The 288,358-nt window shown below is 36.4% G+C and overlaps 1 protein-coding gene across 1 annotated transcript; it reads right to left on the bottom strand.

The window, feature by feature from the left end:
* Positions 1-57,622: 57,622 nt before the first annotated feature.
* On the bottom strand, positions 57,623-224,143 carry KLHL4 (kelch like family member 4). Its single transcript, XM_015127764.3, has 11 exons — positions 223,630-224,143; positions 111,431-111,598; positions 110,903-111,039; positions 107,307-107,503; positions 102,715-102,927; positions 99,353-99,539; positions 92,463-92,687; positions 90,668-90,830; positions 88,728-88,940; positions 60,660-60,831; positions 57,623-59,124 (listed from the first exon to the last, which is right to left on the bottom strand). Exons 1-11 carry the CDS (start codon positions 224,049-224,051, stop codon positions 59,065-59,067), a joined length of 2,157 nt encoding a protein of 718 aa, XP_014983250.1. The 5' UTR covers positions 224,052-224,143; the 3' UTR covers positions 57,623-59,064.
* Positions 224,144-288,358: the final 64,215 nt, after the last annotated feature.

Raw genomic sequence — 288,358 nt, 5'->3', positions numbered from 1 at the left:
ATTTGATATGTTTAGGTACATGGGATTGCCAAAATGATACTCAGTCTTCTTTAGGTTATATCGTGGTGAGTAATGCTAATATATGTTCCAAAATTATATGGGATTTATAAAATTCCAATGTCTGAGTGTATGCTATCAATCATAATTAAGGTTGTTGTGTTAAGTTACTGTAAACCGTGGAGATAACCAAAGTTCTTTGAATCATGTTTCTGACTATAACTGCTCTGGACATTTTCATATTCACGGAGAATTGTTGTCTTGTTTGAATCCTTTTCAAAGATGGCTTATAATTAGCTGTAGAACTTTAACAAGTGTTCTCCAATGCAGGCTTCTGATAACTTTAGAGATTGTAACATTGGAATAAGGAAAATGTACAGGATTCTAAAAGAACTAAAATATCCATGAATATCAAGCAAAACAAGAGTTAACTAAATGGGCTGAACTCAAGAAGCTGAAGCAAATCTTTTTGACTTTTGCTTGCAAATATTGCTGATCCTTGTTTTTTTTCAGATTCAAGTAAGCTTATTTTGAAATATTAAAACCTTTAATAATTAAGAAAGGTGTTCACTATTGTGACTTTGTTTCTCTCTGCCTGGTTCCTCTATAATTTGGAAACTATGTGAGTATTCTTATGGCAATACAGTTGTTCACTTCACTGCAATAATGATCCATTTTTCTTTTGAAATGGAACTCAGTTGGAGAAAGTGGTTATTTTACCAATGCTTTGACTGGAAGGGTATGCTTCCCTTTAAGGGAGTCAGTCTCAACTTGCAGAGTCAATAAAAGCCCAGTGGGGAAACTAGCCTGAAACCCTTGTCTACACAGCCCCTGTACAGTGTTCCTGACCTGTTGTCAGTAAAGAATGTCAATTTCTAACAGGTCCGGGAGTTCCAAGTTTATGATGGGACCTTAAGAGGAAAGGATAAACCAACTCACAGGTATTTGAGGATACAAACCCATGGCTGGGCTCAGATTTAAAAGGACTTTTCTGAGATTCTTTGTGGAACAAACTTCATCAAAGCCAATCCAAAAGGCCTATGTAGAAATAATTATTCTTGCTGCCCTTAATGCAAATAATCAGGCCAAGTATAATACTAAAGTCTATTTTGCAAACCATTCAGTGCTATGATGATTTTTTTTTTTTTTTTTTTTTAGCAAAAAAGGACTGGAAAGAGAGAAAATATGTTCCAAAACTACTCATACATTTGTCATTAAATTCTAAACTCATTAGCTGTTTTAAAGTTTTTGTCTATATTTTTAGACTAACCCTGCTTGTTCCTGTGAATCAACAAACAATTTCCAGCTGCAGCTCAGAAAGAACAAAAGGGATGGGTAATGTAGAATGTAGAAATCTGGATCAATATTCTAGTTCTGAGCAATTATCCTGCAAATCCTGCCAGGTGATGGTAATAAATAGGATACCCATCACTTGGAGGTTTCCTTTTTGGGAAAGTAAGACCAAGGGAACTAACCAAAGCCAAGCACCAGACACCCAAATCCTAGCTAGCATAGCTATAGCCACAAGTTATCTGAGTGTGTCACATGACATCCTTTCCTCTCCCTTGTTGGAAGAGGACTAAATTCCACACTTCCGGCTTAGCATTTAGCATTCAGCCCATGCAACCCCCTCTAGACACATTTTTGTCCCAAACTTAATCCCAAACTTCAGATCAAAGCCCTAGGAAGGAAAACTGGATCTGAGTGATCTAGAGGCAAATGATAATGAAACTAGGCCTCATAATTCCTAAGCCTCATAAAATTTAAAAAGCTTGGCCATCGTGAAACTTAAACCCCAGATGGCCACGGATAGCCCCCCGATGTTCCCAGAACCCAAACAGAAAGACAATTCCGGGAAATAGCCTCATGGGGTCCCACCCTGATAGCCTCATGAGGTCCCACCCTGATGGCCTCATGGGGTCCCACCCTGCCTCAATGTCCCCGATGTTCCCGGAATCAGCAATTCCAGGAAAGAACCTCCTAAGGTCCCGCCCCAACCAATCAGAACAAGACACCTTGCTCAGGCCATAGACAGATCCAATTACCACGCGCCTAAAGCTTTGTTTGAATTTCGCGCCCTAAGGTGTGTTTGAACTTGTGTTTGCCTATATAAACAACCTGTAACAAGCACTCGGGGTCCCAGGGCCAACTTAGAGCTTGGGACCCTAGCGCGCTAGTAATAAACAACTCTCTGCTGTGAATCTCGTGTCGGTGATCCTTCGCGGCGACCCCTGCCCAGGAGGGAATCGACAGTTCGGTTCCAACAATAACAGAAGTTAAAAGGCAGAGGACAGGTGAGCGTGGCTGACTCCTGCCGATTATGCCAAGCCCAGGCTTCTCGTTTCATGGATGACGGCCACGTTAGTATCCATGGCATAAATGAGGTCTAGGGAACTCCAAGGCTACTGACATCAGGGGAGATGGGGGGTACGTTGGTAAGAGTGGATGATTCCCACCCCTAAGCCCCCCCGCTGCTTCATGGGTGCAAGTTGCTTTGACATCCATAGTGGCCCCTGCCAAGGTCACTGGAACTCAGGGGTGCAAGGATGGAAAGGAGAAAGAGGACACTTTTCCCTGTCTCCCTCACTTACCCCTGGGTATCTACGAGGAAGAGAAGGGATCCAGGGATGCCTGATCGCCTCTTCTAGATGGGTCACCATTCCTCTTCAGTCTGTACCCCTTTCCAATGCATCCTGAACCACTGGGACTCTTTTCAAAGGCACCTTCTTTTTTTCTTTCTCTTCCTTGTTTCTGTCTTCACAGATAGGTAATTGTGCCTCCATGCCATGGGACACTCCCCTCGGATGCATCCTCAGAACTGGAAAGAGTTCATTTGTTAAACCTTAAACTGGTTGGCTTAGGATTGGGCTCAGGGGAAGGGAACCCGGAAGCTCAACATGCCGGCAATAGGGTCAAGTTTTTTTTATACCAGTCTGGCTTTTGGCCTCCCTCTCCCTGTGCAAACTGGTAAAAGGCCTTGGAATTTTTAAGCTTTCCTTACCCCTCCCCTTGTTTAGTTTAGAAACATGTTTTCTAGTAACTCGATTTGTCTGTTCTTGCCTTCAGGCCATCAAACTCCAAATGGTCCTGCAGCTGGAGTCTCCGATGATGGTCCCTTCTGCCGGGAACCGTTAAATAGGCCTCTGATGAACTGACTGCCAGTTCCCCAAAACAGCGCCACCTATCAGCAGGAATCAGTTAAAATCAGTCCTCATCCTTATCCTTAATCTAATGGCAGTTAGATGTACCTCTTTAGAGGTGGGAATGAGACAACCAGGTGGGAGGGGATCCCTGGAGTCACTCCTGCCAGCCTGTGCACTGGGAATGCACACTGAGGTGGTGCCACAGAGCTTCAGGCCGTTTGCGGTGGGGAGGAGCCCTGGCCCTTTTTCCTGCATGGAAACTGGAATTCAATCTGCTGGGCGGGAAGTGCTCTAGCAGGGACTCTGGCCTTGTAAGAGTCCCTGTTTCCCATTTTCTTCCTTTTCACACAATAAAACCCTGTCTTACTCATCATTCAAAATGTCTGCGAACCTGAATTGTTGTGGCTATGGGACAAAGAACCCCATCTTTAGCTGAACTAAAAAATATCCTGCAACAATACCTTTCAGGAAGAAAAATGAGGGAATAGTTTTCGAGCAGACAACCGTTTGTGCCACAGATAATACAAGGAGAATGTATGCACACCCACACTCACACACACTTTTATACACTTTAATATCTCTTTTTTATTCTTAGAAACTTATCAGAGCCTCTGAGTCAACATGTATAGTTAAAAATAGGTTATTGAGATAATATTTATTAAATGAAAAGAAAGTTCATGAATTTTTAAATCTACTTCAGTTTTTTTTTTTTCCCACAGGCTGCCTTCCAAGTTTTTAGCCTTCTTTCACAATTTGATTTGTCAGTCATCAAAATTTACATGCTGTACATGTTTATTATTTATTTTATATTGTCTGCATGAGTGAAGTATTTTTTTAAATTAATGCAAATGTAGATATGGAAACTTTCTTCCAAGATAATGAGTTTCCCTTTGGTTAGAAAGTGCTAACATTAAAATGGGGTTTGACCTTTGTCTCCCTGTGCTGCAAAAGGAGATTTGCTCCCATCTTTACTGCTACATCTCCTACTCTTCAGAAGGCCCTAGGTTACTCTACCACAGGCTCTGTGGCCCTGTGACCTGCAAGTACTGGGAGATCTGTAGGAAAAATGCAGGGACATGCCAGAAGCTGGGAAATAAGACTGTCATCATTCAGGGATGTGGTCATAAAATTCTCTCTGGAGGAATAGACATTTCTGGACCCTGTTTAGTGAAATGTTATAGGGATGTGCTGTTACAAAACTACAGAAATCTGGTCTCAAGAACAGCCAAGATGACTGACTAGATGTAGCCAAGAATATCTTCTTTCCACGCAGCGACCAAGCCTCCAAGAAGACCAGCACGCTAGAGCAAATCGTTGGAAGAAAGGCATTGAGAGTGGACAGAGGGAAGACACAAATGCAGGGATGAAGGCGGAGGAAGCCAGAAACCTTGCGTGGGATTTCCAGGTACCAAGACTAGTTCCTGCCCCCAGGTTGTTCCGGGGGACGGGGTGAGATGAATAGGCATGAAGTGACCCATCATCACCAAGGACCACCATAGTCCTAGCTACAGAAGACCCCATGACCCCCACAGACAATTGAGCTGGCAGAGAGCTGCTTTCAGAGTTGGCAGGGATGAGATTTCAGCCTGTGCAGAGCTCAGAGCATTTGGCGTGGAAACAGCTGTCGTGGAGCATAGCTGTTGTTACCTATGTCCCCAAATTTACCATGCTCTTGGCCTTTCTTGACTGTTGGACCTGGACAAAACAGGGTTATTTTGCTGTGGGATGGGACCAGTCTGAACGCACCACCGTCTGCTGTTCTCTCCCAGAGTCCTTGCCTAGCCACACCGCTTGCGACACAATCTCTGCTGCCCAACTGAGGTGCTTTCCAAGGGTCACTGCTATAGTTCCTTTGCAGGTAGATCCCACATTACCATTGGAGAGCTTCTGCCCCACCAGTGCACACCTGTCCCCAATGTCCCTCCACTGCTTTGCTGGCACACATTCCCACAAAACGTCACCTCACTGCATCTGAAAATTGTTTTTCAAATTTTATTTTTTGAGACACATATTCTGTCTTTCATGGTATAACTTTCTTTTCGGACCTGTCTCAGATTTTCTGGTTTCACATACTAAAACATATCAAATTAAAAACACCAACGAGTACCAAATATTTATGAAAACGTTGATAATGAAACTACAGCATGCCTTGCTGGTGGACGTGAAAAATTTTGGAGTCACTTCTGCAAAGGTTTCACAGGTCCTTGTAGAGTTAAACATATACCTACCCTATGACCCAACAATTTACTCATAGTTATTTACTTTGAACAATAAATCATACAAAGGAGTACTACTATGCAAAAAAGAAACTATTGATAATAATTTACTTTAAAAATGGATGAATGTAAAGAAATGCTAAGTGAAAGAAGCCAGATCAAAATTGTATACATTGTATAAATATGCTTTTATCAAGTTTAGGAGTAGGCAAAATTTATTCTTGTTATTAGAAATAATAATGTTTGCCTATGGGTACTGTAATTGACTAGAAGTGGGCTTGGAGAAGCTTCCTGGAGTGATGGAAATGTTCTATATCTTGATTAAGATTATGCCTACATGGGTATATAAATTTTTTAAAAAACATTTAACTTATACACAAATGTTTGCATTTCACTTTGTTTAAATTTTAACTAAGATTAAAAAAAACAGTTATCAGATATTAGAAACATATTTAGTCCCCATCTTGATAAGACCTCTTTGTTGTTGTCTTAAATTTGTATCCTTTATTTTGCAAATTTTTTCTATAATTCTATAAGAAAGGCATTGGACTAGTGTCAGATAATATGTATTTTCACCCTGTCATACTAGTTTAATGACCTTCAGATAATTTCAAAGTTTTCAACATCCATGGGATTATTAAAACTGAGGAACACTGTAAGGTACATAAAAAAGGTTAAACTGAATTAGAATATTCCCATAGAATGCCTTGCAGGCCTTATGTATAAAGGGTTCTCTTTGATGAATAAATGAAATTTTTAATCCCTCAATAATGCAAATGAAAGCTTTCAACTTACTTTGCCTTTCGTCCAGACTTAGAACATTTGTCCAGAGCCTTATGGAGGTTTATCTTACTCTTGGCTCACACCCAGAGGTAATTGACTAAGGCATTTCGAATGAAGCATCCTTTAGACATCCAAACTATCTTGATAACCCATATAACTCTATGTGTACACCGTTTCCTCTTGATAAAATCACTCAATTTGTAAGAAAAGATTAGATGATGATATTGGAGTGAGAATAATGTCATTGACCTTTTGAGATTTTATTCTTTCATGAGGCAAAATGATATGGCTCTGTAGAAACTGTGCCTTCTTTGAAGTAGTACAGTTAATGATAGCACTGAATAGGTATCAACAGTAGACAAAATCCTCTTAGGAAATTACAGCCAGACAACAAACAAGTTCATTGTGGCTATAGTCACCCAGTTTTGAAGAAGTAGGAAACATTTTCTACTTCATTATTCCTTTCACATATTCTTAGGAAAATCTATTTTATTCAATCACAGCAAAGAACACCTCCGGCTGGTGATAAATTTTTTGAACAGCTTCTTAGTATAACAAGCCCCATGTGACCTGATGCAGTGTGTTATTCAGGCAGGCTAGAATTTTTCCATATGGAAAATGTCTTTGTCAGTTTCCTTGTTAAATCAAATACAAAAGCTGTTTTGGAGCCATTCTATTCTGTTGTAACTAGGTCTACCTGTATAGCACTTACATAATCTATAGAAATATGAATACTTTGTATATATATTGTTATGATTTTCCATCCTGTTTTTATGAAGTTATAAAGAACTGAAAGATTCTTATGCTAGAAAACACTGTATGATGTGAAATTTGCAAAAATACTTTATACATCAAAATACTCAGGTAAAAAGTTCTAAGTAGAATGACAAACACAATTTAAATCAATCTCAGGGTTAGATCATTTGCTGTTTGAGACAATGCAAATATTTGCAAATTACTTTCCTTAGAATATTTTGCTATTTCTCACCCTTTTTGTTCCAGAAGTTAAAAAAAATTGTAAGATCACCATTTTTTAATTTATATCACATTTCTCTTAATCTCATCTCTAAATTCCTTTTACTTCCATTTAAACTGTCACCTGCATCTCAAATGAAGCTTTGCTAGCTCATAAGAAGCTCTTTTATTTTCAAGTCTAATAGTCTCAAGAGTAATCCCAAAGCCATTATCAAAAATATACATATTTAGAAGGGCTGGCTATTAAAGGAACATTGGAATCTCAATTTTACTTTGATATAAATGGAAGGACAAGGTTGTTTTTTTAAATATTCTTCTAAGAACATTCTTTATAATAATTTTGCTTTCATCAACTTTCAATTTTGTCACTTTTCTTTTTCCGGAAAATCCTTTTCAGTTAAAATACAACCTAGAAGTGAGAAATAGAGTCACTTCCAGCTTAAATAGCTTTTCCTAACCTGTTCCTTAGTGCTAAGTTGCATAACTAATTTTCACATATTTACGTAGTACACTTAACACATATTTAGACACTCAAAGATACACAGTGCAAATAAAACTACTACTCCTACTACTATGTATTATTATGATAGTATCTAACATTGAGAGCTCACCTGTGTCTGAAACCTCATGTTTTTAAAAAAATTATGAGATAGATGTCATTATTACCCCCATAACGTCACACAGATAGTAAGAAATAGATTCAATCCCAGGCTTATGTGACTCCAGCACATGTGTTCTTAGGCAGACATGAGAAAAATGGCTGTTTTATTCACTATTGCATCTCCCAGTGCCTATGATGAATAGTAGGTTTTCAATAAATACTTGATGAATGAGTGACTGATAACTGCCCTGAAACAACTTACAGATTATTTGGAAAGAGGTGTCATATACAGTATATATCATACAAAAAGTATATAAGGAATCACAAGTTAACTATCACACATTGTTTGAAAACCATATTTTAAAATATTCCTAAAATTTCAGATTTTGTGAAGAGTTGTTCTGGTATTTTTTGGTAGCCAGGAAGAATAGTTGGGAAAGGAAGTTTTCCTTGGGTCTAAATGGATGACAGTCTTTATTAAAAGTTGATTAGCCAAGTTAGGGAGGAAAGCAATGTAAAAATAAAAGACGTCCACATATGTAGTCCATGAGGATGAGTAAACAAAATAAAAAAATCAGTACAAATAGCTGTGAATGTGATCCCCTTCTATTAAATGAGATAATCAGTCTCCATTTAAAAACTTTCAAAATATCTTGTCTAATTCAATAAGTACAACTATATATTTTTGTTGTAAAGAATATTTTTAAATTTTCTTTTACTACACTTATATACTCTTCTCAAATTCATAGAAGTCTTTCTAAAGCTATGCTTTTCTGGATTACATACCAAGCATTGAAAACTAATGTTTCTGAAATATACTTTCCCTGTTTATATAATGTCTTCCAGACAATTTATATTCAGTTTTCACCTAAGATTTGATACAAGTTATTTCCAATTATGTTAAATATGTCATGTTGAAACAAGAAATTTCTCTGCAGAAGGCTTAATTTGACTCAATCTTTGGTGCAGAAAGATTATTTATAGTAATGTTTTGACTTAAATCCGTATGTGAAAAATAAGCTGTAAAGACAGAGGGAAAGTGGAAGGAAAAAACTATAGAAACATTTTATAAAGTTTTTCTAAAGTCAGGTCAATATCATTATTTTTAACAGTTTTTTTGCATTATGACCAGGTTTTAATAATTAAAATTAAAGAAATGAAAAACACAAAAATCAAATAAAGACCTAGATAATGATGCAGGAACATCAACATAAAATAAGTTACAACAAAACATTATATTAAAATGGAAAAAAGAACCCATATATCCTTACAAGGCCCCAGAAATGTTCAGAATCTGGAGGAAGCATTTATAGTAAAAGTGAAGAGTAGAAAATAGAAAGATTCTTAGAAACTCTATTATGAGAACACATTTTCCAGCAATACAATGGAGTATGCTAAGAAAGGACAAGACATTGGGTTCATTAAGATATGATGTTCAAAGTATTTATCAACAAGGAATTGCAAGGCTAATGAGAATGGACTCTCAACCAATGAAGGGGAAAGCTGGCTACTCTGTTGTACAGATTTGTACCAGCTAAATATCAGTTCTGGGTTTAGGAACTATTGAGTCTCACTCAAGGAGTGTCAAGAATAGTCCCATGGTAGCAGCTCTATGGCCAGCTTAGAAAAAATCTGTCCATATAAAGGAAGACTGGTGGAAGCCTCTGGAAAAAGATGTTCAGGAAAATTAAACTCAGTAGAGAAGATGCTATGGTAAATAATATGATGGAGCATCTGGACTAAAATAAGGATATCTGGAAAACTATGAAATGCAAGAAACAGCCAAAAATAACCTAAAGAAATAAAAAATGTAAATATATCTGATAATAATCTATATCCAGCAAGTAATGTTGGCATAATAATTATATGCATGCTGTTTAATAATTTAAGTAATATTGTGCTCTCTCTATATGTTATATAGATAGACACATAGGTGTGTATAAACACATATATACAAACAAGGAGATGAAGGACACAAAGAAAGAGAGGAGGTACAAGACAGCTAAATCTTCATTTATTATAATAGAAAGTCAATAATGCTACCTGGAAATAACTAAAAGAGCATAATTGAATTGTTTGTAACAGAATAAACGCTTTAGGGAATGGATACCCTATTTTGCATGATATGATTGTTATTCATTGCATGCCTCCATCAAAACATTTCACATACTTCATAAATATATACACCTATTATGTACCCACAAAAATTAAAATAAACAATTTTAAGAAGACTATCTGAAAATGTTTAAAATTAATGAACCAAGAAAAGGCTTTTTTATATGTGTATTGCTTAGAAATATGGACATCATTATTAGATGAAACAACTACAAAAATTAGAAGTATTTGCCTTTGGAGAGCAAGAAACTACTATATTTCATTAAAAGTTATGTTTATAATTTATCTAGACACATTCTACCTCACATAAAAAAAAAAAAGAAAACCAAAACAAACCAAACCAAACAAAAAATTAGCAAAAGAATAAAACAGAAACTTTTACAGGAGTGAAAAGCAACAGCTCATTGAAAAGCATTACTCTGTGGAAACCGAAATGGCCAGGGCAATTCTCTTTCATTTTCCCCCAGTCCCACTAACCATATATATATATATAGAGAGAGAGAGAGGTATTCATAAATCTGAGTGCCTCTTAAAAGAAGAGATACAGGTGGTAGAAGTGACTGTGCTCTCTGGGCATTAGGCAGATGCCAAGGTAAATGTCCTCAGTATACAAACTGACAATATTAAAATTAATTTGAGCACTGTGTTTCTGGAAAACAATGACAGTTTAAAAACCTTTCCCCCTTTTGTATTGCCAGAAATGGCTTACTGCAAAGAATCATACTTACTCCTGTAATTTAGATAAGACTCTAGATACCCCACTTATTTATGACACGGATAGACAATTACCTTTCAAATTTTCAGTATTTGCCTCATTGCACCTACTATGCACCCCAAAAATTAAAATTATAAATAAACAAAAGCAAAATAATAAGTCTTCTAATAAAGATATACAGAAGTTAATCTTCAAAGAAGATTGTATCTTGTTCCTCACTGAGCTAAGCTATATGATATTTCTGCAACCACAGAGCTCAAAATAATAATAGCTAACATTTACTGAGTTCTGAAAATTGGTGAGATGCTATTTACTTATTAGTTAATGCTTGCAACAATAATATGAGATAGGTACTATTATTAACGTCTTCTCACAGATAAGCAAAATGAGATAGAACGGGTTAAGTAACTTTCTAAGGTCACAAAACAAAGAAGTAATAGAGCTAGAATTTGAATTCATGCAGTTTTAAACACATAAATCTAGTTCTTAACCATTGTAATATACAACCAGCATAATAGCCCTCATATTTCATGCAACACTTTCTTCTTTGTGTAGCTCTACTGTACTTGTACTAAAAAAAAAAAAAAAAAAAAAGAAAATGCGATCTTTGAAATTAGAATTCAATATGTGATGTGATTTAACAGCATTCTCAAAGTAAAAGACTTGAAAATAAAATAAATCAAAGTTTCAACAGTAGTTTTCTTCATATGAACCTTGTATGGGTTTTTATTTTCTTCTTGCTTTTCTGTATTTTCTAATTTTTCTACAGTGAAAATGAATTGCTTTTATAGGAAGGAAAAATGTTGAAGCTATTGTTTAATTTAAAATATTCTGCCTATGCTGCAATGAGTAAGATTGCTTTCTTTTATATGCCAGTTCTTAAAAGGCTATGCCATTTCCTTGTTGCTATGCCCACAGGGCTTCTGTTTCTGGTTTATGGGTTCTTTGATTATAGAAGTTGAATCTCATTTCCAATGCACTTTTTACATTTAGTAATCACAACGGCTATTAAAAATTCAGATTCCTGGCTACCCCAGAAAAATCTCATTCTGTTTTCAAAATCTGCATTTTTTTAGACAGGCACTTCCAGTGTTTCTGATGCCCTTGGTCAAAGGACAGAGTGACCATCGGATCTGCAATATATAACCCCAACTAAACTACTTTGGAGAGTGAAAAAGAGTCTGAAAATATTAAAATTATATAATTTAAAAATGTGTATGCGTTAACTGACAAATTAGCTTCACTATACTGTTGTGTCTATAAACTAGTTTTATTTAAAAACTATTTTTTAAAGTAAAAATATTCAGTATTTGTCCTGTGCCTGGTTTATTTCACTTAGCATAATGTCCTCTGGGGTTAGCCATAATCTCACTAAAATGAGGAATCTAAAAATGTTGATTTCATAGAAATAGAGTCAAATAGTGGTTACCAGAGGCTGGAGGGGGTAGGAAAAAAGAGAAAGATGGAGAGAGAGAGTTAGACATGAAGGATATGTTTTGGCATTCTGTTGCACAGTGAAGTGACTATAGTTAATGATAATATATTGTATATTTCAAAATAGCTAGAAAAGATGATTTTAAACATTCTCATCATAAAGAAATGATAAATGTTTGAGGTGACAGACATACTATTTACCCAGATTTGATTATTACACACTGTATGAATATATCCAGACACCAAATTTTACCCTATAATATGTGCAGTTATAATGTTTCAGTTAAAAAATACAAGTTAAAATAGCATTAAAGACATGTTTTGCTGTGAAATGTTTCATTTAGAACTTAGAAAGGCATAAATATTTTGATTATAAAGCAAATGATAAAGTTACTCCTATTTCTACCATGAAAATAATCACTGTGAAAGGTAGAAAAAGAATAAATCATGCAATTGGAATTAAGAATAAATTATATGCATGCCACAAAATAGTAAAATTATTTCAAAAGTAAGACAGCATATTTGTATATTAAACTATGTTAAAATTAAACTATATAATGTCTATAAACATTAAAAATAAGTTGAAACACATTCTTGGTACATTTTCATGTACTTTAATTAGTTTCTTAGCTATACTTGTCTGTAATACCATGCAATTGTATTTTTCAAATTGAAATACATTTTAAATGTGGTCTTATTCTTTTCATTTATTCCCAAAACCTTCTTGAAAGTTGCATTTCATGGTTAATAAATTGGAAATGTTTTATATCATCAATTGATTCTTCCCTTCACTCTATGATAGTTACATTGAGATAACACTGTCAGTAACTCCTGAGTACCTGAGAAACCCAGAGAAAATTCTACTAAATGTAATATATTACCAATTCTATTGTTTGAATAAAATGTACATTTGCTTTAGTTTAAATATACTGTTTTGTCTCTATTCAGAGTATTATTTTTGACAAATGTTTTTACAAGACAAAATTCATCAAAAACTTATTTTCTTTATTAAACTTTTTAATGTTTTACCAAATTTTGATGTTGCAAAACTCTAGACTTCTTTATTTTACTCTATTCTGGTAATGAATATAAATTTAACCAATTAAAATAATTACTCCTTTAAAAAATTACAAATTAATATATTACAAAGTGCCATTAAAGAATTTCGGAACTTCAAAATTAATTTTTTAACAAAATTTAAACTCAAATGAACTAATTCGGGCCCCCTTCTGTAATAACGAATTTCAACATTTCTGTTTACAAGTGTATTAGTACATTTTACATTGCCATGAAAGAACACTGGGGACTGGGTAACCTATAAAGAAAACAGGTTTATTTGGCTCACAGTTCTGCAGAATGTACAAGCATGGCCCAACATCTGCTTGGCTTCTGCTAAGGACTCAGGAAACTTTTACTCATGGCAGAAGGCAAAGGGGGAGCAGGCATGTAACATGAAAGAGAGGGAGCAAGAGAGGGAGAAGGAGACTCCAGGCTCTTTTAAGCAGCCAGCTCCCATGTGAACTAAGAGTGAAAACTCACTCATTACCCTGAGGACAGCACCAAGCCAGTCATTAGGGATCCACCTGCATGACACAAACACCTCCCATTAGACCTCACCTCCAACTTTGGAGGTTACATCTCAACATGAAATTTGGAAGGGACAAGCATCCAAACTGTATAATTAATTTGCTTTTAATCATTGTGATTCATTAAAACTTTGAAAAGACACATTTTTTTTGGTGTTTAATTTGTTGTGTATTAAATATTTCCAACTAATATTGATAAAAATTTAAGCAAAATTTAACTCATTTACAAAAACTAATTCATTATAACTGTAAGATAGGTGATTTTACAAAATAGTTATTCAAAAGAATAGTTCTTTGAAAGTAGTTCTTCAGACATTTCTAAACTCTAATTGATGATGGACAGCAAAAAGAGAAAGCGGATACATGCAGATGTAATTTGGGGTGTCCATCACCTAAAGCATTTATCATTTCTATGTTCTGTGCCTGGACACAGCATCGTTTATTGAATTGTGTGTCCTTTTCCTAATGAATGTTCTTGATGCTCTTTTCAAAAAAGAGCTGGCTGTAAGTACATGGACTTATTTGAGTTCTCTGTTCCATACTCTTTGCCTATGTGTGTTTTTATATGTATGTCATACTGTTTTGGTTATTATAGCCTTATAATATATTTTAAAGTTAAGTAACGTGATGCCTCCAACTTTATTCTTTTTGTGCAGGATTGCTTTGGCTATTTGGTCTCTTTTAGTTTCACATAAATTTGAGAATTTTTTTTCTATTTCTGTGATAGAGATTGCATTGAATCTTTAAATTGCTTTGCGTGTATGATCATTCCGACAATATTAACTCCTCTGTTCCATGTATTTGAGATATCTTTCCATTTGTTTGTGTCCTCTTCAGTTTCTTTCATCAGTGTTTTGTAGTTTTCTTTCTAGATGTCTTTTACTTCCTTAGTTCACTTTATTTCTAGGTATTATATTTTTTACGTATTTTAAATGGTCTTGCCTTCTTGATCTCTTTTTTTCAGCTATTTTGTTATTTTGAATAGAAAAACTATTGATTTTTATGTTTTGATTTTGTATCTTGAAGTTTTCCTGAATTTGTTTATCAGATCTAAAAGTATTTTGTAGATTTTTTAGTTTTTTTCTAAAGATAAATTCATGTCGCAGGCAAAGAGGAATTGATTTGACTTTGTTTGTTTTCAATTTAGATGCCTTTTATTTTTTCTCTGGACTTACCACTCTGGTTTCCAGTACAGTGTTGAATATGGATGGTGAAAGTGGGCATTCTTCTCTTTTTCCAGTTCTTAGAGAAAAGAGCTAGGAATTTCTTTTTTTTTTTTTTTTTTTTTTTCCCATTCAGTGTGATGTTAACTGTGGGTTTATCATGTATGGTCATTATTATGTTGAGGTATGTTCCTTTAATACCTAGTTTGTTGAGAATTTTTATCATGAGGGGTGTTGAATTTACTCATGCTTTTTCTGCATCTATTGGGATGATCAAATAGTGTTTGTTGTTCATTTGACTGATGTGTGATGTATTAGATTTATTGATTTGTATATGGTGAACCATCCTTGCATCCCTGGGATAAATTCCACTTGATCATGGTGTATTGGCTTATTGATGTGCTATTGGACTCAGTTTGCTAGTAGTTTTTGAGAATTTTTGCATTTAAGTTCATCAGAGATATTGAAAATATAACATATCAAAATTTTCTTTTTTGCTGTTGTGGTGTCCTTGTGTGTTTTGGTTATCAGAGTAATACTGGCCTCATAGAATGAATTAGGGAGAATTCCCTCCTCTTGAAATTTTTGAAGTAGTTTGAGGAGAATTATTATTCTTCTTTGAAAGTTAGGAAAAATTTAGCTGTAAAACTATCCAGTCCTCGCCTTTACTTTACTGGAAAGCTTTTTATCACCGTTCAATCTCATATAATTGGTCTTTTCAGATATTTGTTTCGTCCTGATTCAATCTCAGTGAGTTGTATGTGTTCAAGAATTTATCTAATTTGTCTAGGTTTTCCAGTTTTTTGGTATATAGTTGCTCATAATAATCTCTGATGATTTTTAAAAAATTTTTGTACTATAAACTGTAATATTTTATTTTTCATTTCTGGTTTTATTTGATCGCCTGCCTTACCAGTGATTTATCAATTTTGTTTATTTTTTCAGAAAACTGACTTTTATTTTGTTGATTTTTTTGTTTTCATGTTTGTTGTCTTTTTAAATATTTATAGTGTTTAGTTATCCTCTTGTCTTTATTATTCCTTTTCTTTTACTAATTTGGGCGTTTAAATGTTCTTTTCTCATTCCTTGAGGTATATTATTAAATTCCTTATTTGGAATTTTCCTACTTTCTTGATGTAGGTGTCTGTTGCTATAAAATTCTCTTTTAGCACTGCTTTTGCTGTATCCCATAGGTTTTGGTATGTTATATTTCTATTTTCATTTGTTTCAAAGGCTTTTTTTTTTTAAAAATTTATTTATTATTATTATACTTTAAGTTGTAGGGTACATGTGCATAACGTGCAGGTTTGTTACATATGTATACTTGTGCCATGTTGGTGTGCTGCACCCATCAACTCGTCATTTACATCAGGTATAACTCCCAATGCAATCCCTCCCCTCTCCCCCCTCCCCATGATAGGCCCCGGTGTGTGATGTTCCCCTTCCTGAGTCCAAGTGATCTTATTGTTCAGTTCCCACCTATGAGTGAGAACATGTGGTGTTTGGTTTTCTGTTCTTGTGATAGTTTGCTAAGAATGATGGTTTCCAGCTGCATCCATGTCCCTACAAAGGACGCAAACTCATCCTTTTTGATGGCTGCATAGTATTCCATGGTGTATATGTGCCACATTTTCTTAATCCAATCTGTCACTGATGGACATTTGGGTTGATTCCAAGTCTTTGCTATTGTGAATAGTGCTGCAATAAACATACATGTGCATGTGTCTTTATAGCAGCATAATTTATAATCCTTTGGGTATATAACCAGTAATGGGATGGCTGGGTCATATGGTACATCTAGTTCTAGATCCTTGAGGAATCGCCATACTGTTTTCCATAATGGTTGAACTAGTTTACAATCCCACCAACAGTGTAAAAGTGTTCCTATTTCTCCACATCCTCTCCAGCACCTGTTGTTTCCTGACTTTTTAATGATCGCCATTCTAACTGGTGTGAGATGATATCTCATTGTGGTTTTGATTTGCATTTCTCTGATGGCCAGTGATGATGAGCATTTTTTCATGTGTCTGTTGGCTGTATGAATGTCTTCTTTTGAGAAATGTCTGTTCATATCCTTTGCCCACTTTTTGATGGGGTTGTTTGTTTTTTTCTTGTAAATTTGTTTGAGTTCTTTGTAGGTTCTGGATATTAGCCCTTTGTCAGATGAGTAGATTGCAAAAATTTTCTCCCATTCTGTAGGTTGCCTGTTCACTCTGATGGTAGTTTCTTTTGCTGTGCAGAAGCTCTTTAGTTTAATGAGATCCCATGTGTCAATTTTGGCTTTTGCTGCCGTTGCTTTTGGTGTTTTAGACATGAAGTCTTTGCCCATGCCTATGTCCTGAATGGTACTACCTAGGTTTTCCTCTAGGATTTTTATGGTATTAGGTCTAACATTTAAGTCTCTAATCCATCTTGAATTAATTTTCGTATAAGGAGTAAGGAAAGGATCCAGTTTCAGCTTTCTACTTATGGCTAGCCAATTTTCCCAGCACCATTTATTAAATAGGGAATCCTTTCCCCATTTCTTGTTTTTGTCAGGTTTGTCAAAGATCAGATGGCTGTAGATGTGTGGTATTCTTTCTGAGGACTCTGTTCTGTTCCATTGGTCTATATCTCTGTTTTGGTACCAGTACCATGCTGTTTTGGTTACTGTAGCCTTGTAGTATAGTTTGAAGTCAGGTAGCGTGATGCCTCCAGCTTTGTTCTTTTGACTTAGGATTGTCTTGGAGATGCGGGCTCTTTTTTGGTTCCATATGAACTTTAAAGCAGTTTTTTCCAATTCTGTGAAAAAACTTATTGGTAGCTTGATGGGGATGGCATTGAATCTATAAATTACCTTGGGCAGTATGGCCATTTTCACGATATTGATTCTTCCTATCCATGAGCATGGTATGTTCTTCCATTTGTTTGTGTCCTCTTTTATTTCACTGAGCAGTGGTTTGTAGTTCTCCTTGAAGAGGTCCTCTACATCCCTTGTAAGTTGGATTCCTAGGTATTTTATTCTCTTTGAAGCAATTGTGAATGGAAGTTCATTCCTGATTTGGCTCTCTGTTTGTCTGTTACTGGTGTATAAGAATGCTTGTGATTTTTGCACATTAATTTTGTATCCTGAGACTTTGCTGAAGTTGCTTATCAGCTTAAGGAGAATTTGGGCTGAGACAATGGGGTTTTCTAAATATACAATCATGTCATCTGCAAACAGGGACAATTTGACTTCTTCTTTTCCTAACTGAATACCCTTGATTTCTTTCTCTTGCCTAATTGCCCTAGCCAGAACTTCCAACACTATGTTGAATAGGAGTGGTGAGAGAGGGCATCCCTGTCTTGTGCCAGTTTTCAAAGGGAATTTTTCCAGTTTTTGCCCATTCAGTATGATATTGGCTGTGGGTTTGTCATAAATAGCTGTTATTATTTTGAGGTACGTTCCATCAATACCAAATTTATTGAGCGTTTTTAGCATGAAGGGCTGTTGAATTTTGTCAAAAGCCTTTTCTGCATCTATTGAGATAATCATGTGGTTCTTGTCTTTGGTTCTGTTTATATGCTGGATTATGTTTATTGATTTGCGAATGTTGAACCAGCCTTGCATCCCAGGGATGAAGCCCACTTGATCATGGTGGATAAGCTTTTTGATGTGTTGCTGAATCCGGTTTGCCAGTATTTTATTGAGGATTTTTGCATCGATGTTCATCAGGGATATTGGTCTAAAATTCTCTTTTTTTGTTGTGTCTCTGCCAGGCTTTGGTATCAGGATGATGTTGGCCTCATAAAATGAGTTAGGGAGGATTCCCTCTTTTTCTATTGATTGGAATAGTTTCAGAAGGAATGGTACCAACTCCTCCTTGTACCTCTGGTAGAATTCAGCTGTGAATCCATCTGGTCCTGGACTTATTTTGGTTGGTAGGCTATTAATTATTGCCTCAATTTCAGAGCCTGCTATTGGTCTATTCAGGGATTCGACTTCTTCTTGGTTTAGTCTTGGAAGAGTGTAAGTGTCCAGGAAATTATCCATTTCTTCTAGATTTTCCAGTTTATTTGCGTAGAGGTGTTTATAGTATTCTCTGATGGTAGTTTGTATTTCTGTGGGGTCGGTGGTGATATCCCCTTTATCATTTTTAATTACGTCGATTTGATTCTTCTCTCTTTTCTTCTTTATTAGTCTTGCTAGTGGTCTGTCAATTTTGTTGATCTTTTCAAAAAACCAACTCCTGGATTCATTGATTTTTTGGAGAGTTTTTTGTGTCTCTATCTCCTTCAGTTCTGCTCTGATCTTAGTTATTTCTTGCCTTCTGCTAGCTTTCGAATGTGTTTGTTCTTGCTTCTCTAGTTCTTTTAATTGTGATGTTAGAGTGTCAATTTTAGATCTTTCCTGCTTTCTCTTGTGGGCATTTAGTGCTATAAATTTCCCTCTACACACTGCTTTAAATGTGTCCCAGAGATTCTGGTATGTTGTATCTTTGTTCTCATTGGTTTCAAAGAACATCTTTATTTCTGCCTTCATTTTGTTATGTACCCAGTAGTCATTCAGGAGCAGGTTGTTCAGTTTCCATGTAGTTGAGCAGTTTTGATTGAGTTTCTTAGTCCTGATTTCTAGTTTGATTGCACTGTGGTCTGAGAGACAGTTTGTTATAATTTCTGTTCTTGTACATTTGCTGAGGAGTGCTTTACTTCCAATTACGTGGTCGATTTTGGAGTAAGTACGATGTGGTGCTGAGAAGAATGTATATTCTGTTGATTTGGGGTGGAGAGTTCTATAGATGTCTATTAGGTCTGCTTGCTGCAGAGATGAGTTCAATTCCTGGATATCCTTGTTAACTTTCTGTCTCGTTGATCTGTCTAATGTTGACAGTGGAGTGTTGAAGTCTCCCATTATTATTGTATGGGAGTCTAAGTCTCTTTGTAAGTCTCTAAGGACTTGCTTGATGAATCTGGGTGCTCCTGTATTGGGTGCATATATTTTTAGGATAGTTAGCTCTTCCTGTTGAATTGATCCCTTTACCATTATGTAATGGCCTTCTTTGTCTCTTTTGATCTTTGATGGTTTAAAGTCTGTTTTATCAGAGACTAGTATTGCAACCCCCGCTTTTTTTTGTTCTCCATTTGCTTGGTAAATCTTCCTCCATCCCTTTATTTTGAGCCTATGTATGTCTCTGCGTGTGAGATGGGTCTCCTGAATACAGCAGACTGATGGGTCTTGACTCTTTATCCAGTTTGCCAGTCTGTGTCTTTTAATTGGAGCATTTAGTCCATTTATATTTAAGGTTAAGATTGTTATGTGTGAACTTGATCCTGCCATTATGATATTAACTGGTTATTTTGCTCGTTAGTTGATGCAGTTTCTTCCTAGCCTCGATGGTCTTTACATTTTGGCATGTTTTTGCAATGGCTGGTACCGGTTGTTCCTTTCCATGTTCAGTGCTTCCTTCAGGGTCTCTTGTAAGGCAGGCCTAGTGGTGACAAAATCTCTAAGCATTTGCTTATCTGTAAAGGATTTTATTTCTCCTTCACTTATGAAACTTAGTTTGGCTGGATATGAAATTCTGGGTTTAAAATTCTTTTCTTTAAGAATGTTGAATATTGGCCCCCACTCTCTTCTGGCTTGGAGAGTTTCTGCCGAGAGATCTGCTGTTAGTCTGATGGGCTTCCCTTTGTGGGTAACCCGACCTTTCTCTCTGGCTGCCCTTAAGATTTTTTCCTTCATTTCAACTTTGGTGAATCTGGCAATTATGTGTCTTGGAGTTGCTCTTCTCGAGGAGTATCTTTGTGGCATTCTCTGTATTTCCTGGATTTGAATGTTGGCCTGCCCTACTAGGTTGGGGAAGTTCTCCTGGATGATATCCTGAAGAGTGTTTTCCAACTTGGTTCCATTTTCCCCCTCACTTTCAGGCACCCCAATCAGATGTAGATTTGGTCTTTTTACATAATCCCATACTTCTTGCAGGCTTTGTTCATTTCTTTTTCTTCTTTTTTCTTTTGGTTTCTCTTCTCGCTTCATTTCATTCATTTGATCCTCAATCGCAGATACTCTTTCTTCCAGTTGATCGAGTCGGTTACTGAAGCTTGTGCATTTGTCACGTATTTCTCGTGTCATGGTTTTCATCTCTTTCATTTCGTTTATGACCTTCTCTGCATTAATTACTCTAGCCATCAATTCTTCCACTTTTTTTTCAAGATTTTTAGTTTCTTTGCGCTGGGTACATAATTCCTCCTTTAGCTCTGAGAAATTTGATGGACTGAAGCCTTCTTCTCTCATCTCGTCAAAGTCATTCTCCGTCCAGCTTTGATCCGTTGCTGGCGATGAGCTGCGCTTCTTTGCTGGGGGAGATGCGCTCTTATTTTTTGAATTTCCAGCTTTTCTGCCCTGCTTTTTCCCCATCTTTGTGGTTTTATCTGCCTCTGGTCTTTGATGATGGTGATGTACTGATGGGGTTTTGGTGTAGGTGTCCTTCCTGTTTGATAGTTTTCCTTCTAACAGTCAGGACCCTCAGCTGTAGGTCTGTTGGAGATTGCTTGAGGTCCACTCCAGACCCTGTTTGCCTGGGTATCAGCAGCAGAGGCTGCAGAAGATAGAATATTTCTGAACAGCGAGTGTACCTGTCTGATTCTTGCTTTGGAAGCTTCCTCTCAGGGGTGTACTGCACCCTGTGAGGTGTGGGGTGTCAGACTGCCCCTAGTGGGGGATGTCTCCCAGTTAGGCTACTCAGGGGTCAGGGACCCACTTGAGCAGGGGAGTCTGTCCCTTCTCAGATCTAAACCTCCGTGTTGGGAGATCCACTGCTCTCTTCAAAGCTGTCAGACTGAGTCGTTTGCGTCTGCAGAGGTTTCGGCTGTGTTTGTTATTGCCCTGTCCCCAGAGGTGGAGTCTACAGAGACAGGCAGGTTTCCTTGAGCTGCTGTGAGCTCCACCCAGTTCGAGCTTCCCAGCAGCTTTGTTTACCTACTTAAGCCTCAGCAATGGCGGGCGCCCCTCCCCCAGCCTCGCTGCTGCCTTGCCGGTAGATCACAGACTGCTGTGCTAGCAATGAGGGAGGCTCCGTGGGTGTGGGACCCTCCCGGCCAGGTGTGGGATATGATATCCTGGTGTGCCTGTTTGCTTAAAGCGCAGTATTGGGGTGGGAGTTACCCGATTTTCCAGGTGTTGTGTGTCTCAGTTCCCCTGGCTAGGAAAAGGGATTCCCTTCCCCCTTGCGCTTCCCAGGTGAGGCAATGCCTCGCCCTGCTTCAGCTCTGGCTGTTCGGGCTGCAGCAGCTGACCAGCACGGATCTTCCGGCACTCCCCAGTGAGATGAACCCAGTACCTCAGTTGAAAATGCAGAAATCACCGGTCTTCTGTGTCGCTCGAGCTGGGAGTTGGAGACTGGAGCTGTTCCTATTCGGCCATCTTGCTCCGCCCTGTTTCAAAGGTTTTTAAACTATTATCTTAATTTTGTTTGGACCCATGGTCATTCAAGAGCATGTTATTATATGTGTTTGTACAATTTCCAAATATATTTTTGTTATAGATTTCTAAGTTTATTTCATTGTGGTCTGAGAACATACTTGGTATGATTTTATTTTAAAAAATAAGTTTTGGCTTGTATTTTATCTTGATAAATGATCTACCCTGGAGAGTATTCCTTGTGTTGATGCAAAGAATGTGTATTCTGTAACTGTCATATGAAATTAAAAAAAAAAATTTCCAGCATTTTGGGAGGCCAAGGTGGGTGGATCAACAGAGGTCCAGGGTTGGAGAGCAACCTTGCCAAAATGATGAAACCCTGTCTCTATTAAAAATATTTTAAAAATCAACCAGGCATAGTGGTGCACACCTGTAATCCCAGCTACTAGGGAGGCTGAGGCAGGACAATTGCTGGAACCAGGGAAGTGAAGGTTGCAGCGAGCTGAGATTGCGCCACTGCACTCCAGTGGGCAATAGACTGAGACTTTGTCTCTAAATAAATAAATAAATAAATAAAGGAATAAATAAAAATAAAATATACATTTAGTCAATTTGGTCTACAATGCAGTTTAAATTCAATATTTCTCATTAATTTTCTCTCTAGATGATCTGCCTTATGCTGTTAATAGTCATGGGTGTTAATATTCAAAACTATTGTTGTATTAATCTATCTCACTCTTTTGATGTAATAATATTTGCTTTATATATCTTGGTTCTTTGATGCTGGGTGCATATATAGTTAGAATTGTTATATCTTCTTGCTGAATTAATCCCTTTATCATTATATAATGACCTTCTTTGCCTTTCTTCTACTATTTTTGACGTAAAGCATGTGTTTTCTGATGCAAGTATAGCTATTCCTCCTCACCTTTGATTTCTGTATGCAAGTAATATATTTTCCCATCCCTTTACCATCAGGCTATATTTGTCTTTACAGGTGACAAGAGCTTCTGGTAGGCATCACATAGTTGAGTCATAATATTTTCTCCACTCCCATCCTGGTGAACATGGTGAAACCCCGTCTCTACTGAAAAAATACAAAAAACTAGCCGGGCGAGGTGGCAGGCATCTGTAGTCTCAGCTACTCGGGAGGCTGAGGCAGGAGAATGCCATAAACCCAGGAAGTGGAGCTTGCAGTGAGCTGAGATCCGGCCCCTGCACTCCAGCCTGGGGGACAGAGCGAGACTCTGTCTCAAAAAAAAAAAAAATATATATATATATATGTGTGTGTGTGTGTGTGTGTGTGTGTGTGTGTGTGTGTGTGTGTATATATATATATATATATTTTTTTTTTTTTCTCCACTCAGGCAGTCCATATCTTTTAAGTGAAATATGTAATTGGTTTATATTCAATGCTATTGTTGTTTGAGGGCTTGAAATGGTTTGGCTGTGTCCCCACCCAAATCTCACCTTGAATTGTAGTTCCCATAATCCCCATGTGTTGTAGGGGAGACCAGGTGGGAGGTAATTGAATCACAACGGTCGGGGGGGAGGATAATCCCCACGTGTTGTGGGAGGGACCAGGTGGGAGGTAATTGAATCACAGCAGTGGAGGGGGGCGGGTACCTCCATGCTGTTCTTGTGATAGTGAGTAAGTTCTCAGGAGATCTGATGCTTTTATAAGGGGCTTTTTCCCCTTTTCCTGGGCAATTTGCCTTGCTGCCACCATGTGAAGATGGACATGTTTGCTTTCCCTTCTGCCATAATTGTAAGTTTCCTCAGGACTCCCCAGCCATGCAAAACTGTGAGTAAATTAAACCCTTTTCTTTGTAAAAATACCCAGTCTCAGGCAGTTCTTTATAGCATGTGAGAAGGATGTATACAGTAAATTGGTAGCAAGGGACCAATTGGTACCAAGGGAGTGGGTGCTGCTATAAGGATACGTGAAAATGTGGGAGCAACTTTGGAACTGGGTAACAGGCAGAGACTGGAACAGTTTGGAGGGCTCAGAAGAAGACAGGAAAATGTGAGAAAGTTTGGAACCTCCTAGAGACTTGGAGGGCTCAGAAGAAGACAGGAAGACGTGGGAAAGTTTGAAAATTCATAGAGATTTATTGAATGGCTTTGGAAAAATGCTGATAGTAATATGGACAATGAATTCTAGGCTCACGTGGTTTCAGGCAGAGATGAAAAACTTGTTTGGAGCTGGAATAAAGTTGCCCCTGCCCTACAGATCTGTGGCACTTTGAACTTAAGAGAGATGATTTAGAGTATATTGTGGAATAAATTTCCAATCAACAAAGCATTCAAGGTGTGACTTGGGTGCTGGTAAATGCATTCAGTTTTATGTATTCACAAATATATAGTTTGGGATTGGAAGTTATGTTTAAAAGGGAAGCAGAGCATAAAGTTTGAAAAAATTTGCATCCTGATGATGCAATAGAAAAGAAAAACCTATTTTCTGAGAAGAAATTCAGGCTGGCTGCAGAAATTTGCATAAGTAACAATGATCCCAATGTTAATCACGAAGACAATGGGGAAAATGTTTCCAGCACATGTCAGAGGTCTTCATAGCTGCCCTTTCCATCACAGGCCTGGAGGCCTAGGGAAAAAAATAATAATTTTGTGGTCTGGATCCAGGGCCTTGCTGCTTTGTGCAGTCTTAAGACTTGGTGCCCTGCATCCCAGCTGTGGCTAACAGGGGCCAATGTACAGCTCAGACCATTGCTTCCGAGGGTGCAAGACCCAAGCCTTGGCAGCTTATATGTGGTGTTGGGCCTACGAGGGCACAGAAGTTAAGAATTGAGGTTGGGGAACCTCTGCTAAGCTTTCAAAACATGTATGGAAACGCCTGAATGTCCAGGCAGAAGGTTGCTGCAGGGGTGGTGCCCTCAGGGAGAATCTCCGCTAGGATGGTGCAGAAGGGAAATGTGGGATCGAAGCCCCCACACAAAGTCTCCACTGGGGCACATCCTGGTAGAACTGTCAGAAGAGGGCCAACATCCTCCAGACCCCAGAATGTTAGATCCACCGTCAGTTTGCACTGTGTGCCTGGAAAAGTCACAGACACTCAATACCAGCCCATGAAAGCAGCCAGGGTGGGGGCTGTACCCTGCAAAGCCAGAGGGTTGGAGCTGCCCAAGGCTGTGGGAAGCCCACGTCTTGCATCATTGTGACCTCAATGTCAGACATGGAATCAATGGAGATCATGTTGGAGCTTTAAGATTTATTTGACTGCACTGCTGGGTTTTGGAATTGCCCGGAGCCTATACCCCCTTCACTTTGGCCAATTTCTCCCATTTGGAATGAGTGTATTTACCCAATGCCTGTACCCCTGTTATATCTAGAAAGTAACTAACTTTCTTTCCATTTTACAGGCTCATGGGCAGAAGGAACTTTCCTTATCTTAGATGAGACTTTGAACTCGAACTTTTGGGTTAATGCTGGAATAAGCTAAGATCTTGGGGGACTGTTGGAAAGGTATGATTGTGTTTTGAAATGTGAGGACATGGGATTTGGGAGAGTACATGGGCAGAATGACATGTTTTGGCTCTGTTCTTACCCAAATTTCATCTTGAATTGTAGTTTCCATTATCCTTATGTGTTATGGGAGCAACGCAGTGGGAGGTAATTGAATCATGGGAGCAGTTACTTCTATGCTGTTCTCATGAAAGTGAGTGAGTTTTCATGAGATCTGATGGTTTTATAAGGGACTTTTCCCCTTTTGCTTGGCAAATCTCTTTCCTGCCGCCACGTGAAGAAGGATGTGTTTACTTTCCCTTCTACCATGATTTTAAGTTTCCTGAGGCCTCCCCAGCCCTGGTGAACTGTAAATCAATTGCACCTCTTTCCTTTATAAACTACCCAGTCTCAGGCATTTCTTTATAGCAGCGAGAGAACAGACTAATATAGGACTGACTCCTGTCATTTTCTTAATTGATTTCTGGTTGTTTTGTAAATCCTGTATTCCAAGGACAGACTCTCCTACCTACAAATGCTGTCACTGCTGGATGCTGTCACCAGGACTAAATCATGAGCCACTGGCAGTAATTCTGCCACCCCCAACATTGGGGATGCCACACATTTACAAATACCCCAAGGACAGATGAACTCACCGACAGATACCTCTTGCAGCCAAAGCGTGCACTCCCCAGCTGCCTGCCTACAGTTGCTCCAACGAAAAGCAACCCCACACTCCCCAACATCAGGATCACAGATCAGTGGCTTCCACCTCTACCTGAGCATTCCACCAAAGGCCTAGGAATTAGCCTGCCTCTGCCTACAACTTCAGCACCCATACACACCACCAAAGAGACAAGGACAAGATGGCCTGGAACAGCTCCACTTCACGCAGTAACTTATCATGTTCTCTGGGAGCCTGAATATTGCCCTTCCCCAGCTACCACCACTGGCACCTAAGCAGTCCTCTTGCAGGCCTGAGGATGGGCCCACCCAACCTGCTGTTACCACCATAGCTGGCACTCACTCTAGCATATAACCTGAGGGCCTGGGGTCTGGCCCACCCAGCTCATTGCAGCCACTGCCAACACCAGTGCATACTGCTTGATTAAATACATTAAAGTGAACTGGGATGTTTGATTAACCTCCACATTGTACTTCTGGCTTCCCTCATTATTTTGTCTAGTAGTGTTCACACTTGTAGTGAAAGTGTCTCATTTTACCATTTGGGTAAATCTGAAAAACCCCGTCTAAACAGTGTAAGTAACATATCCTTTTAAGGACAGCATGAAGAATTCTTACTGCTAAAACAAAGTGAGTTGAAGCATGAGCAGCTACAGATTGCTCACTACTTTTGTCCTCAAGTGGTGTTACTCAGAGTAGGCCTGCCAAAAGTAGAAATCAAACAGACTGGCAGTTGTTGGGGTTAATGAGAAATGTGATAAATAAAGGTTAGGTTGTTATGAAAGATGTGCTGGACAAGGCTGAGCAGTCATGCCATAGAGCTGTTCTCTATATTTGGTTGTAGCATGGCACTCTTGTTACAGAAGTTTTATCACTTATTATATGGTCTACAACTGTTTATTAATTTTATCCTTTGCCAGCTCTTTTTACATTTTGTAGTATAATGAGCACTTTTATGAACCAATAAACTAAAAAGTGTGTGTTTATTGAAAAGTGAAGTCAATTTTTCAAGAAGTAGATGATACATGTGTCATTCTAAATTAATTTCACTTATATGATTCTAGCTTTTTATATGTATAAATAAAAAATAAGTAGCTTTTGCTGTAAGCTGGGGATGTCAGTGGGGCTCTAGGGATGTAAAGATGAGGGGACTATTGAGCCCCAGGGCAGGATGCAGTCTCGTGGGGACAGAGATCTCAAAGTAACACCAAATTGCAGTTGCTTAGGTCTAAGATGGTGTCTAGGACCCAACATGAACTTTCTCTCTAGGGCAATGTTATTGCACAATCTCCAGGTAGCTCCCTATATTGCCCTAAGGGCCCATTAGCATCAAGGCATTCTCTCATGGCTAGGATTGCAAGAGTTTCCATGGGAATGTGGACCACTGGGGATCTCTCGCTAACCCTTTACTTGCATTATGGGGGCTCACCAGGCTCCTAGCCAATCCCTGCCTAGCAGGCTGCCTTAATTTCCTTTTCTTCCTTGCTTCAGGTGTTTTCTGTCACTTTGCTGTTGAATTCCAATGTGCTCTCTTAGATAATCTATTAGAAGTATGATTATCTGTTCATTATTTTGGTTCTTACTTTTTGAGGAGATAAGTAATAGGTGCCTTTGATCAACCATCTTGAAGCCACCCTGCAGAAGATTACAAAAATATTATTCAACACCATCTTTATCACATGAAAGATTATAGTTCAATCAGTTACTTTTATTCATGTAAATATTTGTAAATGTTGACAGCTATATTCTCTACATTGATTGATAGAATATTACAACACTTTATGAGGCAATTATAATTTATGTGTGTGAAAGGTAGAAGGTTGTACCACCACTGCTAACATCATCTAACATCCCATGCCTTCTGCCCAGGAGCTCAAGGACCTGCCCACTCACACACCCATTGCCACCACTACCAGAACCAAGGCAAGATGCCTGTAGGCCCAAGAATTGGCCCACATGGATGCAATAGCACTGGTGACAATGTATCTCAGCCTGAGGCTCAAGAACAGACCATGATAAAATATATTCTTACTAAATTATAGATCCTATAGAATAAAATTTATTTGGTATTAATGTGTTAAAATGAAATGTCTGAGCAATAACTTAAAACAGACTGAATCTATCAGTGAACCATTTTTTGAGAAACATTCCTCTAGAGCTTTCCATGTTGCCTCATCCTCAAATAGTGTTAAATATTTCCTTAGGTGAAGTATCAATTCATGTCACTGCTTCTCCCACTGTAACCCTTTGAAAAGTTCCAGGTTCTGGGAGCCAATTCAGGGTCTCACAAATTATTTCCACTGCAATGGCAAACATATAAGCAAACACAGTATAGCTATCCTCCCCAAGGTATTTTCTGAAATAAGGGACTGCTCACTAAGGCGTGAGTAAGGAACTTATTGTAGACCCTTGGTCACCCATTAGGGAGCAATCCCTAGCTCAAAAACAGTAGATTTTATTATTAATCATCAAATTGCTGTTTATGGTCTTAATTGGATGTTTTCTGAGCCTGAACTGTAAAATATGGAACCTGATATCATATATATATATATGTATATATATAAAAATAAAATTATATTTTTAATATTTCAATTGGGTCTTCCAGAAGGAGCTTTTAAAATCCCAATTCATATGTTGTTGTGATAATCTATTTTGCTTGTCTTCACAGTACTGGTAGAAAATGTTTTACATCCATATGATGAATCTCAATTTTTTTTTTTTTAAATTTCTGCAGTGTCAACTATGTCAGCCTTTGAAAATCAAATGACATCAGTAAAATCATAAAACTCTCTGTTTATAGATTTCAGAACATAATGCTTTATCTACTTTGACTTTAATCTGTACTTGAGAGCATTCAAAATTTGGTTATTTATAGGAGTACTGCTTAAGTCTATTTTGGACAAGGTATCATTTAGGTTTCCAAACTTCTTTCTAACTTCTCTCAGAATTTGAGAATTATCTAATAACAGGTCAATATTTATCTTATTTCCTAATCAAATATTAGCAATGAGAGTGTATTGGTGGTGGTGATAAATACATGCACTTTGCTTATTTGAAAACATCAATGCCAACATCAAAATTAAACAAAACATTAAAATTAAAACAAAGTTAAATTTTGACATTAAACATTTAGAGAAGGAAGTATTTCAAAGACTATCATAACACCATGACTTTTTTTAAAATAAACTTTTTATTTTAGAGAAGTTTTAGATTTAAAAAAATATTGTGAAAATACTACAGAGTTGTCACATACCCCAGACTAAGCTTCCCCTATTTTGAACATCTTACACATCACTTTTTAAGAAGATCACTCTGGCACTGTACCAAACCAAGGATTATCTACCTCTTGATTTCTTCTTACGCAATACATTTTAAATTGTGGCTTAAGCCACTCAGTCAATTGTTCTGTTACCTGCAGCTGACATTTTACCAATATATATACACACATTAATGTTATAAAATTACTTCTTGGTTTATACATACGCATCACCATCATTTAGCATTGTTTTCCTTTTCTGTTTACTTCAAGAAAAACATTTCCAGAACTCCAAGTTGCTAGAATAGTCTGATTGGTCAAAATTTTTATGAGGCCAGTATAATAGATCCTAATAGAGTTATGTTGCCTTGTCATTTATTTGAATATAGGGTTGGCTTTTTCATACCACAAGCAAGGCTTAGTCATCCTTGACACAGTTCCCAGTTCTCTGCCTCCCCCAGTTCCTCAAGCAGATTGATCCATATATCTTTCTTATACAATCACTTCCTACTGACCACATCTTTATGGGACAGCTAGATACTACCTGACTGACCCCCACATCCTACATAGGCTTTGCAGATAAGCCATAGTGGTCACTTCTCAGTCACAGTGGGAATTGATGGAACTCACGCCTGTTTATTCAAAACCCACCAATTAGAACTCCACACAAAAAAACTTGCTTGGGTAACACCTTGAATCTCAACGAAGGCTTTGGCCCACAGGTTCCTTTTTCTCTCTTCTTCCCCACCTGTTGGTTGAACCAATGTGTCCCAGACAGCTTCCCTACTTCCTGTTTTCCCTGTGTGGCATGCCGCCTTCTTCTCTCTGGGATTTGTAAGTAATACACTGCTTCTGCTATCTCTTGTGTTTTGTTGAGTTGCCTTCTCTCTGTCACACCTGATTCTCCTCCTGGTCAGGACTCTGCTGGGGAGTGGCTATCTCAGTAAGAATAAACCGGACAGAGGTCAGACAAGAACCAAAAGGGCATATGACAGCATAAGCAAGTTCTTCCTGTGAGGAAGATACCTGGTTACGATCAGGCGCAGGTATTTGGCCATCCACCAGGATAAAGAAGTATCTTGAAAAACATATAAATATTTACCACCAAATTTCTGGGAGCCCTATCTGAGCAAAGCTAGAGTTCAAAGCCACTCTTCAGGGAGAGATTTCAAAAAATATTTGAGAAAAAATACAACGGTCGTACACTTGAGAAAATTTTCTAGAAGCTGGTGGCACAGTGCCTTTCCCAAAATGACTATTCACCTACTTCCCCTGGAAGACTGCAGCAGTACATTTCTGTTCAGCTTACAATGGTCCCACCTCACCAGATCTAAGTGCACCCTTCTTTTCTAAGTCATGCTATAACAGCAGCACAGAGAAAGAAATCAATGACCACCGGAAACCTGGAGTGAGGCCTTTAAGTTTTAATGATTGTATTGTGTGTGTGTGTTTTTTGGTTATTTGGGTTTTTTTTTTTTTTTTTTTTTTTTTTTTTTTTTTTTTTTTTTTTGAGATGGAGTCTCGCTCTGTCGCCCAGGCTGGAGTGCAGTGGCCGGATCTCAGCCTCCCGGGTTTATGCCATTCTCCTGCCTCAGCCTCCCGAGTACTCCGCCTGGCTAGTTTTTTGTATTTTTTAGTAGAGAGGGGGTTTCACCGTGTTAGCCAGGATGGTCTCGATCTCCTGACCTCGTGATCCGCCCGTCTCGGCCTCCCAAAGTGCTGGGATTACAGGCTTGAGTCACCGCGCCCCGCCTAATGATTGTATTGTTAACCAAAGTGTACTTTTACTCTTAAACTACTTGTTTCTTCTTAATCTAAACTTCTTATTTTGTGCATCCAAGTGAAAAGAGAAAAATAACTTTAGTTCCTTAAAAGGACATCTGTTTCTTGCCTCACTACTTGTTAAAAAGTGGAAAAAGTTAACGACATATTTTGTCTGTAATTCCAATCTTTCTCTCATTCTATCTTACTAACTACTTATCCTATGCATCTCAGCTCATCATCATTGTCTGTGGAAACTTTTCTTTAATCAGATCAGGTTTCATGCTTTATTTATATACTCTCATAACATTAGATAATCTCCTTAATAGCACTTACCTTAAAGTACTTTGCAATTATATACTTAGTTCTGTGAATTTTGATTAGCATATATTTTTAACTATGCTTTGAGGGAGATCCATAATATAATTGGCCTACAAAGATATCCTAGTACAGAGCACCATGTTTAGAACTTAGTAGAAACTGTATGATCTGGAGACTGCCAGACTGACTTTATGTTGTACCACACACTCCCTTGCTCGCTATGTTCCAGTCACACTAACTATTTTTCTGTGTCTTGATTCCACTTATTCACCCTGCTTCAAATTTGTTTCCTCTAGATATTTCACATCATTCAGATGTCTAGTTAAATACTAACCCTCAGAGAAGTCTTCCCTGACTGCACCCATTACAAATAATCATCTCTCTATATTACGAGTCACATTATACTGTTTTAGTTTATTTCAGATGAATACTTTTATTTGCTTATTTTTTTTCCCTCTCCTTTTCAGTTTGAATGTGAGCTTTATTGGGGGAAAAGGTCTTGTCTTACCTTGCCACTGCTATATGTTCATTTCTCAGACAACTACCTAGCTAACTATTCAATACAATTTTGAATGATGAGTTGTGCTCAATAATTGTGTGTATAGCAGTTGAATGAAGTAATCAATTGTTTATATCGCAGAAAATCTTTATCTGAGGAAAAAGTGGCCCACAGAAAGGTTTGGGTGTAGCTTATCATATTTATAGAGTTGATAATATGTGTCCATTGTAGATTAAAACCAGGGACTTAAAATACTCTTGGGAGATAATTCATTCTAAGGAAAAAGTAGTTGCGGAACCTACGCTGGTTGTAGAAAAGTAGACCAGTTCAAAGTAAAGAGTAACTTTGAGTATAACATGGTAAATATCAACTAAATTGTTTCCTGCATCTCAGGAAGAGAAGGCTGTGAAAAAAACAGCAGGTAACGGGGACTACGGGCAACAATAATTTGCTGTACATTTAAAAATAACTAAAAGTATAACCGGATTGTTTGTAAGACAAAGGATAAATGCTTGAAGGGATGGGTATCCAATTTCCCATGAAGTGACTATTACGCATTTGCATACCTGTTCCAAAATATCTCATGTGTTCCAAAACAAATTAAAAAAAAAAAAACTTACAAAAAGAACAAAAAAACTTGAGCAGAGTAGGAATGATGAGAGGGCAGAAGACTCTGGCACTGGAAACAATCGTTCAGCAGTTTCAGCAATGATGTTAGGTGATATCTTCAACACAGACACTGGAATTCTAGATATTAGGCATCTGTAGCCTTATCTCAGGTAACAACATGTATTAGACTAGCCAAGTTGACACACAGAACTATCATAACAACTATATTTTTTGAGTTTCACAAGCTATTTTGTATAAAACACAAATTAGTATGTTGATTGTGAATCTCAGTAATTCCGAAAAATATAAATTTTATCTGGGTATAGCGGCTCATGCCTGTAATACTAGCACTTTGGGAGGCCAAGGCAGGATGATTACTTAAGGTCAGGAGTTTGAGACCAGCCTGGACAATATAGTGAGACCTCATGTATACAAAAATATAAAAAATAGCCAGGCATGGCTGCACACACTTGTATTACTGGCTACTTGGGAGGCTGAAGCAGGAGGATCACCAGAGCCCAAGAGTTCAAGGTTGCAGTGAGCTATGATCACACCATTGCACTCTAGCCTAGGTATAAGGGTAAGAATCTGTCCCCCCCCCAAAAAAAATTTATGACTAGCACTATTTAACAAAGAGTTTGAGACTTTGTCCAGAGCTTACACAAATGAGCTCAAGGAAAAGGTAAGCAGAGTGGCAAAGCATGAGCGTGGGGTGAGTAAAACCTGAGTGCAACTTCAAATTCAGGACTACTGCCTACTGGCTATGTAACCTAGAGCAAATCACTTACCTCTTTGAGTTTTGATTTCCTTATCTCTTAAGGAGACATAATAATACCTACGTCGAAGCATTATTATGAAATTGAAGTGAGGTGATGTGTTGAAAATGTCTAGAAAAGGATTTATCCTATAACAATAGTTATAATTTACTGGCTGCTTTCCATACGTTCAATGCTATTCTGAGCTCTTTCTACAAATCATCTCATGTAATTATTTCAATAACCCTAAAAGGCCTTTACTTTTATTACTCCCATTATAGAGATAAAGAAAATAAGGCTTGAAACAGTTAGAGAACTAACATTCCCAAGCTGAGATAGCACCACTGTACTCCAGCCTGAGCAACAGAGAGAGACTGTGTGTCAAAAAAAAAAAAAAAAAATTACTTGAAATTTAAATTTTAGTGCCCATAACTAAATTTTTTTTGGAACAGCTCTACACTCATTTGTTTACATATCCTGTAGTGTTGTTTGAGTGCTATTTGGCTGAGTTATGCAGTTGCGATCGAGATTATATTTGGTAAAATGCAAATTATTTCCTATCTTGCTTTTTATAGAAAATGGTAGCCAATTCTGGTCTAGTAACTTATTCTAACTTTGGATCACTCCATTGTATACATATTGTGTGTATGTGTGTGTGTGTGTGTGTCTTGAGAAAATAGAACACATGAAGCTAAGAAAAATGCAAAGTTACCAAACAGTGCGAATAGTATGGAGAGAAAAAATTTGCTACCTTGTTTGATGCTGATGAAAGACTATTAATATGATGATAGAAATAGAGAAAAATTGTTTGACAACACCATCTACTGAGAAAATCTGATATTACAGAGAATGTGACAAAAGCAGTTTCTCTCAACTTTTTGTATGCATCAGCATCACCTGGATTCTTGGTATGAAATAAATATTTCTGAATTACATTCCTCACAGATCTTAATAGAAAACAATGCTCATACCTGAGGGAAACATGGCACATGACCATTTGTATTTCTTCCTATTTTATGTATTTCATTCACTGAGGTTAGTATTGTTGTGTCTTCAGCAGTGAACTTGGTGGGTAAATATTCCAATGATGTTCTGGTTGGAATCAGGGAGGCCTCAGGCCTTTATCCAAGTCTTATTGAGTCCCACTGACAGAGGTCATTATACAATGGTTGTCTGCAGGGAAAGGGATGTTTACTGTAGCTGTGCTAAGCCAGGAATCAGAGGACAAGGTCAGGTAATTTAGGTGAGAACAGCAGTATTGGTGATGTGGATGGGAGAATGAAGTCTGATGAATTCCACTAATAGGGTGTCTACTGATGATTTTCCCTGATGATGTTCTCAGCTCAGGAGTATAGGCTTGTGGTCTGAAGGCATCATAAATGCACGACAAAGTTTCTGATAAGAATTATAAGCTGAAAGAGCTTGCTCTCTAACTTTCAGTTTGCCTTAAGGTGCTATAAGGATCAGTGTGTGTGTGTGTGTGTTCATCTGTGTTCCTTCCATGGCAATCCTGAGAAAAGATCAAGATTGCCAAGTTGTGGAGGGAAGATGGTAGTTAGGAAAGGTGAGAAAACGTAGTATCAGTGAAATTATTTGGCAATAGTAGTGGTGGCACTGCTAACTTTTCTTTCTAATTTAGTAGATGTTACGGCGTATGACACTTTGAGGTAGATATTATAATTAAAGTCACACATTACTGATGAAGAAATTGAAACTTTGAGAGGATAAAAAACTGTTAAGATCACTCAGCTAATAAATGATGATTCCAGCCAAGACACAAATCCAGTTTTTATTTTATTTTTTTACTTTAAAGCCCGTATTTCTTTCATAATGTTAAGCTGTTAGGCTGGCATATACATATATATATACACACACACACACACATATATATTTATGTACATAGAACTATCAATAGTTACCATTTATTGAGCACTTTGTAAGGCTTGGTTATATATGATATATATATATATCATATGTATATATTATATATATATTTTGTATGTGTGTGTGTGTATGTATTTTTTGCTTAATATGATTACCACCATAGGTCTGAAACTGAACTAACAAGCATTATTTCCCCTATTCTATTGATGAAGAAGTAAGTTTCAAGAGGTTAAGTGACTTTCTCAAGATCACTCAGCTAGTATGTGCAGAGTCTGGATTTAAACTCAGGTCTCTTTGACTCCAAATATTTCCATTATATTAAGATATATTCAAGAGTTGGTATAGTATCCCAATACCACAATTCCTTTTCTCAAGACTCATGTAAAGTATGGAGCTGGTTCTCTTATGCAGTCAAATCAGGAACTATAATTAGCAAAAAATGCCAGGAACGATATATGCCTAACATAACCCATAAGGACTACGAATGAACACAGATGATTTCTAGGAAATTTCTTTTTTTTTTTTTTTTTTTTTGAGACGGAGTCTCGCTCTGCCGCCCAGGCTGGAGTGCAGTGGCCGGATCTCAGCTCACTGCAAGCTCCGCCTCCCGGGTTCACGCCATTCTCCTGCCTCAGCCTCCCGAGTAGTTGGGACTACAGGCGCCCGCCACCGCGCCCGGCTAGTTTTTTGTATTTTTTTAGTAGAGACGGGGTTTCACCGTGTTAGCCAGGATGGTCTCGATCTCCTGACCTCGTGATCCGCCCGTCTCGGCCTCCCAAAGTGCTGAGATTACAGGCTTGAGCCACCGCGCCCGGCCGATTTCTAGGAAATTTCTATATTCAGAAGCTTATTTACCTCACAGCAAATAAATCATTGACGATCATTGACACATTGCCTGGGTATTCTGTGAAACGTCAGGATGGGTTTGCACTTCAAACCTTAAGATGATTTCATCCATAGCCTACAGCTTCATCGCAACGTCATGAAAGACCATGAGCTGGAACCACCCAAGGAAGCGACTCTTGTATTTCTTGATCCTCTGAAACTGTGTGTTATAATAAGTGTTAATTTTTAAGATGCCAAATTTGGGATAATTTCTTACACAGAGAAAGTAACACAAAGGTGTTAATTTTTAAGATGCTAAATTTGGAATAATTTCTTACACAGAAAAAGTAGCACATAGGGACATTATTTTAATGCAGCTACATCATTTTGTTTCTAAAGGTAATGTTAAAATGTAGCTATTTTTTGGTAGTATCTAAAGCCAAAAAACTAGGTGATATATTATGTCTCAACTTTCTGCAGGAATATTTTTGCAACATCGCTGTGAATTACCATCCTTTTCCCTACATCCTCCCTGTGGTCTTCTAGCTTCATTGGCGTGCCAATGCAGGCCACATCTTAAGTAAAAACCTATTACTCCTCCATCCCCAATACTCACATCCCGTGCATGCAATGAATTTTATAGACACACTGAATAACCACTTACTTACTCAAGATAACAAAGCTTTTATCTCTGCTGGCCAGGATCTACTCTTACAGGTGTTTCAGTTCATCTTCTCACCTTTCTGGATCCACAGGTAAACAAATTTCTCTCTCCTGCCTCCTCTCAACCTGCATCTCACTTGTAGTCTCATCTCATATTGGGGATATTGGAAACATTTATTTTAATTGGCCGTCCTCATTTTTCCTCTCTAGAGTCTCTTAGATACCCTCACTTTCCTTTAATGTCGGGTCAAAGCATCTCTCATTCTCCTCTGTGGACATTTTTTTTTCCTGCCATTCTGATGAATAGCTGCATGGGTTTTCATCTTTAATAGTTCTTTGCTAGGACTTGGATATAGTTTGTTTGTCCTCATCAAAACTCATATTGAAATTTGATCACACACTTGGCAGTGTTGGGAGGTGGAGTATAGTGGGAGGTGTCTTTGTCATAGGGGCAGATTCTTCAGAAATAAGTTAATGCCCTCTTTTGGGGGTGAATCAGTTTTTTCTCTCCCTGGAATGGATTGAATACCAAGAAAGTGGGTTTTTAAAAAGAATCTGTCTTCCATGATTTATTCTCTTTCCTCCTCTTTCACCATGTGATCTCTTTATACATGCCGACTACCCTTCCATTTTCTTCTGTGAGTGGCAGCAGCCTGAGGCCCTTGCCAGATGCATCTGTGCAATCCTGGATTTTCCATCCACCACGGTCATGAACCAAATAAACCTCTTGATTTTTATAAATTACCCAGTCTCAGATATTCTGTCATAGCAACACAAAATGGAAGAAGAAATTATCATAATTCAAATGTATTGCTAAGAAGAGTTGGAATGGTATAAAATTTAATCAAAATGATTAGAAAGTATGTTCAAGTCCTTAATATAACTAAATAATGAAATATATATAAACTAAATAATGAAATACATTTATAGATACACAATTATATATATAACTATATATATGTTTTATATAACCAATAAAGATATAATTAAATTATTTTATCTTCTGCTGACAGAATGCATAACAAAAGCTCAATAACTTTTATGGAACCTATTAAAATGAGAGCTAAATAATAAGAATTAGTGATTGTATAACTGTAGGGTCCATTGAAGAGACATTGTGGCTGGTTGGCAAAAGTAGTTCAGTTATTAAAAGATGAAATATAGCTAGAGTAACATAACCCTCATAAGCAATAGCTGCTCTTTTTTCTTGAGACAGAGTCTTGCTCTCTTGCCCAGGCCGGAGAGCAATGGCACAATCTCAGCTCACTGCAAACTCCACCTCCTGAGTTCAAGCGATTTTCCTGCCTAAGCCTCCTGAGTAGCTGGGATTACAAGAATAACTGCTTTTGCTCTGATGACTAATTTAGTTTCCCAAGAACGCTGATATAAAAAGTGATATCTTGGGTAATTTTGGCTACTGCAAATGTGTATTTATTATCTTATGGTAATGATATACAGATGCTCCTTGATTTATGATGATTCTATCCAGAAGTAACCCATCATAAATGAAGGAGAGTACTGAATGTGTAGCACTTTCCAAAGTTGAAAAATCATAAGTCAAACCATCACACATCAGGGATTTCCCTGAAAACCCAGGAGGCTTCTCATTTAAGTTTTTTTTTTTTTTTTTTTTTTCAAAATTTGATACTGGACAACAAATGAAAGTCAAATCTGGTTGGCAACTTGTTTTGTTCAGCTTAGAAAACATTTTAAATTGAATTTGAACACCTTCAAAGAAGTTTGTAATCTCAGTCTCAAAGCACTATCATTCTATTTTGTTTATATACGATGCCATTCACAAATTTATGTTACCTACATGGCCTATGAGGACATTTGAATTTGCAGGACCTTAACTTAAATAATACTTTGATTTTAATTGTTTAAAGTGAGTTAGTTTGGGCTCTCAAGCAAATCATCTCAATCATAGGTTCTCTATATCTCAAGCCTGGTCCGTTGCCCTTCTGCTACTACTGAAAAACCAAAGATGAAACCATTGGTTACAGGTAGTGAATGCCACCCCTTACAGACACTTAACTTGCTCAGGTTCTTTATTTATTTAACAACTGTGAAAAATAGCAGAAATCACAAGCCTATGACTGTGGGTCAAGGACGCCTCTGTGTCATCAAGAAATATGTATTCCAAAATGTCAACCAATCTGATTATTCTTCTCAGTCTATTCTTTTCACAACTTAAAAAATAACTTCAAGGTCTGTGTATTCATTATTTAAATAAATTACTTTCCACCTGCTCCTCTTAGACTTCAGTTCTGTAAAAGCACATTTCACAAACAGCCACAGAGAATGTTTACGGCTTAACTTCTGGGAAAGGTAACGACATACTGTCTGTTCTCTCTAAACCCCCTGAAACTAGGCCGCATAAAACTTAGAAACTAGGCCTCATAAAAAAAGAACTTAAAAAATTAACACCAGGTGGCTCTGGATAGGGTCCCACCCTGCCTCAATAGGGTCCCACCCTGATAGGGTCCCACCCTGCCAATTCCGGGAAACAACCTCATGGGGTCCCACCCTGCCAATTCCGGGGGTCCCACCCTGCCTCGAAGTTCCCGGAATCAACAACTCCAGGAAAAAACCTCATAAGGTCCTGCTCTAACCAATTAGAACAAGACACCTTGCTCAGGCCATAGACAGACCCAATTACCACGCGCCTAAAGCTTTGTTTGAATTTCGTGCCCTAAGCTGTGTTTGAACTTGTGTTTGCCTATATAAACAGCCTGTAACAAGCAGTCAGGGTCCCAGGGCCAACTTAGAGCTTGGGACCCTAGTGCGCTAGTAATAAATAACTCTCTGCTGTGAATCTCGTTTCGGTGATCCTTCGCGGCGACCCCTACCCAGGAAGGAATCGACAGTTCGGTTCCAACACCCCCACTCCCGTTTCACAGAGAAAAAAGGAAGACGCAGACTCTCGTGCTTTTACTGACTTTCTTTTTATAGCAGTGTTCTTGATGACTAGAAGGATGGAATATTTTTTCTTATTTTCTCTAAGTCATGTGCATCTTCTACCATTGAATAGTAAGCCATAAAATCACACCATCCTAGAAAAAAAATGACTTTCTTTTACATTTCAACTTTTATTTTAGATACAGAGGTGCGTATGTTGGTTTGTTACATGGGAAAATTGTGTGATGCTGAGTTGGGAATCTGTCACCCAGCTAGTAAGCACAGTAGCCAATAGGTAGCTTTTCAACCTATGCTACTTCCTTTTTCCCTCTAGTAGTCTGCAGTATCTATTGTTCCCATGTTTATGTCCATGCGTGCTCAATGTTTAGCTCCCACTTATAAGTGAGAATATGTGGCATTTAGTTTTCTGTTTCTGCAGTAATTAGCTTAGGATTATGGCCTCCAGCTGCATCCATGTTGCTGCAAAGGACATGAATCTATTCTTTTTTACATCTGCATAGTATTCCATGGTATATATATATGCCACGTTTTCTTCATCCAATCTTCTATTGATGAAGCACCTGGAATGATTTCACGTGTTTGCTATTGTGAATACCATAGTGATGAACAAAGTGGGTGCATATGTCTTTTTGGTAGAATGATTTATTTTCCTTTAGGCATATGCCCAGTAATGGGGTTGCTAGGTCAAATGGTAGTTCTGTTTTAAGTTCTTTGAGAAATTTTCAGACTGCTTTCCACAGTGGCTGAACAAATTTATATTCCCACCAACAGTGCATAAGTGTCCCCTTTCTTTCCTCTGCAGCCTCACCAGCATCTGTTTTTTTTTTTTTTTTTTTTTTGACTTTTTAGTAGTAGCCATTGTGACTAGTGTGGCATGGTATCTCATGGTGGTTTTGATTTGTATATGTTTGGTGGCCACTTACACGTCTTCTTTTGAGAAGTGTCTGTTCATGGATATGTCCTTTACTCATTTTTTAAAGGGGTTATTTGTTTTTTGCTTGTTGATTTGTTTAAGTTCCCTATAGTTTCTGGATATTAGGCCTTAGTCAGATGCATAGTTTGTATTTTCTCCCATTTTGTAGGTTGTCTGTTTACTATGTTGACAGTTTATTTTCCTGTGCAGAAACTTTTTAGTTTAATTAGTTCACACTTGTCTCAGTTGGTTTGTGTTGCAATATTTTTTGGAGATTTTGCCAACAATTATTTGCCAAGGCGGATATTAAGAGTGATTTCCATGTTGTGTCTTCTAGATTTTTTATAGTTTGAGGTCTTACGTTTAAATTTATAATCCATTGTGAGTTAATTTTTGTATATGATGAAAGGTAGGTGTCAAGCGTGTCCATGTGTAGAGACCACCAACAGGCTTTGTGTGAGCAACAAGGCTGTTTATTTCACTTGGGTGCAAGTGGGCTGAGTCTGAAAAGAGAGTCAGCAAAGGGAGATAGGAGTGGGGCAGTTTTATAGGATTTGGGTAGGTAGTGGAAAATTACAGTTAAAGGGGTTGGGGGTTCTCTTGCGGGCAGGGGTGGGGGTCACAAGGCGCAGGGTGGGGAGATCATGAGACTCATTGTCCAGGGGAGGAAGGTCACAAGGTCGATTGATTAGTTGGGGCGGGGCAGGAACAAATCACAATGGTGGAATGTCATCTTTTGTGGTTCCTCAGTTGCTCCAGGCCATCTGAATGTATACGTGCAGGTCACAGGGGTTATGATCGCTTAGCTTGGTCTCAGAGGCCTGACAGTAGGGGTCCAGCTTCAATCTTCTACATATGGCTAGCCAGTTATTCCAGTACTATCACTATAAAAATCCTCAACAGACTAGCCATAGAAGGAACATACTTCAAAATAATAATAGCCATCTGTGACAAACCCACAGCCAACATCATAATGAATGGGCAAAAGCTGGATCTATTCCCTTTGAGAACTCAAACAAGACAAGGATGCCCGCTTTCACCACTCCTATTCAACATAATACTGAAAGTCCTAGCCAGAGTATTTGGGCAAGAGAAAGAAATAAAAGCCAGACAAATAGAAAAAGAAGAAGCCAAGCTATCTCTCTTTACTGATAATATGATTTTATACCTAGAAAATCAGAAAGAATCTGCTAAAAGCCTCCTAGAACTGATAAACTACTTTCATAAAATTTTTGGATACAAAATCAATATACGAAAATCAGTAGCATTTCTATATATGAACAATGTCCAGGCTGAGAGAGAAATTAAAAACACAACTCCACTTACAATAGCCACAAAAAATATGAAATACCTAGTAATACAGCTAACCAAGGAGATGAAAGATCTCTACAAAAAGAACTACGAAACACTGCTGAAAGAAATCAGACATAAAGCATATATATGGAAAAACATTCCATGCTCATGGATTGGAAGAATCAATATCGTAAATATGGCCATACTACCCAAAGCAATTTACAGATTCAATGTTATTCCTTTCCAACTACCAACATTATTCTTCACAGAGTTAGAAAAAAACTGTTCTAAAATTCATTTGAGACCAAAAATAGCCTGAATAGCTAAAGCAATCCTAAGCAAAAAGAATAAGGCTGGAGACATCACACTACCTAACTTCAAACTGTAAGACTACAGTAACCAAAACAGCATTGTACTTGTACAAAACAAACACACAGAATAATGAAACAGAGTAGAAAATCTAGAAATAATGCTGCCACACCTACAACCATCTGATCTTTGACAAGGCTGACAAAAATAAGCAGTAGGGAAATGACTCCGTATTCAAAAAATGGCTTTTTTTTTTTTTTTTTAACAGTACAGGAGAACTATAACAGTGGATTCTTCTGGGATCATCTTATCATGCAGTAAAGAAGGGGTACAGGGTAATTTTTAAAAAATTACTTCTAAAACCTACACAGATATTGACAAACTGTTTTTTCTGTAAGAAATCAAACTAAATATTTTATGCTTTATGGACCACAGTCTCTGTTGCAACTACTAAATTTTGCCATTGTAATACACAAATAAATGAGCATGACTCTGTTTCCATGAAACATGAAACAAAAAGCTAGTGATGAGAAGCTGATATGACCTTTTAAAGGAGTGCTGGTTTTTTTTTTTTTTTTTTTTTTTTTTTTTTTGGAGATGCAGTCTTGGTCTGTCGCCCAAGTTGGAGTGCAGTGACACAATCTTGGCTCACTGCAACCTTTGCCTCCCAGGTTCAAGTGATTCTCCTGCCTCAGCCTCCAAAGTAGCTGAGATTACAGGCGTCTGCCACCATGCCCGGCTCATTATCATACTTTTTAGTAGATGACGGGATTTCACCATGTTGGCCAGGCTGGTCTCGAACTCCTGACCTCAAGTGATCCAACTCTCTCGACTTCCCAAAGTGCTGGGATTACAGGCCTGAGCCACCGTGCCTGGCCAAATGAGTGCTGCTTTTCTAACACTGAATATCCTCACATTGTCTCATTTAATGCATGTGACTTTGAAAGGGGCTTACTTTAGTAAACATTTTTACCCAGCATTCCAGAGATTCAAACATGCATAGATAATAAATTTATAGTATTAAATCTGATATTTAGATTTCTGACTTCTAATTATATACCAAAGTTCTTCTATTTTAAAATTTGTTTCATTTCATCACTGAAGCATCTCTCAAAATCTTTTGATTAAAAAGAAAATTTTTTTTTTCCTGAGAGTACTTTTTGACCTCTGTTATTACACAACTGTGTGATATGAAATGTTATGTTTCATTCATCATTAGGGATGGTATCCAATAAAATTTAAATTGGCTCACATAGGCCTTCTGTTTCTATTTCATTTAGTGTTTTTTAATCATATAAAACTGCTGAATTCTGTCAAATTCTTTCTCTGAATCAATTGAAATGATTATGTGTTTTATCCGTTTATGTATTAATGTAGTATATTACATTGATTTATTTTTGTATGTGAGCTTCAATGTTGATACATAATAGTAATTTAAAATACGTTGACTTGGCCGGGCGCTGTGGCTCAAGCCTGTAATCCCAGCACTTTGGGAGGCCGAGACGGGCGGATCACGAGGTCAGGAGATCGAGACCATCCTGGCTAACACGGTGAAACCCCGTCTCTACTAAAAATACAAAAAATTAGCCGGGCGAGGTGGCGGGCGCCTGTAGTCCCAACTACTCGGGAGGCTGAGGCAGGAGAATGGCGTGGACCCGGGAGGCGGAGCTTGCAGTGAGCTGAGATCCGGCCATTGCACTCCAGCCTGGGCGGCAGAGCGAGACTCCGTCTCAAAAAAAAAAAAAAAAAAAAAAAAAATACGTTGGCTTACAGACCTCTGGAGAACTGTAGAAAGCCCTAGTGCTTACTCATACGTAGCTCTCATTTGTTTCCCAAACTATTAAGAGGACCATTCTATCTTGCTTCTTTCCAGTTGTTGATGGTTGTCATGTGACTGGTTCTGCTATATTGTGAATATGTTCCCTAGAATTCATGTGTTGGAAGCTGAATTGCTATTGTAACAATATTAAGAAGTGATGCTTTTAAGGGATGATTAGGCCATGAGGGGAATGTATAAATGTCTTTATCTTGGGAATGAGTTAATTACTATGGGAGTGAGTTCATAATAAAAAAGATGAATTCAGTCAGATTTTCTCTCGCTTGTCTCATGAGCTCACTTCCACTTTCCACCTTTCCCCTATGTGGTGACCCTTGCCAGATGTTGGTGCCATGCTTTTTAACTTCTCTACCTCCTGTACCGTGATCCAAATAAACTTCTGTTCTTTATAAATTACCTAGTCTCTGGTATTCAGTTCTGGCAGCAGAAAATGGACTAAGACAGAAAATTGGTACTGAAAAGTGGGGCTGTTGCTATAACAAATACCTGAAAATGTGGAATTGACTTTCAAATTGGATAATGGGTAGATTATGGAAGAATTTGGAGAAGTCACCTAGAAAAATTCTGTATTACCATGAATGAAGCATTAAAGGCAATTTTGGTTATGGTTCAGAAGAAGAGGGGAGGTGTAGGGAAAGTCTGGAGCTTCTTAGAGATTACTTAAGTGATTTTGACCAGAAATCTGGTAGAATTATAGACAATAAAGGCCATTTTAAAGAGGTCTCATATGAAAATGAGGAACAACTTATTGGAAACTAAAGTAAAGGCCATCCTTGTTATATAGTAGCAAAGACTTTGGTTGAATTGTGTTCATGTCCTAGGATTTTATGGAGTACAGAATGTAACCGTGATGAACTAGAATATCTGCCAGAAGAAATACGTAAGCAGTGAAGCATTAAGGCAGCTATGTGACTACCTTTAACAACATACAGTGAGATGTGAGGCGAAAGAAATAACTTAAAGATATCATTTATAATTAAGTAGGAAGCAGAGCAGAAAGATTTGGAAAATTCACAGCCTGGGCATGTAAAAAGTGAAAAAGTATATTTGAAAGAGAATATTCAAGGTGTAGTCAAGGAACCCTTTGCTAAAGAGATTAACATGAATAGAAAGAAGCTAGGTGTTATTTATTAAAACAATGGGAGAAAGATCCTGAAGGCATTTCAAAGATCTCTGATGCTTCTCCTCCCATTACAGGCCCAAAGTTCCAGAAGAAAAGAATGATTTGGGGGATGGACCTGGAGCACCCTCCAGAAGTTCACTGCCCAGAGCCACCTTGGGACTTAGCTCCTTACATTCCAACACAGTGTCCCTTGGCTACCTAAGCTGTGTCTTAAATGGGCTCAGGTGTGGCTAAACCACTTCTCTGGAAGACACTAGCAGTAATCCTTAGTAGCCTCTCACTCATTCGACTCCACATGAGTGAGAAGTAAATATCTCATATTCTAAGCCAGCTAGATTTTAACTTTTTTTTTTTTTTAATTAACATAGCATTGGGCCAGGCATAGTGGCCCACGCCTGTAGCCCCAACACTTTGGGAGTCCAAGGCAGGCGGATCACCTGAGGTCAGGAGTTCAAGAGCAGCCTGGCCAACATGGCAAAACCCTGTCTCTACGAAACATACAAAAATTAGCCGGGCATGGTGGTGTGAACCTGTAATCCCAGCTACCCAGGAGGCTGAGGCAGGAGAATCATTTGAGCCCTAGAGGTGGAGGTTACAGCCAGCTGAGATGGCGCCACTGCACTCCAGCCTGGGTGACAGAGCGAGACTCCATCTCAAAACAAAAAACCAAAAAACGTAGCCTTGTTTGACCTATCCTAAAGACTGTAAATATTGTTACAATATCATCTTCTTTTTTTTTTTTTTTTTTTTTGAGACGGAGTCTTGCTCTGTCACCCGGGCTGGTTTTTTGTATTTTTTAGTGGAGACGGGGTTTCACCATGTTAGCCAGGATGGTCTCGATCTCCTGACTTCGTGATCTGCCCGTCTCGGCCTCCCAAAGTGCTGGGATTACAGGCTTGAGCCACTGGGCCCGGCCCTACAATATCATCTTCTAGTGTCTGATAGACCAGATTCTTTGAATTACTTGCACATACTATACTATACTATACTATTTCTTTCTCCTCCAGAGCATCTCTATAATTCTAGATACTAATTCTGTAGGCTTGCACAATGCAAGAGCCGTTGGGGCATGGCTATCTCCACCTAGATTTCAAAGGATGTTGTAGATAGCCTAGGGGCTCAGGGGGGCCCAGGAAGACTTGCCATAGGGGTGTAGCTGCTGCAAAGATCCCTTACTCTCTGCAGCATACATGTTACAGGGGCAAAGACCACTGCAGAGAGCCCCTACTGCTATCATGACCTAGAGAAGTCATGGAAATGGGCCATCCCAAAGACCCCAGAATTGTAGCGCCACCAGTGTGCAACTTCAGCCCTCCAGCCTGGGAAAGCTGCAAGCATGAGACTCCAAGTTTTAAAAGTTAATGGGTGGACTGAGCTCAGAAAAACAATAGGGGCAGGGATGCCCAAGGCTTCAAGGGCCCAACACTCCCAGTGTGAACAGGATGCTTGGTATGGATTTAAATGAGATTATTCTGAAACTTTAGACTTTTGAGTTGGTGCTTTTAAAAAATATTTTGGACTTGTTGGGATGGAATGAGTATACTTTGTATATAAGAAGGACGTGTATTTTGGGAGCCGGGGGGGGGAATACTATGGTTTGAATGTATCCCACAAAGTTCATGTGTTAGAAACTTGATTGCAGTTTTTAAAAATTTAACTTTTGTTTTAAGTTTGGGGTATGTGTGCAGGTTTGTTATACGGATAAACTTGTGTCATGGAGATTTGTTGTACAGATTATTTTGTCACCCAGCTAGTAAGCCTAGTACTCAATACTTATTTTTTTCTGCTCCTCTCCTTCCTCCCACACGCCACCCTCAAATAGATCCCAGTGTCTGTTGTTCCCTTCTTTGTGTTCATGACTTCTCATAATTTACCTCTTACTTATATATAGGTTTTCTGTTCCTGCATTAGTTTGCTAAGGATAATAACCTCCAGCTCCATTAATGTCCCTGAAAAGGACATGATCTTGTTCATTTCACGGATGCATCGGTATATGTACCACATTTTCTTTATCTAGTTTGTCACTGATGGGCACTTAGGTTGATTCCATGTCTTCGCTATTGTGAATAGTTCTGCAATGAACATACATGTGTATGTGTCTTTATAATAGAACAATTTTTATTCTTTAGAGTATATACCCAGTAATGGAATTGCTGTGTCAAATTGTAGTTCTTAGCCCTTTGAGGAGTTGTCACACTGCTTTCCACAATGGTGGAACTAATTTACACTCCCAACAAAAGTGTATATGTATTTCTTTTTCTTTGCAACCTTGCCAGAATCTGTTATTTTTTGACTTTTTAATAATAGCCATTCTGACTGATGTGAGATGGCATCTCATTGTGGTTTTAATTTGCATTTCTCTAATGATCAGTGATGTTGAGCTTTTTTCATATGATTTTTGGCTACATGTATGTTTTCTTTTGAAAAATGTATGTTTACGTCCTTTGACCACTTTTTAATGGAGTTGTTTGTTTCTTTCTTGTAAATTTATTTAAGTTCCTGATAGATGCTGGATATGAGACCTCTGTTGTATGCGTAGTTAGTGAATACTTACTCCCATTCTGTAGCTTGCCTTTTTACTCTGTTGATGGCTTCTTTTTCTGTGCATAAGCTCTTTAGTTTAATTAGGTCCCATTTGTCATGTTTTGTTTTTGTTGTAACTGCTTTTGGAGTCTTTGTCATAAAATATTTGCCCGTTCCTATATCCAGAATGGTGTTGCCTAGGTTGTCTTCCAGGGTTTTTATAGTTTTGGATTTCACATTTGTGATGGTTAATATTGAGTGTCAACTTGATTGGACTGAAGAATGCAAAGTATTATTACTGGGTGTGTCTGTGAGGGTGTTGCCAAAGGAGATTAACATTTGAGTCAGTGGACTGGTAGTGACAGACCCATCCTCAATCTGGGTGGACACCATCTAATCAGCTGCCAGAGTGGCTAGAATAAAGTGGGCAGAAGAAAGTGGAATGAAGAGACTTGCTGACTGTTCCAGTCTTCATCTTTCTCCCATGCTGGATACTTCCTGCTCTCAAACAACTAACTCCAAGTACTTCAGCCTTTGGACTCTTGGACTTAAACACCAGTGGTTTGCCAGGGGTTGTTGGGCCTTTGGCCACAGACTGAAGGCTACGCTGTTGGCTTCCTTACTTTTGAGGTTTTGGAACTTGGACTGGTTTCCTTGTTCCTCAGCTTGCAGGCAACCTATTGTGGGACTTCACCTTATGATCGTGTGAGTCAATTCTCCTAATAAACTCCCCTTCATGTATATATGTATATATATACACACACGTCGTATTAGTTCTGTCCCTTTAGAGAACCCTGACTAATAAAACGTTTAAGTCTTTAAACCATCTTGAATTAATTTTTGTTTATGGTGTAAGAAAGGGGTCTAGTTTCAATCTTCTGCATATGGCTAGCCAGTTATCCAAGCACTGTTTATTGAATAGGCAATTCTTTCCCCATGGCTTGTGTTTGTCAGATTTGTTGAAGATCAGATAGTTGTAGGTGTGTGGACTATTTCTGGATTCTCTGTTCTGTTCCATTGGTCTGTGTGTCTATTTTGTACCACTACCATACTATTTTGGTTACTGTAGCCCAGTAGTATAGTTTGAAGTCTGGTAGTGTGATGCCTCCAGCTTTGCTCTTTTTGCTTAGAATTACTTTGGATATTGTGGGATATGATGAGGTTTCTCTTCAAATAGCCTGATCAATCTTTTAATTTATAATACCCTCCTCTTTTTTCCTCTTTTTCTCCTTTTTCCTTTCTGCCTTTGTTAGATGCCCAGGCATGCCACAGTACCAGGTGTTATCAGTACCAGCTCAAATTCCTTTCCTTATTTGGAAAGAGGACTAACTTTCTAGCTCACTGCAGACACCCCTTCCCCTTTCTCTCTCTTTCTTTTATGTGCCACATTATCTAAAAAAATTCAAATGTTTAGCCAACCAGGATTAGTTTAGATTGTACAACCCGATCCCAGCCAATGTGGAAAGGGTACTGGGGCAGGACTTGCATCAGGAATAAAGGCTTTCGTGCCCCTTTATTCAAGTGTGCTCTCATGGTGACTGGCCAAGGAGGCACCCCTTTGCGCAGAAGTAAAATTGCTTTGCTAAGAATACTTTTTTCGAGTGTTCAACTTTCTTAGGATTTTGAGTGTTATTCCTAACAATATTTATGCTCTTATTTTGTTCCATATGAATTTTAAAATAGTTTTTTCTATGATACTGATTTTTCATGTCTGTGAGCATGGAATGTTTTTCCATTTGTTTGTTTCATCTTTGATTTCTTTGAGCTGTGTTCTGTAGTTTTCTTTGTAGAGATCTTTCACCTTCCTAGTTAGCTATATTCCTACATATTTTATTCTCTTTTTTTGGCAATTGTGAATGGGAGTTAATTCCTGATTTGGCTCTTGGCTTTAGTGTTTTTGGTGTATAGGAATGCTAGCGATTTTTGCACATTGATTTTGTATCCTGAGACTTGTTGAAGTTGTTTATCAGCTTAAGAAGCTTTTGACCTGAGACTATGGGGTTTTCTAGATACAGGATCATGTCATCTGCAAACAGGGATAGTTTCACTTCCTCTCATTCTGTTTGCATGCCCTTTCTTTCTTTCTCTTGCCTGATTAATATACTATGTTGAATAGAAGTGATGAGAGAGGGCATCCTCATCTTGTTCTGGTTTTCAAGGAGAATGATTCCAGCTTTTGCCTATTTGGTATGACGTTGGCTGTGGGTTTTTCATAGATGGCTCTTGTTATTTTTAGGTATGTTTTTTAAAGACCTAGTTTATTGAGAGTTTTTAACATGAAGGGTGTTGATTTTTATCAAAAGCCTTTTCTGCACCTATTGAGGTAATTAAGTGGTTTTTGTCTTTAGTTCTGTTTATATGATAAGTCATATTGATTGATTTGCATATGTTGAACCAACCTTGCATTCCAAACAAGAAGAGGTACAGAGGTACTGCCACCTGAAATTGCTCCATCAGAGAGGAATGACAGAGGTGGCTAAACCTCAGAGGGGATGGTTAAGGGTTGTATATAGGGAAACCAGAAACTTGAGAGTATAATTTTATTTACTCAGAGTAGAAATAATTCTTTTAGAAAATAATAAATTTTAGAAAAAATAGAATTTATTTTAGAAAAAAAATTAAAAAATAATAAAATATTCTTTTAGAAAATAAAGAAACATAATGTGACTTTATGGAATAAGAGTTGTACCCACTACACACATGCAATTACTTATTTGTGATTTTTCAATTCATGACAAAAAATTAGTTATTTTTTCTGTTAAGATTTATAGGTTTTGTCCAACTTATGCTCCAAAAAGTAGACTACTAGGTATTAAAAACTTACACCAGTATGTATGTGTTAACATTTTGCCATACTTTTTTAAGTGTTTCTTTTGCAAAAGAGCCAACCACTACCATAAGGGTAATGTGCATCCTTCAAGTCAATTGTTTTCTACTTTTACATACACATATGGTGAGTCTTATAAGTTCACAAAAGTGGAATCATATTGTCTTATCTGTTTTAACAGACAACCTATTATATCTTGTTATTCAGTGTGCTCTGTTTCTGTCATGACATCTACGGAAATGTAAAGGCCTCCTCATCTGCTTGCCAACTTTATGTTTCCTTCCATATCCTCTGTATTATCCACATAATTATTACCACCACAAGACCATCCTGCCCGTCCATTGGTAGTTTCCATGCCTCTTTTAGTAATCCATGAACTCGTGAACACTTATGTACCCCATTTATGGTCATGGGAGACACAGGTTATCTTCAGTCCTTTTACAGCTAGACATACTAAATAGTTATTTCTGATTTACAACTACTTCATGATATTGAAGCTTGCTGTCTTTGCAGGCATCATCTTTGAAAAGAAGGTGGTATACATATTCCCTGTTCTGGGATCCTTAGCCCTATCTGGGGCTTCTAGTTGCTCCTAGGAGTGAGTTGAAGAAAGTGAGTACATGGCAAACGTCTCCACACACTCAACATCTGCTCATGTCTTTCTTGCTTTATTACCAACTTTCTCCCCAAGACTCTTTCCCTCCAAGCCCATGGTATCTTTATCCAGTCTTAGTGGGGAACCAGGAAAAATCTTCTAACTTAACACACCCTCCTGTTAAATATTTTTTTCTTATGCCATAATTAATGATCTTTGAGTTTATGATGTAAGATTTTAGTCTTACAACTCCTGAGTAGGGCTATAATGGACCAGATTAGAGACGGTTACAGGATAAGAATAAATTCAGAGAAATAAAGAAGACCCCAGATAATATGTCAATTCATTACACTATTATACAAGCAAAAGCAAAAAAAAAAAAAAAAAAAAGTCTCTTCCTTCTAATAAAATTGGAGCATGTTTGGCACAGATGTCTGAGTTAACAAGTCAGACTAATGAGAAAAAAAAAAAAAAGTTACCGTTTAAGGATTTGGCCTAAGACTCCCAGAAAAATTAGAAAAGGAACATCTGGGTCAGACACAGTGACTCATGCCTGTAATCCCAGTACTTTGGGAGGCTAAGGCAGGAGGATTACCAGAACCCAAGAGTTCTAGACCAGCCTGGGACTGGTCTAGATGTGGGACCCCATCTCCACAAAAGATAAAAATAAAACAATTACCTGGGCATGGTGATGCCATGCCTATAGCTCCAGCTGCTTGGGAGACAGAGGCAGAAGGATTTCTTGAACCTGGGAAGTCGAGTCTGCAGTGAACCATTGCACTCCAGCCTGGGTGACAGGGTGAGATCCTGTTCCAAACAAAACAAAACAAAAAAAAGAAAGAAAGAAAGAAAGAAAAGAAAAAGTATCCTTGGGGCTGCAATGTGAGACATGGTATGGTTTTTACTTTTTCATATTTTTATTTAAATATAAATTCATACAGCATAATATTCATTCACTGAAATTTTTGAATCCATGTTTTGAAAATTATATTCATAGAGTTGTGTAACCATAACCACAATCTTAGTTTAGAACATTTTCATTACCATGAAAAGAAACCCCATAAACCTAAACAGTCACTCATTTCCTATTTCCTGCCAGCCCTCATCTCCAGCCCTAGCAAACCATTAATCTACTTTAAGTCTCTGTAGATTTTCCTATTCTGAACATTAATATAAATAGTATCATAAAACATTGGGCCTTAGAAACTGAACCCTTGCCAAGCAAAGCTGTGGGAACAGGACCATCACTCGAGAGGGTCTAAAAGTTGGGAACCCTTGCTCCAGTGGATCCAGAAGGTTAGACCTCTGCCCCAGTATGTACTGATGTTGGTACCTCCAACCCTGTTGGGCCTGGAGGGCAGAGCATCTAGCCAAAGAGGTTTATTCCTGAGCCTTAAAATCTTATGGAGTTTCCCTTATAGTTTGGACTTATGACTTGTCACTCCTGTTTTTCTTTCCTACTTCTCCATTGCAGAATGGGACTCTCTCCTATGCCTGTCCCATTGTTATATTTTTATAAGCAAATTAACGTTTGGTTTCATAGGTTCACAGCTGAAGGCAAATTTGCTGTAAAATAAGTCATACCTTGAGTCTCACCCATATCTGATTTAGATATTTAGATGAAACATGGGAATTTAGGCCTTTGAGTTGATTCTGGAAAGAGTTAAGAGCTTTGGGACTATTGGAATGGATGAATGTATTTTGCATATGAGAAGGACATGATTTGGGGGGATTAAGGAGCTGAATTTTATGGACCAAATGTTTGTGCCCCCCCAAATTCCTATGTTGAAACTGTTCCCACCCCCAACATGATGATATTGGAAGGTGAGGCCTTTGGAGGGTAATTAGGATTAAATGAGAGCAGAACCATCATGAATGGGATTAATACATTTCTAAGAATCCTGAAAGAACGTCCTTCTTTCTGCTCTTCACTGTGTGAAGATACAAAGAGAAATTGGCAGTCTAAAACACAAAATAAATTGTTGTTGCTTATAAACCAACTTGTCCATGATATTTTTGGTACGGAAGCCCAAGCTAAGACAGTGTCTGTTCAGATTGTTTTATTATTGTTGATTTCTATGTGCATTTTGGATAACTGTCCTTTATCAGACATGCCTTTTGCAAATACTTGTTCCCAGTCTGTGGCTTCTCCTTTCATTCTCTTGACAGTGTATTTTACACAGCAAAGTTTTTGAGTTTAATGAAGCTCAGCTTATCAAGTCTTTCTTTCATAGACTGTGTCTTTAATGTTGTATCTAAAAAGTTATTACCAAACCCAAGGTGATCTAAAGTTTTTCCTATGTTATCTTTTAGGAGATTTTAGGTTTACATTTTACATTTAGATCTGTGATCAAATTTAAGTTAATTTTCATGAAGAGTGAAATGTCTGTCTAGATTCATTTTTTAAATATGGATGTCTCGTTTTTCAGCACCATTTGTTGAAAAGCCCATCTTTTTTCCATGGTGTTGCCTTTGGTCCTTGGTCAAAGATCAGTTGACTACAGTTATGTGGGTCTATTTCTAAGATGTCCATTCTGTGCTATTGATCTATTTGTCTATTATTTTGCCATTTTCACACTCTCTTGATTACTGTAGCTTTATAGTAAGTTGTAGTTGGGTTGTGCCAGTCCTCCAATTTTGTTCTTTAATTTTGTGTTGACTATTTTGGGTGTTTTGCTTTCCCATATAAACTTCAGTCAGTTTTGCAAAACCAATGTACTTTTAAATGTGAAGAATCTCAAATGTGATCACCTCATTCTATCTTCTACTCCTCTTTTTTTTAATATATATTTCCCATAATTAAACGTTTTGTGCTGTACTCTGTGTAGTGTACTCAGACCTTCCCTCCAGTTTATTATCTTCTTATTTGTGCCTCATCTGCTACTTTCCCTCCCCAGTGAATTTTTAAGTACTTAAAGTGTCCATTTCCGGATGTTCCTGGCTCTCTTCACCTAGGAGAAGTCTCAAGACCATGTCTTAATGATTCTTGTCTACACATGGGTGTTAAAATCTTTGCCCTTAGTGGATATAACTAAGTTCATTAACTCCAAGATGATCTCTATTGCCATCTGAGTTTATTATTGTTTTGTTAAGTTCTCTCTGATTCCTAGCATCTGGAGATTTGCCTTTATTTCTGTGGAGCGTAGCTATGTACCTAAATTTCATGTTATTTTATCTCATCTCTCTGTGTTTTTCATGTGTGTATATATTTGTGGATAGTATCAGAGAGACAGACCTCTGCCTTTACTTATTTGGCCATGTTTCCAGTGCTGTTATTTGAATCCCATTCTCATAAAATACCCAGTCTTTGATGCCATCAAAAATCTATTCATTCATTTTTTCCACAATTATTTACTGAATATCAATTTTGTATTAGAATCTGGACAGACACTGAGGATACTATAATGAGTAAAACTAAAACTCATGCGAGAGATTATAGTTTAGAGGAGGAGAATTGTCTGTATCTACTGACTCAGACCTTCTCTCAATTGGGCAAGTTGCTATGCATTGGATTAGCCAGGATGGTTCTATGAATTCATATGAACTTTCTCAGCCTGACTGGCTTTTCAGCCTCATCTCATTATGCAGACTTGGCAAAACTGAAACAAGTATAAGTGGATTTGTGAAGATACGGCTTTCAAAGATCTCCATATGATATTATCTTTCTAGTTTATTTTAAAATAAGACTAGTTGTGATTTGATGGCCAGAATTCATGTGTTCCCATTCTGGTAAGATATAATTAGCTCTTGTCAAGTTAGGCTTTTTTAACCACACAGCTATAAACTGAATTTAACATATGAAACAGGGCTTTTTAAATGAAGGTCTCCATGGCCTTAGATGAAATGTAAATTTGGCAAACTCAGGTAGCTTTTGTATAGGTGAGGCCATTTAATTCTGATTCTCCATCACTTAAAATATAATCCAAATTTTATAGACTTGGATTTTGTACAAATTTCATAAACTTAGTTTTAATTAGTGTATACCACTAGGGTCCTAAACACAGTAGATCTTTAATAGATGTTTATGTCAAGGGGCTAATATCTGAAAAATACTAATGTGCTTTTATTTTTTAATATTTATCCATTTATAACCTTCCCCATATTTAGCTATATGTACCCGTTTCCCTCATTGTTTACATGTGCTCTGTGTGTGTGTAGGTGTGTGTGTGTGTTTCTGTGTGTGTGTTAAGGGAAGGGATTAGGATTATGACAGAAAACAAAAGTGAGTGTCAATATTAAACATTTAGCAACATGAGCAGGACTTTTTCCTAGTCTGTAGCAGGCCATAATCCTGAAAAACAAGCATTGTCAAGAGAGAAAGAGCTTTAACACTTTTATTAATATTACTGTAATTCATAAATCATAATTATATATATTATGGGGTACAATATATTTTGGTATATGTATACAGTGTGTGATGATTAAATCAAGCTAATTAAACATATTATCACCTTACACATAATTCATCATGGTGAGATATTTGAAATTTTAAAAGCATTTTAAAAACTCTCCTTTGAAATATGGAGATCCATGCTTGCAAATTAGGTAGTTCATGTGATATCTTCCATAGACAAGAGAGGGGAGATGCTCCTTCCATCATTTAGGTTGGGACTTAGTGTCTCTAGCAATGTGGACAGGATGTAAAGAAAGTTCATTACGAAGAGAAATAGCAACTGAAAAATCTGTCCCTTCTACCTGAGGTGATGTGATTGGGAGAAAGTAGACATAGAATGATGACAGTTTAGGACATATGTGTTTCATGGCCTTTTTTTTTTTTTTTTTTTTTTTCCTTTACCTAGACTAAGATCTCAAGGTAGGAGTCTTGTCAGAGAACTTCAAATAAAATCCAGAGTCGCAGAGGTTTTTTTTCTATATTGCATTTGGAACTCCAAAAGGAAACTGTCTTTCAGTGTTCCCTCCATATCAAAAAAGGACAACAGCCACACCTGAGTCAGACAGATAAGTGGCATTGTTGTGCAGAGAAAGGATCTGCATTTAGTGCCCCAGAGTTTCCTTCAGCTTCTGTGTGGTATAGAAGTTTTGTGGAAGTTCTTGCATGCCCTGTGGAAATACAGGAAAGTAGCAGACAGTGTTAGAGAATCATCATGATGCATGCTGAGAGTTGCAGAGTAGGGAATCCTGAACATGGCCATAGTGATTATGGAAAAAAAATCAAGAAGCAGCAACATTGTCTTTCAGATCTGAGTATAGTAAATGTGTGAGCCCTTATACTCTTGAAAGAATATATAAATAACTCCCTTTCCTATATGTATTTGTTTAAACTAGCCCTGATAGGTTATCTCTGCTAAAGCATGGCAACAAGGGCCCACTCTCGCTCCTCCTTTTCCCAACCAAGTTTGACTGAGACAAGCACAGTTATGTTTCAGTGCCCTGGGCCTCTGCAGGTCTCTATTCTGATGGCTCACATCTGCTCAGATTTTGGCAGCTCATCTAGGGCATTGTCTTAGTTCATTTTCTGAGGCTTAAAACAGAACCTGGATAATTTACAAATAAAAATAATTAATTTCTTACAGTTAGGCAGGCTGAGAAATCTGAGGTTGAGGGGCCATATATGGGATGGCCTTCCTGTTGGTAAGAGCTGTCAGGTAAGTCCCAAGGTAACACATAGCATCACATGACTTGGGGGCATATGCACTCTGAGCATGCTAGCTTAGGTCACTCTTCCTTCCTTTTCATACAAAGTCACCAGTCCCCCACTCTTAAGATAATCCATTAATCCATGAATGGATTAATCCATTCAGGAGGGCACAGGCCTCATGGCCCAATCACCTCTTAAGGGCCCTACCTCTCAATACTGCTACATTAGGAATTAAGTTTCAGCATGAGTTTTCGAGGGAAAAAAATATTCAAACCATAGCAGCCATAGTGGCCTGAACACCATTTTTAAATGCAGCTATGAAGTGGTAGCCCTGGGAAACATACATGTCTCGTCTACGAGTCAGTACAGTCAAGTCCAGCTATGCCATTGAGAAGAGAGGATTCAACTTTTACTTTCCTCTTCTCCATGAATGACTCTAGACACAGTCTGCCTCTTGGTAACACCTAGTTGTTACTAGAGGATTGGCAAGCTAGGCTGCAAAAGGTCCTTTGATCTTTTCCACTGGTTGACACCCCCATTTAACTTAACAGGCCAAGCTGTGCATTGGCGATAAAGGTTTAGGTAACTCTACTTCTACACTGATTTCAATAAGGTGTGAATTCAAAAGACCTAACAGGGCTGTATGTGTGTTTCACAGCCTCTCCGTGTCTCTATCTTCACCTCTAGAACTGCAGAAATCTATAGCTCTATAGCTCTCTATTTAGAATTAGAGACAACGGCAGGTGTAAGAAGAAATAAATAAATGGAATTTTATTTTGTGTTTAAGTATTTTAGTGATATAGGAAATGTAAAATCAAAAAATCCATTCAGGTTGTACTTGATATATTCTAAAGCCACACCATAAGGAGAGGAAATAAAGTTTATTTAAATTCAATTTGTCAAAGTACAAATACCTTTGTACAACTTACATTGTTCTTTCTTAAAACTTAAAAGCTAGTAGTATATTTTGTAAGCATTTCTCCAGATTTTGATTTCACAATCCACAATAAAAAGTCTGTTTAAAAGAACTTATTGTAGAAATTCTAAAATTGTGCATTTACTTGAAAAGTTACTTTCATAAAGGGTTTTTCAATATTTCATCTTAGTTGTATAATTAAATGGAAGAAATGGAAGCATTACACATAAAATACTATTCAACTAGCCATTTTTGTTATTTTAAAACTTAAAAAGTCTTTTTTTTTTTTTTTTTTTTTTGTATAGCACACATATCCTAACATTTTCTACTGGATAATATAACAGTAACAGAAAAGCATGTACTGGTACAAAAAAGATAACTATCGTATTTGACCAAGCTTATTGATTATTTTGGTTTTCCCATGTGTTAACACTGAATAATGTCCTCAATTTTAATGTACTTTAAAAATCGTTTTGTTTTTGAAAACTTGTTTAACTTAACGATGTGTGTTCATAGAGTTAACATAAATGCTTGAGGAGAACATTACATTCTATACAAGTGAAGCCCTGACACTCTGTAGCTGAGGTCACAGTTTGTATCAATATGATAAATATTCATTATTTCATTGTATAGGCTGTGTATATGAAATTACAATAATATTCTACTGGTAACAAATCTAATGAGAAAATATGTCAAGAAATACCAAATTTATATGTGTGCTCTGGCAGATGAGCAAACCTGTAAAAATTTTGACATACCGCGATCAACATAACAAATTTTGTCAAAGAGCTGTTTTTTCTTTTTCATTTTCTTTTTTTTTTTAGCTTCAACACAGTAAAAGCTTTCCTCTTGGTAAACGTGAGGAATTGTTTAGCTCTTTGGGATATTATCTGAATAGGAGAATAATGGCTTACTAAAAATCAGATTTTCTATTTTAAGCTTCAGATGTTACCTTTTATATTTCTATGTTCCAGATAATAAGAGTATGTTTAAAAAAAAAAAAAACTGAAAATGTTTTTAACTTCTAAGGCTCTTACCTTGAAATGTATTAATGCTTTTATAACCTGCACACTGTGGACATCATCATCACCAGTTTTCATTAAATATTTTAGCATTTTGTAGTAATGGGGCTGTATCTAGACTACGGGGTTTCCTTTTATATTATCAGCTGCGATAACACATATGCTTAATAATTCATATGTAATTCACGTTTAAAAAGTTTTGGCTTCACAAATGAAAGCAATGATAGCTACAAATTAAAACAATACAACAATTTTCCAGTCTGATCATTAATTGTAGGAAAAAGAACATGTATTTCTTTCTCCCTTTGTCCTACTCAGTTTCTTGAAATTATCCAGTTTCATTCCATTTGATAAAAATAGATAGCTTTAAGGTAGCTTCACCACTACAACACATGCACCAGCTCTTCCAATGTTAACAGGAACTTCCTAAAACACAAAACAAGAAACAAAACACTGTTGGAACTCTGATTTTTGCATAATATAAAATATTATATTCAATATGGTTGAAGAAGTCCTTACTTATTTTGGTCTAACATCACCTTGTCTAAAGATGAGATAATCTGCAGCCCAGATAACAGTGTAGTGTGGTGGAAAAAACACAGCCTTCAGAATGGTAAAAACCTGAGATTGAGGATCAGGTGATCTTAAGTAAATTTCATCTCTCCGATAATATTCTCACTTGAAAAATTACAGCTAATTATACTAACACGTCAAGGTTTTTGTGTTGTGATGGTTGAAATAATGAATAACAATTTGCACTTAGTAGTTATAATTCCACCATCTGTTAGTTCTCTTTCACTCTTTTCAAGATCACACAATGAAACAGTGACACAGCCAGAAATATAATCTAGGACTCTTAGCTACTTGCCTACAATCTTCAGAAAAGTAAATCCCACAAGCTGGTCAAGCATCTTGATTATTATATTTGACCTAACACCTTGCATGCTATTTTTTTTTCCTTCTATTTCTGGGTGGTCCTAAGCATTGATAAAATAGGAGCTACCCTACATTGTAGCATTTGAGGGTTTTTGAGTCTTAATGAGTCAGATTATTGGAGGAGAGAGATTAAAATCTCATTATCAGCTGTCATTACATTAACACCAATTTACTTAGAGCAATAGCCAGCTGTACCCTGTAGAATACAGAGTAGCATGAAGTCAGCAGAAGGGAAGATGAAGTTAGATACCAAATACAAGGTTTACCTGTTTGTGGAGATGGTAAAGAGTTAATCATACTTTATGTTTTTTGTTAACTCATCATTTAATTGACAAAGTATTATTAAATATTTTAGAATAAATCTAGTGCTATCACTGGCAAAGTAGTCAAAAGGGTCAAATTTACCTTTAACATCTCAAAGATGCCATTTCAATGCTATCTTTTGCATTCTCCTTGAAATTATTTCTAATAGACGCCCAGCACTTTTGAGAGGTTTTAATTCTGGTCCCTTATTGTTTACTAAATTATTGACTGACTGAAGAATTTAGGAGTATTGCAGTCTACACAGTTTCTATATGGCAAAGATTGAAGGCTTTTCTCCTGGGTGCCAGCCAATAATAAAGGCAGATATTTGTGGAAGAGGATGTTGCCCTTTGGTTCTCAGGTCACAACATATACATAAAACGTTGGCCATGGTAAAATCCTTTATTTTATTTATTTATTACTGAAGTATTTGATTGGATTCGCTTATTTTATTTAAAGGGAATGCTTTCATGAAGTCAAGAGAATGGTCTGTCTTCTTTTATGTAAGTACTGATGGCTCCTGCTATCAACTATCATGTCATATCATATCAACTAGATCAACTAGTAATTCTCTAAGATATAAATAGAGCACAGACTATAAATTTCACTAAAAGATCTTGTAAGGGCCTAGAGAAGAGAATACAATTAATTCTGAAAATATATTTTAATATATTCTTTTTAAAACCTGAAATATAGTAATTTGAATATTTTAAGTTGAATACCTCTTTCCATTCATTTCTCTGTGCATCATATGACTCAACTGTGTTCAAATAAGTATGTCCATCATATCCTCCAACCACATAGAGTTTGTCTCCAAGCGGGCACACAGCAACAGCATCTCGAGGAACACTCAGAGGTGCCACAGTTGACCATGAGTCACTTTTTGGATCATACCTTAAAGGATTTAGAAAGACAATTGGGAGGAAAAGTCCAATAGAGTTACAATTGAAAATAATAGACATTCTCAAAATGTATACCTATCTGAAACACAGGATTAAAAACACTTTATACAAATATTAAGTATAGATTGGATAATATTAAGGCTATGTACATGGCAAAATTACCTTCAGCCACTAGGTGTCTCTCAAAGCATATTGAACAAGTTTCCCTTTCCAAGATACCATGCACTTCATTAATAAGTACTCAGATAAACTTTGAGGAAATTTCACATATTGTGATCCTGGCATGATATAAAAAATGTCTCCTCTCATTTAGTAGTCTGATTGAAGAGCTTTTGTTTTTCTTTTATTATTTATTTGTCAAAGTTATACATAAGATGCCTCTTTTATATGAGAACTCATTTTAAAGTAAACCTGAATATAACTGCCTTTCTATTTTTGCTGTATGAAATGTACTACTTTGGTTTTAATACTATTTGCAGATAGAATGGTTATAGACTTATCCTGTGTTTTTCCCTGCTGAGAGTTCTTATTTATCTTCAGTGGAGTTAAGGTTTATTGTTTTCTATTTTAATCTGAAGTTAACTCCTTATCCCCAAACCTCTTTAGTAAGCAAAATGAAAAATAATACAGTAATATTAATTAACATATTTTCTAGAAATTCTTTCCTAACCTTTGAAGCTTATTTTTAAAAATACATAACACTAAAATCTAAAAATTGAACAATGAAGAAAACTCATATAATTATACACAAAAATGCTCCCTGACTTTACATTGGCCTATTTGTAAAAGTCTAATGAAATATATTTATTTTACAAAGGAGATTTTCATTTATCACTTTCCACTGATATATTTGTATTACCCCCTCTAACCACTGTTTGTATATCTTTAATGATATTCTAAACCATCTGATTTCAGCTTCCATCTGAAATCGGTCTCACATCTAGAATTTTAAAAATAGTATCTGAAATCAGCAATAACTCAGACAACTTAAATTCTATATCATCGAGTGTCATGTAGCATATCACTTTAAATTCAGATGTTATGGTAAAAGTCAGAACCAGAAAATCCATAGCTGCATGCTCTGGCTAAGCCAAATCTTCAAAACAATAGCTATTGTTAATTGATGCTTCACTCAGCTGACAGTCAGGGTACACACACAGATGAATCATGAACCGAAACTCATAGAAGGATTTGCTCATAAATTTGCATCCAAAGACCCAAGACTTTTCTGCATGGGCATGGTAACTAATGCTCAAAATCTGGTTAACATTATTATTATCTGGATATTGCTTAATTAAGAAGAGGAGTTTGGGGAATGTTGAAGTTTCTGAAGAAAAATTAATTGATAATATGGTTATCATCTGTAAAGATGTGTATCATCTGTAAAGACACACAGGAACAGTTATTAAAGACAAAAGTAGTCACCGCATATTCAAATTAAAATAGCATTACTTCTCTTCCTTGTTTGTCTTTTGCTTTTCTGTCTCCCCTTACTTTGAATGTAAGTATATATATTCTAATGGAAATGAAATTGAGCCGGAAGTCAAGAGAATGAGTCATGGTCTTATTTTCCCACTTAGAGTAACTAGGAATCATTTGCTTGATTTATGTGCCTCAATTTTCTCATTAACATTATAGCAATAGTGATCCCTAACCCAACCAATGTGATGGTTTTAGAAAACTTTAAATTATTATCATAAGCAATTGGGTATGCCAAAAGTGTTTTAGCAGAAAAAAAAAAATAGCATCAGAAAAATTCTTCAAGGCATGGAAATGAGGATTATCTGATTCCATAGAGGTTGTGTGGACCTTTAAGTGTTTAAGTGCGTTTTTTTTTTTTTTTTTTTGAGACAGCGTCTCGCTCTGTTCCCCAGGCTGGAGTGCAGTGGAGCGCGATCTGGGCTCACTGCAAGCTCCGCCTCCCGGGTTCACGCCATTCTCCTGCCTCAGCCTCCCGAGTAGCTGGGACTACAGGCTCCCGCTACCACGCCTGGCTAATTTTTTAAAATTTATTTTTTATTTTTTTTTATTTTTTTATTATTATTTTTTAATTTATTTATTATTATTATACTTTAAGTTGTAGGGTACATGTGCATAACGTGCAGGTTTGTTACATATGTATACTTGTGCCATGTTGGTGTGCTGCACCCATCAACTCGTCATTTACATCAGGTATAACTCCCAATGCAATCCCTCCCCCCTCCCCCCCCCCCATGATAGGCCCCGGTGTGTTAGTGGGGACGGGGTTTCACCGTGTTAGCCAGGACGGTCTTGATCTCCTGACCTTATGATCCACTCACCTCCGCCGCCCAAAGTGCTGGTATTACAGGCGTGAGCCACCGCACCCAGCCCCTTTAAGTTACTTTCTACTGACAAGCCTATTTTATAACTCTGTGTGTGTGGAAGTTGTAAAAAACTGAGTTTCCTTGTGATTTTTTTCTATAACAATACAAATTCATTTTGCCTGATAGCAATAGAATTGATTTCCACAATGTAGAAATAATGACTCCCAAAGATTATCTTTTATTGTTATATTATATAATTTCAACTAGTTTTGCATCTATTGAGAAATTATTTCAGTATTCAAAGTTGTCTAAGTACCTTTTATTCTAAGTACCTTTTGAACTTGTTTTAACATCTTTTTTTTTTTTTTTTTTTTTTTTTTTTTTTTTTTTGAGACGGAGTCTCACGCTGTTGCCCAGGCTGGAGTGCAGTGGCGCGATCTCGGCTCACTGCAAGCTCCGCCTCCCGGGTTCCCGCCATTCTCCTGCCTCAGCCTCCTGAGTAGCTGGGACTACAGGCGCCCGCCACCGCGCCCGGCTAATTTTTTGTATTTTTAGTAGAGACGGGGTTTCACTGTGGTCTCGATCTCCTGACCTTGTGATCCGCCCGCCTCGGCCTCCCAAAGTGCTGGGATTACAGGCTTGAGCCACCGCGCCCGGCCTGTTTTAACATCTTATAATTGTTTTCTTTATCTATGAATCACATGAAATGTTTAACACATGTTCATTTTATATTTTTAAATTTTTAATTGATATATATTTGTACACATTTATGAGGTACGTGTGATATTTTGTTACATACATAAAATGTGTCATTTTATATTTGCATGAAAGCCATGATTTTAAGTTTTTGAAAATTATATTTTAGCACTAGTCATTTTCTCAATGCCTTTTCAAGGAAAATGACAATAATAGCATAATAATAGGGTGATAATGTTAGTAATAAAAATAATACTGGATTATAGCAATAATACTAAAATAAAACTACCATACTTGCAACTGACTCCTATTGAATAATTAACATATGGCAAGCAATGTGGTAAGTGCATTATCACATTTTATCTTGTACCCTTGTGGTTGATACTATTATTATTCCCATTTTACATATGAGGAAACTGATGTTTAGAGATGTAAAGTAACTGGGACAAGGTCACATAATTAATAAATAGTAGATTTAAAGTTTGAACCGAGATCTGTCTGACATCTAATCTGATGCGTTTAACTACTATACTACGCATTTGTTTAGTATGTGTAAAGTTCTTATTTTTCTCTTTTTAAAAAAGAGTATGAGAATTTTAAAAATCAGTAAATTTGGGAGTGTAATTATGTCAGAAAATGAGGTTGAACATTTACTTATAGGATATGCATGTAAGTATGTAATTGTGTAGTCTGTGCCACAGATTATATCAGATAATATAAATTAAATTTATATTTTTAGTGGTTTATTTAAATTGATATAGACATTTTAAACCATAATAAGGCTAGTTCTACTGTGAACATTCTATGGTGCTAAAATATGCGCCCAATTTGTTTTTTTTTTCAAGTTTTAACACAGACTTCCACAATTTCAAGGGTTCACAGAGTAAAGCTAAGAAAGTGCTGGCATTATAATAATGGGAAGAAAAATGATTAATTAAAATAGTCATACATTCCACATTTTTTTGTTATGAGAGGTATACTTTTTTGTGATAAAATCAACTTACATAGTTTCATACATTTAGATACAGGAAGCCAAGTTAATGCAACACCAGTTTTACCACTAAGCCTCAACAAAAAGCTTCCAAACTGCAATAGAAACAAGAAAGCACAGACTATAATAAATGAAAACAGTCTTGCTAGGATTTATTACAAGAAAATTGCCATTATGAGATAGAGAATTATTTGTATCTCTGATTATATATTTACATGATTTACTCCTTGACAGATACAATTTTTGTGAAGTCAGATGCGGTTTTCATAGCAACAAACCTTCACAGCTTCTTATTTACTAGGTATCTTTGTACAGTTCTGTGTTATTTTGGATAAAATCCTTCAGGCAACTTTTAATATTTCTGTAAAAAACAACATGGGTTTTCCATATCGATCTTTCTCCTTGACTTCTCCCTCCCATGAGTTTAGCACTCCAATGCAGTTTTTTGTTTGTTTGTTTATGTTTTAAAGACAGAGTCTCATTCTGTTACCCAGGCTGGAGTGCAGTTGTGCAGTGATCTCAGCCCGCCATAACCTCTGCCTCCCAGGCTCAAATGATTCTCATGCCTCAGCCTCCCCAGTATCTGGGATTACAGGCATGCGCGTCCATGCCCAACTAATTTTTGTGTTTTTTTAAGAGATAGGGTTTCTTCATGTTGGCCAGGCTGGTCTCAATCTCCTGGCCTCAAGTGATCCACCCACTTCAGCCTCCCAGAGTGTTAGGATTACAGGTGTGAGGCACCGTGCCTGACTCCAATGTAGTTTGAAGTGTCAATGAAATCTCAAGATACCATAATTATTTTTATACAAATTCGTTAGCACTTTTGATCAAGACTTTTTTCCCAAATATAATAATTCCAGATACTATATGTTTATGTTATATATGATTTAGTCTTGCCAACTATCAAGAGTTTTATAAAGAAGTGATAGTTACATGGCTTTTAGGTGTAGAACCGTAAATACTTTTACAGGCATAAGAATAGAATTCAATACCTAGGTATCATTACTTAAAATAAAAACTGCACTTAACCTTTGTTGAATACAATTATGGATTCTTAAAATATATGTGTACATTCTCTGGTAGTCAGGCTTGTACCCTAACTTTTATGAGTTGTGTGCTGTCTATGACTTTTTGCGGTCTACAGAAGGCATCAATAAATCATCTAGGCAATTTAAAATTTTTATGGAATCTGTCCTTTTTAAAAAAATGTCCTGCAGTGTTGTTTAAACACAGTTTAAGTCTACTGTATTCTTTGGGTTTTTCTAAAAGGAAACATGATTTGGGCCGTGAATTTGGGCCATGTATTTGGGGAATCAAATGCGCGCATACGTGCGCGCGCACACACACACACGCACACACTCACACATCCAGAAAGCACACATCCCTAGAAATGCCCAAGAATACATCAGGCCTTTATGCTGAGGTGATCCCAGGCATAGAACATGACCTGCTAATGCGTGATGGTCTAATGGATGAAGCCAGTCTTCAAAGACAGGGAAGGTGCCTGTTTTTTCAAAAACCCAGTTTTCAGCAAAAGATCAAAAGGCATATAAAGAAACAGAAAAAAATAAAAACAAAGTCAATTTTAAAATAACAAATTAAATCTCCAGATACTCTTCCTGTAGAAATATAAAGATCTGACTTACAAGACAATAACATAGCTGTCTTATGCTAAAGCCAAGATAAAAACAGAAATAATGTAAATAAGTAAAAAAAAAATTATAATAAAGAAACATAAAAATTCTTGAGCTGAAAATAAAATGACAATTTGAAAATTCAGTAGAGGGATTCAATGGGAGACTCAAGAAACAGAAGTAAGAATAAGTGAACTTAAAGATAGGTCATTTAAAATTATTATGTCTGAGAAGCAAAAAGAATAAAGAAAAATGAATAGAGCCTGAGGGACTTACGGGCTAACATCCAGTGGACAAACATATGCATTTCAAAAATCTCAGAAGAAAAAGAGAGAAAAGAGCAGGAAGAATATTTGAAAAAAAATAGCTGAAAAACCGTATCAAGACACATTATAAACTCTTAAAAGTCAGAGATAAAGAGACAATATTGTAAGCAAGAAGAGTAAAGCAACTTGACACATAAAAGGAATTCTCAATGAGATAACTAATAAATTTCTCAAAAAAACCTTAGAAGACAGAGGTAATTTTTTTTTAAAGAGGGCAAATTAGGGGCTTTGCTGGCATGCCTCACTCACGAGGAAGTAGCAAAATAGTGTGTAGAGATTCACACTGTAAACTTTTATCTAAGAAGGAACACAGGTGATTAACATAAAAGCAAAAGAAACTCCAGATACTTTGATGAGTTTGGTGGCAGCAGCCTGGGCTGTGGGTTGAGTGGAAAATTGAGAGTGAGTCCCCAGTGCATGAGACGGGGAGAAAGGGTCTCCACCATACACATTTCCCACTGGGGAGGTAGGTAATCTAGGCCAAGCGGGAGCTCCTTGACCCTACCAATCGCTGGATCTGATGTTGGGAGCAGTGGGGAGACCTTGAGAAGGGGTAACAGCAGGAAGTTGTGTTGCATGCATTCCAGACGCTGGCTCCAATAGAAGGTGGCCAATAAATATCCTAACTATAGGAGTCTCTACTGAAATCTGTAAGCCACATGGGCAGCAGTCACTAGCTGGGCAAGTCTCCAGACTGAGATTTGTGATCTAGTCTCAAAGAGGAGAGGAGTCCCCATCGCCAGAACTGAGAAGAGAGAGTGGTATGGGATCACAGTGTGCATGCAGGAGGTGGGTGACCTCCCCTTTGCAAGACCAGACTAGGAAGGGTACCATGTGGGAGCCCCAGTTTTTGTCCCAGCCAGGAAAGTCTTCAGCCTGGGACAGTTTTGCAATCTGAGATGTTCTGCTTGTAACTTAGCTATTTGTTTCAGCTTGTTGCCAGTAGTAGGCTTCAGGAGGGAGCTCTGCAGGATGGTGACCCAGGAAGCAAGGCAGGTCTCACTGCCACCTGCTAAATTTTGGAGCCCAAGCCACTCCTCATTTCCCATGCTGGCTCTTTGGAATGACAGAGGTTTCTCCACTCCTTTTAATATTGCCCCAGTGTCCTGAGAACTGCTTTTTATCACCCATCAGGGCTAGCACTTGCACCTGCTATTGGGGAGCCTGAGTAAGGGCATGCCTGATGCAGCCCCATCAAAATTTTACCCCATTACCCACGTCATAGGCAAAGCATGGGATCAGAACCCCTGGGAGTTCCACAGTCTAGCACGTTCCCTGGGACATTAGACTACTTCTCCTTGCTGGTAAAGATCAAGCATAGACCTTACTACCACCATCCCAGCTGCCTGTCACCTGCCAGTGCCTTCAGCTGGCCAGCAGGTCAACCTGCTCAGCCCATTACAACTGCTGACATAACTGCACAGTTCTCGGGAAGGAAATGTGCTTTGTGCAACCTCTGCTACCATCATCACCCACACCACCCCAGCTGCTTAGGAGGCCCTGAGCCTGCTCACCTGCCTTGTACATTAATACTACAACTGGCATTTGAGCAAGTCACCACACTAAGGCTGTTTATAACCAAGGAAATTATAGAGCGCCTACATCACTCCTCCACTATCTCTGTCAGGGTTAGTGCTTGTATCCACCACTGGGATATCTGAGGGTGGCCCCACCTGGTCCAGCTCTGCCCAACTTCACCCTCCTCATGGTGCTGAGGATAAAGCCCAGGCCACTGGGTATTCCACAGACCAGCCCACTGCCTGAGGCACCAGAGGCCTTCTCCTGATAAGGAAATATAAAGCAAAAACCCATCTGCTACCACCACCACCACCACCACCACTGGCTCTTACCTCCTTCAAGTGCCACGTACTGGCCTGTAGGTTAAACTGCACAATCCAATACAAAATCCATTGACACCAGTGCAGATAAGCTTATGGAGACCTCTGCTACCCCAGCTCCAAAGGAGGCAGTGAGCCTGCTCACACCCCTAGAACATTGCTATGACAACTGGCACTTGAGAAAATCACACTAAGGCTACCTATAATGAAAAAAATTCATAGAGTCTTTGCCACTGAAAACACTCAGACTCAAAGCCTAATGATCTTATTCAAAATAGGTTATATTCACATCTTAAGGGGAAAAAAGTCCTGTCCAAATAAAAGTAAATTTAAAAATAAGAAGATGTGATATTTTTCTTTTCAAATGATGAGGAACCAATGGAACAGTTCTGGAAGTATAAAAGAACAGGGTGATATGGTAACCACCACAAAGCATTGCACTAACTCTTTAGCAGTAGTTCCTAACCAAAATGAAATACATGAAATTTCAGAAAAAGAATTCAAAATACTGATTTTAAAGAAGCTCAACAGGAATCAAGAGAAAGCTGAAAACCAATACAAATAAATCAGAAAATCAATCCAGAATATGAATGATAAATTTGCCAAAGAGATAGATTTTTTAAAAAAGAAACTTCTGAAAAGGAAAATTCATTGAAGGCATTACAAAATACAGATGAAATCTTCAATGATAGACTAGACTAAGCAGAAGAAAGAATCTCAGAGCTTGAAGACAGTACTTTTTAATTTATCCAGTCAGATAAAAACAAAAAAAATAGAATTAAAAAGTGAGCTAAGATTTTGGTAAGTATGGGACTATGTAAAATGTCCCAACTTACAAATTATAAGTATTCCTGGGGGCAAAGAAAAAAACCCAAAATCTGGGAAACTATTTGAGAAAATAATTAAGGAAAACTTCCCTAGTCCGGCAAGAGATCTAGGTATTTGGATGCAAGAAACTCAGAAAACTCCAGAAAAATATTGTAAGAACAATCTCACCAAGACATATAGTCATCAGACAGTCTAAATTCAATATGAAGGAAAAAACTCCTAAAATCAGCAAAAGAAAAGCATATAGTAACCTATAAAGGAAACCCCATCAGACTAAAAGTGGACTTCTCAGCGGAAGCCTTACAAGCCAGAAGAGATTGGGATTTTATTTTCAAGGCGCTTAAGGAAAAATCTGTAAACCCTGGCTTGTGTATACTGCCAGAATAAGCTTCATAAATGAAGAAGAAATAAAGTCTTTTGCAGACAAGCAAACACTGAGAAAATCTGTCACCACTAGACCAAACTTACAAGAAATGCTCGAGGAAGTTATAAACATGGATACAAAATTTGGTCAATACTTGCCATAATAAAAACATCTGAAAGTATAAAACTCAAAAGTCTTATAAAACGATTACAAAAATGAGGCTACAAAGTAGCTATATAACAATTAATATTATGACAGGAATAAGACCTCATGTATATGGGTTATGTATATAACCATAACTGTATATGAATTAAATATGCCAATTAAAAGAAATAGGCTGACAAAATGGATATATATATATAAAAGGATACAACCATACACTTCTTACAAGAAACACCTTATTGATAAAGACACTTAGAGACTTAAGTTAATGGGGTGGAAAAAATATTCAATTTAAATGGAAAACAAAAGCAAACAGGAGTAGATATGTTTACATCTGATCAAGCAAACTTTAAATAAACAACAGTTTAAAAAGACAAGGAATGTCATTATATAATCATGAAGAAATCAATTCAACAAAAAGATGTAACAATCCTAAATATATATGCACCAAACACTGGGGCACCCAGATTTATAAAACGAATATTACTTGACTTAAGAAAAGAGCTAGGCAGCAATGCAATAATAGTAGGGGACTTCAACATCCCACTGACAGCACTAGGCAAATTATTGAGGCAGAAAATCAACAAAAAAACACAGGAAAATGGCCTCGGCAAAAAATTCGTGACTAAGACCTCAGAAGCACAGGCAACAAAAGCGAAAATATACAAATGGGACTTAAGTAAAAAACTTCTGCACGGCCATGGAAAGAATCAATAGAGTGAACAGGGAATCTTCAGAATGGGATAAAATATTTGCAAAGTATGTATCTGGCAAATGGGCTAATATCTGGAATTTACAAGGAACTCAAACATCTCAGTCATAACAAGAAAAACTCAAATAACCCCATTAAAAGTGGTCAAGTAATATGAAGAGATAATTTTTTAAAATGACATATAAATGGCCAAAAAGCATATGCAAAAATGTTCAACATTACTAATTATGAGAAAAATGTGAATTAAAGCCACCATGAGATACCATTTTGCACCAGTAAAAATGGCTATTAATAAAAAGCCAAATAATAACAGATGTTGGCAAAGATGCAGAGAAAAGGGAACACACACTGTTAGTGGGAACGTAAGTAAGTATAACCTTTATGGCAATCAGTATGTAGCTTTCTCAAAGAGCTAAAAATAGATCTACCATTTGGTGCAGCAATCCCACTACTGCGTATCTACCTAAAGGAAGATACATCATTATACCAAAATATACCTGCACTCATAGGTTTCATGAAGCACTATTCACAATAGCAAATATATGAAATCAACCTAAATGTCCATCAATGGATGATTGGATTAAAATATGCACACAAACACACACACACCCACATACACACACATATACATACACCATGGAATACTACTCAGCCATAAAAAAATCGTGTTTTAAACAATCATGTCTTAAACAAAATAACTCAGAAACAGGAAGTCAAATATCACATGTTCTCAGTTATAAGTGGGAGCTAAATAATGCATACACATGATATAGGAAGTGGAGTAGTAGACATTGGAGACAGAACAGTGAGGCAGGTGGAGGGTGGTGAGAAATGAAAAATTACTTAATTGGCTCAATATAGACTATTCAGATAATGGCTACACGAAAAGCCCAGACTTCTCCACTTTGCAATAGGTCCATGTAGTAAAACTGTACTTATAGTACCTAATTTTTAAAAAATTTTATTTTATTAATTTCCAGGGTACATGTGCAGAATGTGCAAGTTTGTTACATAGGTAAAGGTATGCCATGGTGGTTTGCTGCACCTGTCAATCCATCACCTAGGTATTACACCCAGCATGCATTAGCTATTCTTCCTTATGGCCTCCCTTACACCCACACTCCCCTGACAAGCCCCAGTGTTTGTTGTTCCCCATCCTGTGTCCATGTGTTCTCATTGTTCAGCTCCCACTTATAAGTGAGAACATGCGGTGTTTAATTTTCTGCTCCTGCATTAGTTTGCTGAAGATAATGGCTTCCGGCTTTATACATGGCCATACGAAGGATATGATTTCATTCCTTTTTATGGCTGCATACTATCCCATGGTGTATATGTACCACATTTTCTTTATCTAATCTATCGTTGGTGGGCATTTGGGTTAATTATATGTCTTTGCTATTATGAGTAGTGCTGCAATGAACATATGCATGTGAGTATCTTTATAATAAAATGACTTATATGTCTTTGGGTATATACCCAGTAATGAGATTGCTGGGTCAAATGATATTTTTGGTTCTAAATGTTTGAGGAATAGTCACACTGTCTTCCACAATGGCTGAACTAATTTACATTCCCACCAACAGTGTAAAAGCATTCCTATTTCTTCAGAACCTCACCAGCATCTACTGTTTCTTGACTTTCTAATAATTGCCATTATGATGGGCATGTGATGGTATCTCATTGTGGTTTTGATTTGCATTTAATGATAAGTGATGTTGAAATTTTTTTCATGTTTGTTGATCTCATGTATGTATTCTTTTGAGAAGTGTTGACAAAGCTGACAAAAACAAGCAATGGAGAAAAGATTCCCTATTTGATAAATGGTGCTGGAAGAACTGGCTGGCCATATGCAGAAAGTTGAAACTGGACCCTTCCTTACACCTTATACAAAAATTAACTGAAAAAGGATGACATGGTTTGGCTATGTCCACACCCAAATCTCATCTTGAATTGTAGCTCCCATGATTCCCGTGTGTTGTGGGAAAGACCCAGTAGGAGATAATTGAATCATGGGGGCAGTTTTTCCCATACTGTTCTCATGATAGTGAGTAAGTCTCTCAAGATCTGGTGGTTTTATAAGGGGAAACTCATTTTGCTTGGCTCTCTGATTCTCTCTTGCCACCACCATGTAAGAAGTGCCTTTCAGCTTCTGCCATGGCCTCAACAGCCACGTGGAACTACGAGTCCATTAAACTTCTTTTTCTTCCCAGTCTTGGGTATGTCTTTATCAGCAGTGTGACAATGGACTAATACAGTAAATTGGTACTAGTAGAGTGGGCCACTGCTGAAGATATCTGAAAATGTGGAAGTGACTTTGGAATTGGGTAACAGGCAGAGGTTGGAACAGTTTGGAGGACTCAGAAGATAGGAAAATGTGGAAAAGTTTGGAACTTCCTAGAGTCTTGAGACTTGTTGAATGGCTTTGCCCAAAATGCTGATAGCAATGTGGACAATAAAGTCTAGGCTGAGGTGGTCTCAGATGGAAATGAGGAACTTGTTGGGAATTGGAGCAAAGGTGACTCTTGTTATGTTCTAGCAAAGAGACTGGCAGCATTTTGTCCCTGCCCTAGAAATTTGTGAAACTTTAAACTTGAGAGAGACTATTTAGGGTACCTGGTAGAAGAAATTTCTAAGCAACAAAGCATTCAAGAGGTGCTGTTAAAGACATTCAGTTTTATAAGGGAAGCAGAGCGTAAAAGTTCAAATAATTTTCAGCTTGACAATGTGACAGAAAAGAAAATCCCTTTTTCTGAGAAATTCAAGCCCCCTGCAGAAATTTGCTTAAGTAATGAGGAGCTCAATGTTAACTGCCAAGACAATAGGGAAAATGTCTCTAGGACATGTCAGGGATCTTCACGGCAGCCCCTCCCATCACAGACCTGGAGGCCTAGTGGGGAATATGTTTTCCCCATGCTGTGTGCAGCCTAGGAACTTGGTGCCCTGCATTTACAGCTGCTCCAGCTGTGGCTAAAAGGAGCAAATGTAGAACTCTGGCTGTGGCTTCAGAGGGTGCAAGCCCCAAGCCTTGGCAGCTTCCATGTGGTGTTGAGCCTGTGAGTGCACAGAAGTCAATAATCGGGGTTCGGGAACCTCTGCCTAGATTTCAGAGAATGTGTGGAAATGACTGGATGCCCAGATAGAAGTTTGTTGCAGGCATAGGGCCCTCAAGGAGAACCTCTGCTAGGGCAGTGCAGAAGGGAAATGTGGGGTCAGAGCCCCCACACAGATTCCCTTCTGGAGCATCACCTAGTGGAGCTGTGAGAAGAGGGCCACTGTCCTTCAGGTCCTAGAATGGTAAATCCACTGACACTGTGTGCCTGGAAAAGCCTCAGACACTCAGTGCCAGTCTGTGAAAGCACCTGGGAGGGAGGCTGTACCCTGCAAAGCCACAGGGCCAGAGCTGCCCAAGACCATGGAACCCACCTCTTGCATCAGTGTGACATGGATGAGAAACATGGTATCAAAAGTGTTCATTATGCAGCTTTAAGATATGACTGCCTTGCTGAATTTTGGACTTGCATGGGGCCTGTAGCCCCTTTGCTTTGGTCATTTTTTCCCATTTGTAATGGACGTACTTACTCAATGCCTGTACCACCGTTGTATCTAGAAAGTAACTAACTTGCTTTTGATTTTACAGGCTCACAGGTGGAAGGGACTTGCCTTGTCTTGGATGAGACTTTGAACTGTGGACTTTTGAGTTAATGTTGAAACGAGTTAAGAATCTGGGGGACTGTTGGGAAGGCATGATTGGTTTTTAAATGTGAGGACATAAGATTTGGGAGTGGTCAGAGGTAGAATGATATGATTTGGCTGTGTCCCCACCCAAATCTCATCTTGAATTATAGCTTCTATGATTCCTACATGTTCTGGGAGGAACCCAGTGGGAGATAATTGAATCATGGGGGCCTGCCCTGCCTGCCTCATCTAAGATATTATTTGCAAAAGCCATTTTGTTAATTTCCAACGTGCTGTAATTCATATGAAAAGTGACAGTCTGTAGTTATAACAGGTGAATGTGCAATAATCTGTCTTGAAAAATTATAGACAGGAAGATAAATAGTCTAAGTAAGTGAAAACCCAGCTTAGAGTTAACACATCTGTGAACAAATGTGCAGTGCATTTTCTCCCATACTGTTCTCTTGGTAGTGAATACGTCTCATGAGATCTGATGGTTTTATAAGGGGAAACCTATTTTGCTTGGCTCTCTCTTTCTCTCTTGCTGCCACCATGTAAGAAGTGTCTTTTGGCTTCCACGATGATTGTGAAGCCTCCCCAGCCACGTGGAACTGTGAGTCTATTAAACATCTTTCTCTTCCCAGTCTCAGGTATGTCTTTATCAGCAGCATGAATACAGACTAATACAATGGATTGAAGACTAAAATGTATAGCCCAAAACTTTAAAAAACCCTCAACAAACTAAGAATAAAAGAAAACTACCTCACCCCAATGAAGGTAGTATATGGAAAACCAAGAGCTACTATCACACTTAATGTAAGTATTTCCTGTAGGAACAAGAACAAGGAAAGGTGCCCACTTCTACCACTTTATTTGACAATTAGAAATTTTAAACCAGAGCAATCAGGCTAAAAAGAGAAACAAAAGTCATGCAAATTGGAAGAGAAGAAATTAAGAAAGGCATCAATAAAGGGAAAGATAGCTTTTGCTTATGGAGTGGAAACCTTAATATTCTTAAGATATCAACACACTCAGTTGGGTGTGGTGGCTCACACCTGTAATCCTAGCACTTTGGGAGGCTGAGGCAGTCAGATTGCTTGAGCCCAGGCATTTGAGATAAGCCGGGGCAACATGGCAAAACCTTGTGCCTACAAAAATTACAAAAAATTTTGCCAGGTGTGGTGGCACATGCTTGTAGTTTCACCTACTAAGGAGGCTGAGTTAGGAGGATTACATGAACTTGGGGACCATGCAGTGAATCATGACGGCACCACTGCATTCTGGCCTCGGTGACAGAGGGAGATCCTGTCATTAAAAATAATAATAAATAAATCAATACACAATGTGATCTACAGATTCAATGCAATTTCTATAAAAACTCCAATGGCATTTTTGGCAGAAATAGAAAAATTCATCCTAACCCCATATAGAATCTCAAGAGACCCAAAGTAGCAAAAACAATCTAGAAAATGAACAAAGTTGGAGGTTTACTGCCTCCCTGATTAAGAAGCTTACTATACCAGCTACACTAATCAACACAGTGATGTACGGGCATAAAGACAAACATAAAGACCAATGGAACACAGTACAGAGCCCAGAAATAAACCCTTACATATATGGTCAAAAAACTTTTGACAATGGTGCTGAGGCCACTGAATGGGGAAAGGAGAGTCTTTTCAACACATGTTAACGGGAAAACTGGATATACACATGCAAAAGAATAAAGTTGAACCTTTACTCAATAAAGAACCAATACATTAATGGGTCAAAGGCCTGAAGGTAAGAGGTACAGTTATAAAACTCTAGGTATAAAATATAAATAAAAAGCTTGATTAACTTGTATTTGACAATCACTTATTGGATAAAACACCAAGAGAACAGTCAACAAGAAAAAAATATATAAATGGAACTTCATCAAAATTAAAAATATTTGTGCATCAAAAGACATTATCAACACAGTGACCAGGAAATCCATGAAACAGGAGAAACTATCTGGAAATCATACATATGATAAGTACCTAATTTCCAGAATATGTAAGGAACTACTATAACAATAATATTCAGCCTTAAAGAGGAAATGAAATTCTGACACGTTATTACATAGATAAACCTTGAAGAATTATGCTAAGTGAGATATGACAATCATAAAATAATAACTATTTATGATTCCACTTTTATGAGTTAACTAGAATAGTCAAATTCATAGAAACAAAAAGTAGAATAGTGGTTACCAGTGGCTGTGGAGAGGTAAAAATGTAGAGTTATTATTTAATAAATATAGACTTTCAATCTGAGCACATGAAAAATGTTGTAGAGATGGTTGGTAATGATATTTGCAAAACAGTGTGAATATGTCAGTAAACTGTACACTTAAAATAGTTAAAGTAAAAAAAAATCCTTATTATGTATAATTTGCCACAAAAATTAGCACTATTAAGGGGTGATTGGTTATTGCTTATGCGAACTGTAGAGAGAACTAATGTGGTTTTTTCAGTGTCACATATATTTGACTATAGTACATTATAGTATTATAGTGTATGAAAATCAAATATGTATTATCTGAGGCAGTGATTGACCATATTTATGGCTTGTATAATCTTAAAAAAGTAAATTGCATCTCTTAATAACTGATTTTAGAAGAGGCATTCCATTTATACACTGAATGCTAGGGAGCCAGTCATTGAGAATAAATTTTTAAAGTGCTACAGATCAGATATTCCCTATAAGAAACTTTTAGCTTTAGTTATCAATTATGTGTCAGTGGTATGTTTATCAGAAAAAAAAAATTCATCTTTTCTTTAGACTCTTCTGCCTAAATTCTATCCTTTATGTCATTGTTCTACCAATTTCTTCCAAGTTGCTTTCTTCATGATATCCCAACTCTCCTCAATTTAATTTTTCCTCTGCCTAAAAGATAAAGTCTCAAAACTTCTACCTTGGCGTTAAGTGACATCAGACAATGTGGTCCTTAATTCTGTTCTGAGTTGCACTTCCAAATTGTATTTCCATCCAAAGTGTCTGCTCTAACTGGAAAAGCTGTCTCCTTTACTTCAATGGTTTTGATTGTGATTTTTTTTCTCCTAAATTTGTATGCCTGCAAGATACAAATTCTACCTATTCTATAAATTTTCCGGCCGGGCGCGGTGGCTCACGCCTGTAATCCCAGCACTTTGGGAGGCCGAGACGGGCGGATCACGAGGTCAGGAGATCGAAACCATCCTGGCTAACACGGTGAAACCCCGTCTCTACTAAAAAATACAAAAAACTAGCCGGGCGAGGTGGCAGGCGCCTATAGTCCCAGCTACTCGGGAGGCTGAGGCAGGAGAATGGCGTGAACCCGGGAGGCGGAGCTTGCAGTGAGCTGAGATCCGGCCACCGCACTCCAGCCTGGGTGACAGAGCGAGACTCCGTCTCAAAAAAAAAAAAAAAAAAAAAAAAAATTTTCCTTGAGGATGCCATTCCACAATTATGTCTGTTTCCAAAATTTTGCTCTCCTTACTGTAAATTTGTCATTTGGTCTTAGGTTAATATTATTTAACTATTTTGTGTATGTATACAGTTTTTCTGTCTTGAAAGGGAATGTAAATGGTATAACTACACAGTCATAACACTTATTTTAAGCAAGATACACAATATTCATACAAGTGAATGTCTCCCTTTGAGTGAAATTACCTTTGGGTATATTAATAAAATACAGAATTATTAATTTCTGTGTAATTATTTCTGTATATTTTGTGATGGTAAGTCATTGTCTCTTTACAGATTAATTTCATTTGATTTTAAAAACAGTAAACTTATTTTTATGTTGTTAATGCTATTTTTGAAATTTCTATTGGTGTTTAATGAACAGGTGGTATTTAGTTGCATGAATAATTTCTTTAGTGGTTATTTCTGAGATTTTGGTGCACCCATCACCAAATAAGTAGACTTTATCCCTCTCCCCACTCACACCCTTTCCCCTGAGTCTCCAACGTTCATTGTATCATTCTTATGCCTTTACATCCTCCCCCACTTATGAGAGCATATAATGTGTGGTTTTCCATTTCTGAGTTACTTCACTTAGAATAATAGTCTCCAATTCCATCCATGTTGCTGTGAATGCCATTATTTAATTCCTTTTTACAGCTGAGTAGTATTCCATATATCACAGTTTCTTTATCCACTCGCTGATGGATAATCGACAGGCATTTGGCCAGTTCCATATTTTTGCAATTACAAATTCTTCTGCTATAAACATTTGTGTGCAGGTATCTTTTTTGTATAATTACTTCTTTTCCTCTGGATAGAGACCCAATAGTGGGATTGCTGTTTCAAATAGTAGATCTACTTTTAGTTCTTTAAGGAATCTCCACACTGTTTTCCATAGTGGTTGTACTAGTTTAGATTCCCGCCAACAGTGTAAAAGTGTTCCCATTTTACCACACCCATGCCAACATTTATTATGTTTTGATTTTTTGATTATGTCCATTCTTGCAGGAATGAGGTAGTATTGCACTGTGGTTTTGATTTGCATTTCCCTGATCATTAGTGATGTTGAACATTTTTTAAATATGTTTTTTAGCCATATGTATATCTTCTTTTGAGAGTTTTCTATTCATGTCCTTAGCCCACTTCTTAATGGAATTGTTTGTTTTGTTCTTGCTAATTTGTTTGAGTTCCTTGTAGATTCTGTCATTTGTCAGATGTAGATTGTAAAGATTTTCCCCCTCTCTGTAGGATATCTTTTTACTCTGCTGATTATTTCTTCTGCTGTGCAGAAACTTTTTAGTTAAGTCCCATCTATTTAGGTCTGTTTTTGTTGCATTTGCTTTTGGGTTCTTGGTCATGAAGTCTTTGCCTAAGCTAATGTCTTGAAGGGTTTTTGCAATGTACCATCTAGAAATTTTACGGTTTCAGGCTTTAGATTTAAGTATTTGATTTGATCCATCTTGATTTGATTTTTGTATAGGGTTACAGATGAGGATCCAGTTTCATTCTTCTATATGTGGCTTGCCAATTATGCCAGTACCATTTGTTGAATATGGTGTCCTTTCCTCACTTTATGTTTTTCTTTGCTTTGTCAAAGATCAGTTGACTGTAAGTATTTGCCTTTATTTCTGGGTTCTCTATTCTGTTCCATTCATCTATATGCCTAGTTTTGTACCAGTATGATTTTGTTTTGGAGAGTATGGCCTTAAAGTATCGTTTGAAGTCGGGTAATGTAATGCCTCTAGATTTGTTCATTTTGCTTAGTCTTGCTTTGGCTAGGCAGGCTCTTTTTTGGTTTCATATGAATTTTAGAACTTTTTATTCTAATTCTGTGAAGAATGGTGGCAGTATTATAAAGGGAAATGCATTGAATTTATAGACTGCTTTTGGCAGTATGGTCATTATCACAATATTGATTCTACCCATCATGAGCATGGGATGTGTTTCCATTTGTTTGTGTCATCTATGTTTTCTTTCAGTAGTGTTTTGTAGTTTTCATTGTAGAGGTCTTTCACCTCCTTGGTTAAGTGCATTCCTAAGTTGTTGTTGTTGTTGTTGCAGCTATTGTAAAACAGGTTGAGTTCTTGATTTGATTCTCAGCTTGGTCACTGTTTTTGTACAGCAGAGCTGCAGATTTGTGTACATTAATTTTTTTCCATAAATTATTGGAGTACAGGTGGTCTGGTTACATGAGTAAGTTCTTTAGTGGTGATTTGTGAGATTCTGTTGCACCCATCACCCAAGCAGTATGCACTGCACCATATTTGTAATCTTTTATCCCTAACTACCTCCCACTTTTCCCTTGCCCAGTCCCCAAAGTCCATCATATCATTCTTATGCCTTTGTGTCCTCATAGTTTAGCTCCCAAATATCAGTGAGAACATACGATGTTTGGTTTTCCTTTCCTGAGTTACTTTACTTAGAATAATAGTCTCCAATCTCATCCACGTTGCTGCAAATGCTGTTAAATCATTTCTTTTTATGGCTGCATAGTATTCCATTGTGTATATGTACCATAGTTTCTTTATCTACTTGTTGACTGATGAGCATCTGGGTTAGTTCCACAGTTTTGCAATTGTGAATTGTGCTGCTATAAACATACATGTGCACGTATCTTTCATGATTAATAACTTCATTTCCTCTGGGTAGCTACCCAGTAGCGGGATTGCTGGGTCAAATGGTAGTTCTACTTTTAGTTCTTTAAGGGATCTTCACATTCTTTTTCATAGTGGCTGTATTTGTTTGCATTCCCACCAGCAGTGTAGAAGTGTTCCCTGTTCACCACATTCACACTAGCATCTACTGTTTTTTGATTTTTTGATTATGATCATTCTTGCAGGACTAAGGTGGTATTGCATTGTGGTTTTGATTTGCATTTCCCTGATCATTAGTAAAGTTGAGCATTTTTCATGTGTTTGTTGGCCATTTGTATATCTTCTTTTGATAATTGTTTATTCATTTCCTTAGCCCACTTTTTGATGGGATTGCTTGTTTCTTACTGATTTGTTTGAGTTCATTGTAGATTCTGGATATTAGTCCTTTGTCAGATGTACAGATTGTGAAGATTTTCTCCCACACTGTGGGTTGTCTGTTTACTCTGCTGACTGTTCCTTTTGTCGTGAAGAAGCTTTTTAGTTTGATTAGGTCCCAGCTATTTAGCTTTGTTTTTATCGCATGTGCTTTTGGGCTCTTGGTCATGACATCCTTGCCTAAACGAATGTCTAGAATGGTTTTTCCAATGTTATCTTTTAGAATTTTTATAGTTTCCGGTCTTAGGTTTAAGACCTTAATCCATCTCAAGTTGATTTTGTATAAGATGGGAGATGAGAATCCAGTTTCATTCTCCTATATGTGGCTAGCGTATAATCCCAGCATGATTGGCTGAAAAAAGTTCTTTTCCCACTTTATGTTTTTGTTTGCTTTGTCAAAGATCAGTTGACTGTATTTGGGTTTATTTCTGGGTTCTCTACTCTGTTCCACTGGTCTATGTGCCTATTTTTATACCAGTACCATGATGTTTTGGTGACTATGGCTTTATAGACTGGTTTGAAATCAGGCTGTGTGATGCCTCCAGATTTGTTCTTGTGCTTAGTCTTGCTTTGGCTATCAGGGCTCTTTTTTGGTTCCATATGAATTTTAGAATTTTTTTTTTTCTAATTCTATGAAGAATAATGATGCTATTTTGACGGAGACTGCATTGAATTTGTAGATTACTTTTGGCAGTATAGACATTTTCACAATATTGATTCTACCCTTCCACGAGCATGGGATGTGTTTCCATTTCCTGGTGTCATCTATGGTTTCTTTCAGCAGTGTTTTGTAGTTTTCCTTGTAGAGGCCTTTTGACCCCTTGATTATGTATATTCCTAAGTATTTTTAATTTTTGCAGCTATTGTAATAGGGGTTGAGTTCTAGAGTTGATTCTCTGCTTAGTTGCTGTTGGTGTATAGAAGAGCTACTGGTTTGTGTACATTAATCTTATATCCAGAAACTTTGCTGAATTCTTTTATCAGTTCTAGGAGCTTTCTTGAGGAGTCTTTAGCGTTTTCAAGGTGAATGATCATATCATCAACAAACAGTGAGAGTTTGACTTCCTTTTTACTGATTTGGATACCCTTTATTCCTTTCTCTTGTCTGATTGCTCCGGTTATGACTTTCAGTTCTATGTTGAAGAGGAGTGGTGAGAGTGGGCATCCTTGTCTTGTTCCAGTTCTCAGAGGGAATGTTTTCAACTTTTCCCCATTCACTATTCTGTTGGCTGTGGGTTTGTCATAGATGGTTTTTATTACATTAAGGTATGTCCCTTGTATGCTGATTCTGCTGAGAATTTTAATCATAAACATTGCTGGATTTTGTCAAATGCTTTTTCTGCATCTATTGAGATGATTATGTGATTTTTTAAAAAAACTTTATGAGGTGTATCACATTTATTGATCTGTGGATGTTAAACAATCCCTGCATCCCTGGTATAAAACTAAATTGATCATGGTGTATTATCTTTTTGATAAGCTGTTGTATTCTGTTAACTAGTATTGTGTTGAGAATTTTTGCATCTATGTTCATCATGGATATTGGGCTGTAGTTTTCTTTTTTGGTTATGTCTTTTCCTGGTTTTGGTATTAATGCTGGCTTCATAGAATGAATTAGGGAGGGTTCCTTCTTTTCCTATCTTGTGGAATAGTGTCAAAAGAATTGATATCAATATTCCTTTGAATGTCTCGTAGAATTCCACTGTGAATCTGTCTGGTCCTGGACTTTTTTTTGGTGGTAATTTTTGTAGTTACCATTCCAATCTCGCTGCTTGTTATTGATCTGTTCAAGGTATCTAATTCTTTCTGATTTAAGCTAGGGAGGTTGTATTTTTCCAGAGATTTAGCAATCTCTTCTAGGTTTTTTAGTTTATGTGAGTAAAGGTGTTCATAGTACCCTTGAAGGATCTTTGGTATGTCAGTTGTAATATCTCTTTCAGTTCTTACTGAGGTTATTTGGATTTTTCCCTCTTCTTTTCTTGGTTAATCTTGCTAATGGTCTATCAGTTTTATTTATCTTTTCAAAGAACCAGTTTTTTGTTTTATTTATCTTTTGTATTTTGTTTGTTTGTTTGTTTCAATTTCATTTAGTTCTGCTCTGATCTTTTTGTGATAAAATTTCCAGGTGTTTTTGTGCTTCTTGTATTTGGATGTCTAGGTCTCTAGCAAGGCCAGGGAAGCTTTCCTCAGTTATTCACCCAAATATGTTTTCTAAGCTTTTAGAATTCTCTTCTTCCTCAGGAACACATATTATTGTTAGGTTTCATCGTTTAACATAATGCCAGACTTCTTGGAGGCTTTGTTCACATTTTCTTATTCGTTTTTTTTTTTTTGTCTTTGTAGGACTGGATTAATTAAAAGACCTTGTCTTTGAGCTCTGAATTTCTTTCTTCTACTTGTTCAATTACATTCTGAGATTTTTCAGGGCATTTCACATTTCTAAAAGTATGTCCAAAGTTTCTGGAATTTTGATTGTTTTTTTCATTAAGCTGTCTATTTCCTTGAACATTTCTCCCTTCACTTTTTGTATCATTGTTTGTATTTCCTTGCATTGGGCTTCGCCTTTCTCTGGTCCCTCCCTGATTAGCTTAATAACTAACCTCATGAATTCTTTCTCAGGTAAATTTCTTATTGGTTTGGATCCATTGCTGGTGAACTAGTGTGATTTTTTTTCGGGGGGTGTTGAAGAGCCTTGTTTTTGTGATATTACCAGGCAGGGCTGGTTTTCTGGTTCCTTCTCATCTGGGTAGGCTCTGTCAGAGGGAAGGTCTAGAACTGAAGGCTGTTTTCTCAGATATCTTTTTTCCCCCAGAATGTTCCCTTGATGTAGTACTATTCCCCTTTTCCTATGGATGTGGCTTCCTGTGAGCTTAACTGCAGTGACTGTTGTCTCTATTCTGGGTCTAGCCACCCAGCAAGTCTATTTGAATCCGGGCTGATACTGGGGGGTGTCTGCACAGAGTCCTGTGATGTGAACCGTCTATGGATCTCTCAAGATGGAAACCAGTGCCTGTTCCAGTGGAGGTGGCGGGGGGTGCAATGGAGTCTGTGAGGATTCTTAGCTTTGGTGGTTTAATGCTTCATTTTTGTGCTGGTTGGCCTCCTGCCAGGAGGTAGCACTTTCCAGAAAGCATCAGCTGTGGTAGTATGGAGAGGGACTGGCCATGGGTGGGGCCCTAAAACTCCCAAGATTATATGCCCTTTGTCTTCTGCTACCAGGGTAAATAGGAAAGGGCCATCAAGTAGGGGTGGGCTAGGCATGTCTGAACTCAGACTCTCCTTGGGTGGGTGTAGCTGCAGCTCCTGTGGGGGATGGGGGTGAGATTCCCAGGTCACCGGAGTTGTGTACCTAGGAGGATTATGGCTGCCTCTGCTGAGTCATGCAGGTTGTCAGGGAAGTGGGGGAAAGCCAGCAGTCACAGGTCTCACCCAGCTCCCATGCAAACCGAAGAGCTGGTCTCACTCCCACTATGCTTCTCCCCAACAGCCCTGAGTCTGTTTCCAGGTGGAGGACTAGATGGGCTTGAAAACTTGCCCTAGGCTACCTGCTTCCATGCTGCAAAAGAAAAGGGCTTGGTTCTTCCCCTGCCTGTGGAGTCTGCACACCAGATTTGTGCCCTCCCCCAACTTCTGGCCAGGAGGCTTCTCAAAACGTTCAAATTGTTACAGAGTTCAGCTAAAGATTTCCTCCTCCCTGTGGAGTTTCACCCCCTGCTCCTCTGGCCAACCTCCAAATGTATCCCTGTGGCGCCAGGCAGGAATGGCCTGCTAGCGGACCCAGCAAGCTCACAGGGACTTACTGCTGCTTCCTCTACCCCTGTATTTCGCTTGGCCCTCTAAATTGCCTCAGCACCAGGTAAAGTTGGAAACTTCTCCTGCAAATAGACCTTCAGCTTCTCCAGTGGGTGTATTGTACTTGGGAGAGGAGGGTTTCCCTTTCACACTTCTGCAGTTGGGCCACTCACAATACTTGGGGTGTCTCCCGGGTCCTACACGAGCATTAGTTTTCTTCAGACAGTCTGTGGGTTCTCTCAGGATTGCTGGTTTGTTCTTGCAGTTCATCTGGAACTAAAATTCACAATGCGAGCCTCTGCACGCTGCTCTGTCTGGAGCTGCAATCTTCTCCTGCCTCATGTCCACCATGATGATTCCAATTCTGATTTGTGTACATTAATTTTGTAACCTGAAACTTTGCTGAATTCATTTCCCAGTTCTAGGAGCTTTCTGGATGAATCTTTAGGGTTTTCTAGGTATACAATCATGTCATCAGCAAACTGACAGTTTGACTTTCTTATTGCTAATTTGGATGCCCTTTATTTCTTTCTCTTGTCTGATTGCTCTGGCCAGGACTTCTAATACTATGTTGAATAGAAGTTGTGAAAGTGGGCATCATTGTCTTCTTCCCGTTCTCAGGGAGAATGCTTTCAACTTTTCTCTGTTCAATATTATGTTGGCTGTGGGTTTGTCATAGATGGCTTTCATTACCTTAAGGTATGCCCCTTCTGTGCTGATTTTGCTGAGGGTTTTAATCATAAAGGGATGCTGGACTTTGTCAAAGGGTTTTACTGCATTTATTGAGATGATTATGCGATTTTTAAAAAAAATATTTTCATGAGATGTATCACATTTATTCACTTGTGAACGTTAAACAATCCCTGAATCCCTGGTATAAAACTAACTTGATCATGGTGTATTATCTTTTTGACATGCTGTTGGATTCTGTTAACTAGTATTATGTTGAGAATTTTTGCATCTATGTTCATCATGGATATTGGGCTGTAGTTTTCTTTTTTGTTATGTCCTTTCCTGGTTTTGGTATTAGGATGATACTGGCTTCACAGAATGATTTACGGGGGATTCCCTTTTTCTCTATCTTTTGGAATAGTTTTAGTAGCACTGGTACCAATTATTCTTTGAATGTCACGTAAAATTCAGCTGTGATTTCATCTGGACCTAGACTTTTTTTGTTGGTAACTTTTTAGTTATTGTTTCAATCTTACTTCTTATTATTGGTCTGTTCAGAGTTTCTATTTTTTCCTGGTTTAATCTAGGTTGTATATTTCTAGGAATTATCCATCACCTCTAGGTTTTCTAGTTTATGTATGTAAAGGTGCTCCTAGTAGCCTTGAATGATCTTTTGTATTTCTGAGATATTGGTTGTAATATCTCCCATTTCATTTCTAACTGGGCTTATTTGAATCTTTTCCTTTCTTTTCTTGGTTAATTTTGCTAATGGTCTATGCATTTGGTTTATTTTTTTCAAAGAACCAGCTGTGTGTTTTATTTATCTTTGTATTTTTTGTTTGTTTCAATTTCATTTAGTTCTGGTCTTTCTTTTCTTCTTCTGGGTTTGTTTGTTGTTTTTTCTCTAGTTCCTTGAGGTGTAACCCTAGATTGTCTATTTGTGCTCTTTCAGACTTTTTGATGTAGGCATTCAATGCTATGAACTGTCCTCTTAGAACCACTTTTCTGTTTCCTAGAGGTTTGGAGAGGTTATATTATCATGATTGTTCAGTTCAAATAACTTTTTCTTTCAATCTTGATCTCTTTTTTTTTTTTTTTTTTTTGAGACAGAGTCTCGCTCTGTCACCCAGGCTGGAGTGCAGTGGCCGGATCTCAGCTCACTGCAAGCTCCGCCTCCCGGGTTCACCCCAGCCTCCTGGCCTCCTGAGTAGTTGGGACTACAGGTGCCTGCCACCTCGCCCGGCTAGTTTTTTGTATTTTTTTAGTAGAGACGGGGTTTCACCGTGTTAGCCAGGATGGTCTCAATCTCCTGACCTCGTGATCTGCCCGTCTCGGCCTCCCAAAGTGCTGGGATTACAGGCTTGAGCCACCGCGCCCGGCCTCAATCTTGATTTCATTGTGACTCAACGATCATTCAGAAAGGGTTTTGCCATGTTGGCCAGGCGGCTCTTAAACTCCTGATCTCAGGTGATCCTCCCACTTTGGCCTCCCAAAGTCCTGAGATTATAGGCATGAGCCACCATGCCTAGCCTGTGAATGCTTTTTATGTATGCTATTTCACTGGAGAATTTTCCATTCATATTCTACATGATACTTATTTATTTATTTATTTGATGTGTTTAAGTTGCACTTCACCTTTCTCCCATACCTCCTTGATTGGCTTAATAGTTGACCTTCTGAAATCTTCTTCTGGCAATTCAAATACATCATCTTGGTTTGGATCCATTGCTGGTGAGCTAGTGTGATCTTTTGGGGGTGTTAAAAGACCTCATTTTGTCAAACTTAAAGAATTGGTTTTCTGGTTCCTTCTCATTTGGGTAAACTATGTCAGAGGGAAGATCTGGAACTCAAGCGCTGCTGTTCAGATTCTTTTGTCCTATGGAGATGATGCCTTGATGTGGTGCTCTCCCCTTTCCCCTAAGGATGCGGTTTCCTGAGCACCAAACTGCAGCGATTGCTATTTCTTTTCTGGATCTAGCCACCCAGCAGAGCTACTGGAGTGGGGAGTGTCTGCCATGAGACCTGTGATGTGATCCGTCTTCAGGTCTCTCAGTCAGGGATACTAGCACCTACTCTCATGGAGGTGGCAAGGGAGTGAAGTATGCTCTGAGGGTCCTTGGTTGTATTTTTGTTTAGTATACTGGTTTTGTGTTGGTTGGCCTCCAACTAGAAGTTGGCACATTCAAGAGCCCATCAGTTCCATTTGTTTAGGAAGGATACAACTTTGCCTTAGGCTTAGGCAGTGGGTAGGGCCATAGCGCTACCAAGAAATTATGACCTTTGTGTTTGTCTACCAGAGCTTAAAGAGAAAGACCATCAGGTGGGGGCAGGGTTAGGCATGTCTGAGCTCAGACTCTCCTTGGGTGGAGCTTGCTGCAGCTGCTGTGGGGGATGGACTGTGTTTTTCAGGCCAATGAAGTTATGTTCCCAGGGGGATTATGGCTATCTCAGCTTCGTCACATAGGCCACCAGGAAACTGGGGGAAAGCTGGCAGCCACAGGTCTCACCCAGCTGCCATGCAGCCTGCAGCCAGAAAGGCTGGTCGCACTCCCACTGCACCCCCACTCAACAGAACCTAGTTTATTTCAAGGCAGCCAGTGAGCAGGACTGAGAACCTACCCTAGGCCATAAGTCTCCCAGCTGAGAAAGCAAGCAGGCCCACAGTTCCTCGGCTGTCCCTGCGCAGCAATCCACCTCCCTCAGAGGGTCTGTGGATTCTCTTGGCTTTCCTGTTACGTTCCTGCGGTAGTTCTTAGAGCCAAAGTTCACAATATGGTTCTCCACACACTGCTCTGTCTATGTGAGTGGGAGCTGCGAGTTAGTCCTGGCTCCTCTCCACCATTTTTTCCCCAATCTCAGTAAACTTATTTTGATTTGAGTCTCCTGAATTGGTTGAGTGATGTAGCTTGGCACAAAATTTGTTTGTTTACCACTTTGTCTTACTATTTTATAGTGTGACTATATAACAATAAGATGGCATATTCTTTTTACATACTTTATGCTGAATCTGAAATGAATATGGAATATTTAAAAAATATATTTTTAGCCTAAGAGAAAGCGTACAATTTTACAGAAGATAAATCCACTAAAAGGATTAGCATTTATTGGAAGACTACTTTCTGGTTGTTTAAAAATGTAATGAAACACAGTCTATTAAAAATAAAAATAAAGAAAAATTACAATTAGCTAAGATCCCATATTTGAAAGAGCCTGGAACAGGAGAGGACTGGAGTCTTAGAGGATCCCAGCTGGGAAAGGACTTGTTCTTCCTAGATTCCTGTTGTACTATTTAATTTTTTTAGAGTGGGCATAAAAATAAATTGATTTCCATTTAAAAGAAAAAAAAAAGTCTTTCTATTTCTAAAAAAATAAATAACCAAATAATTACATACAGAAAGAAATAGAAAAAAACTTACCGTTCCACACAGTCAGAAAGCCTGGAGCAATGGTTGGAAGCAGGGGCATCATGCCCCCCCACAACATATAAGAATCCATTATATGTGGCAACTCCCACACCTCCACGTCTTTTGGACATTGGAGCACACAAACTCCACTTGTTAGTGTGTGGGTCAAAGTATTCCATTGATTTGAGGCAGGAACTTCCATCACGTCCACCAATAGCATATAATCTAGATAAACAGACAGAACCGCGTGTATGTATATGTGTGTATACATACACACACAAAATGCATGCATAGAGTGAGAGTGAGTGAACTTTGCACAAAGCTTTTCAAGTTTCTGAAGGGTCTGACTATATATTCTACTCCTACACTATTTTGCAGTGAATAGCAGAAGTCTGTGAATAGATCATTACCTGAGGGCACCTGTTAAAATCTATCCCAACCCAAACCTCCCTTTTTCACTATCTTTGTCACAGTCATTTTAACATAATTGAATAAAAGATTTCATGGGATATGAGGCACAGAAAAAAGAGGGAAACATCAAAAGGATTGGCAGGATAGTTCCAAAGACCAACTCCAACAACCTTACAATTTTAGCAGGGTTCAATTACCTAGGAACAGAATCTGTTGTTTTTATGTATCACTTTATATTTGCATTAAAAAATTATCACTTAGAAGACATTAACTTAATAAACAACTAAGGAAAGAGGATAGAACCTAGAAACTAGATTTTTTTTTTCCCTAGGAAGTGATATTGGCTATGACATTTCTCCCATACACTTTAAAATGCCATTCTTTTGATTAGCATTTTAAAAATAATTTTAAAATTATCATGCATTAATAAAGAAGACAGACATTTATTAATCCTTATTCCTGTAAGTTCCCTTCCTGCTGAGTTGTAAACAACAGCAACTCAGCAAAGCACAATTAAATGGGGCAAATTTCATGTTTTCATCCTGTTCTGTATTAGGTAGGAGATCACATAACTGAATCACCTGACATTATTCAGGTCAGGCCACAGATAGATTTAGGAGTAGCTTAAGCTCTAAGACACTTTAAAACTGGACCTCCTCTTAACTGCGGACATTTCCGATTTATTTCTGTGCAAGGTTCTAAAAACAATGTGTTGACATTTTGACTGAGACCATATCTATGATAATGTATTGGCTTCATGCATAGTCAATATAAACACACAAGGCTGTCTCTGGCAACTGACCCAACCTATTGTCTGAAACTCGCATGATTCATTACCCTCTTATATGCTGGTCATTGTCTCCAAAGTTCCCTTTTCAGAAAGCAAATAATACCTGGTAACAATTCAAGCTCTTAGAAACTTCTAACATCATCATGTTTTAGTATAATATCTCGGAAGTGATAGGCAAGTGACAGGAAGAGGTAAATATTCAGGAAGGGTGAGACTAGGTAGGATTCTATATTTAGGAACCCTGAACGCTCAGGAGAGAGATTGTTGAAAGAATAAAAGAATCACCTTGTTATAACCATAGACAGACTAAAGTTTTGATAAAAATAAATCATAATGTAAAAAAAGTAGTAACTTCTTGAGGGTAAAATTAGAACTGGCTTGCCTGTAAAAGTGTTTCTCAAGTTTAATGTGCACAGAAGTCACCTGAAGATCCTGTTAAAATTAAGATTCTGATTCAGGACGTTTGGGGTGGGGCTAGGATTCAACATTTCTAAATACATCTCAGGAAAGGTGGATGCTGCTGGTCCCAGGACAACACCTTGATTAGCAAGAACATAGAGAATATTTCATCAAGTATTTATTTTAGACAAGTATTTTCAGTCCTAATGGAGAGTTCCAATGAAGATCTTTTATTATTGATAACAAGTACATCCAGGTTTTTTGGAATGCTAATTGATTGATGGATCACATCACTGAAGTTCTGTACTATATGACCTGGAAGCAATGAGCATGTGTGTTTCAACTTACTCACTTGTTGTTTAATGCAACAACACCAACTGTGCTTCTAGGAGTTGACATACTGGCTACGTAATTCCACTGTCGTCCCTCAGGGTCCCATCTTTCTACAGTATTTAGATAGCTCCATCCATCATGACCACCTACAGCATACATTGGTCCTTCAAGAGTGGCTACACCTAAAAAAATTAAAATAATATCTGGGTTCACCTAGGTATGCCACACACAATGAATATTGTTTCATTTTGCAAGCAATTAATTGCTTAACTTTTTTTTTGCTTATTAAACAGTTTTGCATGCATATGAATCGTTTACTGACTCTGTTGTAAAGCTAAGTATGGTTTTCTAAACTTATGAAACTTTCAGTTTTATTTACTATATCATAGAAGGGTATCATCGAAGTCAAAAGAGGCAGTAGAATGCATCACTTCTAGATACGTAATTTAAAAAGCTGGCTCTTTCTGGCAAAATTTCAATATTGTTTGTTGATATAACATGTAGATACAACATGATGTTGAATCTTAGATAAACCTTAGAATTACAGGCTGACTGCAGTTGGTCTTTATAACCTCTGGTGTTTAATATAGGGATAAAAAGATTCCCATGAGCTAACTTACTAGACAGCTTTTTAATGTAGTTAGAAGTTTGTTCCTTCAGGTATTATGAATAGCCCATTTCTGCTTCGCATCTGCTATGATAATTTACATAATTGATTTTTTTCCCCACCTTGACTATCCCAATCAACCTCTCAGTGGTATATCATCATCACTTCTCCTACCTATTTACTAATATCAATTATATGGAAAAATAAGCTTGCTCTGATTTCTCTGCAGGATCTTTCTGAGCTATGCCTAGGAATAACACTGACATAACTAGATAATATAATTATATAGTGTATTATTTGGCAGAGTCAATTTATCAGGATAATTGGGACAAGCAATACCATTCCTGAATCTGCCTCTTTTTAGCTCTGTAAAAGTCAAATCAAAAAAAAAAGGAAAGTTTTCTGTTGTTCAGCCAACTCTTAACGATATCGCAAAAATCTGGAGCCTAGTATAAAGAAAGAGGTATCCTGACAAATATTCAGGTGAATCAAAGTTCTCCACTAGGGGCACATGATTCATCTAACTGGAAACACAATCCCTCTCAATCGTCAAGTACTTTCCTCTCTAAATTGAGCTTAGAAGAAAACTCCTTGCTGTAGTTGTATATTATTTAATAGTAAATCCCTTTGAAAAGCTGTTATCTTTTTTAGAAGGAAACCCCTTTAAAATACTGGTGGAAGGGAATCAGGAGTAACCTGCAACAACAACAAATGTTTCCCAGGCTTTTATCATTTCTTTAAGTTTTTCATCATTTTGGAGACATTTTCACTAAGGATTTGGCTAAATCCCAATTATGTGCTGCTAGATTTAATTTATTTTTTTATTTTTAATTTTTTTTATTTTTTTTATTTTTTTTTGAGACGGAGTCTCTCTCTGTCGCCCAGGCTGGAGTGCAGTGGTCGGATCTCAGCTCACTGCAAGCCCCGCCTCCCGGGTTTACGCCATTCTCCTGCCTCAGCCTCCCGAAGAGCTGGGACTACACGCACCCGCCACCTCGCCCGGCTAGATTTTTGTATTTTTTAGTAGAGATGGGGTTTCACCGTGTTAGCCAGGATGGTCTTGATCTCCTGACCTCGTGATCTGCCCGTCTCGGCCTCCCAAAGTGCTGGGATTACAGGCTTGAGCCACCGCGCCTGGCCAGATTTAAATTTTTAAAAACTCTACTTACTATACCTTCTTGAAAAATACATTACGTTAAGCTCTTACCTAAGCCGTGCCGATGTGTTGACATGGGAGGCATCACAGTCCAGATTCTGCCAACTGGATTAAAACATTCCACTGTATTCAAAGTTTTTAAACCGTCTCTTCCTCCCACGACATAGAGCTTATTATCAATAACTGCAACTCCAAATTGAAGCCTACGGCCATTCATGGTGCCAATATGTAGCCAACTGTTGGTCCTGAGGTCATATTTTTCAATAGTAGTAGTACCTGACAAAGGGATATTGAACAATGGTAAAATGTACTTTTATTGACATTTTGAATTGGTATTATACACGTTATAATTATATACCCATAACTTACAGCACAGTATCAGTGATTACAATTCAAATGAAGTAAGTAGCCCAGGTAATTCTACAACCTGGGAGATAAAGCAAAGGATAATCTTTTACCAACTCTGAACCCAAATAGAAGAGTCAAAATAAAATGTTTTATGTAATATGTTTGGTTTATACCCTTACAACGCTGGCTTTGGCTATACTATTCTACTGGTGGTATCAACACAAGTGTCAAATGACATAATTTATGACAAAATACCTTGGATTCTATTATTGAATGTTTGCACATCTGTTACAGATGTAATTATTGATAACCATTCAATATATTAATTTATGGTTTTTACATTTGTTTTGGGTGTGTGTGTTTGTTTGTGTGTGTGTGTGTTTATTTGTGTGTGTGTTTGTGTGTGTGTGTGTTTATTTAAAAGACATGTAACTAAAGGACCAGGAATGAAAATTATTTTTAAATGGGCCTTTAGCTGGGTGTGGTGGCATGCACCTGTAGTCCCAGCTACTTAGGAGGCTGGGGTCGGAAGACCCCTTCAGCCCAGGAGGCGGAGGCTGCAGTAGGCCAAGATCAAGCCACTGTACTCCAGCCTGGGTGACAGACTGAGACTCTGACTATATAAATAAATAAATAAAATTCAAAAAATGTTAAATGGGCCTTTGGTGTTGACTCACATAATGTTCCATGACGGTAATGATGCAAGAGGTAGAGAGAAATTTATGCAGATAGTAAGGGCAAGAGAGTCCTTGGTGGAATTACCTTTCTAATCAAAAGCAGCCCCCCAAATCATTTATTTTCTAACAAAGAGCAGCCTGAAAAATCAGGCTGCAGACATAGATAAGCAAGCTGGAAGCTTGCACAGGGGAATGCCAGCAGTCGCACCGATTGGAAAGGGCTACCTTGGGGGCAGGCATTTCCAACATGGAGGCTTCATCTCCCCTTTTTTTTGTTACCACGTGTACAGTAAGAAAGAAACGGGTAACATGGCCAGCTTAGGCAGAGAACCTACCTGCATAATAAAAGATTGGTGTGGGGGCGGCCAGAGATTTGTGCCCTATGCAAATGGCACACCTGGTCCTAACCAGTCTTTTGCTCCCTATATATATCAGACACCACCTCTTCACCAGCTCATCTATGGACCCCCCTGCATTTCATCACAGATCTGGAAACCCATTTTTCCAGGACCCCTCTCTGTAGCAGAGAGCTATTCTCTTTCTTTTGCCTTTTAAATTTCTGCTCTTAATCTCAGTCTTTGTACGTCCTTGTCTTTGATTTCTGTGGCCATGAGACAACGAACCTCATGTGTTACCCCAGACAATGAACCCGCTTCAGTAGCACAAAATATTACAGTTGAAAATATAGAATTACAAGGTATTACTTTAAGTGTTAATATAATTTTATTTTCTGTTCAATCACTAATGTACAAAGTTTACTGCCGTAGTATACTGTCACTATTGACAAAGTGAACTATCACTACTGTCATAATGAATTGCCACTTCAGTAGGCAATGCTTCTTACCATTCATTTGTAATAGCTGCTGCTATTTTTTAGTAAAAGCTGCTTCTGCACAACAGGGAAACTCTGAATAATAACCAGGGTGGAAAATAATAGAATTATTTTTTACATCTATAGTGTACCTAATAGAGTTTGTGGCAGGTTTAAAAAATTTCATCCCAATTACACAAAGTCAACCACAGTAATAAGCAAAAACACTTTCCAGTTGTTCCTTTACTGGGAGATTTGTGAAGAAAATGCAGTCCATTAGTTATAATGAAGATGCAGTTAACATTTGAAGCAAACCCATTGACAGTTACAGGGCAATAGTATGGGGTCATATCCAGTCAAAATTTAAGCAGCGTGTATATTAAATATATAGCTGCTCCTTGATTAGATTGAATTAGCGGAAACCGTGTTTCCTTCCTCTAACTTTAAATATATTCTGATGAATAGTGCACTGTAAGTATTTGTGTTCCAAATTTGGGGTTTTCTAATACAAACTTGTAAATACATAAGGACTCATTTACTCTTTCTCTATCATTACTGCCTCTTTCACTGATAACATGGATTTGACTGAATACTGATTTATAGGTTAGCAATTGCTCTACTGACTATATTTACTGCTAAGAGGTCAAATTATAACACCTATCAAAATATCTTTTCTACATTAAATATCTTTGAATGGTAATGTTAAAACTGAAATAACTACAAACTGACATCTACTTTTATTCTATGTTTAATCAGTCAGTTTTCTCTGAATGTTTTCTACTTCTTTCCATTTCCTCATCCCAGTCTTCCTATGTCTGTATTCTTATCTGCTTGCTATAATTTTAACTTTTAGTTCTCTTTTTGTCAGTAGACTTTACCGATGACCTAATTTAGATTAGGAAATAAAAGCTAGTCTGCACTCATTGTTATGATTATGAAGATATGAATGGTGGGGTGATTAGAAAATTGTACAAATCTACATTAATCAGCTGTATGTAGAAGATTTACACTGAGAGATGTAGATGTGTGAATCATGCCAGGTTAAATTTTTCAAGGCATTAGATTCAATATAGAAGATAAAATGATCCCATAACTTTTGACTGCAACATGAGCATTTATGACTGGTAGTTCTACATATTGAAGTTTGAAGACTTCTCCAGCCCCTTTGTCCACCCCCAGCAATCCTTCAGCTAATCAAAATGTATATTCTCTAGCTGCTTTACTAGGGCAGCTCTATATTAGATGGAAAAATACAAATTCTATTTTTTTACTATCTTTTCCTTTAAAATTTTTCTGTATAAATAACTTTCTGCCTCAGAATGTTTGATATATTGTTTCTCAATTCATTTCTATGCTCTTACTCAATCTTCGTTCATCATCTATTCAAAAGTGAACAAAACCCATCAAACTTATCAGTGTTGTTGAGAACACTGTAGTTCCTGCAGTAGTAAATATATCTGATGTAATGATTTCCTCCATTTACTTTACAAATGTTCCCAAAGTGACAAGATTAGCCTTTACTTTGTCTCCTGCCATACTCTTTATTCAGAATTTATTTTGTAAATAAATAAAAATTTGCAAAATACTCTGTATGTACAAGACAGACATCCAAAGTTTACTAATTGACAATTTAACAATTTTGACTCTGTGATCATACTTAGCACTTTCTAATGATTCTTTCAAATACATGGTAGGAGTTAGAGTTAGCCCCAGCCATTAGTGTGATACCTATATTTAACAGGAATTCTGAGCTTGTTATATGAGTCAGAGAGGAAATTAGAGACTGAGGAAGCACTGTATTTCTTAAACATCAAAATATAAAAGTTATTTTTTTTTAATTTTTAAAATTTCAATAGTGTTGGGGGTACAGGTGGTTTTAGGTTACATGGGTAAGTTCTTTAGTGGTGATTTCTGAGAATTTAGTGCATCCCTCACCCAAGCAGTGTACACTGTACTCAATATGTAGTCAAAAACATCTTTTAAAAATAACTGAAACAACACACTATAAGAAAAGGCGTATGTATAGAAATTAATGTTTATACTTTTGTGAAAATATGTAAAGTAGTACATTTTTCTTTTTTTTTTTTTCTTTTTTTTTTTGTTTTTTGAGACGGAGTCTCTCTCTGTCGCCCAGGCTGGAGTGCAGTGGCCGGATCTCAGCTCACTGCAAGCTCCGCCTCCCGGGTTTACGCCATTCTCCTGCCTCAGCCTCCCGAGTAGCTGGGACTACAGGCGCCCGCCACCTCGCCCGGCTAGTTTTTTGTATTTTTTTTTTAGTAGAGGCGGGGTTTCACCGTGTTAGCCAGGATGGTCTCGATCTCCTGACCTCGTGATCCGCCCGTCTCGGCCTCCCAAAGTGCTGGGATTAGAGGCTTGAGCCACCGCGCCCGGCCAAGTAGTACATTTTTCAATGTCATACTGCTTTATACAGATAAATGCTGCCCATGTAATGTTTTTGTTATACTTCTTAGGTTTTCTTTCTTTCTTTTTCTCTTTTTCCTGTTTTTCGTTACTACGTGTTTACCCTGGTTTTCTAATAGATTCTAAAATCCCTCAAGAGTTTTGTTGTTGTTCTTTTGTCTGTAACAGTGGCAGTGTAGAAAAAGGAACATCGTATTTGAATAAGAATTTCATCTCCAGCCTTTCTTGATGTTTGTCCTTGGGTTGGCTCTCTAACCTTAAGAGGGGCAAAGTAGCGGTGACATTACTGTAACATTATTGTGAGGATTAGAAACGATGTTTGCAAAATGCCAATCAAAGATTAAGTAATCAAAAAGGTAAGGTTTTACTATTCTTTTAATGGTCTGCAACGTCCCATGAGCCTTTTATAGTGTCTCCAAATACCAGGAACTCAAAAGTGTCTCATACCCTCATTTATTTCCATAACAAACTTTGATAATAGAGTCCAGAGATTATAGGTTCATATTTCACTCATTTTTAGAGACTGATAAGGAGTTATAGATACTTATAAACATTTGTTGTAATATATTTCTTTATGGTAACAAGAAGTTAAGCAAGATTAGCCCGAATAAAATGCCAAAAATAAAAAACAAACACAAAAACCAAACAAACAAAAAATTTTCCATTTCTCACAATGCAAATTAGGCTTTTTGCAAAGTCAGAAATGAAGGACAAGTGCACTTGCATTTTTTATTTAGTACTCTTGTAATTTAAATACCAAACAAGAAATCTTTTAATATGCTATTAATATTCAATTTAGTCAACAAAATGCAATAAAACCTCAAGTTGCCAGACTGGAAATTAATTATAGGATCTCATTGTCCTATAAAACCTATCTTGTAACATTATTGTTACAAAATACAAAAATATTGTTATTTGTTATTTTCTGAAGAACATCAGTTCTTCAAGTAACCCTACAAATCTGCAGATAATTGCATTTGCAATCTCTTGTTTTATGGGCTCATGATTAATAAGCATAGTTACTATATAGTCTTCCAATTTTCAATTACATATATCAAAGAAAATAATGTGATTCCAGAAGGACTTCAAACCAAGTTTTTAAACTTTTTTTTTTTCTATCCCATATCCTTTCCTCATTTCCCACCATCCCCCAGTTTGAAGATGTCGCTCTGAGATAAACTTTACATCCTTGGAATGTTTTCTTTCCTCCACTCCCTTTCTTATCCCATTCTATGCTCCCACGCCTTACGCACATTTGTTTACCTAGATGCTTGATAAACACACACCATACTCACTTATCTCGTCAAATATTTCCTTAGAAGCTTCAGGGGCCATATGCTGATACAGACCAGACACCTCTAGCCACGATGGCACCAGCCCCTTAACCAGATGGAAGAATAAATAATTCAAGACAAGCCACTGAAGTGGGTCACAACACCTGCCACTTCCTAGCCACCCTGTCTATTCTGCATTCCAAACCCTCTCTTTAAAACCCCCACATTCCCTCTACAAATGGAAGAGTAGGAATTTTTGGAAAGAATTCCACCCACTCCTCCCGTTACTAGCATGGGAAAGAAAATCTTCCTCTCTTTATATTGCACCTCATTCTTGTTATTATGGCTTCTTTCTACAAGTGGCCAGCAGCCAGACCTTTTGCCAGGTGCAGTCTCTTTCCTTTGTGATTAACATGTGAAAGGAAAATAAATCTTGGGACCCCCCCCAAGCCACGAAGTCAAAAGGAAAAGTCAAGCTGGGAACTGCATCAGGCAAACCTTCCCCACCTTTTTATTCCTAAATAAGATAAATACTGAGGTTTTTCTTTTTTTTTTTTTTTTAAAGCTACATACCTCCCTCACAATTTCCCCACAGGGAAATTCCTTGTGGGCCTCCAGATGCTTATCCTTAAGCAGTTAACATTGAATTTCTTATTTTGACAGCTTATTTTCATAGGTGCAGGATAAAGGAATGACAGAACTCAATGTCATCCCTCTGTTCACCTGAGACAAATGCATATCTGATTGCTTCCTCTGCTTTATTGTTTATGAAAAAAAATGCAGATTCTCTAAGCCAGACTAAGGCATAAGTGAGTATTCTTGTACTTCCCTCACATGTAAATTGTGTATTCAGTGAAAAGCTAATCAGCTACTCAAAAGAATGCAACCATTTGTCTCTTATCTACTTATGCGCTAGAAGTCCCCACTTTGAGTTGTCTCGCGTCCGGACAGAACCAATGTACACCTTACGCATATTGATTGATGTCTGATATCTCCCTAAAATGTATAAAATCAAGCTGTACCCTGGCCCCCTGGGGTTCAGAATGGGCACATCCTTAACCTGGGCAAAATAAACTTTGTAAATTCATTGAGACCTGTCTCACATACTTTTGGGTTCACAAACACTAAGTAAGTTTTCCTTGAAAAGATATAATATGGCAAAGTAAATATTCAAATTTTAAAACAGCTTCTATAAAGTAAAAGTGCCTATTAAGAGTTCAACACTAATCGAAAGGTTATGTCTCATAAGGTAAGTAGAAAAATGAGGTCACAACATCATACAAAGCACCCTGTTTATGAAAATTCGCTTTAGGTGCACTCATTTAACATGGCTTTAATATCACCCTTATAATTTGGAGGCTGTTAAGAATGTATCTTTTTTGAATGAAGACACTCTTAAGTTATTTTTACCTTTCATAGCATCCATGCCTCCTACAGCATAAAGTGCCCCCACAGTTGATTTTCTAGGTTTTGTCCGAGGGCTTTGCATCATGGATCTTCTCTCAGGTAAAAGATGATACTTCATAGCTTCCATCAGGAGCTTCTGACACTCAAGATCACCAGTAAACATGGAACTGGTTTCAAGATCTGCCAGTAACTGCAAAATAGTGATGCATGGCATATGAACGGAGCGTTCACCTTAGAAAGAACGTATTTGTATTTATGTAACTTTGCAGGCTGGGCGCAGTGGCGTACACCTGTAATTCCAGCACTTTGGGAGGCCAAGGTGTGTAGAACGCTGGAGCTCAGGAGTTTGAGACCAGCCTGGAAAACATGGCGATACCTGGTCTCTACAAAAAAATACAAAAATTAGCCAGGTGTGGTTGCATGTACCTGTAATCCCAGCTACTTGTAGGCTGAGGCGGGTTGATCGTTTGAGCCTGGGAGGTAGAGGTAGAGAAAACTTGAGCTAACCTAAAGGTAGAAGTTTGATTATTTAATGTTTTTTGTTATTTAGCAAGATTTTTATTTTCACTTATCAAGGAAAATAACTAAAATTCTGCTGGTAGTAGCTAATGATCTCTGCAGATTTATTTGACACATTACTCATCTTTTGAATATGTACACATATAATTTAAAGGAGCAAACATCAAAAAGCACTCATAGAAAGTATTGTGGAAAGCAGTCAAAGAGAATGGCTGTGTCTGCACAAGCAAGAATCTCCTAGTCTACTGCATGCGGCTAATACAAGTAGCAATCTTTTTGGTGGATTTGGGGTAGTTGTGTTGGTAGTGGCGGTCATGCAAACATGCTCAGTTAAAATAATAACAGACATGGTGGATGGTATCTTTATCATCTGATCACTTCTGCAGAATATTCTGAAAGCAGGTGCTTTTTAACTGAGTTGAGATAACATGCCTTAGTAACTAGCCAGCATATTAACAAAAAGAGATGATCAATTCTTTTTATCTATCATTACCTGGCAGACAGTGACCTTATTTAACACTGATAAAAGTGAGGTAAAGTATTTTTCATGAGATGAGTTGGAGAGAAGTCAAGAGTATATTTCAGAATGTTGTCAAGAGTCATCTTAGATTGGTTCCCTTGGAGTTTTGGGTCCACAGTATCATGGGACATTGAGAGGAATAGTGAGCAGGTTGCTGGAATAGAAGAGGTAATCTTATTACATTAAACTTCTCTGAATTTTCCTGCTCTCTGTGCGTTAATTTCAGTTCTGTTCTCACTCCGCCTGTGATATCTGATGGATCTTTATTTTGACCTGCCTCATGAGAGTCCAGGCATTTGCTTAATGCATATGCTTTAGAAATAGGTCTAAAAACTAGGCTATGTATTTTTCCCTAAAAATACTCTTCAGAGATTCATCACCATCCTTTTTATATGTTTCATTTCTAAAATATTTGTAAGGTCACCTTTTACATTCTTTTGGAAAGCCTATATTTGCATGACATTGCCTATCACTACCATCAACAGGGAAAGTTCACACAGTCCATATTCTAGGTCTAAGGCATACTCAGAGGTGGGCTACCACAGTACTGTTGGTTGTGTATTTGGGCTAGAAATGTCCCTCCATTCCAATAAAATAACAGAAGTTCAAACTAAGAAGTTCACTTTGCTGAAAATGTCTTATAGACTTAAGGCTCTGTAAAGATATAATCCTCTGATCTTACACCAGTGCATCTTAAGTTTTTTATGCCTAAAGTCACAAGAAGAAATTGTTAATACACAGATTCTTCAGCCCGTTTCCCTGAAATTGATTAACTGGGTCTGCAGTGGAACATGAGAAACTGTATTTTTAATAAGTTCACAGACCCAGGAACATTTTGAAAGGCAGTCTTTGAGAATCTTATATATCATAGAAACTTTCTTGAGAATAATACACATAAGTGTAAACGTTCACCCAAACATAAAATTTCCATAGATTCTAAAGATCATCTATGAATCCAAAGATTTAGAACCTTGGATCTAAAATTATATATATATTTGTTATTTCTGTTTTTGGCTTTACTATTGCCTTATTCTTTGGATAAATTTGCTATAACCAGAAAGGTAATCAATGTTCTTTCATTGCATATGAATAGATTCTTAAGAGCATGCATATAGTTCTATGGAATTTAATTAACAGCTGGAAGTTTTAAAAAATGTGGAAAAATCCACTGGGCACAGTGGCTCACGCCTGTAATCCCAGCACTTTGGAGACTGAGGCAGGCGGATCACAAAGTCAGGAGATCGAGACCATCCTGGCCAACATGGTGAAACCCCATCTTTACTAAAAATACAAAAATTAGCTGGGTGTGGTGGCACGTGCCTGTAATCCCAGCTACTTGGGAGGCTGAGGCAGGAGAATCGCTTGAACTAGGGAGTCGGAGGTTGCAGTGAGCCGAGATAGCACCACTGCACTCCAGCCTGGCAACAAAGCGAGACTCCTTCTCAAAAAAAAAAAAAGTGGAAAAATCATCAGCAGATTAACAATCTATTTTTCAATATTAACATTTAATTAGTAACTTTGTTACAAAAGTGGATTCATGTTAATATTTATAACATTATTGATCCACTGCATCTATACAAGGTCTCTGTTTTTAATTTGGATGATATTTGAGGCCTATAGCCACAAAATCAGTATACATTACATGCATATGTGCAATATATCCACACGTATTAGACATTGTATTGATCAATTTGCTACAGAGAAAAAATTGTGGTTATCACCAATGGTGAAATTATGTGGTGAGACTGCATTCCAAAATTCAGTATGAGGTGAGTTAACCCTGGGTCTTACTCAAAGGTGTTTGTTCTTAGAATCATCTTTGCTATAATCCTTCAATTCAACATATATGGTGAGGATGCCTTTATGATTTCGTTATAGTGCATCCAAAGTATGATAGCATTTTTTGATGGTAGCAGATGATATTAATAGATATTATTCAGGATCTGACTCCTTCCTAGACTCTCCTCTGGAAGGCTATTGTACTAATTATTAACATTTTGCCTAGAAGGTGTGCAGAAAAAAAAAAAAAAAAAAAGAGTTAGCCTAGCCATTTTCCCAGCTTTTTACAAATATTATGTGGTGAAAATGAAACTAATGAGTATTCTGATGTTTATGGTTTAACCGTAGCTTTTTTTAGCCATGTTTTTTTCTGTCTTTTATTAATGCCTCTAATTGATGGCTGAATATGTCCTTCTGTGAAACCAATCTTGTACCCTCAAATTACCAGGAATCTTCTGAGAAAATAAAATTAGGCAAATAAGAAACGGATTAGTGCCTACTGGTAGTTCAGAACTATATTTTAAATTACCTAGGTGATTTTCCATACCTGTGGTGGGAGTAATGGCAGTCTGATGTAAGAAAGCAGCATCCCCAGTTCTCCTTGCCTATTCTGCACATCATGCCCCACCCACTGCATTAGAGCATGAAAAATGGTCTCTTCATCAGGCACATTAATGTCATCACTGCACAGAAGTTTTGAAATTTCATTAGCTGGAAGCAGGAGGAATTCTTGGTTTTTTATTACCTCAATGAAGTGTTCCTAGAAAAGAAAGGTCATCTACTAAAACTCTGCACTTTAGAAATTTCTTAATGGAATAAGCATATCAAAGCATTTCATGTTCTTAAACTTCAGAAAATGCAAGAGACACAGATGTATCCACTTATAAAAAATAGGTGCTCCTGCTACCCATGACGTGGATAACAGGGAACCTTCTGAAGCTGAGAGGCCAAATGCTTCCGGTGGGAATTATTTATAGAACACACAAGGTTAGCTTTAACTGCTTCACAGCCCACACAGGCAGAGTGTTGGAGTCAAAAGCGGCACTTTTTGCTCCCAGCTGCTGTATGTGACAACAGCAGCTCATGATTTCACAGCTGACTGTCTAGTTGGTCTTCAGCCAAAAGTCATAAGAAAAAGGCTGGAACTTTTTAAGGTGGTGGCTATCTTGAAAACGTAGGAGAGTTAACTCTGGCTATGTATGTGAGGCAGAAAGAAACTGAATTCCTTAGAGATAAGAAAAAAAAAATGATGAAAAACTTTCCTTTTATGGAAAAGTATGATCTTCTATTGACCAAGAGAAAAGTACTCTTTTACAATTGGTAACAATCTATAGGTTCAGGAAAATCTATAAAGGATTCCTATGAAATTTTTTCTTTAAGAAAGAGGGAAGATGTCTTTTAAATTTATATATTATGCCCGGGTAATTTTTTTGTTTTTTTTTTTTAGTAGAGTGAGACTCTGTCTCAAAAAAAAAAAATAAATTTATATATTATATCTCAATTCTTTCTTCTTTCATTGTGTTGTATTTTGTCAAATATACAGTTTCAAACATCTGTGTTTCATTTTTTTTAAATCAAAACACCATCATATTTTTTCTAGTTTATAAATATTACATGTTCTTTGTTTGACAACAGAATGATCATTTTTAATATTTCTCATAGTGAAGATCTCAAGTTTTAAATGAAATGAAATATATTTCTAAAATGAAGATAAACATACCTAACTTGCAATTTATGTTGTACAATAAACAGATATTCCAGGAACAGTGTAAGCTAGTCTCTGAATAATTGGGGTCTCTAAATAAATCGAATCACCACCTCGGCTTTACTTTTAGTTTAGTCATTGTGGAAGTGAATCAATCAAATAAGGAAGTTATCCATACAGCAATCATCAACATTGACATACCCATCAGAAAGCTCTGATTGCTGTAAGTTTCAAACTGACCTATTTAGACAAATAACCCTTTGTGATTAAGACAAACAATTGAAAGAGAACTGCTGTTCTTACTGTAGCAGATGTCTCTGGGTGAAGACCCCCCCACTTATACAAATAATGGTGATAGTAGCACAACTATTAATACATTACACTTGTACAGCACTTCACACTCTACTGATTTCTTTCACAAGCATTAAGTCATCACCAGTGTGATCTTGTGAGAAAGTGGAATTAATCTCATAAGAAAGCAGGTCATATGAGTTGTCTGATTCCCTGTGGAGTAAGTGGCAAAGTCTGGATTCAAAAATAAGTCTCTGAAATCATGCTTACTGCATTTTGTTTGATATTGCATCTGCTTTTCATAAGTGATACGATTTTTGTGAAAGAGTTGAGACAAATATAAAACTATAAAAGTTAAGGTTATACAGTACCGATATTTTATATAAACTCTGAAACTCCATTAATACTGTGGACAACTCAATATCTCCTCCTTTCTGCCCACTCTCCAATTAAAAACAAAGAGGAAAAACCTAGATTTTCTGATAGAATTTGTTATGACTCCAGAATTGCTTCCTAATAGGACTATTGAAAATTGCTAAGCAATATAGTAGATTAGTCTAAATAAAAAGTAAGTGTGGCCGGGCGCGGTGGCTCAAGCCTGTAATCCCAGCACTTTGGGAGGCCGAGACGGGCGGATCACGAGGTCAGGAGATCGAGACCATCCTGGCTAACACGGTGAAACCCCGTCTCTACTAAAAATACAAGAAAATTAGCCGGGCGAGGTGGCGGGCGCCTGTAGTCCCAGCTACTTGGGAGGTTGAGGCAGGAGAATGGCGTGAAGGGGGGGTGGAGCTTGCAGTGAGCCGAGATCGCGCCACTGCACTCCAGCCTGGGGCACAGAGCAAGACTCCGTCTCAAAAAAAAAAAAAAAAAAAAAAAGTAAGTGTAATTTTAAAGTATTCCTATATTACATGGCAGTGTCCACTACTATATAGAAATAATTAGTTTCACTTAAAGATGAATTTTAAATGGTTTTATTTGGGAATTATTTTGCTCCTAATTTCAAGGTAAACACTTACTCTATGCACCTTCCAAGGGAGACTTCTTTTGTGCCCTGGATTAACTATTCATTTTATAAAAATCTACACTTATATTGTTGCAAAATTTACCAAATGACTATCACATATTTGCTAAATGCTTCATTGGTGCAGGCAACAATCTATATGATTTAAATGGCTAATTTTATGTGTGAACTTGACCGGGTAACGGGGTACCCAGACATTTGGCCAAATAGCATTCTGAATGTGTCTGTGAGGGTACTTCTGGATGAGGACCATTCACATCAGGGAAGGCAATCTACCTTGTTCAGTCTACCAATGCACATGATTACAATTGAATCCCTAAATTGTGTAATATTATTCTTAGACATTAAAATTATTTGCATTATTAAACTATCAATACAGTACTGCAAAAACATTATTATAGCCAGATCTTTATATATTTTACTGTATTTACAATAGATACTAACATAACTAAAGAAGAGAGATTAAGAGAGACAACAATATTACATTTGTATGCACACCCTGCTTCAACACTCCGTTTTGGTCACATAATAGGAAAAGGAAGACAAGTTCATTTTGACCAGCAAAAATAATTCAAGCGTTTTTTCCCAGAATGTATTTTGCTTGCAAGTGTGTAATACGAAACAGGAAACTGCTAATACTTAGTTCAAGAATTTAAATAATTTAATAGGAAGTTTTCATGTTTATTTTTTGTGGTAGAATAAAACTTTGACCTTCCTAATTCCTGTTCCTTTAGATTATATGGCATCTGTATTTAGGACACAGGAACATAAAAGGTGTAATTAAATGATATATTTTAAAATGTCAATCCATTATAATATGATTCTCCATATAATGGTATTGCTTGAGGATTATGTTTCAAACTTCAAATTTTGAGCAATGGACCTAGGGTGGGAAGTAGGAGGAAGAAAGATTTGATAAGAAGTTTTTAAACAATTGAAATTTTAGAAGTTAAAAAATTACCTTCTGTATAAAACTCCAGAAAAATACTCTTTATATACATCTCTATTCTAAAAAATGCTACATTTATGATTTCAACGTGTGACTTTCTATTGTTCACTTGTATACAATTGCCTTTTGTTTTTTAATATTAAATAACTGAAGCAATTTCATTTGTTTGAAATATTTTGATTGGGTTTCACAAAATGATCCATCTCGTGTCCTTCCCTTCTTCAGAGGTTAAAAAAGTTTATTTTTACTCTGCATCAGGGAAGTATTAGCATCTATTGTAAGGCTTTATTGAATATCCTCTGTCCATTTAATATGCTCTATCTTATCACATGCAACATTTAAATAATTACCACCTATGAACATTTGCCTTTGATTTAAATGTTAATAGAATTGAAAGGGATTTTAAGTTAGTTGCATTAATGAATTGAACTGTAAGTTATTTTTAACCAAAGTAAAATTTGTTACTAAGACATAAAGAAGTTCATTCAATAAAATTATCCGGGCTGGGCGCGGTGGCTCAAGCCTGTAATCCCAGCACGTTGAGAGGCTGAGGCGGGCAGATCACAAGGTCAGGAGTTCAAGACCAGCCTGGCCAATATGTGAAGCTTCATCTCTACTCAAAATACAAAAATAAGCCGGGCATGGTGGCGGGCACCTGTAGTCCCAGCTACTCGGGAGGCTGAGGCAGGAGACTCACTTAAACCCAGGAGGCGGAGGTTGCAGAGAGCTGAGATTGTGCCACTAATTTTGGTAGTTTTTAAGCTCTGACAATTATTGACCCATTAATATTAGCATTTTTCCTTATTGAAAGACACTTCACTTTCTTTATAAATCATAATTTGTGCAATTTTACAAACTAAAGCTCTAATTGTGCAAAAACATCAGGGAATTAACATTATCTTAATTCTATAGATTCTACTTGAAATATACAGTTGTACAATTTATTTTGTGGCAGTATTTTTATTTTCTCAAGTTTGGGGATTTAATGAAACATCTGTAATTCAAAAAAGGAAAAGCTTGCTTGAGTGCAGGTCAACCAGATAAATGTTTTTGTTGAATATATACTATGTGAAAGTCATCTACAAGTTATATAAGTTTATATTGCTTATTAATTTTATTACAATATTAACATATTTTTATTACAAGTTAAGTTGAAGCAATTGATTTTACCATAGTGTATTTGTGTGCCACATTCAGAAGTTCTGTACAGCCTTGCGCGTCTCCAAATGATCGAATCCCTAAGCAGTTTGAAGGATGGAGCTGCTTTATGAGAAAATTGGAGCAAACATCAATGACCTGAGTCAGCTGCAGAAGACAAGCTGCAGCCAACAAACTTTCAATGGTATCTTCTTTCAGTTGCAGGATTCCTAGATGGTTTGAAAAAGCAAAGAATGATTATAAGTTCCGTAAAGTAAAAGATATGTCAGCTAGTTAAATTTCTTTTTATTTTCCTCTCTAGTAGAGCTGTGCTTTTCAACAGATCTGGAGCACATTTTGAGGCTAATATACACAAGACAGTCTGTCCGTAAGCACTAGTAAGATGGCTGAAATGAACCAGATTAGGTTATCAAAAATGACTATAGCAAAAAAACAGTGAATAACATTATTGTAAAGAAGAGCAACTTGTTATTTCTTTATCATCTTAAGCCTGCATTTAAATCTTATATCGATCATTGCACATTGCATATATGTACATGAGACTATTAGGTTGTACCTTAAACACATGCAATTTTAATTTTTAAATCATTCCTGCATAAAGTTGAAAAAACTGTTTCATTGCCATTCAAAGAACATTATGTCATATTGTATAAGAATCATACAACTGGCCATGCAAGTAACTGTCATTTGTGAGGAGGTAAACATCTTGGTAAATAAGAAACACATTAAGCTTAATTGTTCATTTATTTTGTAAGAAACGCATTAAGCTTAATTGTTCATTTATTTTGTAAGAAGAACACTGAGCTTTTATGTCTATTTTTTTGTATCTACATTAGCTGGTAAAGATGTATTTGCCCAAAATATTATCTCTGGAATTGACCCCTGGCACTGTCTCAAGAGGAAGCATATGTTGCCAAGAGTCTACAAATTAAGAATTACTTATTTGCTTTGTTATGAAAAAAATCTGACTCTTTTTGAAAATATCTGTAATGAATTTTTAAAAACAGAATCAGAAGCAATTTAAGTTAGTCCTTTCATATTTATATGTCTGTATTATTTTTGGAATAAGTGTTGTTGATTAGTTATTGCAAAAATTACGTTATTTTTATGAGTCATTCCTGCTTTTTATTGTTTTAGCCATGTTATAATGTTTCAAATGGCTGATATCAATTACAAACTATTCCTCTAAAGTTTTTCCTTCCAAAATACCTTAATATGGGGCCCATATCGTTGCATAACCATGAAGAAAAGAGTAATACATATTGCGAGGTCCTCTATACATAGTTCAACCTGTAAAATATATTTTAAAGGGGTCCAGCCCATCAGCAGACTTTCTCGTGTTGTTCTTGTTCTGATTTTGAAGAGAGCGCCCTGCCCATATCTCATGAGACCTAGAGAAGTATGAACTATTCTCCAATTCAGATATAAATATTCATCTGCTATAGACATTTACATTTGGTCTGTTTATTAGAAAGAATATTCATTCGGAGGAATAGTTATAAATGTCTCGGGCACAGTAGGAAAGCATTGTGTATTACAGTGTACAGTATTCAGTTACAAGCATGCTTAAGAAAGGCTGTTTGGAGCTGGTTCAAGTTTCACTTCATTAAAGAGTAAAAGGATAGTCAAGCCAGTTGGCTGAATTATTTTATCCTACGAATGCTCATTGGGAACAAAAAAGATGTTTTCTAAGGATTAAAATGTATCAGGTAGAAGAAATAAGGTTCTTTCTATTTCACTCCCAATTTTAAAAAGTTTGTTGAAATTTTAGAGCATAATGGAAATTTAGGAAATATTTTGTATAAAGGCTTGTCAGGAGAAAGGTGAAAGTTGAAGGAAGGAATGAAGTACTGTGAAATTTCAAAGTAGTTTTGTTAGAACAGTGGTCTTCAAATAGCATGCATACCACTAGAGCTATATAAAACCTATCTGAGACACAGATCAATTTGATGTAAAGAAATTTCAGTACCTCAAATTCCATTACATACCCCTCCTAGAAAATGGTCTGCTCCCAAAACAGTTGTTACCACACAGGTTTTACTTTCCCAGTGTCCTTTCCGTAATTTTCTTTTTTCTCGCCTCATAAAAGGAAGTCACATTCCTCATCTATCCCAAAGTATACTATGCTACATTATGGGGCTGTGGCACAGGAACAACTTTGAAATAAAAGCTTATTCATACATATTGTTATTAGGATCTGAATCATATCATATTCATACTTTCAAAATGTGCAATCTGGTGTTTTTTAGAATATTCAAAAAAGTTTGCAACCTGTATCACTTTAATTACAGAACATTTTCATCACTCCCAAAAGGAACCTCATACCTATTGACATTCATTCCCAATTCCCTCCATATTCCTACAACCAATAATCTACCTTCTGCCTCTGCACATTTTTCTATTTTGTACATTTAATGTAAATGGTATATTAAAATAAGCGATCTTTTGTGACAAGTTTCTTTTATTGGCATAATATTTTCAAAGTTCATCCATGTTGTAGTATCTATTACTACTTCATTCCTTTTCTATTGTCGATTAGTATTCCATTGTGTTCATATACCGTATTTGATTTACCCATTCCTCAGTTTGTAAACATTTGGGTTGCTTCTACTCTTTACTTATGAATAATGTTTATATGAACATTTGTGTACACAATGTCATGTGGACATGTTTTTAACTCTTGAGTATATAACTACGAATGGAATTGCTGAGTTATCAGGTAACTATTTTGTTTAACTTTTGAGGGACTGTCATATAGATATACTTTTAAATGAATTGTTGTTTCAAATTCTTATAGGATTGAGATTTGTTAGATACATTTAAAATGCAAACTTAATAGTGCTTTATAAAAAGATTAATATTTACAATATTTGGGGGATTATATACTTTACAAACATTTTAAATTACAAGGTATTTTAGTCATTAATGGAAAAATGTAAGGAGAGCACATCGTTTTTCAAAATTATTTTACCGGCAGTGCAAGCGAAAATGTTTGAAAATGACTCTGTTGGAGAAAACTAGGAGGTAAGCTTTTAGTCTTAAGAAGAGCCTAAGTATACATAACCAAATAAAAGTATTTTAATACTAAGAGACCCTGAAGATGAAATAATCATTCTGGAATAAAAGTCAAACTACTTTTTAGTCCCCAAACTCATTGTTACCTTTATTTACAGTTTGAATAGATATGAAAATTATTCTGAATGAATAGAATGACTAAATGTCTACTGTAGGATTGGAAGATCCCACTCTCACTCTTCTTTTTACAAACAAGAATGTGCCCACACCATTCCAGAGTTGTTCCTGTATGTTTGTTAAATAGTTGTCTGCTCTCATGTGTAAGGTATTTTCTACATATTATATACCTCTTGATCTTTTATATTACTGAGTTTATGTCCTGACTATGCCTTTTTATTACTTTAGGAAATTTATTTACCTGTTCTATTCTTTAGTTTCCTCACCTTTGTAGTAGTACTAGCAGTATTACTACTACTGAGGAAACTGAAGAATAGTAGTAGTAGTAGCAATAATAACTACTACTACTACTACTACTAGTAATGTGTGTTATATCATGTAGGGTCATTATGAGTTAGTGTGTATTAAGCACTTACCTGTGTAAGCATACTGCACCAAGGAATTCAGTGCGTTTGGATCTACTCCTTCCATCCTGACCTCTTCTTGTTTGGCTTCAAGCACATCATTAGTAAACATCGCAGCAAAATAATCAGACACTGCGCTGAGAACCAACCTGGAAATAGGAAATATTTGTAGGAATTTAAATGAGTCAATAATTTCACTGAAAAGCATGAAATGGCTTCAGCAAGTTTGTAACACTAGTGAGGCTGTTTTCTCCATAAAGTCTTTTACAATTCAGTTAAGCGTAGTGAAGTCAGAAAGGTCAAACACGTAAATTGATGTTTTTTAGAGGGTGTGTTTGTGTTATACTTTCCATTATCAGTCTTTTCAGAGTTTGGCTCTTCTAAATAATACACAGAGAAACGGATCATATAGGCCGGCACTTTTTCAATATAGGAAAATAAGTATTTTTACAAATATTCCAATTTACAATCCATGTACTTATTATCTCTTATTTATAATTGCCCTACTCAAAACCATTCTGTATACATAAAAATACTTACCTATGGGCTGGGATGCGGAGGTGTCCTGCAATTAGTAGCACATCACATAATTGTTTCTCTTTCAAGTAGTTCTCCATTTTACGAAGAGTTTGCTCTGCGTGGTTTATAACGTGGAACTGCTCTTCAGATCCGGTGGCGTTCATTTCTTCAGAGTGCTGTGTATCTAATCTGAAAAGGAAGTAAGGATGAGAATATGGTTCATCATATAAGTTTGTAAAAAATTTAATTTTTCTCTAATCAGAGTACAAACATGTAATGGAAATTTAGGCATACCAACTTCTAAAGGAAATATGTTGGATTAAAGTAAAATCAAAATTTGTTTTCCAATCTTAGATATTTTACTATAATTACTACCTAACCTTTCATTAAAGTGAAGTGTGCGGGTTAGTGTTTATATCTGAAATGTAACCAGAACTATGTACAATTCACCAACAGGGCTAGTGATAGTTGTTATATTCACAAACATAAAACCTACATTCTTTGATTTATGTGGGTATTATAATTATGTCAGGCAGGAAACCCTTAGACCTGAGTCAAAATACTTTTAAAAAATTTGATTCTGTCCTGAAGCTTCTCCCTGGAGTACTCATTACACATCAGAAATATTCCTCAAAGAATTTCAAGCCTAAGAGTTTCATAGCATTCTTCACAATGTCACGTCCACCTTTTATTTCTTACTATTTAGTCAAACGTGATGGCTACTGAATTTACAATAATAAAAGTGGGCTACCTGTATTTTCAACATTACACAATGGTGGAATTTAAATCTCAACACACGTACATACAGGCTTACAATTAGTAGGAGATGACCAATTGATTGGTTGGATGGATGTGCTTAAATATGTTGCTTATTACGTTTCTTGCATCCAGGCATCATTTTCTAACCATCAGTTAGGATTGGTTTTAGATCTCTTCACTCCCAATTCAGTCTATATTTCTTTTAAGACAATTGGTCCAAGGTGATATTACTTTCTCTGTCTAATTCAATTACATTATCACTCTTTCAATCTTCAGTCATAATATTGTACTGATAAGAAGGGATCATGGTATGAAAAGCTCAAAAATTGCCTGCTACCTCCCTTCAGATGCACTCTTGTTTACTTGTTCTGGAAAGGAACAATTTCTTGGCACCGTAGACTGAAAAGCATTCAGGTTGCACTTAACTCACATTATCTTAATCTTTTCTCTTTTCTAGGAATGATTCAGTTCACATTAATTGAGTCACACATTCAATGTCGAATTAGCTTAGCTATCCTCATGTAACTGCACCATACATTAGAGTGGAACATATTCTGAATATATGTTTGAGAAGTTTTGGCTAGGAAAAAAATTTTACTCTAAATTTTCTTCCTCTTAATTTGGTTAAGGACAAAAAAGTATCTTCAATTACCAGCTAATTTAGGATGTTTTTATAGTAAATATATTAGATATTTAAATATGTTTTATAATTAAATTACATATTTTTTAAATCTGAAAATTCTACAAATATGAGCCATACATAATTTAATTAAGTTTTAAAAAGACAGAGGGAACTTTATCTTCTGTCACTTTAAGAAATAAGAAATTAGTACCCAAAGAGATATGAACAGATCCAAATATGGCAAAATGCAACAAACATATTAATCTAAATATACAAAATTATAGCTAAAAGAGTAATCTTGGGCATTATCAAAGCAGAGTATAATAAAACAAACAAGAAAACGGCCACCACCATTACCAACAAACTAATCTATTGATAACTTATCTGATCTTAATAAGTTCCCAGAGCTCATAAATTACAGTTCTCTTGCCTCCATTGTAGACACTGTAATGCCAGATCAGATGTTATAATGGAAATCACTTCATTAGAGAATGTTAATCCCTTGTCTTTGTTTTGTGGTGACATGGGAGGCAGCATGGTGGAATGAAAAGAACCTATTATATGAAGTCATAATGCCTGGATTGAGTTCCAGCCCCTGCTACTTACCGGATGAGTGATCTTTGGAAAGTCACCTTATCTTTTCTAAGCATTAATTTTCTCCCACAAAATGGGGATGAATATAATATTAATACTAAAAACAATAATGCTTGTACCACAGTGATATCAGAGGAAAAAATGAAAACATGGGCATGAAAATTCTATGTAGAAATATTAGGTCTTACGTTGTTAGTTTAAACTACCAAGATGTAGTTATTTTAGTAATATATTTTTAGAAATTGTCTTGAACTGTTATTTCTTTAATATACTTCCATTTTAGAGCAATTATAGAATTACAGAAAAGAGTCTATCATTTATATCAGCATCAACTAATAGATATTTCTTTTATAGTTTGGTTTATAATCTGTAATACTACCTTACTCATTTTGCTGTTTACACTGAGATATGTTTCTTCTATTTCCAGATTTTTGAAGGTTTTTTTTTTAATGAAGGGCTATTGAATTTTACCAGATAATTGTTCAGCATCAATTGAAGTGATCACGTGGTTTTTGTTTTTCATTCTGTTAATATGATGTATCACATTAACTGATATGCATATGTTCAACCATACTTGCATCATTGAGATAAACCCTACTTGGTCATTATGAATAATCTTTTTAGTATGTTGTTGAATTGGTTGGCTAGGATTTTGTTGAGGATTTTTGTGTCAATATTCATTAGCAATATAGGCCTGCAATTTTCTTTTTTTTGATGTGTCTTTGCCTGGTTTTGGTATCAGGATAATACTGGACTCATAGAATGAGGTTGGAAGCATTCTCCCCTCTATTATTTAGAATCATTTGAGTAGGATCAGTGTTAGTTCTTTTTAAAATTTTTGAAAGAATTCAAGAGTGAAACCCTCAGGTCTCAGGCTTTTACTTGCTGGGAGAATTTTTATTACAGATTCAATCTCTTTATTATTGTTGGACTATACACATTTTGGATTTCTTCATCATTCAATCTCGATAGGTTGTATATGTCTAGGAATTTATTTCTTCTAAATTTTCCAACTTATTGGTATGTAGTTGCTCTCATCTTTATTTTTTTTTTTCTACTAATTTTTGGTTTGGTTTGCTCTTATTTTTTCAGCTTTTTAAGATGCAACATTTGGTTGTTTATTTGAGTTTTTTTTTTTTTTTTTCTCTTTTTGATGCAGGCACTTACAACTATAAACTTCTCTTAGTACTGCTTTTGCTGTATCTCATCAGTTTGGGTATATTGTGTTTCCATTCTCATTTGTTTCAAGAAATTTTTTGATTTCCTTCTTAATTACTTCATTTAACCATTTATCATTCTGGAGAATATTGTTGAAATTCCATGTGTTTGTATAGTTTTCAAAGTTCTTCTTTTTATTGATTTCTAGTTTTACTTCATTGTGGTCAGAGAAGATGCTTGATGCTATATCAATTTTTTAATGTTTTTATCTTTTTTTTTTTTTTTCTAATTTTACTTTAAGTTCCAGGATATATGTGCAGACCATGCAGGTTTGTTACATAGGCATACATGTGCCATGGTGGTTTGCTGCAACAATCAACCTGTCAGCTAGGTTTTAAGCCCCACATGCATTAGCTGCTCTGATGGTCTCCCTCCCCTCACCCCTGCCCCCAAACAGGGTCCAGTGTGTGTAGTTTAAAGGCTTATTTTGTGATGTAACATACTGTCTATGCTTGACAATGTTTTATGTTCTAAAGAGATAAGTATTATCCAGCTCTGAGTTGTTTTATTAACATCTATTAAACTTATTTTGTCTATAATGCAGATTAATTCTGATGTTTCTTTGTTGATTTTCTATCAGGAAGATATTTTCAATGCTGAAAGTGGTTGCTGAAGTCTACAGCTAATATTGTATTGTTGTCTATCTCTTTAGCTCTTATAATATTTGCTTTCTAAATCTGGGTGGTCCACTGTTGGGTGCATATATATTTAAAGTTGTTATATCCTCTTGCTGAATTGACCTCTGTTTCATTATGGAGTGACATTCTTTGTCTCTTCTCATAGTTTTTGTCTTGAAATCTATTTTATCTGATATAAGTGCAGAAACTCCTATTCTTTTTTGGTTTCTATTGACATAGAATATATTTTTAATCCCTTTATTTTCAGTCTATGTGTGTCTTTATAGGTGAAATGTGTTTCTTGTAGGCAACAGATCATTGGGTCTTGTTATTTTATCCAATCAGATACTCTGTGTCTTTCCATCAGAGGGTTTAGTCTATTTACATTCGGTGTTACTGCTGATAAGTTAGAACTTATTTGTGCCACTTTGCTATTTATTTTCTGGTAGTATTGCAGACTTCTCTTCCTTCTTTCCTTCCTTACTGTCTTCCTGCTTCTGAAAGTGATTTTTTCCTGGTGGTATGATTTCATTTCTTTCTTTCTTTCTATTTATTTATTTATTTATTTATTTATTTATTTATTTATTTATTTTTGTTGTTGTTGGTTTTTTTGAGACGGAGTCTCACTCTGTCGCCCAGGCTGGAGTGCAGTGGCACGATCTCGGCTCACTGCAAGCTCCGCCCCCGGGTTCACGCCATTCTCCTGCCTCAGCCTCCTCTGTAGCTGGGACTACAGGTGCCCGCCACCACACCTGGCTAATTTTTTTTTTTTTTTGTATTTTTAGTAGAGACAGGGTTTCACCATGTTAGCCAAGATGGTCTCGATCTCCTGACCTCGTGATCCGCCTGTCTCGGCCTCCCAAAGTGCTGTGATTACAGGCGTGAGCCACCGTGCCCGGCTCTTTCTTTTTATTTGTTTGGGTTTCTGTTATAAATTTTTTGTTTTGAGATTGCCTTGAGGCTTTCAAATAATATATTATAGTCCATTAAGTAAATAAGGACTTAACACTGTTTCTATAAACAAACAAATAAGCAAGAAGTAAACTAATAAAACCTCCATAACTTAATTTTATCTCTCTGCATATTAACTTTTTTGTTTCTTTTTGTATCTTATTGTACTGTCTACGTCTTACAAGTTGTAATTATTATTTTGGCTCATTATTTTTTAGTCTTTCTATTTAAGAGTAGTTTTCACACCACAATTACAGTGTTATAATATTCTGTGTTTTTCTGTATACTTACTATTAACAGTGAGTTTTGTACCCTCAAATGATGTCTTACTGCTCGTTATTATCTTTTCTTGATGATTGAAAAACTCCCTTTAGCATTTCTTGTAGGATACATCTAGCGTTGATGAAATCCCTCCTCTTTTGTTTGTCTTGGAAACTCTTTATTTCTTCTTCACGTTGGAAAGATATTTTCACTGGATATACTGTTCTAGTATAAATGTTTTTTCCTTCAGCATTTTATATATGTCATGCCACTTTCTCTGTGCCTATAAGTTTTCCACTGAATAGTGTATTGCCAGACATATTGGAGCTCCATTACACATTGTTTCTTTTCTGTTTCCTTCACCTTTGATAGTTCGATTACTAAATGCGTTGAGGTAGTCTTCTTTGGATTAAATTTTCTTAGTGTTACATAAACATATAAACTATTTGTACTCGAATTTTGATATCTTCCTCTAGGTTTTAGAAGATTTTTGTCATTACCTCTTTGAATAGCTTTTCTACCAAATCTCTCTCTCTCTCTACCTCCTTTTAAGGCCAATAACTCTTAAATTTGCCATTTTGAGACTATTTTCTAGATCTTGTAGGTGTGCTTTTTTTTTTTTTTTCTCCTGAGACGGAGTTTCCCTCTTGTTGCCCAGGTTGGAGTGCAATGGTGCAATCTCAGCTCACCGCAACCTCTGCCTCCCAGATTCAAGCAATTCTCTTACCTCAGCCTCCCTAGTAGCTGGGATTACAGGCATATCCCACCACGTCCGGCTAATTTTGTATTTTTAGTAGAGATGGGGTTTCTCCATGTTGGTCAGGCTGGTCTCGAACTCCCGACCTCAGGTGATCTGCCTGCCTTGGCCTCCCAAAGTGCTAGGATTAGAGGCGTGAGCCACCGTGCCTGGCCTCTGAAGCATTCTTAACTATGACACTTGCATTTTTCAACCCCATAATTTCCACTTGATTCTTTTAAATTATTTCACTCTCTTTGTAAATTTGTCTTAAGGATTTATTAATTGCTTATCTGTTATCTTAAATTTCTTTGTGTTTCCTCAACACAGTTATTTTGAATTCTCTGTCTGAAAGTTCACATATCTGTTTCTCCAGCACTGACAGTTCACATATCTCTGAGTCTCCAGCATTTGTCTCTGGAAACTTATTTTGCTTGTTTGGTGCTGTTCATGCTTTTCTAGATGGTCTTGACGCTTATGAATGTTAGTTGGTATTTGGGCATTGATAATTTAGGTATTTTATTGTAGTCTTCACAATCTGGACTTATTTGTACCAATCCTTCTTTGGGAAGCTTTCCAGGTATTTAGAGAGACTTGGGTGTTGTGGTCTAAGCTGTATCTGCATTAGGGGGCACCACAAGCTGAGTAATGCTGTGGTTCTTGCAGACTTATAGAGGTAGTACCTTCACGGTCTTTGATAAGATCCAGAGGATTTCTCTGTATTACTAGGCAGAGACTCTTGTTCTCTTCCCTTAATTTCTGCCAAGTAAATGGTGCCTCTATGTTCTGAGCCACCTGAAATTAGTGTAGGGGTAACACAAACAGCCCTGTGGCAAAGATTATGGGATTCCACTGGGTCAGACCTGAAGCCAGCAGAGCACTGGGTCTCGCCCATGTTTCACTGTAACAACTACCTGGCCACTGCCTATGTTTACTCAAAGCGCTAGAGCTCTACGGGGTTTAATCAGCAGGTGGTTAAACCAGCCAGGCTTATGTTCTTCTCTTCAGAGTGGTGAGTTTTCCCAGGTGTCAGCGAGTCCAGAAATGCTGTTTAGGAGCCAAAGACTGGAGTCAAAAACCCTATACAGCTACCTGATGATCCGTTGTGCTGTGGCTGAGCTGGCATTGAAACCATAAGATACAGTCTTTCCCACTCTTCCCTCCCCTCTCCACAGTCAGTTGAGCCTCACCCCATGGCCACCAACACCAAAGGCCCAGAGGGAGTACTACCAAGTTACTGCCAATGTTCACTTAATGCTCACATGCTCTTCAGTCAGCTTTTGGTATATTCTGCCTATCCAGGGACTCACCCTTCAAGGCAATGGGCTCCTTTCTGTACCATGGCAGGTCCAGAAATGCCCAAGAGCCAAGCCCTGGAATCTAGGACTCCAGTAGCCCGCTTGAGGCTCTACCCTCCTGTAGCTGAACTGGTACATATGGTACAATACAAAGGGCTCTCTCCGTTTCCCTCCATTTTTCTTAAGCCAAAGGAGTCTCTCCTCATAGCCACCACAGGTGAGAATGTGTTGAGTTTCACCTGAAGCCACCAAGTCGCAGTGTCTCGGTCAAGACCCATGCCATATTACCTGGATATTGCTTCTGGTTATTCGGGGGGTCAAGGGCTGTTTAGTCAGCAGGTGATGGATTTTGCCAGGACTAGGTTCTTTCCTTCAAGGCAGTAGGTTCCCTTCTGGCACAGGGAGCGTCAACAAATGTCATCCAGAAGCTAGTGTCTAAAAAGGTTGCCTTTATGACTCTGACTGGTGCCCTATACTACAGTGGCTGAGCTGGTATCAAGGATGCAAGTCAAAGTCTTCTTTACTCATCCTTTCCCCTCCTTAAGTGGAAGATAGGGAAACCTTTTAGAGCTGTGAGGTGTGTGGCCTGGGTTTGTGGGAGGAGTGGCACAAACACTCCCTTACCTGCCTAAGTTGGTGTCTTAGTAAGTCTCATGCCTCCCAAGTCCACTAGCTCTGAGCCCAGGTCAGCACTAGGACTCACCTAGAAGTTGCAGTCCCTGTGGCCTAGAATGGTGTTCAAGTTTATTTAGAGTCCAATTGCACTTTGGCTTGTGCTGGCAAGGCTTGCTGGAATTAAAGTTCCAACTGCTTGGATGGGCAATTCCCCTCTGGCTAGGTCAAGTCCAAATGCTTCCTTCATGAGCAGGCGCCAGCTGAATTCAGCCTGGTTTTGCTTTCTGCTGTTACAGGGCACTGATGAGTTCAATGCAGTGTCTCACACGATTGTGCTCTCCCTCTCCCAAGCATACAGATTCTACCTCCATACCACATGGATGTTGATGATTCAAGATTGTCTTTCCTACCATTTCCCGTGCCACATTCAGTGATATGAAGTTAAAACGAGGTACTTTGAGTGCTCAACTGATTGTTGCTTCTTGTGAAAGTATTTTTGTTCTTGTTGTAGATAGTTGTTAAATTTAGTGTTCCTGTGGGAGAGATTATCAGGGGTGTTGCCTTCTATTTGGCCATCTTGCTCTGCCTGTCTTCAGAAGTGATACTGATTTTTGAATGTTGATTTTGTATCCTGAAAGCTTACTAAATTCATTCATCCAGTCTATTAGTCTCTTGAAGTAACCTTTAGCATTTCCTATGTAGAAAAATCACGTCATCAGCAAGCAGAGACAATTTGACACCCGTTTTGCCAGTACATCTACCTGATGATCTATTGTTTTTTGTTTTTGTTTTTTTTTTGGAGGCCTTTTGTTTCTTTCTCTTACCTGTTTGCTCTGGTTACAGCTTCCAGTACTATGTCAAGTAGGAGTGGTGAGATTGTACATCCTTGTCTTGTTCCAGCTCTTAAAAGGAATGATTTTAACTTTTCCCCCATTCAATTTGATGTTGGTGGTGGGTTTGTCATGTATGAAGCTTATTATTTTGATGTATATTCCATCGATCCCTAGTTCATGAAGGGTTTTTTAACTGTGAAGAGATGTTAAATTTTATCAAATGCTTTTTATGTATCAATTGTACTAATCATATGTTTTTTGTTTTAAATTCTATTTATGTGGTAAATTACATTTATTGATTTATATAGGCTGAATCATCCTTGCATTCCTATAATAAAATCCAATTCATAAGGATATCTATAAATATATAAATATATCTATAAATTTATATCTATAAATATATATATTTAGTTGTGATGTTGGGTTCACTGTACCAGTATTTTGTTGAAGATGTTTGGGTCTGTGTTGATTAGGGATATTGGCCTGTTGTGGTTTTGTTGTTGTTGTTGTTGCTGTTGTTCTTGCTGGGTGTTCTTGCCTGATTTTGGTATCAGTGTAACACTGGTTTTGTGGAATGAGTTGGGGAAAATCGCTCTTCCTCAGTTATTTTTTTTAATAGTTTTAGTAAGACTGGTACTAGTTATTTTTTTGTACATGTGGTAAAATTTGGCTGTGAAGCTGTCTGGTCTTGGGCTTTATTTTTTCATTAAAAGATTTTTTCATTGCTGATTCAATTGTATTACTCATTATTGGTGTATTAAATATTTCTTTTCATTCCTGGTTCATTCTTAGGAAGTTGTAATTTCTAGGAATTTACACAATTCCTCTAGGTTTTCTAGTTTGTGCACACAGAAATGCTCCTTATAGTCTCTGATGATATTTCATATTTCTTTGGTATCAGTTGCAGTGTCACCTTCATTATTTCTGATTGTGCTTATTTGAATCTTTACTGTTTTCTTATTTAATCTAGATTGTGGTCAATCACATTTTTATATTCTTTCAAAGATTCAATTTTTCATTTTGCTGTCGTTTGCATCTATTTTGTTTTTTGGTTTTAATCTCATTTACTTTTGCTCTGATCTTTATTTTTTTTTTTCTTCTTTCAGCTTTGCATCTGTTTGTCCTTGATTTTCTAGTTCATCAAGATGCAATATTACTTTGTTAATTTGAGATCTTTGTATCATATTACGTAGAAAATTAACACTATAAAGCTTTTTTTTACAGCAACACTTTTGCTGTATCACAGAGGCTTTTGCATTTTATGTGTCTATTTTCATTAGTTTCCAATATTTTTAAATTTCTTCCTTAATTTTATTATTTACCCAAAGGTCATTCAATAGCAAGTTGTTCAGCTTCCACGTACTTTTTTAGTTTCTAGGGTTCTACTTTGTTGTGATTTCTAATGTTATTCCATTGTGGTGCAATAAGACAGTTAATGTAATTTTGATATTATAAAATGTTTTGAGACTTGTTTTACACTCAAGCATATGGCCAATTTCAGAGAATGTTACATGAGCAGATGACTAAAAGGTAGATTCTGAGGTTGTTGTGTAGAATGTTCTGTAAATGTCAATTAGGTCCATTTTGTTTAAAGCCCAATTTGCATCTAGGGTTTCTTTGTTTATTTTCTGCCTTTATTATCTGTTTAGTGCTGGAAGTGGGGTGTTGAAGTCCTCTTGTATTATTTTATTGCTTTCTATCTCTTTTCTTATGTCTAGGATAATTGTTTTAAGAATCTGGGTTCTCCAGTGCATATATATTTATGATTGTAAAATCTTCTTATTTAATTAAACCCTATATCATTATATAGTGACCTTCTTTATTTTTTCCTGTTAATTTAAAGTCTGTTTTATATAAGAATAGCTATTCCTGCCCATCCCATTTTTGCTTTCCATTTTCATGATATATCTTTTTCCACCCCTTTACTTTTAGTCTGTAGGTGTCTTTAACCCTTAGGTGGGTCTCCTGTAGGCAGTTATAATTGGGTTTTATTTTTTTTATCCAATTTGCTACTCTCTTTTATGGGGGGTATTTAGACCATTTATGTTCAAGGTTAATATTGATATGTGAGGTTTTGTTCCTTTCATAGTGTTGTTAGCTAGTTGCTTTGTAGTCTCAATAAAATTTTTAGCCTTGTCCTTATGTATGCTTTTATGATGGTATCATCTTTTTATTTTTATGTTTATAACTACTTTGAGTATTTCTTGCAGATCTACTTTAGTGGTGAAAAATTCACTTAGTGTTTGTCTGGTTAATAGTTTATTTTTACTTCATTTATAAAGTTTAATTTGGCAATTTATAAAATTATTGACTCTTTTCTTAGGAAAGACGAAAGTAGGCCAACAATCTCTCATGGCTTGTAAGATTTCTAGTGAGAAGTCCACTTTTATTCAGATGGGATTTTCTTTCATGGTGATTGGCCACTTTTTAAAAAATTTTTAATTTTTTATTATTATTATACTTTAAGTTCTAGGGTACATGTGCATAACGTGCAGGTTTGTTACATATGTATACTTGTGCCATGTTGCTGTGCTGCACCCATCAACCCGTCAGCACCCATCAACTCGTCATTTACATCAGGTATAACTCCCAATGCAATCCCTCCCCCCTCCCCCCTCCCCATGATAGGCCCCTGTGTGTGATGTTCCCCTTCCCGAGTCCAAGTGATCTCATTGTTCAGTTCCCACCTATGAGTGAGAACATGCGGTGTTTGGTTTTCTGTTCTTGTGATAGTTTGCTAAGAATGATGGTTTCCGGCTGCATCCATGTCCCTACAAAGGACACAAACTCATCCTTTTTCTTTATTTTTTTGTCAGAGTAGGTTAATTCAAAAGAAAATCTTGAAGCTCTAAAATTATTTTTTTCTGCTTGGTCTGGTCTATTGTTTATGCTTTCAATTGTATTTTTATATTCATTCCATGAATTTCTTTACTTCCAAAAGTTCTGTTTGGGTTTTTAATATATACCTATCTTTCAGGTCCTGAATTTTTTTAAAATTTGTGTTGGATTTCCCCTTTATTTTGGATCTTACTTACCTTCCTTACAATCTGTACTTTTAATTCTGTATCTGTCATTTTATAAATTTTATTTTGGTTCTGATCCATTGCTAGAGAGCTAGTGTAATCTTTGGGGATGTTAAAACACTGTCTTTCTGCATAATCAGAATTCAGATGGCTTGCAATCTGAGGTAGCTGTTTCTTCTTATATTTGAGATTGCTTTCATTTGGGTGGGACTTTTAAATACTCAATTCTTTTCTCCCTTGAACTCACAATCTTCTGTGGGTCTTGGAATGCAGAGGTCTCAAAAAAGCTTATTTCTTTTTTTTTTTTTTCTTTTTTGATTCCTTTTATTTTTTTATTTTTATTTTATTATTATTATACTTTAAGTTCTAGGGTACATGTGCATAACGTGCAGGTTTGTTACATATGTATACTTGTGCCATGTTGCTGTGCTGCACCCATCAACTCGTCAGCACCCATCAACTCGTCATTTACATCAGGTAGAACTCCCGATGCAATCCTTCCCCCCTCCCCTCTCCCCATGATAGGCCCCTGTGTGTGATGTTCCCCTTCCCGAGTCCAAGTGATCTCATTGTTCAGTTCCCACCTATGAGTGAGAACATGCGGTGTTTGGTTTTCTGTTCTTGCGATAGTTTGCTAAGAATGATGGTTTCCAGCTGCATCCATGTCCCTACAAAGGACACAAACTCATCCTTTTTTATGGCTGCGTAGTATTCCATGGTGTATATGTGCCACATTTTCTTAATCCAGTCTGTCACTGATGGACATTTGGGTTGATTCCAAGTCTTTGCTATTGTGAATAGTGCCGCAATAAAAAAAAATAAATAAATAAAAAATAAAAAGCTTATTTCATGCCCTAGTACTATGCCCTTCTGTCAGCAGCTTTTTTTTTTTTTTTTTTAAATGGTACAGATCAGTCTCCAGTCTGTTAGGTGGCACTTAAGCTGTGTTACTCTCAGGTACCCCAGGGATGTATTAAAACACTTGTCATGATGGGGCAGATAGGGAACTGTACCAACTCATCATCCTGGGCAGGCAGAAACATGATGAGCTTTCTTATCACACTCCCGTCACAGAGCTGGAAATCTTCAATTCAGATAGACACCATCCTTTATCCCCAGCGTAAAATGTGACTTAGGTTCATGGAAAACACCCATCTGACAGCTACTACTAAAGTGGCCTTGGGGAAGAACCTTTTCATCCAGCCCAAAACGGGCAGATCTGTGGCAGGTTCACAGTCTGTGGCAGGTTCACAGTCTGTGGCTGAAATAATGCCAGTCTGTGTAGAGAGGGGCAGGTGAGTCCCACCCTTTGTGCAAGCCTCATCAGTGGGTACACTTTCACTGGTGGTGCAGCTGACACATATAGTGCTGGACAGACTCTCTCCAAGTGCACCTGTGCCAGTCTCTGATAGTAATAGGCTCAGCTACATCTGCAGCAGTGGGCAGAGGAAGCAAGAGATGATCCCTTCTCCATGTCCATTTCCAACCATGGGTGCCACTTTTCAACTGCGGTAGAAAAACACGACCTTCATTCAGAGATCAGCACCTTGCCTCTGTCTCTACTGGGAGGGGCACAATCACTCTCTGGATACAAATGGGAAGCTCTTGGGTAGGCGAGAGCTTGCAATCGGTTTTCCTTTTCCCAAGGGACACTTTGGTGGGTTATACTCCCCGCTTTCCCTAGGAGTGGCCCATGCTGAGAGCTAGATCACCAGGGATCTCGAGGTTCCCCTGTGGTTTCCAAAGTAAGAGTGAATTCTAGGGAATGTTCTTAGGGGATCTAGTGATGCAGAAACACAAGGACTAAGATTCCCTGGGCAAAATAGTGGCCCACAATGAGCACACAACTTATATGGTATTTATCACCTCAACTCGGGTTTAAAAGGATCATGAGTGAACCTGCACGAATTGACTGTCCAGTACTCTGCCGTTGGGAAGTTCCCAAATCACCACTGACTGTATTGCCCAGGCTCATGAGGGCAGAGGGTTTCACTGATTTGGTGGTCAGCAGTCTGTTGCAGGGGTGAGGGGAGGAAAGAAATACTCCCCGCCTATCCTTTTCATGAAACTGCTTGCAAGCATTTTAATTCATCATGTTGCTGACATCACAGGATCTACTATTGTCTGATTTTATTTTGCTTTAAGGAGAATGTTGTAGGTTCCTATGGCTTTCTACGTACTGGTAAAACAGACATCTGAAAAATATAACCTTGGGATTGCTTCAGCTATAAAACTGTCTTGTAACAAAGTTACTTCGAGAAAGAATGGAAGGCACTGTTTTCAAAATTGTTCAGATTGCTAATTTTGACAGCGTATTTGGAAGAATATTTGGTAATACAAATTAAAAAAATACAATATGCATACTGTATAAAGACATTCGTGGGGAGCTTCTAAATTTTGAAATAAAATAATCTGTGTGCAAATATACTAGGAATTACATTTTTTTTTAAACCACACTTCAAATGTTATAAATGTACAAGACCAGGTAGTGCTAACAGAGACTATATAAGCGAATATTTTGGCATTTCTCTTCCAAAATAGTATCATAATTTTTTTTCCTAGTTTTTTTTAATGTCAGGCATTTGCCTTGTTTTTCAGGGAAGCCATGGGGGTTAAATGAAAATTAAATTTTTGGCCGGGTGCGGTGGCTCAAGCCTGTAATCGCAGCACTTTGGGAGGCCGAGATGGGTGGATCACGAGGTCAGGAGATCGAGACCATCCCGGCTAACACGGTGAAACCCCGTCTCTACTAAAAATACAAAAAACAACTAGCCGGGCGAGGCGGCGGGCGCCTGTAGTCCCAGCTACTCGAGAGGCTGAGGCAGGAGAATGGCGTAAAAACCCGGGAGGCGGAGCTTGCAGTGAACTGAGATCCGGCCACTGCACTCCAGCCTGGGCTGCAGAGCGAGACTCCGTCTCAAAAAAAAAAACCAAAAAACAAACAAACAAAAAAAGAAAATTAAATTTTTTTGTAATACTGCTAAGTTTGCAAAACTCTTTATAGAAAAGATTATTTTTTACTTAGAAAATGTGAAACTACAAAGAAAAATTCATCTCTACTTTTTTGTTCACGGTAATGCTTGACTATATAAAAATTAGCTCTGTAAAAATCCAAGAGACAGCTTTTCTGGAGAGTTGTTAAGGCCTGATCCATGGGCTTTTTCTTCATTTCATTTCATTTCATTTCATTTCTTTTTTTAGACAGGGTCTCCCTCTGTCATCCAGGCTGGAGTAAAGTGGTGTGGAAATACTGGCTCACTGCAGCCTTGACCTTCCAGGTTCAAGTGAGCCTCCAGCGTCAGCCTCCCAAGTAGCTGGGACTACAGTCATGTGCCACCACTCCCAACTAATTTTGTTTATTTTTTGTAGAGGTGAGGCCTCACTATGTTGCCTAACCTGGTCTCAAACTCCTGGGCTCAAAATCCAGCCTTCCAAGGTGCTAGGATTACAAGAATGAGCCACTGCACCCAGCCTATGTGCTTTTTCTGGCACATGAGAGGCACACGGCAAATGTCTGATGTGTGTATTAATTGGTGCATATATTTTAATGCTAGCACAGTTTGAACTTTACTATGATTGGTTCCTTGGATATAGATAAAGGAACCTCAAAAACAAATCACAAAGTTAACTTTGTTTTTTCTATGATTGCTATGGTACATATTGAAAATTTTGTAGTTATGTGAGTAATATTATAATTCTAAGTAGCAAAAACTAGGCCAACATTGTAAGCCTAAAATAGGTAGAGAATTTTTTTTTTTTTTGAGACGGAGTCTTACACTGTCGCAGGGGCTAGTGTGCAGTGGCACAATCTCAGCTCACTGCAACTTTTGTCTCCCGAGTTCAAGCGATTCTCCTGCCTCAGCCTCCCGAGCAGCTAGGATTTCAGGCGCCCGCCACCACGCCAGGCTAATTTTTTGTATTTTTAGTAGAGACGGGTTTCACTATGTTGACCAGGCTGGTCTTGAACTTCTGACCTCGTGATCTGGCCGCCTCAGCCTCCCAAAGTGCTGGGATTACAGGCGGAGCCACCGTGCCCGGCCATGCTTGCTGGATAATTTTATCTGAAGAAATGATGTATCCCTATTTGTGAAATAAGTATTTTAATATATCACGTGATTATAGTGTAAAATAATCTGTTGTAAATCACCAAAATTGTTATTTGAATGACAATATTATGCAGTCTTGTGTCACTCAACAACAGACATATATCTGAGAAATGCATCATTAAGGGATTTGTTATTGTGCACCATTATAGACTGTACTAACGCAAAGCTACATGACCTAGCCTACTACTTAACTAGGCTATATGGTTTACGGTATAGCCAACTGCTTCCGGTTTACAAACCTGTACAACATGTCACTGTACTGAATCCAATGTAGGCAACTATAGCACAATAGTAAGTATTTGTTCATCTCAAATATACAAACGTAGAAAGAGTACATTAAAAATTTAATAAAAGATGAAAAATGGAATACTTGCATAAAACACTTACCATGAGATAACCTTTTAAAGACTGAAACTTGCTCTGGGAGTATGTAAGTGAATGGTGAGTTAATGTGAAAGCCGAGCACATTTCTGTACATTACTGTGGAATGTGTAAACACTGTACATCTAGGCTGCACTAAATTAAAAACAATACTTTTTCTTTAATAATAAATTAATCTTAGCTTTCTGCAACTTTTTTTACTTTAAAAACTTTAATTTTTAACTGTTTGACTTTTTAAATAACACTTAACCACATTGTACAGATGTAAAAAAATTTTCTTTCCTTATATCCTCATTCTAAAAATTTTTTTCTATTTTAAATTTTTTTTAGCTGTTAAACTCTATGCTAATTGTCATGCAAACATACGCATTAGCCTAGGCCTATACAACGTCAAGATCATCAATATCACTGTCTTCTGCCTCCACTTCTTGTCCCATTGGCAGGTTTCTAGAGGCAAAAAGACGCCTGGAGCTTTCATCTCTGCTTTCTTATGGAATGCCTCCTGAAGGACATGCCTGAGGTTGTTTTACAGTTAACTTTTTTTTTTTTTTAAGTAGAAGGAATACAGTCTAAAATAGTGGAAAAAATAGTATAGTATAGTATAGTATCATATAGTATATATAATATAGTATAGTACAGTATATATAGTATAGTATAGTACAGTATAGTATAGTATGTACTTAAACCAGTAACATAGTCATTTATTAGCATTATAAAGCACTATGTACTGTACATAATTGTATGTGGTATACTTTTTTATTTAACTGAGAGTGCAGTAGGTTACATCAACAACACTACCAAACAAGTGAGTGGTGCATTGTGAACAATGGTTGCATTGTCCCTAGGTAATAGGGATTTTTCAGCTCCCTTATGATCTTATGGGGCCATCATGATATAAGCAGTTTTTCATTGATCAAAATGTCATGATGCAATGCATAACTGTACTTGAACCAATTCCATCATGTCCCAGAGTATTTGATCTGAGCACTATGCTCTAGCACCTCCAATCTTAAACACTAGTGTAGAAACCAGACACTAAAATGTTAACATTTGAAAAATATATGAAAGTGTTTACTTACCAAATATCCTTTTTAATATTTTTGTGGTTATTTCTACAGCCCTTGTAAAATATGCCATACATTAAGGAAATTATCTTAAATCATCTGTGGTATTTTCAGATTCATTACTAGTTTTAATAAAAGCATGTTTTTATTTAAATAGAATTTCTATTCTCAGAAACTTTTTTTTTTTTCTTTTAAAAGAGACAGAATCTCACTGTGTTGCCCAGGCTGGAGGGCAATGGCCTGACCTGAGCTCACTGTAACCTCTGCCTCCCGGGCTTGAGCGATTCTCATGCCTCAACCTCCCAAGTAGCTGGGACTGTGGGCGTGTGCCACCACACCTGGCTGATTTTTGTATTTTTAGTAGAGACAGGGTTTCACCATGTTGGCCAGGCTGGTCTTGAACTCCTGGTATCAAGAGATCCACTAGCCTCAGCCTCCCAAAGTGCTGAAATTACAGGTGTGAGCCACCGCGCTCAGTCTCAGAGGCTTGTTTTAATCACCTAATCCTTTTGCATTTATGCTGTTCAAAATTAAAAAGAAAGTGAAGAAATTTCACAAATGCAGTTAAATATGTCTTTCAGTTATGTATTTTATTGGAATGTAATGTTTAAGAAAATAAGCAATGATTTTGATATTTTTCTATCTGCTATCATATATATTAATATGTAAATTTAATTAAATAATTATATGTTGGTAATTCTAAATGCAGAAATGTTCAGAAAATAACATAGAGAATTGTTGTCTATGTCACAGTAAGAAGACAGAAGAAAACTATACATAAAATTTGGAGTCAATAGAAAAAGTAAGCCATCGGATATTCTTCCTGATACCCAAATACTACCCAATATAGTTAATATTTAGACTTATTGTTCCTGTTGAATGTGTGTGTGTTCTAATTTTCAATAGAACTTTGCATTTAAAGATCTCAGAGGAGATTTATTCATTCCACAGCTACTTATTGATTTCTTAGTGCCTGAACAGAACTATTTTAGGAAGTAAAGATATAGCAGTAAACACAACAAACTCTGATTCTCATGCATTTTGTCTCATGGGAGGGCTTAGAATGTAAACAAATAAGTATGTCAGGTAATGATAAGGTCTATGAAGAGAAACAAGGTGAACGAAGAGAGTCAAGGGTTTGCGACGCGGAGGCTGGTGGCATTGTATGTAGAGTGCTAATGGAAGACATCTATGATAAGATTAATCAGCTGAGAAACCTAAGAAAGCAAGCTATGTAAATATCCTTGACATAGTTTTGACTTTTGTCTCCTCCAAGTACCATGTTGAAATGTGATCCCCAATGTTGGCGGTGGGACCTAGTGGAAGGTGTTTGTGTCATGGAGGTAGATCCCTCATGAATGGCGTGGTGTTGTCCTTGGAGTAATGTGTGAGTTCTCTCTCTCTTAGTTCATGTGGGAGCTGGTTGTTTAAAGAGACTAGCACCCTTCCCTCTTGTTTGATCCCTCTCTTGCCATGTGACGTGCATGTTCCCCTTTCAACTTCTGCCATGAGTAAAAGCTGCCCAAGGCCTCACTAGAAGGCTTGCAGATGCTGGTTCCCTGCTTGTATGGCGTGCAGAATCACGAACCAAATAAATCTCTTTTCTTTACCCAGGATCAGGTATTCCTTTATAGAAATGCAAAATGGACTAATAAAATCCTAGTAAAGGTAATTCCTGGAAAAAAAAAAAGTCCTTCAGAAGGGAAACTGTGCAGTGCATGATTCAAGGAACCACAACAGTCCAGTGTGGTTAAGCAGAACGAGTGAAAGGAAGAGAATGGTGAAGTCAGATAGCTGGTGAGACACCAGGTCATGCAGCGACATTGGGAATTCACATTTTGAGCAGAAGTAGCATGATGTTATTTAAGTCTTTAAAATCTTCTGGCATTTATGAGGCAAGGATAGAAATGGGAAGAAGAATTACACGTGTATTGTAGCAATCAAGATTGTAGAAGTGGTGGTATTGATAGAAGTAGTTAGGAGTTGTTAAATTCTGAATAAATTTTATGAAGTAGTTAGGAGTTGTTAAATTGTGAATAAATTTTAAAAGTAGAACCAAATAGATTTTAAGATGGATTAGGTAAACAATGGTAAAGAAATAAACCAAAGATGATTTCTAGGTTTGACATCAGCAACTGCCTAAATGGTAAAGATGGTTACTGAGATAGGGAAGGATAAGTTTAGTAATCATAAGTGTGTTAGGATATATCGAATTGGTGATACCTATTATAATTCCAGGGAGATATATTGAGGAGAATGTTAGATTTGTAACTCTGGCATTAAGGGGAACAACTGACATATAAGTTGGGCCATTGCCAACAATGGCATTTAAGGCCATGGGACTAAAGTGATATCACCCCAAAGAATGCATGTTATTAGGAAAGAGGTTTGAATTCACCTCTAGTGACTTCTACATTTAAAGAGTATAAAAACAAGAACCAGGAGAAAGTTTTGGAAGTTGAGGATAAGAGATGAAGGTGAAGAAGAGCTGTTTATGAGAGTCAAAGGGTAAACTGACTAGGAAACTACATTAGGACTATGTAGCATTACAGGTCCAGTTGATTTTTGCTGTAATATTTAAGATTAGACTATTAATATAGGTATTAGATACAGGCACAAAATATGTGGCAAGCTAAACTTAACCAAGGTTTTTGTTTTTCTAGAAAAGTACAAAGGAAGAAGAGAAAGTAAGGGCATATGCAGATATGTGATTCTGATCATGCTACATGGAGTGCAAGCTGGGTGAGTAGTGAAGTGAGGACGTTAGGTATGTGTGACGGTTAGTGGGTTGGCAGACCCAATAAGGCTAAAATAATTTTGAAGAAGTGAACTGAAAGGGTAGGAGGAAGTGACCAGAGACTTGATTGCTTGAAATCAATGCTATGGAACATATGCCGTTGTTGATAAGGACAAGATGATGGAGTGTGGCCACAAGATTTGAGAGCTGAGCTAGGGGGAGACATGTTTCTACTGGTGGTGAAGGAACTGAGAGGCCAGGCTACTCTAAGTTTTATCTACACAGATACTGAGATTGCCAAGAATAAAAAAGATGGTATAGATCAGGAAATATATATGATAGAATCCATAAATTGTATAAACAGCTTATTCATCTCTAGGATCTATAATATCCACAGAGGATTTAAGAAATGTTTTATGTAAGTCCTCAGATATGTCTTCAAAATATTGTCATTATTTGCCAACTAAGCCAATAGTGTTATTTCTTACTTTCAGAAGCATTTGTTGTCTAAACTTTTTATTTTTTGCTTTATATGTATTAGCTTATATTTATTTCTTTATATCTCTGTTCAAATGTAAACTCTTCAAAATAAAGAAAATAGTGTCTACATTTTTAGTAATAATGTTGATAAACAATGGACTTTCAAAAGACATTTGTTACATTAATCAAGACCTGGGCCTTTTATTGATGAAAGACTTTTTACTGCTTTAATTTTCTCACTCTTTATTTGTCTGTCTAGAGTTTCTATTTATTCATAATTTAATCTCGATAGGTTGCATGTGTCTAGGAATTTATCCATTTTTGTGTTCTCAAATTTTTGGGGCTATACTTATTTATAATACACTTTTATGAATTTTTTTGTTTTTCTGTGATACTAGTTGTAATGTCTCCCTTTTCATCTCTGATTTTATTTCCATATTTTCTCTTTTCTTTAGTCTAGCTAATGGTTTTTGTTTAGTTTTTCAAATAACCAATTCTTCACTTCATTGATATTTTGAATGTTTTTAGTCTGTATTTTATTTATTTCTAGTATTAGCTTCATTGTTTTTTTCTTCTACCAATTTTAGGCTGAACTTGTTCACTGCTGAATTCTACCAAACATTTAAGTAACAACTAATATCAATCATCCTCAAACTAATCCAGAATATAGAAAAAGAGAAAAAAAACCTTTCAAATTCATTTCACATAACAGCATTACCCTGATTTCAAAACCAAACAAGAATACAACAACAAAAACTGTAGGTTTCTTGAACATAGATGGAAAAATTCTCAACAATATACAAGCAAACCAAGTTCAACAGCACATTAAAAACATCATCTATTGTGATCAAGTGAGATTAATCCAGGGATGCAAGGAGAGTTCGCCATATACAAATTAATATATTTGATACACCACATTAACAAAACAAACAAGACCATATGATCATCTTAATAGACATAGAAAAAGCATTTAATAAGATTTAACAAGTCTTCATGATAAAAAAAAAAAAAACTCTCAACAAATTAGACATAGACTGTATGTACCTCAGTACAATAAATGCCATATATTACAAACCCAAAGCTAACACACAAATTAGTGAATTGGGAAAAACTAAAAACTTTTTATCTAATATTAGGAATAGGACATAAATGGCCACTTTTACCACTTCCACATAGTACTGGAAGACCTAGCCAGACCAATTAGGCAAAAGAGAAAAATGAAAGGCATCAAATTGGAAAGGAGGAAGCCAAATTGTATCTATTTGCAGATGGCATTATCTTATATATAGAAAACTCTGAAGACTACACAAAAATCTGTTAAAAGTAATAAATAAATATGGTAAAGTCATGGTATAAAAATTCAACATACAAAAATCAATCGTGTATCTACATGCTAATAGCAAACTATCTCAAAAAGATATCAGAAAGCAATTCCATTTAAAATATCTATAAAAATAAAATATCTAGAAATAACCTTAACAAATAAAAACTGTAAGAGAGTAATAAAGAAAACAGAGACACAAAAAATGGAAAGATATCCCATGTTAATAGATTGAAAGAATTAATTTTCTCAAATGGCCATACTACCCAATGCAGTCTACAGATTTAAAGCAATACTAATGAAAACACAAATGACATTCCTCACAGGAATACAAAAACAAATCCTAAAATTCATATGGAACCACACAATATCTTGAATAGCCAAAGGAATCCTAAGCAAAAAAAAAAAAAGAATAAATAAATAAATAAAAAGTTGGAGCCATCATGCTACCTAACTTCAAAGTATACTACAAGACTATAGGAACCAACAAAGCATGGTATTGGTATTAAAACAGACACAAGGAACAATGGAACAGGACACAGAGCCCAGAAATAAATTCACACATCTATTGTCAAGTGATTTTCAATAAAAGTTTCAACAACACACACTGGGAAAAATTTCTTCAATAAATGGTGTTGGGAAATTTGGATACACAGCTGCAGGAGAATGAGACTAGAATCCTGCCTCTCACCATATACAAAAATCAACTCAAAATAGATTAAAAACATGCATATAAAACTCAAACATATTAAAATACTAGAAGAGAACATAGTGGAAATGCTTTGTGACACTGGGAGGGGCAAGAAGTGTTTAAATAAGGCCTCAAAAGCACAGGCAACAAAAACAAAAAGAAACAAAATGAATTAGATCAAAATGAAAAGCTTTTTTATAACAAAGGAAACAATTAACAACATGAAAAGATAATGTTCAAATTGTGAGAAAATATTTCCAAGCTATACAACTGACAAGGGGTTAATATCTAGAATATATAAAGAATTTAAACAACTCACCATGAACCAAATGTCAAAATGGTCAAAATACTTTAATAGTCATGTCACAAAAATGGACATATAAATGGCCAACTGGTATATAAAAATGCTTAATATCACTAATTATCAAGGAAACACTAATCGGAACCACATTGAGATACTACCTCATGCCAGTTGGAATAACTGTTAACAAAAAAAAAAAAAAAAAGAGAAGTCTTGGTGAGTTTGTTGAGAAAAGTGAACACACTCTTGGCATGATTATAAATTAGTACAGCTACTATGGAAAACAGCACGTAGATTCCTCAAAAAATACAAATAATACTACCATATAAATACCTATGTGTTAGATAGATACCATAAGATCTTTCAATCCCACTACTGGGTATATATGCAAAGAAAATGACATCAGTATGTTAAAAAGACATCTGCACTTCCTTAATTACTGCTGCACTAGTTAGAGAAGACAAGACATGGAATAAACTCAAGTGTCCAACAATTAATGAATGAATAAAGAAAATGTAGTATATATACACAAGTAAATACTATTTAGCCATAAGAAGGATTAAAATCTTGCCACTTATGAAACAAGGATGGACCTAGAGGACATTATGTTAAATAAAGTGTTAGACACTGAAAGACAAATACCACATGATCTCACTAATATGTGGAATTAGGAAACAAAAGAGTTGATATCGTAGAAGGGGGGAGTGGAACAGTAGTTACTAGAGACTGGGAAAGGGTGGGGAAAGGGAGGCTGGAGAGAGGGTGGTTAAAAGGTACAATGTGACAATTAGATTGGAGGAATGAATTCTGATATTTTATTGCATATTAGAGTGAGTGTGGTTAATTGTAAAGTACTGTATACTAGCAGATAGCTGGAAGAGAAGCTTTTGAATGCTCAGCACAAAGAAATAAATATATAACATGATGCATATAAATATGATTTGATGATTATACAACATATATATGCATTTAAACAACAAATTGTACTTCATAACTATATACAATTATAATGTGTAAATTTTAAAAAATAAAAGTCAATGAATATTTGTTGTTTGATGAAGAAAAACTATTATATAGATTAGGACAAATTCTGCTTAATTATTAAATGCCTCTATTCTCCAAACAGTATTACATGGCACCACTAAAAATACTAATGACAGCAGCAGAATTTTATTTAGTATTTATCAACATTCCTGTAGGTAAAAATATGCTAGCTAAAATTGTGGTGTAATTCTATAAAATCTTCAATTTTACAGTGGGTTTCAGACCCCTGATTTATCTTTTCTGTATTCTTTAAGAATTCTGATGTTACGCTTGCCTCCCAAGTTCTTACATACTTATTTTCTTGAAAAAACTGATATGTCATATCTTTAACAAAAATTCAGTTAAAACGCATGCAGGACGCAAATGCTAAGATTCATGTATTACCCTTCACTATTTGTTATGCAGAGGTAGTCTCAATTAAGTTATTATTGGTGCTACTGTTTGTCCGTCTTTTGGAGTTCCCCTTCTGCCCCGCAATTCCCTGCTCTGTTGCTCCTCCAGCCTCTTGAACCTCATCGTACAGATACTGCCTTGACTACTAACTCCCAATTTTAAAATATGCCCATTCCTTATGATTCAAAATACAATTTTAATAATAAAATGTGACATTTTCTTCACATGTATGTAAGAATTTTAAGTTTCAGGGCATCTTACATATTCTTATGATTCTAAAAGGATATCTACCCAGAAATCTAGAAGCAAGCTAAGTACTATGCCAAATGAGGTAACAATAGACAGGATCCAAGTTATTAGACCTCTAGAACCTGCTTTCATTTTTATATACACACATGTATATATACAGACAAACATACAAAGATACACTATATATACAGACACAAGTTGCTTAACAACAAGGATACCTTCTGAAAAACGCATCAATAGGCAGTTTTCTTATGCAAACATCATAGAACGTATTTACACAAGCCTACATGACATAACCTACTACACACATAGGCTGTACAGTACAGCCTATTGCTCCTCAGCTACAAACCTGTACAACATGTTGCTGTACTGAATACTGTAGACAATGGTAACACAACAGGATTTGTCTGGCTAAACATATCTAAACATAGAAAAGTACAGGAAAATACATTATAAAATATAAAAAATGGTGTACCAGTATTGGACATTTACTATGAATGGAGTTTTCAGGATTAAAAGCTTCTCTGTGGGTGAATGAGTAAGTGGTGTGTAAATGTGGCAGCCTACAACATTACTCTACACTACTGTGGACTTTATAAGCAGTGAAATTTATTTTAAAATTTATATTTCTTTAATAATAAATGAGACAGCTTACTGTAACAGTTTATTTAGTTACAATAAGCTAATTTGTTATTGAAGAAAGATAATTTTTATCTTTATTTTTATTTTTTCTATAATAATCTTTAATTTTTTGACTCAAGACACAAACATATTGCACAGTTGCACAAAAATATATTGTCTTTATGTCCATATTTTATAACCATTTTTCTATTTTTAAGTTTTTAATTGTATTTATTTATTTTACTTTTTAAACTTTTTTTGTTAAAAACTAAGACATGAAAATATACATTAGCCTAGATCTAAACTGAGTCAGGATTATTAAGATGTCACTAAATAATAAGAATTGTTCAGGTTTCATGGGACTACCATGGTATACTCAGTCTGTAGTTGACTAAAATGTTGTTATGCAGCACACAGCTCTATAAGGATAACGTAAAGCAAAAGTCTACAATTCTCCTATAAAATCCAAAGCATATGGACAGCTATGAAAACATATATGTTTTTAACATTTAGGATATTTTTAGAGTAGGTAGCCAGGCAGTCATGAGAAGGCCAGGAGAGGATTCCTCCCTTGAGGAATGTCTGACGACCATCAGGTGATGGTCAGTCGGTCATTAAACTGTCTCTAAAATAATAAATGATCACAGCTTATGCCAGGGAAAGGCAGTCTTCCATTAGATAGGAAACACCTGAAGCTTGTTATCAGCAGATTCTTGATAAGATCTCAGGACTTGGGTGAGCAGGCTCAAGCAATGCACACTAAGAGGCAAAATGGTCAATTTTAACCAGCATATGCCCTTCCTCCGGGAACAGTCCACTGGTAAGGGAAAAGCATTTCAGGTGAGCACGTGTACAACTTCAGTCCAGACCCTGCACCTGTGGCCCCTCATGCTGGCAGGCCACCATGCATGTGAGCAACCTGCTTTAAGGAAAGAATCTGGGGAGAAGAAACGCAAACTCTGGAACTATGCCAGTGTATAAAACCCCAAGTCAGGAGTTGGACAGGATACTTGGATCTCGCAAGTAACTCACTCATTTGGCTCTCTTCCAAGGGCACTTTACTTTCTTTTGTTCTTGTTCTAAATCTTTTACATAAACTCACTCCTGCCCTACAACTTGCCTTAGTCTCTCTCTCTGCCTTATATCTACGTTTGCCTCTTGGCCAAATTATTTCCTCCAAGGAGTCAAGAACCAAGTTGCTGCAGACCTGTATGTATTCACTGCTGGTAACATACTTCGGTGCTGTGACTTGGATATGTTCCCTAGTGGTAAGAAACCTCTGTTCCTTGCTTTTTGATATGGTTGGCTCTGTGTCCCCACCCTAATCTCATTTTGTAGCTCCCATAATTCCCATGTGTTATAGGAAGGACTCAGTAGGAGATGGTTGAATCATGGGGGCAGGTCTTTCCCATGCTGTTCTTGTGATAGTGAATGGGTCTCACGATATCTGATGGTTTTAAAAACATGAGTTTCTTTGCACATGCTCTCTTTTTGCCTGCTGCCATCCACGTAAGCTGTGACTTGCTCCTCCTCGCCTTCCACCATGATTGTGAGGCCTCCCCAGCCATGTGGAACTGTAAGACCAATAAACCTCTTTCTTTTGTAAATTGCCCAGTCTCAGGTATGTCTTTATCAGCAGCATCCAAACGGACTAATACACCATCTTTGGCTAGAGGTGTGGTTTCCTCCTCCCCCTTCACTCTCCTTACTAACCAGCCCCCAGAATGATTCCTTCTGGCCACAATGTCTCTGCTCACCCTGGTGGGTGGCTTGTGGGGGTGGGAAGGACTTTGTAGTACACACCAAGAAGCCCTGAGACACTAATGGCCCTCCTGGAAAGGAGGCTCACAATAGTGGTAGGGCTAAATCCTAAAACTGTGTAATGTCTAGGGTTTTCTCCGTTTTCTCAATTAAAACCAAATACCTCCCCAAAACCTGCACTACCTATCCTCCTGCTTTTTCTGCGTGTATTCTGAAATGGTATTGCACACTCACCATGCTGTCCATCTTGGGAGCAAGTCTGCCTTTTCTTTGCTTTCACTTTGCATGCCATGTGACTTCCTTCTCTCCCTTAAACACACAATTCTTGTGTGTTATTCATGTGCCTACAGCTCATGCTGTGTTTGCCTCATAGCCTAGGCATAGGCTCCCTTGCAGATGTCCTCTGAGATTTATTCTTGTCCTACATCCTATACAGGTAGGATGTCCTATACATCCTAGCAGCTTGGATGACCTCCAACCCTTTGCCTGTCTGTTGACTCATTGCCATTACAAATAGTGATTGGCTCTGCCAGTTCCTTGTGACTTACCGTATGGTTTTCATACCTGTTACAATCCAGTGCCAAGTTTTATGGTGACATTCGAAGTGGTTTGCCCACCTGCAAAAGACCTCACTCTATGGCCCTTTAAGGTGTCCACCCACTTGCTTTTTGTTTGAGTTAGTACCCTTTGTGAAGAGGGAAAATTCTTCCTTTGCCATTTGCAAGCCCTATCCCAGGCCTCAAGTCCTCCAAATGTTTCTCCTTCACGTCAAAGGGGAAAATAAACACTGCCCTCTCAAATTCAGGGGCTGCTGTTTTTGCAGGCTTAGGAAGCCTTTCCATGAGTATCCATCTCACTTCCTCCCACTTCCTTCTGTAGCAAATGGACCGTGTGTTTAAGCATCTATTCTGCATGTTACCCCAGGAGGATGAGGAACCCGAAACACATTTTTTCAGCCATTCCTCTAATCATCTCCATGCCCTTCTTAATATGCATCAGGACCTTCAAGGCTATAGTCAAAGGGAGGGAAGTCAAGTGCCCTTGCAGCAGTAGGATAAAAAATAGGCTTTTAGTCTACTTAAAAAAATATAAGAGTGGGAATCTGATAAAATAGATAATCATTTTGTTGCTTGAATACTCCAAACTAGAGTCACTATAAGGTCATGGAGACAAGGATATAGGCACAGGAGACTAAAGTACCCACAGGACAGAGATGAAAGTTGGTTCATCTCTTCTTCAACAAGAAGGCTGGTTCCAATGGATTACCATTAGAACAGAGATGAAGCAAGATTAAGAGTACTCCAGTAAGATTTGTTCCTTCTAGAATCCCAAGGATAAATGGAGGCCTCTCGTCCATTCAATTATCTCCTGTGTTCTCAAGTGGGTAATTTTTCCTTCGTAAGATGAGATGAGATCAAGATTAAGGATACCTGGTAAGACCAGTTCATTCCAGAACCCCAAAGATGAATGAAGGATGCCCTCTTCAGGAAAGAGTAATAGGGAAATAAAAGAGCATCCCTTATTTTTCCTTTATCACCTCTATTCTCTCTTCAGAAATGGGTAACTGGGTCTCCATACTGCAGGACCTGCCCCCTCTAATGCATTCTCATGAACTGGGAGAAAATTGAAGTCAGCCTTAGAGCCCAGTGTCCTTAGGCAGAAAGTCCTCAAATTAGCCTCCTCAGTCATTTATAACTGAGAAGAGCACAAGGAGGACAGGGCTAAGTAGAAGGAGAAATGGAGTGACAAGAGACAAGCTCAACAACTGGCAACTTTACAAGCCCGCCAGGCCCCTTCATGTTGCTCTCAGAATACCCTCTGAGGTAACTGCCATGGGTCCTGGAAGCCAGGCAACTGGAAGGCAAGCTGCCCCAATGGGATAAATGAGAAAAAGTCCCGTGTGGCTTGCTCCGTCTTCCACAAGCTCGGCAGCTGGAAATGGGACTCCCCTGACTGCTAAAGGGCCCCTGGAAAAGATTCCCCAGCCCTAATGGCCTTGAGCTGAAGGGGCTCTTTCCTCTGGCTGGCTTCCAAATGAGACATCATCACCAAGAAGACAAAGCCAAGGGCAACTCTGGAGGCAAGGAATAAAATTATACATTTTCCTTTTGGGTTCAAGAGTTGCCTACTATGTGTTAAGCTCCTTTTCTGAGCAACTCTTCTCCAAATCTTGTCAGGTAATGGGGGTAAATGGCAGACCCTCTATCCAAAAGAAAAGATTCATACCCCTTTACATTACTTAAGGGACTAATTACCATTCTCCCACCAGTTCCTGGTAATGCCTAAATAACCCGCATACCTTTGAGGCAAATATATATTTTCCAAGATGGGTGCCTGATTAATACTTTCCCAACCTCTGAATTCATCTTTTCATCTAATAGCCCTATTTGTTCCAGAAAAGCTACTTAAATCCTTAGCCAATAACTTTAACGTGGACAGCCCCACATGAGGAACTTATAAAATAGCCCACACTTACTCAGAAAAGCCTTAGCAAGACATCTGAGGAATATATTGAGGGGGGGGATAGCTTCTAGAGTATGTAGTTAATCTCTTTATCTGCTCCCGATTCGAAGGACTCACACAGTAACATGTGGCATAAACTATAACTTCCTAACAGAAGGAAAAAGACTTTTACCTAATTCAAACGTTATAAAACAAAAGAGAAATTTTTGGTAAGAAATGTTAAAAGAGATTTTATAAAGAAAACAATTTTTTTTTTAGGCCGGGCGCGGTGGCTCAAGCCTGTAATCGCAGCACGTTGGGAGGCAGAGACGGGTGGATCACGAGGTCAGGAGATCGAGACCATCCTGGCTAACACGGTGAAACTCCGTCTCTACTAAAAAATACAAAAATCTAGCAGGGTGAGGTGGCGGGCACCTGTAGTCCCAGCTACTCGGGAGGCTGAGGCAGGAGAATGGCGGGAACCCGGGAGGTGGAGCTTGCAGTGAGCTGAGATCCGGCCACTGCACTCCAGCCTGGGCGACAGAGCGAGACTCCGTCTCAAAAAAAAAAAAAAGAAAAGAAAAGAAAACAATTTTTTTGGTAAATTCTTGTCCTAAAATAAAATGATCGGTTGTTTAAAAAAAGAGATGTTTAGGACAAGTCAAAAAGTCCCAGCATGTCATAGATGGACTATGTAAGGTATAAAAAAATTTGTGAAAGGGAATTTATGAAAGAAATGTACAATTTTAAAAGTTATCAGGTCTTCTAAATGCTTTAAGGTCATAAACTACTACCATGACTCTTAATAACTGTATAACTTGCCTAATTTAAAGGCATTACATTTTAGGTAAGGCCTGGGGACATACAGATTTAGCCATGCCCCCTAGCTATGCTGAAAATAAAGTCAGGCTTTTGTTGCATTTTGATATATTCACTTGTCTTAAAACCCAGCAAACCTTCTATATTTGTGGACAGTAATTTTAACAATGCTTCCTGACTAACTGGACTAGAACTTGTATCATAGGCTATGTATTCCCAGACAACTTCATAGCCCCTGGCAATTTTTCTCTTCAAGTACCAATCTACAGGCATTACATCTTGCCAAGGGTGAAGAGGGTTATCCAATTAGTTCTCCTTCTCATGAGATTCAGAATTATAGCTGGGATGGGGAACCAGAATTACTGGAATCACAAAAGCCTCAATGACCTATAGCCAACTCTCAAAGGAAATAGCCAACAACATTGGTGCCATGGCTAAAAACTCAACAACTATGCAAAAACAAATGGACTCTTTAGCAGCCTTAGTCCTCCACAGTCAATGAGGACTAGACATATTAATGGCAGCACAGGGAGAAATTTGTTTAGTCTATGATGAAAAAATGCTGCTTTGGGGTAAGTCAGTTGGGAAAAGTACAAGACAATATCAGACAACTAAATAAAGCCTCCAGTTCATGGGAACAAGCCTCCCAGGGTTGATTAAATGGTGTTCCTGGGTTCTTTGCTTTATAGACCCCCTTTTAAGCATCCTACTTTGTTCCTTTTTGGTCCATGTCTTCTAAATCTAATAACCTGATGTGTCTATTTTAACCTTCAGGCCAGCATGCTCCAGATGATTCTCAGTGAGGAATATTGTCTTCTCAATATTCCCTTCTACAGAGAAATATTCTCTTCTACAGGTAATCTTTAGACTGTTCATCAGTGGTAGATGACAGAGGCAAACCCCTGACCCTGTCTCCCTTGAACCTGGATAGATATTGCTTTCACCAACCCATAAAGGCATGCTGCCCTGACAGCTAGCAAGAGCCCAAGACACACAGAACAACCACTACAACCCATCTGTCTGTATGAAGCAGTTACAGAAGTCTGACTTTTGTCCGTATTTCAAAAAAAATTGGGTGTTAGACTCTTGAAGGGTGAAATGTTATAGCAGGTATCTGGGCAGACGTGAGCAGGGCAGAGAACCCCCAGTAAATGTCACACAATGATCAGATGATGGTCAGGCAGTTGTTAAACTGTCTCTCTAAAATAATAATTGATCACAGCAGCATCAGGGAAAGGCAGTCTCCCAATAGATATAAAATACCTGCAGCTAGTGATCAGCAGCTTCCTGATAAGATGTCAGCAGTTGGGTGAGCAGGCCCAGGCATGTGCACTAAGAGGCAAAATGGCAAAGTTTAATTGGCATATGACCTTCCTCTAGGAACACTTGACTGGTAAGGGAAAAACACCTCAAGTGAGCGTGTGCACGCATTCAGTAAACACACTGTGCATGCAATCCTGTCATGTGCTGGCAGGACACCATGTGTGGGACAGACTTTTCCATGGAAAGAATCAGGGGAGAAGAAATGCACACCCTAGAACCGTGCCCATGTATAAAATCTCAAGTCAAAAGTCAGGCAGGGCACTTGAATCTCTCAAGGAACCCACCTGGCCCTCTTCCAATTGTTCTTTGCTTCATTTCATTCCTGCTTTTAAACTTTTAAATAAACTTTCATGCCTGCTCTAAAACTTGCCTCAGTCTCTCCCTCTGCCTTAAATCCGCTTCTGCCCCTTGGCTGAATTCTTTCCTCTGAGGAGGCAAGAACTGAACTGTTGCAGACCCGTACAGATTTGCCACTGGTAGCAATAATGTTAAGTGTTTTTGTTATTTAATAATAACAAATTATGAGATCATAAAAATGTAAGTCACTTTCATCTAAAACTCAAAAATGTATTTGATTTTGGGCTTGTGACCCCAGAAATGTGAGAAAATCAGTGTATGTTGTTGAAGTCACCAAGTCTGTGATATTTTGTTATGTCAGCCCTAGAAAATCACTTTCCTACTTCTCCCTACCTCCACTCTCATTTGCCCTAGATAATGAATACTAGTTATGTAAAAAATTCAGTGTGGTGAAGCCAGGAATAATTTTTTCCCTTATATATACTTGCCAACAGAAACAGCCTATTTTTAATAAAACAAATGACGAAATCACAAGAGATGTCAAAAAACTACCATTCAATACTGCTTTAATTATTTTGTGAAAATAATGAAATTTGAAAGGAAGTTTTGTGGTGTAGTTACTAATTTAAGCTCTGAACTCTGATACTTAATTTCAGTGTAAACACTTAATTAAGGGTCTTTAATTTAGTTATCTTTCCTAATGTTTAACTTCTTCCATCTGTAAAATAGTGCCAAGCTCAAAGGGGATTATTTTTTAGTTTTATTTTTAATTGACAAATAATAATTGAATACATTTATGGGAAACAATATAATGCTTTTATTCATGCATACATTGTGCAGCAGTCTAATAAGGCTTATCAACGTATTTATCACCTCAAATACTGTTTCTTTGTCATGAGATGCTTAAATGCCCCTTTTAAGTTGTTTTGAAGTATACAATACATTATTATTAACTATAGTAATGTGTATTAGATCACCAAAACCTATTCCTTCTTTCTAACTGAATCATTATACCCTTTAACCCACATCTCTCCTTTCTCTGTCTGCCTCCTCACAACCCCCTGCTACAGCTTAGATAACCACATTCTACTCTCCACTTCTATGAGCTAAACATTTTAGATTCCACTACCTTTGCTAGCCAGGCCTCCTTTTCTCTCCCTCCAATAACCCGTTTTCCCATAATCTAAGCCCCCCATTATATCTGTATCCTCAAGATTGTATATAAACTTCTGAACCTCATTGAAAACATATTAAATACAGCAAACTTACTAGTTAAGGTAATCACTCTGTTTGCATGTTAATTTGTACGACTTTTCTCCAACTAATCTGCCCTTTGTTAGTTGATATATCAGTGAACTTTCAGAGGGCAAAGGGAAAGCTTTCCTTTGTCACAATCATCACGACCTTTCAGGGCTAACATGATTAATGAAGGCAAGAGAAAAAATACAGGGTAGCCTTTTTAGGATACAGAAAGAGTAGAAGTGAGATTAGTCTTGATGAATAGATGTGGCCTAGATGAGTAGAAAATAGTGAGAAAGGCATTTGAAAATGGAGAGAAGGATGAATAAAACTTTTAAGTGTTGTAAATGGTTTTTTTTTCCTAAGTTATCTTTGTTGTTAGAAAAAACTTCAGTCAAAAGTAGATGGAACAGAGTTTGAACACAAAGAAAATTATAGGCCATTTACCAAACTTGATGTGGTGAAGTGAAAATAATTATCTCTTTGCATAAATTATATCACTGAGAAAATTCTGGCAGTGGGGGAGATCTGATTCAGCCAACACCTTCTTGCATTTAGCATTCAAGCTTCCTTAATTATTGATGGGCTTAAGGCAGCTTAAATGATAATAGCCCTTCTCCAAACTTCAACCACCTTTGTAAAGCTCATCAGAGACCACCAGGCTAGGAGGAGGAGAGAAGCCTGAATTCTGCTAAGGTGTAGACATAAACAATTGCCCATCATGATTCTGGAGATCACAAGATATGCAGCTTCCGCAATTACTCCTGGATGTAACTTCACTATTGTAGAAGTAACTTCACTATTGTTAGGTTCTAACAATTACTCCTGGATGTAACTTCACTATTGTTAGGTTCTAACAATGGCTTTTTGAGATACCTTTCCAGATGTTCTGCATGTCTGACACAAATGGCTCCACCTAGACCCACCAACCTCTCTTGTGGCCCCATCAAAAGTGACTCAGCATAAAAGAAAATCTTCAACTCCCTATGATTTCATCTCCAACCCAACCAATCAGCAGCAAGCTCCCATTGCCTAGCCATCCCCACCCCTTCCCCAAACTGCTTTAGAAAAACCCTTAAATACAAGCCCTCAATGAGATTGATCTGAGTAATAACTTCATCTCCCAAGTGGCGTGGCCAGTCTCACATCAATTAAACTCTTTCTTTACTGCAATGCCATGAATTGATGTTTGTGCAGCAGTCAGGAAGAACCCATCAGGCAGTTACAAAAACAGAAAAAGAAAAACTGGGGTCAGGAACCGTGTCAATAGGAAGGGTTTGCTCAGAATCAGTTAGTCTGAGGGTGTATTTGACATTACAGCTGACAGTGACTTGACAAAGAAGCAAAATGTGTAAAAGTAATTTGTATTTGGCTCTAGTGAGGACTTCTTTGATGGTCTTCACTGAGTAGAAAGGGGCAATTATGAGCCAGGTGCCTTGCAGCAGCAAAGTGCAGAGCATGTATAGCACTACCATTTGATCAGCTTCATTGGGTATACTGATGATATGTGATGCAAATGTGAAAGCAAAAAGTAACAATTGAGTACTAGATTTAATGAAATATAAGAAGCGCTAGAAAAAGAATGATATGGGATTGTGATATAAGCAATATCTGGGTCAAGAGACATCAGTGATCACTTTTGTTTGTTTAATTTGAATCAATTATTTCACTGCAGGAAACCTCATGCTTTTTTTGTTACACCACACTGGGCCAAAAACATCTGAAAAAAGGTGAATCCATTCAAAATGTTGAGACATTCACATAATCTATACATAAATGACAGTCCCTTAAATGTGACTGCATTAAGATTAAGACTTGACACTGTTGAAAGACTTCTGCAGTAGTTGCTAAAGCTTTGGATTTTTTTTTTTTTTTTAAAATAGTGGGCAAGGTAAAGGGAGGTAAGCACTCATCCAACCAATATTTAATGTAACATTAAAATGTTTGCTTATTCATTGTTTTGTAAATAAAATTTAAAAATCTCAAGAATTCCCAAACTTCTTATGCAAAATGGATAGTTATTGTAACACCCTTTTCAAGATAATAGGTGTTAATAATATTATGTATCAACCAGAACAGATGGAAGGTGAAAGCCCTCAGGCATTTGCAAAGGACTGCCATCACAGATCATTCATAAGTAAATTCTTTGCTGGCCTCCTGTAAACAATGACATGCGAATTGTAACTTTGGGTCTACAATCTAAGTCTAGCTCCTACAAGTCAAGTCTGTTAGATTGCACAGTGATAATGTCATTACAAGCTTACCTTCCAAAGTGCAGAACAAAGTCCAGACTCATTCCTCCACCTACCCAGAGACATCTCCGTAATTGACTCTTGTTCCTTTACTCCTTTTTTCTCTTCAGACATTCACCTTATCTTATGTAAAATCTAGATTTACTGGGCACTAACTAAAGTCTCACAAGAATGTATCTATTTGCCTAATTGCTTATCTGCCCTTCTTCATACATGTCTTCCTCCAGCCCTTTAAGGAGATGGATAAATGTAAAACCTCTTGAAACCTGCTTCAGAAAAACAGTCACAGATGTGTTTGCAACATGTGTTTTTTTCCAGAAGCGCCCTAAAGCTAGCTCAGTGAACAGAATTGAGACATGCTTCAGTTACTCATTTCAGTTGTCAGTTTTAATGTGGCAACATTTTAAATACAACACACTTACTGGTTTTATGAAGACTGCTGAGAATATTTTGTTATAATGTTACTGTTTTTCATTTATTTCATAAGATTCAATAAATTTGTGAGTGATTTGTATTAAACATTAAGACCAACAGTCTACAATAAAGATATTATTTATTTAACATGACCTATTTTTAAAGGTAAAGCATCTTTTATCATGTTTAAGCAGAAATAGCTTGATTTGGCTTATAGAAATTACATACATAAATCTACCAGAGATTATCATCACATTACATATTAATGTATTTCTATTCAAAATAATAATTTTAAGCTTTTAATAAAAAAAGAACAATTATGGAGTGTTGGATACTAATTTATAAAATCTGGTGTAATCTTTTTTTTTTTGAGACGGAGTCTTGCTCTGTCGCCTGGGCTGGAGTGCAGTGGCACGATCTCTGCTCACTGCAAGCTCTGCCTCCCAGGTTCACGCCATTCTCCTGCCTCAGCTTCCCAAGTAGCTGGGACTACAGGCACCTGCCACCACGCCTGGCTAATTTTTTTTTTTTTTTTTTTTTTTTTTTGTATTTTTAGTAGAGACGGAGTTTCACCGTGTTAGCCAGGATGGTCTTGATCTTCTAACCTTGTGATCCACCCACCTCAGCCTCCCAAATTGCTGGGATTACAGGTGTGAGCCACCGTGCCTGGCCTGGTGTAATCATTTTTAAGTAATGAAGACAAATCACTAAGCGTTGCTACATGTTGGTACAAGATTCATTTTGGATACATTCTCATAATTAAGGTGTATTTTCTGCATTTTCCAAAATATATTGAATTAGTGATGTCTATCAAGAATTTCATTTAACATAACCACAAAAGCTTTAGAAGCTGGAATAGAACATACTAAAGTGTTTCAAATGTGAAGAGCTATTTTTTTTTTCAGTATGTTTGTGAATCTGCCAAGAGTGTATGCCTTTTCTTCCTTGCTTGTGTCATCATAGAAGTCTATTTTATATATATATATATACACACACACACACACACACAGGCACCTATACATACATTTTATAGATATAAATATATAAAGACTCGTTAACACCCTCCTTTTTCAGGGTTTCTGGATATAATCTTAAAGTTGTATTATGAATATTGAAGTTAGTATTGATGTATGTACAGATACCTCATGGTTTTGCCCACATTAGGTGAAAATATATAACCAAGCATTTTCATTTTATATCTACATCAAGCCCTAGATCTATGTGCAGATCTAAAGATATAAAGAGAAATATATATTCTCATTTTTGCCCTAAATGAAGATTAGATGGAGAATGTAATAAAGGCATATTTGTGGAATAAATACTAAGGCTTCCAAATCATTAAATAAAGACAAAGAAATATATGTTTTAAAGTTTTTTCAAGAAAATGCTGGAAACATAAGTGCTGTCACCTAATCAAAGTAAATCTTCAATCAGGCTTGTATTCTAAATACTATTTGCTTTTGCTGTTGTCTTTCGTGGGTTTTGTTTGCTTGTTTGTTTGTTTGTTTGTTGTTGTGTATACAGTGTTTTTCTCTGTTGCCCAGGATGGACTGCAGTGGCATAATTACTGCTAACTGTAACATTAAACTCCTGACCTCAAGCAATCTTCCCCCATCAGCCTCCCAAGTAGCTAAGACTACAAGTGTGCACCACCGTGCCGAGATAATTTGTAAATGATTTTGTAAAGATGGACTCTTGCTATGTTGCCCAGGCTGGTCTCAAACTCCTGGCCTCAGGGGATCACCTGTTTCTGCCTCCCAACATGCTGGGATTATAGGTGTGAGCCACTTTGCTCAACCCTCTTTCTTAGTTTTGAAATCAAATTTAATATAAGATAGAAATAATCACAGGATAAATTGAGGAAAGCTGTCGAGAGTGCATTTTAATAATACAATGTTATAGAAAAATGTTGGTTCTTAAGAAATTATTTGCCATGTTATACTTGCGACCTCCCTCTCTTCATTGTGGGATAGAGTTAAAGATTTTCTATCTGTTTTACATGGCTAAATGAACTATCATTAAGTTAGTAATAGAGAAAAGTAAGATGTCATGCTAATGTATTTATTGTAGATAATGTTCAAATTTCTTCCAAATATCTATTTTTAAGCAAAAATAAAAAATAAATATTTGCATGCTAACCATATGAATAGTTATATTTATAAAAAAGTTTTGTTAAAATAACTAAACAAAAATGCCCACATAAGGCAGGAGTAGGGGTTGATTTGTCTGATATTGCTTCATTGGGTACCTAGGTTATGACCTGTCCTCTTCACAGCTGCTATGTATTAGATGACATAATTTGAAAAGTAGTGCATCTAAAACCTATTTTATACTAAACGGTATACTTTATAATTTACTTCAACTATGGTACAACTTTCCATGCAAATATAACACAGTATTTTATTTTTGTCTACACTTAGCAGAAAAGCAAGATTTATATACCCTCCTATATTATCAGTATAATAATAATGACTTTTGAGTGCCAGTTATGAGCCAGGCAATATGCTAAATAATTGCTTATATTTTTATCCATTTAATCTTCACAGTGTGTGAGTTAAATTTTATCCTCATTTTTCATATATACAAACTCAGGCTTAGAGAAATTTAAGAACTGTCCAATATTACATAGCTAGTAAATGGAGAGCTGGGTTTCAAACCACGACATTTTGATCATAAGGGTGCATTCTTTCTAGTATTCCACAATATAAATTAAGTACTTATATTATATTGCACATTTAATGACTAGGATATTAGAGTCTTTGTATTGTCTTCTAAACTGTTTTAATCTAGGCTGTTTAGAGATGAAGTATACATTTAATTCTATTTGGCGGGGGCACAGTCTCACTCTGTCACCCAGGCTGGAGCGCTGTGGTGCAATCTCGGCTCACTGCAACCTCTGCCTCCTAGGATCAAGAGATCCTTTCACGTAGGTGGGACTACAGGTAGGCATCACCACGAACAGCTAATTTTTAAATGTTTGTGTATATAAGGGCTCACTATATTGCCGAGGATTGGTCTCAGACTCCTAGGCTCAAGTGATGCTCCTGCCTTGGCTTCCTAAAGTGCTTGTATTCTAGGTGTGAGCTACCAAACTCAGTCTATATATTAATTCTAAAGAATTTCTTAGAATAGAGAAATTTGAGACAGCGTGATTCCGATAAATTATATTAACTTCTGAAAGTTTCTTAAATAGCTTATACTAAGATGAAAGAATTACATGTTAGTGTCCTGAAAGTCACATTTTTATCTCAAAATATTTTCCTGTAAACAGACAAGTGCTTTGGAAGTAACTTGGCTTAGAAGTCATTTGAGAGGTGCACTTGTTTCTTGGGCTGACCTACTGTTTTTAGTACTTTAGACCTTTCATTTTTCGAACCTGTTTCAGGTAGAGAGGGCTCTTGAAGCTACGACTTTACTGTTTTCTAAAACAGAAACAAAACCAAAACTTATCTGTGAATATTTTGAGTTTTAAATTTGTTTTATTTTTAATTGACAAATAATATCTGCATATATTTATTGGGTGCAGTGTGGTGATTTGATATATCTATACATTTTGGAATGATCAAATAATACTTAATAGCATATCCATCACCATGAATACTTATTATTTATTTGTGATGAGGTCATTTGAAATCCTCTGTTAGCTATTTTGAAATATAAAGTACATTACCATTAAATACAGTCAACATGTTGTGTAACAGACCACTATAAATTGTTTCTCCAATCTAACTGAAACTTTGGACTCTTTTCTATGGATATTTTTAATGAAAAAATAAAAACTGCGTTCTTCACTGTCAAATTTTGGTGAAGATACATGAGAATAAACAGTATTTCTCACTGAAGTAATATTTCCAGATTAGTGGTGAAGTCTGTTGATTTAATTTATAAATTTTTAGACTGTTGTGTTAGGCTATTCTTGCATTGCTATAAAGAAATACCTGAGGCTGAGTAATTTATGAAGAAAAAAATGTTTAATTGGCTTATGTTTCTACAGGCTGTATAGGAAGCATAGCTCTGGCATCAGCTTCTGTGGTCTCAGAAAACTTAAAATCATGGTGGAATGTAAAGCAGAAGCAGGCACTGGACATGGCAAAAGCAGGAGCAAGACAGCGAGAAAGAGTTGGGGGAGAGAGGTGCTACACACTTTTAAATGACCAGATCTGTGAACTCAGAGCAAGAGCTCTCTTATCACCAACGGATGGCTCAAGCCATTCATGAAGATCTGCCCCCATGATCCAAACACTTCCCACTAGACCCCATCTCCAGCACTGAGGATTACATCTCAACATGACATCTGAGTGAGTACAAATACCCAAACTATATCACGTCTGTACCAAGTAATTGAAACATATTTGGAAAATAGAAAATACAAGAAGAAACAAAAGCAGAATAATGGGATTCCTCCTAATCTAATGTAATTGAGTGGCTTTATTGCAATTTCCATTTATGGTTTATTTGAACACTTAGGCCACATAGAGTTTTCTTGGTTTGTTTTTCACTGAATGCTATCACCAAATCCAAAGTAGAGCCACGGATGGAAAAGTGAGAGAGGTAATAGTGGTGAACTGAAGTAATCATACCCTCTCAGTGATCTAAAAATGCTCATTCAAAGCAGCACAGGTGGTACAATCCTCCAAGTCTGTGTTTGGTACTCTAATAATCATATCGCTGTTTTTTCTTTCTTTCTTTTTTTTTTGCTACCTATTTTATTTCAGATTCCTAAACCATTTATAGGATAAAGTAAATCTGATTATATGTTTACTTCAGATATTTAAAATATTTAGGGTCTGTGAATGTAGAAAAGGAACGCAAGTGGTATTTTTCAGAAACATTGTTGTATGAATAGACCTAAAAGTAATTCATATACAGTACATATGTTTCTGAAGAAGCATAATAATAGGTTATTTCTGTTCTCAGAGCTGGATTAAATTTGAATCTAAAAAAGCAAAATATACTTTCTAGGCTGAGTTTAACGCATCTAAGAAATGTTTTATTTCTTTAATAGTATTTGTAGATTTGATATGTAGAATAATTAAGGGATGCAACATATCGGCACGCAGTCTGGCAGTGGGGACTTAAGGAGAACAGATGAAGTGGAAGTCTCAGAAAGCAAAGAGTCAACTCTCTAAGCAGGTAAATGAGAAGAAGTAGACACATATTTATGGAAAGACAAGACATGTAGTCCGAAGTCTGAGCATGTACTCAAGATGAACCAATGAAAAAGAAGAATGTTGCTATATTATTATATATTATATATAACAAAATATATTAATTTTGATAACTTATAGAGCAAATTATGTTATGTAAACACATAATGACTAACTATGTTTGAATTTTTTTCCTATGGTTATTATTTTTGTATCTCACATAAGGTTATGAAATGTTGCACTACACTTGTGTATACTGGAAGTTTTAATTTTCCATTGCATATTTCAGGACTCACTACTATTCAACAGGGAGGTATACAAAAATCTAGCATTTTTTGTAGTCTTTTGATGGAAAAAATACTAAAATAAAACAACCAGAATCTGTTATGTAATGGTCATAGATTTTTTTAAGATCCTTATAACAGGGAAAATTTAAATTTTATCCCCACTTATTTGACTTGGTCAAAAGCTAATCCAAGAGTTTAAGCACTTCTCAAAAAATCGATTATTTTCTTAATCCAGTCTGTCATTGATGGACATTTGGGTTGGTTCCAAGTCTTTGCTATTTTGAATATTTTCTTGCCAATATGCCTAGTGATTTCATTGAGTTCTATCTCTTTTCTAGATTGGTAAATTTTTCCCTTTCTAATTATTTCGTAAAAATTAAATGTGATGGCATTTCAGGAAGTAGATAATAAAACTGTATTCTCTTTCTGCTAAATTGTTGGATTACTTTACTTAATTAATGTATTCATGGTGGCTCTAAAAAGACCTATGACCATTTGTTTCTACCAAAATTAAATGCCAAAGTATCAGTATATTCTATATTTATATCCCTATTCACATTAACTGTAATCATAATCCTGCCAAACCTCATTAATTTGGAATTCTCTAATACAGAATTTGTAATACTTCAAACCGGTGGTAGATTGATACCGTTGAAAAGAGTGTACCAAGCAAATTAATAAAGAACAAAGGGAAATACCACATACAGAGAAGACATAATTTTAAAATATATTAGAAACATTAATTTTACATGCCAAAATATAACCCTAGTATAAGCAGAGAATAACAGGTTGAAATTTTATATACTCATTACAACTAATCTCCAAATGCATATTCAATTAATATTCCTACTAGGCTAGCGTATGAATTTAACACATTTTTTTTTTTTTTTTACTTTTCAAAACAGAATAGAAATAGTAATAATTCTACTCCTACATTATTCTATCACTTAAGACCAGTTAGTGAAACAAGAACAAATTTGAATGAAAAAAAACACTGCTTTTTTCTACACTGGAAAACATTATAAAGTTAGTGCTCTCATCTATGAGATAATCTCTCTGCACCAAATATCAAATTACTAGAACATAGCACTTTCTGAATACTATTGGAAGGTAATATTACAATACTGATTTATTCAATTTAGCAAATATGTATTGAAGACTCACTGTGTACAAGGCACTGTCCTGATATATCATGCATAACAACACATGTGCACAGACTACCACTTTCTATAGCCATTCTTAAAGTTGTATTCCCAAGAAACAATGTTTACCACCTAGTATTGCCCTTAGTTTCTACAGATAGAAAAACAAATATGAATCAAAAAAGAATGCTTTTGCTTTGAAGTAACCACTATCTAATAGCCTTTCCATATGTACATAACTCCATATGCCTAAAACTTATCATAATTTTTCTCACTGAATTGCAAAGAATAACTTTCTGAATATTGGAAACAAACTCAAGAGAAATAAAGTTTAAGACCTGTATGGCAGGGCACCTTTAAAATGGTTTTGTACCAGAAAACCACTTTTAAGTGATATGAACACCTGCACCTGTGCCACCTAGAAATATAAGCAGAGACTTAGACAAATTTGTTTTCATTATTATTTTTATCAAAGAAGGATTAGAAGCAAGTATGATTATTTCAACTTTTATGTTAATACAATCTTTCTGTTCTGGAATAAATTCTAGCTACAGTGTCAGTATCAATAATAATCATACTTAACAGTGAGTGATCACTTACTATGTGACAGGTACGAAGCAGTCCATATAAAGTAACTCATTTAATCCTCTCAATAGCTCTATTATACTAATTTCACTGATGAGTAAACAGGCTGTGCAGAATGGTTATGTACACTGTGCATACACATGTCCACTTATTATGTGTCAATTTAAAAATAGTAATAAAAATCAAAGCTGCTAAACGAAGAGGATTTCAATCTAGGTAGTCTTTCTCTAGAAAGCCAGAGTCTTGACTACTAAACAAAACCAATTCTCTTTCTAGATCATCTTGTCTTAATTGTCTTTTTTTCTTGATTATTTAAAGATTAAATGCAAACTGATAATGATACATCGTATATTAAATTTTGCCAGGATCTGGATGATTATAACACCTGGCATATGCCAGATCCTTTCCGGCATCCCAGAATTTGGATGGTTGCCCAAGAGAATGTTTGTGTTCAAATGTTCTTACATATATACTAGAAGTGACAGCTGCAAAAACTTATGGAAAGCAGCAAAACATCGAGAGCCCTGGGTTCTGCCCTGCCTTCCCGTAATCATGTTTTAGCTCAGTTAGAAAGGAACTGGTAATGTATCCATACTGTACTTGGAGGTCAGCTACCCCCTGCAACTCTTGTACCATTTAATTCCTAAACTTTCTTCAGATACACTTATGTATTTTATTTACTGAAGATTATCTAGTCTTTCGCTAACTGAGTGATTTCCTAAACAAAATTCATTAATCCCTTAAAAAATATTTACTAAATGTCTACTCAAAATGAAAGGAATACACAAGGAATACACACAGTCTTTCACAATGGTTTTATGTCGTAAAACACGATGTCCCGTGTAGTTAAAATGAGAGAACAAAATAAAATTCATAAATTTACGAATAACCAGCATACTTAGTTTTACAGCATTATGTACAAACACAGAAAGGAAACATCGCATGTTCTAATAGTCCATTCTCACTTTGCTATGAATAATTATCTGACACTATGTCATTTATAAAGAAAAGAGGTTTCATTGTCTCATGGTTCTACAGGCTATACAGGAAGGGTAATGCTGGCATCTGGTCTGCTTCTGGGGAGACTTCAGGAAACTTATTTATAGTGGAAGGTGAAGTGGGAGCAGACATGTCACATGGCCAGAGCAGGAGCAAGAGTAAGAGGGGGAGAGGCCACACACTTTTAAATAACCAGATCTCATGAGAACTCACTCACTGTCATGAAAAAGGGTGCCCGGAAGATGGTACTAAACCATTCATGAGAAATCTGACTCCATGATCCAATCACTTCCCAACAGGCCTCACCTCCAGCATTGGAGGATTAAATTTGAACATGAAATTTGGGTGGGGACAACATCCAAACCATGTCATATGCGTTAAAGTTTATATTTATATTTAGTATTACTAGCTTGCATTATTAGCTATTATTCACCAGCAATCGAATTGGGTACTAATTTGAATATTTTTTCTAATTTCTAATATAGTAGACATAGAAACAAGTATGAACTGACACTATATTATTCAAAGGCCACTCATTTTTCATTAGGAAATTATTACTCAAATGGCCAAGTAATGTAAAAACTGAAAAATATGTCTGAAATGATCTGGTGAAAAATGACCATTTATATCCTCCAAAAATAAATTGGGGTATGTATGACTACATAATTAGTGACATTATGCTCATTTACTTCACGTAAGATAATGAATGAGGCAACTTAAGAATTTAGAAAGCAATATAATTTATAATTTACTCTTCAACTAATGGCGTTTTTCAATAAAGAACACAGGAAGAACTAAGTTGAGGTGGGCTGGTTTGAGTTCCACTCCACAGATCATGAAGAATGTGTGCACACACTATGCATGGTAGATTGTCAGAAGGAATAAGCAGAAATACTCAATTGAATCTCTTCAGATCAACACTTATAAAGAAGGTTTGAAACTTTCTTACCGTGTAAACGGAAGTGAGTTTAGCACTAAGCATCACCTAATGAGCATAAAGAGAAGGGTAGAGGAGGAAAAATGAGTGATAACATTTTACTGCCCACTGGAACAAAGCTTGACCTAATATTATGACATTCTTGAAGCCAGTTCTCTTCCTTTTGAAGAAAATCATTTAGTCCCAGATATTCCTAGAAAACTATTGGCAATTTCTTTAGCATAGAACAAACAAGATCAACTATGGTGAGACCAAAGAGATTTTAATGGTGATTTTGAAATACAATATGAAAAAAAAATCCACAAAATAATAGAAAAATCTTATGATTTTAATGTAGTTAGAGAGTCAAGATACAATATTCTTCAGGAGTCATCTCTGAGTTCCAGTGGATCTGTATTGCAACAGCAATATGTAGTTTGTGGGACGAGATGGGGGACGAAGACTGGAGATCACACAGACCAATGTGTGAAAACCCGTAGTAAAAGTGGCAAGACAAAAGGAAGGACCTGTTCTAGTTGGTTTTGTTAGAAGAGATTTAGGAAAGACATAGGAAAACATGAGTGAGCAGAAATAAAGTGTGAAACTACACACTGCAGTTGAACACATGAGGGCAGACGACGTGAATCAATGCAAAAAGTTTGTGGTTCAGCATTGTAGTTGTTTAACTGGATCATTCACAGGTACCTGGAAACTGTATAGGAATTAGAACTCACGTTCATCTTCACTCTGTGGCCACTGAATGTCAATATATAGTAGAAAGGTTGAAATTAAATTCCCCTACTAATATATAAATAAAACCTATAAAACAAGATGCAGACATTTATATTATAAAAACAGGATGCATACATTTATATTATACTTTATATGAGGATGTAATGTAAATAATTGAAGCTGGCAAAGTTTATTTAACTGCTTGAACAGAGTCATTCTGTCTGTGAGTACCCAGAATGAACCAGCCCACATAAAGCTATCAAATACAATTATTTTCAGCCCCATAGAAAGACAAATTAAATATGGCCTTCAATACTCTACTACTCTTTTAGTATCAGAGAATTAAAAAGCAATTCACTTAAGGGGCATTTTATTTCCATAATCATTGAACAGGTGAGGTATATCAAAGCCAAGTGTTGCCTGTATAGGATGAATTCATGCATGATTCATATGCCTTGTGATATCATTTTATGAAACAAAAATAACTTAGATTATTTCCAAATAATCCCACCCTTTCTAGCAAGGTGATGGCTGTGAAGATCATAGCCCACATTTATGTTAGGTATTGCTGGTGCTACAGGGAGCAATTTGAACATGAATTTTGGAGAACTACAGTTGTGGACATGGACCTCTCTGGTGGCTCCTTGAAAGATCATCAATAGAAACTGTCTCCAAGGAAGCCTACACATTGGACTCGCCAGACAATGACATTAAATTATGTGTCAAAATATTCAAATATCTAAAGAAATTCATGAACAAAGCCTAAAAGAAACTAGATGAATGATGCCTCACCAAGTAGAAAATACAGAAAAAGAGATAAAACTTATAAAAAAAGACCCAAATAAATTCTGATAAAATTCTATAACTGAAAAGTACAATAACTACAATTTACAAAATATACTACACTAGTTCAATAGTAATATAAACAAGTAGAATAGTAAATATAAACAAGTAGAATAATCAATAAACAACAATAATTTGAATGTAATTCAAATGATATCTAGTTTGACAGCAGAAAGTAAAAACTAATGAAAAAAATAAACAGAGTCAAAGAAACCTGTTTGACAACATCAAGCATATCAACATACACATAGTAGAAGTCCTAGAAGGAAGAAAGATGGGGCAAAGGACAGAAAGAATATTAGAATAAATATTCACTAGACATTTTCAGAGATCTGAGTCCACACATACAAGAAATATAATGAACTCCAAGTAGGACAATCTCAAAGATATCCACAATGAAACATTTTATAATCAAAATGTCAAAAAGTAAAGAGAAAGGGGGTATCTTGACAGCATCAACAGAGGCAATATTTATCACATACAACTATTCCTCAATAAGATTAACAGCAGGTTTTACATCAGGAAAAACGGAGAACAAATGACAGTGGAATAACATATGTAAAATACAGAAAGAAAATCAAACATCAAACAAGAAGTCTATATCTAGCCATACCATCCTTTAAGAATAGACAAGTGGGATCACATCAAGTTAAAAGGCTCTTGCACAGCAAATGAAACAATCAAAGTCGTGAAGATACAACCCACAGAATGAGATAAAATATTTGCAAACTATTCATTTGATTAGGAATTAATAACCAGAATATGTAAGATGCTCAAACAATTCAATAGGAAAAAAAATCTAACAATCTGATTTTAAAATAGGCAGAAGAACTGAATTGACATTTCTCAAAAGAAAACATACAAAGGGAAGAGGGGTATGTGAAAAAGTGCTCAAAATCATTAATCATTTGAGAAATGTAAATCAAAACTACAATGAGACATGTAACCTCAGTTAAAATGGCTTTTATCCAAAAGACAGGCAATAACACTGCTGGTGAGGATGTGGAGAAAAGGGAGCCCTTGTACACTCTTGGCGGAAATGTAAATTAGTAAGTCACTATGAAGAACAGTATGTCTGTCTCTAGAAAAACTAGAAATAGAACTATCATATGATCCAGCAATCCTACTTCTAGGTACACACTCAAAAGACAGGAAATCAGTACATCTGAGAGATATCTGTACTTCTATGTTTGTGGCATCACTGTTCACAATAGCCAAGATTTGAAATCCATGTAAGTGTCCATCAACAGATGATTGGATAAAGAAAATGCAGTACTTATACATAATGGAACACTATCCAGTCATAAAAATAAATGAGATCCTGTCATTTGCAAACACATGGACAGAAGTGGAGGTAACTATGTTAAGTGAATTAAGCCAGGCATAGAAAAACAAACAGCACATGTTCACACTGATTTGTAGAAGCTATAACTTAAAACAGTTGATCTCATGAAGGTAGAGAGTAGAATGATGGCTACCACGGGCTGGCAAGGATAGTGGCGGGGCGAGGGGTTGAAGTTTGGATGGTTAATGGGCACAAAAATATAGTTTTATAGAGTTAATATCCAGTAATTAGTAGCACAATGGGGTGACTACAGTAAATACCAACTCATTGTATATTTTAAAATAACTTAAAGAGTATATTTGGAATGTCGTTAACACACATTAATTGATAAATGCTTGAGCAGATTAATACCCCATTTATTCCAATGTAATTATTAGACTTTGTATGCCTTTATCAAAATCTCATATACCCTGTAAATATTCCACCTAATATGTTTGCATACAAATTTTAAAATGTTAAATTAATAAGTCCTTGAAAGCACAGACAACACAAGCAAAAATAGACAAATAGGATTATATCAGACTAAAAAGATTCTACACAGAAAAGGAAACCATAGAGTGAAGACACAATCTGCAAAGTGGGAGAAAATTTTTGCAAACTATTTGTCTGACAAGTGATTTATATCCAGAATATATGAGAAGCCAAACAACCCAACAGAAAACAGCAACAAATAATCTAAAACAATGGGTGTAATAAATTACATAATGAGTACAATGTCCACTGTTCACCTGATTGCTACACTAAAAGCCCAGACATCATCACTATACAATACATCCTTGTTAATAAAACTGTCCTTGTACTCCTTAAATTTTTTAAAATAAAAAATTGCAATTATTCTTTTAAAAATTGGCTAATAATCTGAATAGACATTTCTTAAAATAAGACATACAAATGACAGATCAAGTGTATGAAGAAATGTTTAACATCACTAATCATCAGGGAAATGCAAATGAAAACCACTGTAAGATATTAGATAGAATGGTTTTTATAAAAGAGGCTGAGAATAACAAATGTTGGTGAGGATTGGGAGAAAAGGGAACTCTAATACACTGGCGTGAATGTAAATTAGTACGGCCATTATGGAAAACAGTATAGGGATTCCTTAAAAAACGAAAACTAGAATTACCACATGATTCTGTAATCTCTCTACTGAGTACATATCCAGAAAAAGCAGTTATTATGTTGAAGAGATATCTGTAACCTGATGTTTATTGCAGCAGTATTTACTATAGTCAACATATGGAACCAACCAGTCTTCATCAATAGATGAATGAATAAAGAAAATGTGGTGTATATACCCAATAGAATGTTATTCGGCCTTTAACAAATGAAATCATGTTTCCTGGACAAGCCTGGAAGACATTAAGTGAAATAAGCCAGGCAGTTTTTTCACCATCATTTTTTGCAGTAACTATCTTTTTCACATTATGTATTCTTGGCACCCTCATCCAGATCAGTTGATCTTTTATATACAGGCTTATTTTTTTTTTTTTTTGAACATTCTATTCTGTTCCTTTGGTTTATGTATATGCTTTTATGCTAGTGACGTAGTGTTTTAATTGCTATCACTTTGTAATATATTTTGAAATCCAGAAGCATGACTCTTCCAGCTTCGTTGTTCATTCTAAAAATTGATTTAAATGTCTGATACCTTTTGTAGTCGCTCATAAATTTAAGATTTTTTTTCTGAGATTGTAACAAATGTCATTGTAATTTTGATAGGGATAGTATTGAATCTGTAAATCACTTAAAGTACAAACATTAAAATATATGAAGTCTTTCAATCTGTAAGTACAAGATGTCTTCCATTTCTTCAGGGGGTTCTTTGATTTTTTTCATTAAGATTATATCTTTTTTGGGGGGGTTGGCTGATTTTATTTTTTTATGTTTGTGGGTACATAGTAGATGTATGTATGGGGTACATGAGATATTTTGCTACATGCATGCAAATTAAAGTAAGCACATAATGGAGAATAGGGTGTCCATTCCCTTAAGCATTTATCCTTTGAGTTACAAACAATCCAATTACACTCTTTATCTTATTTAAAAATATACAATTAAGTTATTTTGTATAGTCACACTGTTGTGCCATCAAATAGTAGATCTTTTTTTTTTTTTTTTTTTGAGAAGGAGTTTCACTCTTGCTGCCCAGGCTGGAATGCAATGGCACAATCTCGGCTCACGGCAACCTCCGCATCCTGGGTTCAAGCAATTCTTCTGCCTTAGTCTCCCAAGTAGCTGGGATTACAGGCATGTGCCACCATGCCCGGCTAATTTTTTTTTGTTTTTTAATTTTTAGTAGAGATGGAGTTTCTCCACGTTCATCAGGCTGGTCTCGAACTGCCGACCTCAGGTGATCCACCCGCCTCAGCCTCTCAAAGTGCTGGGATTACAGGCGTTAGCCACCATGCCCAGCAAACAGTAGGCCTTATTCATTCTGCATAACTATTTTTTGTACTTATTAACCATCTTCACTTCCCATCCACCTTCCCACCATTCTTTGCAGCCTCTAATAACCATCCTTCCTTCTACTCTCTATGTCTATGAGTTCAATTATTTTGATTTTTAGAACCCACAAATAAGTGAGAACATGCAATGTTTGTGTTTCTGTGACTGGTTTATTTCACTTAACATAATGATCTCCAGTTCCATCCATGTGGTTGCAAATGACAATATCTCATTTTTTTAATGGCTGACTACTACTTCATTGTGTATAAGTACCAAATTTTCTTCAGCCACTTATTTGTTGATAGAAACTTAGGTTGCTTCCAAATCTTAGCTATTGTAAACACTGTTGTGACAAACATAGGAGTGCAGATATCTCTTCAATATACTGATTTCCTTTCTGTTCTGTATATACCATCAGTGGGATTGCTGGGTCATATGGTAGCTCAATTTTTAGTTTATTGAGGAACGTCCAAATTGTTCTTCATAGTGGCTGTAATAATTTACATTGCCACCAACAGCGTACAAGGATTCCCTTTTCTCTACATCCCCAACAGCATTTGTTATTGTCTTTTGAATATGTCATTTTAACTAAGATGAGATAATATCTCATTGCAGCTTTGATTTGCATTTCTCTGATGAGCACCTTTTCATATAACTTTTTTGTTTGTATGTCTTTTTTTAAACAAATGCTTTTTCAAATCTTTTGCTCATTTTTTGATCAAATTATAAATTCTGCTTATTAATCTCTTGTCAAATGAGTAGTCTGCAAATATTCCCTCCCATTCCGTGGGTTGTGTCCTTTGCTATGCAGGAGCTTTTTAACTTGAAATAATCTTATTTTCCTTCTTCTTCTTCTTTTTTTTTTTTTTTTTTTTTTTTTTTTTTGGTTGCCTGTGCTTGTGGAGATATTGCTCAAGAAATTTTTGCCCATACCAATGTTCGGAGATTTTACCCAATGTTTTCTTGTAGTAGTTTCATAGTTTAAGCTCTTAGATTTAAGTGTTTAATCCACATTGCTTTGATTCTTTTTTATAAGGTGAGAGTTGGGGGTCTGGTTTTAGTCTCCTGAACATAGACATCCAGGTTTCCCAGCATCACTTACTTAAGAGACTGTCTTTTCCCCAGTGTGTGTTTGTGGCACCTTTGTCTAAAATGAGTTCACTGTAGGTGTGTGGACTTGTTACCTCATTCTCTATTCCATTTCCTTGGTCTATGTGTCTGTTTTTATGCCAGTAACATGCTGTTTTGGTTACTATAGCTTTGCAGTATAATTTGAAGTCAGGTAATGTGATTCCTCCAGTTTTGTTCTTTTTGCTTAGTATAGCTTTGACTATTCAGGGTCTGTAGTGGTTCCATATTAATTTTCAACTTGTTTTTCTATTTCTGTGAAGAATGTAATTGGTATTTTGATAGGGACTGCACTGAATCTATAGATTGCTTTGGGTAGTATGGACAGTTTAACATTATTGATTTTTTCAATCTATGAACATGGAATTTGTGGGTGTGTGTGTCCTCTTTAATTTCTTTCATCAGTGTTTTATAGTTTTCCTTATATATCTTTCACTTCTTTGGTTAAGTGCTTCTTAGGTATTTTATTTTATGTGTAGCTATTGTAAATGGGATAACTTTTCCATTTCCTTTTCAGATTGTTCACTGTTGACATATGGAATGCTACTAATTTTTGTATGTTGATTTTTTTATCCTGCAAATTTACTGAATTTGTTGATCAGTTCTAGTAGATTTCTTGTGAATCCTTTAGGTTTCTCCAAGTATATGATCATATGTGCAAAAAAGGATAATTTGATGTCTTCCTTTCCATTTTGGGTGACTTTTACATCTTTTCCTTGTCTGACTGCTCTAGCTAGGACTTTAAGTATTATGTTTAATAAAAGTGATGACAGTGGGTAAACTTTTCATGTTCCAGATACTAGAGAAAAAGCTTGCAGTTTTTCAGCACTCAGTATGATAATAGTTCTGATTCCGTTGTATATGGCTATTAGTATGTTGAGATATGTTCCCTCTATCCCCAGTTCTTTTAGGGTTTTTATCATGAAAGGATGTTTAATTTCATCAAATGTTTTTGCTTTTTCAGCATCAATTGAAATGATCATATGGATTCTATCCTTCATTCTGTTGATATGATGTATCACACTGATTAATTTGCATATGTTGAACTACCCTGACATTCCAGAAATAAATCCCTCTTGATCATGATGAATATTCTTTCTAATGTATTGTTGAATTCTGTTTGCTAGTATTTTGTTGACAATTTTTGCATCAATATTTTCCATATATATTGGCCCCTACTTTCCTTTTTATTGATCTGTTTTTGTCGGCTTTTGGTATCAGGATAATACTGGCCTAACAGAATGAGTTTCAAAGCGTCACCTCCTCCTCTATCATTCAGAATAGAGTGAGATTGCTATTAATTCTTCTTTAAATATTTGGTCAAATTCAGCAGTCAAATGAAGTCAAATGGTCAAATGAAGCCATGGGTCCTGGACTTTTTATTATGGCTTTCATCTCATTACTTGGTATTCATCTGTTCAGGTTTTGGATTTATTTTTGCTTCAATCTTGGTAGGTTGTATGTGTCTAGGAATTTGTCAAATTCTTCCAGATTTTCTCATTTACTGGCCTATAGTTGCTCACAGCAGTCACTATTGATCCTCTAAATTCTGCATTATCAGTTTTAATGTTTCCTTTTCATTTCTTATTTTATTAATTTGGATCTTCTCTCTATTTTTCTTAGTCTGGCTAAAGATTTGTCAATTTTCTTTAACCTTTTAGAAAACAAATTCTTGTTTCATTGATCTTTTGTATTGTGGTTTTCATTTCAATGTCATTTATTTTAGCTCTGATTTTTATTATTTATTTTCTTCTACTAATTTTGGATTTCATTTCCTCTTGCTTTTCTAGTTCTCTAAGACACATTGTTAGATTGTTTATCTGAAATTTTTCCTCTTTTTGATGTAAGCACTTGTAGCTGTAAACTTCCCTCTTAGTGCCGGTTTTCCTGTATTCCATGGGTTCTAATATGTTGTGTTTCCATTATCACTTGTTTCAAGAAATGTGTTAATTTCCATCTTAATTTATTCATCAACCAACTTATCATTCAGGGACATATTGTTTAATTTCCATGTATTTCTATAGTTGCCAAAATTTCTCTTGTTTTTAATTTCTAGTTTTATTGTATTGTGGTCAGAGACGATCCTTGATATTATTTCAGGTTTTTTTGAATGTTTTAAAACTTGTTTTGTGACCTAACATATGACTATCTTTGGGAATTATCCATGTGCTAAGGAAAAGAGTGTCTATTCTGAAGCTCTTGGATGAAATGGCCTCTAAATATGTATTAGGTCCATTTGTTCTTCAATATGGATTAAGTCTCATGTTTCTTTGTTGTTTTTCTGTCTACACGATCTATCCAATGCTGAAAGTGGGGTGTAGAAGTCTCCTGCTATTATTGTACTGGGTCCTATCGCTCTCTTAAGCTCTAACAATATTTGGTTTATATATCTGTGTGCTCCAGTGTTGGGTGCATATATATGAAAAGTTTTTATATCCTCTTGTTGAATAGATACCTTTAACATGATATAGTGACCCTCTTTTACACTTTTTATAATTTTTGCCTTAAATTATATTTTGTCTGATATTAGTATAGCGACTTCTGTTTTTTGGTTTCCAGTGACATATAATATATTTTTCCATCTCTTTATTTTTCATCTATGTGTGTCTGTATAGGTAAAACTTATTACTTATAGGCAAAAGATCAATGAGTCTTGTCTTTTTTATTCATTCAGCCAGTCTATGTCTTTTGTTTGGATCGTTTAGTCCATTTACATTCAATGTTATTATCAATGAGTAAGGGCTTACTCCTGCTAATTTGTTGTTATTTGTTTTCTGTTTCTTTTGTGGTCAACTCTTCCTTATTTCCTTTCTTCCTGTCTTTCTCTAATCAAGTTAATTTTTCTGGTGATATAATTTTGTTTCTTGTTTTTATTTTTTGTGTGTCCATTGTATGTTTTTTGGTTTGAGATTACTCGGAGGTGTGCAAATACTATCATCTTCTAATCCATTGTTTTAATCTAATAACAACACTATTTGCATAAACAAACAAAAAGAAAACTAATAAAAAATCTATGTTTTAGCTATTACCCCTGTTTTAACATTTTGTCATTTCCATTTATATCTTATTGTACTATGTCTTGAAAAGTTGTACTTACTATTTTTTGTTTTGTCTTTCTAATTAAGGTAAGAGTAGTTTACACACCATAGTTACAGTGTTATAAAATTCTGTGTTTTTCTTTTTACTCAATGTCATCAGTGAGTTTTATACCTTCGGGTGATTATTTATTGATCATTAATGTCTTTATATTTTTGATTGAAGTGCTCCCTTTAGCATTTCTTGTAGGACAGGCCTGGTGTTGTTGAAATCCCTCAGCTTTCATTTGTTTGTGAAGGGCTTCATGTTTGAATAATATTTTCACCAGATATATTATTCTAGAGTAAAAGGGTTTTTGTTGTTGTTGTTCAGCACTTTAGATATGTCATGCCACTCTCTTTTGGCCTGTAAGGTTTCCACTGAAAAGTGTGCTGCCAGATGTTTTATAGCTTCATTTAATGTGACTTGTTTCTTTTCTCTTGCTGCTTTTGGTATCTTTTCTTTATCTTGACCTTTGGAAATTTCATTATTAAATGGCTTGAGGTCGTCATTTTGGGAGTAAATCTACTTGATGTTCTATAACTTTTTTTTTGGATACTGATAACTTTTCCTAGGTTTGAGAAGTTCTCTCTTATTACCTCTTTAAATAAACTTGCTACTTCTATCTTTTCCCTACCTTCTCTTTAAGGCCAATAACTTTTAGATTTGCCTTTTTGAGGGTATTTTCTGGTTTCTGAAGGTGTGCTTCATTGTTTTCTATTCTTTTTCTATTTTGTCTTTTCTGACTGTGTATTTTCAAGTAGCTGTCTTCAAACTCACTATTACTATGTTCTGCTTGATCCCTTCTGCTATTAAAAGACTCTGGTGCATTCTCCAGTAGTAAAATTGCAATTTTATGTTCCAGAATTTCTTCTTGACTTTTTAAATTAGTTAATCTCTTTGTTAAATGTATCTGATAAAATTCTGGATTCCTTCTCTGCATTATTTTCAATTTCTTTGTGTTTCATCACCACAGCTCTTATGAATTATCTGTCTGAATGGTTACATATCTCTGTTTACAGAGAATTGGTCCCTGGTGCCTTATTTCGTTTATTTGTTGAGGTAGTGTTTCCGTGGATGATGTTGATGCTGGTAGATGTTCTTTGGTGTCTGGGCATTGAAGAGTTGGCTATTTATTGTAGTATTTATTGTCTGGGCTTAGTTATAGCTGTGCTTCGTGGGAAGAATTTCCAGATATTCTAAAGGACTTGGGTATTGTGATATAATCAGTTATTACTTTAGGTGGCACCTCAAGCCCAGTAAAACTGTTGTCCTTTCAGATTCATAGACGTACAGTCTTGATGGTCTTGGACAAGATCTGGGAGAATTCTCTGGTTTACCAGGCAGAGAGTTTTGTTCTTTTTCCTTATGTTCTCCCAAAAATATAGAGTCTCTGTCTTTTCTGAGCCACCTGAAGCTGGAGGTGAAATGACACAAGCACCATTGTTACCACCACCACTATGTGCTGGGTCACATTTGAAGCCAGCCCAGCAGTGGTCCTAGCCCAAGGCAAGCTCTAAAAATTCACTGGCTTAAGAACCCACTTTGTGCTCTGCCCCCTTGCGGTCATGCTGGTACCTTAGTTGCTAGGCAAAGTTTCCTTTACTTTTTCCTCTGCTTTCTTCAAGCAGAAGGAGGTTTGTCCTATGACCATTATAGCTGGTAATGTGCTGAGTCTTACATGAAGCCAGAAAGTCTAAGGGGCTAACCCAAGGCCCTCAATGTACTACCTGTGTATTGCGTCTGGTTATTTAGGGACCAAAGGCTCTTCAGTTAGCAGATGTGAATTCTGCCAGGGCTAGGTCCTTTCCATCAAGGCAATGGGTTTCCTTCTGGCTCAGAGTGTGTCTAGAAATGTCTGGGAGCTAGGGCCTCAAATGTGGGCCTCACAACTCTGACCGATGCCCTATTTTGGTATGGCTGACGTGGCATCCAAGATGCAAGACAATGTCCTCCCCACTCTTCCTTTACTATTCCTTCTCCTTTCCTAAATCAGAAGGAAGGAGTCTTATTTAGAGTTGCAAGCTGTGTTATGTGGCCTCGGCTTAGTTCTGCACTAGATGTCGCCTAAGAGTTGTAGTCATTATGCTCTAGACTGCCTTTCAAATTTACTTGGGGACACAGAGTGCTGTAGTTCTTTTGTGGTCAGGTTTCATGAACTCAAATTCAGACTGCTTAGATTGGGATTTCTCTCTGGCTAGGGCTGGTTTAAAAGTTCCCTCTCCCAATGGCCATCAGCTGAGTTTGTTCTGGTTTTTCTTTCTGCTCTTACAGGACAGCACCGAGTTATATTCCCCACAATTGCTGTGTAATCCCTACACAAATGCCCAGACAGGTTTGCAGCAACAAGCTGCTGCTGCTGAATGTTGGGGAAGTGGTGGCATCGCAATTCTGCACTGTTTTTTCTATCTCTTTGGTGCTTTTTACAGTGATATAAAGTTAAAACCGGGTACCATGAGTGCTCACCTAATTTTCATTTCTTATGAAGGTGTTTTTTCTATGTAGATACTTATTAATTTCTTGTCCCTGCAGGGGGAATCATCTATTTTTGTCTGCCTGTCTTATTTCAGAAAGATAAGCTTCAAGCTTTGAGATTCCTTCCTCTACTTCGTCTATTCTGTTATTAATATTTGTGATTGCATTGTGAAGTTCTTATAATGTGCTTTTAGCTGTATCAGGTTGGTTATGTTCCTCTCTGTACTGGCTATTTTGGCAGTCAGCTCACACATTGTTCTATAATAACTCTTAGCTTCTTTGCATTGAGTTACAACATGCTTCTTTAGCTCAGTGAAGTTCATTTTTACCCACATTCTGAAGCTTACTTCTGTCAATTCAGCCATCTCAGCCTCATCCCAGTTCTGAGCCCTTCCTGCAGAGGTGTTGCAGTTATTTGGAGGAAAAGGGGTACTCTGGCTTTGGGGGCTTATCTACCTTCTGTTTTTGAGACTGCTTACCTTTGGATGGGTTTTTGTGGGGTTTTTTGTTGTGTGTTTGTTTGTTTTTCTTTTAACCATCTGGCCACTCTTCCACAGGGCTGCTGCAGTTTGCTGTGGGTCAGTCTGCTCTATATCTTAGTTGCCTATGTTTGTCCAGTACCTAGAGGTATCACTAGTGAATGCTGTGAAACAGCAAATATGGCCTTTTGCCATTGTCTCTGGAAGCTCTGTCCCAGGGGGTACTGACCTGTTACCAGACTGAATGCACTTGTAGTAGGTGGGTAGAGACCCCGGTTGGGAAGTCTCACACAGTCAAGAGGAACAGGATCAAAAAACCCCTTAAAGATGCATTCTGGTTGCTTTTGCGGAGAGCAGCTGTGCTGTGTTGGAGATTCCTTTAGCCCCCAGTAGGTTTGGCCTCACCAAGGCCAATAGGCTAGATTGGCTGAGATGCCCAAATAACCAACATGGTGGTCTTCCCAGCCCCCCAGCACTCCACTCCAGGGAGAAATTAGCACTCCGTCAGCCTTAATACATGGACAGGGGTGGCCAGAAGCCCTGGGTGAGAAAACTCATACCACAAGAAGTGAACTGCAGTCCCATTTAAAAAAGCAGTCTGGCCATGCCTTGACAAAATAGCCATGTCATGTTGATGAACCAACTGTGACCCTGTCAGCTTGGGTTCTTTAAAGTCCACAGGCTGGAATGGCTGAGTTGTCCAAACAATCAACCTGGCAGACCTACCCTCTCCTTGAGTACTCTGTCCCAGGGAGAGATCAGAGCTCTGTCTATAGAATACATGTGAGTGGGGGTGGCTGGAGGCCCTGGCTGGGATGTCCCGCCCAGTGATGTATATTTCTTTTATGCTCATTTGGTCTATATAGTGTTGTCCAAGTCTGTTTCCTTTTTAACTTTCTGTCTGGATATTCAATCAATTATTTCAAGTTTGGTATTAAAATCTCCTACAATTGTATTGCTATCTGTTTCCCTTCAGATCTTTTAATGTTTGCTTTATACATGTAGATGCTCTGATACTGTGTAGAAATAAGTTTATAATTCTTGCATCTTCTTGATAAATTGATAATACCTTATGTCCTGAAAGGTTTATGCTGAGAAATCTGCTGATTGGCTATTGATGGTTTCTTTGTATATGACAAGTTGTTTGTCTCTTATGGATTTCAAAATTCTCTCTCCTAGACTTTTTATAATGTGACTACAATGTGTCTTGGTGGAGAATGTTTTGTATACTTTGGACTTTGCTAGTCTAGATGTCCAGTTCCCTCTTCAGATTTGGCAAACTTTTGGCCACTATTTCTTTAAATAGACTTTCTACTCTTTCTCATTCTCTTTTCCTTGTGGAATTTCCTTAATGTATATATTTGTTTGATGGTGTTATATAATTTCTGTAGGCTTTCTCACTCTTTATTATTATTCTTCTTTGAATATTCTGGAAGCTTCTCAAACCTTTTCTATGGGTATGTTCTCTCTGTACTGCTGTGTATAGATTTCTAATTAGAAGGGATTTACAGACTGACTTTTTTTCAGTAATTTGTAATCTCTTGCTCCCTCTGGTGTCTTTCTTTTGTACCATAGGCTGGAGACATGCTCCACTCCTCTTCCTTCTTGCCTTTGGAGAAACTACAATTACTGCACCATCTTTGAGTCTCACAGAGCCATACTGAGTACAGCAAACCTTTTCCTTATTTCTTAGCTGCCCCTACTAAACTCTGAAAGTTCTATCACTGTTCTAGTTGAAGAAAGACAGAACATAACACATTGAGATTTGCACTGAAAGTCCAGGATGTTAGAGGCACACTTCACTCCTCTCTCCCTCCTGAGAAAGAAGCCTCAGGTTCTGTGACTTCTTTCAATCTCACAAAGCTGTGTTACATTGTAAGCCAACCACCCCCATTTTTTTGGTTATAATTGCCACTGGGCATCCAAGCTGTGCCAGCTCTTTTAGCACTATGTGCAGAGACAGACAGAAACTGTCTTGAGCTGCACACCAAAAGGCTAGGAAATTGGAGACATACTTAATGCTCTAATTTTCCCCAAGGAGGATGTTGCTTACAGAGGCAGTCTCTCTCATTGCTGAGCTGTGCTGGCTTAAGAAGAGGCTAATACAGATACATTAATATTGTTTTTCTTATTCATTTCGATGCAGCTGCTCTCAGTTTTGTGCTCATTTGGAGTACTGCGACTTCTTAACTAAATTATGGTCTTCTCATAAAGAAGTTTTGGTCCACATATCATTGTTAAATCAGTGTTTCTGTGGGGAATGAGGACTGTGGCTACATATTCTACCATCTTGCTGACATTATTCCTTCTTAGTTAAGTTTTACCAAAATCTACATAAGGCAATGATCCATCAAGGTGGATTCTTAAATTTCTCACATTGCCTCTACTGATTAGTCTATTAGAATATATAACCTTGTAAAAATTAGCATTCCATAAATTCACTTTAGTAAATGAGGAAAATATATTTCAATTTAATTTAATTTAATTTGAATTGGGGATATATTTGGAAATACAATCCAAATTCAATTAAAAAAGAGAGAAGAAACTTTATCAAGAAGAATAAATTCCAGAAATTATCAGCACATTTGAATCAGAAAACTGTATAAGAGAACATGGAACATTTTGCTGGTATTTAAATACAGGCATTGTACATAGTTATCTCATCAAGCTCCCAGTTATTTCCAATGAATTAACCACCAAATGACAGAGATATAAATTTTTTAAAGGATATTTTTGTAGGATTTTTTCTAGTATAATTTTTATAATCATATTATCAAAGTAAAATCAATTAATTTATTGATGAAGACCCTTGAAAACCTTGTGTAATACTAGTGTTATTTTAGTGTTTACTTATTTAAAAGAGAGCATTACATTCTTTAAAGCCACAGGGAAGAAGAAAATATAAAGATATACATGTTAGAATGAGGAAGTCAGTTGTAAACGAAGCATAGCATGATTCTATTAAGTGACAATCACTGGAGTTATTGATTATATTTTTTAAAAAAGAGATTTAATCCTTTTCCCATTTAGAAAAAAAAATGTGCAGCTTACTGTCAGCTGTCATTTAATTTTACATAAACGTGCTCTGAGGCTGAAGCAAATCTGACTTTCAGTAGGAAAATAAAATATAAAAACTGCTCTTGGAGTTATTTCTAAAGAGATCTAACATCACAATTGTCTGAATCATCAGAATCATCTATTTCAGACAAATTGCACTCATCAAATGAATCTTCAGTCAACAACTGTTTAAGAATGATGATAACATGATGCATAGGAATGTTACATTTCCTAGGATTTGACATTTTTGGCAATCAAGAATTACCATATAATGTAAATGGAAATACCACTACTAAAAACAGAATGCTATAAATAGAACAATGTCTTTTGTTTTCAAAGCTGATATACTAGAGCTATGTGAAAGTAAGAATAAAAGCAAGATATTTTATGTCAAAATTATTTCATCGTAGTTGCTGCAGTCACAAGTGCCACTGGCATGTATTCTCGGGGAAAACGTGAAAAGGAAAAGGGTTAAATATATTAAATGTTTTAGCATCACCTGTAAGTTTTAGCATTTGCGCATACACTTATCTGTATGTTGTAATCTAATGCAGGGTAGCTTATTTAGCAGTGAAATTCCCTACTGTTTAACTTTATAACAGTATTTCAATGTAAAGTGACTTAATTAAGCACATGACATTTAAAAATACTTTCATTTTTCATGAAGTTTTAATCAATACCATACTTAAAGGCCAGCTATTGTTCTTTCTCATGGACTAGATTTATTATTTTGTAATTTTAATAAAAATGCTTTATTTAAAATATGATGTTTCATTTCAAACCAGCAAGTTAAACTAATAATTTTCTACATATTTGGTAAGTATTTTAAAAAATAAAACTATATCCATATATATGTGTATGTAGAGAGAGTCCTCATAAAAAATATTGTCTTGAAAGATTCTGAATAATACTGCATACAGTTGATCAATTTGACATATTAACTAGTAAATAGTTATATAAAACCATCACAAGTCTAAAGATTTCATAACAGGATAGCCACATTACAGAAACTATAGTTTTATGTTACTTTAGAAACACATCAAATAAAATAATTTTATAATGGTGAATACTCCATATAAATCATCAATTGCAGCTCATTTTATTTTTAAATAAACTTCATTTATCATTGAAGATTTTTATTTTTATAAAAACTGCTTTTAGTTGAAACAATAATTGTACATATATACCGGGTCTAGAGTGACATTTCAAGACATATACAAGGTGTAACTAGGATATGCATTACTTCAAACATCATAATTTATTTGTTTGGGGAATATTTTAAAATCCTTTTGAGTATATTGTGTTTTTAAAGCTGTCTTCCTTGGCATATAAAGTTTGCTTCTTGTGTTTTACTGATTAAAATACAGGTACATATAATGTATTTCATTTCAGCTTTCACGTATTACCTCAAATATCCAAAGCTACATGAAATAGAAAATACAATGTCTCTTTTTGGCTATCAAGGGTAAAGAGTAAGGATGATCACCAACCTCATCAAAAATTATAGCTCCCAGTTATCATTGCTTCTATTAAAACAAGAGCTTCTGATTACTTTCCACTACACAGTATTGTAGAAATCTCACTGGAGGGGCAGACTCCAATTTTTATAATTACAACATGGATCTCCTTATAGGTTAATGTTAATGAAGTTTTTATGTTATCACATTATTTCCCAAATTGTCAAACCAACACTATAAAGTTTCACCGATATTTAACTTATGGACCTTATCTGAAATGTTATCTTTTCAGTATTTCCAGGATCAAGTATTTTCAGTAGTTCATATTAACTCAGCTATTTGCTTTTTAGCCCTTCAAATTTAGTTAAATAGGAGTGGAATCCAAGATTTGCTGACTCTAAATTTTAATTAGTACACACTTATTTTTACAAATTTCATTCCCAGTGCCTACATTAGAGTCTGTCTTTTCCCTAATACTGTTACCATTTCAGCCCACAATGTTTTCCCTCTACTAAACTGTAAAACATCTATGTGTCTTGCTTTTTTCAAGTTTCCTTATATCACCTGTGTTTCCTGACTTCTGACCATCCTGGGTAATGTACTCTAGGTATATCTTCAATTTCAATTTCCCTCATTTAGAGGATAACTATAACTAGACCTAAAACTGAAAATGTAATATGACTCGCAGAAAGTCCAATATATCATTAACACCTATACCAGCAGTCCCCAACGTTTTTGGCACCAGGGACTGGTTTCATGGAAGACAATTTTTCCATGGATGGGGGATGTTGGAGGGGATATTTTAGGGATGAAACTATTCCACATGAGATCATCAGGCATTAATTGGATTCTCATAAGGAGCGCACAACTAAGATCCCTTGCATGCGCAGTTCACAATAGGGTTCCTGCTCCTATGAGAATCTAATGTTGCTGCTGATCTGACAGGCGGCAGAGTTCAGAAAGTAACGCTCACTTCCCCGCCACTCACCTCCTGCTGTGCCGCCTGGTTCCTATCAGACCGCAGATCATAACTGGTCCATGGCCTGGGGGTTGGGGACCCCTGACCAATACCCTGTCCTCACCCCTGTAGCAGGAAACTTCTAGTAAACAAGCTAAAGATTGTATTCGTCGATTTTGTTAGCCATATTAAACGCTATTCGTTCATATTGTGATTGTGATCAACTGATCTGATAAGACTTTAAAAATTCGAACTGTTGATGACAAATTCTTCTATTTCAAATATTTAAAACCTAAACATCAGACTTTTCATTGAATCCTGTCACATCACTTTTTTATCATAACATTCTAGGCTAGAAATAATACGAATAGTAACTGCCTCTCAATGCAGGAGAATGTTTTACACTTTACGGAACAGCGGCACACATGTTATTTCATTATATCACCAACACTGCAAAGTCAGTTATGATTACTACCTCCTTTTAAGTTAATAAGTTAATAAATGGAAGATTTTATATTCTCAGTTCTTCTCACTTCAAATCCAGTATGTTACTTCCATACCATGAAGCCTCTCCAGATAATTCCAGTCATTACACACACAAACATACGCCCACACTGATTATCCTCGTAATTTTGTGGTTGCCACAAAATTGATTTACTTACGAATTTCTGTCTTATGTTCAAAAAGTGAGGCGATTTTAAGTGTGCAAACTTAATTGCACACTTTAAATAGGTGAATTCTATGGCATGCTGATTATAGCTCAATACAGGTGTTTAGAAAAAGCACATCGCCAGTGTTCTTCTTGACAAACTGATTGGGTTTCTGAATCTGATATGTATTTAGAAAACAACTGTTAGTTTGGATATTATCATTGTTTTATTTCACTTGAAAAAAATAATTTAAAACAACACTTGATTTTTTAAAGCATAATTTGAACTCTTGTTAGCCTTGGCTTCTGCAGATTAGAATTACTCATGGACAATGACACATTTTTGGGTTTAGATGGGCATTAGTACTTCTTTAGCACTTATTCTATAAAATAATGCTTCTGTAATCATGATAGTTAAGGTTATTATTGGATATGAGGAAATTTCCATTTGAAGGATTATAGCTCAAGACTTGTTTTAATATATTTTCCATTTTTAAATTATATTCACTGAACTGCATAGGCATACCTACTATTACAAATAGGAAGTTAAATGTTTCCCTCCAAACTGATACCTATTTCTTTTTTTTAGTTTTGAATAGACTTGGCTTTAAGAATAAGGTTAATTATTTAGCTATCTGTTGTCACAAAGAATAGCTTACATATTTAAATGACATTGTTACATTTAGCATCCACTCTTCAGGATTTAAATGGACAATATTAAGTGATTCTATCTAATTACTGAAACCATTCAATACCTCGTGGCTATTAGCTTATTATGTTATATCTTTGAAGATAAAGACATGCTGAAATTATTTTAAGACTTTCCTCTATAATTTTTACACCAAAAATATTTGTATGGCTTAGCACATACAGCCAAGTATGTATTCAAATCATCAGGTGTATAGTGAAACATTTTATTGAGCACAAATTTTTATAATATCTCTGGGTGTTTCTGCAGCACATTTCTATACAGAATTATGATTGTTCTCATACCAAGCAAAGTGAAATCAGTCTCTAAATCTTTACCACAGAAATTAAACACAACATTGGGTCTTTATCATTTAATCAACAACATATAATACTAACACTTCATATACTTATGCACCCCCATCAACTAAATTCCCGTCCATCTATTCATTCTCTATCCGAAATTACCTTGTTCTATTTTCTTCATAAACTAGTCACTATGGAAATTATCTTGTTCACTTATTTGTTTATTTGTAGGTCTATTTTCCCTCACTTCGGCATATAACCTCCACATGAGCTGAGATTCTACCTGTCTTTTTCACCTCTTAATCTCATTGTCTATATAGTGTTTCAAAATCAATGGGAGACCATTTGAAAAAAAAAAAGAAAGAAAAAATTGTGGGCTATGCACTAGGTATAGTGAATTAGAATCTCTGGAGGTATGGCCCAGGGATCTGTGCTTTTTGAACATTTCACCAAGTGATACTAATATAACAACTCCTCTGAATAGTTCTGGTTGTTGTTTAAAGGCCACTGGTCTAGGGCACATGCCAGTTGTAAATTCTGATTCTACTAGCTCATCAAAAAGCAATAATCCTGCATTTCATAATGTTGTAACCCAAACAAATGCCTTTACTGAATTTATTATTCAAACGTGGCCTTTAATTTTGATAAAAGAGGATTAAGAAAAACATTTGTATGAGAAACATTTGTCTCTTTTATGAGATTAACCAAATAAATTTTCCTTTGAATAACATAATGGTCATTACTTTAATGAGTCAGCAGACCAATTCTTCTTTATCTTAATGGTAAGAAAAATTTGTCTCTCCCAATGAACTTGTATGCTTTCATTTCTTTTTTCTTTTTTTATTTTTTTTGAGACGAAGGCTCGCTCTGTCGCCCGGGCTGGAGTGCAGTGGCTGGATCACAGCTCACTGCAAGCTCCGCCTCCCAGGTTTACGCCATTCTCCTGCCTCAGCCTCCCGAGTAGCTGGGACTACAGGCGCCCACCACCTCGCCTGGCTAGTTTTTTGTATTTTTTAGTAGAGACGGGGTTTCACCGTGTTCGCCTGGATGGTCTCGATCTCCTGACCTCGTGATCCGCCCGTCTCGGCCTCCCAAAGTGCTGGGATTACAGGCTTGAGCCACCGCGCCTGGCCTCATTTCTTAAACAATTATATGACGCAACATATTTTCCTTCTGCTTTAGCATATGACAATATCAAAATAAGTTTAATTATTCAACTATAGAAACTAGTTGATGCTAAGTGCCAGGCAATTCACTCTTATTTTCCATTATTTATTTGCTTGTTTCCAGAGCTGTCTTTTATAAGTGTAAATCTGATTGCAATGCTTCTTCAGCATATATTAATATTTTCAGCTACCACAAATCCTATTTGAAAAAAGTGGACTATAAAATGATACAGAACTTTTTATATAAAAACATTGAACATATGTCTTCTCATATCTATTTGGATGCGTACAAGTGCATATTAGCTCATTAATAGAGAGAGAGAGAAAGAGAGAGCGAGCTCTTTTCAGACAGCTTTGCACATTGAGTGCTTATTTTGTTAAGTAAGTGACAACGTATATAAACTAGTGATCAATTGCAATTTATACCTAAGGAAGGGAAGAAAGAGTAGACAATTTGTGAATTTTGTCTCTTTATGTGCTTTATTTTCCAATGACACTTTAAGTGATATTTTATACTTTATTTAGAACTGTGTGAATGTGAAAGCTTTTGCAGAAACTAGTTCTTTGGTATGAAATATAAGAACATGTAATTTTCTTGGTAAACACTTTCTTTACCAAGAACCACAGAAATTCACATTAAACTGCTATTCTTGGAAACAGAAATGCAAACAGAATTTCAAATTATTGCTTGGCTAACTGTTATTTTTTATTTTTGGTAGTAGCAAGAGTTTGTTCCTTACCCTGTGTGTTCACCTGCCCCCTCAAGCCAAATAGCAGATTTTGTATTCTATTTTTCAGGATGTTATTGTGGGTTATTTATTTTTGAATTCCAGTGAACATATATTGTTAAGTGTGAAAAGAATAGCTTCACTGAAATAATCAATACTTTTCATATAGACATAAACATGACGAATAAATCAACAAATCCATTAGGGATAAATACACTCATGAGAAAAAATATCTCTATATCAATTGATTTTTTTGAGAAAATAAATGACAAATACTTCTGTTTCATAGGGGATGGATAAACTGTAGTAAAATCATAAACATAAAGGATAAGGATGAACACACCAAATGTATAGGGAAAAGTATAGGGAAAACTATGTTTTTGAAGCATTTAAGCTTTTTTAAAATTAGAAATATTTTTACTGTTGTCATGATCCTATTTCATGCACTGATTTCTTGTCTAAATCAAATTAGTGAGCCACAAAATTTTCCACAACACTGAGGCCAAATGTTTCTTTATACAGTTAAATTATTTTCCCAGTAGCAGACTTTGTGAAACAATGATGGTTTTCTATCTACTTGTCAAATAAAGTTGGGGATTTTCTAAAATGATCTTTATATTCTTTAAGTTTTGACAAAGTGGCAGGAAGATGTTAATCTTGGTGTTTAAATCACCAAAAGAGTGGTTTGTGAGAGTATTTTTGCTGTAGTAAGGTAAAAAGTATAATGCAAAAAAGGATCGTTTAATCTAGAAGTTTAACAAGATTGATGGAAACTATATTCAATGTTCTAAAACTATAAAATTCATAAAAATTGATTAAAAATTTATTTATACACTACAGTTTAACCCTTGAAGCTCACAGAAGTATAATATACGGCAAAGAGCAGAATATATTTCAGAGATAAATGAGTTGTCAGATTATAAAATATGTACCCTGAGAGTTGATACAGGTTTAAAATAAACAACAGTTTGCTTAAATTACTACACAACCATCTCTAAGAATTAGGTTACTGAAATCTGATCATGGTACGCGTTTCTAACGCCTTTTTGAAAGGTGTTAATGAATCGCATGTTCCTACTAACTTAAGCACAAAATTGAAATGACAGCATTCATCATCAACAACATGCCACAATATATCTTTCCTGATATATTGCCAAATTCCATTTAATCCCACCTCCCAAATATTTTCAAATCCTTGAACTTCTATACTTATTTCATCACCTATTTCATACACTTCAACTTCACATTGCCAATAAAATGATGTTTAGAAGTATGAGCCTAGTCACTCCATTTTCCTTTGTTAAAATGCTTCCCCTTTCCTTTGGGAAAATGCTGAAAATAAATACTGTCTTCTACAAACCCCTGATTAATCTCACCTAATTTACTTGAATTCATGTGATAACTCTCCTTTTTTTACTCTCTCTAGCTATACTTGGGTTAATTCTAAATCGATTTTTACTATGGGAAGTTCCAATGTATTCCTTTTGTCTTGGCATAATTACTGAGAGTGGCTCTCTTTCAGTCTAAAAAGTGTTCACATTTGGAAGATAAATGATATGGTCACTCTCAGTATACTTCTCTCAATTCCGTGAACCTGCCATGCTCTATCAGGTTCTTATGGCTCCCTCTGTCTAGAACGTTTGTTTCTATAATCCTCATTGAGCTACCCTACTCATAGCAGGCAATCTCTATATATTTATCAACTAACTGGCCACTGCAGATACCTGACATATGCCTAGATACAGATTAAAACATTGTCCAAAGATTATGTAAACTACCACCTCTCTTTTGAAGCCTCTTTCTCAAATCTTCTAAAGTAGATAAAATAGCTCCTTCCTCTCAAATACCTACATTTTGTACCTCTCATTATATTCTGTTTTTGTACTAATCTTCCCATAAGATCATAAATTCCTTTAAGAAAGGAACCATGACTCACTTAGCCTGCTCTCTGAAATGCATCTAGTACATTACTTATCTAACACACTACTTTGAACATAATAGACTGGTTCAATTAAAAACAATTGTTATTGTGGTAAAATTCACACAACATGAAATTCACCACTTTAACCATTATGAAATGTAAAATACAATGGCTTTTAGGAAAGTCACAATGTTGTGCAGCCATCATCACCATTTATTTCCAAAACATGTTCACCACCTCAAAAGAAAACTCCATAATCAATAAACAGTTACTCCTCCTTCTTCTCTCTCCCTGTCCTTGGGCAACCATTGATCTGCTTTCTGTCTCTTTATGTTCGTCTATCCCAGGTATATAGAAATAGAATTACACTACATGTGACCTTTTGTATCTGCTTTCATTCAATTAGCATAATGTTTGCAGGGCTTATCCATGTTTTAACATGTATGTATTTCATTCCTTTATATGGCTGAACAGTATTTCTTAGTATTTACCACATATTGTTTATTCTTTCATTGGTTGAAAGAATTTCATTGATTTTGGTCAGCTCCACCTTTTGACTATTGTGAATAGTGCTGCTGTGAATATTCCTGTACACATTATTGTTTGAAAACCTATTTCAGTTATTTTGAGTATATACCTAGGAGCGAAATTGTTGGGTAATAAGGTAATTGTATATTTGGCTTTTTGAGGAGCTTCTAAACAGTTTTCTACAGTGGATTCACCATTTAAAATTCCCACCAGCAATACATGAGGGTTCCCATTTCTCTACATTGATGCCAATACTTGTTATTTTCCTCTTTGGTTTCATTGTAGGAAGGCGAGTGGGTATAAATTGTTATTTCATTATGGTTTTGACTTGCATTTCCCTAGTGACTAATGATGTTGAGCAGCTATTAAATATGCTTCTTGCTCATTTGTATATCTTCGTTGAAGAAATGAATCCTTTGCCTATTTATGAACTATATTATTTGTCTCTTAGCTGTTTAGTTGTACATGTTCTTTATATATTCTAGACACAAGCCCTCTATCAGGTACATGATTTGCACATATTTTTCCCCTTTTGTGGGTTATCTTTTTCATTCCCTTGATTGTATCCTCTGAAGCATAAAAAAAATTGTTTTGATGAGTTCCAATTAATTGATGTTTTCTTTGTTTCTTGTACTTTTGGTGTCATATTTTAAAAAATGTGAAATCCAAAGTAATGAAAATGTTTGAGTTTTATAGTTTTAGCTCTTATATTCAGGTCTTTCATCCATTTTGAGATTTTTTTGTATGCTTTGAGCTAAGGATTCAACTTCATTCTTTTGCATGTGGAAATCCGGTTTTCCCAACACTGTTTATTGAAGAGACTATTCTTACCCCATTATAAAGTCTTAGCACACTTGTCAAAAATCAACTGACCATAGATGTATGGGTTTAGTTCTGAAGCTTCTTTTTTATTTTGTTGGTCTGTATGTTTATCTTTATGAAAGTACTACACATGTTTGATTACTGTAAGCTTTTTATCCTTATGAAAGTACTATACATATTTGATTACTGTAGCTTTATTTTTGATTACTGTAGCTTTATACTAAGATTTGAAATCAGAATCTATGAGTCCTTGAACTTTGTTCTTCATTTTCAAGAATGTTTTGACTTTGCAGGGTTGCAGGGTCCCTTGCTATTATATCTAAAGTTTACAACTAGTGTTTCTATTTCTGAAAAAAAAAAAGAAAGAAAGAAAAAGAAAAAAGCTGTAGGGATTTTGATAGTGATTGTATTGAACATGGAGATTGCTTTGGGGAGTATTGCCATCTGAAAAATATTAAGTCTTCCAATCCAGGAACACAGGATATCTTTTCATTAATCTACCTCTGCTTGAATTTCTTTTAGAAATGCATTTTTTATTATAATAACAATAAAGCCCCATTTTTCTCCCCTTCTTAGCTCCAGATAATCACTACTTTCTGCCTGTATTAATTTGACTCCTCCAGGTACACCACGTAAATGGAATCATACAATATTTGTCCTTTTTTGTATGGTTTATTTAATTTATCATAATTTCTTCAAAATTCATCCATGTTGTAACCTGTATTAGAATTTCAGTTTTTGAAAAATAATCAGAGTGATTTTTTAAAAAATAATTTCAACTTTTATTTTAGATTCAGGGAGTAAATGTGCAGGTCTGTCTCATGGGAACACTACGTGATGCTGAATTTTGGGGTATGGATGATCCCATCACCCAGACAGCGAGCACAACACCCATTAGGTAGTCTCTCAGCCTTTACTCCCCTCCCTTCCTTCCCCCTCCAGAACCCCAGTGTCCATTTCTCCCATATTTATGTTCGTATGTACTCAATGTTTAGCTGCCACTTAGAAGTGACAACATGAGGTATTTAATTTTCTGTTTCTGCATTAATTCACTTAGGATAACAACTTCCAGCTGCATCTATGTTGCTGCAAAGGACATGGTTTCCATTCTTTTTAAAGTTGAATAGTGTTTCACTGTGTGTATATATAAATTTTTGTTTATTCATTAACCAGTTGATGGATATTTGGGTTATTTCTACCTGTTGACTATTGTGAATAACGCTGTTGCACAAATATCTACTTGTCCCTGCTTTCACTTCTTTGGGCATATACCCAGAATTATAATTGCTAGATCATGCCATCATTCTGTGTTAATTCTTCTGAGAAACTGCCACATTGTTTTCCACAAAATACATTGCTTTGTATACATTGTAAACTCACCAGAAATGTACAAGAGTTCCAATTTCCCCACATTCCAATTAATACTTGTCACTTTCTATTTTTTATTTGCTTGTTTTGTTTTGCTACAGTATCCATCATAATGAGCATGAGGTAATATCTCATCGAAGTTTCTGTCACCTATAATGTTATGATGTATGATGTTAGCTGCCCATTTTTCATAAATATCCTTTGCCAGGCTGCAGAAGATCCCCTCTAATCCTTAATTCATTGTTTTAATCATGAAAGGGTGCTAAATTTTGACAAATGCCTTTTTTTAACTTCTATTTTAAGTTCAGGGGTATAAGTGCAGGTTTGTTACATAGGTAAACATGTGTCATGGGGGTTTATTGTACAGACTATTTCATCACCCAGGTATTAAGCCTAGTACTTATGAGCTGTTTTCTTGATCCTCTCCCTCTTCCCACCCTTCACCCTCCAAAACGCCTCATCGTGTGTTGTTCTCCTCTATGTGTCCATGTGTTCTCATGCCAAATGCTGTTTCTGCATAGAGATTGTAATGTTCTTTTTTCTTCGTTATATTAATATGGCTTATTACATTGATTACTTTTTTAACGTTGACCCAACTTTACCAGAATAAATTCTACTTGGTGGCGGTGCAAAATCCTTTTACTATGATGCTACATTTGGTTTGCTAGTACAGACGCTCCCTTACTTAAAATGGTTTGACTTATGCTTTTTCAACTTTATGATGGTACAACAGTGATGCATATTCAGTGGAAACTGTACTTCAAGTACCCATAAAACTATTTTATTTGTCACTTTTAGTACATTATTCTATAAATTACATGAGTTATTCTTCACTTTATTATGAAATAGGCTTAATGTTAGATGATTTTGCCCAACTTCAGGCGGATGTAAATGTTCTGAGCACATTTAAGGTGGATTAGGCTAAGCTATGATTTTCAGTAGGTGAATTATTTGCATTTTCAACTAATGATATTTTCAGCTTATGATGAGTTTTTCATGACATAACTCCATTTTTTTAAGGGACATTTGTATTTTTTTCAATGATTTTTGTATCTATTTTCATGAGGGATGATTTTTATGTTTTCTTTTATTGTGAAGTCTTTGTTTGCTGGTAACATAATAATGCTGACTTTATAGAACCAGCTGCAAAGTCTTCCCCCCTCTTCCATTGTTTGAAACAGTTTGAGAATGACTGATGTTTATTATTTTTAAATGTTTTACAGAATTTACCAGTGAAGCAAAATGGTCCTGGCTTTTATTGTTGAAAGGGTTTATTTTATTTCACTTTAATTTACTTTAAGTTCTGGGATACACGTGCAGAACGTGCAGGTTTGTTACATAGGTATATGTGTGCCATGGTGGATTGCTGCACCTATTGACCTGCCCTCTAAGTTCCCTCCCCTTGCCCCCCACCCCACAACACGCCCTGGTGTGTGTTGTTCCCTTCAGTTGGGAGGTTTCTGATTAATAATTCATCTTTAATTGTCATTAGCCATTTCAGATTTTCTATTTTTGTCTAGACGCAGTGTGTTATTTTGTGTGCTTTTAAAAATTTGTCCATCTCATCTAGGATACCCAATTTGTTGGTAAACAATTGTTTATAATCAACTCTTATAATTCTTTTTGTATCTGTAAGATCAGTAGTAGTGTCCCCTAATTCATTTCCTTTTTTTTTTTTCTTTTTTTTGGCACAATCTCTGCTCACTGCAACCTCCAACTCCAGGGTTCAAACAATTCTCATGCCTCAGCCTCCTGAGTTGAGTAGCTGGGATTACAGGCATGTGCCACCAAACCCAGATACGTTTTGTATTTTTAGTAGAGACAGCATTTCACCATGTTGGTCAAGCTGGTCTCAAATTCCTGGTCTCAAGCAATCCACCTGCCTCAGTCTCCCAAAATGCTGGGATTACAGACGTGAGCCACCTCACCCGACTCCCTAATTCATTTCTGATTTTAGTGAGGCCTCTCATATTAACTTGGTCAAGCTAGCTAAAGGTTTCCCAATTTTACTAGGTCTTTTAAAGAAATAAATTTTAGTTCAATTGATTCTATTATTTTTCTATTCTTTATTTTTAATCTCCACTGTAATTATTATTGTCTTTTTCTGCATGATTTGTGCTCTTTTTGCTCTTTTTTTATTATCTTAAGATATGAAAATAGGTTATAATGTAAAATTTTATTCTTTTTCAAGTAGGTGTTTATGGATATAAAATCCCATCTAATCACTGTTTTCACTGCACCCCGTAAGTTTATTATGTGTGGTTTTTACATTCAGCTTGAAATATTTTCTAATTTTCCTTGTGGTTTCTTTGTTGACCCATTCCTTGTTTAAATGTGAACTCTTTAATACCTAAATATTTGTAAATTTTTCAATTTTCTTTCTTTTCTTGATGTCTACTTTCATTCCGATATGGTCAGAGAAGTAACTTTTTGTATTTACATACTTTTACAATTTATTTGGACCTTCTTTATTGGTCTAATATATGGTTTTCCCTGGAGAATATTCCATGTGCACTTAAGAAGAATGTGTAATCTCCTGTTGTTGGATGGAGATTTCTATGTATGTCCGTTAGGTCTTGTCAGATTATAGTGCTGTTCAACTTCTTTATTTCTTTACATTTCTTCTGTATGATTGTTCTATTATTGAAAGCTGATATTAAAGTCTCCAACTATTATTATTGAACTGTCTATCCTTCCCTGCAATTCTGTTTGTTTTTGCTTCATATGATTTGTTGCTGTGTTGTTGGCTATGTATGCTTCTTGATGGTTTAGTCCTTTATCAATATTTACTCTCTTTCTTTGTCTCTTAAATCCATTTTTGCTTTAAGGGCTATTTTTTCTGATATTAATATAACTACACCAGCTCTTTTGGCTACTATTTTCATTAAATATATTTTTACATTCTTTCACTTTCAACCTGTTTATGTCTTTGGTCTAAAAGTGAATCTTTAGGTTTATTTATTTTTTCCTGAAGTTACTATTATGTTTGCAAATAACATCTTATATCCTATTATTTTAAACTGATGGTAATTTAACTCTAATTGAAAAATAAAGAAACTAAAAAATAAGCAAGGAAAAAAACTAATGAAAGTTCTACACTTCAACTTCATCAGCACCACCCCCCGCCCCCCAGCTTTTTAACTTGTTTCATTTCAATTTACTTATTATTATACTACCTATATCTTAAAATGTTGTTGCAGTTATTATTGATAGGTTTGCCTTTTCATCTTCATACTCAAGATGAGTAGTTTACACACCACAATTACAGTGTTATACTATTCTGTATTTGTCAGTGTACTTACCATTACCAGTGACTTTTGTACCCCTGGATGAATACGTGTTGCTCATGAATGTCCTTTTCTTTTGTACTGCAGAACTTTTAACAGGTTGAATTCTGTCCTTTTAGCAGGAGGAATTCATCAACATCAGATCTTTCAGGGCAGGTCTGATGCTGATGAACTCCTTCAGCTTTTGTTTGTCTAAGAAAGTCTGTCTATGCTTTTGTTTGTCTAGGAAAGTCAGCCGCCAGACATATTAAGAATCCCTCATGTGTTATTTGTATCTTTTTCCTTGCTGCTTTGAGCATCCTTTCTTTTTCCATGACCTTTGGGAGTTTGATTCTTAAATGTTTTGGGTAATCTTATTTTGGTTAGATCTGCTTGGTGTTCTATAACCTCCTTATACTTGAATATTAGTATCTTTCTCTGGTTTGGAAAGTTATCTACTATTAGCTCTTCGAATAAACTTTCTACCCTTATCTCTCTGCCTCGTTTTTAAGGTCAATAACTTACATTTGCCCTTGTAGGTGTGCTTCATTCCATTTTTTTTGTCTCCTTTGACTGTGTATTTTCAAATAGCCTGTCTTCAAGCTCACTCATTCTTTCTTCTGCTTGATCAATTCTACTGTTGAGAGACTCTGATGCATTCTTCAGTTTATCAATTGGATTTTTCAGCTCTGGAATTTCTGCTTGATTTTTTAATTATTTCACTTTCTTTGTTAAATTTATCTGGTAGCACTCTGAATTTCTTCTCTGTGTTATCTTGAATTCCATTGACCATTTCAAACAGTTATTTTGAATTATCTCTCTAAAAGGTCACACATCTCTTTCACCCCTGGATTGATCACTGCTATCTTATTTAGTTTTTGTTTTTATTTTTGATGAGGTCATGTGTTCCTGGATGGTCTTGATCCTTCTTTTAAATGTTTTTCAATGTCTAGGCATTGAAAATTAGGTATTTATTCTAATCTTCACAGTTTGGGCTTGTGTGCTCTTGTCCTTCTTGAGAAGAATTTTTTTTCAGTTATTCAAAGGGAATTGAGCATTGTAATCTAAGACTTTGATCACTGCAGCCATACCTGTATTAGGAACATCCCATGCTCAGTAACTGTGACTCGCGGACTCATAGAGGTACCAACTTGGGGGTCTTGGTTAAAATCAGGGATGATTGCCTGGATTACCAGGCAAAGTCACTTGTTCTCTTTCCTTACTTTTTCCCAAGCAAATTGAGCCTCTTTCTCTGTGCTGAGCTGCCTGGAATTGAGGAGGGTGTGATACAAGCACTCTCATGGCATTCACCACTGGAACTATGTTGATTCACAACTGAAGCCAGCACCCTATTTGGTTTCACCCAAGGATTGTGATAACTAGTGCCTGTCTACTGCTAATGTTTATTCAGAGCCCAAGGGCTCTCTAGCCAGCAGGTGGTGACTATTGCCAGGCATGTGTCTTTTCCTTCAGGGCAGTAGAGTCCCTTCTGTCCCAGGGTGTGTCTAGAGATGGCACGTGGGAGCTGGGGCATGGAATCAGGAACTTTAGGAATATACTGTGTACTTCGTTTTACTGTGGCTTAACTGGTACCCAATTTGAAAGACATTTTTTTTTTTACTCTTCGCTATCCTTTCCTCAAGTAGGAGTCTCACCACATGATCACCACTGTCCCTGTCCCATGGATACTACTACCTGGCATCCACTGGTGTTTATTCAAGGCCCAAGGGCTTTTTAGTCAGCAGGTAGTGACTCCTGCCAGGCCTGGATCTCTCCCTTCAGGGCAGCAGGTTCCCTTCTGGCCCACATTTGGTCTATAAATGCCATCAAGGAGTCAAGGCCTGGAACTGGTGATCTTAAGAGTTTGCTTGTTGATTTATTTTACTGTACTGAGCTGGTACCCAAGTGAAACGCCAAAGTCCTTTTTATTCTTCCTTCTCTTTGTCTCAAGAAGAAATCTCTCCCAATGGCTACTACAGCTGGGAATGTGCTGGGTCACACTGTGGCTGAGCTGGTACTCAAGGTGAAAGCAAAAGTCCCTTTTTTCTTCCCTCTCCTTTCCTCAAGCAGATGTCTCTTCCAAGGGCCACCACAGCTGAGAATGTGCTAGGTCACAACTGAAGCCAAGATGGCACTGGGTCTCATCCAAGTCCTATGGTGATTACTACCTAGCTATCATTGATGTTTATTCAAGGCTGAAGGGTCCTTTAGTCAGCAAGTGATAAAACCTGCCAGGACTGGGTCCTTCCCCTTGGAGTAGCAGGTTTCCTTGATGCCCAGGGTGGATCTAGAAATGCTGTCTGGGAGGTGGGGCCTGGAATGGGGTCTTTAGGGCTCTGCTTAGTGATTTATTTTACTGTAGCTCAACTGGTCTCCAGATTGCAAGATAAAGTTCTCTTCTTTTCTCTTTCCCTACCTCAAGCATAAGGAGTCTCTCCCACAGCTGCAAGCAGCACTGCCTGAAGTTGCAGGAGGGGTGACACAAGCACTCCTTTGGCTGCTCCAGATCTCACTGGGTTGCATCCACCCAAGTCCACTGGCTTTGAGCCCAGAAAAGCACCAGGACTTGCCCAGGAACTACAGTCTTTGTGACCTAGACTGCTTTTCAAATTTATTTAGGATCCCACAACACTTTAGCCTACAATGCTGGGGCTAGCCATAACTTAAGTTCCAGTCTAATCACTGGTTTAAGCGCAAGTACTCCCTCTATGGACCCAGTGTAAATTCTGCCTTGTGTTGATTTGTGCTGTGACAGGTCAGCACTGTGTTCCAATGTGAAGTCCTACCTTTGCTTTCCCCCACCCAAGCACGTAGATTATCCTTGCCCCAATGTGGCAGCGCGAAGCAACAGGGGCGGGTAGTATAGACGATTTAAGACTGTCCCTCCTGCCCTCTTCAGTGGCTCCTTTCTTGATATGAAGTGAAAACCAGGTGCTGTGGTAACTCACCTGGTTTTGGTTTGTACTAAGGTGCTTTCTTGTGTGAAGAGTTGTTTAACTTGGTGTTCCTGCAGGGGAGGTGAGACCATCACTGGAGGTTCTGTTCAGCCATCTAGCTCCAAGGTCTTATTCATTTTTGCCAAGACCAATGTCCTGAATCAGTTTCCCTACTTTTTTTTTCTAGCAGTTTCATAATTTCAGGTTTTACGTTTTGATCTTTAATCCATTTTGATTTTATTTTTATATATGGTGATAGATAGTAGGCTAGTTTCATTCTTCTGTATATGGATATCTAGTGAAATCAGGATTTTAAAGGAGTATCAGCACTTACATGTTTATTGTAGCATAATTTACAAATATGGCAACAATCTAAATAATCATGCACAATTGAATAAAGAGACTGTAGTTTACACATATAAAAATATTGTTAAGAATTAAAAATGAAATATATCCTGTTGTATGTGACAAAAGCATGAATAAACCTAGAGTGCATTATGTTAAGTGAAATTAGCCAGTCACAGCAAGATATGCTACATGATTCCACTTATATAAGGTATTTAAAATAGTCAGACTCATAGAAACGGGGAGTAGATTGCTGGTTGCCAGGAAGTGGGAGTGGGGACAATGGAGAATTGCTATTAATTGGGTATAAAATCTCAGTTATATAAGAATAATAAGTTACAGAGATCTGCTAGACAACATCGTGCCTAAAGTTGACAAAAGGCTATATTGTGCACTTAAAAATTTCTTAAAAGGGTAGATCTCATATTAAGTGTTCTTGCCATTACACAAAACAACCAACTGACAACATATGAAAAATTGTGTCAGCAGCCTTCAAATGAAAACATTCTTATTGAAAGCAGTAGCAGAGAGGCTACAGCTATTTGTGTCTTAACAAAGAACAATTATTGCCTTGCAAAAGAGGAAGTAATCTCCAAAAATAAATGTGGAAAATAGCTACACGGATAAGGGTAGAATATTTGAACCATGAGGTATTTTTCTAGTACTCCTTAAATTACACTCTGCCTACTTAAAAGATACAACAATGAGTTTTAAGGAAAGATAGAAGCATTATCGTCACAGGCTTTTAAACCAAATGCTGGTTGCCAAAACTCCTTTAGCTATTTGGACCTTATCTTAGCATAAACATTTCTCCTATATATACAGAGGAACAAGCAGCTACTTATGAAATTACTAGTTACTTAATTATTGCCCAAAGGAAAATATGTCTCACACATATAAACACACTATTCATCAGCAGTTTACACATTAAGACTAAGGGTACAGTTTTTATAAGAAATTGTTTTTTATAATTTACAGAATACATTATCTATAACTTATTGGATATAGTATTATTATACTACTGTATACAAAATCTACCATCATCTATGGCTTATTGGATATATTACTGTTGTAGCACTTATTATGTTCCATCTTAGATTACAGTTATTCGTATACAAATTTTATGTTATATACTAGAGTGTAAGCCACTTAAAAGCAGTTGTTTTATACATCTTTCTCTGTGTCAAGGTGTCTTGAATGTATTATGCATTCTAAACGTTTATCGAATTCATTAATAGAGTAGTTGTTTTGGGGAAATTTTACTTTTAAGTGTGTTTGGTTCTCTAAATATGAGAAGAATTTGCAGCAATACACTTTCTTGGTTTTTATTTACTGTGTTGTATAAGTGCAAAAATCTTGCAGTCGGAATGATTTTACCTTCTTTAACAATAGTGGAAGCATCTTGATATATAAAATTGAATCCAGAGTGTCAAATCAAAACACTGCTGTAAAGTAAGCAAGATTGAGCCAACGGAAAGATACAAAGCTCAAAGACTCACAACTAAGGCTGTCAACATAACAGGATTTTCATGGTTTTCTGTTGTAGAAAACATTGCCTTCAGGTCTCACAAAATGCTTCCAGAACAGGCATTGATAAACTACAGCTAGTGGGCCAAATCCATTCACTCATCAATTGTCTAGGGTTTGTGGACTAATAATGGACTTCGTATTTTTATATGGTTAAAATAAAAAGAGGTAAATAAACAATTGTACAACTCAAATTCAATGTCCATAAATGTGGTTTTATTGGGATCCTGTCACACTTACTCGTGTTATCCATGGCTGCTTTCAATAAAAACTCAAAGTTGAGTGCCTGTAACAGAGATCTTATCGGTTGTAAATCCTGAAATATATACTCTTTGTCCCTTTAGAGATGTTTACCTACTACCGTTCCACAACATGCATTGCAATCATGCTTCACAATGTGCTTCTACAATATCCAACAAAGACTTGAAAGTTTTTATTACCCTATTTTAAAATATTTTCTCAGTTTGTTTTTACCACAATCCAAGTAAGACAATGATGTATCAAATGGATTCTCAAATTTCTCTATCTACTCCTTGGATTACTAGAAAATGTTAGTTTCTAAACATTACTGTTCCAGAAATCCACTTTAGGAAATGAGGGAAGGATGTTTCTAATTGACTGGATTATGGAGACATGTGGAAATCTCTGCAAATGAGAAGTTAAACGAAAGGATAAAAAATGATTTATAGCTCTTATGAAATAGTTAACTGAGTCAATAAACATTGACTAAGTAATTAGAAGGCAGTTTGTTTGTTTGTTTGTTTTTTGAGATGGAGTCTCGCTCTGTTGCCCAGGCTGGAGTGCAGTGGCGTGATCTCAGCTCACTGCAACTTAAGAGGTAGTTTTAATCACCTCTAAGCAACTATGCTTAATTAAATATACACGTAATAATACATTACCATATAAGATGATTGAGGTGTGATAAAATTATTCAAAGATATGAAATAATAATGTTAATATTTATTGAACATATATATGTGAGCCACTTTTCCAAAACCTTTGCATTTATTCCTTCAGTTATTCTTCCACACAGTCATATAACATAGGTGCATGTACCGTCCTCATTTTACAAAGGAGAGAAACTGAGGCTTAAAGAGGTTAAATAGATTACTCAGGTCACAACAGCAAATAAATGGCAGAACTGGCATTTGAACTCAGTTATTCTGATTCTAGAATGCAACTTATTGTGCGTGTTTAGATAGGGTGTGATAGCAAAATGCCCTAGAACAAAAACACATTTTACTTGGGGTAGACATGGGGCCATAAATAGCTTTTATGTAGAAAACTAAGAAACAGTCAGGCCCAAAGTGGCCCATCATCTTTAAGCGATTTCTTAGACAAGATGGGGAATTTCCAAGACATCTGTGGATTTCCTAGGCTTTTAGAGGCCCTGTAGTTTCAAGTTTCAATTTGAGCCCTTGAGACAATTCTTAAAGACCAATAGAAGCAATGGCTCCACATGCCCAGAGGGAATGCTCCCTTATGGCACAAAGTGTCTATTGGGATAAAGAAAGAGGACTGTAATCCCCTCCTAATTCAAATGTATATTCATGTACCCAACAAATGTTTTCACAGTAACTTTTAAAACCATATCTGTCACATTTCAAAATAACTTTTAAAACCATATCTATCACATTTTAAAATACTGAGTATTCCCGTTAATTTATTTTTAAAACTGGTGCTTTTGGAAATGTGAATATAAATAAAACAGAAATAGAAGATTGAAGAAAAAAAAAAGAAAACAATAAACATTTTAGGTTGGTAAGCGTGACTTAAAGATTAATGACATTGTTAATATCAAGTAATTGATTTGTTCTTTTAGCATATGAGACATCTCATCAGAGTACTGTTTCATTCCCATTCATTTCATAAAAGAAATTATGTCTGGTATTTTGAGCAGATTGATTACAAACTGACATAGAAAATAATGATTCTTCTAAAGAGAAAAAACCATAAACCACAGTCAGACGTTGCTGCTATCCTTAAAAACTGCCAATTATTCTCTATAGTTGGAGCAAGCAGAATAAGGAAAATCAAAAGACAAGAAGAAAATTGTCTTGTATTTGCCGTAGCAGCAAAAGAATTTCTATTCACTGAGAACACAATCTCAGTTATTAAAGAAGAATAAGCTCAGGCCTGACTTTTCAGTGATACCTAAATCAATCACAGATCTTGACTGAAAAAACTAATCCTGACAAATTTGAATTGCTGCTTTTCAGTCACAGTTTATTCTAAAATCAACCAAGTATATTTTTTAATGATATATAATTTTACATGTTTTGTAGATCAAGTTTATTTTCTCACGGTTATTTCTACTTTGTCAGTATCTAGGCTGTCCTTATGGATCCTCTACTCATCTGTTCAAAGTGTTAGATTGGCTGGATTGCCTGGAACGTATTCAGTGAACGTATTGGATACCTGGTTTCTATTAGTGTCCCTTCATTATCAAAAAAATGCTGCATGATCAAATACAGTTGCATATATAAAGAAGACTGACTAGGAAAAGAGGTAACTTCCTCTGCCATGTGATCTAGTAGATAGCAATTTCTCAGAATCTCAGGATGGTTCTCAAAGAAGTCCAATGTGAAGCTATTTAGATTTTAAAAACACAAGTTGTTATTTGACACCTTAGTATTATTTCAATGAAGTTACAATTATTTTTAAATGAGTCCAATAAAACAGCCATACAAAACATTGTATCTTCAGGAAAATTAGCCACAAATGTGGCATGTGTGAGTGTATGTGTCTGTGTATCCATTTAAAAACACGGAAGATAGATTTTTAGAACAGAAACTCTTTTTAACCACTGTAGAGGCCACTGTTAATGAGGAAGTGATATTAGAATTAAGATATTCTCATATTGAGGTTTACCTATATATGAAGACATCCAGTACCTAGAATGCAAAAATTGGTATTTATCTGAAGTTTATATTTGAGAATAATCATATTGTGTTCAGATTGCAAAGCTTACAACTACTTTGGTCAGGCAATTATATAAATATAAATTAATATATTTATAAATAAAAATGAAATAATTAATATAAAACTTTTAGTAAATTTTTCATTAATTATTGATAACATTTGAATTCAATTGAGTCAAAATATGATAATTGTATTCTTATTTATTTGCACTTGGTAAAACTTAAGAAGGTGAATGTACTGATTTCTATTTTTTGCTTCAAATCTGTCCTCCACGCTTGTCAAATATACTACAAACCACCAGAGAGCTAGCCACATTATCAAAGCCAAAACTGAATATTATCATTTTTTAATATTAATTTATTTTTAATTATTGTGGATACACAGTAGGTGCACATATTTAGTGTGTACATGAGAAGTTTTGTTACAGGCATGCAATGTGAAATAAGCACATCATAGAGAGGAGGGTGTCCATCCTCTCAAGCGTTTATCCTTTGAGTTGCAAATACTCCAAATACATTAAGTTATTTTAAAATATACAATTAAGTTATTATGAACTATAGTCACCCTATTATGCTATCAGAGAGTAGTTCTTATTCATTCTCTCTATTTTTTTGTACGCACTAACAATCTGTACCTCCCCCGGATCCCCCACTATCCTTCCCAGCCTCTGGTAACCATCCTTCTACTCTTTATGTCCATGAGTTCCATTGATTTAATTTTTAGCTCCTACTAGTAAGTGAGAACACGTCATGTTATATATATATATCCACTTTATCCACTTGTTGGAGATATGTGTGTGTATATATATATATATCTCCAGCTTTATCCACTTGTTGATTGATGGGCATTTGGGTTCATTCCATAATTTTGCAATCACAAACAGTGCTGCTATAAACATGCATGTGCAAATATCTTTTTCGAATAATAACGTATTTTTCTCTGGGTAGATACCAAGTAGTGGAATTGCTAGATCAAATTGTAGTTCTTCTTTTAGTTCTTTAAGGAATCTGCACACTGTTTTCCATAGTGGCTAGCCAATTATCCCAGTAATATTTGTTGAAAAGGGTGTCCCTTCCCCACTTTATGTTTTTGTTTGCTTTGTGGAAGATCAGTTGGCTGTAAATATTTTGATTTATTTCTGGGTTCTCTCTTCTGTTCCATTGGTCTATGTGTCTATTTTTATACCAGTACCATGCTGTTTTGGTGACTATGGCCTTACAGTATAGTTTGAAATCAGGTAGTGTGATGACACAAGATTTCTATTTTTATTTATTTATTTATTTATTTATTTATTTATTTATTTATTTATGCTTAGCCTTGCTTTGGCTATGAAGACTCTTCTTTGGTTCCCTATGAACTTTCAAATTGTCTTCTCTAATTCTGTAAAGAATGATGCTGGTATTTTGATGGGGATTGTGTTGAATTTGTAGATTGCTTTTGGCAGTATGGTCATTTTTGCAATATTGATTCTACCCATCTGTGAGTGTGGGATGTGTTTTTATTTGTTTGTGTCATCTGTGATTTCTCTCAGAAGTGTTTTGTAGTTTTCCTTGTAGAGGTCTTTGGTTAGGTATATTCCTAAGTTTATTTTATTTTATTTTATTTTATTTTATTTTATTTTTGCAGCTATTGTAAAAGGAGTTGAGTTATTGATTTGTTTCTCTGCTTGGTCACTGTTGGTGTTAGAAGAGATACTGATTTGTGTACATTAATCTTGTATCTGGAAACTTTGTTGAATTATTTTATGATTTCTAGGAGCTTTCTGGAGGAGTCTTTAGGGTTTTAGAGTTGAGGTAAATGATTATATCGTCAGAAAACAGTGACAGTTTGACTTCCTCTTTACTGATTTGGATGCCTTTTATTTTTTTCTCTTGTCTGATTGCTTCGATCATATTATTTGTTATTGGTCAGCTCAGGTTTTGAATTTCTTCCTGGTTAAATCTTGGTAGGCTCTATGTGTCTAGGAATTTGACCATTTCTTCTGTATTTTCCACTTTATTGGCATTTAGTGTCCCATAGCAACCATTAATGATCCTTTGAATTCCTGCACTATCAGTTGTAATATTTATTTTTTATTTTTTATTTTATTTATTTGGATATTCTCTATTTTTCTTACTCTGGCTAAAAATTTGTCAATTGTGTTTAACTTTCCAAAAAACCTTCTTGTTGTTTCATTGATCTTTTGTATTATTTTCTTCATTTCAGTTTTATCTCTAATGTCATCTTTATTTTTTTTTTCTAATAATTTTGGATTTGGTTTTCTTTCCTTTCCTAGTTCTTCAAGATGCATCTTTAGATTGTTTATGTGAAGTCTTTCCTTTTTTTTATGTAGTCAGTTAAAGCTATAAACTTTCCTCTGACTACTGCTTTTTCTGTATCCCAGAGGTTTTAATATGTTGTGTTTCCACTATTATTTTTGCCAATTTCTGTTTTAGTTTCCTTATAAATTTCCTCATTAACTCACTGGTCATTCAGGAGCATATTGTTTAATTTCCATGTGCTTGTGTAATTATCAAAATTCCTCTTGTTATTAAATTCTACTTTTAATGCATTATTTTCAGAGAAGATCCTTCATATTGTTTAAAATTTTCAATGTGTGAAGACTTATTTTGTGACCTAACATATAGTCTATACTTGAGAATAATCCATATGATAAAAAAAGAATGTGTGTTCTGCAGCTCTTGGATGAAATTGTTTCTAAATATGCATTAGATCCATTCAGTTTATAGTGCAGTTGACATTCTGTCTGGAAAATCTGTCCAATGCTGAACATTGGGTGTTGAAGGTTTTAGCTATTATTATGTTGAGGCTTATCTCTTTCTTAAGCTCTAATAATATTTCCTTTATAAATCTGGGTGCTACCATTTTGGATGCATATATATTTAAAGTTGCTATTATGTATCTTTTTTCTAAATTGATCATTTTATCATTAGGTAGTGACTTTCTTTTTCTCTTCCTATAGTTTCTGTCTTTAATTCTATTTTGTCTGATATAAGTATAGCAACTCCTGCTCCTTTTTGGTTTCCATTGGCATGGAATATTCTTCTCTATCCCTTTATTTTCAGTCCATGTGTGTTTTTATAAGTGAAATATGTTTCTTATAGGCAAAAGATCAATGCGCCATTTTTTCAGCCATTCACTCAGTCTATGTCTTTTGATTGGATAGCTTAGTATATTTACATACAACGTTATTATTGATAAGTAAAGACTTACTCCTGCTATTTTGTTATTAGCTTCCTGGTTGTTTTGTGATCTTCTCTCTCTTTTTTTCCTTTCTTTCTTGTCTTCCTCTAGTGAAGATTATTTTCCTTGGTGATAGATTCTTGTTTTTATTTTTTTTATGAATTCATTGTATGTTTTTTTTGGTTTGAGGTTACCATGAGACTTGTAAATATTATCTTTATAACATTATGTTAACCTGATAACAGCTTCACACCGTTTTCATGAATAAATCAAATTGAAAATGAATTTAAACCCATCTTAACTTCATCCCCCAACTTTTTAACTTCTTATTGTTTCTATTTATATCTTATTGAGCAGATTATGTCTTGAAAAGTTGTAGCTATTATTTTTGATTAGTTAAGCATTTGGTCTTTCTATTTAGAATAAAAGTTGTTTACACAACACAGTTACACTGTTATAATATTCTGTGTTTTTTTATGTACTTACTGTTACCAGTAAGGTTTGCACCTTTAGGTGATTATTTATTGCTCATTAATCTCTCTTTTCGTTTGTTTGTTTTCCTGAAGTAACTTCCTTTAGCATTTCTTGTAGACATGTCTGGTGTCAAGGGAAATCTTCAGCTTTTGTTTGTGTGAGAATGTCTTTTTTATGTTTGAAGGACATATTCACCAGATATACTATTCTAGGGTAAAAGTTTCTTCATTCAGCACTTTAAATATGCCATGCCACTCTCTCCTGGTCTGTAAAATTTCCACTGAAGAATCTGCTGCCAGACATATTGGAGCTCCATTGTATGTTATTTGTTTCTTTGGCTGTTTTTAGGATACTTTCTTCATACCTGACCTTTGGGAGTCTGGTTTTTAAATGCCTTGAGGTAGTCTTATTTGTGTTATATGCTTGGTGTTCTGTAACCTTCTTATACTTGGATATTGGAAAGTTTTCTCCAGGTTTGAGAGTTTCTCTGTAATTATCTTTTTGATTAAACTTTCTACCCCATCTGTACCTCTACCTTTTCTTTAAGGTGAATAACTTTAAAATCTGCCCTTTTAAATTTATTTTCTAAATCTTTTGTACATGATTAATTTTTTTTGTTGCTGTTTGTTTGTTTTGTTTTGTTTGAGATGGAGTCTCATTCTGTCATCCAGGCTGGAGTGCAGTGGTGCGATCTTGGCTCACTGCAAGCTCCGCCTCCCGGGTTCACGCCATTCTCTTGTCTCAGCCTCCTGAGTAGCTGGGACTATAGGCCTCTGCCACCACGCCCAACTAATTTTTTGTATTTTTAGTAGAGACGGGGTTTCACCGTGTTAGCCAGGATGGGCTCCATCTCCTGACCTCGTGATCTGCCCGCCTCGGCCTCCCAAAGTACTGGGATTACAGGTATGAGCCACAACGCGCCCAGCCAATTGTTTTTTTTGTTGTTGTTGTTTGTTTGTTTTTTGTTTTTAATTTGATCCCTGTTTTAGTCTGTTTTCACATGTCTGTAAAGAACTGCTCAAGACTCGGTAATTTACAAATAAAAGAGGTTTAATTCAATCACAGTTCTGCATGGCTGAGGAGGCCTCAGAAAACCTACATTCATGGTGAAAGGGGAAGCAGTCACCTCTTAAACTGCAGCAGGCCAGAGAACATGTGTAAGAAGCAAAGGGGGAAGAGCCACTTATAAAACAATCAGATCTTCTGGGAACTCACTCACTGTCACAAGAACAGCATGGAAAAAAAACCACCCCATAATCCAATCACCTCCCACCAGGTCCCTCCCTCAACGCTTGGGGATTACTAATCAAGATGAGATTTCGGTGGGGACACAAAGCCAAACCATATTATTCTGCCCAGGCTCCATCCAAAACTCATGTCTGAAACTAATTGTGCCTTCCCAACAGTACCCCAATTCTTAACTATTTCCAACGTTAACAGAAAAGTCTAAGTCTAAAGTCTCACCTGAGTCAAGGTAAGTCCCTTCCATCTAGGATCCTGTAAAACCAAAAACAATTTATGTACTTCCAAGACACAATAGAGGGATAGGCATTGAATAAATACTCCCCTTGCAAATGGAAGAAATTGGCCAGAACAAAGGGACTACAGGCCCCATGCAAGTCTGAAATCCAGCAGGGAAGTCATTAAACCTTAAAGCTCAAAAACAATCTCCTTTGACTCCCTGTCTCACATCCAGGGAACGTTGATACAAAGGGTGGGCTCCCACATCCTTGAGCAGCTGCACCCCTGTGACTTTGCAGGGTACAGCCCTTAGTCCTGGCTGCTTTCACAGCTGGTGTTGAGTGTCTGTGGCTTTTCCAGGTACATGGTGCAACCTGTTGGTGGATCTACCATTCTGTTGTCTGGAAGACTATGTCCCTCTTCTCACAGATCCACTAGCCAGTGCCCCAGTGGGGACTCTATGTGGGGGCTCCAACCCCACATTTTCCCTTTGCACTGCTCTGACAGAGGTTCTCCATGAGGGCTTTCTCCCTGCAGCAGACCTCTGCCTGAACATCCACGTGTTTCCATACGTCCTCTGAAATCTAGGCGGAGGTTACTAAGCCTGAGTTTTTTACTTCTGTGCACCCGCAGGCCCAACACCACTGAAAAGACACCAAGGCTTGGGGCTTACACCCTCTAAAGCAATGGCCTGAGCTGTACATTGGCCCATTTTAGCCATGGATTAAGTCCAGGGCACCAAACTGTCAGGCTACACAAAGCAGCAAGACACTGTGCCCAGCCCATGAAACAATTTTTTCCTCATATGCCTCTGGTTCTTTCATGGGAGGGGCTACTGTAAAGTCATCTGACATGCCTAGAGACATTTTCCCCATTGTCTTGGTGATTAATGTTTGGCTCCTCATTACTTATGTAAATTTTTGCAGCCAGCTTGGATTTCTCCCCAGCAAATAGTTTTGTTTTGTTTTGTTTTGTTTTCTATTGCATAGTCAGGCTGCAAATTTTCCAAACTTTTATGCTCTGCTTCCCCTTTAAACGTAAGTTCCAATTTCAGATCATCTCTCTCAAGTTCAAAGTTCCACAGATCTCTAAGGCATGGGTAAAATGCTGCCAGTCTCTTTGCTAAAGCATAACAAGAATCACCTTTACACTGGTTCCCAATACGTTCTTCATCGCATCTGAGACCACCTCAGCCTGGACTTCATCGCTCACATCACTGTCAGCATTTTGGTCAAAACCACTCAACAAGTCTCCAGGAAGTTCCAAACTTTCACACATCTTCCTGTCTTCTTCTGAGCCCTCCAAACTGTTCCAACCTCTGCCTATTATCCAGTTCCAAAGCCACATCCACATTTTTGGATATCTTTATGACAGTACCTCACTCTGCAGCACAAATTTATTTTGTTAGCCCATTTTTACACTGCTATAAGGAACTACCCGAGACTGGGTAATTTATGAAGAAAAGTGATTTAATTGACTCACAGTTCTGAATAGCTGGGAAGACCTCAAGAAACTTACAATCGTGTCAGAGGGGGAGGCAGGCACGTCTTACATGGCAGCAGCCGAGAGGGCATGTGTAGGAAGCAAAGGGAGGACAGCTCCTTATAAAACCATCAGATCTCATGAAAACACATTCACTGTCATAAGAATAGCATGGGAAAATCGCCCCCAATATCTAATCACCTCCCACCAGGCCCCTCCCTCAACACTTGGGGATTCCAATTTGAGATGAGATTTTGGTGGGGACACAAAGCCAAACAATATCAGTCTCCTCTGACTGTGTATTTCAAATAGTCTGTCCTCAAGCTAACTATTCATTTTCTGCTTCTTTCTGCTACTAAATAACCCAGACATTCTTCAGTATGCCAATTGCATTTTCAGCTGCATAATTTATGCTTGATTCTTTTTAATTATTTTAATATGTGCTAAATGCATGTGATAGAATTCTGAATTCATTCTTTTTGTTATCTTGAATTTCTTTGAGTTTCATCAACACAGCTATTTTGAATTCTCTGTCTGAAATATCACATGTCTTTCTCCAGGATTTAGTCACTAGTGGTATATTTAGTTCATTTTGTGTTTTCATGTTTTCCTGAATGCCATTGATCCTAGTATATGTTTTTTGGTGTCTGAGCATTTAAGGGTTAGGTATTTATTGTTGTTTTCACTGACTGGGCTTATTTGTAGCCTTCCTTCTTGGAAGTGCTTTCCAGATATTTAAAAGCATGTTAGTGTTATGATCTAAGCTATATCTGCTTTGGTGTGGGACTCCTTAAGCCCTGTAATGTTGTGGTTCTGGAAGACTCATAGAGGTACTGCCTTGATGGTCTTACACTAGATCCAGGAGAATTCTATCACCAGGCAGAGACTCTTGTTGTATTTGCTTAGTTTCTCCCAAATATACAGTCTCTTTCTCTATTCTGAGCCACTGAAAGCTTGGTGTGGACATACACAAATACCCTTGTGGCCGCCATCACTATAACTTTACTGGGTCAGACTGGAAGCCAGCACAGCACTGGGTCTCACCCAAGGCCTGCTGTAACTATTTCCTGGTTACTGCCTATGTTCTTTCAAGGACTTGACTTGAAAGACAGCCAAGCCTGTGTCTTCCCCTTCAAGGCAGTGAGGTCCCCCAGGTCCCAGGTGGGTCCAGGAGTGCTGTCTGGTTGACAGGGACTACAGTTGAAACTCTTAGACACCAACTTGGTATTTTACTGTATTGTGGCTGAGCTGGCACTCAAAACACAAGACATAGCTCTTCCCACTGTTCCCTCCCCTTTCCAAAGGCAGAGGAACCTCACCCTGTAGCCACCACTACCCCTGGACACAAGGTATACTGCCAGACAAGCACCAACGTTCTCTTAAGGCTCAAAGTCTCTTATGTCAGCTTGTGGTGAGTGCTCCCTGGCTTGTGACTCACACTTCAAGGCAGTGAGCTCCCCTCTGGCGTAAGGCAGATCGAGAAATGCCATCTAAGAGTCAAGTCCTGAAATCAGGGGCCCCAAGGATCCACATGGTGTTTCACTCTCCCTCCTCTGCTGATGTTGATACCTTAAGTCAAGAAGTCTCAGAGGCATAGCTAGACCATGGAGGTAGTTAGTACCTGAGTATCACTGCTGGCTTATTCAGGGCTGAAGGACTCTTTGCTTAGCAGATGATGAACGCTGGCATGGCTGTGTCCTTTCCTTCAAGGCAGCAGGTTTCCTTCTGGTCCAGGGTGTGTTTAGAAATGCCATCTGGGAGGTAGGGACTGGAATAGGTTCTCATAATTCTGACTGATGCCCTATCCTGCTGTGGTTGAACTGGTGTCCAAGATGCAAGACAAAGTCCTCCCTATTCTTCCCTGTCCTTTCCTCAACTAGAAGAAAGGGTCTCTTTTGGAGCCAGGAGCTCTTCAGCCTTGGGTTTGAAGAGGGGCGATGCCAGCATTCCCTTGGCTGCCCCAGCTCTTGTCTCAGTAGGGCGTATACCTCCCAGTCCACTCTCTCTGATCCTAGTTCTGCCCTAGGATTCACCTATGAGTTGCAGTCCTTACGGCCTAGACTGCCTTTCAAGTTTAGAGACTGAGAGCACTTTGGCCCTTTGTGGCAATGTTTGTGGACCCTAGTTCAGACCATTGGGATTCATGATTCCCCTCTGACTAGGGCTGGTTTAAATGCTTCCTCTGTGGGTGGACATCAGCTGAGTTTGGTCTGGGTTTCCTTTGTACTCTAAAAAAAAAAAAAGCAGTGAGTTCAATGCCTTACATTTGCTGTGTTCTCCCTCCCCCAGCACCCAGAGAAGCTCTCTGCACCATGCCACCACTGCTGGGTGTTGGGGAGGGGATGGCATCTGAGATTCACAGCTATTTTTTTCCATCCCTTCAGTGCCTCTTTTGTGTACATGAAGTTAAAAGCAGGTATTGTGAGTGCTTGCTTGATTTTTGGTTCGTATGAAGGTGTTTTTTGTGGGTATATGGTTGTTAACTTGGTGTCCTTTTTGGGGGGGACAATTGGTGGACCTTTCCATTCTACCATCTTGCTCTGCCTCCCCTTTTATTTTTCCCAAACTGAATATTAAATATAATAATGTTCTGCTGTACTAGTCCATTCTCACACTGCTTTGAAGATTTTATCTGAAACTAGGTAATTCATAAACAAAAGAGGTTTAATTGACTCACAGATCCAAATGGCTGGGAGGCCTCAGGAGTCTTACAATCATAGTGGAAAGCAAAGGGGCAGCAGACACCTTCTTCACAAGGCATCAGGAGAAAGAGAGAGTGCAGGGGAAACTGCCACTTTTAAATCACCAGATCTCCCGATAACTCCCTCACTATCATAAGAACAGTGTGGGGGAAACCACTCCCATAATCCAGTCACCTCCCACTAGGTTGCTCCCTCGACACAAAGGGATTACATTTCCAGATGAGATTTGGATGGGGACATTGAACCAAACAATATCATTCTGCCTCTGGCTCCTTCCAAATCTCATGTCTTTTTCACATTTCAAAACCAGTCATGCCTTCCCAACAGTCCCCCACAGTCTTAACTCATTCCAGCATTAACCCAAAAGTCCAAGTTCAAAGTCTCATCTGAGACAAGGCAAGTCCCTGCCGCCTAAGAGCCCGTAAAATCAAAAGCAAGTTAGTGACTTCCAAGATACAATGGGGCTGCAGTCATTGAGTAAATGTTCCCATTCCAAATGGGAGAAACTGGCCAAAACAAATGGGCCACATGCCCCATGAATGTCCAAAACACAGCTGGGCTGTCATTAGATTTTAAAGCTTCAAAGTAATATTTTTTGACTTTATGTCTAACATCAAGGGCATGGTGATGCAAGGGCTGGGCTCCCAAGAGTGCACAGTGCAGCAGGGTCCTGGGCCTCATCCACAGAACAATTTTTTCCCTCCCAGGCCTCCAGGTCTGTGATGAGAGGGGCTGCCACAAATATCTCTGACATGCCCAGATGTCATTGTCCTCATTGTCTTAGCTATTAATATTCAGTTCCTTGTTTCTTTTGTAAATTTCTGTAGCAGGCTTAAATTTCTTCCCAGAAAATGGGTTTCTTTTCTATCACATGGCCAGGCGCAAATTTTCCAACTTTTATGCTCTGCTTCCCTTTTAAACATAAGTTCAAATTTGAAATCATCTCTTTGTGAACACATACAACTGTAAGCTGTCAGGAAAAGCAAGATCACCTCTTGAATGCTTTGCTACTTAGAAAATTATTCTGCCAGATACCCTAAATCATCTCTCTCAAGTTCAAAGTTCCACAGATCTCTAGGGCAAGAGAAAAAAAAAAAAAAAAAAAAAAAAAAAGCTGCTACTTTATTTGCTAAAGCACAGCAAGCTCTGGTTCCCAGTAAGTTCTGCGTCTCCATCTGGGACCACCTCAGCCTGGACTTTGTTGCTCACATTACTATCAGCATTTTGGTCAAAATGATTCAACAAGTCTCTAGGAAGTTCCAAACCTTCCCTCATCTTCCTATCTTTACCTGAGACCTCCAAACTGTTCCAAGTTCCGCCTGTTACCAAGTTCCAAAGTCGCTCCCACATTTTCAGGTTATCTTTATAGCAATGTCCCACTACCAGTGCAAATGATCTGTATTAGTCCATTCTAACACTGCTGTAAAGATACTATCGGAGACTGGGCAATTCATAAACAAAAGAGATTTAATTGACTCACAGTTCTGCATGGGTGGGCAGGCCTCAGGAAACTTACAATCATGGTGGAAGGTGAAAGGGAAGCAAGCACCTTCTTCACAAGGTGGCAGGAGAGACAGCGAGAATGCAGAGGAAACTGCCCCTTTTCTTTTCTTTTTTTTTTTTTTTTTTGAAATAGAGTGTCTCTCTGTCACCCAGGCTGGAGTGCAGTGGCACGATCTCGGCTCACCGCAACCTCCGCCTCCTAGGTTCAAGTGATTCTCCTGCCTCAGTCTCCTGAGTAGCTGGGACTACAGGAATGCACCACCACGCCCAGCTGATTTTTTGTATTTTTAGTAGAGACGGGGTTTCACCATGTTGGCCAAGATGGTCTCGATCTCTTGATCTCTTGATCCACCCGTCTCCGCCTCCCAAAGTGCTGGGATTACAGGCCTGAGCCACTGGGCCGGGCCAAAACTGCCACTTTTAAACCATCAGATCTCATGAGAACAGCCTCACTATCACGAGAACAGCATGGGGGAAACTGCCGGCATGATCCAATCACCTCCCACCGGGTCCCTCCCTCAACACACGGGGATTACAATTCCAGATGAGCTTTGGGTGGGCACTCAGAGTCAAATCATAGCAGCTGCATAATAATGTGTCAGTCAACAAGGGACTGCATATATGACAGTGGTTCCCTAAGATTATAATGAAGCCGAAAAATTCTTATCATCTAGTGATATCATAGCTGTCATAATGTCATAATGAAACACATTACTCAAATGTTTGTGATTGTGTCGGTGTAAACAAACACTACACTGCCAGTTGTATAACTATATAGCACATAAAATTAATTATATATAATATTTGATAAGGATAATAATGATGTTACTGGTTTATATATATATATATACTATATTATACTTTTTGTCATTATTGTAGGGCTTATTCCTTTATTCCTTATTAAAAATGGTTAACTCTAAAGCAGTTTCAGGCAGGGCCTTCAGTAGTTATTCCAGAAGAAGGCATTGTTATCATAAGAGATACAGCTCCATGTACTGCACTCCAGCCTGGGCAACAGCCTGAGACTCCGTCTCAAAAAAAAAAAAAAAAAAAAAAAAGAGATACAGCTCCATGTGTATGCTTGCCCCAAAGACCTTCTAGTGATACAAGATGTGGAGGTGGAAGACAGTGATATTGATTATACTGATTCTGTGTAGGTCTAGGATTATGTGTGTGTGTGTGTTTTCGTTTTTCAAAAAAATATTGAAAAGTGAAAATAAAAATTTTAAAAACAGAAAAATACTTTAGAATAAGGATATAACAATATTTCTCACAGCTGTAGAATGTATTTGTGTTTCAAGGTGTGTAATTACAAACAAAAAGTTAAAAATATAAAGTTAAAAAATATATAAAGTAAAATAATATAAGTTAAAAATATTAAGTAAAAAAGTTACAGTAAGCTATAATTAATTATTGAAAACATATTTTAATTAATTTAGTGTAGCCTAGGTGTACAGTGTTTATAATGTCTACAGCAGCACACAGTAATATAGTAGGCCTTCACAGTCACTCACCATTCAATCAGTAACCCACCTAGAACAACATCCAGTCCTGCAAGCTTCATTTATGTCAAGTGCCCTACGCAGATGTACCCTTCTTTTATCTTTGATATCATATTTTCACAGTACTTTTTATGTTTAGACATGCAAATATGTACCATTGTGCTACAACTGCCTACAACGTTCAGTGCAGTAATATCATATACAGGTTTGTAGCTATATAATATACCATATAGCCTACATGTGTAGACTAGCCCATCTTGGTTTGTAAATACACTGTCCTGTTCAGACAAAGACAAAATTGCCTAACAACACATTTCTAAAACTGTATTCCCATTGTTAAGTGATGCGTGACTATAATAAGAAAATGGCTCTTCATAGATGGAGATAAGGGTGAAAGGATTGACTAATCAGTTTATCAGGGAAGAAGTTTACTAAATAGAGTAATGCTGGATGTTAGGATGTGCATTATTTTGTTTGTGCATTATTATTTGTCATTAAGTACAGGATTGTTACTTTCCAGCACAACAGATGTTCTCATCAGATGTTGGTATCTCATCAGATGTTGGTAATAGCCATTACCAGAACACTGTCATAATGTGAGGTTTTGATGCAAAAAAATTACATATATATATATAATAATAATCCTAGAGAAATAGCAAGTTATAAAAAAGTAATAAAAACAAGTTGTTCAGTATTTCTGAAGCCCAGAATAAATAACTGAGTCAAAAAATCGGATGCATTGAGTAAAAAATAATGAAAAACTTATCAAGAATATTTTTAAGTAGAAAAAATTAAGTTACCTTCCAGATAAGAAGAAGACATTAAAGGAACTTTAGACCCTGGGGAGAAAAACAGGGTATATTTTGTATTTTAAAATAATGATCACAAAAAGGTTGAAGAGAGGAAAAAAAACCCAGTTTTCTGTCCTCTTTACCACCTCTCATAAAGTGCAGCAGATACTACAAAATGATGAAAAGCTTCAGGAGTGAAAGATTTTAGAAATACTAGCACGGCAACAGTCTAAAAGAAAAATGGCACAAATGTCTTAACCATTTTATATACTGTATATTATACTGCATATATAATATACAGAATCTAATTTGTATATTTCTGATTTCTTTGGGATTTGCTAATTTCATGAACATTACGAATTACTTTATCTTCTATGCAGTACTTCCTTTTCAAATGTTAATGTGTATTTTAGCCATAAATATTCATAAAATTAAAAAATGATGAAAAGTTTTATATTTTTCTTAACTTAGTATTTGACAAGTCTATGTTCCTGAATTAAATGTGAGAAAATGAAATGGTTTCGACAACAATGTCCAGCAAGTGAAGCAATTCAAATATAAGATTAAGTTCGGCTTTGAGGTCTGTAATATTGTTTCTCTAAATTTCCAAGTTTTCTAACAATAAATTCTTGAAGTTTAAGAGAAGGGAGGTGAAGGATTGAAAATGAAGGATGTGGAGATAAATGAAGCTCATAGTAAAAATTGCACAAATAGTATACTGTGGCAGAATTTGAGACTTTTCTGTAGATCTTGCCACAGGGTTCCAGGAAGCTACCACAAAATAAAGTTCTTAATAAAAATGTGAGCTCCAATTGGGATTTCCCATGGTGATCGGTAGGAATGGAATTTACTAAACTTCCAAAGAAAGTTTACTAATTTAATTAGATATTCTGAATATAGTAATACATTTCTAAAAATTATTACCACTTTTTCCAAAGATATTTTTGTTACCCTAAATTGTTTTACCTGTGTTAATAAAATTAACATTAAAAAACAAAAATTAGTGGAATAATTGTAATAGCTTTCAAACACAAATACCAGTAATCCTCATAGCTCATACGCAGATATTTAGGCACAATCTTTATAACATAGTCAGTTTCAATGCAACCCTGACATTATGACATAGTCGTCCTTAACATATATAGGCTCAGAATAACATCCCCTTTTGATTCATGTGGACTTCTGTTGCACCCTGGAGACACTTTCTTGAAGTAAACCTACAGCTGAGATGCCTCTCCATGTATCAGTTCTTACTTCTGTTCATCCCATCTTAGGAAAGGAACTAAAATAATGAGGAAAGAAGGAGTTAAGAAAGGGAGAAAGAGGAAAGCTCAGACTTTGGAAAATAACAGGAGTTTCGATGTTGTCTATGCCTAGCATAAAATGAAGATCTGAAGTGAGACTCTCAACCTTTTTATTCATGCATTAGTATTTGGCATTAAGTACAGGATTGTTGCTTTCCAGCACACCAGATTCACATACAGTTAAATGCGTGCCCTATAAAGCATTTTTTAATGAAATACCAAATAAGTGATTTGAGCTTGCCTTCTTCTCAATTCCTAAAATGCTTGACATTAATTAGAAGTACCATATCCATATAAAAATTTCCAATATCCCTCTTTTTCGGGCCGTGTGATCTTAGTTTTTATCAAATGAGAAGAATGAGATTATAGCTACTGACATAGATAACTAAAGAAATATGGGGATATTTTTAAAAACTTAAGTAAAATTTAAAGGTAATATCTTCATATGTATGTTAGCTAAGTTTCATTTAAGCATTTCATTAGTAAAACAAAATATATTTAGTTAGTTGTACCTTGATAATAGGGCATGGTTTTTGAAAGTGTAGTTTTTTCTAAGAAGTGTGTATGTATATGTGTATCTATATCTATATAACTACCTATCTATATATTTATATAAACTTGTTAAATGGTACTGAAACTTTGAGGTGACTGTCATCGAATCATTGTAATTTCCATTTAAAATTGAAAACATAAAATCAGAACATTAATATAAAAATAAAATAATTTGAAGAAAACATTCTTTAGAATTCAAATTAATATTATAAATAAACATTGTGTTTTATTATATCTTCTTGATTTAGTCAAACAGTCGATGTGTTTTCAAAAAACACATTTCTCCAAGCCAATGATCTCTTAGTTTCCACATATTAACTAAAGCAAAAAGGCAGGGGAAACATCAAGCTATCTTTATATTTATGTTAAATGCACTTCATTATTTTCCAGCATTGTAGATGCAACCTTGGCTATAGCAGTTCTCTTAGTGAGCATTGTTCTTTGTTCTTAGATACACATTTAAAATATATGCAATTATAGACAAATATAAACAATTATTATTCAACAAATCAGTAGCAATTCTGTTTATATTTATTTGTTAATCATAAACTAATGTTTGTGATACAATATGAAAAGTAAATATAGATATTTAAGCTGTTTTTCAAAAACTTATAAATTAAATTTTAAAATTATATAACAATGAAGCTACTTAAGAATGATTTAATCAACCACCTATACAGTTCTTTCTTAAATTAATCTTAGGAGAGCTATTATATTTTTTCTTCAAAATGAAAATATAATGACATACTATATATTAAGTTTGCACAGAATATCCCCCCACTTGCACTTTCTTCACATTTTTTTCAGATTTGTATTTTCACTAAATGACTAATATTCTCATAGCCCTGTAAACTTTTATGCTATACTAGAATGACAAAAGAAAATTATTTTATACAAGGAAAAATATCTATTATTTGAGCCTCAGTGGCAGCAGTATCAGCTATTTCATAATTTTTTTATGTTTTGGCAAGTATTCTCTTCTCTTTTAATGACCTCAAATTTAGTGGAACAAGTAAATTGTATTCATTTATTTTTGCAAGCTACTTTTAATACAAAAGTAAAAAATATATGATAGCCACACCCTTACTAGCGTATAGCTGTCAAGGTAAGACTAACTAAATTATCTAGAGGGACGACAAAGGGAATTTCAAGAATCTTACATCATTTCTGACAATTTGGCTTAAAGAAGAGAAAAACTGCAAGGTAACTTTAAAAGTCATCATAGAAATTTTTACATATTTCTATTTATCATCAGGTTTATACTGCTGAAGGGAGAGTAAGAGAATAGGGCCGAATTTGTTTTAGAGTAATTGTTGGCTAGGTTTCAGAGAACTTGTCAGTAGTATTCAAATTAACTCCTTATTTCTTGAACAAAGTTGCAAAATTGATCTACTTCAAAATGGTAACAGTTTAAATGGGAATTCATTTGATTCTGGATTACTCAAATGTATTAGTTCGTTCTTGCATTGCTATAAAGAAGTATCTGAGACCGAGAAATTTATAAAGAGACGTTTAATTGGCTCATGGTTCTGCAGGATGTACGAGAGGCATAATGCTGGCATCTGCTTAGCTTCTAGGAGGCCTCAAAAAACTTAACAATCATGGCAGGTGAAGGAGTAGGCACTGCACATGGTTGGAGAAGGAGTAAAAGAGAAGGGGAGGCACTACACACTTTTATCAACCAGAGCTCACTATCATAAGAACAGCACCAAAAGGATGGTACTAAACTATTCATAAGAAACTACCCCCATGATCCAATCACTTCCCACCATGCCCCACTCCCAGCATTGGAGATTACAATTTGACATGAGATTTGGGCAGAAACACAGATCGAAATCATATCACAAAACAACTAATAAATGGAAGCTGAAAGACCAGATGAATCCCCAACCAGAGACCCTGTTGCCTTGTTGTTGAACTGAGAGTATAGAAAAGTTCCCAGGTGCTAATAGATAATTTACAGAGTATAATAGTTGCTCCTGAGTTGGCGGAATATTTTAGATATTTTCTGCAAAGAGTGGAACAAGATGATTTAACTATTTTTAGGATACTAAGGTTTGTAAAATGTCCTAATTTGATACGGTAGTTATAGGATTTAAAGTGTCACAATTATTTCACATATTTAACTCCAAATAATTTTGTGATCAGTCTAATCTAAGCACTTTCTAATATCTTCAGCTATCATGATGATTGAACGTTCATAATTTTATCAGGAGGAAGGAGTAAAATATGCTGCTGTGAGAAGCCAGGCATTAGGAAATTTGGCTTATAGTCCCAGTTTTGCCACTAATTAGGTGTGGTCATTCTTTATAAGTCCCTTCTACTACTAAAATGCTAATATATCTGTAAATATGCAATTATTATAAGGTCAATTCAATGGAAGTAGAAAGGATGAAAAAAATTCAGAGCAAATATTTTCTTCATCCTCAGATATGCACTAGTTGTGAAATTATAGCATATGTACTTGTTCTAATCATTTATAGCAAGTTCAAGTGTATCTACAATACTTAATGTAGAAATAAAAGGAAATCTTGATCAGGTGCAAGAAGTATACAAATTGCTACCAAACTTTCTTCTCCACTTTATTAAGATCAGACAAGTGCTTCTGAACGGTGATTATTTAACATATTAAATCTCTTAATCAGATTCATAATTTGTAAAGAAGGGCTTAATTTTTCATCCCATTTTCCACCTTCTATTCTTGCATTAAACTTTCTACGTTTGCATTTCAAGAGGTCTTGAATCATTAACCCTACTTCCATCTTAGTTATCCTGAATAGCTTCTATACTGTTAAACACTAGGTGATTCATGCCAAGTTGCTGTTTTGTAATTACTCTTAAAGCTTTTATGAGTGGTTGTATTTTTTTATTCCAACTTTATTATGAAATCCTTCAGGGAAGGACCTCCATTTCTATTTCTTTGCCATCCTTGCACATAACATGTAGGAGGGGTGGAAGGTTAAATTAATGCTGTTGACTCTATTGTTTTAAGTATCCACCTGGTCAACATGTGGGAACTTGTAAGTCACAGATTCAAGTCTTAGATTTATTTCTTTCACGTTTACCATTATCAGTATATCAAGTGTTGGGTTTCTGTAAGAATCCTGATAAACTGGGCTGTCAGGAGTTAATAAAGTGTTTTTTGTTTGTTTGTTTGTTTGTTTTTTAAGTTTGGTTCCTGAGTCAATATTACCTGAGAAGTTTGTTAAACATTCAAATTCCTATGTTCTACCCCCAAACCAGTAAGTCAAATTCTTTGGTAATGGATAGTGAATAATTACATTTTTAATGAGCTCCCTACATAATTATTGGGCATAGTGAAGTCCAAGATCTTATTTAGCAATGTCAGGAAAGAGAATTGTCCCAGGAGTAGCTACATTTACTAGGGTCTCTGAAAATGAGCTGTCCCCATCATTCTACTCTGTTATAACCTTTATAACTTTATACATTTAACAGACATGCTTTCTTTTATTCCTGCTGAGTTTCTAACCTTGGTTTTCCGTTCTTTTTTGTGTCACCTTTATCACAGATTCCTATTTCCGGCTTTCTGGTCTTGACTAGATAAACTGACCATCACTCCTAATTGAAACTCCCTTTACTTAATAATCTGGTTTCAATGTTCTTTATCCTTGGACTATACCCTGATTTTTGTTACATCATTCACTGTGGCTCTACAGGAAACTCGTGAATTCCTTTCCCTCATAGAAGGTTTTTACTTAGAAATATTGGGAGTGAAAATAAGCAAGCTCATTACTAACAATGAGAAAACTGAGTAGGTTTTATGATCTAAGCTACGTGTTTGTTTTAAGGAGATGAATTTTCATCACACTGTGCTGGCTACTATAATTATTTGCTTATAGTACTTGCTGAAATTTGTAATATAGTATCCTAGTTGCCCAATTAACATGGAACATGAAGTGCCTCTGGATTAAGGCATTTAAATTATATTGACCTAAATGTTTTATAATTGGATATTACATCCTCAAAGAAAATGAATTTCTTTATTGTCTTATCAAGGTACATTTTACTTTTTACATTTGGCATAGTCTTTTTCAAAAAAAGGATATTAAAAAGTATGGTTTTATGTCTCCAAATCTTCTCTGAGATTATCTGCTATGTCCAGCCATTTTTTGGAAAACACAATAATGCAGTATCATGACTGTTCTGGGAAACAAACATTTTCTTTCTGAAGCATATGCAGTCTATACTGTAGGGCTCACATATAGAGAATGTAACGGTAAAAGATCAAGATTAAAGACGCTATACTATCCTAGGGAACTACAGAAAAGTAGTTTCTGATTGTTCTCATGACTAGGTTTTTGTCAAAAGGAATACTTTTCTCTTCCAGTTAAGGTATAATATTAATCATTATATTAATTGTACTCAATTTGAGCATACTAAAACTTTTCTGTATTACTTAGTCACTAATTGTAACTCTTCTTTTTCACCATTTTGACTTTAAACCTTTACACTAGAACATTGAATGATGCACATAGTACCATTATAGCCCTGGAGTATTTTGAGTTGGATTATGAATTAACATTTACTGGTGAGTTTCATAATTTCCTGTTTTTGTTATAGTAATTATCATCTTTTCATTTTTAGTTGCAGTACTCTCTTAAGAATTTCGTGTAAGGCCAGTCTAATGGTCATAAATTCCCTTGGCTTTTGTTTGTTTAGGAAGGTGTTTACTGTTTCTTCATTTGAAAAGGATAGCTTTGCTGAATATGAGATTAGTGGAAGACAGTGTTTGGTTTTTTTTCCTTTTATCACTTTGATTATATAATTGCATTTTCTCCCGACGTGAAGTTTCTACTGAGAATCTGCTGAAAGTCCAATGAGTATTCCCTTAAATGTGATTTGGTTCTTACCTTTTGTAGCTTTTAGAATTCTCTCTCTGTCTTTGATTTTTGACAGATTGTTTATAGTCTGACCCAGAAGCGATATATTTGGGTTGAACATAATTGGAAACATTTGAGCTTCCTGAATCTGGATGATCGTGATAAGATGTCATACTTGGAAAGTGTTTAGCTACTTCGTTAAACAGGTTTTCTGTGACTTTCTCCATCGCTTCTCCCTGGAACACTCCTTTTTTTTTTTTTGAGTCTCGCTCTGTCACCAGGCTGGAGTGCAGTGGCGCAATCTTGGCTCACTGCAACCTCTGCCTCCTGGATTCAAACGACTCCCCTGCCTCAGCCTCCTGAGTTGCTGGAACTACAGGCATGCACCACCACAGCGAGCTAATTTTTGTACTATTAGTAGAGACGGGGTTTCACCATGTTGGCCAGGATGGTCTCAATCTCTTGACCTTGTGATCCCCCTGCCTCAGTCTCCCAAAGTGCTGGGATTACAGGTGTGAGCCATGGCGCCCAGCCTAGAACACTCTTAAACTGTGAGTTTCTTTATTTAATGGTGTCTCATAAGTCCTGTAGGCTTTATTCATTCTCTTTTATTATTTTTTTTCCTCTGAGTTATTTCAAAAGCTTGCCTTTGAGTTCAGAAATTCTTCTGCTTAATCTAGTCTATTATTAAGTTTACAATTGTGTTTTTATCTCATTATGAAATTCTTCGGCTCCAAAATTTCTGCTTCTTTTTCATTATATCTATCTCTTTGTTGAATTTCTCACTTAGATCACAAATTGTTTCTCTAATTTTTCTGAATCGTTTGTTTGAATTTTTTTGGTATCATGTTGAGTTTCCTTATAATCATTATTTTAAATTCTTTTTCAGGTATTTTGTAAATATTCTTTCTACATTCCCTACTCTTTCTAGGCTTTGGATGCCCAGGTCTTAGTTTTACCGTCAGGCATAGGCTCCTGGCAGCCAAGGTTGTGATGCTACAGAATTTCATTCTCCAGTAATCTGCTACTGGAAACTTATTATGTTTCTTTGTATGTATTATGTTTCCTTGCTTTTTCATGTTTCTTGTGTGCTTAGGTTGGTATCTGTGCATCTAGTAGAACAATTGTTTTTTTTTCCCAATTTTGTGAGTAGCTTTCCCAGAGAAAGTCTTTCTTTCCTACGGATGAATCCTAGAATGCTACTTTTATATGGCACGTGTATCAGTGGTCTAGGCTTGGAGCTCTGGGATGGCATTGTCACCGTTTTGCTGGGAAGTAAACACCAGGCTGGTTGTCATGCTGGATGTGTGTGGGTGGAAAGCTCTCCAGGGGGTCGGAACAGCCATTAAACTGGCCATGAGGCTGGGCATGGGCACACACATATATGTGCGGGTGTGGGAAGCTGGCATGTTGTTCAGAAGATTCTCTGCTGTGCAGGTCCAACTGTTTCCTAGGGAGGAAAGGGTCACGTGGCTTTGGATGTCTAGGTCTTCGTTTTAACATCAGGCCCAGGCTCTTGGCAGCCAGGGTTGTGGTGTTGCAGGCACCCATGTGAATGTGATAGAATGATGATGAGGCCTCAGGGACAACAAGTATAAGTGGCTATTGGCCTCCAATGCAGGACACACTGTAATAGTGAGTCCAGTTTCAAGATGGTGCTATGATGCAACAGCTTAGGATACAGGGTTGCAGAAGTATATTTTTAAGAATGTTCTCAAAAGCTTGGAATCTTTGATAGTAGATTAGGTAATACATGTCAAGATGACAATTAGTGTAAATATAGAAGTGAGGTGTTTCTAACTGGCTGGGAAAACTTCCTTGCAAAAATCTCATTCACTAAAAATTGCAGATTATTTTCATCTGTTGCTCAGGAATTTAAACGATACATTTTCCATTGTTTTCATTATTTCATTTCATAGTTTGATAGTTTTCACTGATTCCTCATTGTCTACAACAGTACTTCTTAAATTTTCTTGTAAAATGGAACTTTTTGAGAACTTGAGGAAAGTGAATGGAACCTCTCCCTCAAAATATTCACACACACAATATATTTTAGAGATTTCTTGAGGATTAATAAGCTCTGACTTCTAAGAAAATGTTCAGAGTCCCTATCTTGTCTTTTAAGAGCCTCCATAATATAGCTCTGACTTTCTTCTTCAGTCTCCTCATTTTGTACTCTTCTCCAATATGTTTTTCATTTTGACAAAACTGAAATCTTCCATTGGAGTATATATTAAACTTCTCTGCTTCATCACGTTTCTCCCTAGAAAGGCAATAGAAAGGTTTTTGCTTCTTCCTATAATTAATTGTTTCCCATAGCTGCGTTAAAATGTGTCCATTCATCAAGCTTAATCTCAAGTTACGTCACCTCCATGAAGCATTCCAAGATTGTTCTGGCCAGAAAGATGTTCTTTTCTTTGAATGCCTATGGAGCTCAATGACTAAGCAATTTAAAGTATTCTTATAATGCACTTCTTTTTCACAGTCATGAAACCTTTCAACTGAATACACTTTCTCTCTCCAACTATGCCATAAGCCTCTAGTGAAAATTAGCACATAATATTTACCTTTGTACTCATTTGTGTGAGTAGGAAACCATAATGCACATAAATGAGGGCTCAATAAATAATTCTTGAATGGTGGAAACATCTTAAACAACTGAATTTTGGCATGTTGCAACATACTTCAGACTCAATTAAGTAGCTGTGTTGCTTACAATTTTATACGACAGTTTGTTGTTACTCATGCATTGTTTTCAGTTTTGTTACAGGTACTGTAATCAACATTAACCAGAAAAGGACACCTAAGTCTCACTGTGCTGATAGCAGTCTAGTTTTACAGGAAAAGGGTAGACAAGAAATGTAATAGATAGCTTCCCTTTAGTGAGCTACCCAGGGCTTGATGAAGAACCAATTGCTTATGTCATAGAAGTGCCAAGAAAATTGCAAGGTATTTAGTATGGCTACTGATGAAGAAAGAGCAATAGACAATGTGGGGAGGAGGGCAAGACACACATTTTGTACAGTAATATTTGAAAGCATGCAAGGGATGATTCATTGTGACTAATAGTGATAGGCTAAGAAAAGTTAACCGGAAGTTACAAAGGACTATGAATTCACTGCTGATCGTTTCAATAAATATGACAATTGATATGTGGTCTCGTTCAGTACAAATGATAGTATTAGTATAATATATATGTAGTGATTTAGCAAATACATACTTTATAATTTAATTATATTTTATTAAGTATATATTAAATTATTAAAATATATTAAATTTATTAATTAAATTTAATTAAATTTAATACATAATTTATAAGTTACCAGAGTAAACCTTTATGTAATGGTTAACGTTCAAAGTTTCAATGGTGCTCATTTAATCCTAAAACTGGAAACTATTTGATTTAGGTTTTCTCACTTCTAGTCACCTTTTCTTAGATAGTTATTTTTAGTCTACTTGTAAAATCTTATTTCTCAAACAAACACCATAGCTGAAAATTTTCCATTCTTCATGGTGAAATGATTATCTAAATGGAATAGAAACACCATAAGTAAGATATACTCAATGACTACATTTTTCTTTTAGCATAGGAAGATGATAAAAATTTTTATATAATAAAGACTGTCTTGTATCTGTCATTGTTTTCCTTTTGAGAGATAAACCATGGCAACGTAAATATTATTTTAAAGTAGCAGGCCATATTTTTATTTGAAAATACGAATACATATATACCACTTCATTAGTGTCTGTGGAATCCTCAGTAATTAAAAAATAAGTTTTTCTGTTATACCCAACTGTGATTTTATTAGTTGCTACATCCTTAAATTTGATTTACACTGAATGACAGCCACAATTAATATCATGTTAATCAGATTTGATACTGCATGTAGTCACTAGATGTTATCAGAACTTTAGCTAACTTCCATAGGATTGCCTTTAGGATATTATCTTGTCTCTAATGTGTAGGACTTATGCATTAGAGGCGGTAACAGTCCATTGATTTTGGCTCAGTATTACATTAACTAGTTGCCAACGAACACAAGCAAAACAAATGACAACCAATACCCAGTTTTCCCAATTGGATGGTCTTATATTGCTGACTTAGGAAATCGATTCACTCAGATAACCCTTGCTAAAATATTGCACTTTTTAAAAAGAAAACCTGTGATAGTTTAATCGTCGAATAGAGTCCCCACATATACTGCACTCAATTTATTTTACTATTAAAATTTTGCTGGTATGGTAAATATGTTACAATTAAGTAACCAATATTCATACATTATTATTAACTAACGTCCATTTTTATTCAATTTCCTCAGTTTCCACCAAAGGTCCCTTTTCTGTTACACATCACATTTATATTTCATGTCTCCTTTGGCTCTTCTTGACTTTGACAGGTTCTCAGATTTTCTTTTTTGATAATACTGACAGTTTCAAGAGTATAGACCAGGTATTTTGTAGAATGTCCCCCTATGTAAATTTCTCTGATGTTTTTCTCATGATTAGATTGGAATGATGGGGATGGAGGAGGAAGATAACAAAGGCAAAATATTATTGTCATTACATCACACTAAGTGTACACACTGTCAACATGATCGAACAATATTTTAATGTTTAAAATGTTTAACTGACAGTTAATAATTGTGCTTATTTATGGGGTACAATACAATGTTTTGATCTATGTATACATTAAAAATATTAAATAACCTAATTATCATATCTGTCACCTCACCAATTTATTTTTATTTTTTGGTGAGAATGTCTAAAATTTTAGCAATTTTGACCACTTTTGATGTTAAACTTGCATATCTGGCTAAGTTCATATTTGTCAGGCTTCTCCACCAACCATGTAAATTTCCACTTTCCTGCCCTTCTTTCATACCGTACTCACCCTTTGGAAAGAAGTCATTATGTGCAGCTTACACTTAAGGCTCAGTATTCTGCTCGACCTCTTTGAGGGCAGAGTGCTGGCATAAATTATTTGAAATTCTTCTGCACAAAAAAAAATTGTCTTTATTCTTTTATTTATGTATTTATATTTATATATATATTTTTTTGAGATGGAGTCTCACTCTGTCACCCAGGCTCACTGCAACCTCTGCCTCCCGCATTCAAGCAATTCTCCTGCCTCAGCCTCCCGAGTAGCTGGGATTACAGGTGCCTGCCACCACGCCCAGCTAATTTTTGTATTTTCAGTACAGATGGGGTTTCACTATATTGGCTAGGCTGGTCTCGAACTCCTGACCTCAAGTGATCCGCCCGCCTCGGCCTCCCAAAGTGCTGGGATTACAGGCATGAGCCACCATGGCCGGCCTTCTCATTTACTCAATCATTTATTTATATCAGTATGGACTCATGGGTGTTTATCTTATCTTATGATTTGCAATCCAATAGTACTTCATTTTGCTATTTAAATTATTCCAGTTTTGGCTATTGGGAGCTTTTTTCATTAATTCCTGTGTCCCTTTGACACACCTGCATCATTTTTTTGAATACTTATTTTCTGGCACTACAAGATGTTTCAGGTTCATCTTTCAGAATGTTGATTTTGACTCGATTTTTTTAACTGAGGATCCAGTGTTCCCCAGTGCTCCTCCTTGATTTCAGTTTTTCCTTCTCCTTTAAATAAAATAATTTCACACTGGTATGAATACATACCTATACATATATGTGTACATATATGTATAAAACCCTGCAATTATTTTCACTAATAAAGTCATATGACTTATAATGTCTTAAGGCATCAACAGGATCAGCATTAGGGACCAGAGTCAGAAAGAAGACATACAAGTTTCCAGAAAAGTCTTTAAAGTACAAAGTGACTGAACATTTGTGCAATTTGCAACACGTCAATATAATTAATATGCTGCTCTTGACATCACTAATTAATATGCTGCTCTTGACACCACTTGCTATATAGTACAATGCATTTTGAAGCCTTTATTTCTGTTTCCAAATGCAAAAATTAAATGATGTCTTTCACATACCAGAAATAACAACTATGTTTAATCCTAAAAGCATACGTCTCCAAAGTATCACCAAGTTCCTTAAATGGCAGTCCCCAAATTTTCAAATATTAAATATATTTTAATGAATGTTAACTTAATTACATATGTGATACCATACTGTCAGGAACGAGACATGAGGACCACGGTACCTCACCCTCAGGATTGAGGCGATGAGTAGCAAGGATTTGAAATCAACCAGCAAAGGTTTCATCTCTAAATATGTTAGGAATCTTTGCAATAAATTTAAATTTTTTGTCGTAATGTTCTAAATGTAGTAAGGCAATTGAATAACTTATGTAATTTTGTGTGGTGTGTTTTAAACCATAGGCGAAAAGATTTAACCTTAACCTTTCTGTAAATAACAATATAATTGTAGTTCATTTCTCATTCTTTCATTTGACATACAAGTCTCTACCGAATAATGCAGTGTAAAGTTAAGTGAAGCAGGTCTAATTCTGAACTTCAGAAAATTACACTATTTTCACCTTGTAAGAAGATAGGCCACAACAACATTAACAGATATAATACCTGGAGAAATACCAATTGTAGATGTCAGCAACAGTTTCACATTCAAAGTCTTCCCTTGGGGGCCGGAGAAAATAAACGTAAAGTACTCCACGCTTGGCGCACAGTGAGCGTCAACAAAAGGTACTTCTTATTTTTAATGTTGTATTAGTATTGCTTTGTTATTGTTACCTTTCCAAAGTCATTTCCTACCACTCTCTCTGTTGAGCACGCTTCTCCAGATGCACTATCAACCACACTCCCATCTCAGGCCCCGTGAAATTGATTTCTCCCTGGAAAGCACTCCCTGCAGATACCCACATATCTCATTTTCTGCTTTATCGGAAATAATTTTACAACAAGTTTCACTGTTTTAGACTTAGAATTTCTCTTATGCATGAATATTTCCCTAGCAGATATCAAAACAGATGGGTTTGTGTTAAGGATGAAGACCCACAATACATTTGACCCTATCTGAATCGTTTTGTTAAAAAAGGCAAATACACTGTCATGTGTCTATTTTCATAAAGGGGAGAGGTCTCTGTACGAGGCACGTGCCACGCTGCCTGAATAGCCATATCCCCAGAGGGCAAAAGAGCAACATGGTTACAGGATGGCTGGAAAGTCACCTCTGGGGCCATGGACCATGCATGTGATCCTAAAATCACTATAATGAATAACAGGGCGGGACACAATTTTTAGTTCACCGGTTGAGGAATATTTTGAACATTAATCAATGGACTCTGTGGGGACATGTGGCATTGATTTATATAGAAAACCATATATGGTGGTTAAGTACTCCCTTGGCACAGGAGAAGTAACCTCTCATTTGCTTCAAATTCTTGAGTCAGACATTCTGTCTTTTCTCACTTCATTTAAATATCTACTCAAATACTACCTCATCCAAAAAGCCTTCTCTATCTGAAGGAGTGCCCTCTACTTCACTCTATTCTTTCTAATTAATTTTTGTCATATTATATATAATCACCTAAAGATTATAATTTGGTTTATTTTTATTGCCTCTCTCTTCCCATTAGAATGTGTATTCAATGATTCAATGAAAACAGATTCTCTGTTTTGATCCTGTTTTATCCCTAACATCTAGAAGAGTGCCTGGAGCACAACGAATGCTCAATCTTTGTGGAATAAATTATTAATAAATTCTAAGTCTTATTCATCCAATCCTACTTTCTCTTGGATAGCAACATAAACAATAACATCTGCTCATTTTTTCTAGGCAAACCTCACTTGAAACTTGGAAAGGGCTCTACTAAAGAAAGAATGGAGTCTTTACTGGCAGTGCACAGATGACAAAAATATTTAAAGTCACGTATCAGTACAGTTGGTAGGTTGTGCAAAAGCCTGAAACCCCAACAGGTAAAATAAGGGCATGGTCCCAATTCCTGACAATTCCTTAGAATTAAACAGCTCTGTAAATGTCCAATTTTGTACTGGGGCATGTTCTTGGCCCATAATGGTTCATTTGCATTTTATGCAATGTCTTCGAACACAAGAGGAAATCAGACATCTCTCTTTCAGCAAATGCAGTAAGCATGATTTTTCATGTTAACACTGTGACATCTGTCTGTATACTTATGCAATAATGCTTATGAGCAATTGCAAATACCTATATATATGATTTCATAATTAAATATTCTGTCACACAGGAAGCATAATCATAATACAGTGTTAAAATATGTGCTCTTTTTGTTGGAATGCTATGGTTGAAATAAGGAAAAGACACTTGAGCAAGGTAGTTATGGGGAATCAAAGATGCAGAGTTAGTGGATAACTAGGACAAAAGTAAAATGATAATTGAGCACAGGTCTCTGATGACCAGCATACTGGTATATGAATACTGACAGTGTGGAATCACAATACAGAGCTGTTCCTAAATGCTCTATGTACTTATAATTCAATTGCATATGAATATATTTGGATTTTAATTTTCCAAACCAACATGTTAACATAACTTTAAGAATGTTGGCTTTAATATCCTTTCCAGGACGAACTGTGATTTATTCTGTTGTATTGCATGTTTGCAATTTAGTCCATTCTCTATTTATTCCCTATAATATTTGTAGAAATCAGGGTGGCTTAAAGAGCCTTACTTTGCTCTGAGCGTCATAGCTCATCTTGTACTAGTATGATAATTCTGCACACTCACTACTGTTTTCTTTTTTAAAAAACCACTGGAGTTATATTGAGCGGATGTCAGCCTGCTGCCAACTTGTTAGGATCTTTTCTTCCTGCCCCCCAACATTGCTGAAGAAGAGAGGCACTGGACAAGCAAGGTACCAGGAAGCTCCTTCTCAAATGATGTTGCATCAAGACAGGAAGATTTAGAATGGGTAAGGAGAAGGTAATAAACCATTGTATTTCAATTAATAAGATCCTCAATTTAGCCCCCTCCTGCCTAAGATATCCTTGGCACACCTCTAAAACCATTTCCTGTATGTATGTTAAGAAAATGTTAGCTCTCCAATGAAACCATAGAATAATTAACAAGGCATCTCTTTAGAAAATAAAAAATGTAAGGAATGAAATCAAAGGATAAATGCACTTTTTAAAACTGTCACTTGATGACGCTTTAAATTTGACATTTTATCTAACACTTTTTCTAACATGTATTTTATTGTAAATATTCTCATACTAGAAAATTAATTCATGTATTCTCAAATAATTTTGTTCCAAGGTCACAGTTGGTAATTTAAATTTCTCTACCACAGAGTTAAATTCATTTATTAATCTCCAAATTTAGCAGTTTTAAAAAATTGTTCTTGGTGAGGAGAACAAATTTGAAAGCCTGCTGAATTTAAAATTATGGACTCTATATTACTCTGAGAGTCTTATTTGCTGTACCAAATGCAACCTGCAATCCCTACAGTTACATAGCATTTCCACGGACAAGCACAAAATACTTAGGAAAATTTCACACATACGTGCCTTATTTCCTGAGAAGTTTATATGGCAGACCATCTAACATTATTATTAATGTCATTTCACAAAGTCTTCTGCATGTTTATATTTCAACAAGACTGAGTTCCAATAAAGGCATCATTTTGCTGTAATGTTGTTAGGCTGCCGCTTCTTTTGATATTCTGCTTTGAATTTATGAAAGCAAGAAACTGTGAGGTTGTTATTTTGGAAAACTTATATTAAGAAGTGAATCTGCCAGTCCTTCTTCTCTATTTTTATGTAGAAACATAGTATGCCAAATATACAGGTTTCCAAATAAATTAGCATGTTGAACTACTATATGATCTAAAATGCATAAAAACACTTCTTTTTCTATGGCATTACTAAAAATTAATTACATTGCCAATATTATCAACTGTGTCTAAAACAAGTTGGGACTATAAAAATGTCTGATAGTGAAAAAGCATAAAACAAAGAGATAAGGATACACTAGGTTAAGTTATAATTGACAGTATTAGAGAACAGAACGTAATTTTCCTGCACTCAAACAATACCGGTTGGCATAAAAGTAAAGACAAAATCAAATGTTTTTGGAACTATACCCAAACTACACTATATAGTCACTGTTTATTCAATTTTCATTTTATGTAAAAGCTGAAATGCTCCATTTCCCGCTTTAAGATCACATTGCTGTAAGTAGCATCTTATTACCTGCTTTATGCAGAATATTTTCATGCTTGCGAAAACTAGCTATGAAAGTAATAAAACTTGAAATGAGTCTCCGAACGCCAGATATTCCATATCGTCACATAAAGATAACACACTTTTAAGACTCAATATAGCAACTATGTACTAAGGAAACAGATAAGGATGTGCTGATCAGTCACAGCTTTTATTTTGTCAAAGTTGGCCTAACTCAATGTCAGAAAGAGTTTCTGTGATTCATAACACTTGTACAAAGAATTGCATTTAAACATCTGAGCCACGGAGTGTATTTATAGAACATTCGTAATTACAATAAACACTTCTTAGAACTGAAACAGAATTCTTAATGAAAATAGAAGTAAACTCGTAACCCACACCCCAAATTTCCAGTAATTATCAAGACGTATTCGTTATTGCTGTTTTCTTTTATAAACTTAGAGGAAACGGTTTCTGAGAGACCCTGACTGGCTGAACACAAACTCAGAGATTATTATAACACTTTCTATTTAAACCCTAAACATGAATTGTAGAGGTTAAGTTAACTGAAGTTACGGCTTTCAGTTATGTGACCAAAAACTCTTACCTTGCTGTAGAATCTTCTATATTGTCATCAGCCATCATCTCCAAATCTTGTGCGCGTTTCCCACAAGCTTCTTGGAATAAATTCTTCTCTGGAACTGCCTTAGGAGTATCTTCATTTGCTTGAAAATGTACTATCAGATTATGTTGCTGCAAATTCTGAACGGCTCTCTGATGGGCAGGGGCCGGTCCTGGCACTGGTGCCAGTATATTGTGGTGGACAGGACTGTTGCTTTTCTTCAGTCCGTTTCTGTCCCGAGAGTGGCTCTTCAACCTGCCCTGAACCGGGGTCCCTCTGTGCTCATATCCTTCCTGCTGAAGACAGCTTCCAGTGTTGGTGGAACCTTGAAAAGGATGACTAAACCACCTCCAGCGTAGCCTTAGGATCTGTTTCACATCAAACTCTTTCTTGCCAGACACTGACATTGTAGCAAGAGGAAAGACAAAAGCCTTCTCTCACAGAAAGGAAACGGAGCCTTTGTTATCTCTTGTTTTTCTGCCTCTTCTGTAGAACTAACAAAAGCACAAGTGCCGAGAGCAGTCTTTCTTGCTTTCTCTCCCCTCCCCCACTGCCTATGATACACTGTGAATACTTGTAGCCTTCTAGCAGAGGCAGAGGGCTGCAGCTAACCGTGTAGGTGGGAACCCATGCTGACAGGATGATGAGGTCAGACCTTAAGCAAGTAAATCAGCTTACCACAGGAAAGCAGCCACCACAACACTCTCCAGCTGTTAGATTTGCAGGCTTGTAGTCCTCCTGCTCGGACTTGCAGATATCTAGTCCTGCTTCTTCAGTATCAAAGTACAGTAGCTGCAGTAGAAACCCAGGCAAGTGAGCCAAAGAGAAGTGTTTAAACTTATTTTCTTCTAGATGCCTTCTACTCACGCCTCCCCTGTTAGATTCATTTCTCAGTAGCCCACTTCTAAAAATGTACCACTTTGTTCCATGATAATGTGCGACAGAGGAATTCATTATAATCTATTTTGAGATTCCTTTTCTGGAAACTTTGAAAATGGTTCATTAAGGGGAAGTGTCAGAACCCTCATGCGGGTTTGTAATTAGTTTTTTACAAAACTAATCTGAACATGTGAAAGTCTCTATATGAATATTTACCTGAAAACTTGACGAATTTTAGAAACATAAGATAGCATTGGTTACCCATGATCACTCACACAGAAACACACCATTTGGGAATGGAGAAATGATATTTTTAGTCCACATATGGAGGAAGAAAGCAGTGCTTTTCCAAGCTAGTTACGTTAAAAGATATGTCTTCTCTCAGTGACCGCAGCTTGAAAATGAATAGTTCATTCTGGCTCCATGCCTGGATACACACCTTCTTATCATGCCCTTTACTTTCACAGGCAATGTTAAAGGTTTGTTTTCTTTGTTCAAAAACCCTTATGAGAGGATGAACAGAGTGTGTTTTGAATGAACTCCAAATCATCATACTGCTCAGGAATAACTGTGCCCAAAGCACTTTGAGATCTGAAGCATAATCACTACTTTGCACAGATGTACATGTTTACAAAAGACAGTCATGTACCAAGAATGCATTTAGCACTGACATTTTGAAATTCAGTTTGTTACTTTATCCAGTTCTCATGTCACACATACAGGCGATAAAGGGGAAATTATGCTAGCGTATGCCTAGAAAGAACACTGAAGTTGTAAGATTTTGCTTTTAGTTTAGCTTTATGGTTAATGAGCTGTGTGACCTTGGACAAGTCACTTTACTTTTTTGCATCTCAATTTCTTCATATATATTATACAGAGTCTAGACAGATTTCTATGTTTTCAAAAGCACTCAGATGCGATGGATTTAAAAACAACTGAAGAGAGAATAAAATGAGTCTCTCTAAGTTTTGATAGGCATTTTATCCGTGGTTTTCTTTGAATTCAATTATACCTCTCCCTTTCCCCTCTTGTTTCTGTAGGTGTGATGGTTAATTTATGCCTCAACCTGACTGAGCTATGGGATGCCCAGATATTTGGCTAGTCTGGGTGTTTCCATGAGGGTATATATTTTTTTTTTTTTGATGAGTTTAACTTTTAAATTGTTAGACTGAGTAGAGCATAGTCTCCTCTCTAATTGGGTGAGGCTCATCCAATCAGTTGAAGGCCTACATAGAACAGAAGGCTAACCTTTCCCTCAATAAGAGAGAATTACTCTTGCCTCACTGCCTTCTATCTGGAACATGGGATTTCTGCCTGTCTTTAGACTTTAACCAAAACATGGCTTCTTCCTGGATTTCAAGTCTGCCAGCATTTGGACTGGAAATATACCATTGGCTCTCCTCAGTCTCCAGCTTGCCAACTGTGGATCTTGGGACTTGTCAGGCTCCATAATCATGTCATCCAATTCCTTATAATAAATCTGTGTGTGTGTGTGTGTGTGTGTGTGCGCGCGCGCGCGTGCGCATGCGTGTGCACGTGTGTGTACATGTAGAGGAAACAAACTGTAAATATCAGGCAGAATAAATAAAATGTTGTAACAGAAATGTAAACAACATGTGGTAGGAGCAAGATGAAGTACTAAATTATCCATCTAAGTAACTGTAAATAATATCTTTTCATATATCAGGAGTCTATAACCTTATTTTTCTAACATGTTCTTTGAGCTTGTTATGATTTAGATATAATTGGGAATTTGCCTGCGTACCTCTTACCATAAGATGAAGAGGAACTAATATCTATCAGAATCTAAACTTTGATAGCACAATGTTCTGTAAGAATTTACCAAGAATGTGCTTTTTCACTGTATGCTGAATATGGTCATTTTCCTGGATCTTAAACAAGGAATCATAGAATGACTAAGAAAGTTTTAGGTCTCCTAGAAAAAAACAAAAAGAATAGTATTTTTATGAAACATGAAGACTCCTTTTACATTTCTGATTACAAAAGAAAGATTTAAGCATATTCAAACAGAAATGAGGAAAACGTCTGTAAGGAAAGGAACCATGTCTTATTAATAATTTCCTTCCCTTTGCCTTACTATCTACTTTGCACCTGGTCATATTTGATCTATGCAGATTTAATGCATAACAAATTCTAAGTGAAATTCTTGTATTAGTCAGGGTTCCCTAGAGTAACAGAACTAATAGGATATATATATATACTATATGTATAATCAATTGTACATAATAATATACAATATAATATATAATAATATATATTGATTGTATATTATTGTATATATTAGTTATACATATAATGGAATATATATATATTCCAAATATATAAATATAGAAGTTAATTAAGTATGAACTTACATGATCACAAGGTCCAAGAATGCGCTGTCTGCAAGCTTGAGGAGCAAAGACAGCCAGTCTGTGTCTCAAAACTGAAGAACTTGGAGTCCGATGTTTGAGGCCAGGAAGCATCCAGCATGGGAAAAAGATGTAGGCTGTAAGTCTAGGCCAATCTCACCTTTTCGCCTTTTCACGTTTTTCTGCCTGCTTTATATTTGCTGGCAGCTGATTAGATTGTGCCACCAGACTAAAGGTGGGTCTGCCTTCCCCAGTCCACTGACTCAAATGTTAATCTCTTTTGGCAACATCCTCACAGACACTTCCAGGATCAATACTTTGCATCCTTCAATCCAATCAAATTGACACTCAGTACTAACCATCACAATTATTATCATATAAATTTTTTTTTGTTTGTTTGAGATGGAGTCTCGCTCTGTCGCCCAGGCTGGAATGCAGTGGCGCGATCTCGGCTCACTGCAAGCTCCGCCTCCCAGGTTCAGGCCATTCTCCTGCCTCAGCCTCCCGAGTAGCTGGGACTACAGGCGCCCGCCACCTCGCCCGGCTAGTTTTTTTGTATTTTTTAGTAGAGATGAGGTTTCACCGTGTTAGCCAGGATGGTCTCGATCTCCTGACCTCGTGATCCACCCACGTCGGCCTCCCAAAGTGCTGGGATTACAGGCGTGAGCCACTGCGCCCGGCCCATATAAATTATTATCATATAAATTTACTTTATCAATGAACGCCAGAATTGTAAAATAAAAGAAAAATGCAAAATAGCTATGGGACTAAAATACCATCTAAATAATTACTGATTGATTATACAGGTGGGGGAATAAGCCTACAAACCAGTTGAATATTTAGGGCAATTTAAAAGCCATGAGCTTTTCGATATTGTATTTTAGCAAAACCCTGCATAGCAAATTAAGTTCGTCAGCTACTAGGACACTATAGTGGTTAACATTATTGAAAATTACTTGGGAATGCTTTGTTTTATTTCTTTCCCATAATTATCTGATTATACAACACAAAGAAAAATTACATAGCCAGACATCTGTGTATTAAAAGCTACACATTAACAACCTTTTCATGTGCTTAAGTGGAACTATTTCACTTGGCATGAGATGCATTATCCAGCACTAAAATAGTCAAAATAATAGTAATATGTAATTTTGAAAGGTTGTATGCTAAGCACACAACTCTTAAAACAAGTCTGTCCTAAATCACCGCATCAAAAATCACTACAAAATTTTGAACTATGTAAAAAGCATTAATGTTGACTCATGGCTCAAGTCACCTCAGCAAAAAGAGATCAAATAATGGAAAAAACATTGCTATAATAAAACTCCTTCCATTTACATCCACTTATTTAGGTAAACAAACATTTTCAGCACTCATGTCTGTAAAAACAAACAAAAATAAATTAACTGATGCTGACTCCTGTCTTATTCTTCCTCAATAAAAATTCTATTTAGAGTCAAAAAATTTAAAAACTAAAATTCATGTATTATTTTTGTTGTGAAAATACTATAAGGTAATCAACAAAATACTTTCAAGTAAAAATATGTTACGAAATAATTATCTTAGGAAACTGAAATGAAAATGTGGATTCGAGGAGAAAAGAAACTATTTGAAATTTCTGCTGCTAAAGAAAAACATGTCATGTATTATTGAATTACAAGGGTATCAAGTCACTACAATTTTTAGATTCCATTGAATATATTTGAAAAAGTAATTTAAAAATTTATTTTGAAATACTAACGTTTAAAGTATGGTAGAGAGTGCATCTTTTGACACTTTAAAATTATGATGTAATATTTCAAATGTGAGCTTCATATTGTATCAGACTCTACATAATTTTTCAAAACGTTTTGTAGAGGATGTGTGGAGCAAAATGTTTGAAGACAATTCCTGACAGCTAACTTAAGTTTGAAAGATTATCACTTGATTTTAATCCCATTTTTACTCCATTCCATAGTTAATTAAGAGCATTCTGCAGTAGCATTATACAAACCTTCCTCATTTATTCCCTCCTCCTTTCCTACGGAACATAACGGCTATCCCCATTTTTATATTGAAACCATCCACTCTAGTGCAACTGTTCTCAAAGTTTAGTGAGCTATCACTTTATATTTTTTACTTATTAAATGGGCAGATTCTGATTAGCAGTTTTAAGGTAGGGTCCAGAAACCCATTTGTTCAATAATCACTTTAGGGCACCCTTTGAAAGTGGTCCACAGACTTTTTAAGACGTAGTGTTTTAAAGTAGCCAACATGTGATCTTAGTTGAATAGAATTATTTCTTCTAATTTTTCATTTCCTTGATTTTTTTTTTTTTTTTTTTTTTTTTACTCATTCATTCATTAATCCATCCAACAAAGGCTTATTGAGTGCCTACTATGTGCTGGGCTCTGAACTCTGAAGATGCAAATTTGATTACATTGTTCTTGCTCACAAGAGCTTACCTTTTGTACTCTTGACCACCCCATCTTTTCTGGAACAGTCTTCTCTTGGTCCTTAATAATATGCTCTCTTTTTCTTCCGTCTGTGTCTTGATATCCATCTTTCTCTCCTCTAAACCTAGAAACATACATACGTGCAGACTTCAGGTTTCAGCCTTGTCTCACTGCTTTTACTTCTTTATATTAACTATCATATAAAGTTTATTTGCTCCCAAATTTCAGTGGTGATCTCTGTGTAGGTAATTTTTAGATCTTTCTTTTAAGCCATACTTTCATTAATGTTTCGGTTCCAAATCTCTAGCGTCCTACAAGATCTTACTTTATAAAGAAATCTTTCTCTCTGTCTTTATGCTGTAGCAGCAGTTTACAAGAAAATATAATATCAGTCATTCCACAAACTGATTACCTTCACTTTAACTTTCTCTGTCTTTCAATTAAACAGAACTGGTTTTAGTGTTCTAAGGATCAAGATTTTACCCTAAAAAGAGTTTTTAAAAATTATCTTGGCCCTCAGCAGTGTAAAGTTGATCGTAAATATAGACATGGTCACTGGTCTTGAATTACATGAAGTTAAAAATATCTTTTAATGTTAGCCACCATAACTAAATACATTTTCTACTGGAAAACCTAGTCAATCAGCACATGAAAAAGCTAATCAACCACAATCAAGTAGGCTTCATTGCTGAGATACAAGTTTGGTTCAACATATGCACCTGACCCCCATCCCATCATGGCCAAGCATTCAATTTGTAAGGTTACTCTGGGGTCCCCTTGGCCAGGAGGTGGTCTGTTCAGTCAGTTGGGTGAATTTGAAATGATGAGTTGAATGAAACACTTATAGCTTACAGGTGAGATGCTCTAAGTAGAATTCTATTTGAAAAGAATAGACTATGTCTATCATGGGATCTGGCTTCATGAACATTTCTGGAATAAATAACAATGTAAATTGAAAGCCACATGGTTTTCTAGAGGGAAATCTTGGCACTGATCTTATTCTCAGTTTTCTTACCGACTTCTTGTGTGAGAAAAATTATAAAAAATCATTTTGTGCCTCAGGTTTTCCTTTTATAGAAAAGTACAGAACAATATGCTTTTTCTCTAGATGGTAAGATGTTGTGAAGAAAGGCAACTTAACATATAAGGTATGTATAGCCATCTAGAAGTAAGTAGTATAAAAATACAATTTATTATTGTTAAATTATTATTTAAGAGGACTTTTATTGTTGAAAGTAGTACTTTGGATATGCGCTTATGTCTCATGGATTGTTCCAAAAAACCAAGAAAATTCATAGTCTTCAATACTGAGTAAATTGCTAACTAAGGGTATTTTAACTAGTAGGATCATTGGAAGGGTGGTTATGAGTTATAACAGCTAAAGAGAGTTACAGTTCTCTCATTTAAAAAGGTGAATAAAAGGTTCCTCCTAGAGTTAATAGTTTATATAAATGACATATTTATCTCTTCTAAGTAAGCTCATAAGCATGACTGCAAGTTCAGAAAGATCAAAACAAAGTAACAAGGAAATGTAGAAAAGTACACTATTTGTACTGTCTAAGGAGGAAAAAAAAATGCTGATCTCTTACAGTCCAAAATATGAGAAAAGTACCTTTTGTTTCTGCTTTTTCAAACTGCAATCAGTGCTTAGATAATTTTACATTAGAAAACAAAGTTTTACAAAAAATTGCATCGAACTTTGTATTAACATGTTAACTTTATTCTCACAAAACTGCTCTCTCTCTCTCTCTGTATACACACACACACTCACACATAGCTTTTGGCATAGAAAATTTGCGCTATTTGCAAATCCTTGGCAAAAAATATACTGCATTTAGCCAACAAACCATGTGTAAATGGGTAATGAATGTTAACAGACAATCCACAGAAGAGAAAAACTGATTGTCCAATAAACATGTGAAAACATGCTCAGAATCACACATAATGAAATAATGCAAATGAAATTAACAAATATAATTTTGTATTCATCAAGCTGGCACAAATTAAAGTACCTTAAGATATTCATATTGGCTAGGATGTAAAGTTATGTAACAGAGATTTACTCTCACTGAAAGTGGGAGTTTACATCAATAAATAATTTTGGCAACATCTAATAAAGTTGCAGATGCACATGCCCAATGGTCAAGATTTCCACTCCTAAATGTAAGACCACGAAAAACTCATATAGACGCATGAGAAGACTTTACAAAATATTAATTGTAGAATTGTTTGTAATAAAATGAAACCAGAACAAAAAAGAGATTTTTATCAATATGAGAATAGAAAAACAGGTTTTGATATAATTCTACAATAAAATATTACTCAAAAATAAAATAAATGAACTAGAAATAAATAACATGAATCTAAATATAAAAATCATAACACTAAGTAGACTAATTTGTTTAGTCACAAGAGAGTGTGTACAAAAAGAATACTATGGAAGGTATTATCCTTTATGATAGCCTTGTGTATGTGGTACAGAAAAATGTTAAAACTGAGAAAGAGAAGAAGGCTGCACACTGAGATATGAGGGTAAAATGTTAAGATTTACTGCACAGCAACATTAAGCAGCACAAATTGATATATATGAGTATGTATGTGTATACATGTATATATTTAGTAAATATTTGCCTATATATAATTTATATACATATTTAAGACATTCATATTAAGATTATACATATTTGGAGTATATATATTTAGGAGCATATATATATATGTATATATACACACACACACACAGGTATTTGATACACAAATTTAATGAAATTCTCATCAACTCCTGCAAAAATTGTTGTATACATAGACAAGCTTCTTCTGTAATTTATAAGGAAAGGCATAGGCCCTAAAATACCAAAAACAATCTTGAAAACTAAGAATATGGTTGGAGAAATCTACCTGATACCTAACAGTAGGGCCTTTTATATAACTAGATTAATCAAGACTATGTAATGTTAGCAGAGAGAGAGAGAGACAAATAGATCAGTGAAACAAAATAAAGAACCCGAAAGTAGGCCCACATGTACATGCTTGACTGATATTTGACAAAGTTGCAAAAGCAGTTTAATAGAAAAGAGATAGTCCTTTCAACAAATAGTACCAGAGCAAATGTACATCCATAGTCAGAAAAATGAGCGTTGACCTAAGTCACACACGTTATACACATAGTAACTCAGAATGCATCACAGACTTAAATATAAAATGCAGAAATATGACTATTAGAAATAACAGAAAATCTTAGAAATAACAGAACATCTACAGTAACAAAGTCTACAAACAAATAGAATAGAATAACAGGTTTTGTTAATAACAGTCTACAAACAAAGGGTTTGTAGACTTGACATCAAAAGCACAATCCATCAAATGAAAATTTGATGAATTGGACTTGGTCAAAATTTAAAACTTTGCTTGGGTAAAAGAATCTATAAAAGGGATGAAAGGACAAGCTAAAGTCAGAATATTTGCAAACCACATATCCAAGGAAAGACTAAGATCTAGACTACTTAAAGAACTCAACAATATTAGACTAAACAATCCAATTAAAAATGGACAAAAGACACCAAGAGATATTTCACCAAAATTAATTTTAAAATGCCAAATAAGCACGTGAAAAGATGTTCAGCATCAGAAGCCACTGAGCAAATACAAATTTCAATCACAATGAGATGACTACACACTTATCAAAATGGCTTCAATAAGAAATAGTAACAACACCAAGTGTTGAAGAGAATGTAGTAAAAGCAGATCACCCATATCTGGTGACAATGTAAAATGGTATATAGCCTTTCTGGAAACCGGTTTGACAGATTTTTGTTTGTTTTTTGTTTTTTCTCCTAAGATGGAGTCTTGCTCCATCACCCAGGCTAGAGTGGAGTGGTAGAATGTCAGTTCACTGCAACGTCTGCCTCCTGGGTTTAAACGATTCTCCTGTCTTGGCTCCGCCTGAGTAGCTGGGATTACAGGCATGTGCCACCACGCACAGCTAATTTTTGTATTTTTAGTAGAGACAGGGTTTCACCATGTTGGCCAGGCTAGTCTTGAACTGGCTCATCTTGAGCTCCTGACCTAGTGATCTGCCCACCTTGGCCTCCCAAAGTGGTGGGATTACAGGCGTGAGCCACCACGCCTGGCCTACATTTTCTTATACAACTAAATGTGTGACCACCACATTACCTGGCATTGCACTTTACATTTTTCCCCACAGAAATTAAAACTTATTTTAATACAAAAACCTATACATAAATATTCCTAGCAGCTTTATTTGTAATTACCAAAAAGTAGAAACAACACAGATGTACTTCAACAGGAGAGTGGTTAAACAAACTGTCATATATCCATACCATGTATTATCACTCAGCAATAAAAATAGTGAACTGTCAATACACAGAACAACTTGAGTGAACCTCAAAGAAATTGTGCTGAGAGAAAAAGAACTTTTTCAAGAGGTTACATATTACGTGATTCTATCTATATACCGTTACCGAAAAGACAAAATTCATGTATTTTGCCCATTTTTAATGGGGTTGTCTTCTGCTTTTTGACTTAAGTTCCCTGTAGATTCTAGAAAATAGGTCTTTGTGAGATGCATTTTAATGAATATGTTCTCCCAAAAGTTGAAATTTTTTTAAAAAATACTAAATTATATAAACGGTCAAGCGTGGTGGCTTATGCCTATAATCTCAGCAATTTGGGAGGCCAAGGCAGGTGGATCCCTTGAGGTCTGGAGCTCAAGACCAGCCTGGACAACATGGTGAAAACCTGTCTCTACTTAAAACACAAAAATTAGCTTGGCATGGTGGTGCACACCTGTAATCTCAGCTACTCGGGAGACTGAAACAGGAGAATTGCCCGAACCCAGGAGGCAGAGGTTGCAGTGAGATGAGATCGTGCCACTGCACTTCAGCCTAGGTGACAGAGAGCAGGACTCCATCTCTCTCTCTCTCTTTCTCTCTCTCTCTCTCTCTCTCTGTGTGTTTGTATGTGTGTGTAATATATATATGCACACATACATATATATATGCATATATATATATACACCACACACATACACACACACACACACACACAGAGAGAGAGAGAGAGAGAGAGAAACAGAGTGCAGATTAGTGGTTTCCAGAAGTTAGGAATAAGAGTGGGGTGTATTTGGATGTAATAGGGGTTCCAATGGGGTTAGAAACTCTTCTGTGTTTTGTCTGCATCCATGCCATCATCTTAGATGCAATATGTATTATAGTTTTGCAAGGTATCAGAAAACTGGATAAATGATATGAAAGATCTCTCTATATTATTTATTACAACTGCATGCAAATAAACAAAATAAAATGTTTAATTCAAAAAATTAATGATATATCACCATTGTGTAGAACAACCATTAAGGTTTGTTTAAACAGGTAAATCACTTAGGAAATACCACTCAACTAAGCACTGCAGTAATCATTTTTTTTGCAAAGTATCTATAAACTGAATAATATATATATTGCCGAATTGTTCTACTAGCCTGCTTAAATGTGATAAAATAAAATCTTGAAAGAATATTGCTAAATTTTAGTGAAAAATCATCATTTTGGATCAGTTATATATGGTACTTTTTGTTGTTAGACTGTCAACTCTTGTGTTGGAAGCATGACCTATACCCAAGAACTAGGCAGACACAGAAGTGTTACTGGAGAAAGCAGGCAGTACCTAGATTTATTTCACATTTAATAATAATAGGTTCATGTTTTGAAATCTGACACTATGAACAGCAGTTTCTAAAACACTATACAAGAATTACATCATGTAGTCTATGGGGTGATCCTACTTCTAATAATAGTGGACTAGCTTCAGTTGAACCAATACTTCTGTAGGTAATAACTGTAAACCCTGGACAAAATATTTTAAAAAGTACTTGAAGTCACTGAAGAGTGACAAAAATCAGGAAAATACTGGAGAAAACTTTACACATGGAAGGTGAGAATGGCAACATCATTGAGTGAAAATTTTCTTTGTTATGGCTTTAAGCTAGAGGACAGGACATATTGCATATACGTGAGCCAGCTACTACTTGGATATAAGCCTGTACTCTTACTGTCTTCAAGAATTGGAGAATAGGATTCAGGTTAACCATATAAGATGGACAAGAAATTAGAAAATTCCAACAATAGAGGCACAAGGATGATTTCATTAATTGTTAACATGAATTCAACCAAAGTTTTGGCTTAACTACGTATGTATGGTGTTGGTTTTAGCAGCTCAGCTATGACTAAAGGAATTGAACAAAGACTGAAGCTGTGTACCACTGAAAGTGAGACTGTTTAAAGCTTGATTTCAACCAATATAACTGACTACTAAAGCACACGGGGAAAAATCAATACTCTTTGAAAAATGATAACGCAATCCAAAACCTATGGAGATGTATAATCAAAATGTCCAAGATAAATTTCAATTTCTAGACATGTAAAAATGTGACTTAAGAGAAAATGCAACCCATGAGTATTAACCCCGACATATACCAGATATTCGAATTAGCAGATAAGAATTTTAAAGCTGGTATTGTAACTATGTTCAGAGATGTAAAAAACACGGAAGATATCAGCAGAGAAATAAGTCATTTAAAAGAACCTAACGGAAATTCTAGAGCTGAAAAAATACAATATCTGAAATAAAAAATTCCCTGGATAGGCTTAGCAATAGAAAGGTATAACAGAGGAAATAGTAAGAAAATTTGAAGATAGAAACTGATAAACTATCCAATCTGAATAACAGAGAGAAAAAAGAATTTGTTAAAAAAATTGATCTGTGTGACAATATGAAAATGTCTAATACATATGTATTTTTAAATCTAGGAATGATAAATAACAATTAAAGGGTCAACAAAAATATTTGAAGAAAAAATAGCCAAAAAATTATATAATTTGATGAAAGACTTAAAATTACAAATTCAACAATCTTAGCAAAATCTAAGCAGAATACGTACAATGGCAATCACAGTTTGGCATATCGTAATTAAATTGCTGAAAACAGATGTGTGTGTGTGTGTGTGTGTGTGTGAGAGAGAGAGAGAGAGAGACAGAGAGAGACAGACAGAAATTTTGACCAGTGAGTTTATACTAGGAAATAAATGAAGAACCAAAGACAGTGGAAAAACATGTTTAGAATGCTGAATGAGAAAATATTTCAACACAGAAGCCTATATCCAGAGAAAATATCCTATCAGAATGAAGAGTAAATACATACATTTCCAGACAAACAAAAAGAAAGATAATTCATCGCAAATAAAACTGTCCTATTAGTATAACTGCCAAAGGATGTTTTCAGGCTAAAGGAAAATGGTACCAGATAGGAAATGAAATCTTCAGGAATGAATGAAGTGTACTCAAAATGGTACATGTGTAGGTCAATGTAAATTTAAATATAAATTTAATATTAAGAGCTTCTGCACAGCAAAAGAAACTACCATCAGAGTGAACAGGCAACCTACAGAATGGGAGAAAATTTTTGTAATCTACTCATCTGACAAAGGGCTAATATCCAGAACCTACAAAGAACTCAAACAAATTGACAAGAAAAAAACAAACAACCCCATCAAAAAGTGGGCAAAGGATATGAATAGACATTTCTCAAAAGAGGACATTCATACAGCCAACAGATACATGAAAAAATGCTCATCATCACTGGCCATCAGAGAAATGCAAATCAAAACCACAATGAGATATCATCTCACACCAGTTAGAATGGTGATCATTAAAAAGTCAGGAAACAACAGGTGCTGGAGAGGATGTGGAGAAATAGGAACACTTTCACACTGTTGGTGGGATTGTAAACTAGTTCAACCATTATGGAAAACAGTATGGCGATTCCTCAAGGATCTAGAACTAGAAGTACCATATGACCCAGCCATCCCATTACTGGTTATATACCCAAAGGATTATAAATCATGCTGCTATGAAGACACATGCACATGTATGTTTATTGTGGCACTATTCACAATAGCAAAGACTTGGAATCAACCCAAATGTCCATCAGTGACAGACTGGATTAAGAAAATGTGGCACATATACACCATGGAATACTATGCAGCCATAAAAAAGGATGAGTTTGTGTCCTTTGTAGGGACATGGATGCAGCTGGAAACCATCATCCTCAGCAAACTATCACAAGAACAGAAAACCAAACACCACATGTTCTCACTCATAGGTGGGAACTGAACAGTGAGATCACTTGGACTCGGGAAGGGGAACATCACACACCGGGGCCTATCACGGGGAGTGGGGAGGGGGGAAGGATTGCATCGGGAATTATATCTGATGTAAATGACGAGTTGATGGGTGCTGACGAGTTGATGGGTGCAGCACAGCAAGATGGCACAAGTATACATATGTAACAAACCTGCACGTTATGCACATGTACCCTAGAACTTAAAGTATAATAAAAAAATAAATAAATAATAAAATAAAATAAAATAAAATCTAGGGGGGAAAAAAAAGAGTCAAATAAACAATGCTAACAAAACCCGATGTTCTTTAGTGTGCCCCACAATTATACTGTCAGTATTAAAGATCAGGAAAAGTTCCTTCTACAACTAAAATTTGAATTCATGACAAAACATTGTTTCAATTTAATTGCCAGTGATTTTAAAAAAAATTTTTAGTGATAAATAATAAACATTTTTGACATCTTTGATTCATCAAAAAAAATATGGCTGGTTAAAGCGAAACTACATATGATATTCTATTGTAGGATTTGTAATATATGCAGTGGTAATACATGTGACAAATATAAATGATGAGATTGGTAAATGTAGATAGTTGCAAGATTCTTACAATTTACTTGAAGTGACAATATTAACACTATGTGGTAAAAATAAATGTAAGGGTATATTTTCTAATACCAAAAGAAACCACTAACAAAATGATGAAAAGAATATATAATTAATTAAAAAGCTAATAGATGAATTTAATTTCAAAAAAGTTCAATTGATCTCAAAGAAGGGAAGAATGATGCAACAGAAGAAAAAAAAACAAATAGAAAAAAGAACAAATAAACAAATGATAAAAAATAATAGGTCTAAATTCAACCATATAAAAATTTCTTTAAAATAAACATACTACATCATCAATTAAAATACATCTTTGAGGTTAGTGTTATTTTTTGTTTTCTTTTTGCAGATGAAAAAATTAATCCATAGAGAGCATAATCACGCCTAAGTTCGTACAAGTGGTAAGTAGAAGAGGCAGAATTTAAACCCAGCCAGGGTCCACGTTTTTAAATCTCAAAATTATATCACTTAATATTTACCTGGGTCTGACTCATCATAAATTAATTTATATACACACACACAGATATATATATATATATATATATATATATATATATATGTAAAACTTGTGAGATAATAATTTGAAACACAAACCCCATTAACTCATTGTCATGATAATAGTGAAACAGAACACACACAAAACAATGAGAGAAAGACAAAAGACAGAATGCAAATATGTATTGAGTAGTACAATGCAGTCTAGAAATGGAAAAGGAGATGTACTTCCCTTAAAAAAGACGTCAGTGGGGATTGAAGTGTTCTGCTACACCTATGTGGAAAAGGCAAAACTGGTCATTGGAGGACAAAGGAATTCTAAACAGATGAAGTTACCTTCAAGCTAAGAGAACAGCATGTGCAAGCACATTTAAATGAAGGCACTATCTTATGGAGGACAGTGATAATATTAGTCTATTTGGCCTTATATCATGCATGGGCAAGTCAATAAGACAGCTAAGTATTTGTAATTGCTGGGATAATGATACACAAATAATGAAACTATCAATGTTCCATTAGAAGAACCTATCTTATAGTGTTTCCAGGGGCTTACTTTCGTCCTGTCTTGTTTTATAGTTTTTGTGAATGACTGGATTGGGAGCCATGATGACCACACACATATGCATTGAAGCTGAGAGGATAGTCAAACACATTGTTTAACCTGTTTAATATGCAAAACTCTCTTATTTCACTGGAAAAAAATTGCCATATCTGTCAAGAAGACATTTAATATATACTTCTAATTGAACAAGTACAAAATACAGTGAGATGTTTTATAAAAGTTAGTATTAAAATTACTTCAAGATTGTATTATACATTCATTCCTTGAGTTTCAGTTTCCTCATCCCCAAACAGAGCTGACTGGATTAAATTATTTCAGTACTTCCTTGCAATTCTAAATTTCTATGGTTCCTTGCATCATAGTTGAATGCAACTGCAAAATTAGCCAATGTGATCTTGGGTGAATTAATAGGAATTTGAAGAATAGAGAATATAGTCTGTGGTAGTCTGTGTACCACACTTGAGCACATTTCTAAAAACATGACAGATTGGAGTTTGTCCAGAGGCAAAGGATTCCTTGATAAAGAAATGGAAACGATGATAACTGAAATATCAGACGTTATTCATCATCCTTCAAAGGCTTTTCATTGCACCTAGGATAAATTTTTTAAGAATTACTATGGTCTACAGAGTTCTTTGTGATGTGGCTCATACATTTCAGAACCAAACATAGAAGTATACCCATAGTGCAACTCAAACAGCAAGGAATATTTCAAAATACTCTTTTTATCTTTCATAGGAATATCATTAAAGACAGAAATTTTGATATTGATTTTAATAATCTTCAGAAAAGGCAAGTAATATGCACTCTAGGATCCCCCACTTGAAAGATAGCCCACCTACTCTTTACCATCACCTTGGTTGACTCAACCTTTAACTCACTGAATTTCAGCCAATCTGCTTTCAATCCACTAAATAAACAAAATTCCTTTTTGCCTTATAGTTTTCAAATATTTGATTTCTTCTTCTTGGAAAATTCTATTGCCAATTTTTTCACTTGGCTAAATATTACATATTCTTCAGGTTTCAGCTTAAAATCACTTCCTCAAGGAAACCTTCTAAAATATGCCATTAGAAAAGAGGCCACCTGTTTTCTAGTGGATCACCTAATTCTCTATTCTTACGCTTTAATGTTTTTTCATAGCACTCATCATATGGTATAATTGCATAATTGTTTGAATGCTGTTTGAGATGAGGATTTTCTTTTGACAGAGTGTAATCTGAAAGCCTTTATTTTTGGTTTACTAGAATAACTTAAATGGCTTTTAGTCCTGAGGCAGACCTCATAAAGAGAGGAAAAAAAAGAATAGGAAATTAGAAAGCTAAATTGTTTTGTACGGTGAATTGAGGAGTGTTCTAAATTCCTAGGGAGAGCCCGAGAGAATGGAAATTAGGTGCCAGAAAAATGGAGAGAAGAGATGATATGAAAAACAAGATCAGGTAGATAAAAACAGGGTGCAACTCAATACTGAAAGAAATGGGCAGTGAAAAATCTTCAGTGGTGGAAAAGGCCAAGGGATTTCAAGAATAAAGATACCTAACGTTGTAAGTTGTTTGCTGAGCTGTAAATTAATTCCCTGAGAGACACTAGGTATATCAGTTCATTAGGGCTGCCATGACAAAATACCACAGACTGGGTAGCTTAAGCAATATAATTTATTTTCTCACAGGCTGGATGCTGGAATTCCAAGATCCAGTTGTCAGCTGGGTTGTTTTCTCCCCAGATCTCTCCTGGGCTTGCAGATACCTGCCCTTTTGCTGTGTTCTCTCATAACATTTTTCTGTGCACTGGCCTCCCTGGCATCCTTCTTTGTGTGCAAATAAAGACCATTCAGATTGTATTAGGACCCATCCTAATGGCTTCCTTTAACTGAAACACCTTTTTAAAGGACTATCTTCAAATATAGTCACATTCTGAGGTTGAGGTACCGAGAATCGGGGCTTTAACATACTAAATTGTTGTGGAGGGGTACAATTAAGCCCATAACACTGACACAGAAAGTAAATGATTTGGTGTCTCATACCAAAGATAGAATGAGGACAAGAGTAACTGAATTTAAATAACTAGAAAAAAGATAATCCCATAAAACAGACTTTGGTGTTATTCACTTAAGTGGCACCTTTGTTTCAGTAGATATTTCACATGTAAACATTTACAAAAGCTTAGTCATATAGTATAACTTTCTTTCATCTCAATCTTATTCTCATTTAACCAGTTCTGGCCTATTTCTGATCATAAATTTTATAAACTTGATTCCTATAAAATTACTTCAATTAAAAGAGCAAACACAAGAAAGAGGTCGACATATGAAAAAAAAAATAACTCAAGGTGGATTAACAGCTTAAATGTAAGTCCTGAAACTATAAAACTTCTAGAAGAAAACCTAGGAAATATGATTCTAGACATCAGCTTTGGTAAATAATTTATGATTAAATCTCCAAAAGCATTTGTAACCAAAACAAAAATTGACAAGTTAAACCTAATTAAATTGAAAAGCTTTTGCATAGCAAAAGAAACTATCAACAAAGAAAACAGACAACCTACAGACTGGGAGAAAATATTTGCAAATCATGCAGCCAACAAATTAGTAATATTTAGAATCTCTAAGGAACTTAAACAATTCAACAAGCAAAAAAAAAAAACTCATTAAAAGTAGGTGAAGAACATGAACAGACACTTCTCAAAAGAAAACATACATGCTGCCAACAAATACATTTTTAAAATGCTCAACATTACTAATCATTAGAGAAATGCAAAACAAAACCAAAATGAGATACTGCTTCACAACAGTCAGAAAAGCTATTACTAAAGAGTCAAAAAATAACATGCTGGTGAGGTTACAGAGAAAAAGGAATACACTGTTGGTGGGATTGCAAATTCATTCAACCATTGTGGAAAGCAGTGTGGTAGTTCCTCAAAGAGCCAAAACAGAACTGTCATTTAATCCAGAAATCTCATTACTGGGAATACACCTGCATTAGTCTGTTATTTCACTGTTATAGAGAACTACCTGAGACTGGGTAATTTATGAAGAAAAGAGATTTAATTGACTCACACTTCTGCAGGTTGTACAGGAAGCATGACTGGAGGCCTCAGGAAACTTACAATCATGGAGGACGGGTGAAGGGGAAGCAAGCAACTTCTTCACATGGTGACAGGAGAGAGAGAAAGTGAAGGGTGAAGCTTTGCACACATTCAAACAACCAAATCTCATGAGAACCCTATCATGAGAACATCAAGAGGGAAGTCTGCCCCTGTGATTCAATCACCTTTCACCAGGCCCATGCCCGGACACATAGGGATTATAACTTGACATGAAACTTGGGTGGGGACACAGAGCCAAACCATATCAATATCCAAAGGAAAAGAAATCATTCCACCAAAAAGGTACATGCACTTGTATGTTCATCACAGCTTTATTCACAATAGCAAAGACACGGAATCAGCCTAGATTCCCATCAATGGTGAACTGGATAAAGACATGTGATATATAAACATAATGGAATACTACACAGCCATAAAAAGGAACAAAATTATGCCCTTGTAGCAACATGATTGCATGATTGCAGCAGGAGGCCATTATCCTAAGTGTATTAATGCAGAAATAGAAAACCAAATGCCACATATTCTCACTTATAAGTGGCAGTGAAATATTGGCTACACACATGGACATAAAGATGGGAACAGTAGATGCTGGGAACTACTAGAGAAGGGAGTGCTTGCAGGGAGAGTTAAAACACTACCTATTGGGTGCTATACTCACTAACTGTGTGGCAGAATCATTCATACACCAAATCTCAGTTACATGCAATTTACCCATGTCAAAAACCTGCACATGTATCCCCTGAAACTAAAATAAAGTTGAAAAAAAAAGAGGTAATAGAGTTGTGTTTACAACTCAAAAATTACTTATCATAAGTATTAAAAATGTAAGCATATAAAATGTTTTATAGGCATGTTGAGGAGAAACAAGGAAAAAAAAAAGAAAGTGAAAACAAAATTGTGGCACATTACCAGAGGAATATTGAATCTTATTTTTATGATCATATTAAAAAAAAAAAACTAAAATTCCTCATGAATCACCAAGGAGCTTATAAAAATTAGACTTATGTAGTGAATGAAGTTGATTCTTTTAGAAAAATGAGATCACTTTCTTCGATAGTGACTACACAAAAATCACGTACTTTATAGAGATTTCTAAAGCTTTGAAATGTATTTTTTTCCTTAAGCTTTACTCTCTAAAGCCATATTTCTCTTTCTAGTAATTTAAAATTTTTCATAATTCAAATAATCTTTACTGAGTTTATGTATATACATGCCAAAGAATACCGGGAAAATTGTATTATTCGTATCTATTCTTGGCACTACTCACTAGTTGATTATGGTGCTTTTTATTAATCTTTATAAAGTGTAATATGATTCTCGCAACTTTTCAAAACACTCTATTGCTCATATACATCTAAGAAATTATAAGATTCATGCCGTAGTCTTCTTAGGCTGCTATGACAAAATATCACAGACTTACTGGATTAAACAACAGACATTTATTTCTCACAGTTCTGGAGTTCAAGAAATCCATAATCGAGGTGCCACCACAGCCAGGTTCTTGGCGATCTGTCTTTTCCTGGATGGCAGAGGGCTGCCTTCTTACTATGTCTTCACAGGGCAGAGGCAGAGATACAGATAGCTTTCGTTTCATCTCCATACAAGGACACTAATCACATATCATGGACTCTATCCCCAGGACCTCATCTAATAGCCACCCAGAAAACCCACTTCATAATACTATTACATTTGGAGTTGGGGATTCAACATGATAATTTTGAAGGAAGACAAGCATTCATCCTCTAATAATTTATGTAATTGTGGTTCTTTTGGTCACAAAAAAGTTTCATTACTTATTAGTGTACACCCATACCTCAGACATACTATACCTCCGGTTCTTAATCACTGCAATAAAGTAAATATCCCAACAAAGCAAGCCACACAATTATTTTTTGGTTTCCCACTGCATATAAAAATTATGCTTACGCTACACTGTAGTATATCTTTATACAGTTATGTTTAAACTGTACACTATCGTGTGCAGTAGCATTATATCTAAATACCTCAACTAAAAGTATTTTTTGTTAAAATGCTAATGATCATTGCAGCCTTCAGTGAATTGTAATCATTTTGCTTGTGAATAGTCTTGCCTCAAAGTTGACACTAGCTGAATGATCAGAACAGTGGTTCTAAAGGTTGGGATGGCTGTGATAATTTTCTTAAAATGAGACAATAAGGAAGTTTGCCACATCAATTGACTCTTCTTTTCATGAAAGATTTCTCTGTAGCATGTGTTTTTTGATAGTATTTTACTCACAATAAAGTTTATTTCAAAATTGAAATAAATCCTCTCAAACTGTTGCTGCTTTATCAACTAAGTTTACGTGATATTCTCAATCCTTTGTTGTCATTTCAACAATGCTCACAGCATCTTCAACAGCTGTAGATTCCATCCCCAAAAAAGAAATTGTATGCTCATCGCTAAGAAGCAACTCCTTCTACATTCAATTTCATCGTGAGATTTCCGCAAGTCAGTCACATTTTCAGGATCCTCTTCTAATTCTAGTTTTCTTGTTATTTGCACCACATCTGCAGTGACTTCCTCCACTGCGATCTTGAAGTCATCCATGAGGGTTGAAATCAACTTCCACCAAACTCACGTTAATGTTGATATTTTGACCTCCTCTCATGAATCATGAATGTTCTTAATGGCATCTAGAATGGTGAATGCTTTCTAGAAGGCTTTCTATTTACTTTGCCCAGATCCATCAGAGGAATCAAGATCTGTGGCAGCTATAGCCTTACAAAATATATTTTTCAACTTTTAAGTTCATGGGTACATGTGCATGTTTGAATAACTAATGGGTACTAGGTTTAATACCTGTGTGATGAAATAATCTGTACAACAAACCTCCATGTCACAAGTTTACAAAATGTATTTCTCAAATAATAAGACTCAGAAGTTCAAATTCTTCCTTTAACCAAGAGCTGTAGAATGGATGTTGTGTTAGCAGGCATGAAAATAACATTAATCTCCTTGCACTTCCTATCAGAGCTCTTGGTTGACCAGGTCCATTATTAATGAGCAGTAATATTTTGAAAGGAATGTTGTTTCTAAACAGTAGGGTTCAAAAATGGGCTTAAAAAATTCAGTAAACCATGATATAATAGATGTGTTGTTATTCAGGCTTCATTGTTCCATACATAGAGTACAAGCAGAGTAAATTAGCATATTTCTTAAGAGCCTTAAGATTTTCAGAAGCATAAATGAGCATTGGCTACAAATTCAAATCACCAAATGCTTTCGCCCCTAACAAGATAATCAGTATGTCTTTTGAAGCTTTCAGTCCAGGCACTGACTTCTTCTCTCCAGCTATGAAAGTCCTAGTTGGCATCTTCTTCCAAAATAAGAGTGTTGCATCAACGTGGAAAATCAGTTGTTTAGTGTAGCCAACTTTATCAATTATCTTAGGAAGATATTCGGGATAACTTGCTGCAGTTTCCACATCAGCACATGCTGTTTCATCTTGCATTTTTATGTTGTGCAGACAACTTATTTTCTTAAACCTTATGCACCAAACTCTGCTAGATTCGAACTTATCTTCTGCAGCTTTTTAACCTCTCCCTTCACAGAATTGAAGAGAATTAGAACCTTGCTCTGGATTACGCTGTGGCTTCGAGAATCTTCTGGCTGATATGAACATCTGTCCAGACCACTAAAACTTTCTCCGGATCAACAATAAAGCTGTTTCACTTTGTTATCATTCATGTGTTCATCAGATTAGCACTTTAAATTTCATTTAAGAACTTTTCGTTTGCATTCACAATTTGGCTATTTGGCACAATAGGACTAGCTTTTCACCTATCTTGGTTTCGACATTCCCTCTTCGTAAGTTTAATTACTTTTGGCTTCTCATTTAAAGTGAGAGATGTGTGACTCTTCCTGTAACTTGAATACTTAGAGACCACTGTAGGTTTCTTAATTTCCCAAATTTTAATCTTGTTATGTCTCAGGGAACAGAGAAAGGAAAAGACAGTGAAACAGCTGTTCTGTGGGACAGTCAGAACACCCAAAACATTTATTAATTAACTTGTCCGTCTTATATAGGTGAAGTCATGTTCCCCACAAACAATTACAGCAGTGATATCAAAGATCCCTGATTGCAGATCACCATAACAGCTATAATAATAATGAAACAGTTTGAAATATTGTGAAAATGATCAAAATGTGAGATAGAGACTTGAAGTGAGAAACGCTGTTGGAAAAATGGTGCTGTTATATTGCTTGATGCAAGGTTGCCACAAACCCGCTAATTATAAAAGAATGCACTCTCTGTAAAGCACAGTAAAGTGAAGCACAATAAAATTAGGTGTGTCCGTAAAATAACGTAGTTCTGTATATAAGTGGAAGAAGACTTTTACTTATGACTTTATGCCCATTTATGTTGATTGAATTTTTGAAATGTGAATGTATAACTTCAATAATAAAATAGTATATACGTCACGACATATGCAGACAAGTTGGCAATCTTTTCAATAGTTTTGATCTGTGGCTATGTATTTGGTAAAATACTTAGTGTTTTCTAAGTGGGATTGGTGTTGAAATGATAATAACACATTAATAATGGATTCTGAGTAAGCACAAGTATCATAGCAGTAACAGCATATTTGCCAACCCCAACCTTTATTGTACTTCTGTGGTAAAACCATACTTAATTCCCAATAACAGTGAAGCAATTAGACAATATAAATTCATCAAAAGTATCATTTCTAAAGGAATGTGGCTATATCCAAAAGGTTTATATAGATTTCATCAAATTTCTACTTTTTTTAATTGACCAAGTATGTGGCCAAGAAATAAACAAATGCATTCTTGGCTGTGTACAGTGGCTCATGCCTGTGATCCCAGCACTTTTGGAAGCATAGGAGGGTGGATTGCTTGAGGTCAGGTGTTCAAGACCAGCCTGACCAACATGGCAAAACCCCATCTCTATTTTTTAAAAAAATACATTCTTAAAACTTAATTGCTGAATGAACATTAGAGAAGTTATGATCCTAGAAACAACCCCAAAGTCCCTGTTTGCTTAATGAGTAAATAATTGATCATTGGCTTGTGTTCACCTTGGTTTCAGAAGTTAACCTCTCCCAAAGGCATAATATGAAATGTGCAAAGAAAAGTAATTGAGTTTCCCACTAAATTAAAAACTGCATGGTCATGCATATTAAGTGATCCAGGAAAAGTATACTATCAATAGGAATACATTCTTTAAAGGCAAAAATAAGTTCTATCCATCTGCTGTCTAATGCTTACCAATTTTTCAGTTCTCTACCTCAGTGTCACTTCTTTAGGGACACTGTTCATAGCATCATACACCAGACAGGGGAAAGTATTATACTCCTTTTACACGTGGTAATGTTTCTTCATAGCACTCAGCAGGAACTATTACTATGTAATGTTATAATTATCTGTTATCCTCCACTTTATGCAAACAGGGACCTTAGTTCATTTGTTCATCATTGTACCACGAAAATTCATCAAAATGTCACATGGTTAGTAAACAATCCATCATTATTTGTTGAGTGAGTAACTTGGGATGATAACACCAGGTCTAATACACTGCCATCGGCCATATTGACCTAGTTTCTCACCTCTAAAGGTCATACCAGCCTGAGGTCAGGTATGCTTCCAAGTACCCTAAAATGCACAAACCAGTCCCCCCAACAGCCCTAGCACCAAATAGCAATAATGCTGAGGCTGAGAATTCCTGGATCACATAAAAAGCTGGTATTATTATTTTTTATTTAAATTTAGGTTCAAGTAAAAAATATTAATATATAATAAGTATAACTGGAAATTATTACACTCATTTATTTCTTGCAAAATATTTTATTTCTATATAATGTGGTATATAAATGTATTTTACCAATTGGTTTTGAAATACATACAACAAATACTGTATACATCTTTTATTTCATAGATACACCAGCCATGAAATATACTTTAAAATTTATAAGCAGGATTCATAGGTCACAAACACAACAGCACCTTAAATCTTGAAAAAAAAATTATGTGGTAGAGAGCTATTAGTTATGCTGGATGGAAAAATATGAAGGATCATTCACATAAAGAAATATCAGTATGTAAGAATGTCTTTTATTGACATCATTCAAGGCAACAAAGTCACAGTTTTTAAACATCTACTTTCAATGGGTAATAGGTTTTTAAAATTTTTGCTTCTATAATCTATTCTCAGCATAAATTAAACAATACTATTATTTCACCTTGTTTCTTGCAAATATTGGGTATATGAGGTTACTAACTTAAGTAAGTATTTTGTAAAAGTTATACTGGTTTAGGACAAGTCTTTACACATGTGGCTAAAATATTTCATTGGTGTAATTATTCAGGCTTGGCTCCCTAACAACAAGGTAGCAGAATGTGTATTTTTGTTTGTTTGTGGTACAGAGTCCTATATAAAGATGTGTGTTGGAAATTAACCCTATCATTATAAACCTTATTCAATTCACGTATCCTTGGATAGGCAAAGTCTGGATTTTGTGTAATGTCTTTTTTTTTTTTTTTTTTTTTTGAGACGGAGTCTTGCTCTGTCACCCAGGCTGGAGTGCAGTGGCACAATCTCGGCTCACTGCAAGCTCCGCCTCCCGGGTTCACGCCATTCTCCTGCCTCAGCCTCCCGAGTAGCTGGGACTACAGGCGCCTGCCACCTCGCCCGGCTAGTTTTTTAAATTTTTTTTAGTAGAGACGGGGTTTCACCATGTTAGCCAGGATAGTCTCAATCTCCTGACCTTGTGATCCGCCCGTCTCGGCCTCCCAAAGTGCTGGGATTACAGGCTTGAGCCGCCGCGCCCGGCCAATGTCTATTTATTTATTTATTTAGGAGACAGAGTCTCACTCTGTCACCCAGGCTGCAGTGCAGTGGCACAGTCTCGGCTCACTGCAACCTCCACCTCCTGTATTCAAGAGGTTCCCCTGCCCCAGCCCCCAGAGCAGTTGGGACTACAGGCATGTGCCACCACGCCCAGCTAATTTTTGTATTTTTAGTAGAGACAGGGTTTCGCCATGCTGGCCAGGCTAGTCTCGAACTCCTGATCTCAGGCAATCTGCCCAACTCAGCCTCCCAAAGTACTGGGATTACAGGCGTGAGCCACCGCGCCCAGCCAGATTTTGTGTAATGTCTCTTTATTACAAAATACTGGGTAAGAGGTTTGACAATACATTTAAAAATATCCAACTAGGAAAAATTCACTCTATTTTATAGGTTGAAAACATTTGCTTGTCATGCAAATTCAACCCCAGCTTTCCTTAAAAGGGCTATGGCTTTATTTATTACAATTAATGCTTCCCTGTTACTCATTATCTTCTTACTGATGTAAAATTCCCAATATGTCTTAGCTTTCCGTATCTTCTAATGGTGTATAGGAACAAGCATCATGGGTAGAATATTAAATACGTTCATATATTTTTCCTCATAAAACATGGGCTAAATGTACAATATCATATCTGTACTTAGATTTATATTTCTAAGGAGAGAGAACATGGCCTGGAGTGGTGCATTTTCTGAGGTACCATTAGCTTTGATTCTAATATTTCAGACTGGTGGACATGAACAGATATATACACATTTTTACTGCTAATAAGAAAAGATGTAGGGCCTTTTATCATTCCAAAACAAACTCTCTTCATATTAACAGACTGTGCCGACATAGGTGGAGTTGTGATGAATTAGAGAATATTGAACTGAGCCAACTTTTTTTTTCCTATTTGACATAAATGGGGTGGAGGAGAGAGACGGGCACATGTTACTCAGGACACTTTCTTTTTTTTTTTTTTTTTTGAGACGGAGTCTTGCTCTGTCGCCCAGGCTGGAGTGCAGTGGCCGGATCTCAGCTCACTGCAAGCTCCGCCTCCCGGGTTTACGCCATTCTCCTACCTCAGCCTCCCGAGTAGCTGGGCCTACAGGCGCCCGCCAACCCGCCCGGCTAGTTTTTTTGCATTTTTTAGTAGAGACGGGGTTTCACTGTGTTAGCCAGGATGGTCTCGATCTCCTGACCTTGTGATCCGCCCGTCTCGGCCTCCCAAAGTACTGGCATTACAGGCTTGAGCCACCGCGCCCGGCCACTCAGGACACTTTCACTAGCAGTATGTATTCTAGCGTTGGGTTTCTTTGTAAAATGTTCCACAATGGTACGTTTCAATGCTACTCTCATCCTCCCTCCATCATCATCACCAGAGTTTTTAGAAAGTATCTTCCATGATTATCTATACTCCAAATTATCTGGAGCTATAGCCTTTCAATGTTTTCTAAAACATTGTTTCTGGGAAGTGCACTTGATTACCTGAAACGTCTTCATTATTGACATTTTTTTTTTAAATGGCTCTAAAAAGTCTGTATCAAATCATCACATATGTAAGAGATGGAGCCTTTTCAAAAAATTTATCATATTAGAGTAATACATGTTTTTGTGAAAACAAAAGCAATACTAACATTTGCATGAAGACAAGGAAAACAATGAATATATATATTGACAAATATAACAATGCCTTTTGGATATCTGCACATACAATAACTATTTTATTTTGATTATTTCGCAATAACTTCCCAGAAGTAATACTATATTTAGGGTTCTGTACAGATCATTCCCTATTTATTTATATTTCTCTATTTGGCCTAGAAATAGTTCAAAGGTAGAACATATTTTGTTTACTGTCTTATTCTAGGGAGTGTGCCATTTAAAAATAAGATATTATTCTCACCATTGTTTTCATTGTATCATGCTTTATTCCTTAGTTGCATTTTATTTCCCATTACAAAGTTTGAATCAATTTTCCCGTAATAGAACAATATTTAGTTTAAAATTTCCTTCTGTCATTATAAAAACAAGATGTAGTTATATTGTATGTGTGTTTATACTTATTTTTGAGGCATCACCAAACCCTGAAGAAACACCATTCAAGTATAATGGTGTATAGTTGGAAGAGAAACTGTTTTATGAAAAACAAAAACAAAAACCTTTTATTTTGTCTAGGAAATGGTAACGTAACCTAATTTGTACTTTTTATAGAAAGGCAAAAAAATTTAAAATCCATATTATATAAAATATTATATATTTCCAAACCACTATTCAGTACCTATCATTTGCAAAGGTATTAGGTTAGTGCAAAAGTAATTGCAGTTTTTGTCATTACTTTCAATTGCAAAAACTATTTCAAACTGTATTTCCTCTCCCCACCCCATCCCCAGACACACACAATTGGATTTGAATCAATCCTAGATTTCTTCTGATTTTTCTCAAGGAATATCTTGAAGTTCTCAAAATAAAGTGAATTTACATTTCCTTTCGCCTAAAAATAACACATATATTGTATACCAAGTCATAGGAGGAGGCAGAGAACATTGGGGAATTAAAGATATGATAACTCTCAAAATGTTAGAATCACTGACTTAATAGTAAATAATAGGCTGCTCAGAAATAAGTATAGAATTATCTGAAACAATTCTGCAACCATTGCTAGTATATAGGTCAATACATAGCTCAGAGACTTGGCGGTGGGTTCCTGAGCCTGTCGCTTCTCTAGGTCATGGGTAGGAATCACATTCAAGTTAACTATGATGTAAATTTCTACGATCAGACAGCTCTTGATTACCCAGTGTAAATTGAGCTGGTAATTTTACTTCACTATATGAGTCACTAACATATGGAACAAAAGAAAGCCTAATGGAAAGTTTTATTTGGCAATGTGTATAAAGCAAACCAAGAAGTCAAAAGACCTTAAAACAGAAGTTCAGTCTGACAATCCAGCCATCTGGCAGATGCTACAGAGGGAGTAAAAGTAAGGTATTAGAAAAGCAAACAGAATGAAGATGATACAGAATGCAGAGAATAGAAGACTATCCCTGGAAAAACTGGCTATGGTAGGAAGGAACAGCTTTCTATATCATGAAAACAGAAAATATATAGAAAATAAGAGAGAGAGTTAGCAAAAACAGACTTTTTATATGTGCTCATATTTCTAGAGCAACACTGTTGGATCTTTAACATTTTATGCCATCTACTAAGCATAGGCAGAGTGAGCTCCACATATATTGACTATCTCCAGAGGAGGTGATTCTATATATCTCTGAATATACTGAAAACCTTTAAATCATACACTTTAAATAGGTGCATTTTATAGTACATGACCTTTTAGAAAAGAAACATAGGCTGGGCTTGGTGCCTCACACCTGTAATCCCAGCACTTTGGGAGTCCAAGGCGGGCAGAGCACAAGGTCAGGTGTTCCAGACCAGCCTGGCCAACACCGTGAAACCCCGTCTCTACTAAAAATACAAAAAATTAGGTATGGTGGCGGGTGCCTGTAATCCCAGCTACTCAGGAGGCTGAGGCAGGAGAACCCCTTGAACCCGTGGGGCGGAGGTTGCGTTGAGCAGAGATGGCTCCACTGCACTCCAGCCTGGGTGACAGAGCGAGATTCGACTCTGTCAGCTGGAGGGGGAAGTGGGGAAGAAAATAAACACAAGTGATACAATAGCAACAAAAATGATAAGAATCATTTCAAATAAGGCAAATCCCATGAAAATTTGGCACCTGTTTACAACATTGCCCTCAATATCCTGAAAAATTGCATACAGGAAATGGATTATTTGACTAAATGTGTAGTATCATTTTGTAAGCTTCAGAGAACAAAAGAAATGTAATCACAGACAATTTGAAAGTTATTTCAGTCATAGGCATCTCAAATGAAGAGTATGTCAGACACTTCAAAAGAAAAAAAAAAAGATTCATGCCCAAGGTTACTCTTTTATTCCAAATTTGAAACGTTTCTCTTTCTGCAAATATCTATTATCTAGTGTTAGTGGAAAGATAATGAACAGTATCTTTTATCTTGAGTTAGGAAGCCCCAGAGAGCATAGTGTATTGATAGAGAGTAAAAATGAAATGTTACTGAGAAAGTTGCATGAGGTTTTCAGAAACTGTTATTTAAAGCTTTGATTCGAATATTTCAGACTGCTGGCTATGTATACAATGTTACTTTTACCTTTTTAAGAATCCAGAAATTGTGCTGCATATGCTCCAAGTTCCCCTAGGTGAGGCCATAGGTGGAAGATCATTCTTTTTTCTTTTTTCTTTTCTTTCTTTCTTTCTTTTTTTTTTTTTTTTTGAGACCGAGTCTTGCTCTGTCACCCAGCAGGCTGGATTTCCGCTCACTGCGACCTCCACCTTCCATGTTCAAGTGATTCTCCTGCCTTAGCCTCCCGAGTAGCTGGGATTACAGGCGCCCGCCACTCCCCCAGCTAATTTTTGTATTTTCAGTAAAGATGGGGTTTCACCATGTTGGCCAGGCTGGTCTTGAACTCCCGACCTTAGGTGATCCACCCACCGCGGCCTCCCAAAGTGCTGGGATTACAAGCCTAAGCTGCTGAGCTCAGCCTGGAACATTCTTTAGGAAGAGAACTGGAACTTTCTCACTACATTACATATACCAAGTAATTTACATATATTATTTAATCTTCAGCATAATCTTTCAAATTAGGTATTGTTACCTTCACTCTCATAGTTGACAAACCCAATTATCAATAGTTAATTAAATTACCTAGAGTTTACATATTGAAATGGAGGAATTGAGAAGCAAAGCACCAGGTCTATGTGGCTGCAAAGTTTGTGCTCTTTCTTATATTACTCTATTGTCTTCAAAATCAAATTTGGTAAGACTGAATAAGAAATATGAAACGTCAGGAGTCTTCACGTGGGAAAATGCATTGATTAATTAATACAATGAACCATATATTTAAACTTCTAAAATCATAAATTGTAATAAGAAATACACAGACACACACACAAACACATATACATTACCTTCTGGTTACCAGATACCAAACTTTAAATCCCTCACTAATTAAGTAATTAGTAATCTTTGTATATCTATTTCTATTTTCAAACATCAACTAGAAAGTATAGTTTCACTTAAACTTGATTAAGATTAATTTAATTGTGGCAAAATTCACTTGCAGTTCATGGTAATAAGTTTGCTAAACGTAAAAGATTGAAAAAAAGCCCTTTCCCCCCTCAAAACCAACTTTTTCATAAGCGCAATATTAAAATGTTTTTTCAAAAAGTATCCCAAAATTGTGACAAAGCCCAAAGAAATTGTCGGTGAAATCAGAATTCAGCCATGGGAATGACCTAAATATCAAACATGTCCAGCCTTTGTGGGCTCTTTTACTGCTTGAGAAATTGTTAGTTTAGAATTATGATCTAAACTGGGTTCTCAGTTGCATTTGCTCTCACCACGAGTCAACCTATTTGCTCTCCACCTCAGCACTTTGAGCTATCCTTTCCTATCTTGATGAATTTAAACTACAGTCTCTCAAGCTTGAGTCAACTTGTCTTCACATGTGTCATTTTCTGTCTGTTCCAAATTCTCTCTCAAACAAGCTGCTTTTTCCAAGATCATTACAACTTAAGGAAAACTTTACGTTTCCACCTTCCCATCCAGCATGTCTTGCCTTCTTCTTCCTCTTAGAGACTGTAGTAACAAATAATTTTCACCTCTGCATTTAACACTGCAAATGAAAATGGATTCTGAGCGGCATAAAGGCTATGTAAAGATGGAATGCTTGGATGTGTAGGACAATAAAGTTCATTTATTTACAGCAAGATTCTTGGATTCCAGTGACCTTTCCAAACATGCTAATTTACTAAATCAAGCAATGTTGTATATTACAAAAGATAATTTCATTAAAAGAAATGGTAAACATGAATACAAAATAAACCTAACCATTCAATAGAGAAACAGATTTATTTTTGTTTTGACAAAACACATTTATTTTATCCCAGAAAATGCTGTTTTAACTTTCTGCGTTTCATACAAGTAAGGTCAGATAAATTAACATTATCTAGGCACTTTAACTTCTGGTGTCTCTGTAACAATATTACAGCATCCCAATGCCTTTGTGGTGAAAACCTGTTCAGCAACATGTAAAATATAAAATGTAGTATGTGCATAATTGTATCTTTAGTGTTTGTGTAGGTATATACACATATATTATGTGTGTGTACATATATGTGTGTGTTTATATATGCATGTGTGTATAAACAGTTGATACCCATCATTAGGGAATTTCATATTTACCTACTGGCTATAATGTATTTGTAACACCAAAACCAATATTCACAGTGCTTTTAAGGTCATTTGCAAACATGCACAGAGCAGGAAAATAATTGAGTCTTCTGATGTGTAGGCTGATATCTCCAGCAGAGGTCAAACAAGGCTATGTTCTGCACTGTTGTTTTGGTTTTCATACTGTAATTGATTGCCTTTTTGCAGTCTGTTTATTGTCAAATCTATTGTACTTTTGTGCTTTTTATTAGTATTTTTGCTGTTTAAAATGGCCTCCAAGCATAGTGCGGAAGTACTGTCTAGTTTTGCTAAGCACAAGAAGACTATGATGTGCCTTACAGAAAAATGCATGTGTTAGATAAGCTTACTTCAGGCATGATTTATTGTCCTGTTGGTCATAGATTTAATGTTCGTAAGTCAACAATAGATATTAAATAAGGTATCTTTACACAGAAGCATACCTATATAAGGACTGTGTATTGAATAGTTGATGGAAATATTATGACCAGAAGCTTGCTGGAACCTACCCCTAGGAGGTTTACCTAGGAGCTATGCTTCAGCATTTGCAAATTCAGTGCTCATAGTGACTTTTAGAACATAACTGCTGCAAGTAATGAAAATTGACTGTGTACGTGTGTGTGTGTGTGTGTGTGTGTGTGTATTATGCAAAAAACAGCAGATTCAAAATGATACTAATAATGCAAAGGCAAACAAATAATAGAAGAATAAAGTTGAAAATGCTCTTGCTATTTCACATTAGACGGTTAAGGAAAAAATGGTTATCCGATCAGATATAACAGGAATTCAGCCGAAAATTCTAAATTATAAAGATAATTTGAAGTATGAATTTATATCAATGATTGCTAACAATAAACTTTACCTTAAGTGCATATTACACCTTGACATATTTACTAATAAATGTATGGAGTCGTCAAAACTATGAACACATTCAAAATAATTATCTCATTTAATGTAATTCTTCTTAAATGTTTAAACAGGTATTTTTCACAGTTGTATTAAAAAATATATACACGTATTGTGGCTGCATGATTAAAATATTTTACTGATTGGAATTGATGTAAAATGTTTCCAGACTATTCTTTGATCACGTAGTTCCTAATATATAGGAGTCACATTTCTGCTTGTATAGTCTGAGTACATTACAAATGAATTCTATTCAATAGTTTGATAAGATAGTAAACTTTTTTTATATTTTAATTTTTCCTATATACTAGTTCTGAAATACACAGAATTGGCACCCCTGAAGTTTGCTCTTTTCACTTCTACCATTATTACAAGTTGTAATTCACCCCCCAGAAAGTAAATAATTTCTCAAATATAGTTTGCAAATAGTTTTTTAAAAAATTATTTTGTAGCACTAAGTAGAGCTCAGTTGTTGACTATAAAGTGATGTGCATTTTCTCAGTGGAAATTAGATCCAGAATCATTAGGGTCTTAACAAAAGAATACCCTATCATAATTCTAGTCATGCATGTCAGCCCAAAAAACTTGCTTATAAAATTCACTGCCAGTAAGTAGCCAAAGTCTCATTTTTTTTCATTACAGAATTTATAAGGTCTTCACTGACAACAAATAAATATAAATTATACCATAAATAATGGTAAGTCTTATTTATGCTCTGGATATGTGAGTCTGTCTTTCCTATTTGGTGGCAGAATATTTGTCTGAGCTCCCAGAGAAGGGAAAGAGACTTACTTTTTTCATTAGTAACAAATATGGATATGATCTTTGGTCATTACAGTCTTTTCAGGTGGATGAAGTTCTAACCAAATGTAGTTTGAGTGAGAATTTTGACATAGGTAATTCTTATTTTTGATGCCTTCTCGAGCTTTGCCTTTTGAAAATCAATTGATATGGGGTCCCTTTCTTTCATGCTGTTCTGTTACGCATATACTCTCAAATTTAAATCTTCCCATTCTTCCTATACACGATACTCAGACTCTACGTTTCCTTCACTGCTTCCTGTATTAACCTGCCCTCAGCTTGCTTTATTACTCTCAATGGTATTTGCATCTGGACAGAGGATGAATATTGAAAGAAAAATAATGATAGAATGAGAGCCATCAGTAACAGATGTTTGAGAGGATGTATGTGTGTGTCAGTGTGTGCATATGCACGTGCAGACAGCCTTCCAAGTTACTAAAATTTCCAAGCAGATAGATATATTTTAAGAAGGAAAGCTGTGCTTGAATCTAAACTACAAAATTTAGGAGAAATTTAACTTTCAATAATATACCAGCATTCTTTAAAGAACTTACAGGCTGCATCCATGTCCCTACAAAGGACACAAACTCATCCTTTTTTATGGCTGCAGCTGGAAACCATCATTCTTAGCAAACTATCACAAGAACGGAAAACCAAACACCGCATGTTCTCACTCATAGGTGGGAACTGAACAATGAGATCACTTGGACTCGGGAAGGGGAACATCACACACCGGGGCCTATCATGGGGAGGGGGGAGGGGGGAGGGATTGCATTGGGAGTTATACCTGATGTAAATGATGAGTTGATGGGTGCTGACGAGTTGATGGGTGCAGCACACCAACATGGCACAAGTATACATATGTAACAAACCTGCACGTTATGCACATGTAACCTAGAACTTAAAGTATAATAATAATAAAAAATGAATAAATAAATAAATAAATAAAAGAACTTACAGGCTGACAAAATTAATCTAGAATTCAATAATAATAATAGGCAATAATTTAACTTAAGCCCTCATGTTAGAGTTTTGCTTCATTTATTTGTTTTCATAGCCCAGTGGAAATATGGCATGAATGTAGCCTTCATATATCTGATGATCCTTACTAAATATCACCATGATCAACTAATCTAAATTCAATGTATGTTTTCATAGCACGAACACATGTAAACAAATTTAGTCTAACTTGAATACCTCTATTTTCTTTAGCATGTTATCATTCCCCCCAAAGTTAGAAAAACTACAGCATCCTGTTCTCTATTTATCCTGAATCCCCAGACTAGACTACCATATGAGTCTCCCAACTAATCCCTGGTTTTCAAAGTTTACTACTTTATTGCATCTTTCATCCTGCCATCAGACCTATCTTTCTAAAACACATGTAAATCATGCCACCGTCTTTCTTCAAAATTTGTCATGATTTTCCACTGCCTTTGTCATACAATCTGTATTTCTTAGCATGAGATTCATTATCTCCTTTCAACCTCATCTTAGCAAAATTGTTCTTTTAAAAATTGACTGTGGACAGATCACATATACAAATTACTATAGCACGATATTATAAAATTATATACGTGCCACAAGTAAAATTTAATGTATTTCACCAAAAATATGTTTAGAATCTGGTCCTTGTCTCCCTTGCGGATCCTGTAATAGAGTGTAAGTTAAATATAGAGATGTAGTCCAAGTAGAATACAAGGCAAAATATGATATGTATGATTTGTAAAGTCTTACAAAGGAATGACTACTAATGAAAAATAGAAATAGAGTAATATTTTTGGAAAATTGAGCATTTGAACTGAGCCTTGAGATACAAGAAGGGTTTTACCTAATAAAGATGGCAGAAAAAACTTATCCATTATAAGGTGACATGGGCCTGAACTAAGGTAGTGGTGGCATAAATAGAAAGGTAAGCAAAAATGTGAGACACATTACATCATTAAGACTTTTAATTTATATGAGATATGAGGGAGAAGATTTCCAACCTTACAGAATTCTGTCTTGTTTAACTTGCTGCTTTCACCAACCAAGATTGGGTCATGGGGAAGAAAGAGTTTGATGAAGAAATAAGTTACGTTTGGGGTGTCTATAAGATATACGAATGCCAGCCAGGAGGCAGATAGAGTTATACGGTCTGCAGTAGAGATAGAGGTGTTGAAAAAAGGGGTGCTGCAATGTGGTCTTGATGCTGCACGAGGGCTTTGAAAGCCTGAGGCTGGGCTGGCAGTGAGGTAATCAAAGGAGGAAGGCTATTGTTGAAAGAGCAGTGGAAAATAGCTCAAAAAACTAACTCATCTAAGTCCTCAAATCATCTCACTTCTATCACGTGTGTTTGGGGCGGGGGTGAAATGAGACAATGTGGGAAAATGTTTAATCCCACATGCATCCGTGTCTGACTGTTTTCCGAAACAAAATCAAAGTGATTTCCTAGATGATCTAAGTTTCCCCTCCAACCTCTCCTCTCCATTAATACAATAGTTTATTGCTATTATAGTTATTTGACATCATGTAATAGCTATTACTACAATTTTTGGATATTATAGTGCTTCAGCGTATTTATAGCTATCATTTCACACAGAGAACAACCTGTTCATTTGCATACACAATAAAGTGTGAGTATTATCAACCCAAAACATTGTAAATCAAAAGATAAATTCTGATATGAGTATAAACTGTGGGCAATTTGCTTTGCTTCTGAGAGTCATCCCTGTGAATGGGTGTATCATTGCACACATCTTTTGTAACACGCTATGGGAAGAAGCTTAATGCCTCAGGTACTGATCTCCAGGAGCTGAACTTAATTTAAGCTGAAAATGTGGACCATAAACTTTTTTTGAAATAGGTAAGAAAATTGAATCTATTTGGAATTGTTCTTCTCTAGTTCCTGAAGTTTATGGCATGAGCTACATATTTGACATGACAGTGAAAAATTGGGGAAGAAACAGTACTGGTAAAATTGATAGGGAAAGTACTTGAGTAAGTTCTGGATAGAGGTGAACACTTCTTTGGTCATCTCACTTTCTGATATTATAAGGCCACCTATACTCTAGCCTCAGTTAACCACCCACATTGCTTACAATTTTCCAAACGAGACCTTCTATTCCAGCCAAATTGTTGAACAAAAGACTGCTTACTATTCCCTTTTTTCCTTTGTTCACATCATTCTCTATGATTTGAATAACCACAGCTTTTCCTCTGATTATTCAAATCCTACTTATCTTTCAAAGCTTATCTCAGATCTTACATGATCCATATTTAATGAGTATTCCTTCTTCTTCTATCAGAAATTCTTAATACCTACAGGGTTTATTCATGGGTTTCAGAAAGTTCTTGGATTCTCTAAAATGTTTACATTCTTATTATAGGATAGTTCATAGATTCTATCCAATTTTCAAAGATGCAGATTAGTTAAGGTTCTACTTAGGACATTTGTTATCTCTTTCATTGCTAGTTTCCTGTTCAAATATACCTTTCTCATGATTTCACCTAAGTCATATGCGACATTGATATGCTTTATTTCCTACATGACACAGGGTAAGGTTCCTTAAACGTGGTGGTAGGTACTTAGTATACAATAGCTGATTTATCTTTGAGCTACTTTGTATTAAATGGTGACCCTGCCCTATGTGTGTGGCATCTTAAATACCCGTATATATGCTGTAGCTCATTGATAGTAGTGAGACAACCTACAAATCACGCAAATTTTGGCCTTGGAAACATTCTCAGTCAACTCATTAACTTCACTTCCATAATACAATCATCATTTCAGCTAATAATATAATTCTCTTTCTATTTTTATGACTAAACCTATCATTAACAGACAATTGATTTTATGAATATTTTCTGCAACTGACATCATTCAAAATATCTCTGCTTAACACTTTAGAAACTCTACATACATATTCCACATATCCCAGTAGAAATACATGATCCCAGCCTTCAAATCAGACACCACAATCACAAAATAATCTAGGAAACACTATCTGTAGAAAAGATTATAATTATTTTAAATTAATATGGAAATTTAACATCAAGTTTCTTTGGAGATTCAGATTAAGAAATTAATCAAAATGAAATGGAGCCATGAGGTAAGGTTTTGTATAGGTAAATTACATGAATGTTTCATCTGATTTTGAGAAATATTAAAAACAGAGGTGTTAGGCAGAAGGTATTATATATGCAAATTCACGAAACCAAATAAGCTGTGTTTATAGAGAAATGAGTAATATAATCTAGGTTGTGGGATGAGTTAGGTAAAACAAGAAATAAATTAGTAGAGGAGTGATGTCAGCAAGATAGTGGAAAAGGAAGTCCTCAGTCCTTGTCCCCTCACAGAAATACCAATTTAGCAACTATTCACAAGTGAAAATGCCTTTGTATAAATTCTAAAACACAGAGGTGAGGCTGCAGTATCCTAATAAAGCATAACAAAATGAGAAAACTTGATTAAAAGGGTTAAAATAAATGGTTTCACTTTGTTCACATTGCTTCTCCCTTAAACCGGTATAGCACCATGGGGGGAAGGACACCTGTGACCCATGAGATCTCCAGTGTGGGAAAGAGAGGTAAAGGTAGATGCTTCACTTCAACAATTTAGGGGGCTACTTAAGAGATCCAGTTTTGTTTTTCTTCAGGCAGAACACAGGGGAAATCGGCACTGCTAGATCACTGGGGACAGCTAAGAACAAAGAAAAGACGTGGAGCTCTCAGTGACCAGCACACAGATTCCAGTGGTAGTTCTGCACCCCCTGCCAGCTATGTTGCCCAAACAGAGACCTCATCATTAACCTGTCCCAACTTTGGAGTCCCTACAACTGTCAGTGCCTGACTGTGGAGCCCAACCAGCAGCTCTAGCCAACCAGAAAGCCTACCCAGAGGCCTTGCTAACCAAGGAGTTTAGCCAGCATCCCCTCCCAACCACAGAGCCCAGAAAACAGCCTCATCCTACCAGAGAGCTTAGCCAGCCGCCCTGCCTTACCATGAAGCTCAGTGGAATAAATGCTAAACAACACAAAAGCATATGAAACTACAAATCTCACTGATGAAAATAAATGTAGAAACAAACTGTAGTGGCGGCAGAGAAATCACTTTTAACCCTGGTATAAAAGTATTTCTTAAAGTATTCAGAAAATTACAACCACAAAAACTTGTTAATGAACACACAATATAAAAACAAATTGGCTCAGTGCGGTGGCTCATGCCTGTAATCCCAGCACTTTAGGAGGCCAAGGCAGGTGGATCATGAGGTCAGCAGATCGAGACCATCCTGGCAATACCGTGAAACCCCGTCTCTGCTAAAAATACAAAAAAATTAGCTGGGCTTGGTGGCGGGCACCTGTAGTCCCAGGTACTCGGGAGGCTGAGGCGGGAGAATGGCGTGAACCCCAGAGGCGGAGCTTGCAGTGAGTCGAGATTGTGCCGCTCCAGCCCGGGCAACAGAACGAGACTCCATCTCAAAAACAAACAAACAAACAAACCAAATAACTTCTAATAGTAATAGTGTGTGGGGGAGGAAGTAAAACTGTAGAGTTTTTGTTTGTTTGTTTGTTTTTAGACAGAGTTTCACTTTTGTTGCCCAGGCTGGAGTGCAATGGTGTGATCTGGACTCACTGCAACCTCCGCCTCCCGGGTTCAATTAGTTCTCCTACCTCAACCTTCCGAGTAGCTGGGATTACAGGCATGCGCCACCAAGCCCGGCTAATTTTTTGTATTTTTAGTAGAGATGGAGTTTCTCCATATTGGTCAGGCTGGTCTCAAACTCCTGACCTCAGGTGATCCACCTGTCTTGGCCTCCCAAAGTGCTGGGATTACAGGCTTGAGCACCGCGCCCAGCCCAGCTGTAGAGTTTTTTAACGTGATTGAAATGAAATTGCTATCGGCTTACAATGAATGGTTATAACAATAATAATTTCAATGCAAGTCTCATGATAAGCACAATTAAAACTTATAGTAGATAAATAAAAGATAAATAGAAAAATATTAACCATATCACCATAAAAATCATAGACTTCAGAGAAAGACAGCAAGAGAATACAGAGGAATGAGAAAACTACAAAATGGCCAGAAAATGATGAAGTATATGGCAATCATAAGTCCTTATCTATTGATAATTTTATTAAATGTGAAGGTATTAAACCAGTCAAAACATATCGAGTGGCTGGATGGATAAAAACAAGACCAAATTATATGCTGTGCACAAGAGACTCACCTTAGACTCAAGGACACACATAGGTTGAAAGTGAAGAAATGGAAAGGCATTTCATGAAGATAGTAACCAAATAAGAGCAGAGGGGATATATTTGTATCAAGTAAAACAAATTATATAAAAAACTGTTACAATGGGCAAAGTCATCACATAATGATAAAAGGTCAATACAGTAGGAAGATATAAAATCATAAATATATATCAACCCCAGATCAAAGCACCTCCATACATAAAGTAAACATTGACAGATCTCAAGGGAATAAAATAAAATAATACAATAACAGTAGGAGGCTTCAATATTCAACTTTTAGTAATGGATAACCATCCACAAAGAAAATTAATAAGGAAACAGAAGACTTAAACAACACTATAGACCAAGTGGATCTAAAAGACCTTTATAAAACATTCCATCCAACAGGAGCAGAACTTTCATTCTTTTCAAGTGCGCATGAAGTATTCTCTGCAATAGGTAACATGCTAGGTTACAAAAGAAGTCTTAACAAATTTAAGAAAACTGAAATCATTCCATGTACCTTTTCTAACCACAGTGGAAGAAGAGTAGAAATTGAAAACAAAAGGAAGTCAAGAAAGGAATCAAATACATGGAAATTAAGCAACATACGCTTGAACAACTATCAGGTCAAAGGGGAAAGCAAAAGGAAAATCAGAAAATTTCTCAATACAAGCAAAAACTAAAATGCACCATGCCCGCATGTGTGGGGTACAACAAAAGCATTACCAAGAGTGAAGTTATATTAATGAATGACTATATTAAAAAATAAAAGTATTCTTAAATAAGCAACCTAATAGTACACTTCAAAGAGCTAGAAAAGAACCACAAATTAAGCCCAATGATGGCAGATTGAAAGAAATAGTAAAGATTAGAGAGGAAACAAATGAAATAGAGGATAAGAAAACAGTATAAAAACTGATGAAACGAAGAGTTGGTGTTTGACCATAGCGAATGAAATTGACAAATATTTAGTTAAACTGTGTAAAATAAAAAGGGAAGAAGAGGAGGTGGAGCAAGATGGTGGAATAAAAGGCTCTAAAGACGGTTTCCCCTGCAAGGGCATCAGTTTAAAAACTATCTACACAGAAAAAGCACCTTCATCGGAACCAAAAATCAGGTAAGCACTCATAGTGCTTAACTTCATAGATGTTAACTTCATATTAGTGAAAGATGCTCTGAAGAGGCACAAAAAACAGTCTTGAATTGCAATTGCCAGCCCTTCCCCACCCACTGCACAGGTGGCATGGTGCAAAGAGTGACTCTGGGTGCTGGGGGAAAGACAGCACAGCAATTTTTGAGGTAATGAACTCAGTGCTGTCCTGTTAGAGCAGAAAGAAAAACCAGGACAAACTCAGCTGATACCTGCCCACAGAGAGAGCATTTAAACCAGCCTTAGCCAGAGGAGAACCCTAATCCAAGTGATGGGAACTTGAGTTCCTGCAAACCTTGCCACCAAAGGCTAAAGTGCTCTCGATCTTTAAGTTAACTTGAAAGGCATTGTAGGCCATAAGGATTTCAAATCTTAGGTGAGTCCCAATCATGAACTGGGACCACAGAGAGTAACCTGGAGGGAGCATGAGACCTTCTGAGACACCAGCTGGGACAGCTAAGGGAGTACTGGCTTTTCCCCTCTCCTAACCCCAGACTGCATAGCTCACGGCACCAAAAGAGGCCCCTTCCTTTAGCCTAAGCAAAGAAGAGGGAAGAGTAGGGAAGACTGTGTCTTGCATCCTGGATACCAGTTCAGGCACAGCAGGATAAGGTACTAGTCATAATCATAAGATCCCTGTTCCAGGCTCTGTCTTCCAGGTGACATTTCTAGACACACACTGGGCCATATGGGGACCTGTTGCTTTGAAGGAAAGCTTCCCAGTCCTGGCATCATTCATCACTTGCTAACTGCAGAGCCCTTGGGCTCTGAATAACAAACAGCGACACCCAGCTACTACATCGATGGGCTTGCATGAGCCTTTGAGGTGTACTGGCTTCAGGTGAGACTCAACACATTACCAGCTGTGGTGGTTATGGGGCAAAACTCCTGCTTGAGAAAAGCAGAGGGAAAGCTAAAGTGGAATTTATCTTGCATCTTACGTACCAACGCAGCCATAGAGGGGAAGAGCACTAAGTGGGTACTTGCGGTACCTGATTTCAGGACTTGACTCTCTTTGACATTATTTCTGCACCTGCCGTGGGCCAGAGGGGATACCATTGTCCTAAAGAGTGAGTCCCAGGCCAGGCAGCATTCACCACAAACTGAAATAAGAGGCCATGAGCCTTAAGGGAACATCAGTGGTAGTCTGGCAGTACTCTTCATGGACTCTGATGGCAGTGACTATGTGGTGAGGCTCCTCTGCTTTTGAAAAGGGGAGGGAAGAGAAGGAAGAACTGCATCCTGTGGTTTCTTTGCCACCTCAGCTGCAGTACAATAGAACACCAGGTAGTTTTCTAAGTTGTTTGACTCTAGTGGCTTACTACTGGATGGTACCTCTCGACTGAATGGGGTCTGAGAGAACCTGCTGCCATGAAGTAAAAGACACAGACCTGGCTGGTTTTGCCACTTGCTGCTTGTAGATCCTCAGGGCCTTGGAAACATAAGCACTAACCAGGGAGTGGTTACAGCAGACCTTGGGCAAGACTCAGCACTGTGCTTTCTTCAGGTCTGACCCAGCACAGTCATAGTGATGGTGGCCACAGAGGTGCTTGTGTCACTACCCCCAGCTTTCAGGGGTCCAGAACAGAGAGATACTCTGTGGGATAAAATGAGGCAAAGAACATGAGTCTCTGCCTGGTAGTCCATATAATCTGATCTTGTTTGAGTCCACAAAGGTGGTACCTCTACAAACCTGCAAGAACTACAGCATTACTGAGTTGGGGCTCCCCCTAAAGCAGTTAGTTACAGCTTGGATCACAACATGTAAGTATTTTCAAATATCTGGAAAGCCTTTACAATAAGGACAGTTATAAACAAGCCTTAAACAGTGAAGACTACAATAAATATCTAATTTTTTAATGCCCAGACACTGAAGAACCTCTAGTAGCACCAACACCATCCAGGAAAACACGACCTCACAAAATGAAATAAATAAGCCACCAGGGATTAATCCTGGAGAAACAGAGATATATGACCTTTCAGACAGAGAATTCAAAATAGCTGTGTTGAGGAAACCCAAAGAATTTGAAGATAACATAGTAAAAGAATTCAGAATTCTATCAGATAAGTTTAAAAAAAAGATTGAAATAATTAAAAGAATCAAGCAGAAATTCTAGAGCTGAAAAATTTAATTGGCAGACTGAAGAATGCATCAGAGGCTTTTTTAATTTGTTAAAAAATTAAAATAATTTTTGGGGGTACATAGTACATTTATAAGGTACATGAGATGTTTTGATAAACGCATGCAATGTGAAATAAGCATGTCATAGAGAATGATATATCCATCCCCACAAGCATTTGTCATTTGAATTATAAACAATCCAATGGCAAGAGACAAAGGTCTAGTTTCATTCATTTGCATATGGCTATTAAGCTTTCCCAGCACAATTTGTTGAAGAGACTGTCTTTTCCCCAGTGTATGTTATTGTCACCTTTGTCCAAAATGAGTTCACTGTAGTTTTGTGGATTACCTTCTCAGTTATCTATTCCTTTCTATTAGTCTTTTTTGTCTGTTTCTATGCCAGGTACCATGCCATTTTGGTTACTATAGCTCTGTAGTATAATTTGAGGCTAGGTAATGTGAATCCATCTAGTTTTGTATTTTATGCTTAGGATAGCTTCAGCTACTCTAGAACTTTTGTTATTCCATACAAATTTTCGTACTGTTTATTCTATTTCTGTAAAGAATGTCATTGATATTTTGATAGGAATTGCATTGAATCTGTAGATAGATTTTGGTAACATAGAAATTCTAACAATATTGATTCTTCCAATCCATAAACATGAAATATTTTTACATTTTTGGTGTCCTCTTCAATTTCCTTCAGTGATTTGTAGTTTTTATTATAGAGATGTTTCACTTGTTTGGTTAAGCTAATTCTGAAATATTTAATTTTATGTGTGGTTGTTGTAAATACAATTAATTTTTAAATTTATTTTTCACATTTCTCATTGCTGACACATAGATGTGCTTTTAATTTTTGTATGTTGATTTTGTATTATGCAACTTTACTGAATTTGTTTATCAGTTCTAATAGTTTTATTGTGGAGTCTTTAGGGTTTTTCCAAGTAGAAGATCATATAGTTAGCAAACAAGGATAATTTGACCTCTTCCTTTCCAATTTGGATTCCTTTATATCTTCTCTTGTCTGATTGCTTTAGCTAGAACTTCCAGTACTATATGGAAAAACAGTGGTGACAGTCAGTATCCTTGTTGAGTTTCAGATTGTAGAGAAAAACTTGCAGTTTTTTCCCATTCAGTATGACACTAACTATGGGTCTGTCATGTATGGCTTTTATTATGTTGTGGTATGTTCCTTATATACCTGGTTGTTTCAGCGTTTTTATCATGAAGGAATGTTGAATTTTATGAAACAATTTTTCAGCATAAATTGAAATGGTCATATGGTTTTATCTATTATTATATTGATATAACATATCACATTGATTGATTTGCATATGTTGAACCATCCTTACATCCTAGGTATAAATCTCATTTGGTTTTGATTAATGACCTTTCTAATATATTGTTGAATCTGATTTGTTAGCATTCTGTTGAGAAATTTTGCATCAATTTTCATAAAAATCATTGGTCTGCAGTTTTCTTTTTTTGATGTGTCTTTGGTTTTCGTATCAGGGTAATATTGGCCTTTTAGAATGAGTTTGGAATTATTTTCTCCTCCTATATATTTCTGAATAGTGTGAATAGGATTGGAATTATTTTTTTTCTATAAATGTTTGGTATAATTCAGCAGTGAAGCCTTCAGGTTTAGGGCTTTTGTTTTATTTTATTTTATTTTTGAAATATGTTCTATTATGGCATTGATATTGTTACTTTTGATTGGTGTCTTCAGGTTTTGGATTTCTTCCTGGTTCAATCTTGGTAGGCTGTATGTATTTAGGAATTCACCTATTTCTTCTTGATTTTCAAATTTACTGGCATATAATTGCTCATAGTAGCCATGAATAATCTTTTGAATTTCTGCAGTATCAGTTGTAATGTCTTCTTTTTCATCTCTGATTTTATTTACTTAGATCATCTCTCCTTTTTTGTTAGTTAGTCTGGCTACAGGTTTGTCAATAATTTTTTTACTTTTCAGAAAATCAACTTTTCGTTTCATGGATATTTTGTAAATTTTTTAATTTCAATTTTATTTCTGTTCTGATCTTTATTATATCTTTTCTTCTACTAATTTTGGGTTTGGTTTGCTCTTGCTCTTCTAGTTATTTAAGATGCATTATTAGATTGTTTATTTGAAGTTTTTCCTCTTTTTGATATAGGCACTTACAGCTATAAACTTATAAAGCTCTGAGTACTGCTTTTGCTGTATCTCATAGATTTTGTAATGTTATGTTATCATTATCATTTGTCTCAAGAAATTTGCAATTTCCTTCTTAATTTCTCCATTAACCCACTGATCATTTAGGGACATATTGCTTCCAAATTTTCTCTTGTTATTAATTTCTAGTTTTAGTCCATTCATTAAATTTAGTCCAGAGAAGCTGTTTGGTATTGTGGTTTTTTAGAATGTTTTAAGATTTTTTTAGTGACCTAACATATGGCCTACTTTTTTTTAGAATTATCCATATACTGAGGAAAATAATGTGTATTCTACAGCTCCTGGATGAAATTTTCTGTAAATATCATTTAGATGCATTTTGTCTATAGTGCACATTAAGTCTGATGTTTCTGTTGATTTTCTGTCTGGAAAATCTGTCCAGTGCTGAAAATGTGGTGTTGAAGTCTGCAGGTATTACTGTATTGAAATTATAACTATCTTTAGCTCTAATAATATTTTTATATATGTCTAGATGCTCCTTTATTGGATGTATATATATTTACAATTGTTATATCCCTTTGCTGAAATGAGCCCTTTATCATTATATAGTGACCCTCTTTGTCCCTCGTAGTTTTTATCTTGAAATCTGTTTTCTCTGATATAAATATAGTGACTCTTACTTTTTTTGTTTATTTGCTTTCATTGGCATAGAATACCTTTTGCCATCACTTTATTTTATGTCTATGTGTGTCTTTATAGGTGAGGTGTGACTCTTGTAAGCAACAGATCATTGGGTTTTGTTTTCTAATCCATTCAGACACTCTGTGTCTTTTGACTGGACAGTTTAGTCTATTTATGGTCAGTGTTATTATTGATAAGCCAGAACTTACTCCTGTCACTTTGTTATTTGTTTTCTGGTTGTTTTGTGGTCTTCTCTTTCTCTTTCCTTTATTCCTTTCTTCCTGTAGCAAAGATGATTTTCTCTGGTGATATGCTTCAGTTTTTTGTTTTTTATTTTTTGTGTATCCATTGTATGTTTCTTGGTTTGAGGTTACCAAGAGGCTTGCAAATAGTGTCTTATAACACATTATTTTAACCGGATAAAAACTTAACATTATTTTCATAACAAACAGGAAAAATGAAAACTGATGAAAATTCACCTTAACTTCATCCCCATTTTTAACTTTTGGTTGTTTCTATTTACGTATTATTGCACTATGTCTTGAAAAATTGTTGTAGTTATTATTTTTATGGCTTTTTGTTTAGTCTTTCTACTTAAGATAACAATAGTTTACATATCACAATTATAGTGTTATAATATTCTTTGTTTTTCTGTCTACTTACTATTACCATTAAGTTTTGTACTTTCATGTTAGTTTTTTATTACACATTAATATTTTTTTGATTCCTGATTGATATACCCCCCTTATGATTTCTCATAGGATGGATCTGGTATTGATAAAATCCCTCAGCATTTTTTTTTTCTGGGAAAGTCTTTATTTCTCCTTCAGGTTTGAAAAATATTTTCCAAAAATATACTATTTTAGGGTATCATTTTTTTCCTTCAGCACTTAAAATATTTCATGTCACTCTCTCCTGGTCTGTAAGATTTCCATTGAAAAGTCTGCCAAAACAACAGATACTGGAGAGGATGTGGAGAAATAGGAATGCTTTTACACTGTTGGTTGGAGTGTAAATTAGTTCAACTATTGTGGAAGACAGTGATTTCTCAAGGATCTAGAACCAGAAATACCATTTGAACCAGCAATCCCATTACTGGGTATATACCCAAAGGATTAGAAGTCATTCTACTATAAAGACAGATGAACACCTATGTTTATTGCAGCACTATTCACAATAGCAAAGACTTGGAACCGACCCAAATGCCCATCAATGATAGACTGGATAAAGAAAAAGGTGGCACATATACACCGTGGAATACTATGCAGCCATAAAAAAGAATGAGTTCATGTCCTTTGCAGGGACATGAATGAAGCTGGAAACCATCATTCTGAGCAAACTGTCACAGGAATAGAAAACCAAACACTGCATGTTCTCACTCATAAGTGGAAGTTGAACAATAACACATGGACACAGGGAGGGGAACATCCCACACTGGGGCCTGTCAGGGGGTTGGGGGCAAGGGGTTGAGGGCAAGGGGTTGGGGTCAAGGGTTGGGGGCAAGCATTAGGATAAATACCTAATTCATTCAGGGCTTAAAACCTAGATGATGGGTTGATGGGTGCAGCAAACCACCATGGCACATATATACCTACATAACAAACCTGCACTTTCTGCACATGTATCCCAGAACTTTAAGTATAATAAATAAATTTAAAAAAAAGAAAAGTTCCCTGCCAGACACATTGGAGCTCTACTGTATGTTATTTGTTTCTTCTCTCTTCCTGCTTTTAGGATCCTTTTTTATCCTTGACCTTTGGCATTTTGGTTATTAAATGCCTCGCAGTAGTCTTCTTTATGTTCCATATCCTTGTACTTGGATATTGATAGATTTGTCTAGGTTTGGCAAATTCTGTTATTCCTTTGAATATAATTTCTACCTGTATCTCTTTCTCTACCTTTTATTTGTGGCCAACAACTCTTATATTTATCTTTCTGAGGCTATTTTCTAGATCCTGTAGGTATGCTTGTTTTTCTTTTGTCTCCTCTTACTGTATATTTTCAAATAACTTGTTTTCGAGTGCACTGATTCTTTCTTCCGCTTGATCCATTCTGCTCCTTAAATACTCTGATGCATTATTCAGTAGGCAATTGTGTTATTTAGCTCTGGAATTTCTGCTTGATTCTTTTTAATTATTTGAATACCTTTGTTAAATCTATCTGATAGAATTCTGAATGCCTTTTCTGTGCTACCTTGATTTTTTTTTTTTTTGAGTTTTCAAAGCACAACCATTTTGAATTTTCTGTATGAAAGATTACATATCTGTGTTTCTCCAAGATTGATTTCTGATGCTTTATTTAGTTCATTTCATGAGGTCATGTTTTCCTGGATGGTGTTGATGCTAATAGATGTTCTTTGGTGTCTGGGCATTGAAGAGTTATGTATTTATTGTTGTCTTCATTGTCTGGGATTATTTGTAGCTGTCTTGCTTGGGAAAGCTTTCCCGACATTTGAAAGGACTTGGGTATTTTGACCTTAGCTGTTTCTCTGTTAAGGGTCACTCCAAACCCAGTAACGCTGTGGTTCTTGCAGACTCATAGAGGTATCACCTTGATAGTCTTGCACAAGATTCAGGAGAATTCTCTGAATTACCAGGCAGAGACTTGTTCTCTTCCCTTACTTTTTCCAAAACATATGGAGTCTGTTTCTCTCTGTTCTGAACCACTGAAAGCTGGGAGTCAAGTGACACAAACACCCTTGTGACCACCACTACTATGACTGCTGGATCAGGCATGAATCCAACACAGTTCTACATCTTGCTCGAGGCCTGCCATAACCACTCCCTGGCTACAGCCTATGCTTGTTCAAGGCCCCAGGGCTGTATCATCAGCAGGTGGCAAGGCCAGCCATGCCTGTGTCCTTTCCATCAGGATGCGAAGGTCCACTGGGTGCAATTTGGGTCCAGAAGTGTGGTCTAGGAGTCAGGGACTAGATTAAAGTATCTTAAAAGTCTTCCTGGTATTCTACTGCATTGCAGCTGAGCTGGCACTCAAACCACAAGACAATTTTTTCCCTCTTATCCCTCCCTTTTACAAAGGCAGAGAAGTATTGCCTGGTAGCCACTGCCATCTCACACCATAAAGAGTACTGCCAGACTACCACCCAATGTTCCCTTAAGGCCCAAGGGCTCTTAAGTCAGCCTGTGGTGAATGGTGAATGCTGCCTGCCCTGGGACTCAACCTTCAGGGCATTGGACTCCCCTCTGGCCAAGGGCATGTTCAGGAAAGCCATTCAAGAATCACCTCCTGGTTTCAAAGACCCCACGAGCACATTTGGTGGTCTACACCCCTGTAGTGGTGTTGGTGCCTAAGGTGTGAGATAAAGACCCCCTTACTTTTTCATCTGCTTTTCTTAAGCAAAAGGAGTTTCGCCCTATATGCACCACAGCTGATAGTGCACTGAGTCTCATCTGAAGCCAACAGGTCTCAGAGGCTCACCAAAGCCCAAGGTGTAGTATCTGGATAGTGCTGCTGGTTATTTAGGGATCATTCAGTTAGCAGGTAATGAAGACTGGCAGGACTGAGTCCTTTCCTTCAAGGCAGCATATTACCTCGTGTCCCAGCGTATGTATAGAAGTGTTCTCTGGGAGCTAGTTTCTGGAACAAGAGCCTCACTACTCTGACTAATGCCCCATCCTATTGTGGCTGAGGTGGTATTCAAGATGCAAGACAAAGTCCCGCCCACTCTTTCCTGTCCTCAAGAGGAAGAAAGGGATGTCCTTTGGAGCTGGGAAATGTGCAGCCTGGGGTTAGGGAAAGGGTGATGCCAACACTCCCTTGGCTGCCATAGCTGTTGTCTTAGTATGTTGCATGCCCCTCAAGTCCACTGTCTCTGAGTCTAGTTCCATCCTTGGACTCTCCTATAAGTTGCAGTTCTTATGATCTATACTGTCTTTCAAGTTTACTTAGAGACCTAGAGCACTTTGGCCATTGGTGGAGAGGTTTGTGGGTGCTCAAGTTTGGACTACTGGAATCAGCAATTCCCCCTTGGCTACGACTGGTTTAAATGCTCTCTCTGTTGGTGGGCACCAGGTGTGTTTGGTTCGGTTTTCTTTTGTGTTCTAACAGGATAGCAGTGAGTTCAATGCCTTACAATTACTTTTCTTTCCCTCTCCCAGTGCCCAGAGAAGCTCTCTGCACCATCCTGCAGTTGCTGGGGTGGGGAATTGGAAACATCTGTGGTTCAAGGCTTTTTTTTTTTTTTTTTTAACTCTTCAGTACCTTTTTCAGCAATATAGTTAAACTTGGGTACTATGAGTCCTTATATGATTTTTGGTTCTGATGAATATGTGTTTTTTTCTGTGTAAATAGTTGTTAACTTGGTGTCCTTGTTGGGGGCAAAATCAATGAAACTTTGTATTCCAGCATTTTGCTTGGAAGTCCTCCAGAGTCTTTTAATAGTAGAATTGATCAAGCTGAATAATTAGTGAGCTTGAAGAAAGGCTGTTTGAAAATACACAGGGCAGATAAAAGAAAAACAGAATATAAATCAATGAAACACACCTACAGGATCTTGAAAATATTCTCAAAAGGACAAATCTAAGAGTCATTGGCCATAAAGATGAAGTAGAGAGAGATTACACTAGAAAGTTTGTTCAAAGGGATAATAACAGATAACTTTCCAAACCTAGATAAATATGTTAGTATCTAAGTACAGGAAGGTTATACAACACCAAGTGGATTTAACCCAAAGAAAGCTACCTCAAGGAATTTAATAATCAAACACTCAAAGGTCAAGGAAAAGAAAAAAAATTCTAAAAGCAGCAAGAAAAAAGAATCTTATAAGATACAATGGAGCTCCAATGTGTCTGGCAGCAGACTTTTCAGTGGAAACCTTACAGGCCAGGAGACAGTAGCATAACATATTTAAAGTACTGAAAAAAAAAAAAAAAAACCCTTTTTCATCTAATAGTATAACCAGGAGAAATATCCTTCAAACATGAATGAGAAATAAAGACTTTCTGAAATAAACAAAAGCTGAGGGATTTTATGAGCAGATATGGCATAGAAGAAATGCTAAAGGGAATATTTTATTCAGAACTAAAAGGACTGTAATGAGCAATAAGTAACCACCGGAAGGTTAAAAAAAACCCAACTCACTAGTAATAGTAAGTACAGGGAAAAATGCAGACAATTATAATACTGTAACTGTGATGTATTAACTATTCTTTTCCTAAGTAGAAAGACTAAATGATGAACTAGTCAAGACTAATAGCTAAACATTTTCAAGACATAGACAGTACAATGAGATACGAATATAAGTAAAAGTTAAAAAGCAGAGGAATAAAATTAAGTGGAGTGGTAGAGTGTTTATTTGTTTTGTTTTTCTTGTTTATTTGTTTGTGTATGGGAACAGTGCTAAGCTGTTGTCAGGTGAAAATAATGGGTTATATAAGATATTATTTGCAAACCTCATGGTAACTTCAAACTAAAAAACATACAAGGGAGGAATAAAAAGTAAAAAGCAAGAAACTGAGTAATATCAAAAGAGAAATTTACCTTCATTAATGGAAGACAGAGAGAGATGAAAGAAAATAGGAAAGATCACAAAATAACCAGAAAACAAAAAAACAAAATGGCAAGAGTAAGTATTTACTTATCAGTAATAACCAAGCTCTCCCATCAAAGGACAAAGAGTGACTGAATGGATTAAAAAGCAAGACCCATTAATCTGTTTTGTACTAGAAACACACTTCACATATAAAGACAAACATCATTTTACTCTTTTTTATATACTCAATGGGTATTGGGCACTTAGGTTGGTTTCATATCTTTGCAATTTTTAATTGTGCTGCAATAAGCATATATGTGCTGGTGTCTTTTTGATATATTGACTTCTTTCCTTTAAGTAGATGCTTAGTAGTGTGATTGCTATACCAAATGGTGGACCTACTTTTAGTTCTTTCAGAAATCTCCCTACTGTATTCCATAGAGATTGTACTAGTTAACATTGCCACCAGGAGTGTATAAGCACTCCATTTTCACTGCATTCATGCCAACATCAATTTTTTCTTGACTTCATCATAATGGCCATTCTGTGGTGATTATTACAAAGTCCAGAAACAACAGATGCTGGCGAGATTGCAGAGAAAAAGGAACAGTTTTCCACTGTTGGAAGGACTGTAAATTTAGTTCAATCCCTGTGGAAGACAGTGTAGTGATTCTTCAAAGATCTAGAGGCAGAAATACCATTTGATCCAGTAATCCCATTACTGGGTATATACCCAAGGAATGTAAATCATTCTATTATAAATGTATATGCATGGATATTTTCATTGCAGCACTATTGACAATAGCAAAGACATGGAATCAACCTAAATGCCAATCAATGATAGACTGGATAAAGAAAATGTGGTACATATACACCATGGAATACTATGCAGCTATAAAAAGGAATGAGATCGTGTCCTTTGCAGGGACATGCATGGAGCTTGAAGTCATTATCTTCAGCAAAGTAACACAGGAACAGAAAACCAAACAACACATGTTCTTACTTATAAGTCAGAGCTGAAAAATGAGAACACATAGACACATGGAGGGAACAACATACACTGAGACCTGTTGGGTGGTGGGGGAAAGGCAGAGCATCAGGAAGAATAGCTAATGGATGCTGGGCTTAATGTCTAGATGATGGGTTGATCTGTGCAGCAAATCGCCATAGCACATGTTTACCTATGTAAAAAACCTACACATCCTGCACATGTACTCTGGAACTTAAAGCAAAAGTTTAACAAAAAATAATAATGGGCATTCTGGTTGGGGTAAGTATATATCTCATTAAAATTTTAATTTGCATTTCCCTGATGATTAATGAAATCTAGCATAATTTTTTCATGTTTATTGACCATCTGTGTATATTCTTTTGAGAAATGTCTATTCATGTTATTTGCTCACTTTTTCTTGCTAATTTGTTTGAGTTCATTTTAGATTCTGGATATTAGTCCTTGGAGGCATAGTTTGCAAATATTTTCTCCCATTGTGTGTGTTATTTTCTCTGATGATTATTTCTTTTGCTGTATTTCATTTGCTTTTTAGTTTCATTAGGTCTCATTTAGTTATTTTTGTTTTAGTTGTGTTTGCTTTTGGGGTCTTAGTCATGAATTCTTTGTCTAGGAACATGTCCAGAAGGGTTTTTCCAGGTTATCATCCAGAATTTTTATGGTTTTAGATCATTGGCCAGACACAGTAGGCTCATGCCTGATATCCCAACACTTTGGGAGGTCAAGGTGTGAGGATTGTTTGAATCCAGGAGCTTGAGCAAATGAGATTACAACAAACTGTAAAGTTCCTGCACAGCAAAGGAAACAATTAACTGAGTAAAAATATACCCTACAGAATGGGAGGACATATTCTGCAAACACACCTGTGATAAGGGGCTACTAACCAAATAAATAAAGAACTCGCACAGCTCAATATCAAGGAAACAAATGGATTAAGAATGAGCAACTGAACCAGGTGCAATGGCTCACACCTGCAATCCTAGCACTTTGGGAGGCCGAGGCAGGTAGATCATTTGAACCGAGGAGCTCAAGAGCAGCCTGAACAATATGTCAAAACTCATCTACAAAGTTAAAATAAAAAAAATCAACCGAGAATGGTGACATGCACCTGTAATCCCAGCTACTTGAGAGACTGGGATTGAGGTGAGAGGTGAGGTGAGGTGGATCACCTGAGCCTGGGATCCTGAGGCTGCAATGAACTGAGATGATGCCTCTGAACTCCAACCTGGGTGACAGGGTGAGACTCTGTCTCAAAAAAAAAAAAAATAATAATAATAATAAGGCAAATGACCTGAATAGACATTTCTCAAAAGAAGGCATACAAATAGCCAATAGGCATATTAAAATATACTAAAATCTAAAAGATATGCAAATGAAAACCACAATGTGATATAATCTCACACCTATTAGGAAAGCTATTATTAAAAAAACAAAATAGAAGAGTTGACAAGGATGTGGAGAAAAGGGAACTGCCATACACTGTTGGTGTGAATGTAAATTATTACAACCATTATGGCAAAGTGTATAGATGTTCTTCAAAAACTTAAAAACAGACCTGATCAATGATCCAGCAATTCAGCTACTCAGTCTATATCCAAAGGATTTGAAATGAGTATGCTGAAGAAATATCTGCACTCTAATTTTGGCAGCATTATTCACAACAGTAGCCAAGATACAGGAAGAATGTAAGTGTTCAGCAGTGAATGAAAAAAATAACAAAAATTGGTATATACACACAGTGGAATATTATCCAGCCTTAAAACAGAAGAAAATCCTGCCAGACAATAGATGAATGGATAAAAGAAAATGTTATATATACACACAATGGGATACCATTCAACCTCACAAAATCCAAACACAGGACAACAAATACCACATATTCTCACTTACATGTGGAATTTAAAACAACTGACTTTATAGAAGTAGAGAGTAGAATGGGGATGAGGGAGCAATGAGGAGACAATAATCAGAGTATACAAAGCCTCCCCATTATATAAGGAATGAACTTGATTTCTTTGAGATCTACTGTACGACAAGTTGAATATAGCTAGTAATTGAGTACTGCACATTTCAATATTGATGAGAGTAACTCTCAAATGTTCTCATCCCCTTTATGTAATTTGCTTCTTTACTTCTGCTGCTTTCAGGACTCTCTCATTGTCCTTGATTTTTGCCATTTCGATAACATATCTTGGTGTTCTCTTACTTAGATTAAATATTTCTGAAGACTTTTGACCTCCTTGATATATTTGGATATTTATATTATTCTCTAGATTTGGAAAGTTTCTGCCATTATTTCTTATAATATGCTTTTTACCCATTTATCTCTCTCTCTCTTAAAATTCCATAAAATAATTATTTTCTCTTTTGATGATATCCCATAAATTCCATAGAATTTCTTCTTCTTTTTAAATATCTTCTGACTATATCTTGTCAAATAACCTGTCTTTCAGCTCACTTATTTCTGGTTGATCAATTCTGCTTTTGATGCTGACTATTGAATTTTTTGTTTTATTTATTATATTGTTAAGCTACAGAATTTCTTTTGATTCGGAAATCATTTAAATCTACTAAATTTTTGTTACCCTGATTTTCTTGAATTGTTTCTCTGTGTTTTCTGAAATTTCATCATTTTTTTCTTAAAAAATTATTTTAAATTATTTTTTCATGCAGTTCATATGTCTTCATCTCTTTGCAGGTCAGCCAATGAGATATTATTTTGTCTTTGTTGTGTTATATCTCCTTGGTTTCTATTTATTTATTTAAATTGTGTTTTATTTCAATAGTTTTGAGGGAACAAGTGGTTTTTAGTTACATGGTTAAGTTCTTTACTGTTGATTTCTGTGATTTTGGTGCACACATCACCTGAGAAATGTACACTGTACCCAGTGTGTAATCTTTTATCCCTCACCCCAACCCCACCCTCTGCCCTGAGTCCTCAAGGTCCATTACATTATTTCTATGCCTTTGCATCTTTATAGCTTAATTCCCACTTATAAGAGAGAATATATGATATTCGGTTTTCCATTCTTGAGTTACTTCACTGAGAATAATGGTCTCCAACTCCACTGAGGTTGCAGGAAATGCCATTATTTTATTCCTTTTTATGGTTGAGCAGTATTCCATGGTGTGTATATACCACATTTTCTTCATCTACTCATTGGTTGATGGGCATTTAGGTTGGTTACACATTTTTGAAATTGTAAATTGTGCTGCTGTAAACATGCATGTGCAAGTGTCTTTTTCATATAATTACTTCTTTTCCTTTGGGTAGATACCCAGTAGTGTGATTGCTGGATTCAATGGTATTTCTACTTTTAGTCATTTAAGGAACCTGGATAGTGTTTTCCATAGTGGTTCTATTAGTTTACATTCCCACTAGCAGTGTAAAAGTGTTCCCTTTTCACTACATCCACGTCAACATCTATTATTTTTTATTTATTTAATTATGACCACTTTTGCAGGAGTTAGGTGATATCTCATTGTAGTTTTAATTAGCAGTTTTCTGATAATTACCGATGTTGAGCATTTTTTATGTTTGTTAGCCATTTGTATATCCTCTTTTGAGAATTGTGTATTCATATGTCCTTTGACCGCTTTTAATGAGATGATTTGTTTTATTACTGATTTGTTTGAGTTCTTTGTAGGTTGTAGATATTAGTCCTTTGTTGGATGCATACTTTGAGAATATTTTATCCCACTCTGTGGGTTTTCTATTTACTCTGCCAATTATTTCTTTTGCTGTACATGTGCTTTTTAGTTTAATTAGGTCCTATTCATCTATTTTTGCTTTTGTTGCATTTGCTTTCGGGTTCCTGGTCATTAATTCTTTTCCTAAGCCAATGTCTAGAAGAGACTTTCTGATGTTATCTTCTATAATTTTTACGGTTTCTGGTATTAGATTTAAGTCTTTAATCCTTCTTGAGTTGATTTTTCTATACGGTGAGAGATGAGGATCCAGTTTCATTCTTGTACATGTGGCTTGCCGATTACCCCAGCACCATTTGTTGAATAGATGTCCTTTCTCTATTTTATGTGTTTGTTTGCTTTGTTAAAGATCAGTTGGCTGTCAGTATTTGGCTTTATTTCTGTGTTTTCTATTATGTTACACTGGTCTATATGAATATTTTTATACCAGTGCCATGCTGTTTTAGTAAATATAGCCTTGTAGTATGGTTTTAAGTCAGGTAATGTTATGCCTGCAAATTTGTTCTTTTAGCTTAGTATTGCTTTGTCTATGTGGGCTCTTTATATGTTCCATAAGAATTTTAGAATTTTTTTCTATTTCTGTGAAGAATGATGATGGTATTTTTATGGGAATTATATTGAATCTGTAATTTGCTTTTGACAATATGGTCATTTTCACAATACTGATTCCACCCATCCATGAGCATGGGATGTGTTTCCATTTGTTTGTGCCATCTTTTCAAGGAGTGTTTTGTAGTTCGCCTTGTAGAAATTGTTTACCTCCTTGCTCAACTATATTCCTAAGCATTTTATTTATTTTTTCAGGTGTTGTAAAAGGAATTGAGTTCTTCATTTGATTCTCAGCTTAGTAGTTGTTTGTGTACAGCAGTGCTACTGATTTGTGTACAATGATATTGTATCCTGAAGCTTTACTAAATTTATTTATCAGATCTAGGAGATTTTTGGATGAGTCTTCGGGGTTTTCTAGGTACAAAATCATCTTATCAGGGAACATTTACAGTTTGATTTCCTCTTTATCAATTTGGATACCCTTTATTTCTTTCTCTTGTCTGATTGCTGTGACTAGTACTTCCAGTACTATATTGAATAGAAGTGGTAAAAGTTGGTATACTTTTCTTGTTTCAGTTCTCTGGGGGAATGCTTTCAACTTTTTCCCACACAGTATGATGTTGGCTGTGGGTTTGTCACAGATGATTTTTGTTATTTTGGGGTATGTTCCTTCTATGCCTATTTTGCTGGGGGCTTTAATCATAAAGGGATGCTGGATTTTTTCAAATGCTTTTTTTTTTTTTTACATCTATTGAGATTATCACATTATTTTTTAAAAATTCTGTTTATATGATGTATCACATTTATTGACTTATGTATGCTAAATCATTCGTGCATCTCTAGTATAAAACCCACTTGATCATGATGTATTATATTTTTGATATGCTGTTGGAATAAGTTAGCTAGTATTTTATTGAGGATTTTTTCATCAGAGATTGCTCATCAGAGATATTGATCTGTAGTTTTTGTTTGTTTGTTTGTTTGTTTGTTTTGTTGTTATGTTCTTTCCTGGTTTTGATATTAGGATGATACTGGCTTCATTGAATGATTTATGGAGAATTATCTCTTTATTTATTTTTTGAGAGCGTTTTGGTAGCACTGGTACCAATTCTTCTTTAAATGTCTGATGTAATTCAGCTGGAATTCATCTGGTCCTGCACTTTTTTTAGTTAGTGTTTCAGTCTTGCTATTTGTTATTGGTCTGTTAGACTTTGTATTTCTTCTTTATTTAATCTACAAGGATTGAATATTTCCAGGAATTTATCTAGCTCCTCTAGATTTTCTAGTTTCTGTGTGTATAAGTGCTTGTAGTAACCTTGAATGATCTTCTGTATTTCTGTGGTGTTGGTTGTAATAACTCCCATTTTGTTTCTAATTAAGCTTTTTTGGATCTTCTCTCTTCCTTTCTTGGTTAATCTCACTAATGGTCTATAAATTTTGTTTAACTTTTCAAATAACCAGCTTTTTGTTTCATTTATCAGTTGTATTGTTTTCTTTCAATTTTATTTAGTTCTCTGATCTTTGTCATTTTTTTCTGCTTGGTTTGGGTTTTGTTTGTTATTTTTCTCTAGTTCCTTGAGGTGTGACATTAGATTGTCTATTTTTGCTCTTTCAGACTTTTTGATGTAGGCATTTAATGCTATGAACTTTTCTCTTAGCATTGTTTTTGCTGTATCCCAGAAGTTTGGATAAGTTGCATCACTATTATCACTTAGTTCAAAGATTTTTAAAATTTCCATCTTGATTTCATTGTTAAAGCAAAGATCATTCAAGAGCAGAGTGTTCAGTTTGTATATGTTTGTATAGTTTTGACTGTTTCATTTGGAATTAATTTCCAGTTTTATTCCACTGTGGTCTGAGAGAATAATTGATATTATTTCAATGTTCTTCAATTTATTGAGACTCATTTTGTGGCCTATTATGAAATAGAAATTAAAAGAAATTGAAGACTGTGTAAGCAAAAACTTAGTTGTATGTAAAAAAAAAAAAAACAGTTCCCTTGAGGAAGAGAAAGGGCTGGAATCCTTTAAAATTAACTGCCTGTTTTTCTCTCTGTGACGAGTGAGTCTTATCTCTCCCTTTCCCAGGCATTGTGAAGACTCTGTTTCTCTAGCTGTGCAGCTGCAAGGTCACTAGACAGATAATCTCAAGTCGTAAAACATGTTGTTCCTTAAAAGTAAGAAATAATGTAATGCATGTCTTAATTGAATAACTGTCTTTGTTTCTCGCTTCTGTAATACACTTCCCCCTGCACAGATCTCCCCCCACCACACGAAATGCTTAAAAGGTAGCTTGACTCTTTGTTCAGGGCTCAGTCCTTTGGATATTAATGCGACTGGGTCGGTGCACCTAAGTAATTAAATAATTCCTCTTCAACCCCTCAGTCTCTATGATTCCTTAATTATCCTGCAGCAATTATATAGTCTGTTTTGGAGAACGGTTCGTGTGCTAATGAAAAGAATGTAAATTCTGCAGTTGTTGCATAGAATGTTCTGTAAATACATTTTAAGTCCATTTGTCCTAGGGTATAGTTTAAGTCCATTGTTTCTTCTTGACTTTCTGTCTTGATGATCTGTCTAGTACTATCTGTGGAGTATTGAAGTCCCCCACTATTATTGTGTTGCCATCTATCTATTTTATTATGTCGAGTAGTAATTGTTTTATAAATATGGGAGCTCCGAGTGTTAGGTGCATACATATTTAGCATTGTAATATTTTCTTGTTGGACTAATGCTTTTATAATTATATAATGTCCTTCTTTGTCTTCTTTTACTGTTGTTGCTTTAAGTCTGATTGAGATCAGACCGGCATCTCATTTCAACTATAGGAATGTTGATGTTCCACATAGAGAGGAATTGTGACACTGCCTCTCATGCAGGCCTGAATCTAAGATGCGCTACTCCTGTGGGGCTGAACTCACCTTGAATTTTTTCAGAAAGGTTGTCTACAGGTGTCTCCATGCTGCATTTCTGAGGGGAAAGCCCAAGCTCTGTCTGTGGCGGAGTGGAGGGGGGACCAACGATCCTTTCTCCAAGGCTCTTCATGATCAAAGAGGCTGCCTCCCTGTTGGTGTACAGGTGCAGACTTTTCCTACTACAGCCAGCATGTAATTGTGTCTCTGCTATGAGAAACCACTCACCAGTGAAAAAATCTGAAACTCAAAACCTGCTATTTTTCTTTTTTCTAGAAAAAAGAATCCAGCCTGCTGTAGTGCTAGATCCCTTGCTGTAGTCCTCTTCCCCTTCCCCTAGGGATGAGGCTTCCTGAGAGCCAGACTGCAGTGGTTGTTATTGCTCTTCTGGTTCTAGCCACCCAGCAGGGCTACCAGGCTCTGGGCTGGTTTTGGAGAATGTCTGCAAAGAGTTCAGTGATGTGATCAGTCTTCAGGTCTCCCAGTCATCAATAACAGCACCTGCTCTGGTGGTGATGACGGGAGTGATGGAGACTGTGAGAATCCTTGGTTTTAGATAGGTTTAGTGTGCTGGCTTTCTCAAATGCTGGTTATGCTAGCAGTTAAGTTGTCACATGGGCAGACTCTGGACCTCTGGTTAGCCAGGGTGTTGCAGGCAGTGATATTAGCTGTTGTTTTCTCCTTCCTGGGAGCAGTGTTATTCTGTCAGGGGTTGCTGTAATGGCCTGAGTTGGCTGGCTTCCCAACAGGAGGTGGCACTTTTAAAAGAGCACCAGCTACAGTAGTAGGAGGAGGATATAATCTTGCCCTACATTGGCAACGAAGAGTACTCGGGTTTCTCGAATGATGGGTGGGGCCATAAAGCTCCCAAGAGTGTGTGTCTTTTGTGTTCAGCTACAGGGCAGCAGAGAAATACTACCAGATGGGGGTTAGGAAGGTCTGGGCTCACACTCTCCTTGGACGGGGTTTGCTATAGCCACTGTTCGGGATGGAAGGTGGTCCTTAGGGCATTGGGGTTGTTTTGTATATGGGATTACGGCTGCCTCTGCTGTGCAGTATAGTTCACCAGGGAAGCAGGGGATAGCTGGTAACAAAAGACCTCACCCAACTCCCATGCGGTCGGTGAGGCTGGTCTTGTTCCTGCAGTGCCCTGCTAACAGCACCAATTTTAGGTACAGGCAGCTTGTGCACAGAACGCATACCTGTGCCAGGCCATTAGCCTTCCCACTGAGAGAGCAAGCATATCTTTCAGGCCACACCCTTTCCCATCTGCCCACAATGGTGGTGGCTTCTGCACTTATATCTGCAGCAGTTCCTGTTCACCCCCTAGATTCTGCCAAGGAACTTTGTGTCCAGTTGAAATTAACACAAAATTCAGATGGAAACTTCTTTCATTCTGTTACCCCCTCCCTAATTCCACTGGCTTCCTTCCCCAAGCTTCTTTATGAGAATATAATTATGAATGGTTTCCTTGGGCTCCAGCTGGAGATTGGGAGTGCCTACAAGGCTCTTCCTGCCGCTGCTCTTCCTTTTTTTTTTTTTTTTTTTTGTTTTCTTTTGAGATGGAGTTTTGCTCTGTCACCCAGGCTGGAGTGCAATGGCGCAATCTCCACTCACTGCAGCCTCTGCCTCCTGGGTTCGAGCAATTCTCCTGCCTCAGCCTCCCAAGTAGCTGGCATTATATGTATCCACCACCACAACTTGCTAATTTTGTATTTTTAATAAAGACGGGTTTCACCATGTTGGTCAGGCTGGTCTCGAACTCCTGACCTCAGGTGATCTGCCGGCCTCAGCCACCCAAACTGCTGGGATTATAAGCGTGAGCAACCGGGCCCTGCCAGCTTTTACTTTTGCATTTTGCACAGCTCCCTAAATCCAGTCTACTTCTAGGTAAGGTTAGATTCTTTGTCCATGATCTGGATTTTCAGATTTCCTAGTGGGCATGTGTGTTTGGAGGCAGGATTTCCTCCTCTCACACTTTGGGTATTCAGAGCTTTTTGTCTGTCTCATGGAGTTTGCACCAGTATGTCACTACTTTCATAGGATCTGTGAACTTTTTTGGTTTTCCTGGTGTGTTCCTGTGATGGTTCTTGAAAAAGAAGTTCACAGTGTGAGTCAGAAACATTTATTATATCATATTTTTTGAAGAACAGGATCCAGACAGGGCTCACATTTTGTCTTTATCTGAACGTTTCTCAGGAGGCTGGGGCTATGGTCTCAACTGAAGCTTGACTGGTGCAGCATCTGCTTCTGCACTTATGCATGAGTTATTGGCAGGATTCGATATGGACTGATTGTCTCAGGCTAGAGCTTCTGCTGATTCTTTGTCATTAGGGCCTTTCCATTTAGCAGCTCCTAATAGCTTGACTTGCTTCCCTAGTACACAGATTTTTCTTCACTGAAGCATTTATCAAACCAATGCAATGAGATCTGACTATCCAGCTGTGACTTTGAGAACTGACTAACACTGGTGAGTGTAGGCTTCCTCAGGAAAAACCATTAGCTATAGGGTGCTATGCTTAGCGTCCTTCCATTGGTCTGCCTGGCTGTCAGCTTGTCAAGAGTCTCCTTGGTTTTTAAGTGTTCTTTTTCCCTTATGTTTGATGTCTGCACATTTTCTGGAGTATTCTCCTCTTTCAAACATGATGGCTCAGCTTCGTTGTGAAAAACGAAAACCTCGATGTGGTGGTGCAAGGGTGCAAACTGGATGGGTGCAGTGGTTCTAACAGCAGTGAGGATGTAGCTGTGTCAACTTTGCACAGCTATGTCAGCTGATACTGGTATTGATGAAGACTGCAGGCATCCTCAGTTGCCAATACTGTCCATGGTGGCAGCAAGGGTTGTTGTGGTCTTTGGTGGCAATGCCATTTATGTTCTTCCTGATTTCTGTTTCTCTCTCCTAGGAAGTTTTGGCTGAGGGGATTCCTTTTAACACTGGGTCTGGCTTATGAGCCCGCTCATCATGATGGTTTCACTGGGGTCTGTTGAGTGGTACTATGGAACAGCTGTGGAGCTGATGTCTGAAGCATGAACCTGTTTGAAGGAACTACAGTTCTGTGATTTGAGGTGGTCATGGCACTGTTGCCCACGCTGGTGGCACCCCAGTGCGATACCGCTAAAAGTATGTGAGTCCTGGATGCTTATGTAGTAGCCAGGAAAGCTAAGAGTGAGAGTGCAGGTGTACACAGAGTTAGAACAGCTCTAGTGTCAGAACAGAGCCTAACTCTCTGTGATGACTGAGCTGGTGTCCAGGTTGCAAGCCGCTCTGTCACTGTGTTGGTAACAGCTTGCAAAGCATTAAGAAGACAGCAAGCCAAAAAATTGAAGCACAGAAAATTGGCTCTGGGGGCTGGAAGCAGCCTGGTTTTCTATGGGCTGAGCCAGTACTAGACTTCAGGAATACACAGCAAGGTCTGGCTTTGGGATATGGAGTGTAAACTAGTTGACTATGCTGATGCCATTAGTGTCTGAAATATGATAGAGTCCAGTGCAGCTAGAGAGCCTGGATATGGGCTGCAGGCACTTGTGGGTCAGCCACAACTCCAGGACTGAGGCACATGCAGGGTTGAGAAAGGTGGAAACTATTTTCCCAAAGCAACTGAACAATGGATGGTTTTGAGCTGAGGAGAAGTGTACAACTATATCTCCTCTGGTGTTCCCTGTTGGGAATGGCTGTTGGTTACTTCAGTGTAAAGAGATGCTAGTATCCTCTGTGGAGAAGGCTCCTGGGGACCACGGTGTTTCCCCACAGTGTGGCTGACACCAATATCCTCCATCTTTCCTCTCTGTTCCTAGCCATCTCTTCACATCTCAGGTATGTGGATCTAGCTGGAGATCCTTTCTAATTGGATATTCTTCATTTTATTTGCTCCAGTGTGTCGCTGCAGATTCTTTAATGGGCCCTCCGGCTCTCTCTGGGCTAATTTGAATTTGAACGGTGATCTATATCGGTTGTTTTTACCGGGGGATGAAGGCGTGTGTCTTCTTCTCTACCATCTTGGTAATGTCACACTATTAAAATAACATTAATTTGTGTTTGTTAATACAACTTCCCTAGCTAACTTAAATATATTAGTTTCCAAACACTTCCCAAAATTGTGTTTATCCTTCTTTTCTCTTTAGAGCGTGCTACTCAAATGCCCATCCTTCTCTCAGAGATGTTCGTTTCTTAATATAGAGAGTGTTGATGAAAGTGTCGAATAATACTGAACCAAGTTAAATATTGAGCAATATCATTTATACAACCAAGTTCATACACAGATTATATGTTCTCTTCTATTCACCCAATATTCTAATGACTAAATGCCAATTATAGAGTGGTAAAGGAGGTATTATAAAAATGTTGAATAAAGATAAAAAATAAATTGGTAAATCAATTTGATGAAGGAAAATAATGAGAGCTATAACACTGGTGCACAGGCTGGGTGAAAATCACTTTCTTCCCCCATCCCCCTTTATTGAACTTATCATAAATTTGGGTTTCAGGAGTTTTAGTATTAGATTAATGCAAAAATAATTGCCATTTGTGCAATTACTTTTAATGGAAACAAGAAGAGAATCAAACTGAAAAGGCTGAAGTTATTGAGGACTGTGTGTCTGAACCATTGACTTTAAGGACACCTTTGATTATGAAGAACTAGATGAGTCAGCGAGAATTAAGTCCCAGGGAGAGAAATAAGTTAGTGAGAGACTTATAATTTGTTCTAGGCTTGGCATAAGGAAGTAAAAAGGGTCTTCAAGTTCCTTTTAAGGACACCAATATATGCATATAAGACTTACTTGTTTACTAATTAATTTAACACATACCAATATTTACTGTTTACTGTATAAACAACATTTTGCTTGAGTATTTAGGAGACAGATACGTCTAAAATGACACACAGCTTAAAGATTTATACACAAAGGAAGCAAGACTGCAACAGATTCCAAACCAAGAGAGTTTTTTTTTACTGTAAATTACATAAAAGTCCAACAGCGCTTTTGACCTCATTTATATTTGATGATGGTAAAAAGCAAGAGTAATATTTTTACACTTAAAAAGCCACACAGTGATACATATTAGCATAGTATAGCATCTTTTCATTCACCTTGTACATTCTCTTCTATAATCCAAACACAAGTTATATCTATTTGTATAAGAATGGGCTATTTTCCAGAATGATCTGCTCCTGTCCAAGGTGAACTAAAAAGTTAAAAAACATCGTTTAATTTTAGTTACAGTGACTATACATTGATTTTCCTGAGTGGAAAACCAGGTGTCATGAA

Source organism: Macaca mulatta, chromosome X (genome assembly GCF_049350105.2).
Source record: "Macaca mulatta isolate MMU2019108-1 chromosome X, T2T-MMU8v2.0, whole genome shotgun sequence".
Lineage (NCBI taxonomy): Eukaryota > Metazoa > Chordata > Mammalia > Primates > Cercopithecidae > Macaca > Macaca mulatta.
The sequence above is the reverse complement of the archived record's forward strand: the minus strand, read 5'-3'. Positions and strand labels throughout refer to the sequence as shown.

Excerpts from the sequence above, each read along its gene's own strand:
- KLHL4 (XM_015127764.3), bottom strand. The coding sequence starts at position 224,051 with ATGTCAGTGTCTGGCAAGAAAGAGTTTGATGTGAAACAGATCCTAAGG. Across the intron at positions 90,831-92,462 it reads AACACATCGGCACGGCTTAG|GTGTAGCCACTCTTGAAGGA; the intron begins GTAAGAGCTTAA and ends TAATTTTTTTAG. Across the intron at positions 60,832-88,727 it reads CTTTCTGACTGTGTGGAACG|GTATGATCCAAAAAGTGACT; the intron begins GTAAGTTTTTTT and ends AAATCCTTTAAG.